At 47.4% G+C, this 288,358-nt stretch overlaps 2 protein-coding genes and 3 long non-coding RNA genes across 6 annotated transcripts; 4 read left to right on the forward strand and 1 right to left on the reverse strand.

Annotated features, from left to right (window-relative positions):
* Positions 1 to 63,573: 63,573 nt before the first annotated feature.
* On the forward strand, positions 63,574 to 72,986 carry LOC137309459 (uncharacterized). Its single transcript, XR_010959833.1, has 3 exons — positions 63,574 to 63,664; positions 64,468 to 64,489; positions 72,838 to 72,986. It is a non-coding gene; the product is annotated as an uncharacterized lncRNA (long non-coding RNA).
* Positions 72,987 to 73,141: 155 nt separating this feature from the next.
* LOC137309454 (zinc finger protein 91-like) lies at positions 73,142 to 125,967 on the forward strand. Its single transcript, XM_067977659.1, has 2 exons — positions 73,142 to 74,378; positions 121,854 to 125,967. The coding sequence occupies exons 1-2, from the start codon at positions 73,283 to 73,285 to the stop codon at positions 122,999 to 123,001; spliced, it is 2,244 nt and encodes a 747-aa protein (XP_067833760.1). The 5' UTR covers positions 73,142 to 73,282; the 3' UTR covers positions 123,002 to 125,967.
* Positions 125,968 to 140,034: 14,067 nt separating this feature from the next.
* LOC137309456 (uncharacterized) lies at positions 140,035 to 197,295 on the reverse strand. Of its 2 annotated transcripts, none has more exons than XR_010959831.1 (5): positions 197,123 to 197,295; positions 174,275 to 174,417; positions 170,996 to 171,097; positions 149,237 to 149,942; positions 140,035 to 140,319 (listed from the first exon to the last, which is right to left on the reverse strand). It is a non-coding gene; the product is annotated as an uncharacterized lncRNA (long non-coding RNA). The 2 variants fall into 2 exon arrangements; XR_010959830.1 differs by having other exon boundaries at positions 170,373 to 171,097.
* On the forward strand, positions 158,609 to 227,904 carry LOC137309455 (zinc finger protein 91-like). Its single transcript, XM_067977660.1, has 4 exons — positions 158,609 to 158,707; positions 162,860 to 163,980; positions 223,944 to 224,316; positions 224,401 to 227,904. The coding sequence occupies exons 2-4, from the start codon at positions 162,983 to 162,985 to the stop codon at positions 224,968 to 224,970; spliced, it is 1,941 nt and encodes a 646-aa protein (XP_067833761.1). The 5' UTR covers positions 158,609 to 158,707; positions 162,860 to 162,982; the 3' UTR covers positions 224,971 to 227,904.
* LOC137309458 (uncharacterized) lies at positions 208,343 to 223,291 on the forward strand. Its single transcript, XR_010959832.1, has 3 exons — positions 208,343 to 208,448; positions 222,139 to 222,364; positions 223,280 to 223,291. It is a non-coding gene; the product is annotated as an uncharacterized lncRNA (long non-coding RNA).
* Positions 227,905 to 288,358: the final 60,454 nt, after the last annotated feature.

Raw genomic sequence — 288,358 nt, forward strand, 5'->3', positions numbered from 1 at the left:
TGTTTCTGGTCCGAGGGGCGGTCAAGGGTCGAAGTTCATAGAATCATAGAATCATAGAAGTTACAACATGGAAACAGGCCCTTCGGCCCAACATGTCCATGTCGCCCAGTTTATACCACTAAGCTAGTCCCAATTGCCTGCACTTGGCCCATATCCCTCTATACCCATCTTACCCATGTAACTGTCCAAATGCTTTTTAAAAGACAAAATTGTTCCCGCCTCTACTACTGCCTCTGGCAGCTCGTTCCAGACACTCACCACCCTTTGAGTGAAAAAATTGCCCCTCTGGATCCTTTTGTATCTCTCCCCTCTCACCTTAAATCTGTGCCCCCTCGTTATAGACTCCCCTACCTTTGGGAAAAGATTTTGACTATCGACCTTATCTATGCCCCTCATGATTTTATAGACTTCGATAAGATCACCCCTAAACCTCCTACTCTCCAGGGAATAAAGTCCCAGTCTGTCTAACCTCTCCCTGTAAGTCAAACCATCAAGTCCCGGTAGCATCCTAGTAAATCTTTTCTGCACTCTTTCTAGTTTAATAATATCCTTTCTATAATAGGGTGACCAGAACTGTACACAGTACTCCAAGTGTGGCCTCACCAATGCCCTGTACAACTTCAACAAGACATCCCAACTCCTGCATTCAATGTTCTGACCAATGAAACCAAGCATGCTGAATGCCTTATTCACCACCCTATCCACCTGTGACTCCACTTTCAAGGAGCTATGAATCTGTACTCCAAGATCTCTTTGTTCGATAACTCTCCCCAACGCCCTACCATTAACGGAGTAGGTCCTGGCCCGATTCGATCTACCAAAATGCATCACCTCACATTTATCTAAATTAAACTCCATCTGCCATTCATCGGCCCACTGGCCCAATTTATCAAGATCCCGTTGCAATCCTAGATAACCTTCTTCACTGTCCACAATGCCACCAATCTTGGTGTCATCTGCAAACTTACTAACCATGCCTCCTAAATTCTCATCCAAATCATTAATATAAATAACAAATAACAGCGGACCCAGCACCGATCCCTGAGGCACACCGCTGGACACAGGCATCCAGTTTGAAAAACAACCCTCGACAACCACCCTCTGTCTTCTGTCGTCAAGCCAATTTTGTATCCAATTGGCTACCTCACCTTGGATCCCATGAGATTTAACCTTATGTAACAACCTACCATGCGGTACCTTGTCAAATGCTTTGCTGAAGTCCATGTAGACCACGTCTACTGCACAGCCCTCATCTATCTTCTTGGTTACCCCTTCAAAAAACTCAATCAAATTCGTGAGACATGATTTTCCTCTCACAAAACCATGCTGACTGTTCCTAATTAGTCCCTGCCTCTCCAAATGCCTGTAGATCCTGTCCCTCAGAATACCCTCTAACAACTTACCCACTACAGATGTCAGGCTCACTGGTCTGTAGTTCCCAGGCTTTTCCCTGCCGCCCTTCTTAAACAAAGGCACAACATTTGCTACCCTCCAATCTTCAGGCACCTCACCTGTAGCGGTGGATGATTCAAATATCTCTGCTAGGGGACCCGCAATTTCCTCCCTAACCTCCCATAACGTCCTGGGATACATTTCATCAGGTCCCGGAGATTTATCTACCTTGATGCGCGTTAAGACTTCCAGCACCTCCCTCTCTGTAATATGTACACTCCTCAAGACATCACTATTTATTTCCCCAAGTTCCCGAACATCCATGCCTTTCTCAACCGTAAATACCGATGTGAAATATTCATTCAGGATCTCACCCATCTCTTGTGGTTCCGCACATAGATGACCTTGTTGATCCTTAAGAGGCCCTACTCTCTCCCTAGTTACCCTTTTGCTGTTTATGTATTTGTAGAAGCTCTTTGGATTCACCTTTGCCTGATCTGCCAAAGCAATCTCATATCCCCTTTTTGCCCTCCTGATTTCTCTCTTAACTCTACTCCGGCAATCTCTATACTCTTCAAGGGATCCACTTGATCCCAGCTGCCTATGCATGTCATATGCCTCCTTCTTATTTTTGACTAGTGCCTCAATCTCCCGAGTCATCCAAGGTTCCCTACTTCTACCAGCCTTGCCCTTCACTTTATAAGGAATGTGCTTACCCTGAACCCTGGTTAACACACTTTTGAAAGCCTCCCACTTACCAGACGTCCCTTTGCCTGCCAACAGACTCTCCCAATCAACTTCTGAAAGTTCCTGTCTAATACCATCAAAATTGGCCTTTCCCCAATTTAGAATTTTAACTTTTGGGCCAGACCTATCATTCTCCATAGCTATCTTAAAACTAATGGAATTATGATCACTGGTCCCAAAGTGATCCCTCACTAACACTTCTGTCACCTGCCCTTCCTTATTTCCCAAGAGGAGGTCAAGTTTTGCCCCCTCTCTAGTCGGGCCATCCACATACTGAATGAGAAATTCCTCCTGAATACACTCAACAAATTTCTCTCCATCCAAGCCCCTAATGCTATGGCTGTCCCAGTCAATGTTGGGAAAGTTAAAGTCCCCTACTATTACCACCCTATTTTTCTTGCAGCTGTCTGTAATCTCCTTACATATTTGCTCCTCAATTTCCCGTTGACTATTTGGGGGTCTGTAGTACAATCCTATCAAAGTGATCTCTCCCTTCTTATTTTTCAGTTCTACCCATATGGACTCAGTGGGCGAACCCTCGGATATATCCCCTCTCACTACTGCCGTGATGTTCTCCCTAATCAAGAACGCAACTCCCCCTCCTCTCTTACCTCCTGCTCTATCTTTCCTATAGCATCTGTACCCTGGAACATTGAGCTGCCAGTCCTGCCCCTCCCTTAGCCATGTTTCAGTAATAGCTATAACACCCCAGTCCCATGTACCCATCCATGCCCTGAGTTCATCTGCCTTGCCCATCAGACTTCTTGCATTGAAATGAATGCAGTTTAATCTAGACTTCCCTTGGTCTTTGCCCTGCTTTCTCAGACCATCTGTCCGGTCATGTTCTGTACACTCTCCCTTACTGCCTTTTGTTTCTGTCACCACTTTATTTCCCACTGACTTCCTGCATCGGTTCCCATCCCCCTGCCACATTAGTTTAAACCCTCCCCAACAGCACTGGCAAACACTCCCCCTAGGACATTGGTTCCAGTCCTGCCCAGATGCAGACCGTCCAATTTGTACTGGTCCCACCTCCCCCAGAACCGGTTCCAATGGCCCAGGAATTTGAATCCCTCCAGCTTGCACCATCTCTCAAGCCACGTATTCATCTTAGCTATCCTGTCATTCCTACTCTGACTAACCCGTGGCACTGGTAGCAATCCTGAGATTACTACCTTTGAGGTCCTACTCTTTAGTTTAACTCCTAACTCCCTGAATTCAGCTTGTAGGACCTCATCCTGTTTTTTACCTATATCGTTGGTGCCTATATGCACCACGACAACTGGCTGTTCACCCTCCCCCTCCAGAATGTCCTGCAGCCGCTCCGAGACATCCTTGACCCTTGCACCAGGGAGGCAACATACCATCCTGGAGTCTCGGTTGCGTCCGCAGAAACGCCTGTCTATTCCCCTTACAATCGAGTCCCCTATCACTATAGCTCTGCCACTCTTTTTCCTGCCCTCCTGTGCAGCAGAGCCAGCCACGGTGCCATGAACCTGGCCACTGCCACCTTCCCCTGGTGAGCCATCTCCGCCAACAGTATCCAAAACGGTATACCTGTTTTGGAGGGAGATGACCGCAGGGGACCCCTGCACTGCCTTCCTACTCTTCCTCTGTCTGTTGGTCACCCATTCACTATCTCCCTCAGTAATTTTTATCTGCGGTGTGACCAACTCACTGAACGTGCTATCCACGACTTTCTCAGCATCGCGGATGCTCCAAAGTGAGTCCATCCGCAGCTCCAGAGCCGTCAAGCGGTCAAACAATAGCTGCAGCTGGACACACTTCCCGCAGGTGAAGGAATCAGGGATACAGGAAGGAGCCCTGAATTCCCACATCCCACAAGAGGAACATGACACGGCGCTGGGATCTCCTGCCATGACTTAACCCTTAAATTAGCTTAAGAACAACTACAATGTCAAGAGAAAAAAAAAGGAAAGAAAAACTACTTACCACTCCCTTTAAGGAGTTTACTCCTTTAAATTGTTCTCAATTTAGAGAATGTTAACTACACTAGGGACCTTGATTCACTAAAAAATAAACGCTACTTCCTATAAGACCTGCAGACCTTCCCTTTCCTTTTACTTCAGTTACTGTAGATAAGGAGAAATACTCACCTGAACCTACTCACCAATCAGGTGCCTCCCCTGTGTCGCGTCCCGATCTGATTCCTGACGTCACTTCGAACTCGGTCGCAGCTCCGCTCGGCTCGGCTCCTCTCAGCTGTTCTCAGCGCTCTGAAATCCCGCCTTTTATCGGACGCTCCCTCCGCTCGGCTCGGCTCCTCTCAGCGCTCTGAAATCCCGCCTTTTATCGGACGCTCCCTCCGCTCGGCTCGGCTCCTCTCAGCTGTTCTCAGCGCTCTGAAATCCCGCCTTTTATCGGACGCTCCCTCCGCTCGGCTCGGCTCCTCTCAGCGCTCTGAAATCCCGCCTTTTATCGGACGCTCCCTCCGCTCGGCTCGGCTCCTCTCAGCTGCACTCAGCGCTCTGAAATCCCGCCTTTTATCGGACGCTCCCTCCGCTCGGCTCGGCTCCTCTCAACGCTCTGAAATCCCGCCTTTTAACGGACGCTCCCTCCGCTCGGCTCGGCTCCTATCAGCTGTTCTCAGCGCTCTGAAATCCCGCCTTTTATGGGACGCTCCCTCCGCTCCGCTCGGCTCCTCTCAGCTGTTCTCAGCGCTCTGAAATCCCGCCTTTTATCGGACGCTCCCTCCGCTCGGCTCGGCTCCTCTCAGCGCTCTGAAATCCCGCCTTTTATCGGACGCTCCCTCCGCTCGGCTCGGCTCCTCTCAGCTGTTCTCAGCGCTCTGAAATCCCGCCTTTTATCGGACGCTCCCTCCGCTCGTGCCCGGGAGAATAACTGGAACATGCCGAGCCTGTAACAAGGGAATGCTCCATAATAAAGACCAGAGTTGTCACAGGTGTGAGATGCATTTAAAGAGGGTCCATAATTAAAACTCCTTACTGCTGTCATCCGTAGAAACAAATAAATCAGAAAACGACAGCAACCATTCGATATGAATGGTGGGAAAGGCCAATAAACCAGTGAGATTCCAAATTTTACAAAATACGGTTTAAATTACTGGCCTATTAATGTCGATGGTCACCACTTTTCTCAAATATTGTTTCTTTTTCATGTTTAATATTTTCATTAGCACAATGAATAGCACAGCATATTTTTATTACCACAACTATTTCTGGAGAACGACCCCACTCTCCATCAGCCAGAAGCCATGGATAATAATCTTGAACTGGTGCCAACTGAATCTGAACCACAGCTCAAAATAGAGCCTTTTCTGAGACCGTCACTGCTCGGACCAAGTCCACATGAAGAGGACAGACACTTGTCAAGTCCACAAACAGACACTTCAATTCCTGCAAACAATGTTTCTGATGCAAATACAGTAAAATGTACTCCCTTATGCCCTGCAGTGACTCCAACCACCCCTCAAGCTCAGAAACCCTCAGCTTGAGCTCGAGCAACTGGAGGTACTTGCTGCACATATGGCCCTCCAGGACACATCGAGCGTCCCGAGGTTCCCACAAGGTGCAGGAATTGAAGGCAATGGGTCTCAGCTGGCCGTCCATTATATTCAGAAACTTTTTTTTTCTAAACTCCCTTTAGATACTCGATTATTATTCATTTACTTTCTGTTTACTTACCCCGATTAACCGACCCTTTTATTCCAGGTCTCTCCTCCGCTCTGTTCTCTGTGACGTCACTGTGAGGTCACTCTCTCTGTTGTTAGTGAATTGAAGAATGGATCCTCCCCTGGTGCTCAGCGTCACTCCTCTCCTCCCCTGGTGCTCAGCGTCACTCCTCTCCTCCCCTGGTGCTCAGCGTCACTCCTCTCCTCCCCTGGTGCTCAGCGTCACTCCTCTCCACTCCTCTCCTCCCCTGGTGCTCAGCGTCACTCCTCTCCACTCCACTCCTCCCCTGGTGCTCAGCGTCACTCCTCTCCACTCCGCTCCTCCCCTGGTGCTCAACACCACTCCTCTCCACTCCGCTCCTCCCCTGGTGCTCAACACCACTCCTCTCCACTCCACTCCTCCCCACTCCTCTCCACTCCGCTCCTCCCCTGGTACTCAACAACACTCTTCTCCCCTGGTGCTCAACACCACTCCTCTCCACTCCGCTCCTCCCCACTCCTCTCCACTCCGCTCTTACCCTGGTGCTCAGCATCACTCCTCTCCACTCCGCTCCTCCCCACTCCTCTCCACTCCGCTCCTCCCCTGGTGCTCAGCATCACTCCTCTCCACTCCGCTCCTCCCCTGGTGCTCAGCATCACTCCTCTCCACTCCGCTCCTCCCCACTCCTCTCCACTCCGCTCCTCCCCTGGTGCTCAGCATCACTCCTCTCCACTCCGCTCCTCCCCTGGTGCTCAGCGTCACTCCTCTCCACTCCGCTCCTCCCCTGGTGCTCAGCGTCACTCCTCTCCACTCCACTCCTCCCCTGGTGCTCAACAACACTCCTCTCCACTCCGCTCCTCCCCTGGTGCTCAACACCACTCCTCTCCACTCCACTCCTCCCCACTCCTCTCCACTCCTCTCCTCCCCTGGTGCTCAGCATCACTCCTCTCCACTCCGCTCCTCCCCTGGTGCTCAGCATCACTCCTCTCCACTCCGCTCCTCGCCTGGTGCTCAGCATCACTCCTCTCCACTCCGCTCCTCGCCTGGTGCTCAGCATCACTCCTCTCCACTCCGCTCCTCGCCTGGTGCTCAGCATCGCTCCTCTCCACTCCGCTCTTACCCTGGTGCTCAGCATCACTCCTCTCCACTCCGCTCCTCCCCTGGTGCTCAGCATCTCTCCTCTCCACTCCTCTCCTCCCCTGGTGCTCAGCATCACTCCTCTCCACTCTGCTCCTCCCCTGGTGCTCAGCATCACTCCTCTCCACTCCGTTCCTCCCCTGGTGCTCAGCATCACTCCTCTCCACTCCTCTCCTCCCCTGGTGCTCAGCATCGCTTCTCTCCACTCCGCTCCTCCCCTGGTGCTCAGCATCACTCCTCTCCACTCCGCTCCTCCCCTGGTGCTCAGCGTCACTCCTCTCCACTCCGCTCCTCCCCTGGTGCTCAGCATCACTCCTCTCCACTCCGCTCTTACCCTGGTGCTCAGCATCGCTTCTCTTGACTCTGCTCCCCTCCCGCTTTTGTACTGATACCCGGGGCTCCTCCCCTGGTGCTCAGCACCACTTCTCTCTTGAGGGAGGTTTACTGTGGGAGTGTTTGATAATGATATTGGGTGCCTGAAATGAGTAGTGTTCCATTCCCCAGGTATAACATATCATTCCTTGCTGAGCACAATTTTTAAAGACAGAATTGTGCAGAATAATATCCTTTATTTCAATCCACTTGATGTCATAGAGTCATAGAGTCATAGAGCACGGATAGAGGCCCTTCGGCCCATCGTGTCCGCGCCGGCCATCAGCCCTGTCTACTCTGATCCCATATTCCAGCATTTGGTCCGTAGCCTTGTATGCTATGGCATTTCAAGTGCTCATCCAAATGCTTCTTGAATGTTGTGAGGGTTCCTGCCTCCACAACCCTTTCAGGCAGTGAGTTCCAGACTCCAACCACCCTCTGGGTGAAAAAGTTCTTTCTCAAATCCCCTCGAAACCTCCCGCCTTTTACCTTGAATCTATGTCCCCTTGTTATAGAACCCTCAACGAAGGGAAAAAGCTCCTTAGTATCCATCCTATCTGTGCCCCTCATAATTTTGTACACCTCAATCATGTCCCCCCTCAGCCTCCTCTGCTCCAAGGAAAACAAACCCAATCTTCCCAGTCTCTCTTCATAGCTGAAGCGCTCCAGCCCTGGTAACATCCTGGTGAATCTCCTCCGCACCCTCTCCAAAGCGATCACATCCTTCCTGTAGTGTGGCGACCAGAACTGCACACAGTACTCCAGCTGTGGCCTAACCAGTGTTTTATACAGCTCCATCATAACCTCCTTGCTCTTATATTCTATGCCTCGGCTAATAAAGGCAAGTATCCCATATGCCTTCTTTACCACCTTATCTACCTGTTCCGCCGCCTTCAGGGATCTGTGAACTTGCACACCAAGATCCCTCTGACCCTCTGTCTTGCCTAGGGTCCTCCCATTCATTGTGTATTCCCTTCCCTTGTTAGTCCCTCCAAAGTGCATCACCTCGCACTTTTCCGTGTTAAATTCCATTTGCCACTGTTCCGCCCATCTGACCAACCCATCTATATCGTCCGGCAGACTGAGGCTATTCTCCTCACCATTTACCACCCTACCAATCTTTGTATCATCAGCGAACTTACTGATCATACCTTTTACATTCATATCCAAGTCATTAATGTAGACCACAAACAGCAAGGGACCCAGCACCGATCCCTGTGGTACCCCACTGGCCACAGGCTTCCAGTCACAAAAACAACCTTCGACCATCACCCTCTGCCTTCTGCCACTAAGCCAGTTTTGTATCCAAAGTGCCAAGGCACCCTGGATTCCATGGGCTCGTACCTTCTTGACCAGTCTCCTGTGGGGGACTTTATCGAAGGCCTTACTGAAATCCATGTATACCACATCCACTGCGTTACCCTCATCCACACGCCTAGTCACCCCCTCAAAAAATTCAATCAAATTAGTCAGACATGATCTTCCCTTGACAAAGCCATGTTGACTATCCCTGATTAATCCTTGCTTCTCCAAGTGGAGACTAATTTTGTCCTTCAGAATTTTTTCCAATAATTTTCCTACCACTGATGTTAGGCTCACTGGCCTGTAGTTCCCCGGTTTTTCCCTACTCCCCTTCTTGAATAATGGTATTACATTAGCGGTTCTCCAGTCCTCTGGCACATCCCCTGTGGCCAGAGAGGTTCTGAATATATGTGTCAGAGCCCCCGCAATCTCCTCCTTTGCCTCACACAGTAGCCTGGGATACATTTCGTCCGGGCCTGGGGATTTATCCATTTTTAGGCCTGCTAAAACCGCCAATACCTCCTCCCGCTCGATGTTAATATGTTCGAGTATATCACAGTCCCCCTGCCGTATTTCTATGTCTACATCGTCCTTCTCCATAGTGAAAACAGATGCAAAAAATTCATTTAGAACCCCTCCTACATCTGCCGGCTCCACACACAGATTGCCATTTTTGTCCCTAATGGGCCCTATTTTTTCCCTAGTCATCCTCTTACCCTTAATATACTTATAAAACATCTTAGGATTTTCCTTTATTTTGCTCGCCAGTGTTATTTCATGGCCCCTCCTTGATCTCCTAATTTCTTTTTTAAGTATCCCCCTGCACTTTTTGTACTCCTCTAGGGCTTCCTCCGTCTTTAGCCTTTTGTATCTGCCAAAAGCCCTCCTTTTTTTCCTAATCCATTCTCGTATATCCCCTGACATCCAAGGTTCCCTGGAGTTCTTGGAACCACCCTTAACCTTTACGGGAACATGTTGCCATTGTATGGTCTCAATCTCCCTTCTGAAAGACTCCCATTGCTCCGATGCGGATTTTCCTACAAGCAGCTGATCCCAGTCCATTTTGGCCAGATCCTGCCTTATCCTATTAAAATCGGCCTTCCCCCAATTTAGAACCTTTATTTCCGGCCCCTCCCTGTCCTTTTCCATGACCACCTTAAATCTCACCGAATTATGGTCACTGTCACCAAAGTGCTCACCTACTAGCACTTCTTCCACTTGGCCGGCCACATTCCCTAGAATTAGGTCCAGTACCGCCCCCTCTCTTGTAGGACTTTCTACATGCTGGCTCAAAAAGCTCTCCTGGATGCACGTTAAGAATTTTGTACCCTCTAAGCCTTTTACACTCTGAGTATCCCAGTTAATATTGGGGAAGTTGAAATCCCCCACGATTATTACCCTATTATTTGCACAATTTTCTGAGATTTGCCTACATATCTGTTCCTCTATCTCCCCCTGACTGTTTGGGGGCCTATAGTACACTCCCATCAAAGTGCTTGCCCCCTTTTTGTTTTTAAGCTCCACCCATATGGCCTCATTAGAGGAACCTGCTAATATATCATCCCTCCTTATGGCAGTAATTGATTCTTTAATTAATATTGCAACCCCCCCTCCTCTTATACCTCCCCCTCTGTCTCGCCTGAAGATTCTGTACCCCGGAATATTGAGCTGCCAGTCTTGCCCCTCCCTCAACCATGTCTCTGTGACAGCAACAATATCATACTCCCATGTGTTTATCAACACCTTCAGTTCATCCATCTTATTCGCAAGACTCCTTGCATTAAAATAGATGCCATCCAGCCTTGCCCTTACATATTTGCCCTGTCTTCCAAGCTGACTTGTTTTTTTCTCTATATTTGGCTGCACATCACCCCCTATTGTAGCTCCACTCTGTATCCCATCCCCAATACTACTCAATAATAGTATTGAGCTTTCTGGACAATAAATTATAGTCTCTGACATTTTTTTCTTTGGTTGTATTCCAGACAATGTAGCAAATGAAATGGAACAAAATTATCAAAAACAGAAATTCGGTGAGGTGAGGTAAATTAAATGAACTTCTGTTGCTTGAGATTTGTAGAGTTTGTGATTCAACCATGCAATGGGCTGTAAGGTACCTGTGATATTACTCAGACACAAAGGGGGTAATTTTAATCTAACTTGCCGAGCAGGAAACCCACAGGATCGGGAGGAAGGCCATTTATACACCCCGCCCAATACTGCTTGACGTTTCTTTGGAGAGTAAAATTGGGCAGGGTGTAAAACCAGAGATGCACCCGATCCCGTCAATTTCCTGACGGGTGGGTAAGGTTAAAATTGTACCCAAAGTGAACAAGACTCAGCACAAAAAATAAAGCGACTGCTGCTTCACATTCATCCAGAGATTAAACAAGCCCCATAATACTCACCCCGATATTAAATCAGCCTCTTAATACTCACCCAGATAGTAAACCAGACCCTCAATAATAACCCAGATAGTAAACCAGACCCTCAATAATAACCCAGATAGTAAACCAGACCCTCAATAATAACCCAGATAGTAAACCAGACCCTCAATAATAACCCAGATAGTAAACCAGACCCTCAATAATAACCCAGATAGTAAACCAGACCCTCAATAATAACCAAGATAGTAAACCAGACCCTCAATAATAACCCAGATAGTAAACCAGACCCTCAATAATAACCCAGATAGTAAACCAGACCCTCAATAATAACCCAGATAGTAAACCAGACCCTCAATAATAACCCAGATAGTAAACCAGACCCTCAATAATAACCCAGATAGTAAACCAGACCCTCAATAATAACCCAGATAGTAAACCAGACCCTCAATAATAACCCAGATAGTAAACCAGACCCTCAATAATAACCCAGATAGTAAACCAGACCCTCAATAATAACCCAGATAGTAAACCAGACCCTCAATAATAACCCAGATAGTAAACCAGACCCTCAATAATAACCCAGATAGTAAACCAGACCCTCAATAATAACCCAGATAGTAAACCAGACCCTCAATAATAACCCAGGTATTAAACTAGCCTTGCAATAGTCACCCATACATTAAATCACTCTCTCAATACTCACCTAGATATTAAATCAGTTATTCAATACTCACCCAGATATTAAATAAGTCACTCAATAATCAAAAAGACATTGGGCGCTAATTTGGGCCGTATAGCGCCCGTTATTTCGGCGCTACACGGCCTCTCCGACATCCAAGATGGCGTCTTGGATGCGCACGCACGTTTCCTGTGTGACGTGCGCCAGACGCCATCTTGGTATAGGAGTTAGCGCATGCGCTAATCCCAGACGCTGGAAGCATGTAAAGTAGGGAGAAAATAGCTGCAATGGTGCAGGATGCCATGGACTGCACACATATTGCCCTGCATACCCTGCACATCAACTCGGCTCTCTCCGTCAACCGTAAGGGCTTCCACTCCCTCAAAGTGCAGCTGGGGTGCGACCACACACATCGAATCATGGGGGTCGATGCCCGCTACCCTGGGAGCAGTCACGACGCCTTTGTCATGCGGCAGTCCAACGTGCCAGCTATCTTTCACCCGACTCGGCAAGTCAAAGGCTGGCTACTGGGCGACTAGGGCTATCCCCTCACGCCGTGGCTCATGACACCGGTCAGGAATCCACACACACGTGCACAGCAGGCCTATAATGAGAGCCATGCTGCCACATGCAACATCGTGGAGCACACTATAGGCCTCCTCAAACAACTCTTCCGCTGCCTAGACTGGTCTGGAGGAGCCCTGCAGTACTCCTCTGAGTGGGTGGGCAGATTTGTGGTGGTCTGCTGCATGCTGCTCCCAGGTTTAATGAAGCCTCACTCCAGGTCCTACTGGATGGGGTGAGAAGGGAGAGGTCAGAGATCTTCTACCCGGCGGACGGAAGGAAGTGGCCTGCCTCTGCCACCACGAAGGCCTGGCTCGAGGTGGCAGAGGAGGTCATCAGCACCACCAACATATCACGCACCTGCATACAGTGCAGGAGGCGCTTCAATGACCTAAGTAGGTCAACCGAAGTGAGTACACTTACTCCTTCCCCTAGACTCCATCTTCCACATCACCACCCCCACCCCACATCTCCTTCTGCACTGCCAACACTACTCTGTCACATCACTCCTCACACCCACTCAAAGCTCATCCTCATCTTACCTGCACTTACTCACCTCGCCAGTACTCATCCCACCACTACCACTCAACCCAATCCTCATACAATCTCATGGCTCTATCCCATACTCACCCTCTCGTGCATCTCTTTCACAGTCAGCCTCACCCAACCTGCCACTACCCGTGCTGCAGCCACAGGGCATGCATCACATATGTGCAGTAGGAAGCGTAAGGCAAACGTGTCGTGAGCACGAAGGGGATGCACAAGGGTGTTTGAGGGTTTGTCATGGTTTTTACTTATATTTGATTTCTGATCAGCTCACATTACATATTATATTGTCACCACTACTGCCACGTCTTGGCTATTCTTGACTGGCTTGTGCAATGATGCCCTTTCATGAGGTTCTCCATGAACACCCTTGATGCCACCCATTGGGTCATCCTACAGTGGGTGTATGTGTAGTTGCACGACTACTTTGTGCAGGTGCCTGTTGTGCAGCACTGTGTTGTGTAGCTCCACGTGGCAGAGGTGGACGGCGTGCCTGGGGAGGCTGGTGATGTTGCTTCTCCTCCAATGGAGTGATGAATGCAGCAATTGGAACCCCCCTCCATCCTGACGGTGTGAGTGTGAGGGGGTCCACAAAGTAGGTAAATGTGTTTGGACAGCAGAGTTTAGGGTATGATTTAATAATTTGGAGTGTGGAGGCAACGGTGTGGCAGGTAAAACTTTGTCTGAGGTGACAGAGTGCCCTGCTGCAATGAATGAGTGTTTACCCCGCACCTGTTAAATGGACCTTTGCAGCTGCCACTGGCTGCTGGCTGCAACACATCTGTTTAAACAGGGAGTGTTCCCCCCAGCATGGGAAACACGCACTGGGTAGTCCAAAATCCAAATCCTCCTAAAATCTCCAACTAATGATGTCTGTAAACGACCTCAAGTACCCAGATAATGATCTTAAGTGGGATCCCGGTGGCTTTGATTGCTGGTGGGAGTCCCGCATGCGGGGGCTGCGCGCGCACCGATTCACGTCAGTGGGGAACCCGGAAGTGGGTGGGTTGGAGCCGGGCTCCAGACCCACTCCAGGAATCCCCAATTTTAGGAGCCCCCCCGCCACGAACGCACCCGCTCGGCCATCTGAAAATTGACCCCAGTAAACCAGCCCCTCAATAGTCACCCAGATATTAAACAGTCCCTGAATACTCACCCAGATATTAAACAGTCCCTGAATACTCACCCAGATATTAAACAGTCCCTGAATACTCATCCAGATATTAAACCAGTCCCTCAATACTCACCCAGATATTAAACCAGTCCCTCAATACTCACCCAGATATTAAACCAGTCCCTCAATACTCACCCAGATATTAAACCAGTCCCTCAATACTCACCCAGATATTAAACCAGTCCCTCAATACTCACCCAGATATTAAACCAGTCCCTCAATACTCACCCAGATATTAAACCAGTCCCTCAATACTCACCCAGATATTAAACGAGCCCCTCAATAAACCATCTATTTAGTTTACTGTGAGGATATACCTTGTGAGAAGGTTTGAAGCCCTCCTATGTTGTGCAATAAGTAAATATTGATGCATGCTTCAAGATATTAAACCTGCCCCTCAATCCTCGTCCAGATATTAAACCTGCCCCTCAATCCTCGTCCAGATATTAAACCTGCCCCTCAATCCTCGTCCAGATATTAAACCTGCCCCTCAATACTCACCCAGATATTAAACCAGACCCACAATATTCACCCAGGTATTAAACCAGCCCCTCAGTACTCAACCAGACATTGAACCAGCCCCTCTATACTTACCCAGATATTAAACCAGTCCCACAATACTCACCCAGATAATGGGGGTGATTTTAAACCCCAAGAACGGGTGGGTTGGGGGCGGGCGGGAGTTGGAAATACTTGCTTCTTGGTTCGCGACCACAACCCGGCTTTATTTCCAGGTTTAACGTCGGCGAGTAAAAATACAGGCTTCCCACTGGGAATGCAAAGTCCGAAAATTTTGCGATTGCAACCCGCACGTTGTGTGGTAAATAATGTTGGTGAACTGCAAGCACAAGTTGCCACATGGGACCACGTTATGATATAGCAGTAACAGAGACCTGGCTCAAACAAGGGGAGAATTGGGAACTGAATATTCCTGGCTACAATGTATTCAGGAAAGATAGGGAAGGAAATGTAGGAGGAGGGTGGCAGTCTCGATCAATGATACAGCACTGGAAAGGGATGATGTAGTTGAGGGTTCAAAGACAGAGGGGGGAATTTTAACGCCCCTCACGATGGGAGGGAGAGGATCGGGTGGATTTGAATCAAAGATCGGCAGGTAAAACAGTAAATGAGCAATGGGAGGTCTTCAAAGAGGAGATCGTTCGGGTACAGACTGGGCACATTCTCTTGAGGGGGAAAGGAAGGGCATCCAAAGCTAGAGCTCCCTAGCTCCCTAAATTGGTTAACCCCCGAAAACGGGCATGGGGATCGCTGTGCGCGATTAACCCGAGCCCAATCATTGAGATTCGGGCAGTACATAACATTCGTGCCTGATAATTTCGGTGATTGCTGCATGCAGCCAGCGCTCCGTGTTATTGAGTGGCTGCACGCACGACACAGGGCCCAGATATCGGGAGTGGCTGGCCAAAGGCAGCCTGCACCTCTTAAAGGGGAGGTGCATTGTGGTTGCTGGAAGTGATGGATATCAATTGGGAAATGAATCTGTCCTGCAATATAGTGCAGCATAGTGACGATAGGTACTCTGGAATTTTTAATGAGCAACAACTGGGCTGCTCAACGTTTGCGGGACTTTGATAATCTGACAAAATATAAGATACGGGTCCACATAGAGTATGAGTGGAGATCAGAAATCACCCACGTAAAACACAGATGCAGGCCCAGTCCTTATGTTTACACACTGTTGAGTTATGTTAAAACATTGAATAAAGGTTGCACACTACTAAATCCCACATCCTCCAATCTGCACCCCAGACCTCGCCAATCTGCCGATCTGAGTTTGTACTGGGCCTGCGAGAGAGCGTGCACCAAGGTTCTCTGATGATGCAATAGAGGCCTTGGTACAAAAGGTGGATAGAAGGAGGGGCATCCTATATCCGCAGAGAGATCAAGAGGCCCTCCAGACATATGATCCCAAGGCAGTGGGAGGCAGTAGGAGACGAAGTCATGCCAGGCGCACAGCACCACAAACATGGATGCAGTGCAGGAAGAAGTTCAATGCTTTGACACAAGTGAGGTCAAGGTGAGTGAGGTCAACTGTCAAGTGGCGTCTTCTACCAACTGCGCCACTAGCTGCATCCACTGCTCCACACACTACACCCCCCATCACCCACATACCAACAAACTCTTTCAATCAGTACTCAACTCTCCCAATCAGATCCTTCCTCTCACCCTCACGCATTACCATGGTTGCAAGCTGCCCATTCACAACTCACAGGTCATACACACTGGCAGCTATTTAACCATGACAACCTCATCACCAAAACATCTTGCAGGACACTCACCAACACACGTCCCGCTTTCTTGCAGGAGGTGGCGGCGCATAACAGGAGGCAGCAAGTGGCAGTGGCTCCATAGAACGTGAACCTGTACTCTCTCAGGATGACAGCATTCCTCTCCCACCCCTGCCACTCCGCCAGTGCCCTTGCTGTTGCCTGTCAGCTAGCCAGCCCACTCCCTGTAGAGTATTGAAACTTTATTATAGAAGCATAGGAAGATAGGATCAGGAGTAGGCCATTTAGCCCCTTGAGCCTATTCCGCCATTCAATGAGATCAAGGTTGATCTGTGACCGAACTCCATATACCCGCCTTAGCCCCATATCCCTTAGTAACTTTGATTATCAAAACTCTATCAATCCCAGATTTAAAATTAACAATTGAGCTAGCATCAATTGCCACTTGGGGAAGAGTGTTCCAAACTTCTACCATCCTTTGCATGTAGAAATGTTTCCCAACTTCACTTCTGCAAGTCCTGGCTCTAATTTTTAGGCTATGTCCCCTACTCCTAGTATTCAAATATAGGAGACCTCCAAAAACAGGTACAAATGCATCAGCAGCTAAAAGCAATAATCCAGCACCTAATCTGTAAACTCCTGCATGATCCCTTTAAATAGCACTGGGGGGGGGCGAGGGGGTCCTCCATGCCATTTAAGACCTGTTCAGCTGTGCGAGGTTCAAAAATTGCAGTTCCAAATTGAAGTTCCAAAATTGCATCTGTCCCTTTAAAATGAAACAGAAAAAGGAGGCTTATGATAAATGTCAGGTTCATAATTCAGTAGAGAACCAAGCTGAATAGAAAAAGTACAGGGGAGAACTGAGAAAGGAAATAAGATGGGCAAAGAGAGTGTATGAGAATAGATTAGCGGGTAACATAAAAAGGAACCCAAAAGTCTTTTATAAACATATCAATAGTAAAAGGGTAGTCAAAGGAAGGGTGGGACCGATTAGGGACAAAAAAGATCTTGTGGAGACAGAGGTCATGGCTGAGGCACTAAATGAATACTTTGCATCTGTCTTCACTAAAGAAGAGGATGCTGCCAATTTCACAGTAAAGGAGGAGGTAGTCGAGGAATTGGATAGGATAAAAATAGATAAAGAGGAGGAACTGAAAAGATTGGCAGCGATCAAGTAGAAAAGTCACCCGGTCTGGACGGGATGCATCCTGAGTTGCAGAGGGAAGTCAGGGTGGAAATTGCGGAGGCTCTGGCCACAATCTTTCAATTCTCCTTAGAAAGGGAGTGGTGCCATAGGACTGTTCAAAAAACGGGTGAGGGATAAATCTGGCAACTACAGGCCAGTCAGTGGTGTCCCCCAGGGGTCGGTGTTAGGAGCACTGCTCTTTTTGATATATATTAATGACCTGGACTTGGCTATACAGGGCATAATTTCAAAGTTTGCAAATGTCACGAAGCTCGGAAAGGTAGTAAACAATGAAGAGGATCATAACAGACTTCAGGAGGGCATAGACAGACTGATGAAATGGGCAGAAACAGGGCAGATGAAATTTAACGCAGAGAAGTGTGAAGTGATGCATTTTGGTAGGAAGAATGAGGAGAGGCAATATAAACTAAATGGTGCAATTCTATAGGGGGATCAGGAACAGAGAGATCTGGGAGTGAATGTACACAAATATTTGAAAGTGGCAGGACAAATTGAGAAGGCTGTTAAAAAAATATGGGATTATTGCTATATCATAACGTGGTCCCATGTGGCAACTTGTGCCTGCAGTTCACCAACCTTATTTACCACACAATGTGTATTTATGCACATGCACTCCAAACCCACCCTAGTCAGCTTCACATTCCCCCCCGTCCGATCTCTCCTATTTCTGAAATACTCTTTATTCTAATGCTGTTCGTAAGAACATAAGAAATAGGAGCAGGAGTAGGCCATATGGTCCTTCTGCTCCACCATTCAATAAGATCATGGCTGATCTTCAAACTCAACTCCACTTTCCCACCCAATCCCCATATCCCTTGATTCCACGAGAGTCCAAAAATCTGTCCATCTCAGCCTTGAATATACTCAACGACTCAGCATCCACAGCCCTCTGGGGTAGAGAATTCCAAAGATTCACAACCCTGCATGAAGAAATTCCTCCTCATCCCAGTCCTAAATGGCCGACCCCTTATCCTGCGACTATGACCCCTAGTTCTAGACTCTCCAGCTGGGGGAAACAACCTAGTTGCTGCAGTGCATCTTGTAGATGGTTCACGCTGCAGCCACGGTGCGCCGATGGTGGAGGGAGTGAATGTTTAGGGTGGTGGATGGGGTGCCAATCAAGCGGGCTGATTGTCCTGGATGGTGTCGAGCTTCTTGAGTGTTGTTGGAGCTGCACTCATCCAGGCAAGTGGAGAGTATTCCATCACACTCCTGACTTATGCCTTCCAGGTGGTGGAAAGGCTTTGGGGAGTCAGGAGGTGAGTCACTTGCTGCAGAATACCCAGCCTCTGACCTGCTCTTGTAGACCCCCAGGTTGTTGATGGTGGGGGATTCGGCGATGGTAATGCCGTTGAATGTCAAGGGGAGGTGGTTAGACTCTCTCTTGTTGGAGATGGTCATTGCCTGGCACTTGTCTAACGTGAATGTTACTTGCCACTTATCAACCGAAGCCTGGATGTTGTCCAGGTCTTGCTGCATGCGGGCACGGACTCCTTCCTTATCTGAGGGGTGGCGAATGGAACTTAACACTGTGCAATCATCAGCGAACATCCCCACTTCTGACCTTATGATGGAGGGAAGGTCATTGATGAAGCAGCTGAAGATGGTAGGGCCTAGGACTCTGCCCTAAGGAACTCCTGCAGTGATGTCCTGGGGCTGAAATGATTGGCCTCCAACAACCACTACCATCTTCCTTCATTATGATTCTATGAAATCGGAAATGTAGTGCTTCCAAATTTTGAACGATTGACATTAAGTGCTGGAGAAGGTATCTTGTAACAGGAATCAGGCAATGTGATCTGCTGGACTAGTTTCAATCACCGAGGCTGAGATAGACAGATTTTTGGACTCTCGTGGAATCAAGGGATATGGGGATTGGGCGGGAAAGTGGAGTTGAGTTTGAAGATCAGCCATGATCTTATTGAATGGTGGAGCAGAGGGACCATATGGCCTACTCCTGCTCCTATTTCTTATGTTCTTACGAACAGCATTAGAATAAAGAGTATTTCAGAAATAGGAGAGATCGGACGGGGGGGTCGTTAAACCGAGGGTCGGAGAGGAATTTTCCAGGTATTCTTTCCCTAATTGGGAATGTAGTAGGCATCATAACTGTATGAGACAGGCTGGATAGATCAGTGGTTCTCCTGTCCGTCATTTCGTATTTTCAAGATTCATGGGCAGTGCTCCTGTGATCTTGCTTTAAAACATGCCTTGTATTCAAAGTCTGTCTGCTGGTGTAGGTATTTTAGAAAGTTCTGCCCATAATTTTGAAATTTCATCACGTCAGGCATGTTCAATCATTGGTGCTGACTTTGATTTTGAAATAAAGTCAATAAATGATGATTATACCTGCAGCTGAAATTATAACACGTGTCTGTTCCATTGCATTGTTAGTCTAAATTCCTTGTCTTCCTGGACATTTTTTCCTGTTCCTTCTCCTGTTGGATCATGTGGTTGCAGCAATACATGGAAATTAGGCAGGGAAGAGCAAGAACCCTAAAGGCAGCCTGCCTTCTTTTTTGTCCCTTTAAATTAATGAAGGGAATGTTGTTTCCCGTTTGATTTTCCTGTATCAGAAAGCCCACAGTTACTGCAGCCCGAAACTATTGGTCGGCTTTTGCTTGTTTCCTAGGTTGGCAGGTATACTTATTGAATCTCTTCAATTTGATTTTCATTCCTTGTATCTGAATATATTGACTACACTTTGAAATCAGTAGCACAGATTCACATTTAGCTTCAACACCTAACACTACTTTCTGACTCCCTCTTGAAGTTTTCTAATACATTAACACTGATGCAACCTGAACACAATTAACTGATTTGCTAAGAAATATCTCTCAACACTTGAAGCGAACATGACAAATCTGAGTATGTAACAATTTTATTGAAATACAAGTGTTCAGGTTTTTGAATTTTTCCTTTATATCTCTTTATTCTCATCTTTGTGTTCAAATCCCTCCATGGCCTCGCCCCTCGCTATCTCGTAACCTCCTCCAGCCCTACAACCCTCCAAGATCTCTGCCTTCCTCCAATTCTGGCCTCTTGCTCATCCCCGATTTTCAATCACCCCATCACTGTAGCAGTGCCTTCAGCTGCCTAGGCCCTAAGTTTTAAATTCCCTCCCTAAACCTCTCTGCCTTTCTATCTCTCTCCTCCTTTAAGATGCTCCTTAAAACCTATCTTTGACCAAGTTTTTGGTCACCTGTCCTAATATCTCCTTATGTGTCTTGGTGTCAGATTTTGTCTGATAATTGCTCCTGTGAAGCGCCTTGGGACATTTTACTATGTTAAAGGCACTATCTAAATGCAAGTTGTAGTTGAGGAATGCACAAACCCACCTTAGTCCTGCCAGAATACATTATGGTTCCTTTTTATTTTCAGATTAAGAACCCATTCCATTCACCGAAATGGGAAGAAGGAACGAAACTTGGAGAGGAGGTTTACAGGAAACTGACAGACTGGATTCCAAAACGTGAGAAGGCAGCGAAGACGCTGTTGGTGATTGCAGACAAATTGGATGAAATCAGACATGCATCTTCTACAGCACGTGTTGTTGGCTCCTCAGTGGCAGTTGCAGGTGGGCTGTCTGTTGTTGGAGCAGTTTTGGGGACTATAGTAACGGGCGGTCTCGCCACACCACTTGTAGCCGTGGCTGCAGCTGGAACTACTGCAGCAGTTGCTGGCTCTGCCACAGCTGGTATAGCACAGTTCGTCGATAATTACCAATCGAGTAATCAGATGAAGGAAGCAAAGCAGATCATTGAAGCTGATACATGTGGTGCTGAAGAAATACACCAGCTAATGAAAAGGCTGAAAAAATATTTCCAAGACTATTGTATCCTTTTTCACATCCTTCAAAAAGTTATCAGAATATACCTTGGATGACATTATGTCCAGCTTTGTTCTGGAGGGTGTTGCTGTGAATATGGGAGTGAAATTCAAGCCTGGAGACTTCCTTCTCAGGCAGAACCAAAACAACCTGAAAAATATACCAAATTCACCAGAAATTAATGAAATACTGAAGCTGTTCCCTACAGTGATGGACAACTTGATGGTCATTGGGAGGGAAGCAGCTGGGCTGGTAAGTGGATTAACAAAAGTCAAGATCAATCTATATAATATATTAAAAGTCCTGCATGTGGTGCACATTTCCTGTTCAAATTAACCTTACTCACCACCATCTTCATGAAGAAAGCAGCTATGGGAGGCTGCAGTTTCTTCCAATCTGAGCTCATTCATGGTTCCCGAGTTCTGGGAATGTAAAGCCGTATGAAGGCTGTGATCTGGCTCAGTCTGAACCTCCGCCATATTGGACCTCACTGTTTTTAAGCGTTAAATCAATGTTGGATCAATTCAAATATGCAAAGAAAGGTCCTGCATCTGTTTCAGGAACCTTTTGCAAAATGTGTGAAAAACTAGGTGGAGCAAGTTTTTCCAGTTCTACTGCGGCCTAAGCAGCGGTCCTTAAAGGGAGGTCGCTGAAGAAACAGTAGCATCAGAGCACCTCTCCTTGCTCCACTGCACTACTGTGGGCATAGCCAGCTGCATATAGCCCTCCTGAATTTTCCACTACCCACCTCCCAGGACTGACTGGCATGCAACAGGCCCAAATTTGATCCCCAATGATGGGTGAGTTGCCTCTGGAGGCATGACAGGTGCTGCAGCTCACCTTTATTATTAAAATGAGACATAAGGTCTAATTTCAGATGCCCCTTGGGCCGTGGCTTCTGGCGCACGCTTGAATTTCCACCCCCACCGTTTCTGCAGGTTTTACAAAGAATTACATAGAATGTACAGAAACAGAACATTCGGCCCAATAGGTCAATGCCTGTGTTTATGCTCCACACCAGCCCCCTCTCATCTTATTTGATCTCACCCTATCAAAATATCCTGCTAGTCCTTTGGACTATAACCTGGTGTTGTAAGATTCCTTACATATGTATTTATATAGCTCTCCTTCAGCATACAGTTCTTCAAAAATTCTCCCTCAGAAAATGGTTTTGACACAGCTATTTCATGGGCAATCACATAACAGCAGCATTACTTACATGGGAAGCGTCAGCAAATATCGATTACTGCTTTTTAAACAATGGTGATAATTCAGAAAATTTATCTTTACCTAACTTTCCTGTGTTTTTCGGATTTATTTCCGGGTTTAACATCGGCATGTAAAAGTCCAGGCTTCCCACTGGGAATGCAAAGCCCGAAAATTTTGCGGTTGCAACCCAAAAAAACAACTATTATCAACTCCCACCCGCCCCCAATCCACCCGTTCTTGGGGTTTAAAATCACCCCCTTAGTGTCTGAGAATGTTGTATTCTTTCATCATAGCTCCCTGTTGCTTACAAATCAAGTACGTGGGCTTTCCATTCATATCCGTAAAGAAATACAAAATTAATTTCATGTGAACGTTCTGGTAATTTACCCAATTGGTGCCAAATGTTTTCTGGGTTATAAACTGTACAGTCTAAGAGTGGGACTACAAAAGTTACAGCGAAGACTATTGTCAGAGTTTAAAAAACAATTTTTTTTGCTTTTTAAAAAACTTGATTTTCTTTTGTAACAAAGGCACTGAAGCTGGTAGTAATTCTTTTTCTAAAGTGAATCAGGAGCATGGGTTCAGCTGAGGCAAACTGACTACTTTATTTTAAAACTAAATCATTGAATTGTTAGATTTATCATCACCATGGTGGAAAGAAAAGCATATCAATGGAGTTAGACATGAACACATCTGCTTCTCCAAGATTTATGGATTTGTATCATTAAAATCCCAGCCACAAGGACAGTCTACCCCTCCAACCCTATCTTTCAGCTGTTCCCCTTTGTCAGACCCAACACCAACAGTCATGAAGTCATAATGATTCTGTAGTTGTAACAAAATCAACAATAAATCAGCATTTTTCTTCAAACTACAGAATGCAACTCCAGCATTCTGTATGTTAATTATTTGTTGAGGGCTTTGCTTCCATCTCTCTCTCTCTCTCTGGATTCTGTTTTAAAAAGTGGGCTTATTAGGCTGCTAGGCCCAAGTTACTTTAGCTCAGCCTGTTCTGGATGGTCTTACTTTACAAACTCGACTTTTCCTTTTCTTATTTCTCCAAATCAAACAAAAAAGGGGAAGTGCCTGGGAGTGTAGTGTGCTGCTCCTCTGATATACTGTACGATACCTCACTGCTTTACTGTACTGTAGGATTCAGATTTTTATCATGTACTCCAAAAACAATTCACACCTGGACGCAACAAGTCAACAGCCCAGAACCTGGGCTAATTTGACTTTGTAAGGAGGCTATGCAGAATAGACGTACACAAGAGTTAAAAACCAAATCCATCCACCACATTACATTTTGAAAAAGATATTCAATCCATCTTGCCATCATTTCAAACATTTAAAAACAGAAGAATACATGGAGGAGTGAGATGCTCCTCAAAAATTGATGACAGATATGTTTTATACCAACGTGTCAGCCTTGGCTCAATAGCAGCACTCTCACCTCTGAGTCAGAAGGTTGTGGGTTCAAATCCCACTCTGGAGACTTGAGCACATAATCCAGGCTGACACCCCAGTGAAGTATTGAGGAAATATGCTGGGGTGGTCTGACCAATATTTATCCCTCAATCAACATCACTAACAAAACATCTGGTCATTCTCATTGCTGTTTGTGGGATCTTGCTGTTCACAAATTGGCTGCTACATTTCCTAAATTACAAAAGTGACTACACTTCAAGAGTACTTCATTGGCTATGAAGTGCTTTAGAATGTCCTGAGGTTGTACAAGGCGCTATATAAATGCAAGTTCATTCTTTTAAATAAATATAATTTTGGTTTGTGCAGGTTCTGATTGGAGCAGTTGGGGTAGCAATTAACGTATCTTACTTAGTCAACGCTGCCCGAGTTCTCGCAAAGGGAGCCAAGTCAGAAGCTGGAAAATCCCTGAGGGATGCAGTGCACAGAATCCAGGAAAATATAACGGACATCAACAAAAACATGGCTGAAATCAAGTAAGTTTTAAAGGGCTGATCCCATGTTGCCAGTGGGGATCTGCAATCAGAGCTTGTGATTTATCATCCATTAAACTTAGAATCATGGAAAGGGCCTTATATTTAACTCGAAACAGTGTTAAACTAAATAAAAGGATGAAAAAGAAGTTTACCTATCTTTTGTAAAACTAAATAGAAAGTAAGGCCAGTTTGTTTTACTGGCCGAGTAAGCAAATTTCATATTCGGTACTTTTTGTTTTTATTTGTTATTATTTTTATAGCATAAACACTTGGGTCCCAGGAACGACATGTCCCACTCTACAGCTGTAACCAAGATGGAACAGGACTTCCATCCATTGGCCCCAGGCCACTGGCCCATTAGAATTTCTGGGATCAGAGTATTTACACAATGTGGGCAGGTGCCTGAACCATTATCACTGCTGAGGGGGGAAAAGAAAATTAGCACTGTTTCCCGGACTGTGGGTCCGAGTGCTGACAGTGTTTCCCAGACTGTGGGTCCGAGTGCTGACAGTGTTTCCCAGACTGTGGGTCCGAGTGCTGACAGTGTTTCCCAGACTGTGGGTCCGAGTGCTGACAGTGTTTCCCAGACTGTGGGTCCGTGTGCTGACAGTGTTTCCCAGACTGTGGGTCCGAGTGCTGACAGTGTTTCCCAGACTGTGGGTCCGAGTGCTGACAGTGTTTCCCAGACTGTGGGTCCGAGTGCTGACAGTGTTTCCCAGACTGTGGGTCCGAGTGCTGACAGTGTTTCCCAGACTGTGGGTCCTAGTGCTGACAGTGTTTCCCAGACTGTGGGTCCGAGTGCTGACAGTGTTTCCCAGACTGTGGGTCCGAGTGCTGACAGTGTTTCCCAGACTGTGGGTCCGAGTGCTGACAGTGTTTCCCAGACTGTGGGTCCGAGTGCTGACAGTGTTTCCCAGACTGTGGGTCCGAGTGCTGACAGTGTTTCCCAGACTGTGGGTCCGAGTGCTGACAGTGTTTCCCAGACTGTGGGTCCGAGTGCTGACAGTGTTTCCCAGACTGTGGGTCCGAGTGCTGACAGTGTTTCCCAGACTGGGTCCGAGTGCTGACAGTGTTTCCCAGACTGTGGGTCCGAGTGCTGACAGTGTTTCCCAGACAGTGGGTCCGAGTGCTGACAGTGTTTCCCAGACTGTGGGTCCGAGTGCTGACAGTGTTTCCCAGACTGTGGGTCCGATTGCTGACAGTGTTTCCCAGACTGTGGGTCCGAGTGCTGACAGTGTTTCCCGGACTGTGGGTCCGAGTGCTGACAGTGTTTCCCAGACTGTGGGTCCGAGTGCTGACAGTGTTTCCCAGACTGTGGGTCCGACTGCCGACAGTATGGGGTCAATTTTAGGATGGCCGAGTGGGTGCGTTCATGGTGGGGGGGGGGGGTTCCAAAAATTGGGGAATCCAGGAGCGGGTCCGGAGCCCGGCTCCAACCTACCCACTTCCAGGTTCCCCAATGACACGAATCGGTGCGCGCGCAGCCCCCGCTTGCGGGAGTCACACCGGCAATTAAAGCCAGTGGGGTGACAATTTAGATCGTTAGGGAGGTACTTGAGGTCGTTGACAGACCTCATTGGGAAGAGATTTTGGGCCCGATGTTAGCAAGGCTGCGGGTTCTTGGCGGGGGGGCTATCGGGTGCGTGGGTAACGCGCCCGGTGAAATTAGTCAGCTTCCCCCACGATTGTAGCAGACAAACCACTAATTGGATCCACTTACCTGGTCTTCCGGGTTCCCCACTGCTGATCTGCGCTTCGCGCGGGCTGCGCATGCGCAGTAAGATCTGTCAGTTGGAGGCGCTCTATTTAAAGGGGCAGTCCTCCACTGACAGATGCTGCAACACATAGGAAAAAATACAGCATGGAGCAGCCCAGGGGGAAGGCTGCTCCCAGTTTAATGATGCCTCACTCCAAGTATCAATACATGGGGTGAGGAGAAGGGGGAGGACAGAGATCTTCCTCCCGGCGGGCGGGAGGAAGCGGCCTGCCTCTGCCACCAGGAACGCCTGGCTCGAGGTGGCAGAGGAGGTCACCTGCGCAACCAACATATCGCCCACCTGCATACATTGCAGGAGGCGCTCCAATGACCTCAGTAGGTCAGCCAAAGTGAGTACACGTAGTCTTTCCCCTGCACTCCGTCTGCCACATCACTGCCCCCACTCCACATCTCCTTCAGCACTGCCAACACTACTCTGTCACATCACCCCTCATACCCACTCAAACCTCATCCTCATCTTACCTGCACCTACTCACCTCGCCAGTACTCATCCCGCCACTACCACTCAACCCAATCCTCATACAGTCTCGTGGCTCTATCCCATACTCACCGACTCGTGCATCTCTTTCACAGTCAGCCTCACTCAACCTGCCACTACCTGTGCTGCAGCCACAGGGCATGCATCACATATGTGCAGTAGGAAGCGTAAGGCAAACGTGTCGTGAGCATGAAGGGGATGCACAAGGGTGTTTGAGGGTTTGTCATGGGTGTTACTTATATTGAATTTCTGAACAACTCACATTACATATTATATTGGCACCACCACTGCCATGTCTTCGCGAATCCTGTCTGGTTTGTGCAATAATGCCCGCTCCTGAGGATCACTATGAGGACCCACAACTGATGCCACCCATTGTGTCACTGCAGAGTGGGTGTAGGTGTATTTGCAGGGCTCTTCTGCGCAGACGACTGAGAGACATCGGCGATGTCCCCGGTTGCACCCTGGAAGGATGCGGAGGAGAAGTTGTTGAGGGCAGTGGTGACTTTGACAGCGACAGGTAAGAAGATGGTGCTCGGGCCAGCTGGGAGCAGCTCGGCATGAAAGAGGCTGCAGATGTCCGCGACTACATGTCGAGTGACTCTGAGCCTCCGTGTGCACTGCTGCTCAGAGAGGTCCAGGAGGCTGAGCCTCGGTCTGTGGACCCTGTGGCGAGGGTAGTGCCCTCTGCGACGCATCTCTCTCTGCGGTAGCCCTCCCTCCTGCTGTACAGGTGGATGTGTCACAGCACTCTGTTGTGGAGCTCCACGTGTCAGAGGTGGACGGCGTGGATGGCGTGGCCAGCGAGGTTGGTGATGCTGTTCGCCCTCCGAGGAGGTCATGACTGCAGCTACGGCGGCCCCCATCTGCAAGATGTACATCTGAGGGGGTCCGCAAGGTAGGTACATGTCTCCGGACCCCGGGGTAAGTGTGCAATTTGGTGACTTTGACTGTCAAGAGGAGGGTGGTGGAGGCCAAACTTTGTCCCAAGTGACAGAGTGGCCTCCTGCAATGGGTGAGGGTCTCCTCCCCCCACCTGTCAAATGGACCTTTGCAGCTGCCACAGGCTGATAGCTGCAGCACGTCCATTTGACCTGGGAGTGTTTCCCCCAGTGTGGGAAACAGTCCCAGTTTGATCTAAAATCCCACCCCTCCTCACATATTCATTTAATCAGGTCAGTTAATGACCTGAAAAACCGAGATAAATACTTTCAAGTGGCATCCCGCTGGCTTTAATTGCCTGCGGGATTCCGCGCGTCAGCGGGGAACCCGGAAGTGGGCGGTTCGGGGCGGGCTCCGGTCCAGCTCCGGGGTTTCCCGATTTTCGGAGCCCCCCGCCAGGAACGCACCTGATAGCGGGTGCTAAAATGCTGCCCTTTAGCAGGGATGTGATTTTGGACTCTCCTCAGCGTGTTTCCCATGCTGTGGGAGGGCACTCTGTCATCTCAGACAAAGTTTTGCCTGCCACACCATCATCTCCACACTCCAAATTATTAAATCATATCCTAAACTCTGCTGTCCAAACACACTTACCTACTTTGTGGACCCCCTCACACTCACACCATCAGGATCGGGGGTTCCATTGCTGCATTCATCACTCCATTGGAGGGAGAGCAACATCACCAGCCTCGCCAGGCACGCCGTCCACCTCCGCCACGTGGAGCTACACAACATAGTGCTGCGCCACAGGCACCTGCACAAAGTAGTTGTGCAACTACACATACACCCACTGTAGGGTGACCCAATGGGTGGCATCAAGGGTGTTCATGGAGTACCTCATGAAAGGGCATTATTGCACAAGCCAGTCAAGAATGGCCAAGACGTGGCAGTAGTGGTGACAATATAATATGTAATGTGAGTTGATCAGAAATCAAATATAAGTAAAAACCATGACAAACCCTCAAACACCCTTGTGCATCCCCTTCATGCTTACGACACATTTGCCTTACACTTCCTACTACACATGTGTGATGCATGCCCTGTGGCTGCAGCACAGGTAGTGGCAGGTTGGGTGAGGCTGACCGTGAAAGAGATGCATGAGAGGGTGAGTATGAGATAGAGCCATGAGATTGTATGAGGATTGGGTTAAGTGGTAGTGTGGGATGAGTACTGGGGAGGTGAGTAAGTGCAGGTAAGATGAGGATGAGCTTTGAGTGGGTGTGAGGAGTGATGTGACAGAGTAGTGTTGGCAGTGCAGAAGGAGATGTGGGGTGGGGGCGGTGATGTGGAAGATGGAGTCTAGGGGAAGGAGTAAGATTACTCACTTTGGCTGACCTACTTAGGTCATTGAAGTGCCTCCTGCACTGTATGCAGGTGCGTGATATGTTGGTGGTGCTGGTGACCTCCTCTGCCACCTCGAGCCAGGCCTTCGTGGTGGCAGAGGCAGGCCACTTCCTCCCGTCTGCCGAGTAGAAGATCTCCCTCCTGCTCCTCCTCCTCACCGCATCCAATAAGACCTGGAGTGAGGCATCATTAAACCTGGGAGCAGCCTTCCCCCTGGGCAGCTCCATGCTGTAATTTTGCCTATTTTCTGTAGCATCAGTCAGTGGAGGACTGCCCCTTTAAATAGGGCTCCTCCAGCTGACAGACTATGATGCGGGTGCGCAGTCTGCCCACTGCACAGCTTTCCAGCACGAAACCCGGAAGCCAAAGTAAGTGGCTTCAGTTTACTTACGATCATGTTAAACCCACCGATTTCACTGCGTTACCCGCGCGCCCAGTCGACCCCCCGCCGCCCTGGTAATATCGGGCCCTATATCTCAGAATGTGGGCCCAGACTGTGGGTCCAAGTGCTGACTCTACGGGGGTGATTTTAACCCCCAAAAACAGGTGGGGTGGGGGCGGACGGGAGTTGAAAATATTTGGTTTTTGGGTCGCGACTGCAAATCGGCTTTATTTCCGGGTTTACCTTGGACGCGTAAAAGTCCAGGCTTCCCACTGGGAATGCAAAGTCCGAAAATTTTGCGGTTGCAACCCAAAAAACAACTATTTTCAACTCCCACCCACCCCCAACCCACCCGTTCTTCGGGGTTAAAATCACCCCCTATATCTCAGACTGCAGGTCCAGACTGTGGGCCTGAGTGCTGACATTGTTTCCCAGACTGTGGGTCCAAGTGCTGACAGTATATCTCTGACTGTGGGCCCAGACTGTGGGTCCAAGTGCTGACAGTGTTTCCCAGACTGTGGGCCCAGACTGTGGGTCCGAGTGCTGACAGTGTTTCCCAGACTGTGGGCCCAGACTGTGGGTCCGAGTGCTGACAGTGTTTCCCAGACTAGGTCCGAGTGCTGACAGTGTTTCCCAGACTGTGGGTCCAAGTGCTGACAGTGTTTCCCAGACTGTGGGTCCGATTGCTGACAGTGTTTCCCAGACTGTGGGTCCAAGTGCTGACAGTGTTTCCCAGACTGTGGGTCCGATTGCTGACAGTGTTTCCCAGACTGTGGGTCCGATTGCTGACAGTGTTTCCCAGACTGTGGGTCCAAGTGCTGACAGTGTTTCCCAGACTGTGGGTCCGAGTGCTGACAGTGTTTCCCAGACTGTGGGTCCGAGTGCTGACAGTGTTTCCCAGACTGTGGGTCCGAGTGCTGACAGTGTTTCCCAGACTGTGGGTCCGAGTGCTGACAGTGTTTCCCAGACTGTGGGTCCGAGTGCTGACAGTGTTTCCCAGACTGTGGGTCCGAGTGCCGACAGTGTTTCCCAGACTGTGGGTCCGAGTGCTGACAGTGTTTCCCAGACTGAGTCCGAGTGCTGACAGTGTTTCCCAGACTGTGGGTCCGATTGCTGACAGTGTTTCCCAGACTGGGTCCGAGTGCTGACAGTGTTTCCCAGACTGTGGGTCCGAGTGCTGACAGTGTTTCCCAGACTGTGGGTCCGAGTGCTGACAGTGTTTCCCAGACTGTGGGTCCGAGTGCTGACAGTGTTTCCCAGACTGTGGGTCCGAGTGCTGACAGTGTTTCCCGGACTGTGGGTCCAAGTGCTGACAGTATATCTCTGACTGTGGGCCCAGACTGTGGGTCCAAGTGCTGACAGTGTTTCCCAGACTGTGGGCCCAGACTGTGGGTCCGAGTGCTGACAGTGTTTCCCAGACTGTGGGCCCAGACTGTGGGTCCGATTGCTGACAGTGTTTCCCAGACTGTGGGTCCAAGTGCTGACAGTGTTTCCCAGACTGTGGGTCCGAGTGCTGACAGTGTTTCCCAGACTGTGGGTCCGAGTGCTGACAGTGTTTCCCAGACTGTGGGTCCGAGTGCTGACAGTGTTTCCCAGACTGTGGGTCCGAGTGCTGACAGTGTTTCCCAGACTGTGGGTCCGAGTGCTGACAGTGTTTCCCAGACTGTGGGTCCGAGTGCTGACAGTGTTTCCCAGACTGTGGGTCCGAGTGCTGACAGTGTTTCCCAGACTGAGTCCGAGTGCTGACAGTGTTTCCCAGACTGTGGGTCCGATTGCTGACAGTGTTTCCCAGACTGGGTCCGAGTGCTGACAGTGTTTCCCAGACTGTGGGTCCGAGTGCTGACAGTGTTTCCCAGACTGTGGGTCCGAGTGCTGACAGTGTTTCCCAGACTGTGGGTCCGATTGCTGACAGTGTTTCCCAGACTGGGTCCGAGTGCTGACAGTGTTTCCCAGACTGTGGGTCCGAGTGCTGACAGTGTTTCCCAGACTGTGGGTCCGAGTGCTGACAGTGTTTCCCAGACTGTGGGTCCGAGTGCTGACAGTGTTTCCCGGACTGTGGGTCCAAGTGCTGACAGTATATCTCTGACTGTGGGCCCAGACTGTGGGTCCAAGTGCTGACAGTGTTTCCCAGACTGTGGGCCCAGACTGTGGGTCCGAGTGCTGACAGTGTTTCCCAGACTGTGGGCCCAGACTGTGGGTCCGAGTGCTGACAGTGTTTCCCAGACTGTGGGTCCGAGTGCTGACAGTGTTTCCCAGACTAGGTCCGAGTGCTGACAGTGTTTCCCAGACTGTGGGTCCGAGTGCTGACAGTGTTTCCCAGACTGTGGGTCCAAGTGCTGACAGTGTTTCCCAGACTGTGGGTCCGAGTGCTGACAGTGTTTCCCAGACTGTGGGTCCGAGTGCTGACAGTGTTTCCCAGACTAGGTCCGTGTGCTGACAGTGTTTCCCAGACTGTGGGTCCGAGTGCTGACAGTGTTTCCCAGACTGTGGGTCCGAGTGCTGACAGTGTTTCCCAGACTGTGGGTCCGAGTGCTGACAGTGTTTCCCAGACTGTGGGTCCGAGTGCTGACAGTGTTTCCCAGACTGTGGGTCCGAGTGCTGACAGTGTTTCCCAGACTGTGGGTCCGAGTGCTGACAGTGTTTCCCAGACTGTGGGTCCGAGTGCTGACAGTGTTTCCCAGACTGTGGGTCCGAGTGCTGACAGTGTTTCGCAGACTGTGGGTCCGAGTACTGACAGTGTTTCCCAGACTGTGGGTCCGAGTGCTGACAGTGTTTCCCAGACTGTGGGTCCGAGTGCTGACAGTGTTTCCCAGAGTGTGGGCCCGAGTGCTGACAGTGTTTCCCAGACTGTGGGTCCGAGTGCTGACAGTGTTTCCCAGACTGTGGGTCCGAGTGCTGACAGTGTTTCCCAGACTGTGGGTCCGAGTGCTGACAGTGTTTCCCAGACTGTGGGTCCGAGTGCTGACAGTGTTTCCCAGACTGTGGGTCCGAGTGCTGACAGTGTTTCCCAGACTGTGGGTCCGAGTGCTGACAGTGTTTCCCAGACTGTGGGTCTGAGTGCTGACAGTGTTTCCCAGACTGTGGGTCCGATTGCTGACAGTGTTTCCCAGACTGAGTCCGAGTGCTGACAGTGTTTCCCAGACTGGGTCCGAGTGCTGACAGTGTTTCCCAGACTGTGGGTCCGATTGCTGACAGTGTTTCCCAGACTGTGGGTCCGATTGCTGACAGTGTTTCCCAGACTGAGTCCGAGTGCTGACAGTGTTTCCCAGACTGTGGGTCCGAGTGCTGACAGTGTTTCCCAGACTGTGGGTCCGATTGCTGACAGTGTTTCCCAGACTGTGGGTCCGAGTGCTGACAGTGTTTCCCAGACTGAGTCCGAGTGCTGACAGTGTTTCGCAGACTGTGGGTCCGAGTGCTGACAGTGTTTCCCAGACTGGGTCCGAGTGCTGACAGTGTTTCCCAGACTGTGGGTCCGAGTGCTGACAGTGTTTCCCGGACTGTGGGTCCGAGTGCTGACAGTGTTTCCCAGACTGTGGGTCCGAGTGCTGACAGTGTTTCCCAGACAGTGGGTCCAAGTGCTGACCCTTTGGGGCCGATTTTCAGATGGCCAAGCAAGTTTTTTTGATTCGTTCATGGAATGTGGGCGTCGCTGGCGAGGCTGGCATTTATTGCCCATCCCTAATTGCCCTTGAGAAGGTGCGTTGGGGGCAGGGGGGCTCCGAAAATGGCGGAATCCCAGAGCGGTTTCGGAGCCCGGCTCCAACCCACTGACTTCCGGATTCCCCAATGACTCGTTCGGATGCGCACGCAGCTCCCGCATGCAGGACTCCCACCGGCAATTAAACCTGGCGGGATAGAAACATAGAAACATAGAAAATAGGAGCAAGAGTGGGCCATTCAGCCCTTCGGGCCTGCTCCGCCATTCAAAATGATCGTGGCTGATCATCTAACTCAGTACTATGTTCCCGCTTTTTCCCCATATCATAGAATCATAGAATCATAGAAGTTTACAACACGGAAACAGGCCCTTCGGCCCAACATGTCCATGTCGCCCAGTTTATACCACTAAGCTAGTCTCAATTGCCTGCACTTGGCCCATATCCCTCTATACCCATCTTACCCATGTAACTGTCCAAATGCTTTTTAAAAGACAAAATTGTACCCGCCTCTACTACTGCCTCTGGCAGCTCGTTCCAGACACTCACCACCCTTTGAGTGAAAAAATTCCTTTTGTATCTCTCCCCTCTCACCTTAAATCTATGCCCCCTCGTTATAGACTCCCCTACCTTTGGGAAAAGATTTTGACTATCGACCTTATCTATGCCCCTCATTATTTTATAGACTTCTATAAGATCACCCCTCAACCTCCTACTCTCCAGGGAAAAAAGTCTCAGTCTATCCAACCTCTCCCTATAAGTCAAACCATCAAGTCCCGGTAGCATCCTAATAAATCTTTTCTGCACTCTTTCTAGTTTAATAATATCCTTTCTATAATAGGGTGACCAGAACTGTACACAGTATTCCAAGTGTGGCCTTACTAATGTCTTGTACAACTTCAACAAGACATCCCAACTCCTGTATTCAATGTTCTGACCAATGAAACCAAGCATGCTGAATGCCTTCTTCACCACCCTATCCACCTGTGACTCCACTTTCAAGGAGCTATGAACCTGTACTCCTAGATCTCTTTGTTCTATAACTCTCCCCAACGCCCTACCATTAACGGAGTAGGTCCTGGCCCGATTCGATCTACCAAAATGCATCACCTCACATTTATCTAAATTAAACTCCATCTGCCATTCATCGGCCCATTGGCCCAATTTATCAAGATCCCGTTGCAATCCTAGATAACCTTCTTCACTGTCCACAATGCCACCAATCTTGGTGTCATCTGCAAACTTACTAACCATGCCTCCTAAATTCTCATCCAAATCATTAATATAAATAACAAATAACAGCGGACCCAGCACCGATCCCTGAGGCACACCGCTGGTCACAGGCCTCCAGTTTGAAAAACAACCCTCTACAACCACCCTCTGTCTTCTGTCGTCAATCCAATTTTGTATCCAATTGGCTACCTCACCTTGGATCCCGTGAGATTTAACCTTATGTAACAACCTACCATGCGGTACCTTGTCAAAGGCTTTGCTAAAGTCCATGTAGACCACGTCTACTGCACAGCCCTCATCTATCTTCTTGGTTACCCCTTCAAAAAACTCAATCAAATTTGTGAGACATGATTTTCCTCTCACAAAACCATGCTGACTGTTCCTAATCAGTCCCTGCCTCTCCAAATGCCTGTAGATCCTGTCTCTAAGAATACCCTCTAACAACTTACCCACTACAGATGTCAGGCTCACCGGTCTGTAGTTCCCAGGCTTTTCCCTGCCGCCCTTCTTAAACAAAGGCACAACATTTGCTACCTTCCAATCTTCAGGCACCTCACCTGTAGCTGTCGATGATTCAAATATATCCCTTGATCCCTTTAGCATTAAGAAATATATCTATATCCTTCTTGAATACATCTAATGAATTGGCCTCCACTGCGTTCTGTGGTAGAGAATTCCATAGATTCACCACCCTCTGAGTGAAGAAATTTCTCCTCATCTCCGTTCTAAATGGCATACCCCGTATCCTGAGACTGTGACCCCTGGTTCTGGACTCCCTAGCCATCGGGAACATCCTCCCTGCATCTAGTCTGTCTGGTCCTGTTAGAATTTTATATGTTTCGATGAGATCACCTCTCATTCTTCTAAACTCTAGTGAATATAGGCCGAGTCGACCCAATCTCTCCTCATACGTCAGTCCTGCCATCCCAGGAATCAGTCTGGTAAACCTTCGGTGCACTCCCTCCATGGCAAGGATATCCTTCCTCAGATAAGGAGAGCAAAACTGCACACAATACTCCAGATGTGGTCTCACCATGGCCCTGTATAACTGCATTAGGGTTCGGGTTCTGTGCTCAAATTAGGGTTCCCCGTTCCTGTGCTCAAATCCTCTTGCAATGAAGGCCAACATACCATTCACCTTCCTAACTGCTTGCTGCACCTGAATGCTCGCTTTCAGCGACTGGTGTACAAGGACACCCAGGTCTCGTTGTACCTCCCCTTTTCCCAATCGATCACCATTCAGATAATAATCTGCCTTTCTGTTTTTACATCCAAAGTGGATAACGTCACATTACACTGGATCAGCCATGTTCTTGCCCACTCGCCCAACTTGTCTAAATCACATTGGAGCCTCTTTGCATCCTCCTCACAGCTCACATTCCACGGCAGTTTTGTGTCATCTGCAAACTTGGAAATGTTACATTTAGTTCCCTCATCCAAATCATTGATATATATTGTGAATAGCTGGGGCCCAAGCACTAATCCCTGCGGTACCCCACTAGTCACTGCCTGCCACCCGGAAAAAGACCTGTTTATTCCTACTCTCTGTTTCCTGTCTGTCAATCAATTCTCAATCCATGCCAGTATATTCCCCCCAATCCCATGTGCTTTAATTTTGCACACTAATCTCTTGTGTGGGACCTTATCATAAGCCTTCTGAAAATCCAAGTACACCACATCCACTGGTTCTCCCCTATCTATTCTACTAGTTACCTCCTCAAAAAACTCCAGTAGATTTGTTAAACACAATTTCCCTTTCATAAACCCATGCTGACTTTGTCCAACCCCGTTAATGCCTTCCAAGTGTTCTGTTATCACATCTTTTATAATAGACTCTTGCATTTTCCCCACTACTGATGTTAGGCTAACTGGTCTGTAATTCCCTGTTTTTTCTCTCCCTCCTTTTTTAAATAGTGGGGTTACATTTGCCACCCTCCTATCTGTAGCAACTGTTCCAGAGTCTATAGAATTTTGGAAGATGATCACCAATGCATCCACTAATTCCAGGGCCACTTCCTTTAGTACTCTGGGATGTAGATTATCAGGCCCTGGCGATTTGTCAGCCCTGAGCCCCATGAATTTCCCAAGCACTATTTTTTTACTAATACTGGTTTCCTTCAGTTCCTCCCTCTCACTAGACCCTTGTTTCCCTAACATTTCTGGGAGGTTATTTGTGTCCTCCTTTGTGAAGACAGAACCAAAGTATGTTTAATTGTTCTGCCATTTCTTTGTTCCCCATTATAATTTCCCCCATTTCTGACTGTAAGGGACCTGCATTTGTCTTCACTAATCTTTTTCTCTTGGCATATTTATAGAAGCTTTTACAGTCAGTTTTTATGTTCCCTGCTAGTTTACTCTCATACTCTATTTTTCCCCTCTAAATCAATCTCTTTGTCCTCCTTTGCTGAATTCAGAACTGCTCCCAATCCTCAGGCTTGCTGCTTTTTCTGACAATTTTATATGTCTCCTCTTTGGATCTAATACTATCCCTAATTTCTTTTGTAAGCCATGGTTGAGCCACCTTTCCTGTTTTATTTTTGTGCCAGACAAGAATGAATAATTGCTGTAATTCCTGCACACGTTCTTTAAATATTAGCCATTGTCTATCCACCATCATCCCTTTTAGTAAAGTTCCCCAATCTATCATAGCCAACTCGCACCGCATACTTTCATAATTTTCTTTATTTAGATTCAGGACCCTAGTTTCGGATTCAACTACTTCACTCTCCATCTTAATGAGGAATTCTATCATGTTATGGTCGCTCTTCCCGAAGGGACCCTGCACAACAAGATTGTTAATTAATCCTTTCTCATTGCACAATACCCAGTCTAGGATCGCCTCTTCTTTAGTTGGTTCCTCAACGTATTGGTCCAGAAAACCATCTTGTACACACTCCAGGAATTCCTCCCCCACAGTATTATTGCTAATTGACCAATCTATATGTAGATTAAAGTCACCCATGATTATAATTGTACCCTTCTTGCATGCATCTCTAATTTCCAGTTTAATGCCCTCCCCTACATCTCCACTACTGTTTGGGGGCCTATAGACAACCCCCACCAACGTTTTCTGCCCCTTGGTGTTTCTTAGCTCCACCCATACAGATTCCACATCGTGATTTTCCGAGCCAATATCCTTCCTCACTATTGCATTGATTTCCTCCTTTACTAACAACGCTACCCCAACTCCTTTCCCTTTTTGCCTGTCCTTCAGAAATATTGATGATAAGTTAGATACTTATTTAGGTAGTTGAGGTACTTGACAGACCTCATTGTCTGGAGATTTTGGCAAGGGTGCAATTTTGAAGGATCCTCAGCGTGTTTCCCGTGCTGTGGGAAACACTCCCTGTTGGAGCAGAGTGGGAGATGCAAAGGATTATTTGACAGTAGGGGGGAGAACCTCATTTATTGCAGCAGGGCACTCTGTCACTTCAGACAATGTTTTGGCTGCAACACCTTTGTCTTTCCACTCAAAATTCTTAATTTATACCCTAAACACTGCTGTGCAAACACATTTACCTACTTTGCGGACCCCCTCAAACTCACACCATCAGGATGGGGGGGCGCCATGGCTGCATTCATCACTTCATCCGAGGACAAGCAACATCACCAGCCTCGCCAGGCACGACGTCCACCTCCACCACGTGGAGCTCCACAACACAGTGCTGCACCACAGGCACCTGCACAAAATAGTCGTACAACTACACATACACCCACTGTAGGGTGACCCAATGGGTGACATCAAGTGTGAACCTCATGAAAGGGCATTATTGCACAAGCCAGTCAAGAATGGCCAAGACGTGGCAGTTGTGGTGACAATATAATATTTAATGTGAGTTGAACAAAAATCAAATATAAATAAAAAACATGACAAACCGTCAAACACCCTTGTACATCCCCTTTGTGCTCACAAAACCTTTGCCTTACGCTTCCTACTACTCAAACATGATGCATCCCCTGTGGCTGCAGCAGAGGTAGTGGCAGGTTACTCTTGTTCATGCCCTGACTGATTGGATGCTTTTGGCCGACGTCCTCTGGGTTTCAGTGCCCATGACGGCCCCTCCAAAGACTGGTCCACCTGCACCTGTGCAGGGGCAGACTCGACCACCTGGAGCGGAGGCAGCATTTCGGATACTGGTTGAGAGGGAGGCAACGGGTGAAATGTGGAAACGCTTTGAGTGGTGTCCCCACTTTCATGTCCCCTTTCACCATCATCCATCTCCTGGGCCAGGTCCACATCACTCCTACCACCCTGCTGGACGACAGTTTGGAGGACATCTGTGAAGCCTTGTAAGGCCAGTGCCAGAGTATCTGCCTGCCTGTTTAAGGCGGCAGAAAGTTGCTCACTCTGAGTCCGAAGGGCCGTTGTCAGGGTTTCAATGGGATCATTGGTGAGCCGTGCTTGAAGCTCGATGGAGGCTAGCCTTCCCTCCATCGCAGACATTCCCGCACTTACCTGCGACAATATCTCAGAGATGCCCTCACGTCCTTGTGACAGTATCTCAGAGATCCTCACCTGTACCTGTGCCACCATTCCACTCATGCAGGAGTTGGACTACTCCATCCTCTGCGCGATTGTGGAGAGTGCACATGGCACCTGTTCCAGCACCTCACAAATGTGCTGCTGCCCCTCGATCATTCTCCTTTTAAAGGATGGCCCCCAGGGTTCAGTATCTGTGTCCAGTTGAGCAGAGCCTGGAGAGGAGTGCTCCCACCGAGGCAAACTCGCCACAGCTGCCCCTGCCACTAGTGTCTGCTCGTGGTCACATGTGTGTGGTGACTCACCATGTGCGACCCCAACTAACTGAGGACAGGGACCCACCGAGGTGTGTGTATCTGCGCTGGTGGATGGCTCACTCAGATATGTCAGGTGGCAGTCTCGGCATCCCCGACGGACAGGCACTCAAGGGTGCGGCTCAATTCAAGAGACTCCTGCTCCGCGTCCGTGAGGACGACCTGATGTTGCAGGCCCCCACCGGTCTTCGCCCTCTCCCGTGCATTCTGGGCTCTCTTCTCCTATAAGGGGAGAAAGTAGAGAGGCGTGCGTGAGTGATGGAAGGTGACGTGGCCAACTGCTGAATGCATTGGTTTGGATGATGCTGACCGTGAAAGAGATGCATCAGAGGGTGAGTATGAGATGGAGCCATGACATTGTATGAGGATTGGGTTGAGTGGTAGTGTGGGATGAGTACTGGGGAGGTGAGTAAGTGCAGGTAAGTTGAGGATGAACTTTGAGTGGGTGTGAGGAGTGATGTGATAGAGTAGTGTTGGCAGTGCAGAAGGAGTTGTGGGGTGGGGGCGGTGATGTGGAAGATGGAGTGTAGGAGAATGAGTAAGTGTGCTCACTTTGACTGACCTAGTTAGGTCATTGAAGCGCTTCCGGCACTGGATCCAGGTGCGGGAGATATTGCTGCTGCTGGTGACCTCCTCTGCCACCTCGAGCCAGGCCTTCTTGGTGGCAGAGGCAGGCCACTTCCTCCCGTCCGCTGGGTAGAAAATATCCCTCCTCCTCCTCACCCCATCCAGTAAGACCTGGAGTGAGGCTTCATTAAACCTGGGGGCAGCCTTTCCCCTCGGCTGCTCCGTGCTGTGTGGTTCTTTGCTGCAGGATCAGTCATTGGAGGACTGCCGCTTTGAATATGGTTCCTCCAGCTGACAGCCGGTGATGCGGGTGCGCAGTCCGCCTGCTGCGCAGGTTTACGATGGGAAACCAGGATGCCAAGTTAAGTGGCTTCAATTTATCCGCAATCGCGTGGGGAACGGACGGATTTTACTGGGCAGGTTACCCACGCGCCCAGTCGCCCCCGCTGCCAATCTGCCTCCCTGGAAATATCGGGGGCTATATTTCAGAGTGTGCGTCCAGACTGTGGGTCCGAGTGCTGACAGTATGGGGGTGATTTTAACCCCCAAGAACAGGTGGTTTGGGGACGGGTGGGAGTTGAAAATAATTGTTTTTTGGATCGCAACCGCAATCCGGCTTTATTTCCGGGTTTAACTTGGGCGCCTAAAAGTCCAGGCTTCCCACTGGGAATGCAAAGTCTGAAAATTTTGCAGTTGCGACCCAAAACAACAATTATTTTCAACTCCCACCCACCCCCAACCCACCCGTTCTTGGGGGTTAAATTCACCCCCTATATCTCAGACTGTGGGCCCAGACTGTGGGTCCGAGTGCTGACAGTGTTTCCCAGACTGTGGGTCCGAGTGCTGACAGTGTTTCCCAGAGTGTGAGTCCGAGTGCTGACAGTGTTTCCCAGACTGTGGGTCCGAGTGCTGACAGTGTTTCCCAGACTGTGGGTCCGAGTGCTGACAGTGTTTCCCAGAGTGTGAGTCCGAGTGCTGACAGTGTTTCCCAGACTGTGGGTCCGTGTGCTGACAGTGTTTCCCAGACTGTGGGTCCGAGCGCTGACAGTGTTTCCCAGACTGTGGGTCCGATTGCTGACAGTGTTTCCCAGACTGAGTCCGAGTGCTGACAGTGTTTCCCAGACTGAGTCCGAGTGCTGACAGTGTTTCCCAGACTGTGGGTCCGATTGCTGACAGTGTTTCCCAGACTGTGGGTCCGAGTGCTGACAGTGTTTCCCAGACTGTGGGTCTGAGTGCTGACAGTGTTTCCCAGACTGTGGGTCCGAGTGCTGACAGTGTTTCCCAGACTGTGGGTCCGAGTGCTGACAGTGTTTCCCAGACTGTGGGTCCGAGTGCTGACAGTGTTTCCCAGACTGTGGGTCCGAGTGCTGACAGTGTTTCCCGGACTGTGGGTCCGAGTGCTGACAGTGTTTCCCAGACTGTGGGTCCGAGTGCTGACAGTGTTTCCCAGACTGTGGGTCCGAGTGCTGACAGTATATCTCAGACTGTGGGCCCAGACTGTGGGTCCGAGTGCTGACAGTGTTTCCCAGAATGTGGGTCCAAGTGCTGACAGTGTATCTCAGTATATCTCTTGGGGTTTAAAATCACCCCCTATATCTCAGACTGTGGGCCCAGACTGTGGGTCCAAGTGCTGACAGTATATCTCAGACTGTGGGCCCAGACTGTGGGTCCGAGTGCCGACAGTGTATCTCAGTATATCTCTTGGGGTTTAAAATCACCCCCTATATCTCAGACTGTGGGTCCAAGTGCTGACAGTATATCGCAGTCTGTGGGCCCAGACTGTGGGTCCGAGTGCCGACAGTGTATCTCAGTGTATCTCTTGGGGTTTAAAATCACCCCCTATATCTCAGACTGTGGGCCCAGACTGTGGGTCCGAGTGCCGACAGTATATCGCAGTCTGTGGGCCCAGACTGTGGGTCCGAGTGCCGACAGTGTATCTCAGTATATCTCTTGGGGTTTAAAATCACCCCCTATATCTCAGACTGTGGGCCCAGACTGTGGGTCCGAGTGCCGACAGTATATCTCAGACTGTGGGTCCGAGTGCCGACAGTGTATCTCAGTATATCTCTTGGGGTTTAAAATCACCCCCTATATCTCAGACTGTGGGCCCAGACTGTGGGTCCAAGTGCTGACAGTATATCTCAGACTGTGGGTCCGAGTGCCGACAGTATATCGCAGTCTGTGAGCCCAGACTGTGGGTCCGAGTGCCGACAGTGTATCTCAGTATATCTCTTGGGGTTTAAAATCACCCCCTATATCTCAGACTGTGGGCCCAGACTGTGGGTCCGAGTGCTCACAGCGTTTCCCAGACTGTGGATCTAGGGTTAAGGCCACTAAGGGATGAGCAAGGTAAACTCACAGGAGGTAATATTGAAATGTCAGAGATCCCGAAAAAGTGCTTTGTGGGTTAATTTTACCCTAACTCGCCGGGCGGAAAACCCACAGGATCACTGATTTAAATGGAGAGTAAAATCGGGCGGGGTGTAAAACCAGTGTTGCACCCGATCCCGTCAGTTTCCCGACGGGCGGGTTAGGCCTCAGTTTTCCCTGAAGAAAGTAACACAGAGGAAATAACAACAGTAGAAGACGTCAAGAGAGATAAAACAACAGTTAAGATAGAAAGAAAGGAGATACCAGACAACTAGTCAAACTTAAGGACAAGATCCCAGGACCAGATGGATTACACTCATGGATTCTCAAAGAAACCAGGGAGGAGATGTGTAGAGGAGCTGAAAATGTTAACAGCTGAACCACCTGCTGTCCGAGAAAATGTGTACAAAATTATGAGGGGCACAGATAGGATGGATACTAAGGAGCTTTTTCCCTTCGTTGAGGGTTCTATAACAAGGGGACATAGATTCAAGGTAAAAGGCGGGAGGTTTAGAGGGGATTTGAGAAAGAACTTTTTCACCCAGAGGGTGGTTGGAGTCTGGAACTCACTGCCTGAAAGGGTTGTGGAGGCAGGAACCCTCACAACATTCAAGAAGCATTTGGATGAGCACTTGAAATGCCATAGCATACAAGGCTACGGACCAAATGCTGGAATATGGGATTAGAGTAGACAGGGCTGATGGCCGCGGACACGATGGGCCGAAGGGCCTCTATCCGTGCTGTATGACTCTATGACTCTATGACTCTATGAGATAGCAGAGGCACTGGTATCCATATAACAATTCAATAGAAAAAGGAATAGTGCCGGAAAACACCTTTGTGGCCATTTTCTTTTTTTGGCCCAGCAGAGCCTATGGGCCACTCCATGTGGATCTGAGCGAATGCCAATAAAGCACCCTTGCAGGGGTGATCTGCCTGCCTCAATTATGCAAATGAGCCCATCACCAGGACTTGGAATAAGGTTTATGCTTTGGTCTAGGGTGGAAGGGGTTCAGGGCCAAAATGTTTAGTGGGGCTTAAAAAGGAAAGGCCCAAAGGATCAGTGTAGATCTGATAACAGATATTTAAATGACAATCGCTTATAGGAAGAATTGAATGAGTAGGTACAATCGGAGGCGAGATATTGACCCACTGGTCCAATTCTTGGTGAAATACTGAGCCATACAGACCACCAAGATCCCAGGTTGGTCTGTGCCCGTTACAATAGCAGGAGGCATGGATTAGGTGGATTCAGTGTCCAATGAGCAGAAAGGGTAATCAACCATTGTTCATCTCACCAGGCAGCAGAACAGGACACCACAATTGGATATTAATTTACAGGGGAACATGTTCCCAGGACTCCCACTCTTGCCTGCTGTTCATTGCACATGTGTGGGTTGTGGGTGAGAATGGATTTGGGTCCATCGGTGATGAACTCTGTCACACTGTCCAGACTCATATTCAATAATGGCCAGTTAGAGAGCAGTGGAGGGAACACCAGTTCCTGTACAATGTACCCGGGTATGAATTGTCATCTTCATCAGTGGAAATATTGGGGGAGCAATTGGGAGGGAAAGATTCCACAAGGAAACAGACCAAGACCTAAACTGGTCTGTATTTTTTACAGGAAGCAACTGGAAAAATGCAAGATGAAGGCTTGAGGCTGGCAGAAAATATTTAGAGGCACCTTACTGGTAAGAACTAGATGAGTGGCAGATTGGACAAATATACCCCATGATCACGTTTGGAGTCATCCAGCCCAGCAACATCATTGGTCAGTGTCCATTTTCTCGGACAGCAGGTGGTTCAGCTGTTAACATTTTCAGCTCCTCTAGACCCATCTTTTGTTTCTTTACTTGTCTCATTACCACCCCATTCTGCCTCGCACCATCATCCCTTTTGTCATTTAATCACTCCTGCCGTCCATCCTATCAGTAGAACTTTCCTTTTGTTTTTTCCTCTGCCCTCCTCCCCTTCCCCAGGCTCTGTACTTGCTTATAAACTGTTAAATCTCTACCTTCTTCCAGTTCTGATGAAAGGTCATTGACCTGAAATGTTGGGGGTGATTTTAAACCCCAAGAACGGGTGGGTTGGGGGCGGGTGGGAGTTGAAAATAGTTGTTTTTTTGGGTTGCAACCACAAAATTTTCAGATTGTGTATTCCCAGTGGGAAGCCTGGACTTTTATGCGCCCAAGTTAAACCCGGAAATAAAGCCGGGTTGCGGTTGCGACCCAAAAAACAACTATTTTCAACTCCCACCCGCCCCCAACCCCACCCGTTCTTGGGGTTTAAAATCATCCCTGTTAACTCTGTTTCTCTCTCCACAGAGGCTGCCTGACTTGCTGAGTGTTTCCAGCATTTTCTGTTGTTATTTTATTATTACATGATATATCTCAGAAGTTCCCAATTTTTGTTTTGATGAGCCCCCCTTTGGAGATTCATGTCTCATTCATGACCCCCTCACATCTTTCTAAGAAACAGAACTTTGTAATCCCCATGAAGGTGGCAGAGTTTAATCCTATTGGTTTCAACAACTGGGGAAAAATTGAGAGAAGTTCAAACTGCTCACCCTGTCCTCAATCATGTAGGGATTGTGGGCTTCTAACAGCCAACTGCTCAAGGATCTCTATTTTCATGCAGCAATCAGGAGATGCCACAGAAATTCCTTTCCCTTTAACTGATGCAGCCTCTCATAACCAGAGGAGGTGCACCATGGGGCGATCTCAGTACAGGGATGTTTGAATTCCCACTGATTTCTAGAAGCGGATATTGGACCAATCAGAGCTGCTTGCGGTACAGAGTAACTGATCACTGTTGTGTCAGAAGCAGGTCTGATGCAATGCGTTGGCCTTTGCATTCACCCATTCCCCCACTTGAAATGGCATCACACCACTTTCAGGTCTTACCTGCCAGAAGTACACATCCTCCCAATCTAACCCATATAAACTGGGGGTCGCGGCTGCAAGCTGTGCTTTTCAATACGAATGTATTTAAAGGGAGAGGGTGAGGAGGGATCGTTCACCACTGTCACAGTCACATAGGGTGAGGAGGGATCGATCATCACTGTAACAGTCACATAGGGTGAGGAGGGATCGTTCACCACTGTCACAGTCACATCGGGTGAGGAGGGATCGTTCACCACTGTCACAGTCACATAGGGTGAGGAGGGATCATTCACCACTATCATAGTCACATGGGGTGAGGAGAGATCGTTCACCACTGTCACAGTCACATATGGTGAGGAGGGATCGTTCACCACTGTCACAGTCACATAGGGTGAGGAGGGATCGTTCACCACTGTCACAGTCACATAGGGTGAGGAGGGATCGTTCACCATGGTCACAGTCACATAGGGTGAGGAGGGATCGATCACCACTGTCACAGTCACATCGGGTGAGGAGGGATCGTTCACCACTGTCACAGTCACATAGGGTGAGGAGGGATTGTTCACCACTGTCACAGTCACATCGGGTGAGGAGGGATTGTTCACCACTGTCACAGTCACACAGGGTGAGGAGGGATCGATCACCACTGTCACAGTCACATCGGGTGAGGAGTGATTGTTCACCACTGTCACAGTCACATAGGGTGAGGAGGGATCGTTCACCACTGTCACAGTCACAGAGGGTGAGGAGTGATCGTTCACCACTGTCACAGTCACATAGGGTGAGGAGGGATCGTTCACCACTGTCACTGTCACATAGGGTGAGGAGGGATCGTTCATCATGGTCACAGTCACATAGGGTGAGGAGGGATCGTTCACCACTGTCACAGCCACATAGGGTGAGGAGGGATCGTTCACCATTGTCACAGTCACATAGGGTGAGGAGGGATCGTTCACCACTGTCACTGTCACATAGGGTGAGGAGGGATCGTTCATCATGGTCACAGTCACATAGGGTGAGGAGGGATCGTTCACCACTGTCACAGTCACATAGGGTGAGGAGGGATCGTTCACGACTGTCACAGTCACATAGGGTGAGGAGGGATTGTTCACCACTGTCACAGTCACATAGGGTGAGGAGGGATCGTTCACCACTGTCACAGTCACATAGGGTGAGGAGGGATCGATCACCACTGTCACAGTCACATCGGGTGAGGAGGGATCGTTCACCACTGTCACAGTCACATAGGGTGAGGAGGGATTGTTCACCACTGTCACAGTCACATCGGGTGAGGAGGGATTGTTCACCACTGTCACAGTCACACAGGGTGAGGAGGGATCGATCACCACTGTCACAGTCACATCGGGTGAGGAGTGATCGTTCACCACTTTCACAGTCACATCGGGTGAGGAGGGATCGTTCACCACTGTCACAGCCACATAGGGTGAGGAGGGATCGTTCACCACTGTCACAGTCACACAGGGTGAGGAGGGATCGTTCACCACTGTCACAGTCACATAGGGTGAGGAGGGATCGTTCACCACTGTCACAGTCACATTGGGTGAGGAGGGATCGTTCATCATGGTCACAGTCACATAGGGTGAGGAGGGATCGTTCACCACTGTCACAGCCACATAGGGTGAGGAGGGATCGTTCACCATTGTCACAGTCACATAGGGTGAGGAGGGATCGTTCACCACTGTCACAGTCACATAGGGTGAGGAGGGATCGTTCACTACTGTCACAGTCACATAGGGTGAGGAGGGATCGTTCACCATTGTCACAGTCACATAGGGTGAGGAGGGATCGTTCACCACTGTCACAGTCACATAGGGTGAGGAGGGATCGTTCACCACTGTCACAGTCAAATAGGGTGAGGAGGGATCGTTCACCACTGTCACAGTCACATAGGGTGAGGAGGGATCGTTCACCGTGGTCACAGTCACATAGGGTGAGGAGGGATCGTTCACCATGGTCATAGTCACATCGGGTGAGGAGGGATCGTTCACCACTGTCACAGTCACATAGGGTGAGGAGGGATCGATCACCACTGTCACAGTCACATCGGGTGAGGAGTGATTGTTCAGCACTGTCACAGTCACATAGGGTGAGGAGGGATCGTTCACCACTGTCATAGTCACATAGGGTGAGGAGGGATCGTTCACCACTGTCACAGTTACAACGGGTGAGGAGGGATCGTTCACCACTGTCATAGTCACAATCCGGCCAATTACCGCCCCATCAGTCTACTCTCAATCATCAGCAAAGTGATGGAAGGTGTCATCGACAGTGCTATCAAGCGGCACTTACTCACCAATAACCTGCTCACCGATGCTCAGTTTGGGTTCCGTCAGGACCACTCGGCTCCAGACCTCATTACAGCCTTGGTCCAAACATGGACAAAAGAGCTGAATTCCAGAGGTGAGGTGAGAGTGACTGCCCTTGACATCAAGGCAGCATTTGACCGAGTGTGGCACAAAGGAGCCCGAGTAAAATTGAAGTCAATGGGAATCAGGGGGAAAACTCTCCAGTGGCTAGAGTCATACTTAGCACAAAGGAAGATGGTAGTGGTTGTTGGAGGCCAATCATCTCAGCCCCAGGGCATTGCTGCAGGAGTTCCTCAGGGCAGTGTCCTAGGCCCAACCATCTTCAGCTGCTTCATCAATGACCTTCCCTCCATCATAAGGTCAGAAATGGGGATGTTCGCTGATGACTGCACAGTGTTCAGTTCCATTCGCAACCCCTCAGATAATGAAGCAGTCCGAGCCTGCATGCAGCAAGACCTGGACAACATCCAGGCATGGGCTGATAAGTGGCATGTAACATTCTGCGGCGAGTGACTCACCTCCTGACTCCCCAAAGCCTTTCCACTATCTACAAGGCACAAGTCAGGAGTGTGAGGGAATACTCTCCACTTGCCTGGATGAGTGCAGCTCCAACAACACTCAAGAAGCTCGACACCATCCAAGATAAAGCAGCCCGCTTGATTGGCACCCCATCCACCACCCTAAACATTCACTCCCTTCACCACCGGCGCACTGTGGCTGCAGTGTGCACCATCCACAGGATGCACTGCAGCAACTCGCCAAGGCTTCTTCGACAGCACCTCCCAAACCCGCGACCTCTACCACCTAGAAGGACAAGGGCAGCAGGCGCATGGGAACAACACCACCTGCACGTTCCCCTCCAAGTCACACACCATCCCGACTTGGAAATATATCGCCGTTCCTTCATTGTCGCTGGGTCAAAATCCTGGAACTCCCTTCCTAACAGCACTGTGGGAGAACCGTCACCACACGGACTGCAGCGGTTCAAGAAGGCGGCTCACCACCACCTTCTCGAGGGCAATTAGGGATGGGCAATAAATGCCGGCCTTGCCAGCGACGCCCACATCCCGTGAACGAATTTTAAAAAAGGTTATCGTCCAACGATTTTATTTGAAAATCACAAGCTTTCGGAGGCTTCCTCCTTCGTCAGGTGAATGTCAGGAAATCCTTAAACGTATCGCATTTATATTCAGAGAACAATACCTGGTGATTACAGATAATCTTTCCAACTGCCCGTTGTCAAGGCAATCAGAGTGTTCAGACAGAGAGGAGTTACCGACAGGACAACCGAATATACAAACGGCCAGAACACAAAACAGAGAGAGGGAGAAACATCCAAAAGGAAGAGAAAGACAGAAAATGACCCGTTGTATTAAAAACAGATAACTTTTATTCGCTGGTGGGGTTACGTGTAGCGTGACATGAACCCAAGATCCCGGTTGAGGCAGTCCTCATGGGTGCGGAACTTGGTTATCAATTTCTGCTCGACGATTTTGCGTTGTCGTGTGTCTCGAAGGCCGCCTTGGAGTACGCTTACCCGAAGATCGGTGGCTGAATGTCCTTGACTGCTGAAGTGTTCCCCGACTGGGAGGGAACCCTCCTGTCTGGCAATTGTTGCGCGGTGTCCATTCATCCGTTGTCGCAGTGTCTGCATGGTCTCGTCGTCATCAAACCAGCGGACAAAGGAGGAGCCATAGTCATACAGAACAGAACGGACTATTGCAAAGAAGCATACCGACAACTGGACAACCAGGAACACTACAGACGGTTACCCGCAGATCCGACCAAAGAACACACCCACCAGCTCAACAAACTAATCAAGACCTTCGACCCAGACCTTCAAAGCATCCTACGCGCTATCATCCCACGTACTCCCCGCGTTGGAGATTTCTACTGCCTCCCAAAGATACACAAAGCCAACACACCCGGACGTCCTATCGTATCAGGCAACGGAACCCTGTGTGAGAACCTCTCTGGATACGTCGAGGGCATCCTGAAACCCATCGTACAGGGAACCCCCAGCTTCTGTCGCAACACTGCAGACTTCCTACAAAAACTCAGTACCCACGGACCAGTTGAACCAGGAACACTTCCCACCACGGTGGACGTCTCGGCACTCTACACCAGTATCCCCCACGATGAAGGCATCGCTGCAACAGCATCAATACTCAACACCAACAACAGCGAATCTCCAGACGCCATCCTACAACTCATCCGCTTCATCCTGGATCACAATGTCTTCACCTTCGATAACCAGTTCTTTACCCAAACACACGGAACAGCCATGGGGACCAAATTCGCACCCCAATACGCCAACATTTTCATGCACAAGTTCGAGCAGGACTTCTTCACTGCACAGGACCTCCAACCAACGCTATACACCAGATACATCGACGACATTTTCTTTCTATGGACCCACGGCGAAGAATCACTAAAGAGACTACACGATAACATCAACAAGTTCCATCCCACCATCAAGCTCACCATGGACTACCCCTCAGAATCGGTTTCTTTCTTGGACACACGAATCTCCATCAAAGACGGGCACCTCAGCACCTCACTCTACCGCAAGCCCACGGACAACCTCACGATGCTCCACTTTTCCAGCTTCCACCCTAACCACGTCAAAGAGGCCATCCCCTTTGGACAGGCCTTGCGAATACACAGGATCTGCTCAGACGAGGAGGAACGCAATGGACACCTACAGATGCTGAAAGACGCCCTTGTAAGAACGGGATATGACGCTCGACTCGTCGATCGACAGTTCCGACGGGCCACAGCGAAAAATCGCATAGACCTCCTCAGAACACTAACACGGGACGCAACCAACAGAGTACCCTTCGTCGTCCAGTACTTCCCCGGAGCGGAGAAACTACGTCATGTTCTCCGCAGCCTTCAACATGTCATTGATGACGACGAGCTCCTCGCTAAGGCCATCCCCACACCTCCACTACTCGCCTTTGAACAGCCACCCAACCTCAAACAGACCATCGTTCGCAGCAAATTACCTAGCTTTCAGGAGAACAGCGTCCACAACACCACACAACCCTGCCACGGCAACCTCTGCAAGACATGCCAGATCATCGACACAGATACCACCATCACACGAGAGGACACCACCCACCAGGTACATGGTTCATACTCCTGTGACTCGGCCAACGTTGTCTATCTCATACGTTGCAGGAAAGGGTGCCCTGGAGCATGGTACATTGGCGAGACCATGCACACACTGCGACAACAGATGAACGGACACCGCGCAACAATCGCCAGACAGGAGGGTTCCCTCCCAGTCGGGGAACACTTCAGCAGTCAAGGACATTCAGCCACCGATCTTCGGGTAAGCGTACTCCAAGGCAGCCTTCGAGACACACGACAACGCAAAATCGTCGAGCAGAAATTGATAACCAAGTTCCGCACCCATGAGGACGGCCTCAACCGGGATCTTGGGTTCATGTCACGTACACGTAACCCCACCAGCGAATAAAAGTTATCTGTTTTTAATACAACGGGTCATTTTCTGTCTTTCTCTTCCTTTAGGATGTTTCTCCCTCTCTCTCTCTCTTTTGTGTTCTGGCCGTTTGTATATTCGGTGGTCCTGTAGGTAACACCTCTCTGTCTGAACACTCTGATTGCCTTGACAACGGGCAGTTGGAAAGATTATCTGTCATCACCAGGTGTTGTTCTCTGAATATAAATGCGATACGTTTAAGGATTTCCTGACATTCACCTGACGAAGGAGGAAGCCTCCGAAAGCTTGTGATTTTCAAATAAAATCGTTGGACTATAACCTGGTGTTGTAAGATTGTTTACATTTGTCAACCCCAGTCCATCACCGGCATCTCCACATCATGGCTACCATCGACACCACAAACTGCCGGCTCACAGTGGAAAGGATATCCAAGAAGTTCGCGCATATAGACACAGACATCAAGTTTTTACAGAGCTGCAAGAAAGCAGAAAAGATCCCGAAAGGACTACAGGTCACGAATCCACTCAAGTCCACATACAACTCGGATTACGGTGAGAGACTCTGCCGTCGTACCTCTCGCACACTCCGCAACCATCTCGTACACCAGCTCTACAGCAGACGCCGCAACCTCGAAACCAAGATAGAGTCCATGCTCTCAACCTGTACTCAGGAAGCAGCAGACCAGCTACGAGACACCGTCAAACAGACGAGGCAACGGAACTACGCTGCCTACATGAAAACCAAGAGCAGGAAGCTTGAGAAACTCGGCATCACCACCAGCACCAACCAAGCTTCCCCTGGTACCACGGTTGCAACCACAGGGAAGTCTATCGTCAATTTGTCCGACCACACCCTTCAACCAGACGAAATCGAAGTTCTCAGCCGAGGGCTCAATTTCTGCCCCACCACCAAAATGGACCCCATTGGTCTCGCGGCGGACACAGAGGAATTCATCAGGAGAATGAGGCTCCGGGAATTCTTCCACAAATCTCAAGATTTCAGCAGCGAACCCAATGAGACAATCAACGATCCGGAACAGCAGACAGAGGGATCCGCGGTACAGCAACCGAAGAAGAAAGAGGCAAACTGGACTCATCCGGAGCGTCGCTGCCCTAAGCTTGACATGTATGCTCAAGCTGTCAGGAAATGCATCAATGCCAGATTCATCAGCCGCACTCACAAGACAGTCCAGAATGTCACCCAAGCACAACGCAACGCCATCAACGCTCTCAAGACCAACCGCAACATCATCATCAAAGCAGCAGACAAAGGAGGAGCCATCGTCATACAGAACAGAACGGACTATTGCAAAGAAGCATACCGACAACTGGACAACCAGGAACACTACAGACGGTTACCCGCAGATCCGACCAAAGAACACACCCACCAGCTCAACAAACTAATCAAGACCTTCGATCCAGACCTTCAAAGCATCCTACGCGCTCTCATCCCACGCACTCCCCGTGTGGGAGACTTCTACTGCCTCCCAAAGATACACAAAGCCAACACACCCGGACATCCTATCGTATCAGGCAACGGAACCCTGTGTGAGAACCTCTCTTGGTACGTCGAGGGCATCCTGAAACACATCGTACAGGGAACCCCCAGCTTCTGTCGCGACACTACAGACTTACGACAAAAACTCAGCACCCACGGACCAGTTAAACCAGGAACACTTCTCACCATGATGGACGTCTCGGCACTCTACACCAGTATCCCCCACGATGACGGCATCGCTGCAACAGCATCAATACTCAGCATGGCTTTATGAAGGGGAAGTCATGTCTGACAAATTTGCTTGAGTTCTTCGAGGATATAACGTATAGGGTGGATAAAGGGGAACCAGTGGACATAGTGTATTTAGACTTCCAGAAGGCATTCGACAAGGTGCCACATAAAAGATTATTACTTGAGATAAAAAATCACGGGATTGGGGGTAATATTCTGGCATGGGTGGAGGATTGGTTATCGAACAGGAAGCAGAGAGTTGGGATAAATGGTTCATTTTCGGACTGGCAACCAGTAACCAGTGGTGTTCCACAGGGGTCGGTGCTGGGTCCCCAACTCTTTACAATCTATATTAACGATTTGGAGGAGGGGACCGAGTGCAACATATCAAAATTTGCAGATGATACAAAGATGGGAGGGAAAGTAGAGAGTGAGGAGGACATAAAAAACCTGCAAGGGGATATAGACAGGCTGGGTGAGTGGGCGGAGATTTGGCAGATGCAATATAATATTGGAAAATGTGAGGTTATGCACTTTGGCAGGAAAAATCAGAGAGCAAGTTATTTTCTTAATGGCGAGAGACTGGAAAGTACTGCAGTACAAAGGGATCTGGGGGTCCTAGTGCAAGAAAATCAAAAAGTTGGTATGCAGGTGCAGCAGGTGATCAAGAAAGCCAACGGAATGTTGGCTTTTATTGCTAGGGGGATAGAATATAAAAACAAGGAGGTATTGCTGCAGTTATATAAGGTATTGGTGAGACCGCACCTGGAATACTGCATACAGTTTTGGTCTCCATACTTAAGAAAAGACATACTTGCTCTCGAGGCAGTACAAAGAAGGTTCACTCGGTTAATCCCGGGGATGAGGGGGCGGACATATGAGGAGAGGTTGAGTAGATTGGGACTCTACTCATTGGAGTTCAGAAGAATGAGAGGTGATCTTATTGAAACATATAAGATTGTGAAGGGTCTTGATCGGGTGGATGCAGTAAGGATGTTCCCAAAGATGGGTGAAACTAGAACTAGGGGGCATAATCTTAGAATAAGGGGCTGCTCTTTCAAAACTGAGATGAGGAGAAACTTCTTCACTCAGAGGGTGGTAGGTCTGTGGAATTTGCTGCCCCAGGAAGCTGTGGAAGCTACATCATTAGATAAATTTAAAACAGAAATAGACAGTTTCCTAGAAGTAAAGGGAATTAGGGGTTATGGGGAGCGGGCAGGAAATTGGACATGAAGCTGAGTTCGGATCGGTCAATGCCCTGTGGGTGGCGGAGAGGGCCCAGGGGCTATGTGGCCGGGTCCTGCTCCGACTTCTTGTGTTCTTTAGATTTGTGGTTGGGATCAGATCAGCCATGATCTTATTGAATGGCGGAGCAGGCTCGAGGGGCCGATTGGCCTACTCCTGCTCCAATTTCTTATGTTCTTATGTTCTAACACCAACAACAGCCAATCTCCAGACACCATCCTACAACTCATCCGCTTCATCCTGGATCACAATGTCTTCACCTTCGATAACCAGTTCTTTACCCAAACACACGGAACAGCCATGGGGACCAAATTCGCACCCCAATACGCCAACATTTTCATGCACAAGTTCGAGCAGGACTTCTTCACTGCACAGGACCTCCAACCAACGCTATACACCAGATACATCGACGACATTTTCTTTCCATGGACCCACGGTGAAGAATCACTAAACAGACTACACGAGAACATCAACAAGTTCCATCCCACCATCAAGCTCACCATGGACTACTCCTCAGAATCGGTTTCTTTCTTGGACACACGAATCTCCATCAAAGACGGGCACCTCAGCACCTCACTCTACCGCAAGCCCACGGACAACCTCACGATGCTCCACTTTTCCAGCTTCCACCCGAACCACGTCAAAGAGGCCATCCCCTATGGACAGGCCCTGCGAACACACAGGATCTGCTCAGACAAGGAGGAACGCAATGGACATCTACAGACGCTGAAAGACGCCCTCGTAAGAACGGGATATGACGCTCGACTCGTCGATCGACAGTTCTGACGGGCGACTGCGAAAAATCGCATAGACCTCCTCAGAAGACTAGCACGGGATGCAACCAACAGAGTACCCTTCGTCGTCCAGTACTTCCCCGGAGTGGATAAACTACGTCATGTTCTCCGCAGCCTTCAACATGTCATCGATGATGACGAACTCCTCGCTAAGGCCATCTCCACACCTCCACTACTCGCCTTTGAACAGCCACCCAACCTCAAACAGACCATCGTTCGCAGCAAATTACCCAGCTTTCAGGAGAACAGCATCCACGACACCACACAACCCTGCCACGGCAACCTCTGCAAGACATGCCAGATCATCGACACAGATACCACCATCACACGAGAGGACACCACCCACCAGGTGCATGGTTCATACTCCTGTGACTCGGCCAACGTTGTCTACCTCATATGTTGCAGGAAAGGGTGCCCCGGAGCATGGTACATTGGCGAGACCATGCAGACACTGCGACAACGGATGAACGGACACCGCGCAACAATCGCCAGACAGGAGGGTTCCCTCCCAGTCGGGGAACACTTCAGCAGTTAAGGACATTCAGCCACTGATCTTCGGGTAAGCGTACTCCAAGGCGGCCTTTGAGACACACGACAAAGCAAAATCGTCGAGCAGAAATTGATAACCAAGTTCCGCACCCATGAGGACGGCCTCAACCGGGATCTTGGGTTCATGTCACGTACACGTAACCCCACCAGCGAATAAAAGTTATCTGTTTTTAATACAACGGGTCATTTTCTACCTTTCTCTTCCATTTGGATGTTTCTCCCTCTCTCTCTCTGTTTTGTGTTCTGGCTGTTTGTATATTCGGTGGTCCTGTAGGTAACACCTCTCTGTCTGACAACGGGCAGTTGGAAAGATTATCTGTAATCACCAGGTATTGTTCTCTGAATATAAATGCGATACGTTTAAGGATTTCCTGACATTCACCTGACGAAGGAGGAAGCCTCCTAAAGCTTGTGATTTTAAAATAAAATTGTTGGACTATAACCTTGTGTTGTAAGATTGTTTACATTTGTCAACCCCAGTCCATCACCGGCATCTCAACATCATAATCACATAGGGTGAGGAGGGATCGTTCACCACTGTCACAGTCACAACAGGTGAGGAGGGATCGTTCACCACTGTCACAGTCACATAGGGTGAGGAGGGATCGTTCACCACTGTCACAGTCACATAGGGTGAGGAAGGATCGTTCACCACTGTGATAGTCACATAGGTTGAGGAGGGTTCGTTCACCACTGTCACAGTCACATAGGGTGAGGAGGGTTCGTTCACCACTGTCATAGTCACATCGGGTGAGGAGGGATCGTTCACCACTGTCATAGTTACACAGGGTGAGGAGGGATCGTTCACCATGGTCACAGTCACATAGGGTGAGGAGGGATCGTTCACCACTGTCACAGTCACATCGGGTGAGGAGGGATCGTTCACCACTGTCATAGTCACATCGGGTGAGGAAGGATCGTTCACTACTGTCACAGTCACATCGGGTGAGGAGGGATCGTTCAGCACTGTCACAGTCACAACAGGTGAGGAGGGATCGTTCACCACTGTCATAGTTACACAGGGTGAGGAAGGATCGTTCACCACTGTCACAGTCACATAGGGTGAGGAGGGATCGTTCACCACTGTCATAGTCACATAGGGTGAGGAAGGATCGTTCACCACTGTCACAGTCACATAGGTTGAGGAGGGATCGTTCACCGTGGTCACAGTCACAACAGGTGAGGAGGGATCGTTCACCACTGTCACAGTCACAACAGGTGAGGAGGGATCGTTCACCACTGTCATAGTTACACAGGGTGAGGAAGGATCGTTCACCACTGTCACAGTCACATAGGGTGAGGAGGGATCGTTCACCACTGTCATAGTCACATAGGGTGAGGAGGGATCGTTCACCACTGTCACAGTCACATCGGGTGAGGAGGGATCGTTCACCACTGTCATAGTCACATAGGGTGAGGATGAATCGTTCACCACTGTCACAGTCACATAGGGTGAGGAGGGATCGTTCACCACTGTCACAGTCACATCGGGTGAGGAGGGATCGTTCACCACTGTCATAGTCACATAGGGTGAGGACAGATCGTTCACCACTGTCATAGTCACAACGGGTGAGGAGGGATCGTTCACCACTGTCATCGTCACATAGGGTGAGGACAGATCGTTCACCACTGTCACAGTCACATAGGGTGAGGAGGGATCGTTCACCACTGTCACAGTCACATAGGGTGAGGAGGGATCGTTCACCACTGTCACAGTCACATCGGGTGAGGAGGGATCGTTCACCACTGTCATAGTCACATAGGGTGACGAGGGATCGTTCACCACTGTCACAGTCACAACAGGTGAGGAGGGATCGTTCACCACTGTCACAGTTACACAAGGTGAGGAAGGATCGTTCACCACTGTCACAGTCACATAGGGTGAGGAGGGATCGTTCACCACTGTCATAGTCACATAGGGTGAGGAAGGATCGTTCACCACTGTCACAGTCACATAGGGTGAGGAGGGATCGTTCATCATTGTCATAGTCACATAGGTTGAGGAGGGATCGTTCACCGTGGTCACAGTCACAACAGGTGAGGAGGGATCGTTCACCACTGTCACAGTCACAACAGGTGAGGAGGGATCGTTCACCACTGTCATAGTTACACAGGGTGAGGAAGGATCGTTCACCACTGTCACAGTCACATAGGGTGAGGAGGGATCGTTCACCACTGTCATAGTCACATAGGGTGAGGAGGGATCGTTCACCACTGTCACAGTCACATAGGGTGAGGAGGGATCGTTCACCAGTCATAGTCACATGGGGTGAGGATGGATCGTTCACCACTGTCACAGTCACATAGGGTGAGGAGGGATCGTTCACCACTGTCACAGTCACATCGGGTGAGGAGGGATCGTTCACCACTGTCATAGTCACATAGGGTGAGGACAGATCGTTCACCACTGTCATAGTCACATAGGTTGAGGAGGGATCGTTCACCACTGTCATAGTCACATCGGGTGAGGACAGATCGTTCACCACTGTCATAGTCACAACGGGTGAGGAGGGATCGTTCACCACTGTCATAGTCACATCGGGTGAGGAAGGATCGTTCACTACTGTCACAGTCACATCGGGTGAGGAGGGATCGTTCAGCACTGTCACAGTCACAACAGGTGAGGAGGGATCGTTCACCACTGTCATAGTTACACAGGGTGAGGAAGGATCGTTCACCACTGTCACAGTCACATAGGGTGAGGAGGGATCGTTCACCACTGTCATAGTCACATAGGGTGAGGAAGGATCGTTCACCACTGTCACAGTCACATAGGTTGAGGAGGGATCGTTCACCGTGGTCACAGTCACAACAGGTGAGGAGGGATCGTTCACCACTGTCACAGTCACAACAGGTGAGGAGGGATCGTTCACCACTGTCATAGTTACACAGGGTGAGGAAGGATCGTTCACCACTGTCACAGTCACATAGGGTGAGGAGGGATCGTTCACCACTGTCATAGTCACATAGGGTGAGGAGGGATCGTTCACCACTGTCACAGTCACATCGGGTGAGGAGGGATCGTTCACCACTGTCATAGTCACATAGGGTGAGGATGAATCGTTCACCACTGTCACAGTCACATAGGGTGAGGAGGGATCGTTCACCACTGTCACAGTCACATCGGGTGAGGAGGGATCGTTCACCACTGTCATAGTCACATAGGGTGAGGACAGATCGTTCACCACTGTCATAGTCACAACGGGTGAGGAGGGATCGTTCACCACTGTCATCGTCACATAGGGTGAGGACAGATCGTTCACCACTGTCACAGTCACATAGGGTGAGGAGGGATCGTTCACCACTGTCACAGTCACATAGGGTGAGGAGGGATCGTTCACCACTGTCACAGTCACATCGGGTGAGGAGGGATCGTTCACCACTGTCATAGTCACATAGGGTGACGAGGGATCGTTCACCACTGTCACAGTCACAACAGGTGAGGAGGGATCGTTCACCACTGTCACAGTTACACAAGGTGAGGAAGGATCGTTCACCACTGTCACAGTCACATAGGGTGAGGAGGGATCGTTCACCACTGTCATAGTCACATAGGGTGAGGAAGGATCGTTCACCACTGTCACAGTCACATAGGGTGAGGAGGGATCGTTCACCACTGTCATAGTCACATAGGGTGAGGAGGGATCGTTCACCACTGTCACAGTCACATAGGGTGAGGAGGGATCGTTCATCATTGTCATAGTCACATAGGTTGAGGAGGGATCGTTCACCGTGGTCACAGTCACAACAGGTGAGGAGGGATCGTTCACCACTGTCACAGTCACAACAGGTGAGGAGGGATCGTTCACCACTGTCATAGTTACACAGGGTGAGGAAGGATCGTTCACCACTGTCACAGTCACATAGGGTGAGGAGGGATCGTTCACCACTGTCATAGTCACATAGGGTGAGGAGGGATCGTTCACCACTGTCACAGTCACATAGGGTGAGGAGGGATCGTTCACCAGTCATAGTCACATGGGGTGAGGATGGATCGTTCACCACTGTCACAGTCACATAGGGTGAGGAGGGATCGTTCACCACTGTCACAGTCACATCGGGTGAGGAGGGATCGTTCACCACTGTCATAGTCACATAGGGTGAGGACAGATCGTTCACCACTGTCATAGTCACATAGGTTGAGGAGGGATCGTTCACCACTGTCATAGTCACATCGGGTGAGGACAGATCGTTCACCACTGTCATAGTCACAACGGGTGAGGAGGGATCGTTCACCACTGTCATAGTCACATAGGGTGAGGACAGATCGTTCACCACTGTCACAGTCACATAGGGTGAGGAGGGATCGTTCACCACTGTCACAGTCACATAGGGTGAGGAGGGATCGTTCACCACTGTCACAGTCACATCGGGTGAGGAGGGATCGTTCACCACTGTCACAGTCACATAGGGTGAGGAGGGATCGTTCACCACTGTCACAGTCACATCGGGTGAGGAGGGATCGTTCACCACTGTCATAGTCACATAGGGTGACGAGGGATCATTCACCACTGTCATAGTCACATAGGGTGAGGAGGGATCGTTCACCACTGTCATAGTCACATCGGGTGCCATTTGTGACTTTGGTCAGGGCCATTTCAGTGCTGTGGCAGGGGCGGAAACCTGATTGGTGGGATTCAAACATGGAATTGCGGGCAAGATGGGCTTGGATTTGGGAGGCTACAACACGTTCAAGGACTAACAAGAGAAAATGCTGGAAATACTCAGCAGGTAAGGCAGCATCTGTGGAGAGAGAAAAGGAGTTAACGTTTCAGTTCGATGACCTTTTATCAGAACTGGAAGTTGTTAGAGCTGAATAGCTTTTAAACACAGTGCAGAGCCAGGGAAAAGGGGAAATGAAAAGACAAAAGGGAAGTTCTATGACAGGGTGGAGAACAGGAGTGATTAAATGACAAAAGGGATGATGGTGCAAGGGAAAAGGAGGTGATAATGAGACAAGTACAGAAACAGAAGATGGGTCCAGAGGAGATGTAAATGGTTACAGCAGAATAGAAGAGGTGGAGGGAAGCATGGAAAATCTGGCAAAGTGGAGAGGGTTGCCGTGGCCCCGGGAATGTGGTGGGAGAAAGGCAGGTGGACCCCAGGGGTGTGGACCAACCCACCGGCCATGTACTGATAGGGATCCCCACCCCAAGCACCAGTCCACACCACCTCCATTCCCAGTGGCTCTGGTACAGTCATCCTCCATTACAAACACCAGCTGTCCGAGAGAAGATAGAAGCAGTGGTTAAGGTGTAAAGTTGTTAAACTCAATATTGAGGCTGGAAGGTTGTAAAGTGTCTAATAGAAAGATGAGGTGCTGTTCCTCGAGCTTGCATTGAGCTTCATTGGAACAGTGTAAGAGGCCGAGGACAGAGAGGTCAGAGTGGGAGTGGGGTGGAGAATGCAAGTGGGAAGCGACTGGAAGCTCAGAGTCACACTTGTGGATTGAACGGATGTGTTCAGCGAAGCGATCACCCAATCTGCATTTGGTCTCCCTATTGTAGAAAGCAGCAGAGCAAAGGTCATTCGGCAGCAGTGGAGCAGAATCCATAGCAGGGTGGGAACCAGCAGATCAGAGCTAACTCAGCATAGAGTGAAAAAATTCCCGTTAGAGGAGCAGAAAACTGAAGACGCAGCAGCAGGCCAGATACTAGAATCGAGATGATCCAGCAGGGAATTGTCTCCATAGAAACAGCGGCAAAGTTGGAGGACACTATAAGGTCCAGAGCAGCGGAGAAATGGATTTGTGTCCAAGACCCACACACCAGCAAAATAAAGCTAGTAAACCAGCAGTGCACTGAAGGATAATCAAGCTCAGCAGGTAGCAGTAGCAGAGGTGGGGGATGGGCTGTAGGCTCGATAAAATTGCTGTAAAACTTGAAGCGGCTGAGTAGCAGAGCAGCGTAATCCTGATGGCAGAGGGATTCAGGAGTTGGGAAGTCTAATTTGAACAGAGTTCCAGCAGTTGAAAGAAGGACAGTGAAAACAGAGAGCAAGCAGGTTTGGGGATGGGCAGTGGGCTCTGTGCAGCTAACTTTACACTTTCAGCTTGTTGTTGATCACTATTACTGACTCACCCTGATAGCATGGTAGTGAGCTCCAGCTGGAAGTTCCACTGACAAGGAGTGCACGTCAGAGATGTGGCTATAACACTGTAGCCCCAACTGCTCAACTCATGCTCCCTAAGAGCGTGGATTCCCACTGAGTGTGTAGGATCAGGAAATCACTCCTATTGTTACTTGACCCATCATTTCGGGACAAAGCCTATTTAAACAGCACCACATCACCCTGGACAAATGTTCTGCAGCTTATCCTGAACCAATGTTGATGTGCAAGTCTGAAGAGTGAGTGAAGAAGAAAGCCACACACCACATCTCGTGCTTCATCCCAGTCCACTCACACACACTGCCAGTTAGATGTGACTAGCATCAAGCAGAATTGGGATGTGTAGCTGTTCATCCCACACTTCCCAATCAGAGAATTCTAACCATGTAATGACCCGTGACGGAGGTATCTACTCAAGCCATGCTTACCAAGACTCTTCCCCTAAACATCCATCATCAAATGCACACATATTATTATTGGACTTCATCTTGGGCCTTTTAAAAAAAACAAGAACCTAAATTGGTAACTGGCTTATTTATAGCTCTAGTCTTTCTGTCCAGTTACATAAACGATTTGGACTCGGGAATCGCAAGTGCAATTTCAAATATGTGGACGACACCAAACTGGGAGGTATAGTTAATACTGAGGAAGAATGTGACAAAATAAAAGAAGACAGTAATAAACTTGCAGAATGGCAGTATAAATGGAAAATGAATTTCAATATGGATAAGTGTGAGGTATTACATTTTGATAGGGAGACTAAGGAGGCTACATACCGCTTGGATAGTAAGTCTAAAAGGTATACAGGAGCAAAGGGACCTAGGGGTACAAATACAAAAATCAATAAAAGTAGCGACACAAGTTAATAAGGCCATAAAAAAAGGAAACCAAGCACTGGGGTTCATTTCTAGAGGGATAGAATTAAAAAGCAGTGGTACGGCGGGACGAATGACCTCCTTCTGTGCTGTAAGATTCTCAAATTCTAAGTTGTGTTAAACTTGTATCAAACCTTGGTTCGACCACACTTGGAGTACTGTTCACAGTTCTGGTCTCCATATTATATAAAGGATATAGAGGCACTGGAGAAGATGCAAAAAGGATTCACAAGGATGATACCAGAACTGAGAGATCACCCTTATCAGGAAAGGCTGAACAGATTGGGGCTCTTTTCTCTAGAAAAGTGAAGGCTGAGGGGTGACCAAATGGAGATCTTTAAGTTAATGATAGGGTAGACATAGAGAAGATGTTTCCACTTGTGGGGGAAACCAAAACTAGGGGCCATAAATATAAGATAGTCACCAATAAACCCAATAGGGAATTCAGGAGAAACTTCTTTACCCAGAGAGTGGTTAAAATGTGGAACTTGCTACCATGGAGTAGTTGAGGTGAGTAGCACAGATGCATTTAAGGGAAGCATGAGGGAGAAAGGAATAGAAGGATATGTTGATAGGGTAAGATGAACAGGGTTGGGAGGAAGCTCGTGTGGAGCAGAAACACTACCATGGACTAGTTGGGCCAAATGGCCTGTTTCTGTGCTGTAGACACTATGGGGTCAATTTTAAATTGGAGTCCACGATCGGGGTCGGGGGTCCGCGATCAGGGATGGGGGGGGTCCACGATCATTGGGGGGTCGCTGCAGTTAGGCCTGGGGGAAGCAATCCTGCTCCTCCCGGTCCACAAGCTGTGCCAGAAAGGCACCGACCTATTAATCTCGGGCCTTCTCGCCTCCTTTCACGAGGCGTAAAAGAGAAGGCCCGGGAATCCCGGCCCCTCGGAATTGAAATCGGAAAGTGTAGAAAAATGGAGGCCTGAAGCATCCTTGAAAGGTTTTAAGGCCCGACCCACCTCCTGGGAGTGGGTAGGTCGCCCGACCCTCGTTCCGCCCCGGTGAAAACCGGAAATGGGTGGGTTGGGACGGGTCCGAAATGGTGGCAATTTTCAATGCCCCCAACCCACCCGTTTTTCACTTTTAAAATTGAGCCCTATGTAATTCTATGTAGTTTCTCCCCTGTATCTCCTTTTATCCAGCAGTCTTCGGTATGGTCCCACAGAATCTAATTGAATGGTGGAACAGGCTCGAGGGGCTCAATGGCCAGCTCCTGTCCCTGTGTTCCTATGGCCCTCAAGGCCCAGAGTTGCTTGAGATCATTCACCACTGCCACCTGAAGTGCAGCAGCCTTACACCACTGTTTTGTTCAGAAAATCCATGGTCACTTTTATTGATACCAGCTATTTATTAAGACTGAATTCAAATTCTCAAACTGCCACAGAACATGTGTTCCTTGGATTACTAGTTTAGTGACATAGCCACGACACTACCGTACCCACTAGTTCGGGCATCCACCTGGGCCAGCTTTTAAATTGCTGCAGTTTGAAAGGTTTACCCGGTGATATCGTGACTACTTTTAATATTGTAATGATTTTACTGTGTGAAGTGGAAGTCCCGCTCTCAACTCAGATGGATTGGCTAGAGGTTGTGATTGACATTTCATGTGTGGGCGAGTTCTAGTTGGTCATGGGAGTTGTCAATTAGACAAGTATACTCAGTGTTCTCTGATTTTCTCCTCCCCTTTTTTTGCAGCAGGTTCAGTTCCTGCCTACGTCTGCAAACAAAGTGAGAGGAGAGGAGATGGTGAGGGCTGGAATGGGGTTTGTACAGATTTTACAGTAAAATACCCATTGGTGTTCAGGCAGTCTGAATATCCTGTGGGGAAACAGGAAGGGAACAGAAATGCCCCTTGAGCTGTGTGAGAGGATCCAGCTGAGAGGCCTGTTTACTCAGTGCTTTGTACTGAACTGTTTGGAGCTGAGTGTCCGATATTGAGTGTGTTTATTGGAAGCTGGGATTTGTGGACAGCATTTCCCTTCTGATTTACAGGCTGAGTTTTGTTCATGGGTCGTTGCTGATATTCAGACGGTGAGCTGTGATTATCTGGGAGGTGCAGAGTGTCTAAGGATTCTTATAGATTTCCTGCCAGTGATGAGAATCCATTTCTAGTGAGAGACATTGGGCTCAATTTTGAAATGGTGGCAGGTTCGCAGCGGGGAGGGTGAAGGTGCGCGTGGCAAACCCGAATAAAAACAAAGCCTAACGTTTCCGACACGATTGCAACATAATTGATGGTGATTAAAGTTCTTTCCGGGTTTCACGCCCGAGCTGCAACGCCGGGGTTGGGGGGGGGAGAGTGGAAGATCGGAGGGGTAGAGGGGAAGATCGGGGGGGAAGAGGGTGACATTGGGGGGGACATCGGGGGGGGGGGGGAAGAAGGAGAGATCGGGAGGACATCGAGGGGGAGATCGAAGAGGGAGACATCGGACATCAGAGAAGGGTGGAAATGTAGGTTGATTTTGTGTTTTAACTTTGTGCAATGGTTTGTTATTTAATTTATTTTGTTTCTTTTTGCCTGATCCGGCCCTTCACGCCTCGTGAATCAGAAGTCGTGGGAAAGCCGCCCAGGTAAGTTAAAAATCGTTCTAACTACCTACTGTCTCGAGTAAATTGCCTTAAGTACCTCAATGAGGTACATTTGGTTCTTTAACTATCATCCTGCCGGCTTTAATTGCAAGTGGACTTCCGGATTCGGGAAGCGCGCGCGCACACAGGTGCCTCTGTGGGGAAGTCGGCGGGTTGGAGCCGGGCTCCGAATCCGCTCTACATTTCTGCAATTTTCACAGCCCCCCACCCCCCCCCCCCCCCCCCCCGCAATTTAAGATTAAAATCGAGCCCATTCTCTCTGAGGAGTCCTGCTGTATAAAGAAGTCCGATGTTGTCCAGTTTCTTGTAAATAAATCTGTATAAAAACCAGGCCAAGCCTGGGCCCAGTCTACTGATGTGGTTGTGATAAAGTGGCGAATTCTTGTGTAAAATTTAGCTTGATATTGGTCCCTTTAATTCTGGCATGAAACATTGGGGTTAAAACCAGCTTCATTTTCTTCGGTATTGAAGTAGCTGGAAAAACAGCTGGGCAGTCAGCATCTGTAGAGAGAATAGTCAGTTGATGTTTCAGATTCCCAGCAGTACCATTAAAAGATCAGTTGCTGCAAATATGGGCCCTGAAATTTTGTGGGCCAGTTGTCTCCCATGGGTGTAACCCCCACAAAAACTGCGAGGTCTGTGCCATTTCCGAGAGTTTCCTCTGTGCATTGTAAGGGGTGGAACTTTTGTCTACAATCTCTGAGTGATTTGTTCACATGTTTGATTGGCAGCCCTTTTCAATTGAGCAGCCACTTATTTAAATTCTACTCCTGATCTCTAATAACAGCCTGTCTTTTTCAAATCAGTGACTGTGTTTGTAGCATTTGAAGAGAGTTTGAGTGACCTTAGAGAGTTTGTCAGGCTAGATAGCTTCCATAGATGGTGAGAAAAATAAAAGAACCACTCTGTAAGGAATGACTGATTTCTCGTTTTAGCGCAGGAGAGAGGTGCTAGTTATTATTTTTACCACACGAGGAACTGACTGAGGTAAACAACTCCTGTAAAATATATGTTGTTAATGATACTGTTCACTTGTTCCATTAGTCACATCGAGCCTACAGCACAGAAACAAGCCATTCGGCCCAACTGGTCTATGCCGGTGTTTATGCTCCACACAAGCCTCCTCCCACCCCTCTTCATCTAGCCCTCTCCTTCTATTCCTTTCTCCCTCATGTGCATATCTAGCTTCCCCTTAAATGCATCTATGCTATTTGCCTCAACTACACCTTGTGGTAGCCCGTTCCACATTCTTACCATTGTTTGGGTAAAGAAGTTTCTCCTGAATTCCCTATTGGATTTATTATCTTATATTTATGACCTCTAGTTTGGACTCCCCCATAAGTGGGAATATTTTCTCTACATCTACCCTATCAAACCCTTCATTATCTTAAAAACCTCTATCAGGTGACCCCTCAGCCTTCATTTTTCGATGATGTGGAGATGCCGGTGATGGACTGGGTTGCCTTGGCAACGGGCAGTTGAAAAGACTCTCTGTAATGACCAGGCATTGTTCTGTGATTTATAAATGCGATAGGTTCGAGGATTTCAGTTCCACATTCACCTGAGGAAGGAGGAAGCCTCCGAAAGCTTGTGGATTTTAAAATAAAATTGTTGGACTATAACTTGGTGTTGTAAAATTGTTTACAATTTTCATTTTTCGAGAGAGAAGAGCCCCACCCTGTTCAGCCTTTCCTGATTGGTATATCCTCTCAGTTCTGGTATCATTCCTTGTGAATCTTTTTTGCACCTATCTTCCAGTGCCTCCACATCCTTTTTATAATATGGAGACCAGAACTGTTCACAGTACTCCCAGTGTGGTCTAACCAAGGTTCTAAACAAGTTTAACATAACTTCTCTGCTTTTCAATTCTATCCCTTTAGAAATGAACCCCAGTGCTGGATTTGCCTTTTTTATGGCCTTAATAACCTGCAGCGTGACTTTTAGTGATTTGTATATCTGTACCTCTGGGTCCCTTTGCTCTTCTATCCCATTTAGATTCTTATTATCCAAACAGTGTGTGGCCTCCTTATTCTTCCTACCAAAATGCACCACCTCACACTTATCTATATTGAAATTCATTTGCCAATTACACACCCATTCTGCAAGTTTATTTATGTCTTCTTGCATTTTGTCACCGTCCTCCTCCGTATTAACTATACCCCCCAATTTGGTGTTGTCCTCAAATTTTGAAATTGTACTTCCGATTCCGGAGTCCAAATCATTAATGTAAATTATGAACAACAGTGGTCCCAGTACCAATCCTTGTGGAATGCCACGTCCCACCTTTTGCCAGTCTGAGTAGCTAACCTTAACCCCTACTCTCTCTTTTCTGTTTTGTAGCCAGTTTGCTATCCATTCTGCTACCTGTCCTCTGATTCCACATGCTTTGACCTTAGTCATGAGTCTGCAATGCAGTGCCTTATCCAAAAGGCCTTTTGAAAATCCAAATATATTACATTTACTACATTACCGTTGTCTACTCTTTCTGTTACTGCTTCAAAGAACTCAAAAAGGTTGGTCAAGCATGATTTCCCTTCTGAAATCCGTGCTGACTATTCTTTATTATATTTTTGTTTTCTAGATGTTTTTCTATTACATCTTTGAGTAACTATTCCATTATCTTTCCTACCACTGATGTTAAGCTAACTGGTCTATGGTTCCATGGACTTGTTCTTTCTTCCTTTTTAAATATAGGAATCACATTAGCTGCCCACCAGTCCTCTGGCACTATTCCCTTTTCTAATGAATTTTGTTCTATGTATTAGCGCCTCTGCTATCTCTTCCCTAACTTCTTTTAACATGCGCAGATGCAATCCTCTCTAAGTTATCCTCTCTAAGTTTGATTAGTTTATCAATTATCTCCCCCTTTTCGATCTTAAATATCTTTTTTGATCTCTTCTTCTAATGTCCTGCCCACCATGTTAGTCTCTCTGTTAAATACTGAGGCAAAGTAACTTCAATATTTCTGCCATTTCACTGTCATTACCTGTGTGTTTATCTTGTGGATCCCTTAGTGGCCCTATCCCTATCCTGATTTTCCTTTTGTTATTTATGTGTCTGTAGAATACTTAACTATTACTTTTTAAATTCATTGATAATTTAATTTCGTAGTTCCTCTTGTTTTCTAATTGTTTTTTTGACTTCTTTCCTACCTTTTCATATTCCCTTTTGTCATCCTTTCCTTTATTGACTATGTACTTCGTGTGTGCCTTTTTCTTTAGTTTCAATTTTACCCTTATCTCTTTATTCATCCATGGTGTTTCATTATTGGCTAGTTTGTTCTTGTTTTTTAGAGGAATATATTTCTCCTGAACTCTATTGATCACCGTTTTAAATATTTCCCACTACTGTTCTATCTCCTTGTCAAAAGTTTTTTCCAGTTAACCTTCCTTAGTTCCATTCCCATCCCCTCAAAATTAGCTTTTTTCCAATCGATTACTTTGGTCTTTGTCTTACTTATGTCTTTCTCAATCATTATTTTAAACTTTATTATGTTATGATTGCAATTGCCTAGATGTTCCCCTACACTTACTTCTCTTATCTGCTCTGGTTCATTTCCCATTACTAGATCCAGCAGTGTTTAACCAATGTGTTTGGAAGTTAAAGGATAAGACAAGGTGCAGTGTAGTATTACACTCCCATCGTTCGAAGACGAGGAGGGTTCTGTGATGATATGGGATAGGACCAGTCACTGAAATCATCTGAGAAGGGGTCTCTGTTCATTACCTGGGCATGGTATGAATTTTACCCAGATATCAGGGCAAGTGAAAATTCTCTCTGGGACAGAGGGAGTGAGAACGCACCTACAATCTGAAGCAAAGTCAGATATCTAGAGTAATGAAAGGTACAAGAAACCCAAAAATAAATCAAGAGGGAGTGTGGAATTTCCAGCCCTTAACGCAGGAGCCATTAGTTTGATCAAATCAAATCTGGACCCCAGTTTAAGGACTAGATGACATAGATGGTTTCTTTCAGGGATTCAAATTATTAGCGGGGCAAAACATTGCTTGGGACTGAGGAATATGGACAGGGAAGCTGAGACCCTCACTCAGTGAGATGGAGGGATATGGGCAGGGAAGCTGGGACCCAAACTCAGTGGGACTGAGGGATATGGGCAGGGAAGCTGGGACCCAAACTCAGTGGGACTGAGGGATATGGGCAGGGAAGCTGGGACCCAAACTCAGTGGGACTGAGGGATATGGGCAGGGAAGCTGGGACCCAAACTCAGTGGGACTGAGGGATATGGGCAGGGAAGCTGGGACCCAAACTCAGTGGGACTGAGGGATATGGGCAGGGAAGCTGGGACCCAAACTCAGTGGGACTGAGGGATATGGGCAGGGAAGCTGGGACCCAAACTCAGTGGGACTGAGGGATATGGGCAGGGAAGCTGGGACCCAAACTCAGTGAGACTGAGGGATATGGACAGGAAAGCTGGGATCTGAACTCAGTGGGCAAGCGTTAACCCTTTTTTCACATGCGGAACAACAATTCTCACACCCGGTTGTGGTGAAGGGTCATGTAATGATAGCTTACATGACACTGAGTGCAGTGTCTTGCGAATGCCCATAACTGTTACCCGATGGTTAGTAAAAGAAGGGGTGAACTGCTTCTATTAAGGTGTTCTAGGAGTAATCGACATACCCTTAGTGATAAGTGAACAATCGGAGGGCGTGGTGGATTCATTGATGGGTGATGTACTTACTGGGCAATGAATGAGATCTGAAGGGAGAGGTAACATGAATTGTTACTCAGATTCAGCTGAGGGCTGAAAGACTACACCCAACTGGGGACACATCAGCACAGCCGGCCCCGCTGGTGGCTGACTGCGGTGAAGCGGAACAAAGGGGCCCAATTCCAGAGCAGAGGATTGAGGAACTGCTACACAAGGAATCTTGTAACTTGGGGCTGTGCATTGGGACTGATCCACCCTGCTGGAAGCACTTGGTAATAGGTAACCAGGCCATAAGTGTGACGGTTAACTGCAATCCCCATGTTGTGGAGGGGGGGTTGGGATTTGTTCTGTCACAAGGATGATTAGGTACTGGAGTTCCAAATGTATATGGGATAAGAACGATCAGTGCTCCAACAGATAGTGTTACATACGGCAGGTGTACCAAAATGAATTATTAAAGGTATCCCACAGCATTCTTTTCACTGCACACCAGGAGGTGAGTTGTACAAAGGGCTGTCATCTGTAGCCTGTTTATTGGCGAAATGTTTTTATGGATGTGGATCTATACCCTAAATCAGGTGACCTGTCAAGAGAATGGGCAAAAGTTGCGACAGAGTACAGTTACAATCAGCACCCATAACCAGTGAGCCATTAGAAAGGGCTGGGCAGATAGTGTAGGTTCTGAACCAGAGATTAAATGACCAGACGGTAGTTGATGCATATCTATTGGTTGCCTGGAGAAGATCCTTGCGAAGCTGGGAGGTGCCAAGAACTTGCCAACTATCACCTTAATGAAAGATGATTGGCAGGTCCCGTTGAGCGAGGAAACCATGGTACATTCCACTTTCCCAATACCTACGGCTGTTGTCTGAGTTTGTAAGATGAAAACTGCATCAGTCACATTCCAGTAGCTGCTAGATACTTTCAGGTGGTAGAACACAGATGCAATTGCAGTATTTAGAATCCTGCTCCTTATTGAAGAGCCACTGACCCGGTTATGGAAGGCAGGGTTTACAATGAAGATGGGAAAAAAACCTTGTGGGGATGAGTGATGCCTTTAGTGAGCTGTGTACAGACCTGATCTCAGTCCAGATTACACTCCATGGTTTGTATTCACATTGGTGCATCTGGCAAACGGGCCAAGCAGAGTCACAGAAATTATCAAGGGGAGGAGTACCTGTTGTTTATCTGAGCCACAAGCTATTGCCATGTTGTTGTACTCAATGATTGGGAAGAAACTTATTGTCATGCGGGCATTGTAAAGATTGTAGCTGTAAATCTGCCCTTTTCACAGTATATGCAGATCACAATCCACTGACTTGGTTAAATTCAGCATGGGACAAAACTGCTGCTTTCCGACAGTGAGCACTGAATTACAAGTGTGTGACTCTCACATCGCCCATCGCAGAGATGAAGCGAATGGAAATATAGATAGATTATCTCGTCAGTAGAGAGTCATGGCTAGACAGCAATCCTCAAAAACCCCTTCAAAGGGGGAGCAGTAATGTGACAAAAGCCATGGTATTGTCATTATATAGAAGTAGTAGAGGCAGAACCATGCAGAAATATTTTTATCATGCTCTTTATCAATTTAAAATCAATGGGTGGGTCAGGTTTAAGGTAGCCGCTCAACTGCAATGTGTCTAACTTTCTGACGGTGGCCTTTGCCTTCAAACTACCAACAGGTTTATTGCGTTAGTTGAGCCATGAAAACATCTCTTGGAAGGTAAGGAGTATGACAAAAATGAAATATTTTGGTTGAAGTTTTAGCTTGATATTGGCTCCTTTAATTCTGGCACCGTACACAGGGAGTTGAAAAGCAGCTACAGGCACAAAAATCATTAGTCAGCTTAACTATACAATATTATCACATATTATTCAGTCTCCGTACACTTTAGTTGAGGGAGGAGCCAAGCCACATTATTCACACACCAACAGGCTGTGTGATTTGTTCTGATAAGTGTCTGATGGGCAGCTCCTTTTGAATTAAACAGGTAGTTATTTAAATTCCTGAAGCCTGGTTTTGGGAGTGTTTATTAGTCTGTACTTTTCAAATCTTGAAGTTTGATCTGGAGAACCTTTCTGCCTGGAACTCGGAAGAGAATTGCATAGGAGCAACAACTTCTGTAATTAGTGAGGAAAGGACTGAAGAACCATTGGATAAAAAGCAAATCTAGTGATAAGGTTTAGCTCTCGAGATATGAACTATGTTTTTTTACTGTAAGACTTGGCAAAGTTTGATAACTGTGTAAAATATGTTAAGATCCTGCTTTTTTACTTGTTCATTTATTTTGTTCAATAACTTCCTTCGCCCAAATAAAATAAGGTCTCATGTAGAGCTATTTTGTCACTTGTCAAAGACAAGAAGGATCCCTTGGAGGCACAGGATGGAACCAATACTTAAAACAAGGAAAAGGCAGGTTGTTAGGAGCCTGCTGTCAAACTTACCTCGCTATCAGGGTAGGTGAAGACACTCACAAGCAAATAGCAAGCTAGGGTTCATGTATGACAGTAATCTAAAATAGAGGAGCCAAAAATATCTATTTAAAACAATTTAAAAATCCAAAAACCAACAGCACCTTATTTTCATGACTTTCAACTTCACGTACACTCTCTGAGAGCTCAAATACAACCCATCTTCCCCATTCCCCACAGTGGCACCACCACCTAATGTAAACTCCTTTATGACACTAATTTTAGAGTTTGTAAATAACTGGACACTTTACATTAACAAATGCCATTTTGCCCTGTTATCTTCAGTAAACTGCACTCATTTGATAACTTAAAGCCTGGGAGCTGGAAAGGTACACGAAGAGGGAAAAATATTTACACCCAGAGGTAGTGTGAAGGACAAAGACTAAGAACCCTGCCTGATATGGTATTGAGCCATACAGGACAGTAAGACTCAGCTTCTCTCAGTCGTGTTAGCGTTGTGTCAGTGGTGACACTCCTGGGTCAGAAAGTTGTAGGTTCAGGCCCAACTCGAGGGACTTGAGCATGTAATCTAGGCTGACATTTCAGTGGAATACTCAGGGTGTGCTGCAATGTTGGAGGTGACATTTCAGATGAGACGCTAAACCAAGGTAGAAAGATCCTTTGTCACTATTTGAAAAAGAGCAAGAAAGTTCCCCTGATGTCCTGACCAACATTTATCCTTCATACAACATCACTTTTTAAAATAAATGATTATCTGGTCATTTATCTCATTGCTGTTTGTGGGATCTTGCTGAATGCAAACTGGGATGCCACCTTTCCCTACATTACATTTCAAAAGTACTTTATTGGCTGTGGAGTGCTTTAGGATGTTCTGACGTTATGACAGGCAGTATATAAATGCAAGTTCTTCTTTCTTTCTTAATCTGTGCAGTGTTAGCTGATCCAACCAGGTTGCCTAATATTGTGGACCTTGAGGGCCCTAGCCTGAGGAGAGGGAATAAAAACCAATAAGAGTTTCCACTCTTAATCACTATCCAATGACCCCCTGCTGGAAAAAGTGTGGGTGTGGAATGAGGGCAGCATGGGACTTGGCTCTGATAACCTGATATATTTGGATAACTTGCTGACACTCATTGTGGAACAACCTCCTGTGAGGAGTCAGCTCCTTCAGCAGAGAGCGGAGAATTAGAGGAAAATCATGATTTTTTAAATTGTTTTACAGAAGGATCACACCGAATTAAACCATATCTTGTACAGAGAATACCGGGAGTAGAAACCACATCCTGACCATCACCCAACGAATAGTCCCACAGTAAAATCCCTCGGTCAGGAGAACTTTGATACATTTAAGCAGTTCCTGTTTCCCCAAGCGGTGAATTTTGCACAGACGGTGAAGCTCCTAATCCACAGACACATCCACATAGGTGAGAAGCGATTCAAGGGTGAAGTGTGTGAAAAAGGTTTCAGTCATTCATCAAGCCTTGTGAAACACCGGCACATCCACAAAAGAGGCTGTTAAATAGTGAGGTGCATGAGACGGGCCTCCTAAGGCTATTGGATCTCCTGCTCACGAGTGCATCTACACAGATGAGAGAGAATTCTGGTACGAGGTTTGTGATAAAGCCTTAGTGTGATTGTTGTGCCTCCTGGAACATAAGGGCAGCTCCATGGGAAAGAAATCATTCAAATGTGATGTGTGTAATAAGTCCTTCACACAGTCCTCAACTCTGCTGCATCACCAACGCACCCATACAGGCAAGAAACCGTTCAAGTGTGAACTTTGTGACAAGGCTTTCTTGACATCTTCACATCTTGTGGAACATCAGCGCACGCACACGGGTGAGAAACCATTCAGATGCGAGGTTTGCAACAAAGCTTTTGTGACATCGTCAGGTCTCCTAGAACACCAACGCATCCACACAGGTGAGAGACCGTTCAAGTGCGAGATTTGTGACAAAGCTTTTGTGAAGTCTTCACGTCTCCTGGAACACCAGCGCATCCACACAGGGGAGAAACCATTCAAGTGTGAGATATGTGAGCAGGCTTTCACACATGCGTCATTACTCGTGAGCCACCTGCGCATTCATACAGGTGAGAGGCCTTTCAAGTGTCAGGTGTGTGAGAAGTCCTTCACCCAGTCGTCAACTCTCCTGCAACATCGGCGTATCCATACAGGGGAGAAACCGTTCAAGTGTGAGGTTTGCGACAAAGCCTTCTCACGGTCACTATGCCTCGTGGAACACCAGCGTATCCACACAGGGGAGAAACCGTTCAAGTGTGAGGTTTGTGACAAAGGTTTTGCAAAGTCGTCACGACTCCTGATACACCAGCGTATCCACACCGGTGAGAAGCCGTTCAGGTGTGATGTTTGTGACAAAGCCTTCACACAGTTGTTGTTTCTCCAGGTACACCAGCGCACTCATACAGATGAAAAACCATTCAAGTGTGAGGTTTGTGACAAAGCTTTTGCACAGTTGTCAAACCTGCGGGTACACCAGCGTACTCACACAGGGGAGAGACCGTTCAAGTGTGATATTTGTGAGAAAACTTTCACACAGTCATCAAACCTCCGAGTACACCAGCGTATTCACACAGGGGAGAAACCGTTCAAGTGTGATATTTGTGACAAAGCTTACACACAGCTGGCGAATCTCCTACAACACCAATGCATCCACACAGGAGAGAAACCCTTTAGGTGTGAGATTTGCGAGAAAGCTTTCTCACAGTCATCTTACCTCCTCGTACATCAGCGCACCCACACAAGCAAGAAATAGTTCAGGTGTGAGATTTTCAACTAAACCGAAGAGCCTACTGAAGCACCAGCACACTCACACGAATGAGAAAAGTAAGTTTTGCAACAAACGTTTCACACATGTATCAGACCTCATGGAACACCAGCGTAACCACACAGACGACAAACGCTTCCAATGCGATATCTGCCAGGAGTGCTTCACCTAGCGCTCTCGATACACCAGCCAATTGAAGTGCTCTAACTGTGCAGAGCTTCAGCGAGCTGTCTAAGTTTCATAACCCCCCTCCCCCCCAGTCAATTGTGAGCAGTGGTTCCAGTGCGCCATCTCAAATTTCAGAAGCGTCTCCAACCTCTCCCGCCATCAGTACATCCACAGGGTGAGCAACTGTGAAGGTGCACTATTTTCAACAAGGCTGTTTAGCAGCGTGAAGACATCACACCAGTACATCCACAGAGAGAAGCAGCTATTCCAGACTGAAGACCCTCCTGAGGCAGCAAAGTGTCCACACAGGCTGAGAACCCTTCCAGTGCAGCATCTGCACAAGTGATTCGCACACTCTGACTTTGGGCAAGAAACCGATCAAATCTCTATCAAGTGTTGGAAAGGCTCCAACTGCTGATCCACCAACACAAGTACGTGGGTGATGGTCTATTCCAGAGCGTGGTCTATTCCAGAGCGTGTGGCCGATGGTCTATTCCAGAGCGTGCGGGTATGGTCTATTCCAGAGCATGAGGGCGATGGTCTATTCCAGGGCATGTGGTGATTATCTATTCCAGAGCATGTGGGGGATGGTCCATTCCAGAGCATGTAGGTGATGGTCTATTCCAGAGGCAGTAGTAGGGTCACTTCAATTAGCCTTGGCACCTCTGGCTAGGGAGAGGAAAAATTAGTCAGGTTTCCAGTTTCTAATCACTGTTCAGTGACCCCTTCTGGAAACTGAGCTTGTGTAGAAGTCGGGGAAGGACAGGATCTTACTCAGCTAGACTCTACCCACCCTCCATTAGTCAAAAAAACAGCTGATACTCATTGACTGGATTCACATGTGAAGAATGGCCACTTGAGCAAAGTACTAGAAGGCAGCCTGTGGCCCTGGGCCTGTAACCCAGCAAGTGATCAATGCTTTCAGGAAAGGGGGGAATGAGAGAAGGGGGAAAAGAGGGCTCTGACCCTTTGGATAAAAGTAGTGGGATGGGAGTGGCCCTCATCCCAACCCAATGATGCTGTGAATTCATGTCCTTTAGCGGAAAATGTCCTGTGTACAGACGTCAAGGTAGAGTAGGGGACCTGATAAACTAACCTAGAAAAAATGAGATGTAGATTTAAAGAGACAAATATGGTTCAAAACCCTAAAGAAGGTGAAGTACATGGAATGGCTGGAAGGAGATGGTTCAATGTTCCCAGGGAACTTGGCTCATCTCATTCCACCATCCCACAATTTCATCCTGTCCCCTATTGAAGGGGAAGACTCCTGCCTGGGCAAGGTCTACAGGTGTCTTTCAATAGCTCACCCACATTGATGGTGAATCAGAACAGACACTGGAATAATAGTGGATATTACTGCTTGGAGTGGGCTAAGGGCTTTAAGATTATGTCCAATATGAAATGTCACCACCATGCCCACAGCAGATAAAGCTTTCAACCCAGTAGAGTGACTGCACTGAAAGAGATTTCTGTGGGCACTGGGCAGCTTTAAATATTCGAGATTTTATGCTAAAGGAGGCAGCAACAGTGTGTAAAAACATTCCCACAGCTCCTACCTTCGTGGATTGGGGATTTTTCTAATTTTATCCCAGAATTTTCCCTCTTCTCCCCTCCCCTCCCTGTGGTACACTCCCACTGCCCAAAGGGTGCTCCAGTACCTTGCCAACACAGCCACTAAAGTTAGATCTCAGGTGGGTGAGTGAAGGCGCTTCCTGATGTTGTGCTGTTTAAGTCAGCTCTAGGCATTGAGCAACTTTAATCCTGCAGTGATTTTATATGAAAAGAGACAGTATTGTTTTGGATAAGTATAGAAACATACAATAGACCATACCCACAATAGCTATACAAAACCCTGGTTAGACCGCACCTGGAGTTCTGTGAGCAGTTCTGGGCACCGCACCTTCGGAAGGGCATATTGGCCTTGGAGGGAGTGCAGCGTAGGTTTACTAGAATAATACCCAGACTTCAAGGGTTAAGTTACGAGGAGAGATTACACAAATTGGGGTTGTATTCTCTAGAGTTTCGAAGGTTAAGGGGTGATCTGATCGAAGTTTATAAGATATTAAGGGGAACAGATAGGGTGGATAGAGAGAAACTATTTCCGCTGGTTGGGGATTTTAGGAGTAGGGGGCACAGTCTAAAAATTAGAGCCAGACCTTTCAGGAGTGAGATTAGAAAACATTTCTACACACAAAGGGTGGTAGACGTTTGGAACTCTCTTCCGCAAACGGCAATTGATACTAGCTCAATTGCTAATTTTAAATCTGAGATAGATAGCTTTTTGGCAACCAAAGGTATTAAGGGATATGGGCCAAAGGCAGGTATATGGAGTTAGATCACAGATCAGCCATGATCTTATCAAATGGCAGAGCAGGCACGAGGGGCTGAATGGCCTACTCCTGTTCCTATGTTCCTAACATTAAAAAAGGAGGAGGCCATTCAGCCCCTCAAGTCTGCTCCGCCATTCAATTAGATCATGGCTGATCCGTATCTCGACTCCAACTACCCGCCTCGTTCCATATCAGTTGATACCCTTACCAAAAAAAATCTCTCAATCTCAGTCTTGAAAGCTCCAGTTGTCCCCCAGCTTCTACAGCCTTTCAGGGGAAGAGAGTTCCACATTTCTACTACCCTTTGCGAAATTCCTGATTTCGCTCCTGAATGGCCTAGCTCCAATTTTAAGATTATATCCTCTTGTTCTTGATTCCACCACCAGAGAAAATAGTTTCCCAGTATCTACACTACCAAATTCTTTTAACATTTTAAACATCTCGATCATGTCACCTGTGAATCTTCTATACTTAGGGGAATACAAACCAAGCCTATGCAACCTGTCCTCATAATTTCATCCTCAAAGCCCCGGTTTCATTCTGGTGAGACTCCACTGCACCTCTTCATCTTGGTTTATTTTTACTTTCCCTTCTATCACTGGTATTGTATCCTCTTCCTCTACTGTGAAAACAGATACAAAGTACTTGTTTAATAAATCTGCCATTACCTTGTTGTCTATTGTTGTCTACAGTATCACCTGCGACTGTCTTTAATGGGCCGCATCTCCCTTAGCCACTCTCTTACGCTTAATATATTTATAAAAACGTTTACCATTAGCCTTTATATTACTTGCACATTTTTTTTTGTATTCCCTTATTACAACTCTTAAGAATGATGGAATCATAGAATGATACAGCACAGAAGGAGGCCAGTCGGCCCATCGTGCCTGTGTCGGCTCTTTGAAAGAGCTATCCAATTAGTCTCATGCCCCTGCCCTTTCACCATAGCCTTGAAAAATTTTTCCCTTCAAGCATTTATCCAATTCCCTTTTGAAAGGAATAAAATAATCTTTGTGTTCCTTTGTTACTTTCTATATTTCTCCCAGTCTGCTGGATTACCACTTTTCTTGGCATTGTAGAAGCCACTTCCTTTCGCTTTATACTGCATCTTACCTTACCTGTTGCCCACGGTTGCTTAACTGTACAAATTGAAATTTTGCTCTTTAGGGCTATGTATTAGTCTTGTATTGTACTAAATAGTTCTTGGAACACCTCCCAGTTTTTCTGTGGGTTCACCTGTTAACAGCTCAGCCCAGTTTAATGTGTTCAGCTCACATCTCATTCCTTCAAAGTCAGCTCTACTTAAGTTTAAAACCTTGGTTTGTGTGGGATCTGTCTCCTTCTCAAACTACACTGTTTTCAAACTGTTCCCTTACTGTCAGATTATTAATTAATCCTGGCTCATCACTCATTAGTAATGGCCTGCTCTCTTGTTGGTTCTAAAACATATTGGGCATGGTTTTGACCCTGAGCCAGGAAGGGGGCAGGGGGGTCAAATTGCGGACGGGAAACCCGGAATTCCTTACGATTTTGACGTGAGGACATCTTTTTTTTTGTCGGTTTGCCGTCCAATAGACCAGCCTGACTCAGTCAGACGGGAGAGCACCAGGGAGAGGACGTGAAAAGTTAAGTCTTCAGGCAAGTCTTTGACTATGGATGGGGGGGACATGGGTGGGCATGGGGAACATGGTGGTGGTGGGGGGGGGTTAGTCATGGGGGTGAATCGGGGATCATCGCAGGAATCAGTGATCGTTGGGGGGGGGGGTCGGAGATCGGGGGAGGGGAGGTCCGCGATCGGTGGTTGGGGGGTGTCCGTGATCGTTGAGGGGTTGCTGCGGGTAGGCTTGCTGGGCCTGGGGAAAGCACACCTGCTCCTCCAGGCCCACAAGCTGTGCCAAAAAGGCACATACCTGCAGTTTCCGGCCTTCCCGGGAATCCCGTCCCCCAAGGGTTGAAATTGCAAAATCAGTAAAAATGGAGGCCTGCAGCCTCCTTGAAAGGTTTTATCACTAACCTGCCTCTGGGGAGGGGGTTGGTCGCCCGCCCCTCGTCCCACCCCGCTGCAAACCGGAAATGGGTGGGTTGGGGGCGGGTCTGAAACGGCTGCGATTTTGAATGCCCCAACCCACCCGTTTTTCAATGTTAAAATTCTGCCCATTGTTTCAGAAAACTGTCCAGGATACACTTTAGAAATTCGCTGCCTTTATGACTTGAGCTGTTTAACATCTCCAAGTCTATGTGAAAATTAAATCTCCTTGTATTGCTTTATTATGGTCTGTTTCTTTATAACAGCTAATCTCTTCTGTAAATATGTGTATTTATATTATATATAATAATTTATTTGGTTGTACTGTCATTATATAATAAATTTAGTTGGGAATTTAAGTATGAAAAGCAAGGCTCAGTTTGTGTCTTTCAGCCAGTTGTTAAGGATATGAGGTGAATCCTGTGGAGGTTTGGGATGGAATCAGTAGCTCCAAAAAATCTATTGAAGGGTTATCTGTGTGTTATCCTGGGCGCACTGTCAAACTATTGATGCAGTGTGAGGACAAAAGAGAAGGCCAGTGACCCAGAGAGGATAAAGGAGAAGGGTAGTGCCAAATTGCTAAGGGGTATTGAGTCCATCGTTGCCCTGCTGAAATCAGTTGAGTTTGCTGAATTGAGGTGTTTAGAAGTGGACTTCAGTGGATGGGCTAAGGAGGGCAAAATTCAGGCTGGGTTCCCTTTTTCTGATCACTATCAATGCCCTGGTTGGAAAGTGCATGTGTCTGGGCATCGGGTGAGGTGAGGATGGGTCATTGTAATGGATTCAACGGTCAACATGCTTTCCTACTTGAATCACACATGAAGAATGAGCACTTGGGTGAGTTAATGGTAGGCAGGCGGCACCCAGGGAGCCATAAGCAAGATGTTAAGAGAATATGGATAAAACAATGAGATCATTGCGTTCATCATGCGCATTCAAACTGATTGGGGTGGGTTGGGGGCGGGTGGGCAGTGAAAATACTAAGTTTTCGGAGTGGGACCACATCCCAGCTCCAACACGCCCACTTCTGGGTTTAACCCAGGCAGGTTTGTCTGTGTGGAGAGCAGACACCAGGGGCTCGATTTTACCAGGCCTGCGGGTTTCCGGCGGGTTGGGTTTCGGGAGTGTGGTCAACATGCTCGGTGAAATTAGTGGGTTGCCCGCGCGATCGTAGCAGGCAACACACTAATAGGAATCAATTACCTGCTCCTCCGGGGTCTGCGCTGCTGGTCTGCGCGTCGGGCGGGCTGCGCATGCGCAGTACGATCTGTCAGCTGGAGGCGCTCTATTTAAAGGGGCAGTCCTCCACTGACAAATGCTGCAACCAATGGAACAAATTACAGCATGGAGCAGCCCAGGGGGAAGGCTGCTCCCAGTTTAATGATGCCTCACCCCAGGTATCATTAGATGGGGTGAGGAGGAGGGCGAAGACAGAGATCTTGCACCCGGCGGGCTAGAGGAAGCGGCCAGCCTCTGCCACCAAGAAGGCCTGGCTCGAGGTGGCAGAGGGGGTCACCTGCGCAACCAACATATCGCCCACCTGCATACAGTGCAGGAGGCGCTGCAATGACCTCAGTAGGTCAGCCACAGTGAGAACACGAAGTCTTTCCCCTACACTCCGTCTGCCACAACACTGCCCCAACCCCACATCTCCTTCGGCACCGCCAACACTACTCTGTCACATCACCCCTCATACCCACTCAAACTCCATCCTCATCTTACCTCCACCTACTCACCTCGCCAGTACTCATCCTGCCACTAACACGCGACCCAATCCTCATACAATCTCATGGCTCTATCCCATACTCACCCTCTCGTGCATCTCCCTCACGGCCAGCCTCACTCAACCTGCCACCACCTGTGCTGCAGCCACAGGGCATGCATCACATATGTGCAGTAGGCAGCGTAAGGCAAATGTTTCGTGAGCATGAAGGGGGTGCACAAGGGTGTCGGAGGGTTTGCCATGGGTGTTACCTATATTGAATTTCAGAGCAACAAACAGCACACATTATATTGGCACCACCACTGCCATGTCTCCGCGAATCCTGTCTGTTGTGTCCAATAATGCCCGCTCCTGGGTATCACTATGAGGACCCACCACTGATGCCACCCATCGTGTTACTGCAGAGTAGGTGCAGGTGTATTTGCAGGGCTCTTCCGCGCAGACGACTGAGAGACATCCGAGGTGTAGCCGGCTGCACCCTGGAAGGATGCGGAGGAGAAGTTGTGGATGGGCAGTGGTGACTTTGACAGCGACAGGTAAGCAGTTGGTGCTGGGGCCAGCCAGGAGCCGCTCGGCATGAAAGAGCCTGCAGATCTCCACGACTACATGTTGAGCGAATCTGTGCCTTCGTGTGGACTGCTGCTCGGAGAGGTCCGGGGAGCTGCGCCTCGGTCTGTGGACCCTGTGGCGAGGGTAGTGCCCTCTGTGATGCGTCTCTCTCTGCGGTAGCCCTCCCTCCTGCTGTGCAGGTGGGCGTGCAACAACACCGTGTTGGGGGGGGGCTCCACGTCTCTGCGGCGGACGGCGTGGACTGCGAGGCTGCTGGGGCTGGTCATGCTGTTCGTCCTCCGAGGGTGTCCACGCACCACCCATCTGGCAGGTGTTGGTCTGAGGGGTTGTGCAGGGTAGGTGGGTGGTTCCTCGGACTGGGGCTGCAGTTTCGTGTCGGTCTGTCCTCTGGCTTGGCGGGGGGTGGTGGGGGGCAGGGGTTGCCCTATGTGACGCGGTGGCCTCCTGCGTGGGTGAGGGCTCTCCCCCGTGGGGTGCACCTTGGCACCTGCCACAGGCTGCTGGCTGCAACACGCCTGGTTGGAGAGAGACTGTTTCCCCCAGTGTGGGAAACACTCTGCCATGCAGGTGAAATCCCACACTTCCTCTTTTGACAGCTGATTCAGCTCATTAACTGACCTCAACAAGCAAGGTAAGTACTCTCAAGTGGAACCCCGCTGGCTTTAATTGCCTGCGGGATTCCCACCAGCGGGGGCCACGCACGCAGCCCCGCACGTCATCGGGGAACCCGGAAGTGGTCGGGATCGCGGCGCGATCCGGTCACGTGATCGCATATCGGGATTTTCGGGGCCCCCCCGCTGGAAACCCGCAGGAAACCCGCCCCTAAAATCGAGCCCCAGAAGTCCTGTCCCCACTTAAAGCCGGCGGGCCGATACTTAAAAGGGCAATGGACCTCATTGAGATACTTGAGGTACTTAATATTTTGTGTATTGTACAATTAAAACAAATTTAACCATACCTGTTTGGGTTTCCCATCCCTTCCCTTTCATGTCAGATAAAAGCAGGCGGGAAGGGCCGGAACCATGAGGTGAGGGCCTTTAACGCACTGCTTGTGGGCCCGGAGGAGCAGGAGTGCTTCATCCAGGCCCAACAAGCTCACCTGGCTGACAGGATCCCACGATCGGCTGAACCCCCTCTCTTCCCCCTTCCAATGCTGGACGCCACACCCTGCCTGAGCTCCGTTGCTGGCTGAATGCCCCCACACCCCGAGCTCTGTTGCTGGCTGGACACTCCTGATGAAATCACTGGCTGCCCCCCCCCCCTGCCACTGTTGCTTGTTGATCCCCCCCCCAATTCCCAATGCTTGCTGACCCCCCCGATTCCCGTTGCTTGTTGACCCACCCCATCCCCGATGCTTGCTGCTCTCCCGATCCCCGATGCTTGCTGCTCTCCCCGATCCCCGATGCTGGCTGCTCTCCCCGATCCCCGATGCTTGCTGCTCTCCCCGATCCCCGATGCTTGCTGACCTCCCCGATCCTTGCTGCCCTCCCCGATCCCCGATGCTTTCTGCCCTCCCCGATTCCCGTTGCTTGTTGACCCACCCCATCCCCGATGCTTGCTGCCCTCCCCGATCCCCGATGCTTGCTGCCCTCCCCGATCCCCGATGCTTGCTGCCCTCCCCGATCCCCCATGCTTGCGCCCTCCCCGATCCCCAATGCTTGCTGCCCTCCCCGATGCTTGCTGCTCTTCCCGATCCCCGATGCTTGCTGCCCTCCCCGACCCCCGATGCTTGCTGCCCTCCCCGATGCTTGCTGCTCTTCCCGATCCCTGATGCTTGCTGCCCTCCCCGACCCCCGATGCTTGCTGCTCTCCCCAATCTCCGATGCTTGCTGCCCTCCCCGATCCCCGATGCTTGCTGCCCTCCCCGATGCTTGCTGCCCTCCCCGATCCCCAATGCTTGCTGCCCTCCCCGATGCTTGCTGCCCTCCCCGATCCCCAATGCTTGCTGCCCTCCCCGATGCGGGCTGCTCTCCCCGATCCACGATGCTTGCTGCTCTCTCCGATCCCCGATGCTTGCTGACCTCCCCGATGCTTGCTGACCTCCCAGATCCCCGATGCTTGCTGACCTCCCCGATCCCCGATGCTTGCTGACCTCTCCGATCCCCGATCCCTGCTGCCCTCCCCGATCCCTGCTGCCCTCCCTGATCCCTGCTGACCTCTCCGATCCCCGATGCTTGCTGCCCTCCCCGATGCTTGCTGCTCTCCCCGATCCCCGATGCTTGCTGCCCTCCCCGATGCTTGCTGCTCTCCCCGATCCCCGATGCTTGCTGACCTCCCCGATCCCCAATGCTTGCTGCCCTCCCCGATGCTTGCTGCTCTCCCCGATCCCCGATGCTTGCTGCCCTCCCCGATGCTGGCTGCTCTCCCCGATCCCCGATGCTTGCTGCTCTCCCCGATCCCCAATGCTTGCTGCCCTCCCCGATGCTTGCTGCTCTCCCCGATCCCCGATGCTTGCTGCCCTCCCCGATGCTGGCTGCTCTCCCCGATCCCCAATGCTTGCTGCCCTCCCCGATGCTGGCTGCTCTCCCCGATCCCCGATGCTTGCTGCCCTCCCCGATGCTTGCTGCCCTCCCCGATGCTTGCTGCTCTCCCCAATCTCCAATGCTTGCTGCCCTCCCCGATGCTTGCTGCCCTCCCCGATCCCCAATGCTTGCTGCCCTCCCCGATGCTTGCTGCCCTCCCCGATCCCCGATGCTTGCTGCCCTCCCCGATGCTTGCTGCCCTCCCCGATCCCCAATGCTTGCTGCCCTCCCCGATGCTTGCTGCCCTCCCCGATGCTTGCTGCCCTCCCCGATCCCCAATGCTTGCGCCCTCCCCGATCCCCAATGCTTGCGCCCTCCCCGATCCCCAATGCTTGCTGCCCTCCCCGATCCCCGATGCTTGCTGCCCTCCCCGACCCCCGATGCTTGCTGCTCTCCCCAATCTCCAATGCTTGCTGCCCTCCCCGATCCCCAATGCTTGCTGCCCTCCCCGATGCTTGCTGCCCTCCCCGATCCCCGATGCTTGCTGCCCTCCCCGATCCCCAATGCTTGCTGCCCTCCCCGATCCCCAATGCTTGCTGCCCTCCCCGATCCCCAATGCTTGCTGCCCTCCCCGATGCTGGCTGCTCTCCCCGATCCACGATGCTTGCTGCTCTCTCCGATCCTCGATGCTTGCTGACCTCCCCGATGCTTGCTGACCTCCCAGATCCCCGATGCTTGCTGACCTCCCCGATCCCCGATGCTTGCTGACCTCTCCGATCCCCGATCCCTGCTGCCCTCCCCGATCCCTGCTGCCCTCCCTGATCCCTGCTGACCTCTCCGATCCCCGATGCTTGCTGCTCTCCCCGATCCCCGATGCTTGCTGCCCTCCCCGATGCTTGCTGCTCTCCCCGATCCCCGATGCTTGCTGCCCTCCCCGATGCTTGCTGCTCTCCCCGATCCCCGATGCTTGCTGCCCTCCCCGATGCTGGCTGCTCTCCCCGATCCCCGATGCTTGCTGCTCTCCCCGATCCCCAATGCTTGCTGCCCTCCCCGATGCTTGCTGCTCTCCCCGATCCCCGATGCTTGCTGCCCTCCCCGATGCTGGCTGCTCTCCCCGATCCCCGATGCTTGCTGCCCTCCCCGATGCTTGCTGCTCTCCCCGATCCCCGATGCTTGCTGCCCTCCCCGATCCCCGATGCTTGCTGCCCTCCCCGATGCTTGCTGCCCTCCCCGATGCTTGCTGCTCTCCCCAATCTCCAATGCTTGCTGCCCTCCCCGATCCCCAATGCTTGCTGCCCTCCCCGATGCTTGCTGCCCTCCCCGATCCCCAATGCTTGCTGCCCTCCCCGATGCTGGCTGCTCTCCCCGATCCCCGATGCTTGCTGCCCTCCCCGATGCTTGCTGCTCTCCCCGATCCCCGATGCTTGCTGCCCTCCCCGATGCTTGCTGCCCTCCCCGATCCCCAATGCTTGCTGCCCTCCCCGATGCTTGCTGCTCTCCCCGATCCCCAATGCTTGCTGCCCTCCCCGATGCTTGCTGCCCTCCCCGATGCTTGCTGCCCTCCCCGATCCCCAATGCTTGCTGCCCTCCCCGATGCTTGCTGCCCTCCCCGATGCTTGCTGCCCTCCCCGATCCCCAATGCTTGCTGCTCTCCCCGATCCACGATGCTTGCTGCTCTCTCCGATCCCCGATGCTTGCTGACCTCCCCGATGCTTGCTGACCTCCCAGATCCCCGATGCTTGCTGCTCTCTCCGATCCCCGATGCTTGCTGACCTCCCCGATGCTTGCTGACCTCCCAGATCCCCGATGCTTGCTGACCTCTCCGATCCCCGATCCCTGCTGCCCTCCCCGATCCCTGCTGCCCTCCCTGATCCCTGCTGACCTCTCCGATCCCCGATGCTTGCTGACCTCCCCGATCCCCAATGCTTGCTGCCCTCCCCGATCCCCGATGCTTGCTGCCCTCCCCGATGCTTGCTGCCCTCCCCGATCCCCGATGCTTGCTGCCCTCCCCGATCCCCGATGCTTGCTGCCCTCCCCGATCCTTGCTGCCCTCCCCGATCCCCGATGCTTGCTGCCCTCCCCGATGCTTGCTGCTCTCCCCGATCCCCAATGCTTGCTGCTCTCCCCGATCCCCGATCCTTGCTGCTCGCCCCGATCCCCGATCCTTGCTGCCCTCCCCGATCCCCGATCCTTGCTGCCCTCCCCGATCCCCGATCCTTGCTGCCCTCCCCGATCCCCGATGCTTGCTGCCCTCCCCGATCCCCGATCCTTGCTGCCCTCCCCGATCCCCGATCCTTGCTGCTCTCCCCGATCCCCGATGCTTGCTGCCCTCCCCGATGCTGGCTGCTCTCCCCGATCCCCGATGCTTGCTGCCCTCCCCGATGCTGGCTGCTCTCCCCGATCCACGATCCTTGCTGCCCTCCCCGATCCCCGATCCTTGCTGCCCTCCCCGATCCACGATCCTTGCTGCCCTCCCCGATCCCCGATCCTTGCTGCCCTCCCCGATCCCCGATCCTTGCTGCCCTCCCCGATCCCCGATGCTTGCTGCCCTCCCCGATCCCCGATGCTTGCTGCCCTCCCCGATGCTGGCTGCTCTCCCCGATCCCCGATGCTTGCTGCCCTCCCCGATCCCCGATCCTTGCTGCTCTCCCCGATCCCCGATGCTTGCTGCTCTCCCCGATCCCCGATGCTTGCTGCCCTCCCCGATCCCCGATGCTTGCTGCCCTCCCCGATCCCCGATCCTTGCTGCTCTCCCCAATCTCCAATGCTTGCTGCCCTCCCCGATCCTTGCTGCTCTCCCCGATCCCCGATCCTTGCTGCTCTCCCCAATCTCCAATGCTTGCTGCCCTCCCCGATCCTTGCTGCTCTCCCCGATCCCCGATGCTTGCTGCTCTCCCCGATCCCCGATGCTTGCTGCCCTCCCCGATCCCCGATGCTTGCTGCTCTCCCCGATCCCCGATGCTTGCTGCCCTCCCCGATCCTTGCTGCTCGCCCCGATCCCCGATGCTTGCTGCCCTCCCCGATCCCCGATGCTTGCTGCCCTCCCCGATCCCCGATGCTTGCTGCTCTCCCCGATCCCCGATGCTTGCTGACCTCCCCGATCCCCGATGCTTGCTGCTCTCCCCGATCCCCGATGCTTGCTGCCCTCCCCGATCCTTGCTGCTCTCCCCGATCCCCGATGCTTGCTGCTCTCCCCGATCCCCGATGCTTGCTGCCCTCCCCGATCCCCGATGCTTGCTGCTCTCCCCGATCCCCGATGCTTGCTGACCTCCCCGATCCTTGCTGCTCGCCCCGATCCCCGATGCTTGCTGCCCTCCCCGATCCCCGATGCTTGCTGCCCTCCCCGATCCCCGATGCTTGCTGACCTCCCCGATCTCCGATCCTTGCTGCCCTCCCCGATCCCCGATGCTTGCTGACCTCGCCGATCCTCTGTACTTGCTGACCACCTCCCCTCCCGATTCGTCCAGGTCCCCCCACCTCCAATTTTTTCCAAGCCCAATGATCTCTCTTCCCCTCCCGCCCCCATCTCTGATTTGCACAGCTCCTTTCACTGCTGACAGGCAGCCAGCTGACAATCAGGCTGGCTGCCGGGCGCAAGACCCGGAAGTGCAATTGATTGGCCTGATTAAGGTCTCGGGCACCCACTTACCTTCCAGGTTTCACATCCGGAAATCTTCCTCCCCGCTCCCTTCCCGGCTTTCAGTTAAAATTTACCCCATTGTCTTTTTCATGCTGTTGTGCATCAGCCAGTGGGCGTTGATGTCTGAAGAGAGCCTGTTATAATGGCTTATGTTTATATAGTGCCTTTAACATCGAAAAGCATTTCAAAGCATTTTGCAGAGGTGTAAGGAGAAATGGACACGGAGCCAAAAGCTTGATCTGGGTTTTCAGGAGGGGAGGGAGGTGGAGAAGCAGAGTTTTCAGGAGGAGAGGGAGGTGGAGAAGCAGAGTTTTCAGGAGGGGAGGGAGGTGGAGAAGCAGAGTTTTAAGGAGGAGAGGGAGGTGGAGAAGCAGAGTTTTAAGGAGGGGAGGGAGGTGGAGAAGCAGAGTTTTCAGGAGGGGAGGGAGGTGGAGAAGCAGAGTTTTCAGGAGGAGAGGGAGGTGGAGAAGCAGAGTTTTCAGGAGGGGAGGGAGGTGGAGAAGCAGAGTTTTAAGGAGGAGAGGGAGGTGGAGAAGCAGAGTTTTAAGGAGGGGAGGGAGGTGGAGAAGCAGAGTTTTCAGGAGGGGAGGGAGGTGGAGAAGCAGAGTTTTCAGGAGGGGAGGGAGGTGGAGAAGCAGAGTTTTCAGGAGGGGAGGGAGGTGGAGAAGCAGAGTTTTCAGGAGGGGAGGGAGGTGGAGAAGCAGAGTTTTCAGGAGGGGAGGGAGGTGGAGAAGCAGAGTTTTCAGGAGGGGAGGGAGGTGGAGAAGCAGAGTTTTCAGGAGGGGAGGGAGGTGGAGAAGCAGAGTTTTCAGGAGGGGAGGGAGGTGGAGAAGCAGAGTTTTAAGGAGGGGAGGGAGGTGGAGAAGCAGAGTTTTAAGGAGGGGAGGGAGGTGGAGAAGCAGAGTTTTAAGGAGGGGAGGGAGGTGGAGAAGCAGAGTTTTAAGGAGGGGAGGGAGGTGGAGAAGCAGAGTTTTAAGGAGGGGAGGGAGGTGGAGAAGCAGAGTTTTAAGGAGGGGAGGGAGGTGGAGAAGCAGAGTTTTAAGGAGGGGAGGGAGGTGGAGAAGCAGAGTTTTAAGGAGGAGAGGGAGGTGGAGAAGCAGAGTTTTAAGGAGGGGAGGGAGGTGGAGAAGCAGAGTTTTAAGGAGGAGAGGGAGGTGGAGAAGCAGAGTTTTAAGGAGGAGAGGGAGGTGGAGAAGCAGAGTTTTCAGGAGGGGAGGGAGCAAGAGAAGCAGAGTTTTAAGGAGGTGGAGAAGCAGAGGAATTTAGGAAGAGAGTTCCAGAATGTGGGCCTTAGGTAGCTGAAGCATAGCTACCAATGGGGCAAGAGGAGGGGTGGTGCACAAGAAGCCAGAGTCAGACGAATGGAGAATTCAAGAGGGGTTTGATTGTATGGATGATGGTGATTACAGAGATAAGGATGGGTGAGGTCTTGTTGGGTTTTAAACACAAAGATGAGAATTTTAAATTTGAGGCAGTGGGAAACCAGGAGCCAACATAGGTCAGTGAAAACAGGAGCGATAAGCAAGCAAGGCTTGGTATGAGATAGGGTATGGGCAGCAAACGTTTGGATGAGCTAAAGTTTGCTGAGGTTTCAAACAGTCTGGTTCAGCCTAAGTTAGCAGCCAAGGAGGTGATGAAGTTGGTGACCAAGGTATGGAGTTTTGGCGGCGGGCCAAAGACGATTGCTTTGGTCTTATTGTTTAGCTGGAGGAAATTAAGGCTTATCCAAGACTGGATGTTGGACAAGCAGTCTGATGAGAGGCAGTGGAGGGATCAAGAGAGATGGTGCAGAGGTAGATTTGGGAGATGACAATATGTTGAAGGATCTTGGAGAGGAAGGAAAGCTTGGAGATGGGGCAGTAGTTGCCGAGGACAGAGTAGTTATGCGTGAGTTTTTTGAGGAGTGGGTAATGACGGTGGTTTTGAAAGGGAGGGGGACAATGCCCGAATAGAGACAACCATTTACAATATCAGCTAGCTTGCCGGCCAGGAAGAGAGGTTGAGTGGGAATAGTGTCCAGAGTGCAGAAGGTAGGTCTTGTGGATGAGATGAGCTTGGAGAGGGTATCAGAGGAAATGGGGAAGAAACTAGAGAGAGACTAGAATTGGAGGGACATTGGGTGGAGGTGTGGCTTGGACAAGGGGGGAAGCAACGGAGGCAGCTGAATGGTTAGTCTTGGTGATGAAGAAATCCATAGGTGAAAGTAGAGGGGTTCAGAGAAAAGGGGTGGGGTTTAAAGAGGTTGTTGGTAGAGGAGAGGAATCTGGAACTTTCTTTGCCCTCTAGGATGATCTCAGAGTTGTGGGCGATGTTGGCAGAGAAGAGCGACGCCTGGTAGTGCATGATGTGTTGAAGCAACATCTGGTAATGGATAGCTAAGTCAGGTATGCTCAAGTTTACGTCCCTTAGACTTGAGGAAGCGAAGATGGGGATTGACCAAGATAGGTGAGAAACTGTTCAAATGTGGCATTTTTGACAAAACCTTCAACCTGTCTGACCAGAGTCAGGTACCAGTGCATCCACACAGCAGAGAAATCATTCAAATATGAGGTGTGCGCCAAAACCTTCATTCAGTCATAGAGTCTCCTGAATCATCATCACGTTCACCAGTCCTAAAATGTGTCTGGCAGAAGCACTTTGCCAACTCGCATTCTAAGTGAAAAACTTTGATTGATTTGGAGATGGGTATGGGAAAAATTGTTGATATCAAATGAGGGGATACGTAAATGGTGAGGAAGAGTGCAGGAGGACACAGACTAGGAAATTGGGCAGGTATGTGTCAAACGCATTTCAGCATAAATAAATGTGAAGTGGTTATATGGGTTCAGAGTCACTAATCATTCTGTAAGTGGACCTCACATTGCTTATAATCCAGAATACCTCTTTGCCTGCCCAATTATTCAGTAAATGCAAGACTTGAGGATCGAACAGAGAACCCTTGTCATTATACACTGGTCTTCTGGAATATACCACGTACCACGACACGATTTTCCTCGTCTTCGGCAGGCAGATAGTGCATATTCAATCAGTCTAAAGCTCAGGCTATAAAGAACAGGCAATTTATTTCACACAGAACAGGTATATTCAGAGAATCACTACAGTGTATTTATAGTAATGTACAATCTTTGCTATCCTTCACAAAGTATTAAAGTAACAAAGATGCTTCTCCTGAGCTATCTCTCAACATAAAATTGAACCTTAGAAATGGTTTCTCACTTCTAAACCTAACGAAATGCAACCAGTCAAACTAGTCCACCTTCTCTGCTGATTATAGACTCTCAGGTCATCTGTGCAGCCAGAGCCCAAAAAAGCCCAACAAGTAACTTCCCCCCCAGAGAGCTATGCATCAAAGGACTGCAGCCAAACAATAACCCTGGCACGTCTCACAGGTCTGAGACATAACTGTTAATAAAATCCACTTACCCCAGCTGATCTGTGCCAGATATCTTGACCTACCTATTGAAGAACCTGTGCACATGGATCAGAACAAAAAAGTATTAACAAAACAGCTCATTTCATGACATGATTAAATGTTCAAACACACATAGCTTGTGTAACAAGGCTGGAGCTCTGGTCAATCAGTAGTTTCTAAATGAATGGCCTGAGCCACTTAAATAATTAACATATTAAACACTTTTGTTTAACAGGAATCAAATCTCAAAAGGCACATTAATTGACTTTGATATGCCAGGTCAGAATATGTATTCTTGGGCGCTAAATTGGGCCATGCAGCGCCCATTGTTTCAGCGCTACACGGCCTCTCCGACATCCAAGATGGCGTCTTGAATGCGCACGCACGTTTCCAGCGTGACGTGCCCCAGACGCCATCTTGGAATAGGAGTTTGCGCAGGCCCAGATAATGAACGCTGGAATCATGTAAAGTCGGGAGAAAATGGCTTCAGTCAGTGTGCAACGCTGATTTAAAGTGATAGACGCCATTTTGGGACTTAACGCTCAACCCAACCCACAGTCTTAACCCCGACCATCTGAACGTGTCTTAGAGTGTCTGGAGGACCCCCCACCGGCGCTATTTAAAGGAACTATGCAGGATTTACAGGTTAGTGGCTGGATTATTGCCTCTGGCTGCCGAGACATTTGTAACCGTTTTTGGAGGTCTCCTAGACTTCAATACTAGGACGCGGGGACATAGCCTAACATTTAGAGCCAGGACGTGCAGGAGTGAAGTTAGGAAATGCTTCCACACGCAAAGGGTGGGAGACGTTTGGAACGCTCTTCTGCAGATGGCAGTTGATGCTAGCTCACTTGTGAATGTTAAATCTGAGATTGATCGATTTCTGTGAACCAAGGGTATTAAGGGATATGGGGCTAAGGCGGGTATATGGAGTTAGGTCACAGGTCCACAATGGTGGAACAGGCTCGAGGGGCTGAATGCCACGGCCACTTGCTGCCTCTTGATATGCGCCACCATCTCCTGCAAGAAAGCGGGATGTGTGCCTGGGTGATGTGCCTGTCATGGTTGAATAGCTGCCAGTGTGTGTGGCCTGTGAGTTGTGGGTGGGCAGCTTGAAACAGTGGTAATGTGTAAGGGTGAGAGGAAGCATCTGATGGGAAGAGTTGAGTACTGATGGAAAGAGTTTGTTGGTATGTGGGTGACGGGGGTGTAGTGTGTGGGGCAGTTGGTTGGAGACACCACTTGACAGTTGACCTCACTTACCTTGACCACTCATGTCAAAGCACTGAACTTCTTCCTGCACTGCATCCATGTTCATGATTCTGTGGGCCTGGCATTGACTTCGTCCCCCGCGGCCTCCCACTGCCTTTTGAGTATATGTCTGGAGGACCTCTTGCCCACCCCCCTGCGGATATGGGATGTCCCTCCTTCTGTCCACTTCTTGCACCCAAGGTCTCTAGTGCATCAGCAGAGAACCTTGGTGCACGCACTCTCACAGGCCTGGTACCAACTCAGATCGGCAGATTGGTGAGGTCTGGTGTGCAGATTGGAGGATGTGGGATTTAGTAGTGCGCAACCTTTATTTAATATTTTAACATAACTCATCAGTGTGTAAACATAGGGATGGGATCTGCATCTGTGTTTTACGTGTGCGATGTCTGATCTCTGTTCAGACTCCATGCAAACAGTAGACTGTTATTTTCAGCAAATAACAGGTACAAGCTACCTTTAAGAGATTTCTAAGAAACATCCTCCCTTTAAGAGATGGAGCTCCCTCTGGTGGTGGAAAGTGCAAATTGCATTGATTCCAGGTGCAAGACCTGGAAAGGAACGCTGATTGCAGGTAAGACCTCCCTTGGATCCAAACTTGCGTCTTGCCAACTCAGGGTCCGTGGGGCGCGGCGCTAACGTTGCCCAGAATGGACCCTTATCCAATTTTTCCTTGTGCCTTGCAGAAACAGCCAATAGAAACCAATATGAATCATGTGTGTACTGTGGCCCACAGTAAAGAAATCAAATGATAATTTAACACCAACAAAAATGCTTAATTTCTGCCACAGTGCTACATTAGGAAAGGAAACAGAGAAAGTATATCCTAAATAATAAAATTCTCAATGGAGGGTATGACATTGATCGAAGGATGAAGCAACACAGATCTTTAAAAGCTGGATTACAAGTGGATAAAAGTGTTAAAATGGGCAAAGGAGATCTGGATTTCATATACAGAAACCGTAATACAAAAGTAAGGAGGAGGTAATGAATCTGTAAAGACATTGATCAGGCCACAGTGGGAATACTGTGTGCAGTTTTGGGTGCCCTATTCTAGAAAAGATATTAGTGCAATGGAGAGGCACAAGGCTGATACCAAGGAGAGGAACATAGGAACAGAAGTTGGCCATTCAGCCCCTCGAGCCTGCTCCGCCATCTGTGATCTAACTCCAAATACCTGCTTTGGCCCATATCCCTTAATACCTTTGATTGTCAAAAAGCTATCGATCTCAGATTTAAATTTAGCAATTGAGCTAGTATCAATTGCCGTTTGCGGAAGAGAGTTCCAAACTTCTACCACCCTTTGTGTGTAGAAATGTTTTCTAATCTCACTCCTGAAAGGTCTGGCTCTAATTTTTAGACTGTGCCCCCTATTCCTAGAATCCCCAACCAGCGGAAATAGTTTCTCTCTATCCACCCTATCTGTTCCCCTTAATATCTTATAAACTTCGATCAGATCACCCCTTAACCTTCGAAACTCGAGAGAATACAACCCCAATTTGTGTAATCTCTCCTCGTAACTTAACCCTTGAAGTCCGGGTATCATTCCAGTAAACCTACGCTGCACTCCCTCCAAGGCCAATATGTCCTTCCGAGGGTGCGGTGCCCAGAACTGCTCACCAGGGTTTTGTATAGCTGCAGCATAACTTCTGCCCCCTTGTACTCTAGTCCTCTAGATATAAAGGCCAGCATTCCATTAGCCTTATTGATTATTTTCTGCACCTGTTCATGACACTTCAATGATCTATGTACCTGAACCCCTAAGTCCCTTTGGACATCCACTGATTTTAAACTTTTTACCATTTAGAAAGTACCCTGTTCTATCCTTTTTTAATCCAAAGTGGATGACCTCACATTTGTCTACATTGAATTCCATTTGCGACAGTTTTGCCCATTCACCTAATCTATCAATATCGCTTTGTAATTTTATGTTTTCATCTACACTGCTTACAATGCCACCAGTCTTTGTGTCATCAGCAAACTTAGATATGAGACTTTCTATGCCTTCATCTAAGTCGTTAATAAATATTGTGAATAATTGAGGCCCCAAGACAGATCCCTACGGGACTCCACTAGTCACATCCTGCCAATTTGAGTACCTACCCATTATCCCTACTCTCTGTCGCCTTTCGCTCAGCCAACTTCCTAACCAAGTCCGTACTTTTACCTCGATTCCATGGGCTTCTATCTTAGCTAACAGTCTCTTATGTGGGACCTTATCAAATGCCTTCTGGAAGTCCATATAAATAACATCCATTGACATTCCCCTGTCCACTACTTTAGTCACCTCTTCAAAAAATTCAGGTTTGTCAGGCACGACCTACCTTTCACAAATCCATGCTGGCTCTCTCTGATTAACTGAAAATTCTCAAGGTGTTCAGTCACCCTATCTTTAATTATAGACTCCAGCATTTTCCCCACAAAAGATGTCAGGCTAACTGGTCTATAATTCCTTGGTTTCCCTCTCTCTCCTTTCTTAAAAAGCGGAGTGACATGTGCAATTTTCCAATCCAGAGGGACAGTTCCTGAATCTAGAGAACTTTGAAAGATTATAGTTAGGGCATCTGCAATGTGTTCACCTACTTCCTTTAAAACCCTGGGATGGAAACCATTTGGTCCTGGGGATTTGTCACTCTTTAGTGCTATTATTTTCTTCATTACTGTTGTTTTACTTATGTTAATTTTATTGAGTCCCTGTCCCCGATTCAATATTAGTTTTCTTGGGATTTCCGGCATGCTATCCTCTTTTTCTACTATAAATACTGATGCAAGGTAATTATTCAACATGTCTGCCATTTTCCCATTGTCAATGACAATATCCCCACTTTCAGTTTTTAAGGGGCCAACACTGCTCCTGACCACTCTCTTTTTCCTAATATAACTATAAAAATTCTTCATATTGGTTTTGATATCCCTTACAAGTTTCTTTTCATACTTTCTTTTTGTAGCTCTTACTATCTGTTTTGTGACCCTTTGTTGATCTTTGTATCTTTCCCATTTGCCAGGATCTGTGCCATTTTTTGCCTTTTTGTATGCCCTTTCCTTATGTCTTATACTGTCCCTTACCTCTTTAGTTGTCCATGGCTGTTTTTTTTGGCAAGTAGAGTTCTTGCCCCTCAGGGGTATAAACCGATTCTGTATCACGTTAAATGTTTCTTTAAACATTTCCCACTGATTATCAGTCATTTTACCCATTAACAGATTTGCCCAGTTTACTATGGACAGTCTCTGTCTCATCCCATTGAAGTCGGCCTTACCCAAGTCTTGAATCTTAGCAGCTGATTCACTGATGACAGGCTACAAAAACTAGGACAGTATTCACTAGAGCGGAGAAGGTTAAGAGGGAATCTAATAGTGTTGCTCAGAATTTTGAAAGATTTTGAGAGGATAAATAGTGAAAGTTAGTTTCCACTGACCAGTTAATCGGATGCGAGCGCATAGACATGCACTGAGAATTTCCTTGGAGTTCTCCCACTCTGCGGCTGTAACTTCAGTAGAAACCCTGTAAATGGGGTTCCCGCTGAACTTCTGCCGAGATTATGGCGGTAAAGCTGGACAAGCTCTAAGAAAATTCCCAGCGATACTCACCGTTAGTACTCAAAGTATAAACGTGGCGATTGGAAGGAATGTTTCCCACAAAGAATTAATAGAATGGAACACATGACTGCATTCTAGGCACCACACTTTAGGAAGGATGTCAAGGCCTTAGAGAGGTTGCAGAAGAGACTTACGAGAATGATTCTGGGGATGAGGGACTTCAGTTATGTGGAGGGACTGGAGAAGCTGGGGTTGTTCTCCTTCGAGCTGAGAAAGCTAAGGGGAAATTTGATAGAGGTAATCAAAATCATGAACGGTTTTGATAGAGTTTCCAGTGGTAGAAGGGTCGGTAACCAGAGGACACAGATTTAAGGTAATTGGCAAAAGAGGAGGAGGAGGCTCTGTAAACATTCCCATCCTCAACGATGGTGGAGTCCAGCACGTGAGTGCAAAAGACAAGGCTGAAGCGTTTGCAACCATCTTCAGCCAGAAGTGCCGAGTGGATGATCCATCTCTGCCGCCTCCCGATATCCCCACCATCACAGAAGCCAGTCTTCAGCCAATTCGATTCACTCCACGTGATATGAAGAAACGGCTGAGTGCAATGGATACAGCAAAAGCTATGGGCCCCGACAACATCCCGGCTGTAGTGCTGAAGACTTGTGCTCCAGAACTAGCCGCGCCTCTAGCCAAGCTGTTCCAGTACAGCTAAAACACTGGCATCTACCCGACAATGTGGAAAATTGCCCAGGTATGTCCTGTCCACAAAAAGCAGGACAAATCCAATCCGGCCAATTACCGCCCCATCAGTCTACTCTCAATCATCAGCAAAGTGATGGAAGGTGTCGTCGACAGTGCAATCAAGCAGCACTTACTCACCAATAACCTACTCACCGATGCTCAGTTTGGGTTCCACCAGGACCACTCGGCTCCAGACCTCATTACAGGCTTGGTCCAGACATGGACAAAAGAGCTGAATTCCAGAGGTGAGATGAGAGTGACTGCCCTTGATATCAAGGCAGCATTTGGCCAAGTGGCACCAAGGAGCCCAAGTAAAATTGAAATCAATGGGAATCAGGGGGGAAACTCTCCAGTGGCTGGAGTCATACCTAGCACAAAGGAAGATGGTAGTGGTTGTTGGAGGCCAATCATCTCAGCCCCAGGACATTGCTGCAGGAGTTCCTCAAGGCAGTGTCCGAGGCCCAACCATCTTCAGCTGCTTCATCAATGACCTTCCCTCCATCATAAGATCAGAAATGGGGATGTTCGCTGATGATTGCACAGTGTTCAGTTCCATTCGCAACCCCTCAGATAATGAAGCAGTCCGAGCCCGCATGCAGCAAGACCTGGACAACATCCAGGCTTGGGCTTATAAGTGGCAAGTAACATTCGCGCCAGACAAGTGCCAGGCAATGACCATCAACAAGAGAGAGTCTAACCACCTCCCCTTGACATTCAACGGCATTACCATCGCCAAATCCCCCACCATCAACATCCTGGGAGTCACCATTGACCAGAAACTTAACTGGACCAGCCATATAAATACAGTGGCTACAAGAGCAGGTCAGGGGCTGGGTATTCTGCGGCGAGTGACTCACCTCCTGACTCCCCAAAGCCTTTCCACCATCTACAAGGCACAAGTCAGGAGTGTGATGGAATACTCTCCACTTGCCTGGATGAGTGCAGCTCCAACAACACTCAAGAAGCTCGACACCATCCAGGACAAAGCAGCCCACTTGATTGGCGCCCCATCCACCACCCTAAACATTCACGCCCTTCACCACCGGCGCACAGTGGCTGCAGTGTGTACTGGATGCACTGCAGCAACTCGCCAAGGCTTCGAAGACAGCACTTTCCAAACCCGTGACCTCTACCACCTAGCAGGACAAGAGCAGCAGGTACATGGGAACAACACCACCTGCACGTTCCCCTCCAAGTCACACACCATCCCGACTTGGAAATATATCGCCGTTCCTTCATCGTCACTGGGTCAAAATCCTGGAACTCCCTTCCTCACAGCACTGTGGGAGAACCTTCACCACACGGACTGCAGCGGTTCAAGAAGGCGGCTCACCACCACCTTCTCAAGGGCAATTAGGGATGGGCAATAAATGCCGGCCTTGCCAGCGACGCCCACATCCCATGAATGAATATAAAAAAAGAACCAGAGGCGACATAAGGAAGCATTTTTTTTCCACAGCGAGTTGTAATGATCTGAAATGCACTGACTGAAAGGGCGGTGGAAGCAGATTCAATAATAACTTTCAAAAGGGAATTGGATAAATACTTGAAGGGAAAAAATTTACAGGGCTATGGGGAAAGAGCAGGGGAGTGGGACTAATTCGATAGCTCAAGCAAACAGCCCGCCCAGGCACAATGGGCTAAATGGCTTCTTTCCGTGCTGTATCCTACTATGATACTGTGACAAGTGAAGCTCAATCAACCGGAGCACTTAAGAGGGAATTAGAGGAAGAAGTTGAGGCAAACAGTCCTAATAAGGAGCTGGCTTTAGTTAACAATCGATCAGCACTGGTGAGCATCCCCTACCTTTGGCACTGGTAATAATGGTACAATTGGCCTCAGCTACGTTGGGCTAGGCAGGAGAATAATCAGCCATGGTAGATATTGCCATTCAATATTCACTCGCTCCTACTAGACAGTGCACTTGTACTGATGTCAGGTGAGGTGAGGATCTGGTTTGGCTGTGACCATGCCCACCTGGATCGAATACCCTGCCAACACTCACTGTCTGGGTTCCTAGATGAAGAATGGCCACTTGGCCTGCAAGGAGTCAACACCAACAGGACAGGAGCTAGAGAAAAATAGAGCCTCAACCTCAGTTAAAACCAGGCACTATGAATGGCTTCCCTTTCCAACAGAACAATTCCAGCGTTCCTGAAATCCACAGGAATTCCTGTCTCTTACAGTATATTATGGAGTTGCCCTGGGGTCAAACGGAAACCCTAGTTCCTTTAATTAACTCAGTGTGTTGACACAAGCCTTTTAATGTTCTCCCAGTGTTCAGTCGTGGAAGAACACTCACTATCACATTGTGTCACTTGAGCTAAATAGTACAAATCCGGTTTGTTATAAGTAAAAAGTAGGCTGTAGCAGTGAGCCAATACAGCAGAATTTACTTGATCACAAAACTTTTAATTTATTGTTCCTCCTCTTCACTAATATTACTGAACCTAGATCAGTGTCTTCAATACAAACATGTATGTGAGGATTAATCTGTCCCCATAGGATCACAAGATGTACACCTTTTTCTCAATGGGTTTAGAAGAACTGGAGAACTGGGGGCATGCTGATTGAGGTATACCCCTTGTACCATTTGAAGTTGAATTTGGGAGATAGCAAATAAAAAGGTCTCTTCCATAGTTGGACAAGGCTATCAAAGTGAAGGTTTCCTGAACCCTATCTAGATGCTAGACACAAATCCATTTGCATGTGTTACCAAGCTGCCTGTCTTAAATTGATTGTTAGCTGGACAAAGCAAGCAGCCTATGTTTAATGGTTTTTACTTGCTTTGTTATCAGAAATTATGAACATATTAAGGCCAGCATTCCCACTGCAGCAATCTGTAGCCATATCACCTTGATGTGAATCAGTTTTCCCCACAATGCAATTTGCAGGCACATAAAAAGAATATCGAGGCTGAAATTCCACTATGTGCACAATAGCGCAAGTGAATTTGCCCCAGTGCATTTATTTTTTTAACGCAGAGGGAACGTCCCCCAGGCTTTTCGAGGTCCCCTCATTTACATTCTGATGGTGCGCTTCCAGTGTAATTTGTGCCATGTGCTGAAAGTGTAGAGGTCAGGGTGGAACTTCCTGGGCAGGAGAATGAATGTGTTGCTGCAGCTCTTTAAAATTGTACCTTAAGAAAGGTGAGAAAGAAACCAAGAAATTATAGACCTGTTAATCTATCATCTATTGTGGGGAAGTTAATGGAATCTATAATTAAGGAAAGAGCAACTGTGCACTTAGAGAAATTTGAGTAGATTAGAGAGAGCCTCTCTGACTTTTTCAAACTCAAACCAGCTGCCGACACAAAGAGAGAGAGAAAGAGAAAAGCTTAACCTCGGCCTCTCCCCCAGTTATCTGTGTTGAGGATTGACTTGCCAATTAAAACTGTCATCTCGGTTGAGGAATCTCCCCTGTTTAGCTAGGATTCCTGCTGTTCTCAACAAATAGAACAATATTTACAGTAGTAAGACTTGCATAAAATTCCTTGAGTAGAGAAATAATAAGTAAATTGCAACTCTAAGAACTAAAATAAGCCTTTTTAGATAGCTTTCAAATACACACAATGTTTCCTATCTTTCAAGAATATCAACCTGTCTCTTCCAACATTTTAAAACAGCATCTTGACTTCTTTTAGATTTTAAACTGTCCCGTCTCATAAATTTTTACAACTGTAAACCACAATCGCTCTTTTTATATCCTGGAAAAGACTTACTGGGATTTCATGAATTTCAAAAACTAGCCACTCAAGTGTGAAAAAATCTGTCATACGAACATACTGAAATGACGGACAGAAAAAGACCCACTGGTCCATCTAGCCTGTCCCACATAATTGTGATGCCACAGACACTCCCCACTCGCCTGGAGCCATGTATTTCCTAGGAGAAATAAAAAACCCAGGCCAAAAAGGGGGAAAAATCTGGAAAATTCTTTTCTGACCTCTTTAGGCAATCAAAACTAGTCCAGGAGATCATAGACCCTAGTTTATATTACAGGATACCCTACTTCTTCGACAAAATAATTTCCATCCCAGCCAGAAACAGGACCAATTCATGCTTGAAGGAATTCAGCGAATCAGCGTTCACAGCATGAGCCAGCACCCTGTTCCACAGGTCCATTATTCTCTGGAAAAAGAAGAACCGCCTCACATCCAATCTAGTTCTGCCCTTACATAACTTGTAAACATAACCTCTGGTTCAGTTGAAATAATTGGTCCACATAAACACAACCTAATCCCTTCATTATTTATAAACCTTGACCCAGCTCTTTGAGCCCATCTGGGCAACTAAGGTTTTTTAAACGGGGAATTAATCTTACGGCACACCCGCCTCTGCACCCTTTCTAGAGCCTCAATATCCCCCACCATATGAGGAGACCAAAACTCAGGCCTAACCAAGGTCTTGTACAAGGGCAAAGTAGGATGTTTTGTTTTATAGTGGATTGTCCTGTGAATATGACCCAGGACCATTTAAGAACATAAGAACATAAGAAATGGGAGCAGGAGTAGGCCATACGGCCCCTTGAACCTGCTCCACCAAGCATTCAGATCATGGCTGATCTTCAAACTCAACTCCACTTTCTCGCTCGATCCCCACATCCCATGAAACCCTAGAGTCCAAAAATCTATCTATCTCAGCTTTGAATATACTCAATGACTGAGCATCCACAGTCCTCTGGGGTAGAGAATTCCAAAGATTCACAAACCTCTGAGTGAAGAAATGCCTCCTCATATCAGTCTTAAATGGCCAACCCCTTATCCTGAGATTATGGCCTTTAGTTCCAGACTCTCCAGCCAGGGGAAACAACCTCTCAGCCTCTACCCTGTCAAGCCCCCCCAGAATCTTATATGTTTCAATGAGATCACCTCTCATTCTTCTAAACTCCAGAGAGTATAGGACCATTCTACTCAACCTTTCCTCATAGGACAACCCTCTCATTCCAGGAATTAATCCAGTGAACCTTTGTTGCATCACCTCTAAGGCAAGTACATCCTTCCTTAGTTAAGGAGACCAAAACTGTACGCAGTACTCTAGGTGAGATCTCACCAAAGCCCTGTACAATTGTAGTAAAACTTCTTTACTCTTGTACTCCAACGCCCTTGCAATAAAGGCCAACATGCCCTTTGCCTTCCTTTGCTTTAGTCAAATACAAACTGAACCAATCCCTAAGTCTATATATATTCGAAATCTGTGTGTTAGATTCCCTCTCAAACCTGTTACCAGCAGCTATAACAACAAACTCTGCAACGTTATATCAGCATTAGCTTGGTGTAAGGCTTTAGCTTTAGCCTGCTGTTAAAATCTTTAAGCACCATGACTGAGAGGGGAGAAATACAAAAGGGTCCAGGGGGGCAATTATTTCACTCAAAGGGTGGTGAGTGTCTGGAACGAGCTGCCAGAGGCAGTAGTAGAGGCGGGTACAATTTTGTCTTTTAAAAAGCATTTGGACAATTACATGGGTAAGATGGGTATAGAGGGATATGGGCTAAGTGCAGGCAATTGGGACTAGCTTAGTGGTATAAACTGGGCGACATGGACATGTTGGGCCGAAGGGCCTGTTTCCATGTTGTAAACTTCTATGATTCTATGGAGACAGCCACCAAACCAAAACCTGGTGAAAAATCCATCATTTTTTCAGGAATGGCTCTCCAGCCAGATGTGTTTTACATAAGAACGTAAGAACATAAGAAATAGGAGCAGGAGTAGGCCAATCGGCCCCTCGAGCCTGCTCCGCCATTCAATAAGATCATGGCTGATCTGATCCTAACCTCAAATCTAAATTCATGTCCAATTTCCTGCCCGCTCCCCGTAACCCCTAATTCCCTTCACTTCTAAGAAACTGTCTATTTCTGTTTTAAATTTATTTAATGATGTAGCTTCCACAGCTTCCTGCGGCAGCAAATTCCACAGACCGACTACCCTCTGAGTGAAGAAGTTTCTCCTCATCTCAGTTTTGAAAGAGCAGCCCCTTATTCTAAGATTATGCCCCCTAGTTCTAGTTTCACCCATCCTTGGGAACATCCTTACCGCATCCACAAGATCAAGCCCCTTCACAATCTTATATGTTTCAATAAGATCGCCTCTCATTCTTCTGAACTCCAATGAGTAGAGTCCCAATCTACTCAACCTCTCCTCATATGTCCACCCCCTCATCCCCGGGATTAACCGAGTGAACCTTCGTTGTACTGCCTCGAGAGCAAGTATGTCTTTTCTTAAGTATGGAGACCAAAACTGTATGCAGTATTCCAGGTGCGGTCTCACCAATACCTTATATAACTGCAGCAATACCTCCCTGTTTTTATATTCTATCCCCCGAGCAATAAAAGCCAACATTCCGTTGGCCTTCTTGATCACCTGCTGCACATGCAAACTAACTTTTTGATTTTCTTGCACTCGGACCCCCAGATCCCTTTGTACTGCAGTACTTTCCAGTTGCTCGCCATTAAGATAATAACTTGCTCTCCGATTTTTCCTGCCAAAGTGCATAACCTCACATTTTCCAATATTGTATTGCATCTGCCAAATCTCCGCCCACTCACCCAGCCTGTCTATATCCCCTTGTAGGTTTTTTATGTCCTCCTCACTCTCTACTTTCCCTCCCATCTTTGTATCATCTGCAAACTTTGATACGTTACACTCGGTCCCCTCCTCCAAATCGTTCATATAGATTGTAAAGAGTTGGGGACCCAGCACCGACCCCTGCGGAACACCACTGGCTACTGGTTGCCAGTCCGAGAATGTACCATTTATCCCAACTCTCTGCTTCCTGTTAGACAACCAATCCTCCACCCATGCCAGAATATTACCCCCAATCCAGTGATTCTTTATCTTGAGCAATAATCTTCTATGTGGCACCTTGTCGAATGCCTTCTGGAAGTCCAAATACACTACGTCCACTGGTTCCCCTTTATCCACCCTGTACGTTATATCCTCAAAGAACTCAAGCAAATTTGTCAGACATGACTTCCCCTTAGTAAAGCCATGCTGACTTTGTCCTATTAAATTATGTTTATCCAAATGTTCTGCTACTGTCTCCTTAATAATAGACTCCAAAATCTTACCCACCACAGATGTTAAGCTAACTGGTCTATAATTTCCAGCCTTCTGCCTACTACCCTTTTTAAATAAGGGTGTTACATTGGCAGTTTTCCAATCTGCTACCATCTGTAGTTGCTCATTCTCACCTGTGTTATTTCCTCAATGCTCCGGCTCTAGTTGTAACTATACATCGGATTCCTGGGTGACACTCGCTGCTAATGGAATGAAGGTGTTTGTTGTTAAAGGGATTGCCCGCACTCTCAGACCCTGAAGCAATCTACTCCTCAGCTGTACCTTTGGAAACGTAATGGGAAGAAGCATTTGCAACACCCACATTTCACTGGCCAAACTGTGTCATGGTGTTTTCGGACCAGCTAAATTACCAATTGACAGAATTGAGTGAGAATTTAATTGTGGAAAAGAAAGCTGCCAGAATGGATACTAGCCAATGTTTGTGGGTTAGCAGCTGCAGGTCCCTCTCCAATAAATTCAATGGAATGTCAGCCCATAATGTTGATTGCAAGCTCCTCCAGATGGATTTGGGCTGCTCCCTCCAGTTGTCGACCTCTCCCTGTTACAGGTTTCATTTTTGTGCAATCATAAAGCAATTGGTGAGGTACTGACTGTTTCCCAATCGCTGCTATTGTCATTGGCCAGTGTGCCTCCCAAATAAAGAGTGCAAGAACAGGCAAGTGGGTGTTGATCGAGATATTGTTATTTTTTTTTAATTCGTTCACGGGATGTGGGCGTCGCTGGCAAGGCCGGCATTTATTGCCCATCCCTAATTGCCCTCGAGAAGGTGGTGGTGAGCCGCCTTCTTGAACCGCTGCAGTCCGTGTGGTGACGGTTCTCCCACAGTGCTGTTAGGAAGGGAGTTCCAGGATTTTGACCCAGCGACAATGAAGGAACGGCGATATATTTCCAAGTCGGGATGGTGTATGACTTGGAGGGGAACGTGCAGGTGGTGTTGTTCCCATGCGCCTGCTGCCCTTGTCCTTCTAGGTGGTAGAGGTCGCGGGTTTGGGAGGTGCTGTCGAAGAAGCCTTGGCGAGTTGCTGCAGTGCATCCTGTGGATGGTGCACACTGCAGCCACAGTGCGCCGGTGGTGAAGGGAGTGAATGTTTAGGGTGGTAGATGGGGTGCCAATCAAGCGGGCTGCTTTATCTTGGATGGTGTCGAGCTTCTTGAGTGTTGTTGGAGCTGCACTCATCCAGGCAAGTGGAGAGTATTCCATCACACTCCTGACTTGTGCCTTGTAGATGGTGGAAAGGCTTTGGGGAGTCAGGAGGTGAGTCACTCGCCGCAGAATACCCAGCCTCTGACCTGCTCTTGTAGCCACAGTATTTATATGGCTGGTCCAGTTAAGTTTCTGGTCAATGGTGACCCCCAGGTCATGGGGGTCACCATTATGGGCCCTATCCACCTTCATTGTGAATCATGAATATGGGTTGTCTTGTGACAGTGTCACATATGCCAATGGTTCCCTAAAGATGAACAAGCCCCCCATGTGAGTATGGAACTGGTTGAGGTGAGAGTTTGTCCTTCAGCCATGCCATATTACAGCAGTAGAAAGAGAGACCTTCAACATGCACTTACCTCAACAAACTTCTTCCAGGTGTTAAAACTTCTTCAGCGTCTGAAATGCAGTTCTCCTCAGCTGTGACACAGCCTCTGACTGCTCTGTCATCACTTCCCATGTAGCCCATTTGTCTGCCTTCTGAAGAGCGTGCCCCTTCAATCTGAACATGGAAACATTCCTTTGCTTCACTTCTTTCCGTATGATCATGCGGGATCTGTCGGTAAAGGGAGCAAAAAGAAAGCCTTGAAAGACTTGTAATTATATGGCGCTTTTCACAACCTCAGGATGTCCCGAAGCACTTTACAGACAATGAAGTACCTTTGAAGTGTAGTCATTGTTGTAATGCAGCACCAATTTGCGCACAGCAAGGTCTCACAAACAGCAATGTGATAATGATCAGGTAATCTGTTTTTTTTTAGTGATGTTGGTTGAGGGATAAATATTGGCCAGGCACCTGGGAGAACTACCCAGCTCTTCTTCAAATAGTGCCATGGGATCTTTTACATCCACCTGAGAGGACAGATGGGGCCTCGGTTTAACGTCTCATCCAATAGACAGCATCTCCTACAGCGTAGCACTCCTTCAGTACTGCACTGGAGTGTCACCCCAGATTTTATGCTCAAGTCTCTGGAGTGGGATTTGAACACACAACCTTCTACCGACTGAGCCAAGGCTTACACCTGTTGACAGAGCAGTTCCCTGTCCTACCTGGAACCTTTGAGATTCCACTGACATTCAGAAAGATGCAGTCAGCAGTATTTCTCACACACAGAACATGGGATCACAACACAAAATGCAATTGTCCTTTTACAGTCCTGCAACTGCCCTAGTAACCTTCTGCCCCAGGTGTGACCCAGACTCCAATGTCCCCAGCATAGGGCCCAATCCATACTGGAGGTACTGAATGATTATTTATAGAATCATAGAATGGTTACAGCACAGCAGGAGGCTATTCGGCCCGTCGAGCCTATGCCGGCTCTCTGCAAGAGCAATCCAGCTAGTCCTACTCCCCCATCCTTTCCCCGTAACCCTGCAAATTTTTTCCCTTCACGTATTTATCCAATTCCCTTTTGAAAGCCACGAGAATCTGCCTCCACCACCCCCTCAGGCAGTGCATTCCAGATCATAACCACTTACTGCGTTAAAGTTTTTCCTCTGATTCCTTTTTCCTTTGATTCTTTTGCCAGACACCTAAATCTGTGTCCTCTGGTTCTTGACCCTTCCATCAATGGGAAGTTTCTCTCTATCTACTCTGTCTAGACCCTTCATGATTTTGAATACCTCTATCAAATCTCCTCTCAACCTTCTGTGCTGTAAGGAGAACAACCCCAGCTTCTCCAGTCTATCCACGTAGCTGAAGTTATTTAAATTAGAGGACCTTGGAAATTACTGGCAGGTTACTTTCTGTGCCTGTGATGTGGAGTGTGCCAACACACTTCTTGTGCCACTGGTGTGCCCGTATCAACAATCTTCCCTTTGGTTTCTGTTGTCCTTGCGAGGAGAGAATACACACTTCTGTCAGGGATCTGAATTTAAATTAAGCTAAATCTAAATCTAAATCTAAGCTTAGTCAATTGGATATTGATTTTGTTCTTGGTTTGTGATTGGAACTGCTTCACAGTGGAATAGTTTTAATTAATTGGGGAAAAATACCAATTTAATCTTCTTTTATGCCAGTTTGGACTTCAAAGAGAAACATAACCAAGTGAATCCCCCGTGTTCTTCAGTTCTATATTTTGCTTTGCCAGTATATGATTTGGGACTATAAGGTATTCATAATGTTCTTGTAAAGCAGCAGTGGAGAGAAAGCAGCCCAGAGAAAGTCGAGGAGTGACGTCACAAGACAGCGGGTGGGTGATTGGTTGGTGAGTATTACCTTTTTTTTGCTCTCTAAGCTAGGACACTGGTTTAAACAAGAGCTAGGAAACTATAACTATTACTTTATTAAATTAATAACTAGATAAACTAATTGGTTAATAAAACTAAAAACATTGAGTGAATAAAAACTCTCATTAAGTAAATAAATAAAACAAGGTTAGATAGAGGTGGCAGGGCAGGTTGTTGTAACTGCAGCATGTGGGAGTTGGTGGAGACCAGCGTGATCCCAAGCAACCACATCAGCAGTAAGTGTCTGAAACTTGAGGAACTTCAGCTCAGAGTTGTTGAGCTGGAGTCCGAGCTGCAGACATTGCGATGCATCAGGGAGGGGAAGAGTTATCTTGACACTTTGATCCGGGATGCAGTCACACCCCTAAGATTAGGTGGTGATTTAGATTTGGTTAATGGTCAGGGACAGGAGGATGTGACTGAGAGATAGGCAGGTACAGGGACCCAGGATGCAGTGATGGAGGAGCCTCAGCCTTTGATCTTGTCCAACAAGTACAAGGTACTTGCTACCTGTTTGGACGAGATCAATGACTGTAGGGAGGATGAGCAAACTGACCACGGCACCATGGTAAAGGAGGCCATTCAAGTGAGGTCAGTAAAAAGGAATGTGGTAGTGGTAGGGGATAATATAGTCAGGGGGATAGGTTCTGTTCTTTGCAGCCACGACCGAGAGTCCCGAAAGCTGTGTTGCCTGCCCGGTGCCTGGGTTAAGGATATCTCCTCGCGGCTGGAAAAGAACTTGGAACTGAGGGGGAGGATCCAGTTGTCGTGGTCCACATAGGAACCAACGATATAGGTAGAAATAGGAATGAGGTTCTAGTGAGGGAATTTGAGGAGCTAGGGTCTAAATTAATAAACAGAACCTGACATCGGTTGTCAGGAAAATGCTGGAATCCATTATTGAGGAAGTGGTAACAGGGCACTTAGAAAATCATAATGTGATTAGGCAGAGTCAACATGGTTTTATGAAAGGGAAATCATGTTTGACAAATCTATTAAAAGTTTTTTTAAGGACGTAACTAGCAGGATAAAGGGGAACCAGTGGATGTAGTATATTTGGATTTTCAAAAGGCATTCGATAAGATGCCACATAAAAGGCTGTTACACAAAATAAGGGCTCAGGGGTTGGGGGTAATATATTAGCATGGACAGAGGATTGGTTATATTTATATAAATGACTTAGATGAAGGAAACGAGTGTAATGTATCCAGATTTGCTGATGATACAAAGCTAAGTGGGAAAGTAAGCTGTGAGGAGGACACAAAGGGGTGATTTTAGGAGGCAATTGCAGGTGCGTTGGGGGTGGGGGGCTCCAAAAATCGCGGAAATCCCATTCAGGTTTGGAAGCCGGCTCCAACCCACCAACTTCCGAGTTTCCCAGGGACCACCTGATTGCGCGCAGGCAACCCAAAAAAGGAAGTCTCGCCGGCAATTAAAGCCGGCGGGATGACAGTTAAAGAGCCAAATGTATCTCATTGAGGTACTTAAGGCACTTTACCTGTGACAGATTAAGTACTTAGAAAGATTTTTAACTTACCTGGGCAGTTTGCACACCGCTTCTGAAAGGGCCGGATCAGGAAACAAGAAACGAAATAAATTAAATAAAAAATCATAGACTGGAGTGAAAACACTAAATGAACCTACCTTTGCACCCTGCTCCGATGTCTCATGTCTCCCGCTCCAATGTCCCTCTCTTCACCCCCCAATCTTCCCTCCCGATCTTCCCCGATGTCCTCCCGATCTTCCCCCGATGTCCTCTCGATCTTCCCCAATGTTCTCCTGATCTTCCCCCGATGTCCTCTCGATCTTCCCCAATGTCCTCCCGATCTTCCCCCGATCTTCCTCTCTCCCCCCTCCCACCAGTCTTACAGTCCTGCGCCGGATATTCCATTCTCCCCCCCCCACCCCCCTCCCCCCGCCGGTCTTCCAGTCCAGCACCGGATGACGTCTCGCTCTCTCTCTTTCTCACCCCCCCCTCGCGTTGCAGTTCCTGACGGCAGTCAGCCTGTCAATCAGGCTGGCTGCCGGGCACGAAACCCGGAGAGGACGTTAATCATCAGCAATCACCATGCGATCGTGTTGGAAACGGTAAGTTTTGTTCATGCGGGTTTGCCAACTGCACCTTCACCACCACCCCCCCCCACCCCTGCTGCCAACCCCCACCATTGCAAAATCGAGCCCTTTAAGACTCTGCAAAGGGATATAGAAAGGTCAAGTGAGCGGGCAAGAAGGTGGCAGATGGAGTATAATGTGGAGAAATGTGAGGTTATTCACTTTGGTGGGAAAAACAGAAAAACAGAATATTTTTTAAATGGTGAGAAACTATTAAATGTTGGTGTTCAGCGAGATTTGAGTGTCCTCGTACACATGGAAAGTTAGTATTGTACATCAAGCAATTAGGAAGGCAAATGGTATGTTGGCCTTTATTGCAAGGGGGCTGGAGTATAAGAGTAAGGAAGTCTTGCTACAATTATACAGGGCTTTGGTGAAACCACACGTGGAGTACTGTGTAGTTTTGGTCTCCTTACCTAAGAAAGGATATACTTGCCTTAGAGGCAGTGCAGCGAAGGTCACTAGATTGATTCCTGGGATGAGAGGGTTATCCTTTGAGGAGAGATTATGTAGAATGGGCCTATGCTCTCTGGAGTTTAGAAGAATGAGAGGTTGAAACATGTAAGATTCTGAGAGGGTTTGACAGGGTTGATGCTGAGAGGCTGCTTCTTCTGGCTGGAGAGTCCAGAACAAGGGGACAGAGTCTCAGGATAAGGGGTCGGCCATTTCAGACTGAGATGAGGAGGAATTTCTTCACTCAGAGGGTTGTGAATCTTTGGAATTCTCTACCCCTGGGGGCTGTGGATGCTCAGTCATTGAGTATATTCAAGGTTGAGATTGATAGATTTTTGGACTCTAAGGGAATCAAAGGATATGGGGATCGGACGGGAAAGTGGAGTTGAGGTCGAAGATCAGCCATGATCTGATTGAATGGTGAAGCAGGCTTGAGAGTCTGTATGGCCTACTCCTTTTCCTATTTCTTATGTTCTCACCCATGACTTTTCATCACAATCTATTTATTGAAGAGAATTCCGAAGTTACATACAGTGCTTCTTATGTTTATCTGCTGGGTTGTTCATACTCCTGTATAATTTTACATCTTAATCAATAGAGATTAGTAGTTTTTAGCCTGAGTTATATGGTTCATCAGCAAAGTGGTTTCTGCTAGTTTGGAGAGATCTGAAATACATGGTGAGTAGGCCAAATTGTTTCCGATGCATATCTAATGGTAGCTGAGTTCATTGTTTACCCTGTGGGAATGCTATCCCAAATATTTCACACATAATGTCAAGTTTTGGTTGAGAGGAAACGTGGGCCAGCTTGCCTATGGAAGCTGACTTTTACAGAGAGAACAAATTGAAGAACACTGGGAAGTACCCCAAATTGTAACATTTACCCTGGTGCTCTGCACATTCCTGAAACTTTCTTACATTTAAAAAAAAATTCATTTTCAGGTTGTGGGCGTTGCTAGCTAGGCCAGTATTTATTGCCCATCCCTAATTTCCCTTGAGAAGATGGTGGCGGGCCTTCTTCCTGAACCGCTGCAGTCCATGTGGTGAAGGTGCTCCCACAGTGCTATTAGGTAGGGAGTTCCATGATTTTGACCTAGCGACAATGAAAGAACGCCGATATATGTCCAAGTCAGGATGGTGTGTGACTTGGAGGGGGGTGTGCAGGTTGTAGTGTTCCCATGCACCTGCTATCTTTGTCCTTCCAGGTGGTGGGGGTCACGGGTTTGGGAGGTGCTGTCGAAGAAGCCTTGGTGAGTTGCTGCAGTGAATCTTGCAGATAGTATACACTGCAGCCTCAGTGCGCCGATGGTGGAGGGAATGCATTAGGGTTAGCGGACTGTTTTGTCCTGGATGGTGCTGAGCTTCTTGAGTGTTGATGCAGCTGCACCTATCCAGGCAGGTGGAGAGTATTATGCCATACTTCTAACATGTGCCTTCTAGGTGGTGGAGAGGCTTTGGGGAGTCAGAAGGTGAGCCATTCGCCGCAGAATACCCAGCCTCTGACCTGCTCTAGTAGCCACGGCCTTTATGTGGCTGATCCAGTTGAGTTTCTGCTGGATGTTGATGGTGGGGCATTTGGTGATGGTAATGCCGTCGAATGTCATGGGGAGGTGGTTAGACTCTCTCCTGTTGGAGATGGTCATTGCCTGGCACTTGTGTGACATAAATGTTACTTCCACTTATCAGCCCAAGCCTGGATGTTGTCCAAGTCTTGCTGCATGTGGGCACGGACTGCTTAATTATCTGAGGGGTTGCGAATGGAACTGAACACTGTGCAATCATCAGCGAACATCCCCACTTCTGACCTTATGGTGGAGGGAAGGTCATTGATAAAGCAGCTGAAGATAGTTGGGCCTAGGATGCCGCCCTGAGGAACTCCTGCAGCAATGTCCTGGGGCTGAGATGATTGGCCTCCAACAACCACTACCATCTTCCTTTGTGCCAGGTATGATTCCAGCCACAGGAGTGTTTTCTCCCGATCCCTCCATCAGTGTCAGACCATCGCTGTTGTGAGTGCTCTGACGTTCCATGCAGGGTGCTCTGATGAGCTTTTGCTGAATACTGAATGCAGCTCAGTGTACAGCCCCTGTAGAGTAAGAATCCGGGGGCCTTGCAACAGCTGGTTCTGTGGCCCCTAGCCCTCCCTTTCTCCTGTTATTGCTTACTTGCTGTCACCTCCATTTGCTCTTCACTGGTGTTTCACTCAGTGATTCCTCCTGGTCGCTCCTGATTGATTCTCCTACGTGGATGTATCTGGACCTTTATTTCTGGTGTTTGGAGAGCCTGATGCATGCTTATGGCATTGGGCTGACTCCTGTTCTTCCCCGGTAACACCATCCTATTGAGAGAACCCTATACAAAAAGAAAGAATTACATGTTAGCACAGGGTATGCAGCCAATGGCTGCTCGCAGTAGCAACAACATTACAGTGCCTAGCAGTAGAGAGACAGATGTGGCTGCCTGTTTGAGTGTTAGGTGGGAGAACTATTAAATATTAGGGGGTTGCAAGAAGGCAAAGTTGAAGCAAACCGTTACCTTGTAGAACTGGCATGAAGCCAGTTAAAGCTCCTCAGGGCAGCGTCATAGGCTAAACTATCTTCCACTAAGCTCTTCCTTGCTGATCACTAGGTTGTCAGCCGTGGCTCAGTTGGTAGCACTCTTGCCTCTGAGTCTAGAAGATTGTGGGTTCAAGTCCTACTCTAGAGACTTGGGGCTCGATTTTCGCACCTGCGATTGGGTGCATTCGTGGCGGGGGGGCTGCAAAAATCGGGGATTCCCGGGGCGGGTCTGGAGCCCGGCTCCAACCTGCCCACTTCCGGGTTCCCCGCTGACATGCGCGCGCAGCCCCTGCATGTGGGACTCCTGCCGGCAATTAAAGCCGGCGGGGTGCCACTTAAACAGGTACTTCAGGTTGTTTATTGATCTATTATTTTAGCAGGGATCGGATTTTGCAACTGACTGCGACTGTTTCCCGTACTGGGGGAAACACTCCCAGTTCAAATGGACGTGTTGTAGCCATCAGCCTGTGGCAACTGCAAAGGTCCATTTGACAGGTGGCGGGGGGAAGACCCTCACTCATTGCAGGAGGCCACTCTGTCACTTTGGACAAAGCTTGGCCTCCACCACCCTGCTCCTAACAACAAAATTCACCAACTTGCACACTTACCCCGGGGTCCAGAGACATGTACCTACCTTGCGGACCCCCTCAGATGTACATCTTCCGGATGGGGGCTGCCGTAGCTGCAGTCATGACCTCCTTGGAGGGCGAACAGCATCACCAGCCTCGCCGTCCACCTCTGACACGTGCAGCTCCACAACACAGTGCTGTGACACATCCTCCTGCACAGCAGGAGGGAGGGCAACCGCAGAGAGAGATGCAGAGGGCACTACCCTCGCCACAGGGTCCACAGACCGAGGCTCAGCTTCCTGGACCTCTCTGAGCAGCAGTGCACACAGAGGCTCAGAGTCACTCGACATGTAGTCGTGGGCATCTGCAGCCTCCTTCATGCCGAGCTGCTCCCGGCTGGCCTGAGCACCATCTTCCTACCTGTCGCTGTCAAAGTCACCACTGCCCTCAACAACTTCTCCTCCGCATCCTTTCAGGGTGCCACCGGGGACATCGCCGACGTCTCTCAGTCGTCTGCACAAAAGATTCCTGCAAATACACCTACACCCACTCTGCAGTGACACAATGGATGGCATCAGTTGTGGGTCTTCATTGTGATTCTCAGGAAAGGGCAATATTGCACGAACCAGACAAGATTCGCAAAGACGTGGCATAAGTGGTGCCAATATATGTAATGTGAGTTGGTCAGAAATTAAATATAAGTAAAAACCATGACAAACCATCAAACACCCTTGTGCATCCCCTTCATGCTCACGACACGTTTGCCTTACGCTTCCTACTGCACATATGTGATGCATGCCCTGTGGCTGCAGCACAGGTAGCGGCAGGTTGAGTGAGGCTGACCGTGAAAGAGATGCATGAGAGGGTGAGTATGAGATAGAGCCACGAGATTGTATGAGGATTGGGTTGAGTGGTAGTGGTGGGTTGAGTACTGGCGAGGTGAGTAAGTGCAGGTAAGATGAGGATGAGGTTTGAGTGGGTGTGAGGAGTGATGTGACAGAGTAGTGTTGGCTGTGCGGAAGGAGACGTGGGGTGAGGGCGGTGATGTGGCAGACAGAGTGTAGGGGAATGAGTAAGTGTACTCACTTTGGCCGACCTACTTAGGTCATTGCAGCGCCTCCTGCACTGTATGCAGGTGCGCGATATGTTGGTGGTGCTGGTGACCTCCTCTGCCACCTCGAGCCAGGCCTTCTTGGTGGCAGAGGCAGGTCGCTTCCTCCCGCCCGCCGGGGGGAAGACCTCTGTCCTCCCCCTCCTCCTCACCCCATCCAATAAGAGCTGGAGTGAGGCATCATTAAACCTTGCAGCAGCCTTCCCCCTGGGCTGCTCCATGCTGTAATTTTTCCTATTTCCTGCAGCATCAGTCAGTGGAAGACTGCCCTTTAAATAGGGCTCCTCCAGCTGACAGACCTTACTGCGCATGCGCAGTCTGCCCGCCGCGCAGCTTAGCAGCGGGGAACCTGGAAGAACGGTAAGTGGATCCAATTAGCCTGCGATTGCGTGCGGAGCAGACTGATTTCACCGGGCGCGTTACCCACGCGCCCAATCGACCCCCCGCCGCAAAGGTAATCCCTTGAGCTCAAAATCCAGACTGATACTCCAAGTTCAGTACTGAGGGAGTGCTGCATCATTGGATGTGCTCTCTTTTGGATGAGACGTTAAACTGAAGCCCTGTCTGTCCTCTCAGGTGGATGTAAAAGATCCCATGGCACTATTTCGAAGAAGAACAGGGGAGTTATCCCCGGTGTCCTGGCCAATATTTATACCTCAACCAACATCATTAAAAACAGATTATCTGGTCATTATTACATTGCTGTTTGAGGGAATTTGCTGTGCGCAAATTGGCTGCCACGTTTCCTACATTACAACAGTGACTACAGTTCAAAAATACTTCATGGTCTGTAAAGCGCTTTGGGACATCCTGAGGTCATGAAAAGCGTTATATAAATGCAAGTCTTTCTTTCTTTCATTCCGTCGATGATCTCCGCACCAAATTATGTAGAGGGCTTGTTCCTCGTAGTGGCTGAGGCATCAGAAATTGACTGGTCTGCCACCAATGCAGGCTCTCTGCTGATAGTTATGTGGAGCTTTATCCTTTGAAAAGAGAACAAAGACCATTTAGGCATTTGGAGGTAACAAGAGGGGCACATAAGCTCTCCCCTTACCGCTATCCCTCACTGCTTCCTTTTTCCTCTCCCCTTCTTCTTCTACTTCTCATCTGTCCTTCCCTCACTGTTGCTTCTCATCTGTATCACTACTTTCCCATTTTTGTCCCTTTCCTTCATTATTAGCCGTACTTCCCTCAGCATTCCCCTGTCTTCTCCCCTTTTCCTTTCCCCTTCTCCTCACTGTTACCTCTTGCCTCCGTTCACCATAAGAACGTAAGAAATATGAGCAGGAGTAACCCATATGGCCCCTCAAGTCTGCTCCACCATTCAATAAGATCATGGCTGATCTTCTACCTCAACTCCACTTTCCTGCCCAATTCCCCTCTTTCCCACTCCTTCCCTTTTCTACCCCATTCCCCTCAATCTTTCATTTTTTTTAGCCTTTTGCCTTAATATCCCTGGGCTCTTTGCAGGCAGGAAACTGGCTATTTACTTTTTAAAGCACTCAAAGAGCTTATAACATATCTGCGTAAAAGGTACTTGACAAATATGTGTCATGAGTGCTTAAAGAGTGAACAGTTTGTTTCCCTTCGACAAGGAGGAGCCAGTGATCCTGGGAGCGCTGGAGGACAGAAGCAGTCTGAAGCAGGCAAAGCTGGGATGGATGAGGTCAAGGCACTCAGCATGGGGCAGTTCACTACTTCTATCCCATAGCTTCCTCCCAGTGATGTTGTTGCACCTGTAGAACAGTTCCTCCCCCACATTATTGCCTGCCTACAGATCTCAGACTTAACTGATTTTACTTTTTGAATTCTGTGGGGCTTCAGGCTGTTCCTTGAGCTGCTCTTGGTGGACTTTTAGACAAAATCCACCAACAACCTCCTAGAGATCAGCAGGCAGTAGCGGGGGGCAGAAGAAATCATAGAACTATAGAATCAGAGAAAGGTTACGGCTCCTCGAGTCCGCGCCGGCTCTATGCAAGAGCAATCCAGCTAGTCCCACTCCCCCGCCCTTTCCTTGTAGCCCTGCAACTTTTTTCCTTTCAAGTATCTATCCAGTTCCCTTTTGAAGGCCATGATTGAATCTGCCTCCACCACCCCCTTGGGCAGTGCATTCCAGATCCTAACCACTCGCTGTGTAAAGAAGTTTTTCCTCATGTCACCTTTGGTTCTTTTACCAATCACCTTAAATCTATGACCTCTGGTCCTTGACCCTTCTGCCAATGGGAACAGTTTGTCTCTATCTACTCTGTCCAGACCCTTCATGATTTTGACTATCTCTATCAAATCTCCTTGCAACCGTCTCTGTTCCAAGGAGAACAACCGCTGCTTCTCCATTCTATCCACGTAACTAAAGTCCCTCATCCCTGAAATCATTCTAGAAAATCTCTTCTGCACCCTCTCTAAGGCCTTCATGTCTTTCCTAAAGTGTGGTGCCCAGAACTGGACACAATACTCCAGTTGTGGCCGAACCAATGTTTTATAAAGGTTCATCGTGACTTCCGTACTTTTGTACTCTATGCATCTATTTATAAAGCCCAGGATTCCGTATGCTTTTTTAACCGCTTTCTCAACCTACCCTGCCACCTTCAACTATTTGTGCACGTATACCCACCGATCTCTCTGTTCCTGTACCCCTTTTAGAATTGTGTCCTCTAGTTTATATTGCCTCTGCTCGTTCTTCCTACCGAAATGTATCACTTCACATTTTTTTGCGTTAAATTTCATCTGCCACGTGTCCACCATGTCATCTGCCTGTCTATATGTTCCTGAAGCCTATCACTTTCCTCCTCACTGTTTACTATCCTTGCAAGTTTTTTGTCATCTGCAAATTTTGAAATTGTGCCCTGTACACTCAAGTCCAAGTCATTAATATATATCAAAAAAAGCAGTGGCCCCAGCGCTGACCCCTGGGGGACAACACTGTACACATTCCTCCAGTCCGAAAAACAACCGTTCACCACTACTCTCTGCTTCCTGTCCCTTAGCTAATTCTGTATCCATGTTGCTACTGCCCCCTTTATTCCATGGGCCGCAATCTTGATGATAAACCTACCATGCGGCACTTTATCAAACGCCTTTTGAAAGTCCATATACACATCAACAGCATTGCCATCACTATCCTCTCTGTTACCTCATCAAAAAACTCTATCAGGTTAGTTAAACACAATTTGCCTTTAACAAATCCGTGCTGACTTTCCCTAATCAATCCACACTCATCCAATTGACTGTTAATTCTGTCCCGGATTATCGTTTCTAAAAGTTTCCCCACCACTGAGGTTAAACTGACTGGCCTATAGTTGCTGGGTTTATCCTTACACCCCTTTTTGAACAAGCGCGTAACATTTGCGATTCTCCAGTCCTCTGGCACCTACCCCCATATTTACGGATGTTTGGAAGATTTTGGCCAGTACCTCCGCAATTTCCACCCTTGCTTCCTTCAGCAACTTAGGATGCAACCCACCCGGACCGGGTGACTTATCTACTATAACTTGGTGTTGTAAAATTGTTTACTTTAAGTACAGCTAGCCTTTCTAGTACCTCTCAATTTTGAACAGAAATTTCTATTTTTTATTTCAAATTTGCTGACAAAAGCACATTTTTGACAGGCTAACCACCCCTAGTGTGAGGTTCATAGAAAGTATGTGGTTTGTGTTGGGCTCAGTCAGTGACACAGTCCCACCTGGCTTGGATTTCAAGCAATGAAGGTGCCGGGTTCATACATGGTATGTGGCTGGGATTAGACTCAGTCCCTGTAATTCTGATCAGGGTCACAGATAATACGTTACTGGGGTTAGACTCAGTCCCTGTAACACTGATTAGGATCCATACCTGGAGCAGTTTTTAAACTGCTGGAGGTTGATAGGTTTACCAGCTATTTTTAATATTGTAATAGTTTTACGGTGAAACGGAAGTCCCTCTCCCAACTCAGGCTGATTGACTGAGAAGTACGATTGACATGCAGCCTATGGTAGTTTCTGGCCAGAATTAGACCCTGACTGGTTCGCATCTGTGATTGTTGAGTTATAAATTGCTAGCACCGCTGGGATTCTAGCCTCTGATTGGTTGTCTCACATGTCAATCAGCAGAGTGCACACAACCTCCCGCTGATTTTCTCCGCCCCTTTTTTTGCAGCAGGTTCAGTTCCTGCCTGCGTCTGCAAGTAAAGTGAGGAGTGGAGATGGTGAGTGAAGGAATGGGGTTTGTACAGTAAAATACCCATTAATGTTCAGGCAGTCTGAATATCCTGTGGGGAAACAGGAAGGGAACAGAAATGCCCCTTGAGCTGTGAGAGGATCCAGCTGAGAGGCCTGTTTACTCAGTGCTTTGTACTGAACTGTTTGGCTGGGGCTGAGTGTTGGATATTGGATGTGTTTATCGGAAGCTGGGATTTGTACACAGCATTTCCCTTCCGATTTACAGGCTGAGTTTTGTTCATGGGTCATTGCTGATAATGAGACGGTGAGGTGTGATTATCTGGGAGGTGCAGAGTGTCTGAGGATTCTTATAGATTTCCTGTCTGTGATGAGAATCCATTGCTAGTGAGAGCCATTCTCTCTGAGGGCTCCTGCTGTAATGAAGTCTGATGTTGTCTAGTTTCTTGTAAATAAGTCTGTTTAATAACCAGGCAAGCCTAGTCCCAGTCTACTGACATGGTTGTGACAAAGTCATGAATTCTTTTGTAACATTTAGCTTGATATTTGTCCCTTTAATTCTGGCATGATACATTAGAGTTAAAACCAACTTCATTCTCTGAAGAATGTTCAGCTTAAACTAGTATATTGAACCAAAAATAGAAGTAGGTGAGCTGGCACAAACTCTGGTACAGCCATAACACTAAGACCTGAGAAAATTGGATCAGCCAGAGTTCTGGTGTTGCTTCTGGTGAGGTGAAACAAGCTCCAGGCTCACTGGGAAGGTTCAAATACTGTGATAGAGAAACACAGTGACATAAATTACATGGGGCGATATTGTCCCAGCAGCGTAAACATGGAATGCACTGTGTGATTATGGTGGAATACTTACCTCCATTTGAGGAGGTGGCTCAATGTTTCCTGTCCATAGGAACAGGAGTAAGCCGTTCAGTCCCTGTTCCGCCATTCAATTATATCATGGCTGATCTGTACCTCAACTCCCTTTACCCACCTTTGATCCGTACCCCTTGATATCCTTAGCTAATAAAAATCTATCAACCTCAGTCTTGAAAATTTCAATTGACCCAGTTTCTATAGCCTTTAGGAGTAGAACATTTCAGATTTCCACTACCCTGTCCACACCTGTAAGGAAGATGGCATATTGAGATTGGTAGCTGAGAATTATGGTCAATCCTTGGTGGATAAGATCAATATAGTTTCCAGTTATCATTTCAACTGGGAAGTTGTTTTGAGTTTTCCTGACTTCAGCTTTGTAGATGGGGGAGAGGCTTTGAGAGATCAGGAGGTGAGCCTGGCTGGTCCAGTTGAGCTTCTGGTCAGTGGTGACCACCCCTCCCCAGGATGTTGATGGTGGGAACTTGGTGATGGTGGTACCCTTGAAGATCAAGGGGAGATGGCTGGATTTTCTTTTGTTTGAGTTGGTCATTAGCTGGCAATAATGTGGCGCAAATGTTATCCACTGTTTGCCATGCTTCTGGCATCCCCTTGTACACTCTGCTTTATACCAATATTGGTCTCCTGGATTGATGGTGACCAAGGAGGGTTGTAGCAGGCTACAGGTTGTGATGGTATGCAATTCTGCTGATTATGTCCTGCAGCACCTCAAAGGTGCCCAGTTTTGGGCCGCTAGATGTGTCCTCGGTCTATCTCACTGAGCATGGTGAGACAGACTTAAACGGAGGATGTCCTCACAGTGGAGACGAGTCTTTGTCTTCACAAGATTGTACAGCGATCATTTCTACCAATGCTTTTGTGGACAGATATGTCTGTGATAGATTGCTGAGGACAATGTCAAGTAGCTGACTTCTGCACGTTTGTTCTCCAGCCACTTGATGCAGGTCCAGTCTAGCAGCTATGTCAGACAGCTTGGTGGTACTATTGAGCCGTCCACATTAAGGACGTTCAAATCGCCCGCAGAGTATATTCTGTGCCCTTGCTTCCTTCAGGAACAGGGCTTTGGTGAGACCACACCTGGAGTACTGTGTACAGTTTTGTTCTCCTTACCTTAGAGGCGGTGCATACAGTTTTGTTCTCCTTACCTTAGAGGCGGTGCAATAAAGATCCACCAAATCGATTCCTGGGATGTGAGGATTGTCCTATAATGAGAGATTGAGTAGAATGGGCCTATACTCTCTGGAGTTTAGAAGAATGAGAGGTAATTTTATTGAAACATATAAGATTCTGAGAGGGCTTGACAGGGTAGATGTTGAGAAGCTGTTTCCCCTGGCTGGAGAGTCTAGAACTTGGGACATAGTCTCAGGATAAGGGGTCGGCTATTTAGGACTGGGATGAGGAGGAATTTCTTCATGCAGGGTTGTGAATATTTGGAATTCTCTACCCCAGAGGGCTGTGAATGCTCAGTTGTTGAGCATATTCAAGACTGAGATCGATGGATATTTGGACACTAAGGGAATCAAGGGATATGGGGATAAGGCAGGAAAGTGGAGTTGAGGTTGAAGATCAGCCTTGATCTTATTGAATGACGGAGCAGACTCGAGGGGCGGTATGGCCTACTCCTGCTCCTATTTCTTATGTTTTTATGTTCGTGATGTTCAATATGGAGGAGTGCTGATTTGTCAATTTGGAATCCAGTTTGAGGATGAGAAGAATTCCTTGACCTTGTTTGACTGGAAGCTATGATACTTCATGGAGTTCAGCACCAACGTTGTGGACTCCCAGAGAATTCCCACCTGACTGTATATCACTTTGCCCTCAGCTTAGTTGGAGATATCCTACCGATGGAACATAGGAACAGGGGTAGGCCATTTAGCCCCTTGAGCCTGTTCCGCCTTTCAATTAGATCATGGCTGATCTGTGTCTTAACTCCATTTACCCGCTTTGGTTCCATATCCCTTAATATCCTTACCTAAAAATCTATCAATCTCAGTTTTGAAATGATGATGGGAAGATCAGCAAGTTATGTTGTTTCAGGAAATTCTGAGCTAATTGAATTTCACAAATTACCATGGTAGAATTTGAACTCATGATGCTTGGGTTGATAGTCTAGTACCATAACCACTAGGCTACGTACTCTTAAGTTCAGAGTTTGTAAATAACTGGGCATTTTTACACTAACTGAGGCTACCTTGCCCTGATATCTTCAGTCAAATGCTCTCATTTGATAACTCAAAGCCTGGGAATTAGAGATACATGAAAAGGAAGAGATGGAGAGGGAAAGATAGCATCCAGCTGCAGTGTGAAGGTGAAAAAGGACAAAGACTAAGTGAGTACTGCCTGATGTGTTCCTGAGCTGTACAGGACAGCAAGATTCAGCTTCACTCTCCAGACTATGCAGAGTGAGTTGATCCATCCAGGTGAGGCACTGCAGTGGATCTCAGGGCTCCTGGGTTAGGGAGGGAGCAAAAGAAAGCAGTCAGTATCGACTCCTGATCACTGTCTAGTGATCTGTGCTGGAAAGAGTGTGTGTGTGTGTGTGTCGAGTGAAAGCAGCATGGGACTTGGTTGAATAACTTACTGACACTTGCTATGACACATGGGGCTATCTCGAGGAAGAGTCAGCCCTTTCAGCAGAGGAGAGAACTGGAGTAAAAACATGAATTTCTTTTTATTGTTTTACAGAAGTATCGCACTGTATTAACCTATACCTTGTACAGAGAAAACTGGGAGGATAGACAACATAGATAGATCCTGGTCATCAGAAGGAACAGCTCCACAGTAATACCACTCGGTCAGGAGAACATTGATATGCCAGAACTGATAATGATCAACAATATCAAGCATCCCCTCAAAGCCCATGTTTCAGAGGCACAGCCCAGGGAGATTGCTCGCTCCAGGAGGTGGAGAAACCTTTAACAGGGTCAGGTTCTAAAAGTAGCGACTTTTACAGACAGCACATCCACATAGGTGAGAAGCCAATGGTGAAGTGTGTGAGAAAGGCTTCAAGTGTTCATCAAGTCTTGTGAAACACAGGCTCATCTACACAGTTGAGAGGCTGTAAAACATTGAGGTGTGTGAGAAGGACCTCAAACAGTTGTTGGAGCTCCTGATTCATGGGTGCATCTACACAGGCAACAAGGAATTCAGCTGTGACGTTTTGGACAAAGCCGTAGCACAATTGTTGTGCCTCCTGCAACACAAGGGTAGCTACATGGGGGAGAAATCATTCAAGTGTGAGGTATGTGGCTGGGCCTTTTCACAGGCATCAGGCCTTGTGAACCACCTGCGCATCCACACAGGCGAGAAGCCGTTCAAGTGTGAAGTGTGTGAGAAGTCCTTTACACAGTCATCAACCCTCCTGCAGCACCAGCGCATCCACACGGGTGAGAAACCGTTCAGGTGCGAGGTTTGTGAGAAAGCTTTCACACGATCATCATGCCTTGTGGAACACCAGCGCACACACACAGGGGAGAAACCATTCAAGTGTGAGGTGTGTGAGAAAGCTTTCGCAAAGTCTTCGACTCTCCTGGTACATCAACGCACCCATACAGGGGAGAAACCGTTCAGGTGTGAGGTTTGTGACAAAGCTTTTGCAGAGTCTTTGTTACTCCTGAAACACCAGCGCATTCACCAGCGCAATCACCAGCACACCCAAGTGCGCACCCAGTCAGGGGAGAAACCGTTCAGGTGTGAAGTTTGTGACAAAGCCTTTGTGAGTCCATCAAGTCTCCGGGTTCACCAGCGCACCCACACAGGAGAGAAACCGTTCAGATGTGAAGTGTGTGACAAAACTTTTGCACAGTCGTCGAGCCTCCGGGTACACCAGCGTATTCACACAGGGGAGAAACCGTTCAAGTGTCATATTTGTGACAAAGCTTACACACAGTTGGTGCACCTCCAGCAACACCAACTCACCCACACAGGAGAGAAACCATTCAGGTGTGAGGTTTGCGATAGAGCATTTTTGAACTCATCGTACCTCCTGGTACACCAACGCACCCACACAGGGGAGAAACCATTCAGATGTGAGGTGTGTGAGAAAGCTTTCTTGAATTCTTCGAGCCTTCGGGTACACCAACGCACGCACACGGGGGAAAAGCCGTTCGGTTGTGAGGTTTGTGACAAAGCCTTCATGAATTCTTCGAGCCTCCGAGTACACCAACGCACGCACACAGGGGAAAAACCATTCAGATGTGAGATTTGTGATAAAGCCTTCACACAGTCATCGAACCTCCGGGCACACCACCGTATTCACACAGGGGAGAAACTGTTTGGGTATGAAGTTTGTGACAAAGCTTATACTCAGTCAGTGCCTTCTGCAACACCAGCTCAACCACACAGAATAGAAACTGTTCAGGTGTGAGGTTTGCAACAGTCTTGTGCTCTAAGTGCCTCCTGAAACACCAGTACACCCACACGATTTACAAACCCTTCTATGTGACTCTGCCAGAACTGCTTCACCTCCTGCTTCTATCACAATACACTGGCGAATCTACAAGACAGAAACCATTCCAGTATAGCGACTGCCACAACTGATTAACTGACTTCTCCTCTCACTATACACCAGCACATCCCCGAGTCAGGCATCAGTTGAAGTGTTCCAACTGCGCAGAGCTTCAGAGAGTGGTCTATATTTCTTATCCCCCCTGCGCACAGGTGAACAGTGGCTCCAGAGTGCAGTTTGAGAAATTTCAGAACTGTCTCCAACCTCTCCTGCCATCAATACGTCCACAAGGGTGAGGAACTGTGGAGGTGCAACAATTTCAACAAAATCATGTGAACATGATACATCCACAGAGTGAAGCAGCCATTCCAGACTGAAGACCCTCCTGACGCAGCAAAGTGTCCACACAGGCTGAGAATCCTTCCAGTGCAGCATCTGCACAAGTGATTCGCACACTCTGACTTTGGGCAAGAAACCGATCAAATCTCTATCAAGTGTTGGAAAGGCTCCAACTGCTGATCCACCAACACAAGCACGTGGGCGGTGATCTATTCCAGAGCGCGCGGGGGATGGACTATTCCAGAGACAGTAGGAGGGTCACTTCAATTAGTCAGGTTTCCAGTTCCTAATCCCTGTTCAGTGACCCCTTCTGGAAACTGAGCTTGTGTAGAAGTCGGGGAAGGACAGGATCTTACTCAGCTAGACTCTACCCACCCTCCATTAGTCAAAAAAACAGCTGATACTCATTGACTGGATTCACATGTGAAGAATGGCCACTTGAGCAAAGTACTAGAAGGCAGCCTGTGGCCCTGGGCCTGTAACCCAGCAAGTGATCAATGCTTTCAGGAAAGGGGGGAATGAGAGAAGGGGGAAAAGAGGGCTCTGACTCTTTGGATAAAAGTAGTGGGATGGGAGTGGCCCTCATCCCAACCCAATGATGCTGTGAATTCATGTCCTTTATCGGAAAATGTCCTGTGTATAGACATGTCAAGGCAGAGTAGGGGACCTGATAAACTAACCTAGAAAGAATGAGATGTAGATTGAAAGAGGGTTCAAAACTCTAAAGAAAATGAAGCATATGGATGAGCCAAGTTCCCAGGGAACTTGGCTCATCTCATCCTACTGTCCTCCAATTTTATCCTGTCCCCTACTGATGGGGAAGATTCCTGCTTGGGCAGAGGGTTTGCCCATGATGACTGTGACTAGTACAACATTGGGCACAGCTTGGAGTGGAGTAAGGGCTTTAAGATTATGTCCAATATGAAACGTCATTACCATGCCCACAGCAGATAGAGCTTTCAATGCAGTAGAGTGACTACACTGAAATGAGATTAGCTTTAAATAAGAGATTTTATATTAAAGACGACTGTGTGTAAAAACATTCCTGCAGCTCCTGCTGCCCTGGGTTTGGGATTTCATTTTCCATTTTTCTCCCAGAATTTCTCTTTTCCCCCCCCCCCCCCCCGCTCTGGTTTGATCCCATGGTCCTGGCAACACTCAAGCACCTTGCCCACTTAAGTTAGTTCTCAGGTGAGTAATTGAAGGCCCTTTCTGATGTGGTACTGTTTAAATCAGCTGTAGGCATCAAGCGGCATTAATCCAGCAGCGATTTTATATGAAAGATGATGGTGACATTTTGGATAAAGATGCATTGCATTATTATAGTCTGGTTTGTTTCTTTATAATATCTGTCCTTTCTCGTCCAAGGACCCTGTGGACTTTTTTATGTAGTGGCAGGGTGTGGAGGAGCTGTTTTAACACAAGGCATGATTTTCTCCCCAGTATTTATTGTGTTTTGTTCTTGAAAGAAGCCAGTGATTGAGAGCAGGCTGTATGTTGGAATCTTATTGCCCCATATTTCCACTGCACCTACTCCACACTTGTGTGATTGTGAAGGGTTTATATGGAGGAGACTCTCTGTAATTGGAGTACGTTTAAAACCTCAAACTATCAGCACCTGATAGCTCCAACACATTGTGCCAAGGATTGTTGTAATGCAGGTTCAGGGCTACAATCCCCATCTCCTCTGCATGGACATTGGCAGTTTTCTGATCTCAGCCCAGCTGCTGAGAGGAGGGCCTGAGCAGTGACCATAGACAAGATACAGGGAGGGGAGATCAAAGGACTCTACTGCCATAGAGTGGAGACTTATGAGCAGGACACCCAGAGGTGTATGCAGAGGGATGAGGAAATCATTTAGGAAAAAAAATTGTAAACCGACTGAGCTCCCTAGGTAGTTTCCTCAATTTCCATCCGTCACCTTTAGTTGTGCACAGTGTGCCTGAATTGCTGCTGGAAGGTGAGATCCCATTGCACAGACTAGTAAAATTGCACATTTAACTGTACTGAAACAAGGGTTTGTGGTGGAGAATTCCACAGTCTAACCACGTGTGTAACAAAATGTTTTTGAATTACCCTTATACAAGGTTTGTGGTCCAGCCTATATATAGACATTATGTGATGAACACTTCAGACAACGTTTGGAAGTTTGCAGACAGAATCATTGACTGTACTGGCTGAGCCACCATAGATTATCCTTTGACAAAGAGTGTACTTCAATGAAGGTGAAGGATGCTCCTCAAAGGAAATGAAGCCTATTTCCAGTTCCCAAGCCCCAGTTTCTTGAGTTGTTTTGTGCAACCATATTTAAATATTAACAGTGAACAGATGGATCTCTGTGGAGCTGTAGAGCTCATTGTTACAGTTTTTCAAGTTGTAGTATAAGGACACTGGAAAGGATTCCCAAGAATTTTGAAATGCTTTGTTATTTTCGTTTCAGAAAATAGTTTTAAAAATAGGTGTAAGTTAAATACGGTCTTGCTGATTATCTGCTGATTTGCTTCTGTATGAAGACATCTTGAAATAAATTTATTTTTACCTTTTAACCTAAACATAATGTTTTTCCATCTGTTGACATGATCAGCATACACTGGGTCCATACATCATCTATTACAAATGTCAGCCAAATTTCTGCTGAATAATGTCAGGCTTGGCTCAGTGGTTCATTCATTCTGACCTCTGAGTCAGAAGGTTGTGGGGTTCGAACCCCACTCCAGAGACGTCAGCACAATCCAGGCTGACACTCAGTGCAGTACTGAGGGAGTACTGCACTGCCAGGAGCCGTCTTTCAGATGAGCTGTTAAATCGAGGCACTGTCTGCCCTCTTCAGGCACTATTCAAAGAAGAGCCGGGGAGTTCTTCCTGGTGTCCTGGCCAATATTTATCCCTCAACCAACATCACTAAAAACAGATTATCTGGTCATTATAACATTGATATCTGTGGGACCTGGCTGCTTGCAAATTGGCTGCTGTGTTTCCTACATTACAACAGTGACTACACTTCAAAAGTACTTAATTGGCTGTAAAGCGCTTTAGGTTGTCTTGGGGTCAAGAAAGGTGCAATATAAATGCAAGACTTTGTTCTTTTTATGTGATTTAGTATCCAATATACACAACAATGAGTCTTGTTACAATGCTCTAGGTCGTGCTATTGTTTAACTGAATATTGGGCAGTAAAGGCGTTCCCCACATCATAAGGGACATGAGGTCTTCTTATGGGAGTGTCTGATAGCACTGAACTTGAATATCTATAATAGACCTGTGAAATTTGTAACAGCCCAATTAGCCACGTGAGATCCACTGAAGACACCATGCACTTTCGGGAGTCAGCCTCTCTGGAAAAAGTGCAGCGCCTTCTTGTGTTGTTGATCATTGTCCTTAGCAACAGTTCTAAACTCCTTGGCCTTGACAAACAATGTATTATTGACCTGACAGATACAGCGGTGCACTTTAGACTGGCTGATCTAACAGATATCACACAGATTACATAGAATGTACAGCACAGAAACAGGCCATTCGGCCCAACACAGGTCTGCCAGTGTTTATACTCCACGTGAGCCTCCTCCCACCCTTCATCTAACCCCATCAACCTATCCTTCTATTCCTTCCTCCCTCTTGTGTTTATCTATCCAAATATATTACCTCTACTACATTACCCTCGTCTACCCTCTCTGTTACTACTTCAAAGAATTCAATAAGGTTGATCAAGCATGTCCTTACCTTTTGAAATCCCTGCTGGCTATTCTTTATTATATTTTCTAGATGTATTTCTATTATATCTTTGAGTAAGGATTCCATTATCTTTCCTACCACTGAAGTTAAGCTAATTGGTCTATAGTTCCCTGGACTTGTTCTATCTCCCTTTTCAAAATAGGAATCACATTAGCTGCCTGTCAGTCCTCTAGCACTATTCCCTTTTCTAATGAATTTTTATATATACGTAATAATGCCTCTGCTATCTTCTCCCTAACGTCTTAATATGTACGGATGCAATCCATCCGGACCAGGGGTTTTATCCTCTCTAAATTTGATTAGTTTATCAATTATCTCCGCCCTTTCTATCTTAAATGTCTTTGTATCTTTTTTGATCTCTTCTAATGTCCTGCCCACCATATTAGTCTTTCTGGTAAATACTCAGGCAAAGTAATTATTTAATATTTCTGCCGTTTCGCTGTTATTACCTGTGAGTTTATCGTGTGTATCCCTTAGTGGCCGTATTCCTATCCTGATTTTTCTTTTGTTATAGGTGTCTGTAGAATACTTCACTATTTCTTTTTATATTTCTTGATAATTTAATTTTGTAGTTTCTCTTTGCCTTCCTAATTTTTTAAAATTTCTTTCCTAACCTTTTCGTATTCCCCTTTGTCATCCTCTCCTTCGTTATTTATGTACTTTGTGTATGTCTTTTTCTTTATTCATCCATGGGTGGTCATTACTAGCTAGTTTGTTCTTGCTTTTTAGTGGAATATATTTCTCTAGGACTCTTAATGATCACCGTTTTAAATGTTTCCCCCTGCTGTTCTATTCATTTGTTAGTCAGTAAATTTTTCCAGTTTATTGTCCCTCGTTCCATTATCATCCCCTTAAAATCAGCCTTTTTTCAATTCATTACTTTAGTCTTTGTCTTGCTTATGTCCTTCTCAATCTTTATCTTAAACCTTATTATTTTGTGATTCACTGTTGCTTAGATGTTCCCCTATGCTTACTTCTCTTATCTGTTCTTGTTTATTTCCCATTACTAGATCAAGCAGTGCTTCCTCTCTTGTTGGACTTTTTACATACTGGGTAAGAAAGGAGTCCTGAGTTGTCTCAGATATCACCTGAGACAACCTGAAAGGAGCCAGTGACATCGATGTACAAGGCAGTTCTAACTTTTTCACTGCCATAGGCAGAGCTGTACTAATCATGGAGGAGGTTTGGAACTCTGGCTGCAAGATATGGCAAAGTTCTGTGACTGCCTCTCTGGTGAAGCATAAGCTCTTCTGACATGTCCAAGTTACTGCACCATAGCCTACACGCACAGCTCCTTGGATACCGGAAGTGCACTGAGCCCTGAAAATATTGGGCAGCACATTCACCGCTCATGTTGGGCACATGGCCTCTGCTGACCATTTTGCACCCCTCCCTCAATCACCCAGTGTGACACAGGAACAGAAAATATAAGATCTGTACAAAGTCACACTTAATCTTCAAAACTGATACAGCATCAGAATAGACCCTCATTTAATGTGTGAAATATGGAATGAATTTATTAAACAATCAATAAAAATTAAACTATACATCTAACAATGATAGTTATATATTTACTGTACAAAGTCTTGTACCTAACTGCTTGAGTAGAAAAATAATAAGAAAATCGCAACTCTAAGAACTAAGCCAAGCCTTTGTAGATAACTTAAATATACATAGCATTTCTTACCTTTCAAGAATATCAATCTGTCTCTTCTGAGGCTTTCAAACAACTTCTTGGTTTCTTTGAGATTTCAAACTGTCTCTTCTCATGAGATTTTCCAACCCCCCCCCCCCCCCGACATTGACCACAATCACCCTTTTGTCTATCTGGAATAATGTAATTGAGACTTCATGAATTTTGGAAACTAGCCACTCAAAAAAAAAACTATCAAATACAAACCGAACCTATCCCTAAGTCTGTATATATCTGAAATCTGTGTTAGATTCCCTCTCAAGCCTGTTACCAGCAAGATTACAACAAACTTTACAATATATCAGCATTGACTTGGTGTAAGCCTTTGGATTTAGCTGGCTGTTAAACTTGCTGAGCTTTATAAAGGCAGCCACCAAACCAAAACCTGGACAAAAATCCATTACTTTTTTCCAGTGTCCTCTGCTGCCATCTGCAGTTGCTCCTTCTCACCTGTACTCTATTTCTCTTAGTGCTTCTTGCTCTAACTCTAACTTTACCTCTGATTTCTAGCCTGACACTTGTTGTTGCTTTATGCTCTTCAGCAATCTGCTCCTCAGTTGTACTGATGGAAATTCAATGGGAAGAAGCATTTATTGCTTACCCTCCTTGGAACAGATTTCACTAGCCAAAACATGTTATCATATTGTGGGATATGCTAACTTTCCAATTAACAAAATGACAGAGTAAGTGAGAAATTAATACTTGGCACCTGCAGGCCCCTCTTCAAATGGACTCAATGGAGTGTCAGCCCATAATGTTGATTGCAAGCGCCTCTAGGTGGGTTCATGGTGCTCCCTCCAGTTGTCAACCTCTCTGTTACGGGTTTCATTTTTGTGCAATCATAAAGAGATTGGTGAAGTACTGACTGTTTACATAACCCTACTATTGCCATTAGCCAGTGTGCCTCCCAAATAAAGAGTGCAAGAACAGGCAAATGGGTGTTGATAAAGACGTTTAGGGCCCTACCCACCATCATTATGAATCATAGGAACAGGAGTAGTCCATTCAGCCCCTTGAGCCTGTTCTGCCCTTCAATTAGATCATGGCTGATCTGTATCTTAACTCTATCTACCCTTCTTGGTTCCATAACCTTTCATATCCTTTCCCCAACAAAAATCGATCAATCTCAGTTTTGAAATTTTGAATTGACCCCCAGCCTCAACAGCTTTTTGGGGGAAAGAGTTCCAGATTTCCACTCCCCTTTGTGTGAAGAAGTGCTTTCTGACACCACCCCTGAACGGCCTGGCACTAATTTTAAGGTTCTGAACTCTCCACCAGAAGAATTGTTTCTCTCTATCTACTCTATCAACTCCTTTGATCATCTTAAACATCTCAATTAGATCACCCCTTAATCGTCTATACTCAAAGGAATACAAGCCTAGTCTATGCAACCTGTCCTCATAATTTAACCCTTTTAGTCCCGGTATCATTCAGGTGAATCTGTGCTGCACCCCCTCCAAGGTCAGTATATCCTTCCTGAGGTATGGTGTCCAGAACTGAATGCAGTTGAGGCGAATAGCATAGATTCATTTAAGGGGAAGCTAGATAAGTACATGAGGGAGAAAGGAATAGAAGAATATGTTAATAGTATGAGATGAAGTAAGGTGGGAGGAGGATCTTGTGGAGCATAAACATCGGCATAGACCTGTTAGGCCGAATGGCCTGTTTCAGTGCTGTAAATTCAATGTAATCCTATTTAAGAGTTGCCCAAACTGTAGCAGAGGAGCGCTGCAGCGAGTTATATGCCTCTACCAGAGTGGCCGTTGAGAGGACCATCTAAGTCTTGAAGAGTTGCTTTTGCTGCCTTGATAGGTTGGTAGAGACTCTGCAATATGCCCAGCTCATTTGTTCCACATCACTGTAGCCTGCTGTGCCCTGCATAATTTCACCATACAAAATGGCCTGGAATTGGACATTCTTGGGGAGGCAGAACTATGTGGAGTGGAGCATTAGAATGGCCATCACTCAAGGACTCCTCAGTAACTGCTGCAAAGGAATCAGAGCACATCCGATCACTGAAGTCTTCTCTTCTGTTCAATACCATCTTGATTTGACACCACTGCCATAACTCCTTCTCCCCCACCTTCAAATAAAGGAACAATCCTTCAATTCAGTACCCATACTAGAACATGACAACACATCAGATCTCTCTGGCCCAATGTGACCATGTCACCTGATTGAATAAGTCGGACGAAATAATTGCACCCTTTCCTGTATGACTAATCTCAATCACTAACAAAGTGCACACAAGTGCAATTCTGTTTGAATACAACAAATTCCAATGTGAACACAAGCCAACCTACTCTTTCCTAACATTATGCTTTCCCTGGGTGGCTAAACGAGCCTTTCTTTCTCCTGCTCTAGTGCTTCTCCTAGATGCAAATTGAATCCCAGTATTGCGAGAAGTGGTTGGCTCCTCTTTTGCTACAAAAGGGATAGGGGATTCAGGTGGCCTTTCTCTCATGGCAGCTTGCTCCTGGGAGAAAGCCGCTGATGGCTGTTTCTCTGGAACTCGTGCCTGGGCAGATTGGTGTTGCCTACTATGTACCACTGGCATGGTGCTCTGTGGAGGAAAATCAGAGGCCTGGCTTGTGCTACTATCCTGAGAGACAGCAGTGTCAGAAGGTTGACTGCAGCCATTGGCAATCCACTGGGCCCTGGATCTGCATCCCCACTGATTAGCAGGATGACAGCAGCAACATGTACAACGACCACCAAGGTACTGTCTATTCTGTCCCCATTTACCACGAGAGCAGGATTCGATGCCTCTGTGAAGGTGCAGGCATTGACTGGTCACTGGCTACTACTGAGGGGGTCTTCTGCCGATTCCAGTGAAGCTGCAAACGCTCCACTGGGTTCTGCAAAGAAGAAAAATCTTCCCTGATGGTGCAACAAATAAAGACTGCAGACTTTACAGTGACACATGTCAGTTGCTGCACATCCGTGGAGACCGATCTCCGAGCTTGCATGTACCTGTGATGTTCCTCGAACATACTTCTTAGCAGGTGAGTACCCAGATATTCTGAGTTCCACACATCCAAAACAATGGTTGGTCTTCTCCTCAGCTTCCACTAGGAAGGTGGTCTTCTTGCCTGCAGATCTTTGCCATGCTCTTGTTCCTATTTTAGCTGCCAGTGCGAGATCCTGCAGTGGTAACCATTCTTGACAGTGAAATAAGTGATTCAAACACTTTGTTACCTGCCAGCTGCAATAATCTTCTGCCAGAATTGCTTTTCAAAGGTTGCACTCTGATTTTGAAGCACATTGATCCTGGTTTACATAGGATTTGCGCCAATGGTTCCTCCAATGCATATGCAAATGAGCTGACCCATAAAATTCTGGATGATTCAGCTCTGCAGTACGTTGGCAGGAATAACTCAGAACTCATAGGTGCAAATCTCCACATGGAATGTTGGCAGTTTCCATTTAAGACTTCCACAGCTCTTTAAGAGCTCCTGCACTCCTGATTTCACAGCCCCACCCTTCCCCAAACCACCCATTGACTCTGTGCATGGGAAAACCATGGTAGATTACTTAAAAATATTCAAACTGGCTGACCCCATGCAATCTGGCAGGATTGGGCTTCTATTAAAACAGCTCCCTGGGATTGTGGGCCAGTTTGGCACAATCGTGGAATTGGCCCTCAATTCAATGCTGCGCATAAACTTACTCATTATGAGCTGCTTAATCTAGATCCTCATAGGAAAGGGTTTGGCAAAGAGCTGTCGCCCCATAAGGCTGACTTCCCCTCCATGATACTCAGGGATAGGTCAGTGTATGCTGCAGCCATCTTTCCTTGCTTTCCCCTGTTGGTAGTGAATGACAGAGAGAGAGGAGGAGCTTTGATAGCCTAGAAATAGTAGAGAGTAGTGGTAGTGGTGGGGCAGAGCAAGAGAGGAGCAGCAGAATGGAGACAGTAGAAGAAGAGGGTAGTCAAGGGACAGAGACAGAGAGGAGGAGCAACAAGGAGTCACAAGGAGCGCAAGGTAGTGGCAAGACAAAAACAGATCAGGAACTGGGCCATCATGATATTAGTAGGAAAGTGGACTTCGTAGAAAAGTGGGTCAAAGAGAAAGAACGAAAGACAAAGAGAAGAAGAAAGATAAGTTTTTGCAGCATCTAAGAGTAACAAAAGAGCAAGGCAACCGCGGCAGATGCCCCTCCAGTGGAGCAGCTGACACTAGTAGATCCAACAAGGTTATCATATATCACTCATTCACTACCTTTCAAATCATTGGGAACAGCTTCTCCTACAAACAGCACCTCAGGCAACAAGGACCCAGTGACAGGGTCTCCTAGGGTATCAATGATCCAGTGACAGGGTCACCTACGGTATCAATGACCCAGTGATAGGGTCACCTACGGTATCAATGACCCAGTGACAGACTCTCCTAGGGTATCAATGACCCAGTGACAGGGTCACCTACGGTATCAATGACCCAGTGACAGGGTCACCTACGGTATCAATGACCCAGTGACAGACTCTCCTGGGGTATCAATGGCCAGTGACAGGGTCACCTACGGTATCAATGACCCAGTGATAGGGTCACCTACGGTATCAATGACCCAGTGACAGACTCTCCTGGGGTATCAATGACCCAGTGACAGACTCTCCTGGGGTATCAATGACCCAGTGACAGGGTCACCTACGGTATCAATGACCCAGTGACAGACTCTCCTGGGGTATCAATGGCCCAGTGACAGGGTCACCTATGGTATCAATGACCCAGTGACAGGGTCACCTACGGTATCAATGACCCAGTGACAGGGTCACCTACGGTATCAATGACCCAGTGACAGACTCTCCTGGGGTATCAATGACCCAGTGACTGGCTCTCCTGGGGTATCAATGACCCAGTGACAACCTCTCCTGGGGTATCAATGACCCAGTGACTGGCTCTCCTGGGGTATCAATGGCCAGTGACACGGTCACCTACGGTATCAATGACCCAGTGATAGGGTCACCTACGGTATCAATGACCCAGTGACAGACTCTCCTGGGGTATCAATGACCCAGTGACAGACTCTCCTGGGGTATCAATGACCCAGTGACAACCTCTCCTGGGGTATCAATGACCCAGTGACTGGCTCTCCTGGGGTATCAATGGCCAGTGACACGGTCACCTACGGTATCAATGACCCAGTGATAGGGTCACCTACGGTATCAATGACCCAGTGACAGACTCTCCTGGGGTATCAATGACCCAGTGACAGACTCTCCTGGGGTATCAATGACCCAGTGACAGAGTCTCCTGAGGTATCAATGACCCAGTGACAGGGTCACCTACGGTATCAATGACCCAGTGACAGGGTCACCTACGGTATCAATGACCCAGTGACAGACTCTCCTGGGGTATCAATGACCCAGTGACAGGGTCACCTACGGTATCAATGACCCAGTGACAGACTCTCCTGGGGTATCAATGGCCAGTGACAGGGTCACCTACGGTATCAATGACCCAGTGACAGGGTCACCTACGGTATCAATGACCCAGTGACAGACTTTCCTGGGGTATCAATGACCCAGTGACTGGCTCTCCTGGAGTATCAATGACCCAGTGACTGGCTCTCCTGGGGTATCAATGGCCCAGTGACTGGCTCTCCTGGGATATCAATGACTCAGTGGCTGGCTCTCCTGGGGTATCAATGGCCCAGTGACTGGCTCTCCTGGGGTATCAATGACCCAGTGACCGGCTCTCCTTTGGTATCATAGACTCAGTGGCTGGCTCTCCTGGAATATCAATGACCCAGTGACAGGGTCTCCTGGGGTATCAATGACCCAGTGACTGGCTCTCCTGGGGTATCAATGGCCCAGTGACTGGCACTCCTGGGGTATCAATGACCCAGTGACAACCTCTCCTGGGGTATCAATGACCCAGTGACGGGCTCTCCTGGGGTATCAATGGCCCAGTGACTGGCTCTCCTGGGGTATCAATGGCCCAGTGACTGGCTCTCCTGGGGTATCAATGGCCCAGTGACTGGCTCTCCTGGGGTATCAATGGCCCATTGACTGGCTCTCCTGGGGTATCAATGGCCCAGTGACTGGCTCTCCTGGGGTATCAATGACCCAGTGACAACCTCTCCTGAGGTATCATAGACTCAGTGGCTGGCTCTCCTGAGGTATCAATGACCCAGTGACAACCTCTCCTGAGGTATCAATGACTCAGTGACTGGCTCTCCTGGGGTATCAATGACTCAGTGGCTGGCTCTCCTGGGGTATCAATGACCCAGTGACAACCTCTCCTGGGGTATCAATGACTCAGTGGCTGGCTCTCCTGGGGTATCAATGACCCAGTGACTGGGTCTCCTAGGGTATCAATGACTCAGTGGCTGGCTCTCCTGAGGTATCAATGACCCAGTGATAGGGTCTCCTGGGGTATCAATGGCCCAGTGACAGGGTCTCCTGGGGTATCAATGACCCAGTGACAGGGTCTCCTGGGGTATCAATGGCCCAGTGACAGGGTCTCCTGGGGTATCAATGACCCAGTGACAGGGTCTCCTGGGGTATCAATGACCCAGTGACAGGGTCTCCTGCGGTATCATAGACTCAGTGGCTGGCTCTCCTGGGGTATCAATGACCCAGTGACTGGTTCTCCTGGGGTATCATAGACTCAGTGGCTGGCTCTCCTGGGGTATCAATGACCCAGTGACAGGGTCTCCTGGGGTATCAATGGCCCAGTGACAGGGTCTCCTGGGGTATCAATGACCCAGTGACAGGGTCTCCTGGGGTATCAATGGCCCAGTGACAGGGTCTCCTGGGGTATCAATGACCCAGTGACTGGCTCTCCTGGGGTATCGATGACCCAGTGACTGGCTCTCCTGGGGTATCATAGACTCAGTGGCTGGCTCTGCTGGGGTATCAATGACCCAGTGACAGCCTCTCCTGGGGTATCAATGGCCCAGTGACTGGCTCTCCTGGGGTATCAATGGCCCAGTGACTGGCTCTCCTGGGGTATCATAGACTCAGTGGCTGGCTCTCCTGGGGTATCAATGACCCAGTGACAGCCTCTCCTGGGGTATCAATGACCCAGTGACAGCCTCTCCTGGGGTATCAATGGCCCAGTGACTGGCTCTCCTGGGGTATCAATTGCCCAGTGACTGGCTCTCCTGGGGTATCAATGACCCAGTGACAGGGTCTCCTGGGGTATCAATGGCCCAGTGACTGGCTCTCCTGGGATATCAATGACTCAGTGGCTGGCTCTCCTGGGGTATCAATGACCCAGTGACAGCCTCTCCTGGGGTATCAATGGCCCAGTGACTGGCTCTCCTGGGGTATCAATTGCCCAGTGACTGGCTCTCCTGGGGTATCAATGACCCAGTGACTGGCTCTCCTGGGGTATCAATGACCCAGTGACTGGCTCTCCTGGGGTATCAATGACCCAGTGACAGCCTCTCCTGGGGTATCAATGGCCCAGTGACGGGCTCTCCTGGGGTATCAATGGCCCAGTGACTGGCTCTCCTGGGGTATCATAGACTCAGTGGCTGGCTCTCCTGGAGTATCAATGACCCAATGTCAGGGTCTCCTGGGGTATCAATGGCCCAGTGACTGGCTCTCCTGGGGTATCAATGACCCAGTGACTGGCTCTCCTGGGGTATCAATTGCCCAGTGACTGGCTCTCCTGGGGTATCAATGACCCAGTGACTGGCTCTCCTGGGGTATCAATGACCCAGTGACTGGCTCTCCTGGGGTATCAATGACCCAGTGACAGCCTCTCCTGGGGTATCAATGGCCCAGTGACTGGCTCTCCTGGGGTATCAATGGCCCAGTGACTGGCTCTCCTGGGGTATCATAGACTCAGTGGCTGGCTCTCCTGGGGTATCAATTGCCCAGTGACTGGCTCTCCTGGGGTATCAATGGCCCAGCGACTGGCTCTCCTGGGGTATCAATGACCCAGTGGATGGCTCTCCTGGGGTATCAATGACCCAGTGACAGCCTCTCCTGGGGTATCAATGGCCCAGTGACTGGCTCTCCTGGGGTATCAATGGCCCAGTGACTGGCTCTCCTGGGGTATCATAGACTCAGTGGCTGGCTCTCCTGGAGTATCAATGACCCAATGTCAGGGTCTCCTGGGGTATCAATGGCCCAGTGACTGGCTCTCCTGGGGTATCAATGACCCAGTGACTGGCTCTACTGGAGTATCAATGACCCAGTGACAGCCTCTCCTGGGGTATCAATGGCCCAGTGACAGTGTGGATTAATAAAGGAAAGCCAGCACAGATTTGTTAAAGGCAAATTGTGTTTAACTAACTTGATTGAGTTTTTTGATGAGGTAACAGTGAGATGAGGGCAATGCGGTTGATGTTGTGTATCCGGACTTTCAAAAGGCATTTGATAAAGTACCACATAATAGGCTTGTCAGCAAAATTGAAGCCCATGGAATAAAAGGGGCAGTGGCAGCATGGATACGAAATTGTCTAAGTGACAGGAAACAGAGAGTTGTGGTGAACGGTTGTTTTTCGGTCTGGAGGAAGATGTACAGTGGTGTTCCCCAGGGGTCGGTACGAGGACCATTGTTTTTTTTGATCCATATTAATGACTTGGGTGTACAGGGCACAATTTCAAAATCTGCAGATGACACAAAACTTGGAAGTGTAGTAAACAATGAGGAGGATAGTAATAGACTTTAAGAGGACATGGACAGGCTGGTGGAATGGGTGGACACATGGCAGATGAAATTTAATGCAGAGAAAAGTGATACATTTTGGCAGGAAGAACAAGGAGAGGCAATATAACCTAAATGGTACAATTCTAAAGGGGTGCAGGAACAGAGAGATCTGGGGGTATATGTGCACAAATCTTTGAAGCTGGCAGGACAGGTTGAGAAAGTGGTTAAAAAAGCATACGGGATCCTAGGCTTTATAAATAGAGGCATAGAGTACAAAAGCAAGGAAGTTATGTTGAACCTTTATAAAACACTGGGCACCGCATTTTAGGAAGAATGTCAATGCCTTAGAAAGGGTGCAGAAAAGATTTACTGGAATGGTTCCAGGGATGAGGGACTTCAGTTACGTGTAAAGACTGGAGAAGCTGGGATTGTTCTCCTTAGAGCAGAGAGGGTTGAAAGGAGATTTGATAGATGTGTTCAAAATCATGAAGGGTTTAGATAAAGTAAATTAAGAGAAACTGTTCCCATTGGCGGAAGGGTCGTGAACCAGAGGACACAGATTTAAGGTGATTGGCAAAAGAACCAAAGGCAACGTGAGGAAAAGCTTTTTTACGCAGCGAGTAGTGATGTTCCAGAATGCGCTGCCTGAAAGGGTGGTGGATGCAGATTTAATCATGACTTTTAAGAAGAAATTCAAAAAATATTTGAAAGGAAAAAATCTGCAAGGCTATGGGGAAAGAGCGGGGGAATGGGACTAACTGGATTGCTCTTACAAAGGGCCGGCACGGGCTCGATGGGCCGAATAGCCTCCTTCTGTGCTGTAACCATTCTTTGATTCTATGATATACATTACTGAGTGAAGAAAAAGTTCTGCTCCCAGGCTGATCAGTTGAGAAATGTGATTGACATTTCACATGTTGCCCGGCTCTGGATATATTGCAGACCCTAATTGGCTATTGGAGATGTCAATTAGAACACTACACCCAGTCATCCCTTGATTTTCTCCTCCCTTTGCTGTGGCCTGTTCAATTCCTGCCAATGTCTGCAAACAAAGCGAGAGGAGTGGAGACGGTGAGTGAAGGAATCAGGTTAGTACAGATTTTATACAGTAAAATACCCATTAGTGTTCAGGCAGTCTGAATATCCTGTGGGGAAACAGGAAGGGAACAGAAATGCCCCTTGAGCTGTGTGAGAGGATCCAGCTGAGAGGCCTGTTTACTCAGTGCTTTGTACTGAACTGTTTGGCTGGAGCTGAGTGTTGGATATTGAGTGTGTTTATTGGACCCTGGGATTTATAGACAGCTTTCCCTTCTGATTTACAGGCTGAGTTTTGTTCATGGGTTATTGCTGATAATGAGACGGTGAGGTGTGATTATCTGGGAGGTGCAGAGTGTCTGAGGATTCTTATAGATTTCCTGTCTGTGATGAGAATGCGTTTCTAGTGAGAGACTTGGAGCTCGATTTTCCCAAGAAATTGCGGTGCATTGGGGGCGAAAATCGGGGAAATCCCGTTCGGGTTCAGAGCCCGGGTCCAACCCACCAACTTCCGAGTTCCCCACGGATGCACCTGTGCGGGCGTCCCGAATCCGGAAGTCCAGCCGGCTTTAGTTAAAGAGCCAAATGTACCTCATTGAGGTACTTAAGGCGCTTTACTCGAGACAGTAGGTAGTTAGAACTATTTTTAACTTATCTGGGCGGCTTTCCCACGGCTTCTGATTCACGCCTGAAGGGCCAGATCAGGCAAAAAGAAACAAAATAAGTAACATAAAAAACCACTGCACGTAGTTAAAACACAAAATCAACCTACCTTTCCATCCTGCTCCGATATCCGATATCTCCCTCTCCGATCTCCCCCTCTTCACCCCCCTGATGTCCCCAAGATCTCCCCTTCTTCACCCCCCTGATGTCCCCCCCCAATCTTCCCCTCTCGTCCCCCCCGATTTTCCCCCCTCCTCCCCAATCTTCCCCTCTCCCCCGATCTTCCAACCTCCCCCCCCCCAATCTTACGTTCCAGCGCCGAATGACGTCTCGCTCTCTCTTTCTCTCCCCCCCCCACCTCGCATTGCAGCTCCTGACGGCAGCGATCGTGTCAGAAACGTTACGTTTTGTTTGTGCAGGTTTGCCACATGCATCTTCACCCCCCCCCCCCGGCTGTCAACCAGCCTCCATTTCAAAATTGAGCCCATTGTCTCTGAGAGTTCCTGTCTAATTTCTTGTAAATAAATCTGTTGAAGAACCAAGGCCAGCTTTTTTCAAAATTAATTCTCGGGATGTGGGCATCAATGCCAAGGCCTGCGTTTACTGCCTATCGCTAACAAACAACTGAGTGGCTTGCTGGGCCACTTCAGAGGTCAGTTAAGAGTCAACCACATTGGTGTGGGACTGGAGTCACCTACAGGCCAGACCGGGTAAGGATGGCAGGTTTCCTTCGCTAAGAATAACAACTTGCATTTATATAGTGCCTTTAATGTAGGAAAATGTCCTAAGGCGCTTCACAGATTGTCCTGGAGTCTCCAGGAATTAAAGATTAATGTCCTAGACAATGCTGAAAGCAATCTGGGAAAAAATGTATTAGTGCATTTTTAAAAATTGTTTTTTTCATTTTATTTGAGCATTTTGGTTTATTGGTTATAAAAATATTGGAGATGGGGGATAATAGCTGCTTGACTGATAGTCAAGCATCATCCATTCGGGTAACAGAGTCTTTTCGGTTTCCTGGAGTGGAAAGGCAAGGCGATGCGAGGTTAGACTTGTCAGGTGACCAATGGCGGGTGGAAGCATGAGGACGCAACAGTTGGAGGTCAGAAGTCAGAGGTCAGGTGATGAAATCTCCAGGAATATGTCCAACCAGAGTTGGCGACCCTAGTCTTAAAGGATGAGAGAGAGACAGATAGGTTTAGGAAGGGAATTCCAGAGCTTAGAGCCTAGACGGCATTTTTATTGTAAGACAAGTTGGCAAAGTTTGGTAACTATGTAAAATATGTTGAGATCCTGCTAGTTATTCTCTTGTTCATTTGATATTTATAGTTCAAGCAAAATGAGGTCTGATGTAGAGTTATTAGCCCCGATTTTAACTGCGTCCACTTGGCGGAAACTGGGTTGCCGGGGGGTGGGGGAGGAACAGTTAAAATAACGGCTGTCGGTTGCCCCCTTCCTTCCTGGCCTGAACCATCTTAACCTGTTCTTTTGAGCAGGCGAGCAGGACACCTGCAGGAAGGTAGCAGGGTACTGTTTTAAATATGCAGATTGGGTCCGAAGGTGTCAACAGGACCCGATCAGTGCTACCAGCTTGAGCGGGGAGGAGGGCAGGAGAGCAGTGTCAACTCCCCCGTCAGATGCAACCTGCCAGGAGCCGGATCCTGGGCCAGATCCGGGGCCCAGCAGGTAAGTTTAAAATAGACTTTTTAGGTTTTCTTCTGGGTCAGGAAGGGCAGGAATGCTCCTTTGAGACTCACAAGAGAGCCTTGGGCCTCCCTTGAACCGGGCAACCCTCCTCCACCCGATCGTTGACAGACGCCCCCCACCCCAGGGCTATGATTGCGGCAAGATCCCCCCGGCCTCAATTGCTGACAGAACCCCCAGTACTAAAAGAGGAAGCCATGGAAATAGTGGATGCATTGATTGTCATCTTCCAAAATTCTAAAGATTATGGAACAGTTCCTGCAGATTAGAGGGTGGCAAATGTAACCCCACTATTTAAAAAGGGAGGGAGAGAGAAAAGTGGGAACTACAGACCAGTTAGCTTAACATCAGTAGTAGGGAAAATGCTAGAGTCTATTATAAAGGATGTGATAACAGGACACTTAGAAAATATAAACAGGATTAGACAAAGTCAACATGGATTTATGAAAGGGAAATCGTGTTTGACAAACCTACTGGAATTTTTTGAGGATGTAACTGGTAGAATAGATAAAGGAGAATCAATGGATGTGGTGGATTTGGATTTTCAGAAGGTCTTTGATAAAGTCCCACATAAGAGGTTAGTGTGCAAAATTAAAGCACATGGGATTGGCGGTAATAGACTGGCATGGATTGAAAATTGGTTAACAGACAGGAAACAGAGGGTAGGAATAAATGGGTCTTTTTCAGGATGGCAGGCAGTGACTAGTGGGGTATCACAGGGATCAGTGCTTGGGCCCTAGCTATTCACAATATATATCAATGATTTGGATGAGGGAACCAAATGTGTTTCTTTTTAATTCGTTCATGGGACATGGGCGTCGCTGGCAAGGCCGACATTTATTGCCCATTCCTATTTGCATTGAGAAGGTGGTGGTGAGCCGCCTTCTTGAACCGCTGCAGTCCGTGTGGTGATGGTTCTCCCACAGTGCTGTTAGGAAGGGAGTTCCAGGATTTTGACCCAGTGACAATGAAGGAACAACGATATATTTCCAAGTCGGGATGGTGTGTGACTTGTAGGGGAACATGCGGGTGGTGTTGTTCCCATGTGCCTGCTGCTCTTGTCCTTCCAGGCGGTAGAGGTTGCTGCAGTGCATCCTGTGGATGGTACACACTGCAGCCACTGTGCACCGGTGGTGAAGGGAGCGAATGTTTAGGATGGTGGATGGGGTGCCAATCAAGCGGGATGCTTCGTCCTGGATGGTGTCGAGCTTCTTGAATATTGTTCGAGCTGCACTCATCCAAGCAAGTGGAGAGTATTCCATCACACTCCTGACTTGTGCCTTGTAATGGTGGAAAGGCTTTGGGGAGTCAGGAGGTGAGTCACTCGCCGCAGAATACCCAGCCTCTAACCTGCTCTTGTAGCCACGGTATTTATATGGCTGGTCCAGTTAAGTTTCTGGTCAATGGTGACCCCCAGGATGTTGATGGTGGGGGATTCAGCGATGGTAATGCCGTTGAATGTCAAGAGGAGGTGGTTGGACTCTCTCTTGTTGGAGATGGTCATTGCCTGGCACTTGTCTGGCGAGAATGTTACTTGCCACTTATGAGCCCAAGCCTGGTCTTGCTGCATGCGGGCTCGGACTGCTTCATTATTTGAGGGGTTGCGAATGGAACTGGACACTGTGCAATCATCAGCGAATATCCCCATTTCTGACCTTATGATGGAGGGAAGGTCATTGATGAAGCAGCTGAAGATGGTTGGGCCGAGGACATTGCCCTGAGGAATTCCTGCAGCAATGCCCTGGGGCTGAGATGATTGGCCTCCAACAACCACTACCATCTTCCTTTGTGCTAGGTATGACTCCAGCCACTGGAGAGTTTTTCCCCAGATTCCCATTGACTTCAATTTTACTAGGGCTCCTTGGTGCCACACTCGGTCAAATGTTGCCTTGATGCCAAGGGCAGTCACTCTCACCTCACCTCTGGAATTCAGCTCTTTTGTCCATCTTTGGACCAAGGCTGTAATGAGGTCTGGAGCTGAGTGGTCCTGATGGAACCCAAACTGAGCATCGGTGAGTAGGTTATTGGTGAGTAAGTGCCGCTTGATAGCACTGTCGACGACACCTTCCATCACTTTGCTGATGATTGAGAGTAGACTGATGGGGCGGTAATTGGCCGGATTGGATTTGTCCTGCTTTTTGTGGACAGGACATACCTGGGCAATTTTCCACATTGTTAGGTAGATGCCAGTGTTGTAGCTGTACTGGAACAGCTTGGCTAGAGGCGCAGCTAGTTCTGGAGCACAAGTCTTCAGCACGACAGCTGGGATGTTGTCGGGGCCCATAGCCTTTGCTGTATCCAATGCACTCAGCCGTTTCTTGATATCATGTGGAGTGAATCGAATTGGCTGAAGACTGGCTTCTGTGATGGTGGGGATATCGGGAGGAGGCCGAGATGGATCACCCACTCAGCACTTCTGGCTGAAGATGGTTGCAAACGCTTCAGCCTTGTCTTTTGCACTCACGTGCTGGGCTCCGCCATCATTGAGGATTGTAAGGAATCTTACAACACCAGGTTATAGTCCAATGATTTTTATTTGAAATCGACAAGCTTTCGGAGGCTTCCTCCTTCCTCAGGTAAATGTCAGGAGCTCCTTGAAGCCTACGCATTTCTACATCACAGAACAATACATGGTGTTTACAGACTGCCCCTGCAACTGCCCGTTGCCAAGACAATCACCGTGTTCAGACAGAGAGGTGTCACCTACAGAACCCCTCAATACACATTCAACAAAAAAACAAACAGGAAAAAAATAGAGAGAGAGAGAGAGGCAGGAACATCCGGAAGGCAGAGAAAGCCAGCAAATGACCCATTATATTAAAAACAGATAGCTTTTGTTCGCTGGTGGGGTAACGTGTAGCGTGACATGAACCCAAGATCCCGGTTGAGGCCGTCCTCATGGGTGCGGAACTTGGCTATCAATTTCTGCTCGACGATTTTGCGTTGTCGTTTGTCTCGAAGGCCGCCTTGGAGAACGCTTACCCGAAGATCGGTGGCTGAATGTCCCATCCTGCTGAAATGTTCCCCGACTGGGAGGGAACCCTCCTGTCTGGCGATTGTTGCGCGGTGTCTGCATGGTCTCGCCATGGTGTTGTAAGATTCCTTACATTTGTCAACCCCAGTCCATCACCGGCATCTCCACATCATCATTGAGGATGGGGATGTTTGCAGAGCCTCCTCCTCCCATTAGTTGTTTAATTGTCCACCACCATTCACGACTGGATGTGGCAGGACTGCAGAGCTTTGATCTGATCCGTTGGTTGTGGAATCGCTTAGCTCTGTCTATAGCATGTTGATTCCGCTGTTTAGCATGCATGTAGTCCGGAGTTGTAGCTACACCAGGTTGGCACCTCAGTTTTAGGTACGCCTGGTGCTGCTCCTGGCATGCTCTTCTACACTCCTCATTCAACCAACGTTGATCCCCTGGCTTATTGGTAATGGTAGAGTGAGGAATATGCCGGGCCATGAGGTTACTGATTGTGCTGGAATACAATTCTGCTGCTGCTGATGGCCCACAGCGCCTCATGGATGCCCAGTTTTGAGCTGCTAGATCTGTTCTGAATCTATCCCATTTAGCATGGTGGTAGTGCCACACAACACGTTGGATGGTGCCCTCAGGGCGAAGACGGGACTTCGTCTCCACGAGGACTGTGCGGTGGTCACTCCTACCAATACTGTCATGGACAGATGCATTTGCGACAGGTAGATTGGTGAGGACGAGGTCAAGTAAGTTTTTCCCTTGTGTTGGTTCGCTCACCACCTGCCGCAGGCCCAGTCTGGCAGCTATGTCCTTCAGGACTCGGCCAGCTCGGTCAGTAGTGGTGCTACCGAGCCACTCTTGGTGATGGACATTGAAGTCCCCCACCCAGAGTACATTTTCTGCCCTTGCTACCCTCAGTGCTTCCTCCAAGTGGTGCTCAACATGGAGGAGGACTGATTCATCAGCTGAGGGAGGACGGTAGGTGGTAATCAGCAGGAGGTTTCCTTGCCCATGTTTGACCTGATGCTATGAGATTTCATGGGGTCCGGAGTCAATGTTGAGGACTCCAAGGGCCACTCCCTCCTGACTGTATATCACTGTACCGCCACCTATGGTGGGTCTGTCTTGCCTGTGGGACAAGGTATGATTGTCCCACAGGGACTGAAAGGTATGATTCTGTGAGTATGGCTCTGTCAGGCTGTTGCTAGTGGGACAGCTCTCCCAATTTTGGCACAAGTCCCCAGATGTTAGTGAGGAGGACTTTGCAGGGTCGACTGGGCTTGGTTTGCCGTTGTCGTGTCCAGTGTCTAGTGGTCCGAGTATTTCCAAGTTTGTTGATGACACAAAACTAGGTGGGATTGTGAGTTGTGAGGAGGATGCAAAGCGGCCTCAAGGCAATTTAGACAAGTTGAGTGAGTGGGCAAATACATGGCAGATGCAGTATAATGTGGATAAATGTGAAGTTATCCACATCGGAAGGAAATACAGAAAGGCAGAGTATTGCTTAAATGGTGATAGATTGGGAAATGCTGATGTACAAAGAGACCTGGGTGTCTTTGTACACTAATCACTGAAAGCAAACATGCAGGTGCAGCATGCAGTTCGGAAGGCAAATGGTATGTTGGCCTTCATTGCAAGAGGATTTGAGTACAGGAGCAGGGATGTATTACCGCAGTTGTGCATAGCCTTGGTGGGACCGCACCTGGAGTACTGTGTGAAGTTTTGGTCTCCATACCTAAGAAAGGATATACTTGCCATAGAGGGAGTGCAGCGAAGGTTCACCAGATTGATTCCTGGGATGGCAGGACTGTCATATGAGGAGAGATTGGACGACTAGGCCTGTATTCACTCGAGTTTAGAAGAATGAGAGAGGATCTCATTGAAACGTATAAAATTCTGACCGAGCTAGACAGACTGTATGCAGGGAGGATGTTTCCCCTGGCTGGGGGGTCTAAAACGAGGGGTCACAGTGTCAGGATACGGGGTAGAACATTTAGGACTGAGATGAGGAGAAATTTCTTCACTCAGGCAGTGGTGAACCTGTGGAATTCTCTACCACAGAAGGCTGTGGAGGCCAAGTCACTGAATATATTTAAGGAGATAGATAGATTTCTGGACACAGAAGGCATTAAGGGGTCTGGGGAGAGAGCGCGAATATGGTATTGAGATAGAGGATCATTCATGATCACATTGAATGGCGACGCAGGCTCCAAGGGCCTATTTTAAGAACATAAGAGCATAAGAAATAGGAGCAGGAGTAGGCCAATCGGCCCTTCGAGCCTGCTCCGCCATTTAATAAGATCATGGCTGATCTGATCCTAACCTCAAATCTAAATTCATGTCCACTTTCCTGCCCGCTCCCCGTAACCCCTAATTCCCTTTACTTCTAGGAAACTGTCTATTTCTGCTTTGAATTTATTCAATGATGGAGCTTCCACAGCTTCCTGGGGTAGCAAATTCCACAGACTCTGAGGAAAGAAGTTTCCCCTCATCTCAGTTTTGAAGGAGCAGCCCCTTATTCTAAGATTATGCCCCCTAGTTCTAGTTTCACCCAACCTTGGGAACATCCTTACCGCATCCACAAGATCAAGCCCCTTCACAATCTTATATGTTTCAATAAGATCGCCTCTCATTCTTCTGAACTCCAATGAGTAGAGTCCCAATCTACTCAACCTCTCCTCATATGTCCGCCCCCTCATCCCCGGGATTAACCAAGTGAACCTTCTTTGTACTGCCTCGAGAGCAAGTATGTATTTTCTTAAGTATGGAGACCAAAACTGTATGCAGTATTTCAGGTGCGGTCTCACCAATACCTTATATAACTGCAGCAATACCTCCCTGTTTTTATATTCTATCCCCCTAGCGATAAACGCCAACATTCCGTTGGCCTTCTTGATCACCTGCTGCATCTGCATACTAAATTTTTGATTTTCTTGCACTAGGACCCCCAGATCCTTTTGTACTGCAGTACTTTCCAGTCTCTTGCCATCAAGAAAATAACTTGCTCTCTGGTTTTTCCTGCCAAAGTGCATAACCTCACATTTTCCAATATTGTATTTCATCTGCCAAATCTCCGCCCACTCACCCAGCCTGTCTATATCCCCTTGCAGATTTTTTATGTCCTCCTCACTCTCTACTTTCCCTCCCATCTTTGTATCATCTGCAAAGTTCGATATGTTGCACTCGGTCCCCTCCTCCAAATCGTTAATATAGATCGTAAAGAGTTGGGGACCCAGCACCGACCCCTGCGGAACACCACTGGCCACTGGTTGCCAGTCCGAGAATGAACCATTTATCCCAACTCTCTGCTTCCTGTTAGATAACCAATCCTCCACCCATGCCAGAATATTACCCCCAATCCAGTGATTCTTTATCTTGAGCAATAATCTTTTATGTGGCACCTTGTCGAATGCCTTCTGGAAGTCTAAATACACTACGTCCACTGGTTCCCCTTTATCCTCCCTGTACATTATGTCCTCAAAGAACTCAAGCAAATTTGTCAGACATGACTTCCCCTTCGTAAAGCCATGCTGACTTTGTCCTATTAAATTATGTTTGTCCAAATGTTCTACTACTGTCTCCTTAATAATAGACTCCAAAATTTTACGCACCACAGATGTTAGGCTAACTGGTCTATAATTTCCAGCCTTCTGTCTACTACCCTTTTTAAATAAGGGTGTTACATTAGCAGTTTTCCAATCTGCCGGGACCTTTGCCGAGTCCAGAGAATTTTGGAAAATTATTACCAAAGCATCCACAATCCCCACTGCCACTTCCCTCAAGACCCTAGGATGTAAGCCATCAGGTCCAGGGGATTTATCCGCCTTGAGTCCCATTAATTTACTAAGTACCAATTCCTTAATGATTTTAATCATATTTAGCTCCTCCCCCACTGGAGCCCCCTGTTTGTCCAGTGTTGGGATATTCTTAGTGTCCTCGACCGTAAAGACTGAAACAAAATATTTGTTCAGCATATTTGCCATCTCCATGTTTCCCACCATTAATTTCCCGGTCTCATCCTCCAAGGGACCTACGTTTGCCTTAGCCACCCTTTTTATTTTTATATAACGATAGAAACTCTTGCTATCTGTTTTTATATTTTTTGCTAATTTATTTTCATAATCTATCTTCCCTTTCTTAATCAATCCTTTAGTTACTTTTTGCTGTCTTTTGAAGACTTCCCAATCTTCTATCCTCCCACTAAGTTTGGCTACCATATATGTCCTTGTTTTTAGTCGGATACTATCCTTAATTTCTTTACTTAGCCACGGATGGCTGTCATTTCTTTTACACACTTTTTTCCTCAGTGGAATATATTTGTTTTGAAAGTTGTAAAATAACTCCTTGAATGAACACCACTGCTCATGAACCGTCTTACCCCTTAATCTATTTTCCCAATCCACTTTAATCAATTCCGCCCTCATACCATCATAGTCTCCTTTATTCAAGCTCAGTACGCTTGTTTGAGAACCAACCTTCTCACCCTCTAATTGGATATGGAATGTAACCATGTTATGGTCACTCATTCCAAGGGGATCCTTAACTAGGACATTATTAATTAATCCTGGTTCATTACACAGGACCAGGTACAAGGTTGCTTGCCCCCTTGTCGGATCAGTTACATACTGCTCAAGAAATCCATCCCTAATACACTCAATAAACTCTTCCTCAAGGCTGCCCTGCCCAATTTGATTTGTCCAGTTAATATGATAGTTAAAATCCCCCATAATTATAGCTGTTCCCTCATTACATGCCCCGACTATTTCCTGATTAATACTTCTTCCAGCAGAGTTGCAACTATTAGGAGGCCTATATACTATGCCCACTAGTGTTTTTTTTTCCCTTATTATTCCTTATCTCTACCCAAACTGTTTCATTATCCTGATCCTTTGTCCCAATATCATTTCTCTGTATTACAGTGATTCCTTCCTTTATTAACATAGCCACCCCACCTCCCCTTCCCTCCTGCCTGTCCTTCCTGATTGTTAAATACCCTGGCATATTTAATTCCCAGTCGTTGTTACCCTGCAGCCATGTTTCTGTAATGGCCACAAGATCATACCCATACGTAGTTATTTGTGCCGTTAACTCGTCCATTTTGTTACGAATGCTACGTGCATTCAGATAAAGAACTTTCAAATATGTTTTGTGACACTTATTCTATGTTTCTATGTTGCAGTTACCACAAACCACCTGCACTGCCATCTCTATCTAATCTTGTTTTATTTATTTACTTAATTAGAGTTTTTATTCACTTGCTATTTTTATTAACTAATTAGTTTATCTACTTTAAGTTATTAATTTGATAAAGTAATAGTTCTAGTTACCCAGCACTTTAGTTTAACCCACTGCCCCAGCTTAGAGAGCAAAAAAAAGGAAATACTCATCAGCCAATCACCTACCTGCTGTCCTGTGACTTCACTCTTCCAAATTTCTGCCTGTGTCAGTTGGTGTCAACTGTAAGTGAAGGAGGGTCTCCTCTCGGGCCTCTCCTCTCCTCTCGGGCCTCTCCTCACCTCTCGGGCCTCTCCTCTGTTCTCGGGCCTCTCCCGTTCTCGGTCTTTTTTTATCCTCCGATCCCGCTTTCTTCTGCTCCTCTGCTGCTAACTTTTTTTATTAACTCTCGAGATGTGGGCGTCGCTGGCAAGGCCAGTATTTATTGCCCATCTGCAGTTGCCATTGAGAAGGTGATGGTGGGCTTGCTAGGCCACTCAGAAGGCAGTTAAGAGTCAACCATGTTGGTGTGGGACTAGAGACACATATAGGCCAGACCGGGTAGGGATGGCAGGTTTCCTTCCCTTAAGGACATTAGTGAGCTAGGTGGATTTTTACCACAATCCAAAACCTTCATGATCATTTTTACTGATACCAGCTTTTTAGTTCTAGATTTTTAAGCTGAATTGGAATTCTCAAACTACCATGGTGGGATTTGAACTCACGTTGTCTGAATTATTAGTCCAGGCCTCTGGATTACTAGTCCAGTAATCTGGAATTGCTCCTTCTCACCTGCTATAACTTCAACTGTACATCTGATTCCTGGGCTGACGCTTGCTGCTGGACACTTGTTGTGAAGTGGATCCCTTGCACCAATCTGCTCCTCATCCGTACCTACGGAAATACAACGGGAAGAAGCAATTACTACTATCTGCAACATCCCCCTTGAAACACATTTCACTGGCCAAATCAGGCTGTGATATTGTGAAGCGCGCTAACTTTCCAAGTGACAGAATACATGAGTGAGTGAAAATTAATTGTAGAAGAGAAAGCTGTCAGAATGGGTACTAGCCATTAGATGCAGGTTTACCGATGGACTCAATGGACTGGCAACACCTGATCTTGAATGCAATCGTCCTTCAGGTACTGACCTCTCCCTTCTGTTATGGACTTCTTTTTCATGCAATCATTAAGATATTGGTAAAGTGCTGATTGCATTCGGAACCCTGCCATTACCATGCAATTGGCCAGTATGCATCACCAAACAAGAATGGAAGTACAGACAAAGGTCCTGATGGAGACTTTTAGTGCCCTACCCACTATCGTTGCAAGGTTTCCTTGGAATGTGAAAGATGTCTGAAGCATAAATATGGATTACCTTGCGAGAGAGGCTCTGAAAATCGGCGATCCCAGTCAGCTGCTGTAATCACATGGGGAAGACCAGGACTACCAGCTGAGCCTGTCAGAATTCCCCGGGTCAAGATATTTGAACAAAGTGAGTGGGTACCTGCGTTAGTACTGGCATGACTGGGGCACATGTTAATTGGAAGGCGGGGGGGCTTGGCCAGCCGCTGGGCCCCCGAGTGCCGGCAGGTTTGGCAGAATTAGATTTGTACTTAAAAGAAATGGCTCTTTACCAAAAAGGCCTTTTTCCTACAACGGCCAATCACTTCATGATGAGTTGCTATAATAAGAAAACTTTTCCAATCTGGGTGGGCCACACTTTTGTGCATACTTGGAGCACCAGAGGTGGAACTGGCGAGAATTCCACTGGAAGGCATTATCCTGCCAAATTTGCCTCTTTTCCTGACATCACCATCATAGACATTCAGAAAGATGCAGTCAGCAGTGTTTCCCACACAAAGAATTTGCGTCCACAACAGAAAGTGCAACCGCCCTTTTCAGACACTGCAACTGCCCTTGTGATTTTCTGCCCCAGATTCCCTCCCATAAGCCCAATCAATGCTGGTAGTGTGAAATGATTATTTAAATTATGGGAACATGGAAAACAGGGGCATTACACACAGTGACCAGTTTAAATCTTCCTGCTGCTGTTTACACTGTCATTACACACAGTGACCAAAGGATATCTTCCCGCTGATGTTTACAGTGTCACTGCACACAGTGACCAGAGGATATCTTCCAGCTGATGTTTACAGTGTCACGGCACACAGCGACCAAAGGATATCTTCCTGCTGATGTTTACACTGTCACCACGCACAGTGACCAGAGAACATAAGACCAGAAGAAACAGGAGCAGGAATAGGCCATCCAGCCCCTTGAGCCTGCTCCGCCATTCAACAACATCATGGCTGATTGTCTCAACACCATTTTCCTGCACCATCCCCATATTCCTTGATGCCTTTAATATCTAGAAATCTATCAATCTCTGTTTTGAATATACTCAATGACTGAGCCTCCACAGCCCTCTGGGGTAGAGAATTCCAAAGATTCACCACCCTCTGAGTGAAGAAATTTCTCCTCATCTCAGTCCTAAATGGCCTGCCCCTTATTCTGAGACTGTGACCCCTGGTTCTAGATTCCCCAGCCAGGGGAAACATTCTCCTTGCATCTACCCTGTTGAGCCCTGTAAGAATTTTCTATGTTTCAATGAGATCACCTCTCATTCTTCTAAACTATAGAGAATACAGGCCTAGTCTACTCAACCTCTCCTCATACGACAATCCTGCCATCCCAGGAATCAGTCTGGTGAACCTTTGTTGCACTCCCTCTATTGCAAGTTTACCTTTCTTAGGTGAGGAGACCAAAATTGTACACAATACTCCAGGTGCGGTCTCACAAAGGCCCTATTTAATTGCAGTAAGACATCTTTACTCCTGTACTCAAATGCTCTTGTAATAAAGGCCAACATACCATTTGCCTTCCTAATTGCTTGCTGCATCCGCATGTTAGCTTCCAGTGACTCATGTACAAGGACACCCAGGTCCATTTGAACAACTACATTTCCCAATCTCTCACCATTTAAAAAATAACTTCACATATTTCCACATTATATTCCATCTGCCATGTTCTTGCCCACTCACTTAGCTTGTCTATATCCCATTGAAGCCTCTTTGCATCCTCCTCACAACTCACATTCCCACCTAGTTTTGTGTCATCAGCAAACTTGGAAATATTATATTTGGTCCCCTCATCCAAATCATGGATATAGATTGTGAATAGCTGGGGCCCAAGCACCGATCCCTGTGATACCCCACTAGCCACAGTCTGCCAACCTGAAAAAGACCCGTTTATTCCTACTCTCTGTTTTCTGTCTGTTAACCAATTCTCAATCCATGCATGTATATTGCCTCCAATTCCATGTGCTCTAACTTCGTTCACCAACCTCCTGCGTGGGACCTTATCGAAAGCCTTCTGAAAATCCAAATACACCACATCCACTGGTTCCCTCTTATCTATTCTACTAGTTACATCCTCAAAGAACTCCAACAGGTTTGTCAAACATGATTTCCCTTTCATAAATCCATGTTGACTCTGCCAAATCCTATTATTATTTTCTAAGTGTCCTATTATCACATCCTTTATAATAGATTCTAGCATTTTCCCTGCTACTGATGTCAGGCTAACAGGTCTGTAGTTCCCTGTTTTCTCTCTCCCTCCTTTTTTAAATAGTGGGGTAACATTTGCTACCCTGCAATCTGCAGGAACCGTTCCAGAATCTATAGAATTTTGGAAGGTGACAGCCAATGCATCCACTATCTCTATAGCCACCTCTTTCAAAACCCTGGAATGTAGATCATCAGGTCCTTGGGATTTATCGACCTTCAGTCCCACTAATTTCGCTAGTACTATTTTTTTTACCAATACTAATTTCTTTCAGTTCCTCATTCTCACCAGACCCTTGGTTCTCTAGTATTTCTGGGAGTTTTTTTGTGTTTTCTTCCGTGAAGACAGACACAAAGTATTTGTTTAATTTCTCTGCCATTTCCTTATTCCCCATTATAAATTCTCCCGTCTCTGTCTGTAAGGAACCTACATTTGCCTTCGCCAGTCTTTCCTTTTGACCCCTGGATGGCACCACTGTATACTTCCCTCCAGAAAAACAACCGTTCACCGCTACTCTCTGCTTTCTGTCTCTTAGCCAATTTTATAACCACGCTGGCACCGTCCCTTTTATTCCATGGGCCTCAATTTTGCTAACAAGTCTATTAAGTGGTACTTTATCAAATAGCTTTTGATTTTTTTTCCTGATCTTGTGTACATGGACTTTCAAAAGGTGATTGAATGAATGTTTCCCTTGTTTCTTGGAGACCAGAACTGGACACAATATTCAAGGTGTGATCTAACCACAGTATTATAAAGTTTGATCAATGTTTCTATCAATATATGTCTAACTTATGGGGCTCAATTTTACCATGGTGACGGGTTGGCAGCAGGGGGGTAAAGGTCCGCATGGCAAACCCGCATGAAGCAAACTTACCGTTTCCGACGCGATCGCGTGCTGATTGATAGTGGTTAACGTCCTCTCCGGGTTTCGCCCCCGGCAGCTAGCCTGATTGACAGGCTGGCCGCCGTCAGGAGCTGCAATGCGGGCGGGTGGGAGGGCGAGGGCAAGAAAGAGAGAGAGCGAAACGTCATCCAACACTGGAACAGAAGACCAGGGTGGGGGGAGAATGGAAGATCCAGCGCTGGACTGGAAGACTGGGAAGGTGGGAGGAGGGTAAGAGGGGAAGATTGGTGGGGGAGAGGGGAAGATCGGGGGGGTGAAGAGGGAGACATCGGGAGGGTGAAGAGGGGGACATCAGGCGTAAATCAGAAGTGGTGGGCAAGCCGCCCAGGTAAGTTAAAAATCTTTCCAATCCCTTCATCTGTCACAGGTAAAGTGCCTTAAGTACCTCATTTGGCTCTTTAACTGTCATCCCGCCAGCTTTAAGTGCCAGCGGGACTTCCGTTTTCAGATCACCCAGGCGCACACAGGTGGGTCCCTGGGAAACTCGGGAGTCGGCAGGTTGGAGCTGGCTTCCAAACCCGAACGGGATTTTCGCGATTTTTGGAGCCCCCCCCTGCCCCCAACTGCCTCATAAAATCACCCCCATATTCTTTTTTTTTATTCATTCATGGGATATGGGCGTTGCTGGTGAGGCTGGCATTTATTGCCCATCCCTAATTGCCCTTGAGAAGGTGGTGGTGAGCCGTCTTCTTGAACCACTGCAGTCCGTGTGGTGAAGGTTCTCCCACAGTGCTGTTAGGAAGGGAGTTCCAGGATTTTGACCCAGCGACGAGGAAGGAACAGCGGTATATTTCCAAGTCAGGATGGTGTGTGACTTGGAGGGGAACGTGCAGGTGGTGTTGTTCCCATGTGCCTGCTGCCCTTGTCCATCTAGGTGGTAGAGGTCGCGGGTTTGGGAGATGCTGTCGAAGAAGCCTTGGCGAGTTGTTGCAGTGCATCCTGTGGATGGTACTCACTGCAGCCACTGTGCGCCGGTGGTGAAGGCAGTGAATGTTTAGGGTGGTGGATGGGGTGCCAATCAAGCGGGCTGCTTTGTCCTGGATGGTGTCGAGCTTCTTGAGTGTTGTTGGAGCTGCACTCATCCAAGCAAGTGGAGAGTATTCCATCACACTCCTGACTTGTGCCTTGTAGATGGTGGAAAGGCTTTGGTGAGTCAGGAGGTGAGTCACTCGCCGCAGAATACCCAGCCCCTGACCTGCTGTTGTAGCCACAGTATTTATATGGCTGGTCCAGTTAAGTTTCTGGTCAATGATGACCCCCAGGATGTTAATGGTGGGGGATTCGGCGATGGTAATGCCATTGAATGTCAAGGGGAGGTGGTTAGACTCTCTCTTGTTGGAGATGATCATTGCCTGGCACTTGTCTGGCGCAAATGTTACTTGCCACTTATAAGCCCAAGCCTGGATGTTGTCCAGGTCTTGCTGCATGCAGGCTCGGACTGTTTCATTATTTGAGGGGTCGCGAATGGAACTGAACAATGTGCAATCATCAGCGAACATCCCCATTTCTGACCTTATGATGGAGGGAAGGTCATTGATGAAGCAGCTGAAGATGGTTGGGCCTAGGAACTCCTGCAGCAATACCCTGGGGCTGAGATGATTGGCCTCCAACAACCACTACCATCTTCCTTTGTGCTAGGTATGACTCCAGCCACTGGAGAGTTTTTTGTGGCTATTTAGTTCAACATTCAATTTGCTTTATTGATTGCTGCTCTACATTGGTTGGGCATAATTAGCGTTGAGTCTACTAAGACTCCCCGGTAGATTTTGGTGTGGGTCCATTTTCTAGCCTAGACTTGGCGCTGCGTGACAAGTATGTGCCCGAACCAAGAGGCCCGAGGATTGATGGGAATTGGTCGTTGGGCGTTATCGGCATATTCGACATGAGCTTCTGGCACTGGTCGTGCCTCCACGGGCAGCTCACCTGAATGAGGTGATAAATGTTGGGCCACCTGCCTTGCCAACACAGGCCTTCAGCTAAGTCCCGGGAGGGGGGGACTGGAGTGGGCTACTAGGGGAGAGAGATGATCATGACTTCTGTAGAGTTGGAGGAGCACTCCTGTCCAGGACGCCTTGTGAAGGGCCTCACGAGTTTAGCAGTAGGACCAATGCCAACGCAGATTGTGCGCAGGCAGTCCCACTGCTAAATCTGTAAACTTTGCGCCTGTTTTACACCCAAAAAATTCTACCCCCAGGTCTCTTTCAACTTCACTCTTAGCTATTCATGGAGTATATTATTATTTTTCTTTCCTATATGCAATACTTTAGACTTGTCTGCATTGAATTTTATTTGCAACTGTTCTTACCACTTGGCCAACTCATGGCACCCCACTCAGTACTTCCTCCCGCTCCCACATAATTCTTCTGACAAGTACTCGTTGCTTCTTACCCTTTCGCCAGTATCTTATCCATTCCCAGGGTTAACCGTGAATCACCACAGCTTTGATTTTAACTAATAGTCTTTTGTGCAGAACTTTATCAAAAATATTTTGGAAGTCAAAGTACAACATGCCAAAGGGCTTTTTTCAAAGAAGTTGAGGGCAATAACTTCACCTTCTGAATCCATGTTGACTGCTGTATACTTGGTTATTGTTCTACAGCTAATCTTCTAGTTTGTTCCTGTCATTCAATTCCATTATTTTACACAGAATGGAAGAGTAATGGGTCTGCGGTTCCCTGTGTCTATTACAGTCCACACCACTTAAAAAGTCCACGTTTAAAACCGGCAGTCGTTTATAGCAGCCTAAAAGCGTTATTATCCATTTGCATTAACGTCAATTTCAAAGTTGCCAGTTATAGAGTCTTAAGGGTTGCATTTATTTCAGGCAGAAACAACTGTGCTTACTCACTAGTTTGCACCTCCTCAAAGTGTACTGGAATGCAAGAACAAACATAAATAAATAACAACTCGTTAAATGCACTGAATGTAATAAAACAGCCTTATTGAGGCAGACTTCATTTAACTACTTTATATTTTCAGATGAGAATCCTTCACCAAAACCTGCAAGTCTGTGCAGGAGATTTCTCCCGTTAAGGACTGACCAAAGCAGAGAGATCCCTTTTACCTTTTCAGTAAATTTGTGCCTACAGTCCATCAGCTATAATAAATGGCCCAGATTTGAAAGCTATCCAGTAAATAGAATCATAGAATCATAGAAGTTACAACATGGAAACAGGCCCTTCGGCCCAACATGTCCATGTCGCCCAGTTTATACCACTAAGCTAGTCCCAAATGCCTGCACTTGGCCCATATCCCTTTATACCCATCTTACCCATGTAACTGTCCAAATGCTTTTTAAAAGACAAAATTGTACCCGCCTCTACTACTGCCTCTGGCAGCTCGTTCCAGACACTCACCACCCTTTGAGTGAAAAAATTGCCCCTCTGGACCCTTTTGTATCTCTCCCCTCTCACCTTAAATCTATGTCCCCTCGTTATAGACTCCCCTACCTTTGGGAAAAGATTTTGACTACCTTATCTATGCCCCTCATTATTTTATAGACTTCTATAAGATCACCCCGAAACCTCCTACTCTCCAGGGAAAAAAGTCCCAGTCTATCTAACCTCTCCCTATAAGTCAAACCATCAAGTCCCGGTAGCATCCTAGTAAATCTTTTCTGCACTCTTTCTAGTTTAATAATATCCTTTCTATAATAGGGTGACCAGAACTGTACACAGTATTCCAAGTGTGGCCTTACTAATGTCTTGTACAACTTCAACAAGACATCCCAACTCCTGCATTCAATGTTCTGACCAATGAAACCAAGCATGCCGAATGCCTTCATCACCACCCTATCCACCTGTGACTCCACTTTCAAGGAACTATGAACCTGTACTCCTAGATCTCTTTGTTCTATAACTCTCCCCAACACCCTACCATTAACGGAGTAGGTCCTGGCCCGATTCGATCTACCAAAATGCATCACCTCACATTTATCTAAATTAAACTCCATCTGCCATTCATCGGCCCACTGGCCCAATTTATCAAGATCCCGTTGCAATCCTAGATAACCTTCTTCACTGTAAACCTTTGGTGACAAGTGATCAAAATAAATTACAATTGAAATTAAGCTGTTTCTAAATTGAGAATATATGATTTAACTGCATGAAAACACTTTAATCCTTTAAATGAAACAGATTAAGTCACTTGTTGAATCATTGGTGTTTGTAATAAAGTTAGCAATGTCCCAATGTATAGTCATCCGAAACATGAGCCCATATGTTCTCTTTCAGGTACTGGCAGACCTGCAGTGTTTTTTCAGCATTTTTGTTTTTATTGATGTTTCGGCTATCTTTAGCACATGCAGCAGCGTGAATTATAACTGTCTCTGGCAGTCTTTAAAACTGTCATTTAAATGATTTTTAATTTTATTAATGCTACCATGTTATACCGGCCATCACGTAGAGCGGCCAAATCCCATTCACACAAACGCGCTTAAGCAATGGGGACTGTACTCTCTTTGAATATGGGCACATTGGCCTGTTTCCAATCTACCGGTACCGTACCAGTGTCCACTGACTCATAATGATTGTCAATGCCTCACAAATTTTTTCCCTAGTCTCTCTGCACTCTGGGGTAAATCCATTCACCAGGGGGATTTATTTGTTTTGAGCCTTTTAGTCTTTCCAGGACTTTCATCTCATTTATATCAAAATCAGTGATTTTACTAGGCATATCTTTGGGGAGGGCATGTGAATACTTACAGGAAGTAAGCATTAACAATGTTCACTATTTTGGGTCATCCTTAGTTTCGAGACTATTTACATTTTTTTAAGGGATCATCATGTTGTAATAATGAGAAAATTTATAACTATTAATGTTTGACCTTTGCTGCTATGCTTTAGGGTCCCTACCTAAATTGCTGAGTGCCCAGGTTCACAGATGGACTCAATACATTTGAAAATGACCACAAGTTGAAAGGTTTACCCAGCGATACAATGGCTGGTTAGAACATCATAACACCTTTACCGTGTAGATGTGGAAGTCCCGCTCCCAGTTCAGGCTGATTGGCTGAGAAGTGTGATTGACATGTCATATGCTAGGGGTTAGAAGTGCCAATCAAAACACTGCACTCGGTCTTTGCATTATTTTCTCCTCCCCTTTTTTTTGCAGCAGCTTCAGATCCTGCCAACAGCTGCGAAGAAAGTGAGAGGAGAGGAGACGGTGAGGGTTGTGCAGATTTTATATGGTAAAATAACGATTAATGTTCAGGCAGTCTGAATATCCTGTGGGGAAACAGGAAGGGAACAGAAATGCCCCTTGAGCTGTGTGAGAGGATCCAGCTGAGAGGCCTGTTTACTCAGTGCTTTGTACTGAACTGTTTGGCTGGGGCTGAGTGTTGGATATTGGATGTGTTTATTGGACCCTGGGATTAGTACACCTTTTGATTTACAGGCGGTGAGGTGTGATTATCTTGGAGGTGCAGAGTGTCTGAGGATTCTTATAGATTTCCTGTCTGTGATGAGAATCCATTTCTAGTGAGAGACGTTCTCTCTGAGGGGGCCTGCTGTACAAGGAAGTCTGATGCGATCTACTTTTTTATAATCTAAATCTGTTTAAGAACCAGGACAAGCTTGGGCCTAGTCTGCTGACATGGTTGTAAGATTACAATTGGTATTGGTTCCTTTTAATTTTGACATGACACAGAGTTAAAATGAACTTTGCTCTCAGGAAAATGTTCAGCTTAACCTACTATATTGAACCAAAAACAGAAATAGCTGGGAACTCAGCAGGTCAGTCAGCATCCATCGAGAGAACAATCCTCTTTTTGTGTGTGATTTCCAACATTTGTAGAATTTTATTTTTTATTAACTTGTTACATGCTTTGTTCAGGAGAGGGGCAAGTTGTTCAATTCTAAACGATTTGTTCAAATGTGTTCAATTCGCAGCCCTTTTTGAATGAGCAGTTATTTAAGCCCGAATTTTAACTCCCGGCAGGCATTGTGCTGGCGGGGGCCGAGGTGGATGGAAGTGAAACCTGGGGATTTTAACTCTTGGGCCCACATTAGTCTCCCACCCAAAACAGGCAGAAAGCGCTAGTTGGCTGGTGGGTGGCAGGAGGCTGCCTCTGGGGACACAATGGAACGTTTCCAGGCAGTCAGGCAAGTGGTTAGGAGGGGGGTCAGGAGGGCATAACGGGAAGGGGAGGAAAGCCTGGGGCAGCGGAGATCCAAGGTCTCTGTGTGGGGTCTGGAGGTGCATTCTTGCTCCTCCCAATCCACGAGGAAACTAAACAGAATTGAATTTATTCACCTTTCTCGGCCTCTTCTGGCCCCGCTCCTGTTTTCCGGGGAAGCCACAATGGATTCCCTTCAGAGGCTTCGGGTTAAAATTGAAGTTCCCCCCAAAAATAACGTCATTGAAGTCTGATTTGCATATTTAAAGCAGGACTCAGCTGCCTTCTGGCGGGTGCCCCACTTGCCTGCTCAAAAGGAGGTGGTTAAAATTCCAACCTGCAGGAAGGCAGCAGGATCACAGTGGGTAAGTCACTGCAGCCATTTTAACCGTCTGCCTGCCTGGTTTTCGTTAGCTCTCATCAAATGGCTGAGCAGGCTGTAAGGGTCAAATGGCCTACTCCTGCCCCTATCTCTGATAGTCTATGGTCTTGTGGTTAGGGTTAAAATCGGCCCTTTAATTTCTGTTTGTTCCTGCTCTCTGTTAGTAGTTTATCTTTTTCAAATCAGTAGCTGTAGCCTATGAAGAGAGTTTGTAAGTGACTTGAGAGTTTGTCAAGCTAGGTAACTTCCATAGATGGTGAGAAAAATAATAGAACCGCTCCGCGAGGAATTGTCTGATTTCTCACTTTAGCACAGGATAGGGAAATCTTTATTATTTTTACTATACAAAGAGTTAACTGTTATCAACTCCTGTAAAATATATGCTGTGTTTTTGGCACTGTTCACTTGTTCTATTGATGTTTAATCAATATGTTTGTCAGTTAGCCTAAGACAAGACCCAATGTAGTGTTATTCTGCCACCTTCTGAAGAAAAGGAGGGTTCTGTGATGACAAAAGGAACAGGGAGCAGACACTGAAATAATCTGAAAGGGTTCTTCGTTCATTACCTGGGGATACTATGAATTTTACCAAAATATAATGCAAGGGAAAACCTCTTGGATGGATGGATGGAGGGAGTGAGGGTTCATCTAGGAGATTATGTGAAACACTGAGATCAGGATATCTAGAATAAGAAAGGTACAAGAAATCTAAAAAGAGACGTGTGACGGAGTGTTAACGGAGGTGCCATTAGACTGATTGAATCTAATCTGATCCCCAAATATAACAACGTGGCATAGATGGTTACTTGGAAGCATTCACATTAATGATTTGGACTCAGGAATTGGAAGTACAATTTCAAATTTGCACATGTCACCAAATTTGGGGGGTATAGTTAGTACTGAGGAAGCATACAACAAAATACAAGATGTTAATAAACTTTCAGAATGGACATGTAAATAGCAAATGAATATTAATATAGATAAGTGTGAGGTGGTGCATTTTAGTGGGGAATAAGGAGGCCACATACTGCTTGTAAAATAAGACTCTAAATGGCAAAGGGATCGAGGGGTACACATTCACAAATCATTAAAAGTAGCAACTTTAACAAGGCCATAAAAATACAAATCAAGCAAATCATTTCTAGAGAAATAGAATTCAAAAGCAGATAAGTTATATTAAACTTGTACAGAACCTTGGTTAGACCACACTTGGAGTACTGTGAACAGTTCTGGTGTCCATATTATAAAATGGATATAGAGGCATTGAAGAAGGTGCAAAAAAGATTTACAAGGATGATACCAGAACTGAGAGGTTATAAATATCAGGAAAGACTGAACAGGCTGGGGCTCTTTTCTCTAGAAAAGAGAAGGCTGAGGGGTGACCTAATAAAGATCTTTAAAATTATGAAAGGGTTTGATAGGGTAGATGTAAAGAAGATGTTTCCATTTTTCAGGGAGTTCAAAACTAGGGTGTCATAAATATGAGTTAGTCACTAATAAATCCAATAAGGAACTCAAGAAATTTTTCACCCTGAGAGTGGTTAGAATGTGGAACTTGCTACCACATGAAGTAGTTAAGGTGAATAGCGTCGGTACATTTAAGGGGAAGCTGGATAAGTACATGAGGGAGAAAGGAACAGAAGGATATGCTGATAATGTTGGATGTAAAGGGAGAAAGTAGGCTTGTGTGGAGCATAAACACCGGCATAGACCATTTGGGCCAAATGACCTGTTTCTGTGTTGTAATTTCTATATAATTCAAATTATTATTGGGGCAAAACGTCACTTGGACCGAGCATTCCTTGGCATGAGCCGCTCGCTCAGTGGGGCCAAGTGAAATGACCAGGGAAGATGAAATGTGCGTTCAGTGGAGCTCAGCAAAATTGAAAGGGAACCTGGGACCCACACCCATTAGTGGCAAGCAATATGGGTAGAGAAGTTGGGCAGGGAAGCTGAGACCCTCACTCAGTGGGGCTGAGGGATATGGGCAGAGAATCTGAGATCCTCACTTAGTGGAACTAGATGATATGGGCAGGGAATCCTCACTCAGTGTGAATGCTCCGATAGTTTTTTTTCCATGTGGAACCTGATCCGTGTGATGACTATGTTGTTCTAAAGTGTGCAATTCTAGCTTATTTTAACCTTTCAGAATCTTACCGTCATAAAATTGAAAGTTTTGGGAAAGAACACCATGGTTCATAAAGGAATGGGTATTAGAAATGAAGGACAGCTAGAAAACTGGTTGGAAGGAGACAATGTACATTCTTTGAGGAAGTAATTTAACGCTGAAAGATCGGTTCCTAGAAATTTAGAAATATGAGGGTGTATTTTTGAACTTGCCTCCCTTGCGTAAAACTGCCTTTGTGGGTGAGTCACCCATTATAGAAACCGCCCAATTTTCCTTCCCATTGAAAACTAGATGGTCTGTCGAGTGCCTTCAATCTTGCTACTTCTTGGACACAATATTCTAGATGTGGCCAGACAAAGGTCTTGTACAAGGAAAGGATTGTACTTTTAGTTTTATATATTAATATCCCATTCACTTTTATAACCACCTCACAATATTGGTCATGAACCTTCAATGACCTTCTGGTCATTCATTGACTCAGAGCTCCGAGTCTAGGGAACGAGGAAAAAGAAACCAGCCAAAGTGTCCACTTCTGATCACTATCCAGTGACATTTGTTGGAAAGGGAAAATGTGTGGGTGTTGCATCAGGGCAGCATGGGGCTTGGCTCTTGGCTCTGATGCATCAGTCTCCAGTGAGGAATCAATACCTTCAGCAGAGACCGGAAAGAATTGTAGGAGATACATAATTTTTGTTTTTGTTTTATTAAACCAACAGGGATTACAGGGAGGAGAGACACTGCAGATAGATCCTGGTCATCATCCAAGGAATGCTTCACAGTAAACCCACCTTCTGCATATCTACTTACTGGTGTGAGGTTTTTGATAAAGCCTTAGCTACATGGGAAAGAAACCATACAAGTGTGACATGTGTGGCTGGGGCTTTGCACAGTCATCGGAGCTTGTGAACCACCTGCGCATGCACACAGGTGAGAGGCCATTCAAGTGCGAAGTATGTGAGAAGGGCTTCAGTCATTCATCAAGTCTCGTGAAACACCGGCACGTTCACACAGGTGAGAGGCCGTTCAAATGTAAGGTATGTGAAAAGGCCTTTGCACAAGCATCGACTCTCCTGCAACATTGGCGCATCCACACGGGCGAGAAACCATTCAAGTGCAAGGTTTGCGACAAAGCTTTCTTGAAGCAGTCGCACCTAGTGGAACACCGGCGTACCCACACGGAGGAGAAAGCGTTCAAGTGTGAAGCTTGCAGCAAAGCTTGCATAACATCAACAGGCCTCCTGGAACATAAGTGCATTCGTAAAAGTGAGAAACTATTCCGGTGTGAGATTTGCAACAAAGATTTCTGCAGCTCTGCATACCTTGTAGTACACGAGCGCATCCATACGGGTGAGAGACCGTTCAGGTGTGAGGTTTGCAACAAAGATTTCTGCAACTTATCATACCTCCGAGTACACCAGCGTATCCACACAGGTGAGAGACCGTTCAGGTGTGAGGTTTGCAACAAAGATTTCTGCAACTTGTCATACCTCCGAATACACCAGCGCGGCCATACAGATGAGAGACCGTTCAGGTGTGAGGTTTGCGACAAAGATTTCTGCAGCTCATCATACCTTGTGGTACACCAGCGTATCCACACAGGGGAGAGACCATTCAGGTGTGAGGTTTGCGACAAAGATTTCTTGAGCTCCTCGTACTTCCTGAAACACCAGTGTGTCCCCACGGGTGATAAACCATTCAAGTGTGAGTTTTGCAACAAAGGTTTCACACAGTTGTCGGACCTTCTAAAACACCAGCGCACCCACACAGGCGACAGACGCTTTCAATGTGACTTTTGCCAGAACTGCTTCACCTACTCCTCCTCTCTGGAGATACACAGACGCATTCACACAGGATAGAAACCCTTCCATCCATCCTTCCTTCCAGTACATTGAGTGAGTGGAAGCATACCAGTCTCCAGATCCTGTTATGATCTGGATTGCACTGCCTGAAAGGGTGGTGGAAGCAGATTCAATCGTAACTTTCAAAAAGTGAATTAAATATATCCTTGAAAAGGAAAGATTTGCAGAACTATGGGGAAGGAGCAGGGAAGTGGGACTAATTGGATAGCTCGTTCAAAAGGCCGGCACAGGCGCCCATCGGCTGAATGGCCTCCTTCTGTGCTGTAAAATTCTATCATTCCAGCGTGACATCTGCCAGAATTGCTTTGCCAATTCCTCTCTTCCAATACACTGGCATATCCACACTCTTAAGTGGGATGAGGAAATCATTTAGGAAAAAATTATAAACAAACTGAGCTGCCCAAAGTTATCTCCTCCTCTGTCCATCTGTCATTTTTAGAGACTCTTGCCAGGGAATTGTGGGCTGTTTGTGCCTGAATCTCGAATTTAAGAGGGTGAGAATCCTCTCAACATTGACTTATGAAATTCCCCATTTACTCTGCTTAAACAAAAGATTTGTGGCAGAGAATTCCACAGTCTAACTACCCAATATGTAAAGAATTTTTTTTTCTAATTTAACATTTACAAGGTTGCTTTAAACTTCATTGGGCCATAGGAACCATGTGACTACCATATCTTTCTGGCCACTGGTCATTTTGAATGATGCGGTTATGATGAATGGGAACTCCATCCTATCTCATGCTGTAAAGTATTTCCATATTATTCCTGTTTATCTGAATTTGTAGCTGGACCACTGCACTGGGATTTTTAAGTAGAGCTTTCTGTTTACATAAGAATTTATTTTGTCTTGATGTGAGCAATCTGCACCAACTATTTTGGAGTAGACAGTCAGGTTCAGAAAGGATACCTAATTTATTTGTGATATGGCAAATAGACAGATCCTTATCATGTCATCATTGTTTGACTAGTACTTCGGAGAATGTTTGCAAGTTTACCGTTGAGAAGCAACAGAGCTATATCTCTACTGGCTTACTCATTGGTGAACATCCTGAGAAAGTAGTTGATTCAATATTAACATCTATGACACAACAGGTATATTTTGATCTAAGAGGAGGGAATCCCTCAAGGAATCTGGCCTTCACTTCAAACAAAATGAAGGATACATATATATATCTGGGGCCTGCCTCAGTTTCATGAGTTCGCTTAGCGCAACTGAACTTCAACATAACCATGGGTGTTATAACTTCAATTCCCAAGAATTTTGAAATATTTTGGTTTTAGAAAATGGTTTAAATATTGTCAGTAAAATATCTTGTTGTTTATCTGCTTACTTCTGTATAAATTTACACCTTGCAATAAATTTGATTTTTAGCTTTAGCCTAATTTGTATAGTCGTAAGCATGCTGTTTTCCACATATTAAAATGATCAGGAACATACACTAAGCATCATATAGATATCTTCTATTGCAAAATATTTCAATAAATTGTAATTGCTTCTGCTGCACCTTGCTAGCCCATGCACTCTACCTACAAGGTATATCATTTTCAGTTGGTAATGGTTGTGAATCTGCACAAGGAAAGTGCCTTGTTGCCATTAGCACGAATAACGAATATTCAAAAGCTCGATTCATAACAGTGGTTATCGGGGTACCTGCCGCTAACCATTAGTAGCTGGAAACAGGTGACCAATTTTTTTGAATTATGTGGTTATTGGGTAACCATTTGTAAATAACTACTGTTTGTGCACTTTAAAACCAATTGTATTTGTCAAATTATGACACTTCCCATTTTTATATTCAGGGTAATTTTCACAATATTCAAATATCCTAGTTCCATCATTAATTCTCTGTGCTATGTAAAGTTTTCCTTAATTTTTTCTATTTACATCTCCATGCTTCAGGCATTATGTCATGGGATTGAGAATAGCAGTTTCACAGTTCATATTGTCCATCAGATTGACACGAGAAAAAGCCATGAATACTTTACCACTCAAAGATGATAAATGCCATTCATTCCAGACAGCTTTGTTCCACTTATTATGGTTTGCTTGAATAAAAGCATCAGTATTGTCTGCTTTAGAATTTTAAATTAAATTTGGTTTCATAAAATTAATTCCAGAAGAGTGATTTGACCCTCACCTACAAGAATCACTTTTGATACAAGATCCTCTGCCAGTTCAAAAACTGTCTCTGCTTCTTGTCGGATTCATGTTGGCATTAATTATCCTTATTGGCCTCAAATTTGCATCATTCTCTCCTGCTTTTCCGATGCTCTTTCTTGTCTTTAGGTCAGTATTTCTGTTCTTTGCATCTCAACAACTCCTGTTCTTTTCACTGAAATTCCCATTATTTTGCTCTTGCTTCAGCAGTTTTAAGAGCTCGCTCTAATTCTTTCAGCAACATGTAAAACTCCACTGGGTACTTCCCTAATTTTTATGGCTACCAGCAGAGTGACAGAAGCATTTTGAGGTGCCTGGTGATTTCATGGCAGCCTCTTCATCATGAGTGCCAGCAGCTCCAGCTAATCCCTTGACAGGAAAAAGATCAGGCAAAGTGCAGAGCTCAATTGTGCAGATGCTGACCAGAGCTGCAAGTGAGCCAGATGAGAGTACGCAGGAAACATTTTCCGGTAGTCATGGAGGAAGCCAGTGAAAGGAGTAACAAGAGCCACATGGAAGGAAGTGGCAGTGACTGAATTTTTTTAGTCAGGATGGTGTGTGACTTGGAGGGGAACATGCAGGTGGTGTTGTTCCCATGTGCCTGCTGCCCTTGTCCTTCTAGGTGGTAGAGGTCGCGGGCTTGGGAGGTGCTGTCGAAGAAGCCTTGGCGAGTTGCTGCAGTGCATCCTGTGGATGGTACACACCGCAGCCACTGTGCGCCGGTGGTGAAGGGAGTGAATGTTTAGGGTGGTGGAAGGGGTGCCAATCAAGCGGGCTGCTTTGTCCTGGATGGTGTCGAGCTTCTTGAGTGTTGTTGGAGCTGCACTCATACAAGCAAACATCCCCATTTCTGACCTTATGATGGAGGGAAGGTCATTGATGAAGCAGCTGAAGATGGTTGGGCTGAGGACACTGCCCTGAGGAACTCCTGCAGCAATGCCCTGGGGCTGAGATGATTGGCCTCCAACAACCACTACCATCTTCCTTTGTGCTAGGTATGACTCCAGCCACTGGAGAGTTTTTCCCCTGATTCCCATTGACTTCAATTTAACCCTAACCCTAACCCTAATGCAGCCTTGGTGCCACACTCGGTCAAATGCTGCCTTGATGTCAAGGGCAGTCACTCTCACCTCACCTCTGGAATTCAGCTCTTTTGTCCATCTTTGGACCAAGGCTGTAATGAGGTCTGGAGCTGAGTGGTCCTGATGGAACCCAAACTGAGCATCGGTGAGCAGGTTATTGGTGAGTAAGTGCCGCTTGATAGCACTGTCGACGACACCTTCCATCACTTTGCTGATGATTGAGAGTAGACTGATGGGGCGGTAATTGGCCGGATTGGATTTGTCCTGCTTTTTGTGGACAGGACATACCTGGGCAATTTTCCACATTGTCGGGGAGATGCCAGTGTTGTAGCTGTACTGAAACAGCTTGGCTAGAGGCGCAGCTAGTTCTGGAGCACAAGTCTCCAGCACTACAGCTGGGATGTTGTCGGGGCCCATAGCCTTTGCTGTATCCAGTGCACTCAGCCGTTTCTTGATATCACGTGGAGTGAATCGAATTGGCTGAAGACTGGCTTCTGTGATGGTGGGGATATCGGGAGGAGGCCGAGATGGATCACCCACTCGGCACTTCTGGCTGAAGATGGTTGCAAACACTTCAGCCTTGTCTTTTGCACTCACGTGCTGGGCTCCGCCATCATTGAGGATTGTAAGGAATCTTACAACACCAGGTTATAGTCCAACTGTTTGATTTGAAAATCACAAGCTTTCGGAGGCTTTCTCCTTCAGGAGAGGAGAAAGCCTCCGAAAGCTTGTGATTTTCAAATAAAACAGTTGGACTATAACCTGGTGTTGAAAGATTCCTTACATTTGTCAACCCCAGTCCATCACCGGCATCTCCACATCATCATTGAGGATGGGGATGTTTGCAGAGCCTCCTCCTCCCGTTAGTTGTTTAATTGTCCACCACCATTCACGACTGGATGTGGCAGGACTGCAGAGCTTTGATCTGATCCGTTGGTTGTGGAATCGCTTAGCTCTGGCTACAGCATGTTGTTTCCGCCGTTTAGCATGCATGTAGTCCGGAGTTGTAGCTACACCAGGTTGGCACCTCAGTTTTAGCTACGCCTGGTGCTGCTTCTGGCATGCTCTTCTACACTCCTCATTGAACCAGGGTTGATCCCCTGGCTTATTGGTAATGGTAGAGTGAGGAATATGCCGGGCCATGAGGTTACAGATTGTGCTGGAATATAATTCTGCTGCTGCTGATGGCCCACAGTGCCTCATGGATGCCCAGTTTTGAGCTGCTAGATCTGTTCTGAATCTATCCCATTTAGCACGGTGGTAGTGCCACACAACACGTTGGATGGTGCCCTCAGTGCGAAGACGGGACTTCATCTCCACGAGGACTGTGCGGTGGTCACTCCTACCAATACTGTCATGGACAGATGCATTTGCGACAGGAAGATTGGTGAGGACGAGGTCAAGTATGTTTTTCCCTCGTGTTGGTTCGCTCACCACCTGCCGCAGGCCCAGTCTGGCAGCTATGTCCTTCAGGACTCGGCCAGCTCGGTCAGTAGTGGTGCTACCGAGCCACTCTTGGTGATGGACATTGAAGTCCCCCACCCAGAGTACATTTTCTGCCCTTGCTACCCTCCGTGCTTCCTCCAAGTGGTGCTCAACATGGAGGAGGACTGATTCATCAGCTGAGGGAGGACGGTAGGTGGTAATCAGCAGGAGGTTTCCTTGCCCATGTTTGACCTGATGCCATGAGATTTCATGGGGTCCGGAGTCAATGTTGAGGACTCCAAGGGCCACTCCCTCCTGACTGTATATCACTGTACCGCCACCTATGGTGGGTCTGTCTTGCCGGTAGGACAGGACATACCCAGGGATGGTGATAGAAGAGTCTGGGACGTTGGTTGAAAGGTATGATTCTGTGAGTATGGCGATGTCAGGCTGTTGCTAGTGGGACAGCTCTCCCAATTTTGGCACAAGTCCCCAGATGTTAGTGAGGAGGACTTTGCAGGGTCGACTGGGCTTGGTTTGCCGTTGTCGTGTCCAGTGTCTAGTGGTCCGAGTATTTCCAAGTTTGTTGATGACACAAAACTAGGTGGGATTGTGAGTTGTGAGGAGGATGCAAAGAGGCCTCAAGGCAATTTAGACAAGTTGAGTGAGTGGGCAAATACATGGCAGATGCAGTATAATGTGGATAAATGTGAAGTTATCCACATCGGAAGGAAATACAGAAAGGCAGAGTATTATTTAAATGATGATAGATTGGGAAATGCTGATGTACAAAGGGACCTGGGTGTCTTTGTACGCCGATCACTGAAAGCAAACATGCAGCTGCAGCATGCAGTTAGGAAGGCAAATGGTACGTTGGCCTTCATTGCAAGAGGATTTGAGTACAGGAGCAGGGATGTATTACCGCAGTTATACACTGCCTTGGTGAGACCGCACCTGGAGTACTGTGTGAAGTTTTGGTCTCCATACCTAAGAAAGGATATACTTGCCATAGAGGGAGTGCAGCGAAGGTTCACCAGATTGATTCCTGGGATGGCAGGACTGTCATATGAGGAGAGATTGGGCGACTAGGCCTGTATTCACAAGAATGTAGAAGAATGAGAGAGGATCTCATTGAAACGTATAAAATTCTGACCGAGCTAGACAGACTGTATGCAGGGAGGATGTTTCCCCTGGCTGGGGGGTTTAAAACGAGGGGTCACAGTGTCAGGATACGGGGTAGAACATTTAGGTCTGAGATGAGGAGAAATTTCTTCACTTAGACAGTGGTGAACCTGTGGAATTCTCTACCACAGAAGGCTATGGAGGCCAAGTTACTGAATATATTTAAGGAGATAGATAGATTTCTGGACACAGAAGGCATTAAGGGGTCTGGGAAAGAGCGTGAATATGGTATTGAGATAGAGGATCATTCATGATCACGTTGAATGGCGGCGCAGGCTCCAAGGGCCTATTTTCTATGTTGCAGTTACCACAAACCACCTGCACTGCCATCTCTATCTAATCTTGTTTTATTTATTTACTTTGAGTTTTTATTCACTTGCTATTTTTATTAACTAATTAGTTTATCTACTTACTTTATTAAATTAATAACTTAAATAGTTATAGTTACCCAGCACTTTAGTTAAACCCACTGCCCCAGCTTAGAGAGCAAAAAAAAGGAAATACTCATCAGCCAATCACCTACCTGCTGTCCTGTGACTTCACTCTTCCAAATTTCTGCCTGTATCAGTTGGTGTCAACTGTAAGTGAAGGAGGGTCTCCTCTCGGGCCTCTCCTCTCCTCTCGGGCCTCTCCTCTCCTCTCGGGCCTCTCCTCTCCTCACCTCTCGGGCCTCTCCTCTCGGGCCTCTCCCGTTCTCGGTCTTTTTTTATCCTCCGATCCCGCTTTCTTCTGCTCCTCTGCAGCTAACTTTTTTTATTAACTCTCGAGATGTGGGCGTCGCTGGCAAGGCCGGTATTTATTGCCCATCTGCAGTTGCCATTGAGAAGGTGATGGTGGGCTTGCTAGGCCACTCAGAAGGCAGTTAAGAGTCAACCATGTTGGTGTGGGACTAGAGACACATATAGGCCAGACCGGGTAGGGATGGCAGGTTTCCTTCCCTTAAGGACATTAGTGAGCTAGGTGGATTTTTACCACAATCCAAAATCTTCATGATCATTTTTACTGATACCAGCTTTTTAGTTCCAGATTTTTAAGCTGCATTGGAATTCTCAAACTACCATGGTGGGATTTGAACTCACGTTGTCTGAATTATTAGTCCAGGCCTCTGGATTACTAGTCCAGTAATCTGGAATTGCTCCTTCTCACCTGCTATAGCTTCAACTGTACATCTGATTCCTGGGCTGACGCTTGCTGCTGGACACTTGTTGTGAAGTGCATCCCTTGCACCAATCTGCTCCTCATCCGTACCTACGGAAATACAACGGGAAGAAGCAATTACTACTATCTGCAAGCTTGGGAGGTGCTGTCGAAGCCTTGGCGAGTTGCTGCAATGCATCCTGTGGATGGTACACACTGCAGCCACTGTGCGCCGGTGGTGAAGGGAGTGAATGTTTAGGGTGGTGGAAGGGGTGCCAATCAAGCGGGCTGCTTTGTCCTGGATGGTGTCGAGCTTCTTGAGTGTTGTTGGAGCTGCACTCATACAAGCAAACAAGCCCATTTCTGACCTTATGATGGAGGGAAGGTCATTGATGAAGCAGCTGAAGATGGTTAGGCTGAGGACACTGCCCTGAGGAACTCCTGCAGCAATGCCCTGGGGCTGAGATGATTGGCCTCCAACAACCACTACCATCTTCCTTTGTGCTAGGTATGACTCCAGCCACTGGAGAGTTTTTCCCCTGATTCCCATTTACTTCAATTTTACGAGGGCTCCTTGGTGCCACACTCGGTCAAATGTTGCCTTGATGTCAAGGGCAGTCACTCTCACCTCACCTCTGGAATTCAGCTCTTTTGTCCATCTTTGGACCAAGGCTGTAATGAGGTCTGGAGCTGAGTGGTCCTGATGGAACCCAAACTGAGCATCGGTGAGCAGGTTATTGGTGAGTAAGTGCCGCTTGATAGCACTGTCGACGACATCTTCCATCACTTTGCTGATGATTGAGAGTAGACTGATGGGGCGGTAATTGGCCGGATTGGATTTGTCCTGCTTTTTGTGGACAGGACACACCTGGGCAATTTTCCACATTGTCGGGTAGATGCCAGTGTTGTAGCTGTACTGGAACAGCTTGGCTAGAGGCGCAGCTAGTTCTGGAGCACATGTCTTCAGCACTACAGCTGGGATGTTGTCGGGGCCCATAGCCTTTGCTGTATCCAGTGCACTCAGCCGTTTCTTGATATCACGTGGAGTGAATCGAATTGGCTGAAGACTGGCTTCTGTGATGGTGGGGATATCGGGAGGAGGCCGAGATGGATCATCCACTCGGCACTTCTGGCTGAAGATGGTTGCAAACACTTCAGCCTTGTCTTTTGCACTCACGTGCTGGGCTCCGCCATCATTGAGGATTGTAAGGAATCTTACAACACCAGGTTATAGTCCAACTGTTTTATTTGAAAATCACAAGCTTTCGGAGGCTTTCTCCTTCAGGAGAGGAGAAAGCCTCCGAAAGCTTGTGATTTTCAAATATAACAGTTGGACTATAACTTGGTGTTGTCAGATTCCTGACATTTGTCAACCCCAGTCCATCACCGGCATCTCCACATCATCATTGAGGATGGGGATGTTTGCAGAGCCTCCCCCTCCCGTTAGTTGTTTAATTGTCCACCACCATTCACGACTGGATGTGGCAGGACTGCAGAGCTTTGATCTGATCCGTTGGTTGTGGAATTGCTTAGCTCTGTCGACAGCATGTTGCTTCCGCTGCTTAGCATGCATGTAGTCCTGAGTTGTAGCTTCACCAGGTAGGCACCTCATTTTTAGGTACACCTGGTGCTGCTCCTGGCATGCTCTTCTACACTCCTCATTGAACCAGGGTTGATCCCCTGGCTTGTTGGTAATGGTAGAGTGAGGAATATGCCGGGCCATGAGGTTACAGATTGTGCTGGAATATAATTCTGCTGCTGGTGATGGCCCACAGCGCCTCATGGATACCTAGTTTTGAGCTGCTAGATCTGTTCTGAATCTATCCCACTTAGCACGGTGGTAGTGCCACACAACACGTTGGATGGTGTCCTCAGTGCGAAGACGGGACTTCATCTCCACGAGGACTGTGCGGTGGTCACTCCTACCAATACTGTCATGGACAGATGCATTTGCGACAGGAAGATTGGTGAGGACAAGGTCAAGTAAGTTTCTCCCTCGTGTTGGTTCGCTCACCACCTGCCGCAGGCTCAGTCTGGCAGCTATGTCCTTCAGGACTCGGCCAGCTCTGTCAGTAGTGGTGCTACCGAGCCATTCCTGGTGATGGACATTGAAGTCCCCCACCCAGAGTACCTTCTGTGCCCTTGCTACCCTCAGTGCTTCCTCCAAGTGGTGTTCAACATGGAGGAGGACTGAGTCATCAGCTGAGGGAGGTCGGTAGGTGGTAATCAGCAGATTTCCTTGCCCATGTTTGACCTGATGCCATGAGATTTCATGGGGTCTAGAGTCAATGTTGAGGACTCCCAGGGCCACTCCCTCCTGACTGTATACCACTGTACTGCCGGTGGGACAGGACATACCCAGGGATGGTGATGGAAGAGTCTGGGATGTTGGCTGAAAGGTATGATTCTGTGAGTATGGCTTTGTCAGGCTGTTGCTTGACTAGTCTGTGGGACAGCTCTCCCAATTTTGGCACAAGTCCCCAGATGTTAGCGAGGAGCACTTTGCAGGGTCGACTGGGCTTGGTTTGCCTTTGTCGTGTCCGGTGCCTAGTGGTCTGATGCCGGGTGGTCCGTCCAGTTTTATTCTTCTTGTGACTTTTTTTTAGCGAGGTTTTACAACTGAGTCGCTTGCTAGGCCATTTCAGACGGCAATTAAGAGTCAACCACATTGTTGAATGCCATCTCCCTCACACCAGAACTGCAGGTTGTGCTGGAAGAAGTTTAAAAGAGCTCTGACTATATGGGCAGAAACTCAGAACAGGCCCCTTCCAATCTCATCCTGCAAATGGCTCCATACCATGATTATGACCCGATCTCGCTAAAGTTAGCCAGGGCCTGTATTTCTCCATCCCTTTTGAGGAATATCAAACAATCTGTTGAGTTCATTAAGGTTTTCAAACTTCCCCCCTATAGAGCACAACTGACCTTTTATATATTCTAGAAAAAGCTTAATGGAATTTCATGGATTTTGAGAACTAGCACACAAACTCAAAAAGAAACTGTCAAATACAAAGTCTTAGTATATTCAAAAACTGTATTTTAGATTCCCTCTTTTGGCTTGTCACCAGCAAGACTATAACAACAAACTCTGCAAAGTTATATCAGCATTAGCTTGGTGTAAGGCTTTAGCTTTAGCTGGCTGTTAAACTCTTTAAGCATCGTGACTGAGTTTTATGGAGGCTGCCACCAAACCAAAACATGGGAGAAAAATCTATAATTTTTTTCAGGATTGGCTCTCCACCAGTTGTCTGTTTTCCTCTGCTACCATCTGTAGTTGCTCAGTCTCACCTGTGCTGTTTCCTCAATGCTCCCAGCTCTAGCTGTACATCAGATTCCTGGGTGATGCTCAGTGCTAATGGAATGAATGATGGTGTTTGTTCTGAAAGGGATTGCACGCAGTCTCAGGCACTGAACCAATCTCCTCAGCACACCTATGGAAACATAATGGGAAGAAGCATTTATTGCTATTTGCAACACCCTTCTTGGGACACAATTCACTGGCCAAACTGTATTATGATGCTTTAGGACCAGCTAAATTTCCAATAGACTGAATGGCAGAGTGAGTGAGAATTTAATTGTGGAAGAAAAAGCTGCTAGAATGAGTACTAGCCACTTTTTGTGGATTCACTGCTGGCGGGCACCTCTCCAATGTACTATGGATTGGCAGCACACAGTGTTAAAGTGAATGCTCCTCTAGGTGGACTAAGTTCAGAGTGCTCCCTCTAGCTACTGACCTCTCCTTTCATTATGGGCTTTTTTTATTCCGTTGTAAAGAGAGTGGTGAAGCGCTGACTGCTTCCTGAACCTTTCCATTGCCATGCAGTCAACTAGTGTGCATCACATAACAGGAGTGCAAGAACAGGCAAGTAGGTATTGGTGGAGACAATTAAGTACCCAGTCATTGCAAGGCTTCCTTGGAATGTGAAAAGTGCAAAAAGCATGAAAATAGTTTGCCTTGGGACAGTGGCCCCACAAATTCATGATCCCGTTCCTCTTGCCAAAACCATGATGGGATGAGACTTCCACCTGCTGCTCGTCAGAATTACCTGGGTCAGGATATATGACTAAAGTGGGCAGGTGCCTGAGTCGGTGTAAATACTGGCTAGTTGGGAGAGTGGTGGTGGGAGGAGGAAATAGCAGTGTTGGCCATCCCTGCTGAACCTGACTGCTGGCAGGTTTGGCCAAAGAAGCTTTGCATTTAAACCAGTTGCTCTTTTGCAAAAACGCCACTTTCATTTTGGCAGCTGAGCACGTTGCGACTTGTTACTTTAAGGTAACCAGCCTTTACACATTTGGTGGGACACTTCCATCATCTAGCAAAAATAAATGGTGCCCAAACTTCCAACCATCCTACTCCTGCCTGCCCTGATAAACAGCTTCAGTAAGACCAAAACCCCAAGGAAATTTAGAACCAGTGTTATAGAGATCAAAAGGTTTCTGAAAGATTAGCAAGCCTCCCAAGTAAGCGTGCAGCTGGTTGAGGTGAGAGTTTGTGCTGCAGCCATGCCATCCCAGAGCAGTGAACAAAGAGAACTTCAGCCCAAAGATATTAAGCTGCTTCTGCATCTGGGATGTGGACTCCCTGATCTGTGACACAACCTTCACCTGCTCTGTCACCTCTTCCTATGCAGTCCAGACTTCTGCTTTCTGAAGAGCATTCCCGTCTAACCTGAAGATGGCAACACTCATTTGCCTCACTTCTTTCAACATGATCGCGAGAGGCTGCCTCCACTTGGTCACTCATAGAATCATGGAATGATACAGCACAGGAGGCGGCCATTCGACCTAACGTGCCTGTGCCGACTCCTTGAAAGAGCTATACAATTAGTCCCACTCCCCTGCTCTTTTCCCATAGCCCTGCAAATTTTCCTCCTTCAAGTATTTATCCAATTCCCTTTTGAAAGTTGCTCTTGAACCTGCTTCCACCACCCTATCAGGCAGTGCTTTCCAGATCATAACAACTTGCTGTGTAAAAAATGTTTTCCTCATGTTGCCTATGATTCTTTTGCCAATTACCTTAAATCTGTGTGCTCTGGTTACTGTTACTTCTGCCATTGGAAACAGTTTCTCCTTATTTACTGTATCAAAACCTTTCATGATTTTGAATACCTGTGTCAAATCTCCATTTAACCTTCTCTGCTCTAAGTAGAAAACCCCAGCTTCTCCAATCTCTCCACATTAACTGAAGTCTTTCATCCCTGGTACCATTCTAGTAAATCTCTTTGCATTCTCTCTAAAGCATCCTCCCTAAAGTGTGGTGCCCAGAATTGGTCACAACACTCCAGCTGGGGCCTAACCAGTTATTATAAAGGTTTAATCATAACTTCCTTGCTTTTGTATTCAGTGCCTCTGTTTATAAAGCCAAGCATCGCATATGCCTTTTTAAACAGATTTCTCAACTTGTCCTGTCACCTTCGAAGACTTGTGTATATACATACTCAGGTCTCTGTTCCTGGACCCCCTTTAAAATTGTACCATTTAGTTTATATTGTGTCTCCTCATTCTTCCTACCAAAATGAATCACTTCACACTTCGCTACATTAAATTTCATCATAATTACAGATTGTTGACTTTTTGGCCGAGCAGGGATTTTTGGTTTTAGCTACAATATGTTTCTCGTATGAACTCAGGTTTAAGATTTTTAAGGATTTTATTCATAAAGGTACGATATTCTCTTATTTTAACAGAGGAACAGTCTAGAGTTGTTTGAACAATAGTAACCAGGTGTCTCAATAGGTTTCCTTGAATAAAATGAGCAGCCATTGAAACTGTTATGCTTAAGTGATCTGGGACAATAAATGGGTTATTACCACATTTCAGACATTTCTGGTAGTCACTCGCCTGAGATGTTGGGGGTGGGGGTCTGTACTCGTACAAAGACATGACGTCATCTGGCTGGGACCCACATCCAGAGGACTTTAGCAGGTTTAAATGGCAGCTATTTGACCAATCCTTGGACAAAGAAGGATTCAGGGTCAAACTGCCAAAAGACCTATACAGCAACAGGACAAAGAGGACTGTCAATTGAGAAGTCTGTTCCAAGACATGCACTAGGGCCAAGGCCGGATTAAGATAAAACCAGTCAGATTTCACAGAGCTTAGATAGTATTTAGTCCACTAGCACAATGCAGATTTATTGTTTTTTGATATGAAAAGAATTATAGAAGAAGTTAAAGGTCTGGATTGTTACTTTTCAGTACTCTGTCAAATAAATCAGGTTGATAATTTTATATTGACCTCTTCTTACCAGAACGTTCCACTTCTTATAAGAGTAGAGGAATGCATGTTTGAGGATCATTATATCCAGTTCTTTATCATATTCCTCGGTCATGCTATCATAGGACTAGACATTGGGTAGTACAGGCAAACTCACCATAAGGGAAATGGGAGGAACAAGTGATGCTGAACCCGACAGACTAACTAAGGCAGGTACGAGATTTGTGACAGACACCAATAATCCATTGACAGGATGCATCTCTGGGATACCCATGATGCAGAGACAGGCTGCCTCTACTGGAGTACTGATGATAAATTGACAGCATCTGCTGGAGGAACAATGACAACAGTTTCTCTAGGGGGATGAATGACTCATTGACAGATTGCCTCCTCAGGGAAGCAGAAAAGCCAGTGACAGGCTGCTATTCTCCAGTCCAAAAGATCAGGTGACAGGCTGCACATTCATATATCATTCCACGCGATGCTGCACAACAGCAATGCTCAATAACAGGGTTTGACTCCAGTTACTTTTCTTTTTCTTCCGAATAATGGGCACGGAATGTGAGGGGAAGGAGGAAATGGGGACAAAACAGCCTAAAAAAAAATGCAAAAATGAATCACCCTGCAGATGTTTACACAGTCACCACACAGAAAGATCAGGGGAAATCACCCCGGTGATGTTTACACGGCATAGGATGATGGGAGGAAAGTCTCCTCCTGATGTCTAACATCTGTACACAAAGTCATCAGAGGAAATCTTCCTGCTGATGTTTACATTGTAACTGCACACAGTGACCAGAGGAAATCTTCCTGATGTTAACCTCAGCGTCCTATGTGACCCGGAGATGAGCTTCCAACCACATATCTGCTCCATCACCAAGACTGCCCACTTCCACCTCTAACATCACGCAGCTCCACCTCTGCCTCAGCTCATCTGCGGCTGAAACCCTCATCCATGCTTATTACCTCTAGACTTGACTATTCCAACCATCTTCAGCTGCTTCATCAATGACCTTCCCTCCATCATAAGGTCAGAAATGGGGATGTTCGCTGATGACTGCACAGTGTTCAGTTCCATTCGCAACCCCTCAGATAATGAAGCAGTCCGAGCCCGCATGCAGCAAGACCTGGACAACATCCAGGCTTGGGCTGATAAGTGGCAAGTAACATTCGCGCCAGATAAGTGCCAGGCAATGACCATCTCCAACAAGAGAGAGTTTAACCACCTCCCCTTGACATTCAACGGCATTACCATCGCCGAATCCCCCACCATCAACATCCTGGGGGTCACCATTGACCAGAAACTTAACTGGACCAGCCATATAAATACCGTGGCTACGAGAGCAGGTCAGAGGCTGGGTATTCTGCGGCGAGTGACTCACCTCCTGACTCCCCAAAGCCTTTCCACCATCTACAAGGCACAAGTCAGGAGTGTGATGGAATACTCTCCACTTGCCTGGATGAGTGCAGCTCCAACAACACTCAAGAAGCTCGACACCATCCAAGATAAAGCAGCCCGCTTGATTGGCACCCCATCCACCACCCTAAACATTCACTCCCTTCACCACCGGCGCACTGTGGCTGCAGTGTGCACCATCCACAGGATGCACTGCAGCAACTCGCCAAGGCTTCTTCGACAGCATCTCCCAAACCCGCGACCTCTACCACCTAGAAGGACAAGAGCAGCAGGTACATGGGAACAACACCACCTGCACGTTCCCCTCCAAGTCACACACCATCCCGACTTGGAAATATATTGCCGTTCCTTCATTGTCGCTGGGTCAAAATCCTGGAACTCCCTTCCTAACAGCACTGTGGGAGAACCGTCACCACACGGACTGCAGCGGTTCAAGGCGGCGGCTCACCACCACCTTCTCAAGGGCAATTAGGGATAGGCAATAAATGCCGGCCTTGCCAGCGACGCCCACATCCCGTGAACGAATAAAAAAAAATTCCTGGCCGGCCTCCCATCTTCCACCCTCCATAAAGTTTAGCTCATCCAAAACTCTGCTGCCTATATCCTAATTCGCATAAAGTCCCATTCACCCATCACCCCTTTGCTCGCTAACCTACATTGGCTCCCAGTCCAGGAACATCTCAATTTTAAAATTGTCATCCTTGTTTTCAAATCTCTTCATGGCCCTCGCCCTTCTTTATTTCTGTAACCTCCTCCAGCCCTACAATCCTCCGAGATCTCTGCGCTCCTCCAATTCTGGCCTTTTGCGCATCCCCGATTTTAATCAATCCACCATTGGTGGCCGTGCCTTCAGCTGCCTAGGCCCTAAGCTTTGGAATTCCCTCCCTAAACCTCCCCACCCCTCTCCTTTAAGACACTCCTTAAAACCTACCTCTTTGACCAAGCTTTTGGTCACCTGTCCTAATATATCCTTATGTGGCTCAGTGTCAAATTTGGTTTGATAAAACGCTCCTGTGAAGCACCTTGGGACGTTTTTCTACGTTAAAGACACTATATAAATGGAAGTTGTTGTTGACCCAAGCAAATCTTCCTGCTGATGTTTACATTGTGTCACAGAGTCCTATCATCTTGTAACTTTCTTCATACAATAAACAATAATCCTTGACCAGTTCGTACTTCAAAACTCTTGGCTTTTAATTTACACTTTACTTCTCTTGACCTCTCCCTTTTATTCTCACCTGACTGGGGAAGGTCTCCACCCATTCCAACTTTAATTACTTCCTAAAAGGTGAGGTCTCAAACAGGGCCAGACACTTCCTCTTAAAAGGGGAGGTTTCTTAAAAGGGCTACACCCTTACGCGGGGATCAGGACCCTCAATTACTCTGCTACATATCCCCCCAGCATCAAGCCATTCGCTCTTGCAGACTGCGGTGCGAGGCAGTATGTAAAGGCAAACCGTATTCCTCTGAGCCGACCTGGCTCCATGCCCAATAATTGCCTTTGCAATCATTTCACCAAGTTACGAATTAAGAGCAGGAGTAGGCCATTTGGCCCCTCGAGCCTGCTCTGCCATTTGATAAGATCATGGCTGATCTGATTGTGACCTCAACTCTACTTTCCCGTCTACCTACTATAACCTTTGACTCCCTTGTTAATCAGGAATCTATCTAACTCAGCCTTAAAAATATTCAATGACCCTGCCTCCACTGCTCTCTGGGGAAGGGAGTTCCACAGACTCACGACCCTCTGAGAGAAAAAATTTCTCCTCATCTCCGTCTTAAATGGGAGACCCCTTATTTTCAAACTGTGGCCCCTAGTTCTAGTCTCTCCCACAAGGGGAAACATCCCCTTAGCATTTACCCCTTCTAGTCCCCTCAGGATCTTATATGTTTCAATAAGATCACCTCTCATTCTTCTAAACTCCAGTGTATACAGGCCCAACTTGTCCAACTTTTCCTCATAAGATAACCCCCTCATCCCAGGAATCAGTCGAGTGAACCTTCTCTGAACCGCCTCCAAAGCAATTATGTCCTTTCTTAAATAAGGAGACCAAAACTGCACTCAGCATTCTAGATGTGGTCTCACCAATGCCCTGTACAACTGTAGCAAAACATCTCATATTCCATGCCCTCCATGTTCACCTGCCCCACGGACAGTCCCTTCGGCTGTTTCAAATGCCATTGACGCGGCGTCAGTTTCCCGCCTTTTCTTTTCATGCGGACTCCAGCATCCCCTTTCACAGGAGTCCTCATTCCAGATTTTCCCTGTGGAAATTTCCCACTCATGTCCATCGCCTTGCACTCCTGGGTCAATTACTTCAACACTAATTTCCAAAGACTCTAATTTCTGTTCATCAACTTCTTTGATTTTGCATTCAGCCGACCCACCCTCAAGCTTGGCAGCTTTTGCACAGCAAGGGTAGAGCCGTTTTCACGGACCCCACTACGAGTGTCTGACAAGCAGCCAGCCATTGCTCCTATTGCAGCCTCTAATGGCAGCTGTAGTTTCTATCACCGGTCCTCATACAACCCCTGCATTAAGGTCACTGGGTTGTAGCACCTGATCCACAGCACTTAACTCCAGAATCTCTGTGTGCACAGAGGCAACAGTCTCAGCAATAACTTGCTCTTCCATGGCCACTGTAGTCACAAAGAACCCCGGTTCCTGGGACTCTGAACTTTCAACTTCAGAAAGATCCACCAACAGGATCACTGTCCCCTTTTGTACAGCTTGAAATTCATCAATGGAAGCTGAGTGATTTTACTTCATGGTCACTTTCCAAAGTTAGACCCTTTGATTCAGGAGCTATTTCACTATGTACAACCTCAATCACTCCCACTGCTGGAATGATTTCGATGGTCTTGGCATCGAGCAACTTGCTCCTTCAACTCATCACTGGTCCTTTCCCTCTGAACTTCTGTGTTGAGCAACCTTCTTAAGAAGCCTCTTCCGATCGCTTCCTCTCCTTTTCCAACTTTCCAATAATTCCCTGCCGGGAATCGATTTGCTCCTGGAGGATCTTGTTATTCTGTGATTCTCCGAGTCCGGCCAACTTGTTCCTGGACTCTTCCAAATTGCCTCTCATCTGCTTGACCATAGTCAGTGTGTCGAAAAGATCACGCTGCAGTTTTACAGATCCTTCTACCTGTTCATCGTGGGATTTCCTCCTTTGACCTTTATTTTACTCGTTCATGGGATGTGGCCGTTGCTGGCGAGGCCAGCATTTATTGCCCATTCCTAATTGCCCTTGAGAAGGTGGTGGTGAGCCGCCTTCTTGAACCGCTGCAGTACCTTCAGTCACCTCTTGATTCTTTTGAAGACCTACAACCTCTTCAACATGGGTCTGCTTGTGGGTTTCACAGGCGGACTGGAGGCTCTGGTTTTGAGAAGTCAGCTCCAGTGTCCAACTCTTTCTCCTTCTGAACCAGCTCGTTCCTCACCCTCTTTAGGTCTTCGAGGCCCATCTGATTACTTTCCAAAGTCTGAATCTGTTGAGTGAGCATCTCTAGTTCAGCTTCCTTCAATGTCTCATACTGCAGGGCAACAGAAGCTTTCTCATTGCACACCCTTTCCGCCTCTTCCTTTAGCACGGACAGTTGTTGCAACTTACTTTCTCTTACGGCTTCTATCTCCCTCTCAAAGCTGAGCGTTGCGTCCTCTTCGGTCCTCAGGGCTTCCTCAAGCGTCTCCCGCTTCCAGCGGAGATCGAGAACAACTTGCTGAACCGCCCGCACTTTACTTTGCGAGTCTTCTGCCAGCTAGTGCCTCAGTTTCTTCTTCCTCCTGCTCCACGTCCTTTTGCATCAAGGAGATCTGGAGCTTCACGATCTCCACGTACAACACATTGAGCTGTCTGGTCAGCCTTTCCTCCTGAACCCACGCAGCTTGCTCGAGCAGATCCTTCTGCTCAACCATCTCATTGACTGATTGCTGGAGGCTGGCGACGATCGTGGTTAGCTGGCTTTTCTCTTCCTTGTGAAGTGCCTTCATGGCCTCCAAGTTGACCTCCAGGTGGAGCTTGGCGTCCTCGATCTGCTGCAGCTCGTCAGCCCGCTCCCCAACTGGCTCCTCATCTCTTCTACCTGCTGCTCCACCACACGCTTCACCTTCTCCAGCTGGTGCATGCTCTTGCCCACATCGTCCTTGGAGCTCATCAGGTCCTCCCTCTCAGCTTGTTGAGGCGCTCAAGTTCCTCGTGTAGCACAAGCACCTGTCTAACCAGTGCTTGTCTCTGTGCTATTTTCCAACTGAGCCTGCAGGGAGACCACCTGCCACCCCAGCTTCAGCCTCTTCTCCTCCTGGAGCAGCTTCTGGGTGTCCTTTAGGTGAGACTCCAAACTTGACACCTCCTTGGCCAGTTTGATGTCTTTGGACTTGGTCCTCCCCCGAGCTCCGGCGGAGTCTTTCAGCTCAGCCTGCAATTTGAGGACCCAATCCTTACCATTTTCCTCCTGACTTACCACATAAGCGCACGTCACTGATCTCTCATATCCTTGGGAAAGCCTTCTACAGGACTGTTTTGGTTACAAAAGGTCTTCCCAGGCTTTCCTCTGTGACTTCCGCATCTCCTCAGAATGGGCAGAGGTTACCTGAAAAATTTCTGTACGCTCCTTCCTCAGCTCACTCCTAGAGGCCTCCGCTACCTTCTGTGAACGTGTAATTGTACTTTTCCTCAAACTCCTTAATGTCAGGCACCACCATTTCTTTACAGAGTTTTCAGAACTCGTCCCCATCACAATCATAGTTTAGAACATCAGCTTCTCTCTCTCCACTCGTACCAGGCCCTGGCTCAATCACTGGGATTGGAGAAGCAGAGGGAATACGGTCTTGGTCCCCTATTAAAACTCTAGGCACTTCCTCCCTACTGCCTCTTGGTTTATCTTCCCTCCGCTCCCTTTTCTGTAGGCCGTCTGGAACCCCTTCCTTCCTTTGGATCAGGGTATTAAACCCTGGGAAATCCTTCCCCAGTGTTACGGGCCGAGGAAGCTTAGGTACCATACCCACTTTTATTTCCCCAGGCACCCTCTCTTTACTTCTATTTTGACCCAGGTGGTGGGGTAATAGGATACGGCCCCATGTATGCATTTTATTCCCATTTTGTTGACGTGGTCTAATTCAGACGACCATAGTAGAGATGAGGACACCAGGGTTATGGCAGTCCCCGAATCAGTAAGGGCCATCACCTCCTTTCCATTAATATTTATGGTTTCTAGAAAAGGGTGAACAGTTTTCACGTGGCTCACAAGCTGCACTACCCAACATGGATGATTGCAATCAGCCTCCTTAGGTTCCCCGAGGCTGCATTGCATGGGCTCCTCCTGGTTTGGGCAGCGTGCTGCTACATGGCCCCACTCATCACACTGGCACCCTTCCCCTAGTTTCCTGTTTAGCCCAGGATTTATAATTCCAGGGGCCAGCCCCGTAGGTCCCTTCATGAACCTTCACCGCTCTTCAGTACTCTTTTGCCTCGCCAGCTTTTTATCCACCCAAAATTCAGTTCCATTCTTCGGACACAGGGTTCATGCAAGGCTACACAGCCTGGGGAACGTCGGAGATCTGACCAAATCTTCGGCAGACAGTTGTCGTTCCACCAGGGCGATCATCTCTTGGGCATTGGCCGGGTCTCCTTAACCTACCCACTTCCTGAACTGAGGCGGAAGGGCTCGTAAATAGTGGTCCATTACCAGCAGTTCCACAATCCTGGCAGGGGAGTTGCTGTCCACCGTCTGGCCATATGGAACAAGTCAATCATTTGAGAGCTGGGTGCCTGGCCCTCCTGGTAGGTCCAGGCATTAGATCTCTGAGCCCTCACAATTGAAGTGACACCAGCCCTGGCAAGGATCTCTACTTTTAACAGATGGCAGTTGGCCACCACCTGCAGCTTCAGGTCAAAATAGGCCTTGTGGATCGCCACCAAGAACAGGGCCACAATGCCAGCCCATTGTTTTGGTGGCCATTTCTCCCACTCATCACAACTCTCAAAGGCCAAGTAATTTACAGTCATTTTCTGCAGCATTAGACAGGCTCTTATAGGTGAATGGGGGGGATCTCTGTCCCTCCATCTGGCCCCACAATTGCCTCAATTCTGAGATCTCTACTTGGCTCTGGGTGACCTGGTGCATAAGGAGTTGGGTGATCTCTCAATGGGCTTCAAGGACCCGAGTGGTCCTCTCTTTTACAGCCTGCTGGGCCCCTACCAGTTCTCTAAAAATTTCCTCCATTGGGGTGGTTCCCTTTCTTTCTACAATTTAGAGACACAGATACAACTTCTGACACCATGGGGGTGATTTTAAACCCCAAGAACAGGTGGGTTGAAAATAGTTGTTTTTTTGGGTCACAACTGCAAAATTTTCAGACTTTGCATTCCCAGTGGGAAGCCTGTATTTTTACATGCCCAAGTTAAACCCGGAGATAAAGATGGGCTGCAGTCGCAATCCAAAAAACAACTATTTTCAACTCCCACCCGCCTGTTCTTGGGATTTAAAAATCACCCAATATATGTCACAGAGTCCTATCGACTTGTAATCTTCTTCATACAACAAACATAGTCCTTGACCAGTTCATACTTCAAAACTCTTGTCGCTCCCAGCTCTGGGGGTTCCACTTTACTTCTCGTGACCTCTCCCTTTTATTCTCACCTGACTGGGGAAGGTCTCCACCCAATCCAACCTTAATTACTTCCGAAAGGTGAGGTCTCATAAAAGGGCCATACATGCCTCTTAAAGGGGAGGTTTCTTAAAAGGGCTACACCTTTACTCGGGGATCAGGGCCCACAGTCACTGCACAAAGTGACTAGAACAAATCTTCCTGCTGATGTTTACAGAGTCACTATATACAGTGATTGGAGGAAATCTACCTGCTGATGTTTACAATATCACTACATACAGTGACCAAAGGAAATCTTCCTCCTAATGTTTACACTGTCACTGCACACAGTGACCGGAGGATATGTTCCTGCTGATGTTTACAGTGTCATTAGACACAGTGATTAGAGGAAATCTTCTTGCTGACGTTTACAGTGTCACTGCACAAAGTGGCCAGAGGAAACCTTCCTGCTGATGTTTACAGTGTCACTGCACAAAGTGGCCAGAGGAAACCTTCCTGCTGATGTTTACAGTGTCGTTACTCACAGTGACCAGAGGAAATTTTCCTGCTGATGTTTACAGTGCCACAAAAAACAGTGACCAGAGGAAATCATCTTGCTTATGTTTACAGTGTCACTAGACACAGCGATTGGAGGAAATCTTCCTGCTGATGTTTACACTGTCACTGCACAAAGTGACCAGAGGAAAACTTCTCGCTAATGTTTACAGTGTCAGTACACACAGTGACCAGAGGAAATCTCCCTGCTGATGTTTACACTGTCACTAGTGACCAGAGAAATATTATAGCTGATGTTTACAGTGTCACTACACAGTGACCAGGGGAAATCTTCCTGCTGATGTTTGCACTGTCAATGCACAAAGTGACCAGAGGAAATATTCCTCCTGATTTTTACACTGTTGCTACTCATAGTGATCAGAGGAAATCTTCCTGCTGATGTTTACAGTGTCACTAAAAACAGTGACCAGAGGAAACCTTCCTGTTGATGTTTACAGTTGTAAACAATTTTACAACACCAAGTTATAGTCCAGCAATTTTATTTTAAATTCACAAGCTTTCGGAGGCTTCCTCCTTCGTCAGGTAAATGTTCAGGAGCTCCTTGAAGCCTACGCATTTATACATCACAGAACAATACATGGTGTTTACAGACTGCCCCTGCAACTGCCCGTTGCCAAGGCAATCATCGTGTTCAGACAGAGAGGTGTCACCTGCAGAACCCCCGAATACACATTCAACAAAAAAACAAACAGGAAAAAAAAACAGAGAGAGGCAGAAACATCCGGAAGGCAGAGAAAGCCAGCAAATGACCCATTATATTAAAAACAGATAACATTTGTTCGCTGGTGGGGTAACGTGTAGCGTGACATGAACCCAAGATCCCGGTTGAGGCCGTCCTCATGGGTGCGGAACTTGGCTATCAATTTCTGCTCGACGATTTTGCGTTGTCGTGTGTCTCGAAGGCCGCCTTGGAGTACGCTTACCCGAAGGTCGGTGGATGAATGTCCATGACCTCTGCAAGACATGCCAGATCATCGACACAGATACCACCATCACACGAGAGGACACCACCCACCAGGTGCATGGTTCATACTCCTGTGACTCGGCCAACGTTGTCTACCTCATACGTTGCAGGAAAGGATGCCCCAGAGCATGGTACATTGGCGAGACCATGCAGACGCTGCGACAACGGATGAACGGACACCGCGCAACAATCGCCAAACAGGAGGGTTCCCTCCCAGTCGGGGAACACTTCAGCAGTCATGGACATTCATCCACCGACCTTCGGGTAAGCGTACTCCAAGGCGGCCTTCGAGACACACGACAACGCAAAATCGTCGAGCAGAAATTGATAGCCAAGTTCCGCACCCATGAGGACGGCCTCAACCGGGATCTTGGGTTCATGTCACGCTACACGTTACCCCACCAGCGAACAAATGTTATCTGTTTTTAATATAATGGGTCATTTGCTGGCTTTCTCTGCCTTCCGGATGTTTCTGCCTCTCTCTGTTTTTTTTTCCTGTTTGTTTTTTTGTTGAATGTGTATTCGGGGGTTCTGCAGGTGACACCTCTCTGTCTGAACACGGTGATTGCCTTGGCAACGGGCAGTTGCAGGGGCAGTCTGTAAACACCATGTATTGTTCTGTGATGTATAAATGCGTAGGCTTCAAGGAGCTCCTGAACATTTACCTGACGAAGGAGGAAGCCTCCGAAAGCTTGTGAATTTAAAATAAAATTGCTGGACGATAACTTGGTGTTGTAAAATTGTTTACAATTGTCAACCCCAGTCCATCACCGGCATCTCCACATGATGTTTACAGTGTCACTACACACAGTAACCAGAGGAAACCTTCCTGCTGATGTTTACAGTGTCACTACACACAGTATTTGGAGGAAATCTTCCTGCAGTTGTTTATATTGTCACTACTCACTGAGGACAGGAAATCTTCCTTTTGATATTTACATTGTCACTACACAATGATCAGAGGAAATCTTCCTGCAGATGTTTAACTCTCACTACACACAGTGACCAGAGGAAATCTTCCTGCTGATGTTTACACTGTTACTGCACAAATGCACCAGAGGAAATCTTCCTGCTGATGTTTACACTGTTACTGCACAAATGCACCAGAGGAAATCTTCCTGCTGATGTTTACAGTGTCACTGCACAAAGTGACCAGCGGAAATCTTCCTGCTGACGTTTACACTGACACTGCACAAATGCACCAGAGGAAATCTTCTTGCTGCTGTTTACACTACTACTGCATAAAGTGACGAGACAAAATCTTCCTGCTAATGTTTAGTGTCACGACACAAAGTGACAAGAGGAAAGCTTCTGACAAATGTTTACATTGTTGCTACACACAGTGAACAGAGGAAATCATCCTGCTGATGTTTACAGTGTCACTACACACAGCGACCAGAGGAAACATTACTGCTGATGTTTATAGTTTACAGTGTCACTACACACAGCGACCAGGGGAAACATTACTGCTGATGTTTATAGTTTACAGTGTCACTACACACAGCGACCAGGGGAAATCATCCTGCTGATGTTTATAGTTTACAGTGTCACTACACACAGCGACCAGGGGAAACATTACTGCTGATGTTTATAGTTTACAGTGTCACTACACACAGCGATTGGAGGAAATTTTCACACAGTAACCAGAGGAAATATTCCTGCTAATGTTTGCATTGTCACTAGTGACCAGAGAAATATTACAGCTGATGTTTACACTGTCATGACACAAAGTCTCGGCACTCTACACCAGTATCCCCCACGATAACGGCATCGCTGCAACAGCCTCAGTACTCAACACCAACAGCCAATCTCCAGACGCCATCCTACAACTCATCCGCTTCATCCTGGATCACAATGTCTTCACCTTCGATAACCAGTTCTTTACCCAAACACACGGAACAGCCATGGGGACCAAATTCGCACCCCAATACGCCAACATTTTCATGCACAAGTTCGAGCAGGACTTCTTCACTGCACAGGACCTCCAACCAACGCTACACACCAGATACATCGACGACATTTTCTTTCTATGGACCCATGGCGAAGAATCACTAAAGAGACTACACGATAACATCAACAAGTTCCATCCCACCATCAAGCTCACCATGGACTACTCCTCAGAATCGGTTTCTTTCTTGGACACACGAATCTCCATCAAAGACGGGCACCTCAGCACCTCACTCTACCGCAAGCCCACGGACAACCTCATGATGCTCCACTTTTCCAGCTTCCACCCTAACCACGTCAAAGAGGCCATCCCCTATGAACAGGCCCTGTGGATACATAGGGTCTGCTCAGACGAGGAGGAACGCGATGGACACCTACAGACGCTGAAAGACGCCCGAGTAAGAACGGGATATGATGCTCGACTCATCGATCGACAGTTCCAACGGGCCACAGCGAAAAATCGCATAGACCTCCTCAGAAGACTAACACGGGACGCAACCAACAGAGTACCCTTCGTCGTCCAGTACTTCCCCGGAGCGGAGAAACTACGCCATGTTCTCCGCAGCCTTCAACATGTCATCAATGACGACGAACACCTCGCTATGGCCATCCCCACACCTCCACTACTCGCCTTCAAACAGCCACCCAACCTCAAACAGACCATCGTTCGCAGCAAATTACCTAGCTTTCAGGAGAACAGCGTCCACGACACCACACAACCCTGCCACGGTAACCTCTGCAAGACATGCCAGATCATCGACACAGATACCACCATCATACGAGAGGACACCACCCACCAGGTACATGGTTCATACTCCTGTGACTCGGCCAACGTTGTCTACCTGATACGTTGCAGGAAAGGATGACCCGGAGCATGGTACATTGGCGAGACCATGCAGACACTGCGACAACGGATGAACAGACACCGCACAACAATCGCCAGACAGGAGGGTTCCCTCCCAGTCGGGGAACACTTCAGCAGTCAAGGACATTCAGCCACCGATCTTCGGGTAAGCGTACTCCAAGGCGGCCTTCGAGACACACGATAACGCAAAATCGTCGAGCAGAAATTGATAGCCAAGTTCCGCACCCATGAGGACGGCCTCAACCGGGATCTTGGGTTCATGTCACGTTAAACGTAACCCCACCAGCGAACAAAAGTTATCTGTTTTTAATAAAACGGGTCATTTGCTGTCTTTCTCTTCCTTCCGGATGTTTCTATGTTTCTGCCTCTCTCTCTCTGCTTTTTTTTTGGTTGTTTGTATATTCGGTGGTCCTGTAGTTAACACCTCTCTGTCTGAACACTCCGATTGCTTTGGCAACGGGCAGTTGGAAAGATTATCTGTAATCACCAGGTATTGTTCTGTGATTTATAAATGCGAAAGGTTCGAGGATTTCTTGACATTCACCTGAGGAAGGAGGAAGCCTCCGAAAGCTTGTGAATTTCAAATAAAATTGTTGGACTATAACTTGGTGTTGTAAAATTGTTTACAATTGTCAACCCCAGTCCATCCCGGCATCTCCACATCATGACACAAAGTGACCAGAGGAAATCTTCCTGCTAATGTTTACACTGTCATGACACAAAGTGTCCAGAGGAAATCTTCCTGCTGATAGTTACAGTGTAACTACACGCAGCGACCAGGGGTAACATTACTACTGATGTATAGTGTCACTAGGCACAGCGATTGGAGGAAATCTTCCTGTTGATGTTTATAATGTCACTAGACACAGCAATTGGAGGAAATCTTCCTGATGTTTACAGTGTCACTGGTGACCAGAGCATGGTACATTGGCGAGACCATGCAGACACTGTCCCTTGCAGTGTCACTACACACAGTGACCGCAGGAAATTTTGATGCTGATGTTTACAATGGCACTATACACAGCCACCAGAGGAAATCTTCCTGCTGATATTTACAGTGTCACTACACAGTGACCAGAGGAAATCTTCCTGATGTTTACACTGTCACTACACACAATGATCACAGGAAATCTTCCTCCTGTTGTTTACACTGTTACTACACACAGTGATTGGAGGAAATCTTCCAGCTGATATTTGCATTGTCACTGGACAAAGTGAATAGAAGAAAAATTCGTGCTGATGTTTACCGTGTCACTGCACAGTGTTTGGAGGAAATTTTCCTGCTGATGTTTACAGTGTCACTAAACACAGTTACAGAGGAAATCTTTCTGCTGTTCTTTGCAGTGTCACTGCACACAGTGACCAGAGGAAATCTTCCTGCTGATGTTTACAGTCACTGCATAAAGTGACCAGAGGAAATCTTCCTGCTGATGTTTACATTGTCACTACACCGTGACCAGAGGAAATCTTCCTGCAGATGTTTATACTGTCACTATACACAATGACCGCAGGAAATCTTCCTGCTGATGTTTACACTGTCACTGAACAAAGTGACTAGAGGAATCATAGAATCATGGAAAATTTACGGCACAGAAGGAGGCCATTCAGCCCATCATGTCCGCACCTGCTCAAAATGAGCCACCCAGCCTAATCCCACTTTCCAACACTTGGTCCCTAGCCTTGTAGGTTATGGCACTTCAGGTGCACATCCAGGTACTTTTTGAATGAGTTGAGGTTTTCTGCCTCTTCCACCATTTCAGGCATTGAGTTCCAGACCCCAACCACCTTCTGGGTGAAAAAATCTTTCCTCAGCTCTCCTCTAATTCTTCCACCAATTACTTTAAATCTATGCCCCCTGATTATTGACCTTTCTGCTAAGGGAAATAGGTCCTTCCTATCCACTCAATTTAGGCCCCTCATAATTTTTTACACCTCAATTAAATCGCCCCTCAGCCTCCTCTGTTCCAAAGAAAACAACCCCAGCCTATCCAATCTTGCCTCATAGCTAAAATTCTCCAGCCCTGGCAACATCCTCGTAAATCTCCTCTGTACCCTCTCTAGTGCAATTACATCTTTCCTGTAATGTGATGACCAGAACTGTACGCAGTACTCAAGCTGTGGCCTAACTAGTGTTTTATACAGTTCTAGCATAACCTCCCTGCTCTTACATTCTATGCCTCGGCTAATAAAGGAAAGTATTCCATATGCCTTCTTAACCACCTTATCTACCTGCCTTGCTACCTTCAGGGATCTGTGGACATGTACTCCAAGGTCCCTCACTTCCTCTACACCTCTCAGTATCCTCTCATTTATTGTACATTCCCTTCCCTTGTTTGCCATCCCCAAATGCGTTACATCACACTTCTCCGGATTGAATTCCATTTGCCACTTTTCTGCCCACCTGACCAGTCCATTGATATCTTCCTGCAGTCTGCAGCTTTCCTCCTCACTATCAACTTTTTTTTTTTTATTCGTTCACGGGATGTGGGCGTCGCTGGCGAGGCCAGCATTTATTGCCCATCCCTAATTGCCCTCGAGAAGGTGGTGGTGAGCCGCCTTCTTGAACCGCTGCAGTCCGTGTGGTGACGGTTCTCCCACAGTGCTGTTAGGAAGGGAGTTCCAGGATTTTGACCCAGCGACAATGAAGGAACGGCGATATATTTCCAAGTCGGGATGGTGTGTGACTTGGAGGGGAACGTGCAGGTGGTGTTGTTCCCATGCGCCTGCTGCTCTTGTCCTTCTAGGTGGTAGAGGTCGCGGGTTTGGGAGGTGCTGTCGAAGAAGCCTTGGCGAGTTGCTGCAGTGCATCCTGTGGATGGTGCACACTGCAGCCACAGTGCGCCGGTGGTGAAGGGAGTGAATGTTTAGGGTGGTGGATGGGGTGCCAATCAAGCGGGCTACTTTGTCCTGGATGGTGTCGAGCTTCTTGAGTGTTGTTGGAGCTGCACTCATCCAGGCCAATTTTTATATCATCTTCAAACTTCTTACTCATGCCCCCCACATTTAAGTCCAAATCATTAATATATACCACAAGAAGCAAGGGGCCTAGTACTGCGCTCTGCGGAACCCCATTGGAAACAGCCTTCCAGTCACAAAAACACCGGTCCACCATTACCCTTTGCTTCCTGCCATTGAGACAATTTTGAATCCAACTTGCCACTTTCCCTTGGATCCCATGGGCTTGTACCTTTTTGACCAGTCTGCCATGTGGGACCTTGTCAAAAGTCTTGCTAAAATCCATGTACACTACATCAAACATGCTATCCTCATTGACCCTCCTTGTTACCTCCTTAAAAAATTCAATCAAGTTAGTCAGACACGACCTTCCTTTAACAAATCATACTAACTGTCCTTGATTACTCCGTGCTTTTCTAAGTGACGGTGTATCTGGGTGTCCTTGTACATGAAACACAAAAAGTCAACATACAGGTGCAGCACGTAATCCGGAAGGCAAATGGAATATTGGCCTTTATTTCTAGGGGGATGGAGTATAAAAGCAGGGAAGTATGCTACAACTGTACAGGGTACTGGTGAGACCACACCTGGAGTATTGCGTACAGTTCTGGTGCCCTTATTTAAGGAAGGACATACTTGCATTGGAGGCAGTTCAGAGAAGATTCACTAGGTTGATTCCAGGTATGGAAGGGTTGTCTTATGAGGAAAGATTGAACAGGTTGGGTCTGTACTCATTGGAGTTTAGAAGAATGAGAGGAGATCTTATTGAAACATACAAGATTCTGAGGGGACTCGATAGGGTAGATGCTGAGAGGATGTTACCCCTCATGGGGGTATCTAAAACTAGGGGGCATAGTCTCAGAACAAGGGGTCGCCTGTTTAAGACGGAAATGAGGAGGAATTTCTTCTCCCAGAGGGTCGTGAATCTTTGGAATTCTTTACCCGAAAAAGCTGTGGAGGCTGAGTCATTGAATACATTCGAGGATGAGTTAGACAAATTTTTGATCAGCAAGGGAGTCAAAGGATATGGGGAAAAGGTGGGAAAGTGGAGTTGAAGTAAAAATCAGATCAGCCATGATCTCATTGAATGGCGGAGTAGGCCCGAGTAATTATAGACCAGTCAGTCTAACCTCGGTGGTGGGCTATATATTGGAATCAATTCTGAGGGACAGGATACCATAAGACCATAAGAGATAGGAGCAGGAGTAGGCCATCCAGCCCCTCGAGCCTGCTCCACCATTCAACAAGATCATGGCTGATCTTCTACCTCGACGCCATTTTCCTGCTCTATCCCCATATCCTTTGATGCCTTTAATATCTAGAAATCTATCGATCTCTGTTTTGAATGCACTCAATGACTGAGCCTCCACAGCCCTCTGGGGTAGAGAGTTGCAAAGATTCACCACCCTCTGAATGAAGAAATTTCTCCTCATCTCAGTCCTAACCCCTTATTCTGAGACTGTGACCCCTGGTTCTAGATTCCCCAGCCAGGAGAAACATCCTCCCTGCATCTAACCTGTAAAGCCCTGTAAGAATTTTGTATGTTTCAATGAGATGACCTCTCATTCTTCTAAATTCTACAGAATACAGGCCTAGTCTACTCAATCTCTCCTCACAACAATCCCGCCAACACAGGAATCAGTCTGGTGAACCTTCGTTGCACTCCCTCTATGGCAAGTATAACCTTTCTTAGGCAAGACGACCAAAGTTGTACACAATACTCCAGGTGCGGTCTCACCAAGGCCCTACATAATTGCAGTAAGACATCTTTACTCCTGTACTCAAATCCTCTTGTAATAAAGGCCAACATACTATTTGCCTTCCTAATTGCTTGTTGTGCCTGCATGTTAGCTTTCAGTGACTCATGTACAAGGACACCCGGGTCCTTATACATGAGTCACTGAAAGCTAACATTTCCCAATCTCTCACCATTTAAAAAATACTCTGCATTTCTGTTTTTCCTACCACAGTGGATAACTTCATATTTTTCCACATTATATAGCATCTGCCACGTTCTTGCCCACTCACTTAGCCTGCCTACATCCCCTTGAAGCCTCTTTGCATCGTCCTCACAACTCATATTCCCACCTAGTTTTGTGTCATCAGCAAACTTGGAAATATTACATTTGGTCCCCTCATCCAAATCATTGATATAGATTGTGAATAGCTGGGGCCCAAGCACCGATCCCTGTGATACCCCACTAGCCACAGTCTGCCAACCTGAAAAAGACCCGTTTATTCCTACTCTCTGTTTTCTGTCTGTTAATCAATTCTCAATCCATGCATGTATATTGCCCCCAATTCCATGTGCTCTAACTTTGTTCACCAACCTCCTGTGTGGGACCTTATCGAAAGCCTTCTGAAAATCCAAATACACCACATCCACTGGTTCCCCCTTATCTATTCTACTGGTTACATCCTCAAAGAACTCCAATAGGTTTGTCAAACATGATTTCCCTTTCATAAATCCATGTTGACTCTGCCAAATCCTATTATTATTTTCTAAGTGTCCTGTTATCACATCCTTTATAATAGATTCTAGCATTTTCCCTGCTACTGATGTCAGGCTAACAGGTCTGTAGTTCCCTGTTTTCTCTCTCCCTCCTTTCTTAAATAGTGGGGTTACATTTGCTACCCTGCAATCTGCAGGAACTGTTCCAGAATCTATAGAATTTTGGAAGATGACAGCCAATGCATCCACTATCTCCATAGCCACCTCTTTCAAAACCCTGGAATGTAGATCATCAGGTCCTTGGGATTTATCGACCTTCAATCCCATTAATTTCTCTAGTACTATTTTTTTTACTAAAACTAATTTCTTTCAGTTCCTCATTCTCGCCAGACCCTTGGTTCTCCAGTATTTCTGGGAGGTTTTTTGTGTCTTCTTCCGTGAAGACAGACACAAAGGGGGCGATTTTAAACCCCAAGAACTGGTGGGTTGTGGGCAGGTGGGAGTTGAAAATAGTTGTTCTTTGGGTCGCGACTGTAACCCGGCTTTATTTCCGGGTTTAACGTCGGCGCGTAAAAGTCCAGACTTCCCACTGGGAATGCAAAGTCCGATTGCGACTCAAAAAAACAACTATTTTCAACTCCCAAACCATCCGTTCTTGGGGTTTAAAATCACCCCCAAAGTATTTGTTTAATTTCTCTGCCATTTCCTTATTCCCTATTATAAATTCTCCCGTCTCTGTCTGCAAGGGACCCATGTTTGTCTTCGCCAGTCTTTTCCTTTTTACATACCTGTAGAAGCTTTTCCAGTCCGTTTTTATGTTTCTCGCTGGTTTACTCTCTTATTCTATTTTCCCTCTTTATCAATTTCTTGGTCCTCCTTTGCTGAATTCTAAAATGCTCGCAATCCTCAGACTTACTGCTTTTTCTGGCAACTTTATATGCCTCTTCCTTTGATTTAATACTATCTTTAATTTCTCTTGTTAGCCATGGTTGGACCACTTTTCCTGTTGGGTTTTTGTGCCTTAAAGGAATATATATTTGTTGCAAATTACGTATTAATTCTTTGAATGCTAGCCATTGCCTGTCTACCGTCATACCTTTTAATTTAGTTCTCCAATCAATCACAGCCAACTTCCAAGCCTCCCTGCAAGGATATTGGTCCGGCCCTGTTGAGGTGCAACCCATCCGGCTTAAACAGGTCCCAACTCCCCCAGAACTGGTCCCAATGCCCCAGGAATCTAAAGCCCTCCCTCCTGCACCATCTCTCCAGCCATGCATTCATCTGCTCTACCTTCCTATTCCTGTACTCACTAGCGTGTGGCACCGGGAGTAATCCTGAGATTTCTACCTTTGAGGTCCTGCTTATTAATTCTTTTCCCAGCTCCTTAAAATCTGCCTGCAGGATCTCATCCCTCTTCCTACCATGTCATTGGTACTAATATGGACCACGACCTCTGGCTGTTCACCCTCCCCCCTCAGAATGTTCTGCAGCACGTCAGTGACATCCTTGACCCTGGCACCAGGGAGGCAACATGCCATCCTGGAATCACGTCTGTGGCCGCAGAAACGCCTGTCTGTTCTCCTAAAGATAGAATCCCCTATCACTATTGCTCTCCTGAACTTTCTCCTCTCCCCCTGTACAGCTGAGCCACCGACGGTGCTATGGACTTGGCTCTGGCTGCACTCCCCAGAGGAACCCTCTCCCTCACTAGTATTCAGAACTGAGGGAGTGAGTTGCACTTAGGGGACTCCAGCACTACCAGCCTGGTTCTCCTTGTCTGTCAGATGGTCTCCCAGTCCCTCTCTGCCTGCACTCTTTTAAGCAGTGGAGTGACTACCTCCTGAAACGTGCTATCCACGTTGCTCACAGCCTCGCGGATGCACTGCAGCGACGCCAGCTGCTGCGCAAGCTCTAAAATCCTGAGCTCGAGCAACGCCAGCTGATGACACTTCCTGCACCTGTCCAGGACACGGGAAGCGTCCTGGAGTTCCCACATGACACAGGATGTGCATTCCAGGGGTCTGAGCTGCCCTGCCATGCCTTTATTTATTTACTAACTAAACTTAACAGAAATAAACTAAAGACTTAACAAAAACTCACAAGCCAGCCACCAATCACAAATGAAAAAACAGTAACATTCACCAACCAATCACTTTACCTGCTCTCCTGTGATGTCACTCTTTGAAATCTCTGCCTGTGGTGAGTGATCTCGGGCCTCTCTCCTCCCGCTCGAACTCTCGATCTCGGGCCTCTCTCCTCCCGCTCCAACTCTCGGTGTCGGGCCTCTCTCCTCCCGCTCGAACTCTCGGTCTCGGGCCTCTCTCCTCCCGCTCCAACTCTCGGTCTCGGGCCTCTCTCCTCCCGCTCGAACTCTCGGTCTCGGGCCTCTCTCCTCCCGCTCGAACTCTCGGTCTCGGGCCTCTCTCCTCCCGCTCGAACTCTCGGTCTCGGGCCTCTCTCCTCCCGCTCGAACTCTCGGTCTCGGGCCTCTCTCCTCCCGCTCCAACTCTCGGTCTCGGGCCTCTCTCCTCCCGCTCGAACTCTCGGTCTCGGGCCTCTCTCCTCCCGCTCGAACTCTCGGTCTCGGGCCTCTCTCCTCCCGCTCGAACTCTCGGTCTCGGGCCTCTCTCCTCCCGCTCGAACTCTCGATCTCGGGCCTCTCTCCTCCCGCTCGAACTCTCGATCTCGGGCCTCTCTCCTCCCGCTCCAACTCTCGGTCTCGGGCCTCTCTCCTCCCGCTCGAACTCTCGGTCTCGGGCCTCCCTCCTCCCGCTCGAACTCTCGGTCTCGGGCCTCTCTCCTCCCGCTCGAACTCTCGGTCTCAGGCCTCTCTCCTGCCGCTCGAACTCTCCGTCTCGGGCCTCTCTCCTCCCGTACGAACTCTCGGTCTCGGGCCTCTCTCCTCCCGCTCGAACTCTCCGTCTCGGGCCTCTCTCCTCCCGCTCCAACTCTCGGTCTCGGGCCTCTCTCCTCCCGCTCGAACTCTCGGTCTCGGGCCTCCCTCCTCCCGCTCGAACTCTCGGTCTCGGGCCTCTCTCCTCCCGCTCAAACTCTCGGTCTCAGGCCTCTCTCCTCCCGCTCGAACTCTCGGTCTCAGGCCTCTCTCCTCCTGCTCGAACTCTCGGTCTCGGGCCTCCCTCCTCCCGCTCCAACTCTCGGTCTCGGGCCTCTCTCCTCCCGCTCAAACTCTCGGTCTCGGGCCTCTCTCCTCCCGCTCGAACTCTCGATCTCGGGCCTCTCTCCTCCCGCTCGAACTCTCGGTCTCGGGCCTCTCTCCTCCCGCTCGAACTCTCGGTCTCGGGCCTCTCTCCTCCCGCTCGAACTCTCGGTCTCGGGCCTCTCTCCTCCCGCTCGAACTCTCGATCTCGGGCCTCTCTCCTCCCGCTCGAACTCTCGATCTCGGGCCTCTCTCCTCCCGCTCGAACTCTCGATCTCGGGCCTCTCTCCTCCCGCTCCAACTCTCGGTCTCGGGCCTCTCTCCTCCCGCTCCAACTCTCGGTCTCGGGCCTCCCTCCTCCCGCTCGAACTCTCGGTCTCAGGCCTCTCTCCTCCCGCTCGAACTCTCGGTCTCGGGCCTCTCTCCTCCCGCTCGAACTCTCGGTCTCGGGCCTCTCTCCTCCCGCTCGAACTCTCGGTCTCGGGCCTCTCTCCTCCCGCTCGAACTCTCGGTCTCGGGCCTCTCTCCTCCCGCTCGAACTCTCGGTCTCGGGCCTCTCTCCTCCCGCTCGAACTCTCGATCTCGGGTCTCTCTCCTCCCGCTCAAACTCTCGATCTTGGGCCTCTCTCCTCCCACTCGAAATTTTCCTGCTGATGTTTATAATGTCACTGCACAAAGTAACCAGCGAAAATCTTCCTGCTGACGTTTACACTGTCACTGCACAAAGGGACCAGAGGAAATCTTCCTGCTGCTGTTTAAATTGTTACTGCATAAAGTGACTAGAGGATCTCTTCCTGTTGATGTTTACACTGTCACTGCACAAAGTGATCAGTGGTAATCTTCCTGCTGATGTTTACAGTGTCACTACACACAGTGACCAGAGAAAATCTTCCTGCTGATGTTTACACTGCCACTGCACAAAGTGATCAGTGGTAATCTTCCTGCTGATGTTTACAGTGTCACTACACACAGTGACCAGAGAAAATCTTCCTGCTGATGTTTACACTGCCACTGCACAACGTGACCAGAGGAAATCCTGCTGATGTTTACATTGTCACTACACATTGACTGGAGGAAATCTTCCTGCTGATGTATACATTGTTGTTACACACAGTGACCAGAGGAAATCTTCCTGTTGATGTTTACAGTGTCACTACACACAGTATTTGGAGGAAATCTTCCTGCCGACATTTACACCGTCACTGCACAAAGTAACCAGAGGAAATCTTCCTGTTGATGTTTACAGTGTCACTACACACAGTGATTGGAGGAAATCTTCCTGCTGCTGTTTACACAGTTCTGGCATAAAGTGACCAGAGGAAATCTTCCAGTTGACATTACACTGTCACTAAACACAGCGACCAGAGGAAGTCTGCCTGCGGATATTTAAACTGTTACCACATCAAGTGACCAGTGGAAATCTACCTGCTGAAACTTACAGTGTCACTACACACAGTAACCAGAGGAAATGTTCCCGCTGATGTTTACAGTCTCACTACACAGTGACCCAAAGAAATCTTTCCGCTGATATTTATACTGTCTCTTCAGTGACCAGAGGAAATATTCTTGCTGATGATTACACTGTCACTACATAAGGTGTTCAGAGGAAACCTTCCGGCTGATGTTTACATTGTCACTACACAGTGATCGGAGGGAATTTTCCAACTGATGTTTACACTGTCACTGCACAAAGGGACCAGAGGAAATCTTCCTGTTGATGTTTACAGTGTCACTACGCACAGTAATTGGAGGAAATCTTCCTGTTGATGTTTACACAGTCATAGCATAAAGTGACTAGAGGAAATCTTCCTGTTGACATTACACTGTCACTAAACACAGTGACCAGGGGAAGTCTTCCTGCAGATGTTTACACTGTTACTACATAAAGTGACCAGCAGAAATCTTCCTGCTGAAGCTTACAGTGTCACTCCACACAGTGACCAGAGCAAATCATCCTGCTGATGTTTACACTGTCATTGCACAAAGTGACCAGCGGAGACATTCCTGCTGATGTTTAGATTGTCACTGCAGATTGACCAGAGGAAATCTTCCTGCTGTTGTTTACACTGTCACTACACACAGCGACCAGGGAAAACATTCCTGCTGATGACTAAACTGTCACTACACACAGTGTAAACATCAGCAGGAAGATTTTCCCCAATCACTATCACTGCACAAAGAGACCAGAACAATTCTTCCTGCTGATGTTTACACTGTCACTACACACAGTGACCAGAGGAAATCTTCCTGATGTTTACAGTGTCATTTCACAGTGACCAGAGGAAATCTTCCTGCTGATGTTTACAGTGTCGTTTCACAGTGACCAGAGGAAATCTTCCTGCTGATGTTTACAGTGTCATTACACACAGTGACAAAAGGAAAGCTTCTGACTAATGTTTACACTGTCGCTACACACAGTAACCAGAACAAATCATCCTGCTGATGTTTACGCTGTCACTGCACAAAGTGACCAGAGGAAATCTTCCTGCTGATGTTTAGATTGTCACTACACATTGAATAGAAGAAATCCTCCTGTTGACATTACACTGTCACTAAACACAGCGACCAGGGGAACTCTTCCTGCGGATGTTTACACTGTTACTACATAAAGTGACCAGTGCAAATCTTCCTGCTGAAGCTTACAGTATCACTACACACAATGACCAGTGCAAATCTTCCTGCTGAAGCTTACAGTGTCACTACACACAATGACCAGTGCAAATCTTCCTGCTGAAGCTTACAGTGTCACTACACATTGACCAGAGTAAATATTCCTGCTGCGATTTACACTGTCACTGCACAAAGTGACCAGAGGAAATCCATCTGTTGATGTTTACACTGTCACTATAATCAGTGACCAAAGGAAATCTTCCTGCCGATATTTATACAGTCACTGCACAAAGTGACCAGAGAAAATCTTCCTGTTGATGTTTACACTGTCCTGCACAAAGTGACCAGGTGAAGACTTCCTGCTGATGCATACAGTGTCACTACACATGGTGACCAGAGGAAACCTTCCTGCTGACGTTTACACTGTCACTGCGCAAAGTGACCAGAGGAAAAAGTACTGCCCATATTTACACTGTCACTGCACAAAGCGGCCAGGGAAAATCTTCCTACTGTTGTTTACAGTGTCACTGCACACAATGACTGGAGGAAAACATCTTGCTGATGTTTACAGTGTCACTAAACTCAGCCACTAGGGTAAATCATCGTGTGGATGTTTACAGTGTCACTACACACAGTGAACAGAGCCAAACATCCTGCTGATGTTTACACTGTCACCATACACAGTGACCAGAACAAATGTTCCTTCTGATGTTTACAGTGTCACTACACAGTGCCCAGAGGAAATCTTCCTGCGGATGTTTACACTGTCACTTCACAGTGACAGAGGAAAGGTTCCTGCCGATGATTTCAGTTTCACTGCACAGTGACCAGAGGAAATCTACCTGCTGATGTTTACACTGTCACTACACAGTAACCAGAGAATCTGTTCCTGCTGACGTTTACAGTGTCACTACACACATTGACCAGACAAAATGTTACTGCTGATGGTTACAGTGTCATTACACACAGTGACAAGAGGAAATCTTCCTGCTGACATTTACTGTGTCACTGTACAAATTGACCAGTGGAAATCTTCCTGCTTACGTTTACACTGTCACTGCACCAAGGGTCCAGAGGAAATCTTCCTGCCCATATTTACACTGTCACTGCACAAAACGGCCAGAGAAAATCTTCCTGCTGATGGTTAAAGTAGGAAAGCTTCGGACTAATGTTTACACTGCCACTAAACACAGCTGATGTTTACAGGGTCACTATAAACAGGGACCAGAGAAAAACATCCTGCTGATATTTACACTGTCGCTAAACACAGTGACCAGAGAAAAACATCCTGCTGATATTTACACTGTCGCTAAACACAGTGACCAGAGGAAAACTTCCTGCTGATGTTTACACTGTCACTACACAAAGAGAGCACAAGAAATCTTCCTGCTGATAGTTACAGTGTCACTACACAAAGTGATTCTAGGAATTCCTCCTGCTGATGTTTACACTGTTACTACACAAAGTGACCAGAGAAAATCTTTCTGCTGATGTTTACACTGCCACTACACACAGTAACCAGAGGAAATCACCCTGCTGACGTTTATACTGTCATTGCACAAAGTGACTAGCGGATATCTTCCTGCTGTCGTTTACACTGCCTCTGCACAAAGGGACCAGAGGAATTCTTCCTGCTGCTATTTACACTGTCACTGTATAAAGTGACCAGGAAAAATCTTCCTGGTGATGTTTACAGTGTGACTACACAGTGACCAGGGGAAATCTTCCTGCTGATGTTTACACTGTCGCTACACAGTGACCAGAGGAAACCACCCTGCTGATGTCTACACTGTCACTACACAGTGATTAGAGGAAATCTTCCTGCTGATGTTTAGTGTCACTACACAGTGATTAGAGGAAATCTTCCTGCTGATGTTTACACTGTCACTACACAGTGATTAGAGGAAATCTTCCTGCTGATGTTTACACTGTCACTACACAGTGACCAAGGGGAAATCTTCCTGCTGATGTTTACACTGTCGCTACACAGTAACCAGGGGAAATCTTCCTGCTGATGTTTACACTGTCACTACACAGTGACCAGGGGAAATCTTCCTGCTGATGTTTACACTGACACTACACAGTGATTAGAGGAAATCTTCCTGCTGATGTTTACACTGTCATTGCACAAAGAGGCCAGAACAAATCTTCATACTGATGTTTACTCTCTCACTACACAGTGACCAGAGTAAATCTTCCTGCTGATGTTTACACTGTCATTGCACGCAGGGATCAGAGGAAATCTTCCTGTTGATGTTCACTCTGTCACCGCATAAAGTGACTGGAGGAAGACCTCCTGTAGATGTTCACACTGTCACTGCATAAATTGACCAGAGGAAATCTTGCTGCAGATGCTCACAGTGTCACTACACACACTAACCAGAGAAAATCTTCATGCTGATGTTTAGTGCCAGTACACACAGTGAGCAGAGGACATCTTCCTGCTGATATTTAATGTCACTACATACAGTGACTAGAGGAAATCTTCCTGCTGATGTTTACATTGTCACTACACACAGAGACCAAAGGAAATTTTTATGCCGTTGTTTACAGTGTCACTGCAGTGTGACCAGAGGAAATCGATTCGGTGATGTTTACAATGTCATCACACACAGTGACTGGAGGAAATATTCCTGCTGCTGTTCACTGTCACTACACACAGTAACCACAGGAAATCCTACTGCTGAAATTTACGCTGTCACTACACAGTGACCAGAGGAAATCATTCTGCTGATGTTTACACTATCACTACAGAAATCTTCCAATGATGTTTACAGTGTCACTACACAGTGAGCAACAGAAATCTTTGCTGATGTTTGCACCATCATTACAGACAGTGCCCAAATAAAATCTTCCTGTTGATGCTTACACTGTCACTGCACACAGTGACCAGAGGAAATCGTCTTGCTGATTTACAGCGTCGCTGCACAGTGATCAAAGGAAATCTTCCTGTTGATGTTTACACTGTCACTACACACAGTGACCAGAGGAAATCGTCTTGCTGATTTACAGCGTCGCTGCACAGTGATCAAAGGAAATCTTCCTGTTGATGTTTACACTGTCATTACACAAAGTAACCAGAACAAATCTTCTTGCTGATGATTACATTGTCACCACACACTGACCAGAGGAAATGTTCCTACTGATGATTGCACTGTCACATCAGTGACCAGGGGAAATTTTCCTGCTGATGTTTAGTGTCACTACATTTAGAGACTAGAGGAATTGTTCCTAATGATGTTTACAGTGTCACTACACGGTGACCACAGGAAATCTTCCCGCTGATAATTAGTGTCACTACACAGTGACCAGACAAAATCTTCTTGCTGATGATTACAGTGCTACTGCACACATTGACCAGAGGAAATGTTCCTACTGATGATTACACTTTCAATAAACACAGCAACCAGGGAAAAGCTGCTTGCTGAATACTGTAGATGCTGGCAATTTGAAATAAAAACAGAAAATGCTGAATATACTCAGCAAGTCAGGCAGCATCTGTGGAGAAAGAAATAGAGTTAACGTTTCAGGTCGATGACCTTTCGTCAGAACTGGATGATGTTGAAGATTAAACAGTTTTTAAGCAAGTAGAGAGCCAGAGAAAGGCGGGGATGAAGGGGAGGGGAGGAAAGAACAAAAGGGAAGGGCTCTGATAGGTTATAGAATCATAGAAGTTTACAACATGGAAACAGGCCCTTCGGCCCAACATGTCCATGTCGCCCAGTTTATACCACTAAGCTAGTCCAAATTGCCTGCACTTGGCCCATATCCCTCTATACCCATCTTACCCATGTAACTGTCCAAATGCTTTTTAAAAGACAAAATTGTACCCGCCTCTTCTACTGCCTCTGGCAGCTCGTTCCAGACACTCACCACCCTTTGAGTGAAAAAATTGCCCCTCTGGACCCTTTTGTATCTCTCCCCTCTCACCTTAAATCTATGCCCCCTCGTTATAGACTCCCCTACCTTTGGGAAAAGATTTTGACTATCGACCTTATCTATGCCCCTCATTATTTTATAGACTTCTATAAGATCACCCCTAAACCTCCTACTCTCCAGGGAAAAAAATCTCAGCCTATCCAACCTCTCCCTATAAGTCAAACCATCAAGTCCCGGTAGCATCCTAATAAATCTTTTCTGCACTCTTTCTAGTTTAATAATATCCTTTCTATAATAGGGTGACCAGAACTGTACACAGTATTCCAAGTGTGGCCTAACTAATGTCTTGTACAACTTCAACAAGACATCCCAACTCCTGTATTCAATGTTCTGACCAATGAAACCAAGCATGCTGAATGCCTTCTTCACCACCCTATCCACCTGTGACTCCACTTTCAAGGAGCTATGAATATGTACTCCTAGATCTCTCTGTTCTATAACTCTCCCCAACGCCCTACCATTAACGGAGTAGGTCCTGGCCCGATTCGATCTACCAAAATGCATCACCTCACATTTATCTAAATTAAACTCCATCTGCCATTCATCGGCCCACTGGCCCAATTTATCAAGATCCCGTTGCAATCCTAGATAACCTTCTTCACTGTCCACAATGCCACCAATCTTGGTGTCATCTGCAAACTTACTAACCATGCCTCCTAAATTCTCATCCAAATCATTAATATAAATAACAAATAACAGCGGACCCAGCACCGATCCCTGAGGCACACCGCTGGTCACAGGCCTCCAGTTTGAAAAACAACCCTCTACAACCACCCTCTGTCTTCTGTCATCAATCCAATTTTGTATCCAATTGGCTACCTCACCTTGGATCCCGTGAGATCTAACCTTATGTAACAACCCACCATGCGGTTGGAGGACAGGAGTGATTAAATGACAAAAGGGATGATGGTGCAAGGCAAGGAGGGTGTAATGTGACAAGTAAAAAAAAAGATGGGTCTAGAGGAGCTGTAAATGGCAACTACAGTGGAGGGAAGGGCCCTGTCAACTACAGTGGAGGGGAATCCTCGGTTGAGAATAAAGAAAGTTATATTGGAAGCACTTTTGTGGAAGGTGGCATCGTCAGAACAGATGCGACGGAGATAGAGGAATTGGGAGGAGGGAATGGAGTCCTTATAGGAAGCAGGGTGGGAGGAAGTGTAATGAAGATATCTGTGGGTGTCGGTGGGCTTATAATAGATATCGGTCCACAGCCTCGCCCCAGAAATGTTGAGGAAGGGAAAGGAAGAGTCGGAATTGAACCATGTGAATACGAGGGAAGGGTGGAAATTGGAAGCAAATTGATGAAATTTTCCAGTTCGGAGCGAGAGCATCGATGCAGTCATCAATGTACCAGATAAAGAGGTGAGGAAGGGGCCCTGAGTAGGACTGGAACAAAGAATGTTCCTTGCATCCCACAAAAAGGCAGGCATAGCTAGGTCCCATACGAGTTCCCAAGATGATACCTTTTATTTGGAGATAGTGAATGGAGTCAAAGGAGAAGTTGTTCAATGTAAGAACAAGTTCAGCCAGGCGGAGAAGGGTGGTGGTGAATGGGGACTGGTGGGGCCTCTGTTCAAGGAAGAAGCGAAGGGCCTGCAGGCCGTCCTGGTGGGGGATGGAGGTATAAAGGGACTGGACTCCACAACTGTTACAGTAATGGACGGTGCGGAAGAGTCGCCGATGCAGGTCAGAAGAGACTGGACAAGTGGAGAAAAAAAGAGTTGAGATAGGAAGAAATAACTTCCATGGGGCAAGAACAGGCTGAAACAATCGGTCTACCAGGGCAGTCCTGTTTGTGGATCTTGGGAAGGAGGTAGAAGCGGGATGTGTGGGTTGGGGGACTATGATGTTGGAGGCTGTGGGGGGAAGACCTCCAGAGGAGATGAGGTCAGTGATAGTCTGGGAAACTATGGCTTGATGTTCGGCGGTGAGGTCATGGTCCAGGGGTAGATAGGAGGTGTCAGAGAGTTGGCGTTCAGCCTCCACAAGGTAGAGGTCTGTTCACTAAACAACAACAGCGCCGCCCTTGTCAGCAGGTTTAATGACAATGTCAGGGTTGGACCTGAGAGAATGGAGTGCTGCAAGTTCAGAGGGAGGTAGGTTAGAGCGAGTGAGGGGAGTAGCGAAATTGAGACAGCCGATGTCACACCGGCAGTTCGCAATGAAAACATCAAGAGAGGGTAAGAAGCCAAATGGAGGGGTCGAGGTGGAATGAGAATTGTGAAGGCAGGGGAAAGGATCTGCTGTGCAGGGGGAAGACTCCTGGCCAAAGAAGTGGGTGTGGAGGTGAAGGCGTCAGAAGAAGAGCTCAGCATTGTGTCAAGCTCGAAATTCATTGAGGTGGGGGCGTAAGGGGGTGTAGCTGAGGCCTTTGCTGAGGACGGATCGTTCGGGGTCAGAGAGGGGAAAGTCAGAGGGGATAGTGAAAACACAACCGAGGGTGAGATTGGAGGGAGGAATGGGGTCAGAGGAAAGTCAAGGGGAAGAAGGATGGGGGGTGGGGGGGGCGGCGTTGGTATCTGAGAGTTGTCGAAGCTTGCGGTCCTTGACACCTGAGTGTTTTTTGTTAAAACGCCAGATGAGGCGAAGGATGAAATGGAACTGAGGACCAGGACAACTCTGAAGTAGAGTGAGTCAGTGCTGCTGAAGAGAGAGGTTGAGAGCGTGCACGTGGCGGCGCATGGCTTTGAGCGTGGATATCAGGAAGGGGCAAGAGCAGTAGTTCGAGGAACGCTGAATATCATGGAAACATTGTAATCACGCATGGATCCGAAACATGAAGGGTGGAATTTAAGTTGGAATCCACGTGGAATAAGTCGGAGCTGGAGACAGTCTTCCTGCTGATGTTTACAGTGTCACTACACACAGTGACCAGAGGAAATATTGTTGAAGGTATTTACAATGTCACTAGAGAAAGTGATTGAAGGTAATCTTCCCCCAGATTCACAGACAATATGTAGCATGGCTGGGTTTTTATATTAGTGAAGGTGTTAGGTTCACAGAAAGTAAGTAGCTGGTGTTGGGACTCAGTAGAAAAAGACATGCATTTATATAGCCACTTTCATGACCTCAGGATGTCCCAAAGCACTTTATAGCCAATTAAGTACTTTTGAAGTGTAGTCGCTGTTGTACGTGGCAGCCAATTTGAGCCCAGCAAGGTCCCACATATAGTAATGAGATAATGACCAGAACATGATTTGGGTGTGGGTTGTGGGATAAATACTTGCCAGGGCACCGGGGAGAACTCCCCTGCTCTTCTTCAAATAGTGCCATGGGATCTTGCACATCCATCTGAGAGGGCAGACGGAGCCTTGGTTTAACGTCTCAGCAGAAAGATGGCACCTCCGACAGTGCAGCACTCCCTCAGTACTGCACTGAAGTGTCTCTGGAGTGGGACTTGTCCCCACAACTACCAACTGAACCACAGCTGCCACCGACACAGATGAGATCGCCCCACCAGGCCTGATTTTTAAATTGCCACTGATTGAAAGGTTTACCCAGTGTTACACTGCTTATTTTTAATTCTGTAATAGTTTTAGTGTGAAGCAGAACTCCCGCTCCCTGTCCACTCTGATTGGCTAAGAAGTGTGATTGACCCTCTAAGTGTAGGTAGGTTGGAAATATAGTGCAGCAGCTGATTGGTTGCTAGTGATGTCAATCACAAAGAGCATACCCAGCGTTCCTACAATTTTCTTCTCCTCCTCCTCCTCCCTTCTGCGGCCTGTTCAGTATCTGCCAACAAAGTGAGAAGAGTATAGACTGTAAGGGAAAGAATGGGGTTTGTACTGACTTTATACAGTAAAATACTCATTAATGTTCAGAGCAGTCTGTTTATGCAGTGAGGAAAAGAAGAAGGGAGCAAAAATGTCCCTTGTGCTGTGTGAGAGGATCCAGCTGAGAGGCCTGTTTACTCAGTGCTTTGCACTGAACTGTTTGGTAGAGCTGAATGTTGGATATTGAATGTGTTTATTGAAAGCTGGGATTTGTACATAGCATTTCCCTTCTGATCGGCCATTGCTAATATTCAGACGGTGAGTTGTGATTATCTGGGAGGTGCAGAGTGTCTGAGGATTCTTATAGATTTCCTGCCTGTGATGAGAATCCATTTCTAGTGAGAGACATTCTCTGTGAGGAGTCCTGCTGTACAAGGAAGTCTGATGTTGTTTAGTTTCTTATAATCTAAATCTGTTTGAAAACCAAGGCAAGCCTGGGCCTGGTCTTCTGTCATTGATTTAGCATGGGATTGGTCTCTTTAATGATTAAAACCAGCTTCACTCCGAGGAGATTGTGACACCTTGGTCAAAACAAAAACAGAAAAACTAGAGCAGCTGTGGAGTGAAGCAATATTTGATGCTTCAGTTTTTCATTCAGATTTGCAGAATTTTATTTTTTATTAACTTGTTGGGGTAGAAATTTGTTTGAGCAGTAGTGCAAACCGGCCTGATATTCAATTCCATTCACTGCATATAACGGTCCGGTCCGAGCCCGCCTGCTTTGCCCTACCACCCAAGACTAATTCCTACCCTGTTATGCCATTGATTTTTCCAAGGCCTGGGCTGTACATTCTCTGTGAATTGTTCAAATATGTGTTTGATTGGCAGCCTTTTAAAATTGAGCAAGCAGTTATTTAAATTCTGCTCCTGTTCTCTGTTAACAGCTTGTTTTTTTCAAATCAGTGACTGTGTCTGTAGCCTCTGAAGAGAGTTTGTCTGCAACCTTTGAGAGTTTGTCAGGCTAGATAGTTTCCATAGATGGTAAGAAAAATAGAAGAACCACTCTGTAAGGAAATGACTGATTTCTCATTTTAGCACAGGAGAGAGGTGCTATTTATTATTTTTTTTTACTCTGTGCTATTGATATTGTTCACTTGTTCTATTACTATTTAATAGATTCACTTGGCAGTTAAAGCCTAAAGCAAGGTCCAGTATAGTGTTGTTCTGCCAGCATCCGAAGAATAGGAGGGTCCTGTGAAGGCACAGGACAGGACTAGACGCTGAAATCTGACAAGAGTTCTCTGTTCATTGCACTGGGCATGGTATGAATTGTACTGATAACAGAGAGTAAAATTCCTGTCACGGATGGAGGGAGTATCTGAAGCAGAGGGCCAAAGATATCTAGAATAAGAAAGGAACAAGAAACCTAAAAACATTATTAACTTTTTAACATAGCAGGGCTATGGGTAAGAGCAGGGAAGTTGGACTAATTGGATAGCTCTTTCAAAGAGTCGGCACATGCATGATGGGCTGAATGGTCTCCTGTGCTGTATGATTCTATGCCTCTAACTGGCCATAATACTGCTTGGGACTGAACAATATGTGCAGGAAGCTGGTGCCCACACCCAGTAGGGCCAAGTAATATGGTCAGAGGAGCTGGAACCATAATTGAATGGGACCGAGTAACATGGGCAGTAAAGTTAGGACCCTTATTCAGTGGGACATGAGAAAAATGGATATATATGAAAGTGCAGATGGCTTTTTCCCATGTGGAACATGATGTGTGTGATAATTACAATATTTTAAAGTGTGCAATTCTAAATTATTGTACTCACTTCAGAATGTTACCATTATAAATTTGAAATGTTACGGAAAGAATGCAATGGTACATTGAAGGAATAGGTGTTATTCTTTCACTTCTTTCAAGCATGTCCAGCTGGGAGTAAGGGAACACTTACAGGAGAAAGTAGGGGTTATGAATGGTATTGTGGTACCTCCTACATAGAGGTACAGATGATGTTCAATGGAATGAGGGCAAGGTGACTGCAACTGAGAAACATGCTTATTGAAGTGCATCATTGCAAAATATTGCCTGCCTCCTGTTACTTTGGCTGACCTGGAGAGGCCAGTCAACTTCTTCCAGCATTAAGTAGCTTTGCAGGGTTGCTGAAGATGATACTCGCTTCCTTTGGCCTGCATCATGCCCTTTGTGGGCATCCTTCCTTAAATGAAAAGATTTTAAATTTGTGGGCTAGGTGCCCTGAAGCTTTAGACATTGTCATGAGCTACATTGTTACAGGCACAAAACTTGGCCGTGGCCCTTTCAGATACACAGAATTTTCTTCCCCACCCCCAACACAGGTGGACTCCCTCTGGAAGGTGCCAATTGCACCAGGAGTCCACAATAAACATGTAATGAAGGTACACCATGGAAATATGGACTGGTTCTCGGTGGAGTTACACTGATGGATGAAAGTACAATTCCAATGCTATTTTGGTGGTAAATCTATCTCTGAGCTAAATCTAACCCAAGGTGTTTGAAAATCTACAATAAGATCTACCATACCTGAATGCTCGAAGCATTAGAAATAACAAGGTGGAACTGGAGGTTGTTGTGGCAGTAGGGAACTACAATATTGCAGGAATATCAGAAACATGGCTAAACCTAGAGGATGGAAATGTGTATAACATTCAGAGAGGCTTCAACCAACCAAATAGAAAACTCGGAAAACCCAAGCGGTCTAGAGTCAGAGTCCGTAAATGTAAAGCATGGGCAGCTTCATAACCTAGCCTGTCAAGGAAGCCACAAGAGGCAGAGCTCATCTTGACTTGGTTCTCGTAAATAACCAGATACCACACAGGAAATGGAAGTCGTAGTACCTTAGGAGGGCAGCGATCACAGAACAATCAAGTTTAACATGATTTGAGATTCATTTATACCAAAGACTGGAAGCCAAGCATATAGGAAGAACAGTACGCCATTTAGCCCCTCGAGCCTGTTCCGCCTTCCAACAAGATTATGGCCGATCTGTGACCGAACGCCATATACCTCCCTTAGCCCCAAATCCCCTTAGTACCTTTGGTTAACAAAAATCTCTCAATCTCAGATTTAAAATTAATAATTGAGCTAGCATCAACTGCCATTTGCGAAAAAAAGTTCTAAACTTCTACCACCCTTTGCGTGTAGAAGTGTTTCCTAACTTCACTCCTGAAAGCCCTGGCTCTAATTTTTAGGCTAGGTCCCCTAGTCCTAGACTCCCTAACCAGCGGAAATAGTTTCTCTCTATCTACCCTATCAGTTTCCCTTAATATCTTGAAAACTTCTATCAAATCACCCCTTAATCTTCTAAATTCCAGAGAACACAACCCTAGTTTGCAACCCTAATCTCTCCTTGTAATTTAACCCTTGGAGTCCATGTATCATTCTAGTAAACCTACACTGTGCTCCCTCCAAGGCCAGTATATCCTTCCTACGTCCGGTACCCAGAACTGAACACGATACTCCAGGTATGGTCCAACCAGGACTTTGTATAGCCACTGTTTTGAGCTTTTCACGATTGAGAAAGTACTCTGATCTATCCTTTTTAGGTCCAAAGTGGATCATCTCACACTTGCCTACATTGGGCAAAACTGTGGCAAATGGATTTCATTCACTTAATCTATTAATATCTCTGTAATTTTATGCTTCCATCTACACTTCCTACAATGCTGCCTATTTTTGTGTTATTGGCAAACTTGGGTATGTGGCTCTCTATCCCATCATCTATGGCATTAATAAATACAGTGAATAGTTGAGACCCCAACACAGATCTCTCTAGTCACATCCTGCCTATTTGAGTACCTGCCCATTATCCCTACTCTCTGTCTCCTGCCGCTCAGCCAATTTCCTAACCAGGTCAATAATTTGCCCTCAATTCCATGAGCTTCAACTTTAGCTAACAGTCTCTTATGAGGGACTTTATCGAATGCCTTCTGGATGTCCATATAAACAACATCCATAGACATTCCCCCATCCACTACTTTAGTCACCTCTTCAGAAAATTCAATCAAGTTCGTCAGGCATGACCTACCCTTATACAAATCCATGCTGGCTCTCTCTGATCAGCTGAAAATTTTCAAGGTGTTCAGTCACTCTATCCTTAATTAAAGACTTTAGTAATTTCCTGACAACAGATGTTAGGCTAACTGGTCTATAATTCCCCGGTTTCCCTCTCTCACTTTTCTTAAAGAGCGGAGTGACATATGCGATTTTCCAATCTAAAGGATTGGTTCCTGAATCGAGAGAACTTTGGAAGATTATAGTTAGGGCTTCTGCAGTGTTCTCATCTACTTCCTTTAAAACCCTGGGATGGAAACCATCTGGTCCTGGGGATTTGTCACTCTTTAGTGCCATTCTGTTCTTCATTACTGTTAATTTGCTTACATTAATTATGATGAGTCCCTATCCCTGATTCAAAATTAGCTTCCTTGGGGTATCCGGCATGCTACCCTCTTCCACTATAAATACTGACGCAAAGAAATTATTTTTAACATGTCCGCCATTTCCTTATTTTTGTTTACAATATCACTATTATCAGTTTTTAAGGGACCCACATTGCTCTTCACCACCCTCTTTTCCTAATATAATTGTAACATTTTTTTGTATTGATTTTGATATCCCTTGCAAGTTTCCTTTCATATTCCCTTTTTGTAGCTCTTACTATCTGTTTTGTCACTCTTTGCTGTTCTTTGTATCTCTCCCAGTCACGGATCTGTGCTATTTTTTGAAATTTTGTATGCTTTTTCTTTTAGTTTTATGTTGTCCCTTAACTCTTGTCATCCATGGCTGTTTTTTTTGGCAAGTAGAGCTGTTGCTCCTTAGGGGTATAAACTGGTTCTGCATCACGTTAATTTATTTTTTGAACACCTCCCACTGACCTACTGGTCTTGTTGTTTTACCCATTAACAGATTTGCTCAGTTTACTGTGGACAGTCTCTGTCTCATTCCGTTGAAGTCGGCCTTACCTAAATTTAGAATCATAGTCGCTGATACGGGTTTCTCCCTTTCAAACACGATGTTGAACTCGATCATATTATGATCGCTATTAGATAAATGTTCACGTACCGTTAGGATGTTAACTAAATCTGGCCCATTACTCATTAAATCTAATATGGCCTGCCCCCTTGTTGGTTCTAGAACATATTATTGCAGAAAGCTGTCCTGAAAATTCAAGAAATTCGCTACCTTTCTGACATGAGCTCGACTGCTTATCCCAATAATATGAAAGTTAAAATCCCCTATTAAAACCACACTGCCCTTGCTACATGCTTGTCTAATCTCTGCATTTATACATTCTGCCACTTCACAGCTGCTACCAGAGGGCCTATACACAACTCCTACTACAGTTTTAAATCCTTTTTCTATTTCTTGATTCTACCCATAAAGTCTCCACTGCCTGCTTACCTCTTGTTATATCCTCTATTATCATCGAAGTAATTTCATCCTTAATCACTAAGACTATAACTTTAAACGGGTTAAATTATTGGAAATGAGGGAACAACTAAAGCAAATGGAGTGGAAGAGAATGTTCAACAACACTTCAATTGAGAACCAGTATAACATTTGTAATGGAATAAAGGAGGGCATACAGGATAAATACTTAGTTTAGACCAAACAAACGGGATCCTAAATGAATTAATAAACAAATGAGAAGCGAAGTAAAGAGAAAAATTAATCTATACAAATCCAACAGGGAGAGGGGGAGGAAGGTGGGGTGGGGGGGGTGGGGTTCACTGGGATGAATATAGAAATATGAGAAACAAACTAAAAGGATGATCAGAGAAAGAAACTAAAAGGATGATCAGAGAAACAAACTAAAAGGATGATCAGAGAAACAAACTAAAAGGATGATCAGAGAAACAGAGACCTCAAAAAAGGCACAGCTGCTGAGGAAAAATGTACCAGTAAAATATCCTTTCAACATGAAAACAGTAAGAGAGCAGTCAAAAAGAGATGAGAACTATAAAAGATGTAAACAGGCTCGAAACAGAGGCTGAATAGAAAATGGTAAATAAATACTGTGAATACTTCCTCCAAGCATTCATTAGAAAAGATACGAGCAACATGCCCTCCCCAATCAGATTACCAAAGCAAAATTAATGACTTTCACATAAGCAAGATGGAAGGCTTAAAAGATATTAGTGTCAGTCGTGGCTCAGTGGTAGCACTCTTACTCCAGAGACATTTCAGTGCAGTACTGAGGGAGTGCTGCACTATCGGAGGTGCCATCTTTCAGATGAGACACTAAACTTACCCTTTCAGGTGGAAATAAAAGATCCCATGATACTATTCGAAGAAGAGCAGGAGTGTTCTCCCCGGTGGTCTGGCCAATATTTATCCCTCAACCAACACATAAAAACATATAATCTGGCCATTATCACATTGCTGTTTGTGGGTCCTTGCTGTGTGCAAATGGCTGCCGCGTTTCTACATTACAACAGTGACTACATTTTACTTCATTGGCTGTGAAGTGCTTTGGGATGTCCTGAGGTCATGAAAGGTGCTATATAAATGCAAGTTCTTTCTTTAAAACTTATAAATCCACAGGGATAGATGGTATTTATCTCAGTGCTGAGAGAGACAAATGAGGAGATTTGTGAGGCATTGACAGTGATTATGAAGGAGTCACTGGAAACTGAAGATACACCAGTAGATTGGAAACAGGCTATGGGTGATGCCCATATTCAAAAAGGATGATAAATCAGTCACAATCAACTATAGACCTATTAGTCTTACTTCAGATTACAACAGGATTTGAGTATAGGAGTAAAGATGTCTTACTGCAATTATATAGGGCCTTGGTGAAACTACACCTGGAGTATTGTGTACAATTTTGGTCTCCTTACCTACGAAAGGATATACTTGCCATAGAGGGAGTGCATTGAAGGTTCACCAGACTGATTCCTGGGATGGCAGGATTGTTGTATGAGAAGAAATTGAGTAGAGTAGGCTTGTATTCTGTAGAGTTTAGAAGAATGAGAGGTGATCTCATTGAAACATACAAAATTCTTACAGGGCTCGACAGGGTAGATGCAGGGAGGATGTTTCCCCTGGCTGTGGAGTCTAGGACCAGGGGTCACAGTCTCAGAATAAGGGGTAGGCCATTTAGGACTGAGATGAGGAGAAATTTCTTCACTCAGAGGGTGGTAAGTCTTTGGAATTCTCTATCCCAGAGGGCTGTGGAGGCTCAGTCATTGAGTACATTCAAAACAGAGAATGATAGATTTCTAGATATTAAAGGCATCAAGGGATATGGGGATAGTGCAGGAGCTGTATAAAACACTGGTTAGGCCACAGCTGGAGTACTGTGTGCAGTTCTGGTCGCCACACTACAGGAAGGATGTGATCGCTTTGGAGAGGGTGCAGAGGAGATTCACCAGGATGTTACCAGGGCTGGAGCGCTTCAGCTATGAAGAGAGACTGGGAAGATTGGGTTTGTTTTCCTTGGAGCAGAGGAGGCTGAGGGGGGACATGATTGAGGTGTACAAAATTATGAGGGGCACAGATAGGATGGATACTAAGGAGCTTTTTCCCTTCGTTGAGGGTTCTATAACAAGGGGACATAGATTCAAGGTAAAAGGCGGGAGGTTTAGAGGGGATTTGAGAAAGAACTTTTTCACCCAGAGGGTGGTTGGAGTCTGGAACTCACTGTCTGAAAGGGTTGTGGAGGCAGGAACCCTCACAACATTCAAGAAGCATTTGGATGAGCACTTGAAATGCCATAGCATACAAGGCTACGGACCAAATGCTGGAATATGGGATTAGAGTAGACAGGGCTGATGGCCGGCGCGGACACGATGGGCCGAAGGGCCTCTATCCGTGCTGTATAACTCTATGACTCTATAAAACGGCATTGAGGTAGAAGATCAGCCATGATCTTGTTGAATGGCGGAGCAGGCTCGAGGGGCCGGTTGGCCTACTCCTGCTCCTATTTCTTATGTTCTAATTCCATGTAAAAGAATGGAATCAATTTATCAGATGTAAACTTGATTTTTTATATATATATATATATATATATAAAACATAAAACCAGAGTCTGGTCAACAGCAGCCAACATGGCTTCAGAAGTGGAAAGTTCCTGCCTGAATAACCTCCTGGACTGCTTTGATGAAGTGACAACCCAAATGTACTGTGGAAAATCCAAAGGCACTTAGATTTCCAAAAGGCAGTTACATACAAAAAGCTATGGAGATCCAGAGTTAATCTTAGAATTGGATAAGAAATTGGCTGAAGGCTACAACAAATAGGTACTTGGAGTGAGAGAAAGTACAGAGTGGGGAGCTCCAAGGATGAGTATTGGGACTTCTACTCTTTCCAAGTTACATGAATGCTTAGTCAAGGTGGAAAAATGCTACGTTGACATGGCCACGGTGCTGTATCATGGGCACCTTGTGGGTGATGGTACTCACTGATAATGGTAAAGAGGACAATATCATTCAATGATCTCATCCTAAACCAAAGAAACAGGTCCGAGTGTTCCTGGGAACAGCAAGCTATTACTGGAGCTTCATTCTAAATTGTAGCCATATAGCTGCACCCTAAACACATCTAGCCTGAAAACATGTCCAAACCAGGTGGTTTGGTTAGTAAGCTGTGAGGATGTCTTTAGTGGGCTCTGTGCAGACCTTGCCCCAGCCAGTGCTGATTGCACGCTAGTGATCATCACCCACACTGAAATATTTGACGGGCATAGGAGGCTATGCTGAGTAAAGTAAATGATCAAGAGTAGGAGCATCCTATTATTCAGCTGAGGCACAAGCTGTTAGTGTGAATTGTCATACTTAGTGATTGGGAAGGAATGTATAGGTGTGGTGTGAGCATTACAAAGATTGCAGCTGTATTTTTGCATCCATTTCCCAGTACAGTATATTCAGATCACAAACCTCCGATTGGGTTAAATTCAACCCTGTTAAATTCGGCATGGGAGAAATCCGCTAGTTTGCTATGATGCAGCACTGCATTGCAGGTGGATGACTTGCATGTTGATCATCACAAAAGTGCAGCAAATGGGAATACAATCGTGAGACATAATTTCACAAAAGCACTCCAAAGAAACTCTTCAAAAGGGGAGAAATAATGTGACAAAATCCATGATATTGTCATTCTATAAGGGAAGGTAGGGACAGAACTCTGTTTATGTATGAAAATGTATAAATATCAATTTAAAGGCAATGGGTGGGTCAGGTCTAAGGTGGCCACCCAGCTGTAGTGTCTAGCTTCCAGGAGATTGCCTTCATCTTCAAACTATAAATAATTTTATTATGTTAACCGAGCCAGGAAGACATCCCTTGGAAGGTGTGAAGTGTGACAAAAAATAAGTTTTTGACTCAAGTTTTAGGTTGCTATTGGCTTTCATTCAGTCACAGTACATCAGGAGTTAAAAACCAAAATCATGCACCACCTTAACTCAGTACAGTATTGCAATGTATTATTCAGTTGGTCTCCGAGTAGCTGGCTTGAAGGAGGAACCAAGTTGATCAATTCAGGCACAAACAGGTTGTGTTATTTATGTGTCTGAGTAGTAGCTCCTTTTTGAATTGAACAAACATTTAATATAATTCATAAAGGCTGGTTTAGGGGGAGTTTATTTGTCTGTAGTTTTCAAATCTTTAAGTTTGATCTGCAGAACCTATCTGGCTGGAACATCTGAAGAGAATTAAATAAGTGAGACAACTTCCGTAATTGGCGAGAAAAGAATTACAGAAACATTGGGTAAAAAAGGAATCTAGCCATAAAATGTAGAAGTAGAGATGTGAACTATTTTTTTCTACAGTAAGAGGAATTGGCAAAGTTAGACAACTATGTAAAATACAGTATCAAAAGCAAAATGCTACAGATGCTGGAAATCTGAAATGAAGTTAGAAAATGCGGGAGAAGCTCAGCAAGTCAGGTAGCATCTATGGAGAAAGAAACGGAGTTAACGTTTCAGGTTGAAGACCTTTCGTCAGAACTGGAAGATGTTAGAGTTTTTAAGCAAGTACAGAGCCAGGGAAAAAGGGGGGTGGTGGAAAAGGGGAGGGAAGAACATAAGGGAAGGTCTGTGATAGGGTAGAGAACAAGTGTGATTAAATGACAAAAGCGATGATGGTGCAAGGCAAGGAGGGTAGTAATGGGACAAGTTAAGAAACAAAAGATGGAGGAGCTGTAAATGGCAATAGCAGAACCATAATTAGCAGCTGCTGTCCCACAAAAAAAAATGGGAGCGGTGGTTATGATCTGAAGTTATTGAAATCAGTGTTGAGTCCGGAAGGTTGTAAAGATGAGGTGCTGTTCCTCGAGCTTCCGTTGAGCTTCATTGGTACAGTACAAGAGGCTGAGGACAGAGAGGTCAGAGTGGGAGTGGGAAGGGGAATTAAAATGTCAAGCGACCGGTAGGTCAGGGTCATGCTTGCGGACTCAGCGGAGGTGTTCAGCAGATAAAAGGTGTCGCTATAGGAACCTGTATGGGTCCTAGCTATGCCTGCCTTTTTGTGGGATATGTGGAAGATTCCTTGTTCCAGTCCTACTCAGGTCACCTCCCTCGCCCCTTTTTCTAGTACATTGATGACTGTATCGGTGCCGCTTCCTGCTCTTGCCCCGAACTGGAAAATTTCATCAACTTTGCTTCCAATTTCCACCCTTCCCTCGCCTTCACATGGTCCATCTCCGACTCTTCCCTTCCCTTCCCCTCCTCGACTTCTCTATCTCCATTTCTGAGGATAGGCTGTCAACTAATATCTATTATATGCCCACCGACTCCCACAGCTACCTTAATTACACTTCCTCCCACCCTGCTTCCTGTAAGGACTCTGTTCCCTTCTCTCAGTTTCTCCTTCTCCGTCGCATCTGTTCTGACGATGCCACCATCCACACCAATGCTTCCGATACATCTTCCTTTTTCCTCAACCAAGGATTCTCCTCCACTGTAGTTGACAGAGCCCTCGACCGTGTCTGTCCTATTTCCTGCACTTCTGCCCTCACCCCTTCCCCTTCATGGTAAGGGTCCCCTTTTTCCTCACCTTCTACCCACCAGCCTCCACATTCAACATATCACCTTCCGCCATTTCCGCCACCTCCAGCGCGATCTCACCACCAAATACATCTTCCCTTCCCCTCCCCTTTCAGCATTTCGAAGGGACCGCTCCCACCGCGATATCCTGGTCCACTCTTCCATCAACCTCAACATTCGCTCTCCTCCCCACGGCACCTTCCTGTGTGAGCGCAGGAGATACAACACCTGCCCTTTCACCTGCTCCCTTCCCACCGTCCAGAACCCAAACAGTCCTTCCAGGTGAAACAGGTGTATTTCTCTCAATTTAGTGTACTGTATTCGCTGCTCACAGTGCGATCTCCTCTACATTGGGGAGTCCAAATGCAGATTGGGTGATCGCTTTGCTGATCACCTCCGCTCAGTCCGCAAGCGTGACCCTGACCTGCCAGTTGCTTGTCATTTTAATTCCCCGTCCCACTCCCACTCCCTCCACGTAAGCTCGAAGAACAGCACATCATCTTTCGTTTAAGCACTTTACAACCTTCCGGACTCATCATTGATTTCAATAACTTCAGACTATAACCTTGCTCCCATTTTTTTTGTGGGACTGCAGCTGCTGATTATGATTCTGCTGTTGCCATTTACAGCTCCTCTAGACCCATCTTTTGTTTCTTAACTTGTCCCATTACCATCCTCCTTGACTTGCACCATCATCCCTTTTGTCATTTAATCACTTTTGCCCTCTGCCCTATCACAGACCTTCCCTTATGATCTTTCCTCCCCTCCCCAGCTCTGTACTTGCTTAAAAACTGTTAACTCCTTAACATCTTCCAGTTCTAACGAAAGATCTTCGACCTGAAACGTTGGGGTCAATTTTAGGATGGCCGAGCGGGTGCGTTCATGGCGGGGGGGGGGGGGGGTTCCTAAAACTGGGGAATCCCAGAGCGGGTCCTGAGCCCGGCTCCAACCCGCCCACTTCCAGGTTCCCCAATGACGAATCGGTGCGCGCGCAGCCCCCGCATGTGGGCCTCCCGCCGGCAATTAAAGCCGGCGGGATGTCAGTTTAGATAGTTAGGGAGGTTCTTGAGGTCGTTGACAGACCTTATTGGGAAGAGATTTTAGCAGGGATGTGATTTTGGACTCTCCTCAGTGTGTTTCCTGTGCTGTGGGAAACGCTCCCTGTTGTTGCAGATGTGTTTCAGTCAGCAGCCATTGGGAGATGCAGAGGATTCCTTGACAGTTGGGGGGAATACCTCATTCATTGCAGCAGGGCACTCTGTCACCTCAGACAAAGTTTTGCCTGCCACACTGTTCCCTCCACACTCAAAATTATTATATCATACCCTAAACTCTGCTGTCCAAACACATTTACCTACTTTGCGAACCCCCTCACACTCACACAATCAGGATCGGTGGGGGTGGGGGGGGTTCCATAGCTGCATTCATCACTCCGTTGGAGGACTAGCAACATCACCAGCCTCACCAGGCACGCCGTCCACCTCCGCCATGTGGAGCTACACAACACAGTGCTGCGCAACAGGCACCTGCACAAAGTAGTCGTGCAACTACACATACACCCACTGTAGGGTGACCCAATGGGTGGCATCAAGGGTGTTCATGGAGAACCTCATGAAAGGGCCTTATTGCACAAGCCAGTCAAGAACGGCCAGCCATGGCAGTAGTGGTGATAATATAATATGTAATGCTTGTTGATCAGAAATCAAATAAAAGTAAAAATCATGACAAACCCTCAAACACCCTTGTGCATCCCCTTTATTTGCCTTACGCTTCCTACTACACATACGTGATGCATGCCCTGTGGCTGTAGCACAGGTAGTGGCAGGTGGGGTGAGGCTGACAGTGAAAGAGATGCATCAGAGGGTGAGTATGAGACAGAGCCACGAGACCGTATGAGGATTGGGTTGAGTGGTAGTGGTGGGATGAGTACTGGGGAGGTGAGGAAGTGCAGGTAAGATGAGGATGAGTGTTCAGTGGGTGTGAGGAGTGATGTGATAGAGTAGTGTTGGCAGTGCAGAAGGACAAGTGGGGTGAGGGCGGTGATGTGGCAGACGGAGTGTAGGGGAATGAGTGAGAGTACTCACTTCGGCTGACCTGGTTAGGTCATTGAAGCGCCTCCTGCACAATATGCAGGTGCGTGATAATTTGGTGGTGCTGGTGACCTCCTCTGCCACCTCGAGCCAGGCCTTCGTGGTGGCTGAGGCAGGCCACTTCCTCCCGTCCGCCGGGTGGAAGATCTCCCTCCTCCCCCTCCTCCTCCTCCTCCTCACCCCATCCAGTAAGACCTGGAGTGAGGCATCATTAAACCTTGGAGCAGCCTTCCCCCTGGGCTGCTCCATGCTGTAATTTTGCCTATTTTCTGCAGCTTCAGGCAGTGGAGGACTGCCCCTGTAAATAGGGCTCCTCCAGCTGACAACCTACGATGCAGGTGCGCAGTCCACCCGCTGCGCAGCTTTCCAGCGTGAAACCCGGAAGCCAAGGTAAGTGGCTTCAATTTACTTATGATCGCGTGCCAAACCCACCGATTTCACTGGGCGTGTTACCCACGCGCCCAGTCGACCCCCCTGCTGCCAACCTGCCTCCCTAGTAATATTGGGCCTGTTAACTGTTTCTTTCTCCACAGATGCTGCCTGACTTGCTGAGCTTTTCCAGCATTTTCTGTCTTAATTTATGTAAAATATTGTTATGGTTCTGCTATTTATTCACTTGTTCATTTTTTTTTTTACAGAAAATGAAATAAGGTCTCATGCAGAGTTATTCTATCGCATTAAAGACCAGGAGGATGTTGTGGAAGCATGGGACGTAACCTTATCTAAAGCAATATAAATAAGGATTATTATGTTCATGTAACTAGATATCACAACAGGTGAAGATGCATTCAAGGCTGTAGCGATCTAGGACTCACCTATGAAAGTAATCTAAAACAGAGGAGTCAAAAACATCTATTTAATAAGGTAAAAGAAACCCAGAAACTAACACAGCAGCTTATTTTCCTGATTTCCAAAATGGCTCACTGTCCACTTGCATTCTTAGAGAGCTCAAAGCAACCTACCTCCCTTCCCACAGTGGCACCACTACCTAATTTAAACTCCATTCTAACACTAATTTTAGAGTTTGTAAATAATTGACAACTTTTTATACTAATTGAGGTTGTCTTGCCCTGTTATCTTCAGTAAACTGCAGTTTTTGCTGACTGAAAGTCTGGGAGTTAGAGGGAGAGGGAAAGATAGTGGCATCCAGATGCAGTGTGAATCAGAAGGGCAAGGACTAAGGAAGCACTGCCTGGTACTGAGCTGTATTGAACATTAAGATTCGGGGGTAATTTTAAACCCCAAGAACAGGTGGGTTGGGGGCCAGTGGGAGTTGAAAATAGTTGGTTTTTTTGGGTCGCAACCGCAAAATTTTCAGACTTTGCATTCCCAGTGGGAAGCCTGTACTTTTACCACCGATGTTAAACTTGGAAATAAAGCCGGGTTGCAGTCGCGACCTAAAAAACAACTATTTTCAACTCCCACCCGTTCTTGGGGTTTAAAATCACCCCCTCAGTTTCTCTCCATAGCCTTTGCTGAGATAGTTGATCCAGCTAGGTTGGGCACTACCACAGACTTCAAGGCTCCTGGCCTGGGAGGGAAGGGGAAAAAAAAAACCAGCCAGAACATCCACTTCTGATCACTATCCAGTGATCCCCACTGGAAAAAGTGGGTGTTGAGTTAGGGTAATATGGACTTGACACTGGTGGCCACACACACTTGAACAAGCTGTTCATAATCTGCTGACATTCAGTGTCGAGCTGAGTGAGGAGTCAGCATCTTCAGCAGAGAAGGGAGAGAATTGGTGGAAAAACATGATTTTTTAAAATTGTCTTACAGAAGGATCACACTGTATTTTTTATTGTCTTACAGAAGGATCACACTATATCCTATATATGTATTAAACTATATCCTGTACAGAAAACATAGGGAGGATAGACACAGCAGGTACATCCAGATCACCCCCCAAGGAATGGCTTTACAGTAAAACCATCTTCTGTAAATCCACTCAATCAAGAACTAAAACTGATCAACAGTGTCGAGCATCCCTTTAAAACCAATGTTTCAAAAGCCTCGGCGGTTTGAGATTGTTTGCTCCAGGTGGTGAAAAATGTGGGGCTGGTAACAAGTTGCCCAAGCGGTGACTTTCACACAATCGGTAAAGCTCCTGAAGCATTAGCACATCCACAGAGGTGAGAAGCCATTCAAGTGTGAGGTGTGGGAGAAAGGTTTCAATCATTCGTAAAACACTGGCACATTAAAACAGATGAAAAGCTGTTAAGCAGTGAGGGGGGTGAGAAGAGATTTACACGTTGTCAGACCTCCTGATACACAGGTGCATGTACACAGGCAAGAAGGAATTCAGATGTGAGGATTTTAACAAAGTCTCAGTGCGATTGTCACGTCTCTTGCAACATAAGGGCAGCTACATGGGAGAGAAACCATACAAGTGCGATGTGTGTGGCTGGGCCTTTGCACAGGCATCGGGCCTCGTGGAACATCTGCGCATTCACACAGGTGAGAAGCCATTCAAGTGTGAAGTGTGTGAGAAGTCCTTTGCACAAGCATCGACCCTTCTGCAACACTGGCGTATACACACGGGTGAGAAACCGTTCAAGTGCAAGGTTTGTGACAAAGCTTTCTTGAAGCAATCACACCTAGTGGAACATCAGCGCACTCACACAGGGGAGAAACCGTTCAGGTGTGAGGTTTGTGACAAAGCTTTTGTGACATCATCACGCCTACTGGAACACCAGCGAACCCACACGGGAGAGAAACCATTCAGGTGTGAGGCTTGTGACAAAGCTTTCACACTTTCGTCATTACTTCTGAAACATCAGCGCACTCACACAGCTGAGAAACCGTTCAAGTGCGAGGTTTGTGGCAAAGCTTTCATGAAGTCATCGGGCCTCCTGGTACATAAGTGCATTCGGAAAGGCGAAAAACCGTTCTGGTGTGAGATTTGCAAAAAAGCTTTCTGCAACTCATCGTACCTCCGTGTTCACCAACGCATTCATACAGGTGAAAGACCATTCAAATGTGAATTTTGTAACAAAAGTTTCACACAGTCATCAAGTCTGCTACAACACCAGCGTATCCACACAGATGAGAGACCGTTCAGGTGTGAGGTTTGCAACAAAGATTTCTGCAACTCGTCATACCTCCGGGTTCACCAGCGCGGTCATACAGATGAAAGACCGTTCAGGTGTGAGGTATGTGACAAAGATTTCTGCAGCTCATCGTATCTTGTGGTACACCAGCGTATCCACACAGGAGACAAACCATTCAGGTGTGAGGTTTGCGACAAAGCTTTCTTGAGCTCCTCGTACTTCCTGAAACACCAGTGCGTTCCCACAGGTGATAAACCATTCAAGTGTGAGTTTTGCAATAAAGGTTTCACACAGTTGTCAGACCTCACTGAACACCAGCGCACCCACACAGGCGACAGACGCTTCCAGTGTGATAGCTGCCAGAACTGCTTCACATACTCTTCCTCTCTAGAGATACATCAGTGCGTCAACATGGGATAGAAACCCTTCCAGTGCGATATCTACCAGAACTGATTCACCGATTCCTTCTCTTTCACAAAGCACTGGCACATCCACACAGGCTGGAAGCCAATTCAAGTACTCAACCTGCGCAGAGCTTCAAAGAGTGTCCAAGTTTCTTATCCCCACCCCCCTAACAAAGATGATCAGCAGTTCCAGTGCAACCTGTTTCACAAATTTCAGGAACATCGCCAACCTCTCTTGCCGTCAGTGCATCTACATGGGTGAGAAACTATGGAGGTTTACCATCTTCAAGACAACCGTTAAATAATATGACTAGCCACTCCACAGAGGCAAGAATGGCAAAGTCTCCAGAGGCAGCGTGTCTGTACAGTGTCAAATGCTAATGGTGCCCTTCCCAACATTATTTTAGCACTCTCACAATCTGAGATTATGCAGTGCCTCTCCTTTACAGGAAAATGTCATGTAAAACATGAAAGGAAGATAAGCAGCAGCTCTTAAGTTAAGGGAAAAACAAAGAGAAAAACCCCACAGAAAGTGAAAGAGAACGGCTGGATGGAGATGGCTCACTGGTCCCTGTGACCTTTGCTCATCTCATCCTAAACTCCCCAATTTTCTCCTCTCCCTATTGAAGGTGCACACTCCTGCCGAGTAGGGTCTACGAGCTACAGCTGCCTTCAGTAACTCGCTCGTCATGGTGGTAAAGCAGTACGTATAATGGGATAAGACAATAGTACTGCTTGGAGTAGGAGAAGAGCTTTAAGAGTATGTCCAGTGTGTCACGTCGCCCACCCTGCCCACAGCAGATAAAGTTTTCAACCCTGTAGAGTGACTGCATTAAACAAGAGAGATGAAGGCACTAAGTGTCATTAAGTAGGAGAGATAATGTTAAAAAGATGGTAACTGTAAAAACATTTCTGCAGTTCCTACCACCATGGGTTTGGGATTTCTTTTTGGAATTTTCCTTCCTATGCCACCGCACCCCCTACTCTGGTTTGGACCCACAGCCCTGGCAGTGCACCAGCCCCCTTAAGTTAAATCGTTGCTGGGTAAAGGCCCTGCCAGATGTGATAATGTTTAAATTAGCTCTAGGCATCAAACGGCTTTAATCCTTCAGTAATTTTATATGAAAGGATGCAGTACATTATTATGGTCTGGTTTTGTTTCTTAATAGCACCTGTCCTCTCTGTTTACTTGGAGCTCCTTCCTCTATGGACCCAGTCAACTGCTTTTTGTTATGGCAGGATGTGGAGGAGTTATTCTGATGTGGCACAAGGCATGGCAAAGAGAAATCCCAAACCCATGGTGGTAGGATGTGCAGGAATGTTTTTACCCACAGGGTATTTCTCTGTTTTGCTTGTGAAGGAGGTCAGTATTTGGGAGCAGGCTCTGTGCAGGAATCTTATTGCCCTGTGTTTCCATTGCACCCACTCCACACTGCTGACATTTTCACATCGTTCACCTGACGAAGGAGGAAGCCTCCGAAAGCTTGTGAATTTAAAATAAAATTGCTGGACTATAACTTGGTGTTGTAAAATTGTTTACAACTGCTGACATTGTGAAGGGTCTGTATAGAGGAAATGTTTAAAATTTCAAACAATCAGCAGGGCAGGCTAAAGATGGCAACACCTGATAGCTCCAACACATTGTTCCAAGGAGTGTTATAATACAGGTTCGGGGCTGCAATCCCCTCCCCTCTGCATGGACATCGGCAGTTTCCTGATCTTAGCCCAGCTGCTTACAGGAGGGCCTGAGCAGAGACAAGCTACAGGGATCAAAGGACTCTGCTGCTGTACAGACCCATGAATAGAACATCCACATAAGGAAAGTGCATGAATGGGGTGGGGTGAGGGGTGGAAATTAATTAGGAAAAACTTATAAACAGACTGAGATCCCCAGAGTTACTTCCTCCATCTGTCATCTTTAGCCATGTAGAGATTCTGGTCAGGTAACTGGGCAGCACGTGCCCACATCTCCAATATGTACTGTAGGATGAAGATCCCACAGCACGGCCTTGTAAAATTCCCCATTTACTGTTTCAATAAAAGTTTTGCGGCAGAGAATTCCACAGTTTAACCACCTTACATGTAACAATTTTTTCAAACTTCCCATTTATAAGTCTCTCGCTCTGAAGCTGAATGGTCCATGAGAACCATCTGATCACCAGATTTCTCCGACCAATGATCATTGTGAATAATGTGGTTATGATGGATGTGAGCTCCAACCCGCTCATGCAGTGAAGTACTTCCATATTATACTCATTCGTACGAATTTGTAGCAGGACCACTGCACTGGAATTTTTAAATAGAGCTGTGTCTGCTGTTTCCAGAAGATTTTCTTTTGTCTTGATATGAGGGTCTGAGTGTAAGCAATCAGCAGTAAATATCTGGAATGGACATTCAGATTCAGACAGGACACCTGCTTTTCTTTGTCATATATCATCGTGGTACGTCATCATTGTTTGACTAGTACTTCAAACAAAGGAAGTTTACCACTGTATGAGAAGACAGAGCCACTGTCTGTACTGGCTGACCCTATAGGGAATAGCCATCTGTAAAAAAAGTAGTTGTCTCACTCTTAATACCTATGACATATCAGGTGTACTTTGATCAAGGAGAAGGATGTTCTTTAAAAAACCCAAACTTTCCTTCAAAAGAAAATGAACAAGGAACTATCTAGGAACAATCACAGTTTCCTGAGTTCATTTAGCCCCAACAGTACTTCAGTGTAATGGCAGGGAGATGAAACTCCTTGAAGCTGTAGTACCCATGTTACAATTATCCATGATTGAGTTGGTGTTCTGGAAAAGTACACTAAGAACTTTGAAATGTTTGTTACTTTGGTTTGAGAAAATGGTTTAAAATGTTAGTGTAATACTGTATTGCTACTTATCTGCTGATTAATTTACTTCTTTATAAATTTACATCTTGCAATAAAACTTGATTTTATTCAGTACCTCATCCATGCCTTTGTTATCTCAGACTGGACTATTCCAATGGTCTCCTGGCTGGCCTCCCACCTTCCACCCTTCATAAACTTGAGCTCATGGCTCCTGGTCCAGGAACGCCTTGATTTTAAAATTCTCATTCTTGTTTTCAAATCCATCCATGCCCTCCATGGCCTCACCTCTCCTTATCTCTAACCTCCTCCAGACCTACAACCCTCAGAGATCTCTGCGTTCCTCCAATTCTCGCCTCTTGCACATCCCTGATTTTAATCACTCCACCGTTGGTGGCCGTGCCTTCAGCTGCCTAGGCCGTAAGCCCTGGAATTCCCTCCCTAAACTTCCCCACCTCTCTTCACTCTAAGATGTTCCTTAAAACCTACCTCTTTGACCAAGCTTTTGGTCATCTGTCCTAATATCTCCTTATGTGGCTCGGTGTGAAGTTCTGTTTGATAATGCTCCTGTGAGGAGCCTTGGGATGTTTTACTACATTAAGGTGCTATATAAATGCACGTTGTTGTTGATTTTTAGTGTTAGCCTAAACTACATGGACTGTCATTGATGTTTTTCAACCTATTGAAACAATCAAGAACATATGTTGGCCATCCCGCTGGTCTTCCATTGCAAAAAATTCAATAAACTGCAATTGTTCCTACTGCACCCATTCTCTCCACCTTTGAAGTTTATCAGTTTCAGTTGGTAGAAGGTGTGGATTTGCCCTTGGAAAATGTCTTCTTAGCGTAGAGTGTTGTGTGGGGTTGGGGGGTGGGGGGGGGAGGTAAATTATAACAGTTGTTAGGGTACCAACCGCTAACTACATTTCATTGATTATTGGGCACTAAGGACCCGAAGTCCCGCCCACCATGACATTGTAACACCGACCTAAGCAAGTTGCATAGCAAGAGAAATGTTTTATTGCAGCCTGCCTCAAAAATACCGTGGGCAGAAAAGAGGAACAGGAGTTGGCCCCAGTTGGGTCCTGCCAGATGGGGGAGGGGTGGAAAATAGCTGGAGGAAAGGCAGAAACCTGGTGTAGCAGCAGGCAATAAAACCTACTGCGACATAAGAGGGTTATGGCAGTATTGTAGCAAGCAAGCTGCCTGGATGAGAAGGATTGCAGCAAGGGCCAAAAGAAGAGCAGTCAATTCAGAACGTTGACCTGTTGCTCTCCTAATAGAGACAGAGAGCAAGAGGGATGAGTTGTTTCGAGTCGGTGGGCCAAAGACCCACCAAGTATGTGGCATGCACTGTGTGGAAGGAGGTTGGGTGTGACAGTACCACTTCCTTGAACCCCAGGACCCCTTTGCAATGCAGGAAAAAGTTTAAGAACCTCACTAGAGCAGCCAAGAAAGATTACCTGCTTCCCCTAACCCCTCCTTGCAGTCTCTTATGTGTGGTGCTCCTTCATTCATTACCTTCACGGTGCCAGAAAAGTCAGAGGCGGAAGTGGGATATTGTGTTCCTCCCTTCCCTGCAGCTGCTACAGAGGACCGTAGGTGATCTGGAGTGGGGGAAATTGGAGGGCTTGTTTACTCCTTTGTTTTTTATCACCTGACTTCACACAGACAGACGTACACTGAAGCACTGCAGTTTAACAAACTGGAATTTCTTGCCAAGTAAACTGTTTAAGGCGCCCTTACTGCCATTCTAAATTCCGTTCTTCCGCCCTTACTGCCATTCTAAATTCCGTTCTTCCGCCCTTACTGCCATTCTAAATTCCGTTCTTCCGCCCTTACTGCCATTCTAAATTCCGTTCTTCCGCCCTTACTGCTGTCACAGAGTCCTTCATACAATAAACAATAGTCCACAACCAGCTCGTACTTCAAAACTCTTGTCTTTTAATTCGCTCCACACAAAGTCACACCTTTGGCAACACCAAGTACCCTTTCCCAGTCCACGGTACCTTTCAGTGGTCCGCAGCTGCCCCTGCAACTACCTTTCAGCTCTTCCACTTTTTCTCAGGTCTCAAAGCCCAGGCCAGCCCCAGCTCTCTTCCAGGGCTCTGGTCTGGGGGTTCCCTTGTGCTTCACCCTTTTAACTCTCATCTGACTGGGGAAGGGCTCCACCCACTCCAGCCTTAGTTACTTCTTAAAAGGTGAGGTCTCTTAAAAGGGCCACACCCTTACTCTACCATTCTAAAATCTGTTCTTCCGCTCTTTCTAGAACCATAAAATCATAGAATGGTTACAGCACAGAAGGAGGCCATTCGGCCCATTGAGCCTGTGCCGGCTCTTTGTAAGAACAATCCAATTAGTCCAATTCCCCCGCTCTTTCCCCATAGACCTGCAATTTTTTTCCTTGCAAGTATTTATCCAATTCCTTTTTGAAAGCCAAGATTGAATCTGCTTCCACCACCCTATCAGGCAGCACATTCCAGATCATAACTAGTTGTTGCATTAAAAAGTTTTTCCTCATGTCACCTTTGGTTCTTTTGCCAATCATCTTAAATTTGCCCTCTGGTTCTCGACCCTTCTGCCAATGGGAACAGTTTCTCTATTTACTTTATCTAAACCCTTCATGATTTTGAACACATCTATCAAATCTCTGAACCTTCTCTGCTCGAAGGAGAACAATCCCAGCTTCTCCAGTCTATCCACTGAAGTCCCTCATTCCTGGAACCATTCCAGTAAATCTTTTCTGCACCCTCTCTAAGGCCTTCACATCCTTCCTAAAGTGGACCTTTATGAAGGTTCAACATGTACTCTATGCCTCTATTTATTAAGTCCAGGATCCCGTATGCTTTTTTAACCACTTTCTCAACCTGTCTTGCCACCTTCAAAGATTTGTGCACATATAACTCTGTTCCTGCATCCCCTTTAGAATTGTACCATTTAGTTTATATTGCCTCTACTCATTCTTCCTGCCAAAATGTATCACATCGCACTTCTCTGCATTAAATTTTATCTGCCACGTGTCCGCCCATTCCACCAGCATGTCGATGTCCTCTTGAAGTCTATCACTATTCTCCTCACTGTTTACTACACTTCCAAGTTTTATGTCATCTGTAAATTTTGAAATTGTGCCCTGTGTACCCAAATCCAAGTCATTAATATATATCAAAAAAAGAAGCGGTCATAGTACCGACCCCTGGCAAACACCACTATACCTTCCTCCAGTCTGAAAAACCGTTCACCACTACCCTCTGTTTCCTGTCACTTAGCCAATTTTGTATCCATGCTGTCACTGCCCCTTTTATTCCATGGGCTTCAATTTTGCTGACAAGCCTATTATGTGGCACTTTATCAAACACCTTTTGAAAGTCCATATACACATCAACCACATTGCCCTCATCAACCCTCTCTGTCACCTCATCAAAAAACTCAATCAAGTTAGTTAAGCACGATTTGCCTTTAACAAATCTGTGCTGGCTTTCTTTTATTAATCAATCCACATTTGTCCAGGTGACTATTAATTTTGTCCCAGGTTATTGTTACTACCATTCTAAATTCTGTGCTTCTGCTCCTGTGGGTTCCCAAAATGAGCAGGTAGTAGCAAAGCACAATCTGTAGCCTTAACCGAAAATCTCCAAAGTTGTCGCAGCCCTCTGACCTCCTCCATTCCATGCCCAGGCTCAATGGCAAGCACCAGAACAGATACATCCACTCAGGTGATGTGGGTACATTCACTTGGTGAAGCACAGAATACGAGTTAAGAGAAGTAAATGCAGGTGCACTTGGATGAGCTGTAATCTGCTGGGTAGTGGCCAGCTCAAGCCTCCTTCAGCTGCTCGGCACAGGGGTTTCCACCTCACAAGGCCTGCCTACAAATGCAATTTGGTAGCTCAGCAGCAGCAGGTAATATGGTCATTTGAGTATGTGTATATTTTGGGAGCATCAATGTAGTAAGGCTGCAAACTGCATCTGTGCAGTGCTACATGAAAACCTAATCAAGTTAGAGACCACGGTGAAGAGTGTGGCCACTCCAAGGGGTGCTCTACTGTGGAACCCTTCCGCATCCAAGGCCTTACGTGCAGGCATAGGTTCCATCATAAATGCTCTGACTGAGGCTCTCAATATCTTGGGCTCCAGTCTACATCAGTCTGTCTTGTCTGGATTCTCTCAGTATCCTCGCCAACATTCGACCCTCAACCAACACCACCAAAAAAAAAATCATCTGTTCATTCATTCATTTGTTGTTTGTGGGATTGCTGATGTCAACTGGCTGCTGTGTTTGACTACATAATAAGAGATACTCCAAAAGTAATCCATCACTTGCATCGCAGTTTGGGATGTCCTAAGGATATGATACGGTATTATATAATTGCTGGTTCTCTTTCTAAGTGAATGCCTCATTCAGTGAGAGGTAGTCTTAGGATTGATTGCCTCATGATCTTGGACCTCTTCTGCCACTGGTTGCCTTTCTTCAGCTTGCCTTATTGCAATGTCGCTTTGCAGGGCTAAGTTGCACTGCTGCCTATTTTCCATGCAGTAAAAGTTAATCTGAGTGGCCAGGGTAAGCTATTCATCGTTTATTTGTCCTCTAGATCCATGTAATTTACAAATTAGTGTTACAGTGTAGAATGGTTAAATGAACAATGATTTTGTCAAGTAATTTTATTCACTTAACCCTTCTATTCTTTTATCCGTTTTAACTGTTGTAGCAAGTTTTGCAAGAAGCTAACAATAGAATGCACTAGATTGCAATTACAGCACTGTAAAGATGGTCAGACAGTTGTAATGGATAAATGAAAGTGTATTTACGTCATTTACTTCATTTCAATATACACATTACAGTGCAGTGCAACAAATCTTAAAAAAAATGACAAAATCTTTTTAAAAGGACTGCAAAAAGGACTTGTAAAATCTTTTTTTTTTAAAGAACCTTTAAAAACAGATTAATCACATCTAGCAATACTTAACGTTACTGCCAGTTTTGTAGCTTCTGGCTGCAAAAGCATCACAAATGTAAGGAGTTGCACAACACCAGGTTATAGTCTTTAACAGCTTTATTTGAAATCACAAGCTTTCGGAGCTTTGCTGCTTCGTCAGGTGAGTGAAGGGTTCCATAAAGGCATAGCATATATCGTCAGAGAACAATGCCTAGTGAAGAGAGAGAGAGAGACCAGTAAGGCAGAGAGAGAGAGAATGACCAGTTGTATTAAAAACAGATAACTTTTTCTCGCTGGTGGGGTTACATGTAGCATGACATGAACCCAAGATCCCGGTTGAGGTCGTCCTCGTGGGTGCGGAACTTGGCTATCAATTTCTGCTCGACGATTTTGCGTTGTCGTGTGTCTCAAAGGCCGCCTTGGAGAACGCTTACCCGAAGATCGGAGGCTGAATGTCCTTGACTGCTGAAGTGTTCCCCGACTGGGAGGGAACCCTCCTGTCTGGTGATTGTTGTGCGGTGTCCGTTCATCCGTTGTCGCAGTGTCTGCATGGTCTCGCGGATGTACCATGCTCCGGGGCATCCTTTCCTGCAACGTATGAGGTAGACAACATTGGCCAAGTCACACGAGTATGAACCATGTACCTGATGGGTGGTGTCCTCTCGTGTGATGATGGTATCTGTGTCGATGATCTGGCATGTCTTCCTATGGACCCACGGCGAAGAATCACTGAAGAGACTACACGATAACATCAACAAACTCACCATGGACTACTCCTCAGAATCGGACACACGAATTTCCATCAATGACGGGCACCTCAGCACCTAACTCTACCGCAAGCCCATGGACAACCTCACGATGTTCCACTTTTCCAGCTTCCACCCGAATCACGTCAAAGAGGCCATCCCCGATGGACAGGCCCTGCGAATACACAGGATCTGCTCAGACGAGGAGGAACGCGATGGACACCTACAGACGCTGAAAGACGCCCTCGTAAGAACGGGATATGACGCTCGACTCGTCGATCGACAGTTCCGACGGGCCACAGCGAAAAATCGCATAGACCTCCTCAGAAGACAAACACGGACACAACCAACAGAGTACCCTTCATCGTCCAGTACTTCCCCGGAGCGGAGAAACTACGCCATGTTCTTCGCAGCCTTCAACATGTCATGACGATGAACACCCCGCTAAGGCCATCCCCACGCCTCCACTACTCGCCTTCAAACAACCACCCAACCTCAAACAGACCATCATTCGCAGCAAATTACCCAGCTTTCAGGAGAACGGCGTCCACGACACCACACAACCCTGCCACGGCAACCTCTGCAAGACATGCCAGATCATCGACACAGATACCATCATCACACGAGAGGACACCACCCACCAGGTACATGGTTCATACTCGTGTGACTCGGCCAACGTTGTCTACCTCATACGTTGCAGGAAAGGATGCCTCGGAGCATGGTGCATCGGCGAGACCATGCAGACACTGCGACAACCGATGAACGGGCACTGTGCAACAATCGCCAGACAGGAGGGTTCCCTCCCAGTCGGGTAACACTTCAGCAGTCAAGGACATTAAGCCTCCGATCTTCGGGTAAGCGTTCTCCAAAGCGGCCTTCGAGACACACGACAACGCAAAATCGGCGAGCAGAAATTGATAGCCAAGTTCCGCACCCATGAGGACGGCCTCAACCGGGATCTTGGGTTCATGTCACGTTACATGTAACCCCACCAGCGAAAAAAAGTTATCTGTTTTTAATACAACTGGTCATTCTCTCTCTCTCTCTCTCTCTCTCTCTGGTTTCTCTCTCTCTCTCTCTCTCTCTGTCTTTGTGATCTGACCCCTTGTGTATTCAGTATTCTTGGATGTAATGTTTCCCTGACTAACCTGTCTGAACACCATCCACTCCTTTGATTGCTGTGATTATCTCTCTGCCGAGGTGTGATAAATGGCAGTTAGAAAGATTATCTGTGATCACTAGGCATTGTTCTCTGACGATATATGCTGTGCCTTTATGGAACCCTTCACTCATCTGACGAAGTAGCAAAGCTCCGAAAGCTTGTGATTTCAAATAAAGCTATTGGACTATAACCTGGTGTTGTGCAACTCCTTACATTTGTCCACCCCAGTCCATCACCGGCATCTCCACATCAAGCATTACAAAGGTTAAGGTGGTTTTCACACCTGAACAAAAGCACTTGTCACATTGATTGCCAAAAGTGCTTGAGCCCTAACAGCTGATGAGTTGAAAAATACTCAAACATCGCTGAAACAAAAGCAAAATACTGCGGATGCTGGAAATCTGAAATAAAAAACCTGCCCTCCTTTTCACCATGGAAGGTCAGTTCTTCTACAGCTCCACCCCCACCAGGATGGCCTGAGAGTCCTCCGCTTCTTCCTGGAACGACGGCCCAACCAGTCCCCATCCACCACCACCCTCATCTGCCTGGCCGAACTTGTTCTCACGTTGTACAACTTTTCCTTTAACTCTACTCACTTCCTCCAAATAAAAGATGTCACTATGGGAACCCATATGGGTCCTAGCTATGCCTGTCTTTTCGTGGAATACTTGGAACATTCTTTGACCTTCCTGTTCTTCCGGAATATTGATGACTGTGTCGATGCCGCTTCCTGCTCTCACCCTGAACTAGAAAATTTCATCAACTTTGCTCTAACTTCCACCCCTCACTTATCTTCACATGGTCCATCTCCGACTCTGCCATTCCTTTTTTCGACTTCTCCATCTCCGTTTCTGGGGATAGGCTGTGCACCAATGTCTACCACAAGCCCACCGACTTCCACATGTAATTTGATTATACTTCCTCCCATCCCACTTCCGAGAAGGACTCTATTCCAAACTCCCAGTTTCTCCGTCGCATCTGTCAAATGATGCCACCTTCCACACCAGAGCTTCCAAAATGTCAGCTGAGGACTCCCTTCACCATGGTTGACAGGGCCCTCGACCGTGTCCGTCCCATTTCCCGCACCTCCGCCCTCTCCCATTCTCCTCCATCCTAGAACCATGATAGGGTCCCCCTTGTCCTCACCTTCCACCCCAACAGCCTCCACAATCAACAGATCATCCTCCGCCATTTCCACCACCGGCAGCGCGATGCCACCACCAAACACATCTCCCCCTTCCCTCCCCTTTCAGCAATCTGAAAGGACCGTTCCTTCCGTGACACCCTGCTCCGCTCTTCCATCACCCCCAATATCTGCTCTCCTCCCCACGGCACCTTCCCATGCAAGCATAGGAGATGCAACACCTGCCCTTTCCTACCGAGTGAAACAGCGATTTATTTGTACTTCTTCCAATTTAGTATACTGTATCCGCTACTCACGATGCAGTCGCCTCTACATTGGGAAGACCAAACACAGATTGGGTGATCGTTCTGCTGAACACCTCCGCTCAGTCCGCGTGTGACCGAGCTTCCGGTTGCTTTCCACTTTCATTTTTCACCTCACTTCCACTCTGACCTCTCTGTCCTTGACTTCCCACACTGTTCTAATGAAGCACAACCAACCTCGAGGAAAAACACCTCATCTTTCTATTATGCATTTTACAACCTTCCAGCCTCAATATTGAGTTTAACAACTTTACATCTTAACCACCGCTTCTATCTTCCCTCGGACAACAGGTGCTGGTAATGGAGGATGACTGTACCAGAGCCATGGGGGGTGGAGGTGGTGTGGGCTGGTGCTTGGGGTGGGGATCCCCTATCAGTACATGGCCAGTTGGGTGATCTGCATCCCTGGGGTCCACCTGTCTTTCTTTCACCACATTCCCAGGCCACGGCAACCCTCTCCACTTTGCCAGATTTTCCATGCTTCCCTCCACCTCTTCTATTCTGCTGTAACCATTTACATGTCTTCTGGAGCTATCTTCTGTTTCTATACTAATCTCATTATCACCTCCTTGCCTTGCACCGTCATCCCTTTTGTCATTTAATCACTCCTACCCTCCACCCTGTCACAGACCTTCCCTTTTGTTCCTTTACTGTCCCCCTCTTCCCTGGCTCTGTACATGTTTAAAAACTGTTTCTCTCTAACATCTTCCAGGTCTGATGAAAGGTCATCAACCTGAAACATTAACTCTGTTTCTCTCTCCACAGATGCTGCCTGACCTCCTAGGTGTTTCCAGCATTTTCTGTTTTTATTTCAAACATCACTGAATTGGTTACTAGGCAATTTTCAAACCTAGACAAAAATGATTGTAAAAAGAGCTTAACAAATTGATTGGCAAAAACGGCTTAACACATTGGCTTTAACAACATTTAACTGAATAAATCTGGACTTTTGCAATTCATTTAACAGTTATTCATTTAACAGGAACAGCAATCATTAGAAAAGATAGAAAAGAGATTTGTGCATAGAGAATTATTCTTTTAAATGTTTTATTCTTTTATCAACTGTACCAACAAACTCTACAAGATAATATGACAAAAATTGCTCTCCTCCGAATCATGGATGAGTAGTGTGAATAGCAGGGACCCAGAGCAGATCCTGTGCGTTTTCACTTGTTGCCACCCCACAGAGAAAGCTTTTTGTTTAATTTATCACTAGTCTCCACTTCCCATAAAACTAGTTTTCATTCCAGTTAGATAATTTCCCAGAAATTCTTTAAGCCTAATCTTTCTTTAAATGGTACTAAAAAAACAAACTTACCTGCAGGCCTTCATCATGCTACCAGCTGGGCTCGACTCAGAGGTTGTACATATTGTCTGCATGAATGAAAAGGAGTCTGAGATAACTACTTTAATATGGATAACCAACAAGTACAATTATTCCAATCTAGCAATGGACAGAAAATGCTGGGAGTGCACCTCAATTTCCCAATATTACATAGAAATTACAATACGGAAACAGACAGTTCAGCCCAACCAGTGCATACTGGTTTTTATCCTTCATGCACAGTAGGCTTAATCCCATGTGCCCACCCTGTTTCTATATCCCTTTATTCCCCTTTCCTTCCACCACCTATTTAACCTGCTCTTAAATGTTGATATAGCCAACTGCATCACTTAATCCGGTAGTGAATTCCACATTCACACAACCCCCTGTGTAAAAAAGTTTCTCTTGCTCTCTGTCCTAAATCTCATACTTTTAATCTTACATCCCTTGTTCTAGATCCCATAATCACTGGAAACTGTCTGTTTCTATCTACTCTGTCTTAAACCCCACCCACCAAATCGCCTCGTATTCTCCACAACATCCCCAATTTTTCCAAGTCTTTCTTTGCATTTGTACTTCCTCATGCCAGGCAGTGTCCTAGCGAATCTGCATTCTATTGCCTCAACACCCTTCCTATAATGTGCAGCCCAAAACTGCACACAGTAATCCAACTGTGGTGTAACTAAGGTTTTATATAGATTCCCCATTAAATCTTGACTTTTATATTCTATATCCCTTGTCATAAAACAGAGTATTTCATTAGTTTTTTTTATGGCCTTATCCACTTGAGGTGCTGCTTTGAATGTCTCGTGAACCTGACCTCCCCAAATCCCTCTAATCTTCACATCACCCAAAGTATAATCATTACTTTTTTTTAACATGACAGTGAATGCCATCTGCCACTTATTTGCTCATTCCGCCATCTTATCAATATCTCTTTGCAGCTTCCTTTGGTCCTCAGAATTATTTACTATACTTCCCATTTTAGTATCATCTGCAAATTTGGACATCATTCCCTCTAGCCGTATATCCAAATCGTCGATGTACACTGTGAACCAGAAGCGGTCCCAGAACAGAACCATGTGGGACAACACTACCCACTTCCAACCACTCTGAGAAACTGCTCATAACTCCTACTTTCTGTTTCTTCCCTTCTAACCAATTTTTAATCCAATTTGCTACCCTCCTCTAGTTCTATATAATCTTCTCCAATAGTTTTCTGTATGGTACCTTGTGAAAGACTTTCTGAAAGTCCATGCAAAAATGCTATCTGCTTCAACCACTCCACGTGGCAGCAAGTTTCACATTCTCACTACAACAACAACCACAACAACTTGCATTTATATAGCATCTTTAACATAGTAAATTGTCCCAAGGCACTTCACAACAGTGTTATCAAACAAAAATCACTCTACTGGTTCACTCCCAAATAGACCACTACTCTCTGCATAAGGAATTTCCTCCTAAATTCTTTGTTTTATCTGTTAGTAACTCTTATATTTATGCTCTCTTGTTCTGGAGTCATCCACAAATGGAAACAGTTTCTCCACATCCACCCTAACAAAACCCTTCATAATTTTAAAGACCTCTATCAGGTCTCCTCTTACTTTACACTTTTCCAGAAAAAAGAGCCACAGTCCGCTCAATCTTTCCTGATAGTTGCATCCTTTCAATTTTGTTAACTTCCTTGTAAATCTTTCGTGCACTTTCTTCAGTGCTTCAATATCTTTTTTATAGCTGAACGGGTGGTCTCCATCTTGGTGAAAAAGCTCCCCACACTTGTTGGAAGTGAGGGTGGAGGGGCAGGGGAGATGAGTTTAAGGAGCATTTGGTAATGGAGTAAAGAAACCTGGATTGTTTTTGCTATCCAGGATGATCATAGAGCAGTGAGACAGAGGAGGGGAGAGTGAGGCCATGTAGAGCTGATGTGGTCCAGCCAGATCTAGCCATGGATAGCTAAGCCAGTTGTGCATCAGATACGTTCAAATCTTCGCCCTTGGAATTGAGAGATTGAAGATGAGGCTGTACCAGCGAGAATGACTGGGTTTTGCTAGGGACAAGGGCATTAAAAGATGGTGGTGTTATGGGCAGTCTTCGCAGAAAGCTGCCTCTTGTGCTGCCATCAGAGGGGGCTGAAAGAAGGGATCACTGAGTCATTATCCTGAGGAACAGCCACATTTTTATTTACTAGCTCTGGCAGACCACTGGTGCTGGACACTGGCCCTTTGGAAACTGTAAGGTGCTATTAAGAGTGTCTTGCAGAGAATCAATGTCATGGTAGACATTCTGGAAGCCACAGGTGTCCTTAGATCCTCCTTCTAGAGCCTTGTAGCATGAGATTTCTCCTGAACAGCTACTTGCTTCCAAGATGATCCACGTTGCCTCACAAACATTATTTTTTTAAATTATTATTTGTTTTTGAGATGCAGGAAGCATTTATTGCTCATCCCTAGTTGCCCTGAAAAAATGGTGGTGGGTCTTCTCCTTGAACCGCTATAGTGCCTGTGATGGTGATAACATGATCGTGAAGATAAGGAATTCTGGGATTTTGATCCAGCTATGAAGAAGCAGTTTGGGCCAAAATTCCAATATTTTTGGGAGCTGAAATGGTGTTGTTCTGGGATAGGAGACTGAAATTTTGGGCATAAATCAGATATGCTATGTTTACAATTATTTTAAAATGAATTCTGATGGTGACTGCTGGCAGATGCACCCGCCCCAAAGAGGTGCACGTATGCAAATAAAAGGATAAAGCTGCTGCTACAGAAATGTTGTCATTTACACCAGAATTGCACCTTACATAAGTTTGTAGAAGAGGGGTGAGTTACCTGCATGACTATCAAACCAGAAAGTTGTTGAATTCACAGACATTGAATGCCTACAAACTTTGTCAAACATCAGTTTTGACTTAAGCAATTACAAAAACCTCAGCTGTACTGTTAACAAAGGATTCTGCAAGCTGCCTTTCAACAGTTTCAGGCACAGAATTCTTTTTCTTTCCACCTATCAGTAGCCTTATCCTGCTTGTGACATTTCCTCTTCCTTTTGTTCCTGTTCTTCCTCTATTCTAAAGGACATATATGGGGTAGATTTTTATCTTCACCACCTATGGCAGAGTTGACTGTCCATTCAATATATACTGTATTGAAATCAATTGAATCTCTGCCAGTAGAATGTCCTTGGAGGCAATGGAGAATCTGGGGTGTTTTGCCATCACTGAAACTCCCCTCTCCCCCAGGGTGCTCCTTCTTCCAACACTCTTCAGAGTTCGTTCTGATGCCTGCGATACTGATTTTTTTTTTTAAGCCGCTACCTCTTCAAGAAGCTTTGGTATTTTATAGATTGCAGCTGAATAGCACTTCTTTCCTCTCTCCAACAGCAGTAAACCAGTCAGGAATGAGTTCCTGGGCTCCGTGGTGCGCATGCCCTTCCTGTGCTGGTGTTTGAGGTGTTTACATAGGAACATAAGAAATAGGAGCAGGAGTAGGCCATATGGCCCCTCAAGCCTGCTCCGCCATTCAATAGATCACGGCTGATCTTTGACCTCAACTCCACTTTCCCGCCCGATCCTCATATCCCTTGATTCCCTTAGAGTCCAAAAGTCTATCAATCTCAGTCTTGAATATACTCAATGACTGAGCATCCACAGCCCTCTAGGGTAGAGAATTCCAAAGATTCACAAACCTCTGAATGAAGAAATGCCTCCTCATCTCAGTCTTAAATGGCCGACCCCTTATCCTGAGACTATGTCCCCTAGTTCTAGACTCTCCAGCCAGGGGAAACATCCTCTCAGCATCTATCCTGTCAAGCCCCCTCAGAATCTTATATGTTTCAATGAGATCACCTCTCATTCTTCTAAACTCGAGAGTATCGGCCCATTCTACTCAACCTGTCCTCATAGAACAACCCTCTCATCCCAGCAATCAATCTAGTGAACCTTTGTTGCACCACCTCTAAGGCAAGTATAGCCCTCCTTAGGTAAGGATACCAAAACTGCACACACTACTCCAGGTGTGGTCTCACCAAATGCAGCAAGGCATCCATAATCTTGTATTCCAATCCTCTTGCAATAAAGGCCAACATACCATTTGCCTTCCTAATTGCCTGCTGTACCTGCATGCTGAATTTCTGTGTTTCGTGTACAAGGACACCCAAATCCCTCCGAACACCAACATTTAATAGTTTCTCACCATTTAAAAAAAATTTCATTTTTCTATTCTTCCTACCAAAGTGAATAACCTCACATTTCCCCACATTATACTCCATTTGCCACCTTCTTGCCCACTCACTTAACACGTCGCTATCCCTTTGCAGACTCTTTGCGTCCTTCTCACGGCTTGCTTTCCCACCCACTTTGTATTGTCAGCAAACTTGGATACATTACACTCGGTCCTTTCATCTAAGTCATTAATATAGATTGTAAATAGCGAGGCCCAAGCAACGATCCCTGCGGCACCCCTTGCCAACCCGAAAGTGACCCGTTTATTCCTACTGTTTTCTGTCCGTTAACCAATCCTCTATCCATGCTAATATATTACCCCCAATCCCATGAGCCCTAATCTTGTGTAACAACCTCTTATGTGGCACCGTTTGAAAATCCAAATATACTACATCCACTGGTTCCCCCTTATCTACGCAGCTAGTTACACCCTCAAAAAACTCTAATAGATTTGTCAAACACAGTTTCACTTTCTTAAAACCGTGTTGACTCTGCCTAATCATATTATGATTTTCTAAGTGCCCTGGGTTACTATGTTCTTAATAATAGATTCTAGCATTTTCCCTACTACTGATGTCAGGCTAACTGGCCTGTTCCCTGTTTTCTTTCTCCCTCCTTTCTTGAACTGGCCTGTTCCCTGTTTTCTTTCTCCCTCCTTTCTTGAACAGCAGGGTTACATTTACTACCTTCCAATCCACAGTGACCGTTCTAGAATCTAGAGAATTCTGGAAGATTCGCTGGGAATTATGAAATATTTCTTTAAAATGTTCGCCATTGCTTATCTACCATCATATCTTTTAATCTAAGTTCCCAATCTACCTTAGCCAACTCGCCCCTCATACCTAGATAACTGGCCTTGTTTAAATGTAAGACCCTAGTTTCGGACTTCACTACATCACTCTCAAACTCAATATGAAATTCTATCATATTATGATCACTGTTCTCCAGAGGATTCTTTATTATAAGATTACTAATTAATCCTGTCTCATTACACAATACTAGATCTAAAATAGCCTGTTCCCTAGTTGGTTCCTCGACATATTGTTCCAGAAAACTTTCCCAGATGCATTTCATGAACTCGTCCTCCAAACTACTTTTGCCAATTTGGTTTGCCCAATCTATATGAAGATTAAAGTCCCCCATGATTATTGCATTACCTTGTTACATGCTCCTCTTTCCAATACTATAACTATTGTTAGGGGGCCTGTAAACTACTTGCACCAGTGTTTTCTGCCCCTTGTTGTTTCTTAGCTCCACCCTTACTGATTCTACATCCTGATTTTCTGAGCTAAGATACTTTCTCAGTACTGCCTTTATTTCATCCTTTATTATCAGGATTAATCCCACCCCCCTTTTCCATTTTGCCTATCTTTTCTTAAAGTCGAGTACCCTGGAATATTTAGTTCCTAACCTTGGTCACCCTGCAACCATGTCTCAGTAATGGCCACTAGATCAAACCCATTTATCTCTGTGCCATTAATTCATCTATCTTGTTGCGAATCTGTTGTGTATTCAGATACAATGGGCTCTATTTTCGCACCTGCGATCGGTTGTGTTCGTAGTGGGGGGGCTGCGAAAATCCGGGATTCCCGGGGCGGGTCCAGAACCCGGCTCCAACCCGCCCACTTCCGGGTTCCCCAGTGACGCGCTCACATGCGCACGCAGCCCCCGCATGTGGGACTCCCGCTGGGTGCCACTTAAAGTACTTGAACAGGTACTTCAGGGCGTTTACAGACCTGATTGACCTGATATTTTAGCAGGGGTCGGATTTTGCAATAAACTGAGACTGTTTCCCGTACTGGGGGAACACTCCCAGTTGAAATGGACATGTTGCAGCCACCAGCCTGTGGCAGCTGCAAAGGTCCATTTGGCAGGGCAGGGGGGGAGGGGGGGGGGAGACCCTCACTCATTGCAGGAGGCCACTCTGTCACTTTGGACAAAGTTTGACCTCCACCACCCTACTCCTAACAATCAAATGCATAAACTTGCACACTTACCCCGGGGTCCAGAGACATTTACCTACCTTGCGGACCCCCTCAAACTTCCGGATGGGGGCCGCCGTAGCTGCAGTCATGACCTCCTCGGAGGGCGAACAGCATCACCAGCCTCGCTGGCCACCTCTGACACATGGAGCTCCACAACACAGTGCTATGACACATCCACCTGCACAGCAGGAGGGAGGGCAACTGCAGAGAGATGCCTCGCAGAGGGCACTACGCTCGCCACAGGGTCCACAGACCGAGGCTCAGCTTCCTGGACCTCTCTGAGCAGCAGTGCACATGGAGGCTCAGAGTCACTCGACATGTAGTCGTGGACATCTGCAGCCTCCTTCATGCCGAGCTGCTCCCGGCTGGCCCGAGCACCATCTTCTTACCTGTCGCTGTCAAAGTCACCACTACCCTCAACAACTTCTCCTCCGCATCCTTCCAGGGTGCCACCGGGGACATCGCCGGCGTCTCTCAGTCATCTGCACAAAAAAGCCCTGCAAATACACCTACACCCACTTTGCAATGACACAATAGGTGGCATCAAGTGTGCGTGTTCATGGTGAACCCCATGAAAGGGACCTATTCCACAAGCCAGTCAAGAATGGGCAAGACGTGGCAGTAGTGGTGATAATAATATTTATTGTACATGACAAATCGTCAGAAACCCTTGTGCATTACCTTTGTGCTCACAAAACCTTCGCCTTGCGTTTCTGGGAACCCCTAAGTGGTGCTACCCCTGTGGCTTCAGCAGAGGTAGTGCTGGACGCAGTTTGGAGGACTTGTGTGAGGCCTTAGAAAGCCACCTGTAAAGTATCTGTCAGCCTGTTCAAGGCGGCAGAATGTTGCTCACCCTGAATCTGAACGGCCGTTGTCAGGGCCTGAATGGACTTTGTTGAGCCGTGCTTGACGCTCAAGGGAGGCTAGCCTTTCCTCCACCACAGACATTCCCGCACCTACCCACGACACTTTCTCAGAGATGCCTTCACGTCCCTGCGACACTATCTGGGAGATACCCTCCTGTATCTGTGCCGCCATTCCCCTCATGCAAGAGTTGGACTCCTCCATCCTCTGCGCAATTGTGGAGAGTGCGCGTGGCACCGGTTCCAGTACCTCGGCAATGTGCTGCTGCCCCTCGATGACTCTCCTTTTCATGGCTGGCCCCCAGGGTTCAGCATCTGGGTTCAGCTGAGCAGAGCCTGGAGAAGAGTGCTCCCACCGACGCGGACTCTCCACGGCTGCCCCTGCCACCAGGGTCTACTTGTGCTCACATGTGCGTGGTGACTCACCATGTGCAAGCCCAACTAAGTGAGGACGGGGACCCACCGAGGTGTATGTATCTGTGCTGGTGGATGCATGGCTCAGATGTGGCAATGGACCCTCAGAGACCGGCAGGTCCTCTGAGGAATCACCCTCCACGGTCACGGCGCTCGCAGATGGCCCTGCAAGAGAACAGAAAGCAATATTAGGCATGTGGACAGATGTTGAGGTGCTGCAGATGCCAAGTGATGCTAAGATCATTCGCTATCATGAGTGCTGAGTGTTAGCTTTCTGTCACCAGCCGCTTGTGCAATCCCAGCCTCGGCATCCGCCACGGACAGGCACTCCAGCGTGCGGCTGATGTCCAATGCTTGCTGCTCCGCGTCCGTTAGGACCACCTGGTGTGGCGGGCCCCCTCCGGTCCGTGCCTGCTCCCGGGTGTTCTGGCATCTCTTCTCCTATCAAGGAAAAGCACAGAGGCGCGATTGAGTGATGGTTGCATGGTGAGCCACTGCATGCATTGGTGTTGGTGGGGTTGAGCATGAGGGAGATGCATGGGAGGGTGTGTGTGCAACATAGCCATGATATTGTATGAGGATTGGGTTGCGTGGTAGTGTTGGAATGGGGACAGGGGCGGTGAGTACGTGCTGGCAAGGTGAGGATGATAGTTGAGTGGATGTGAGGAGTGGATGTGAGGAATGATGCGAGAGCGTTGGGGTGGCAGTGCAAAAGGAGTTGTGTGGTGGTGGAGGTGATGTGGAAGACGGAGTGTGGGAGAATGAGTAAGTATACTCACTTTGCCTAACCTGGTTAGGTCATTAAATCTCTTCCTGCACTGGACCCAGGTTCATGGCACATTGCCGCAGCTGGTGACCCCCTCGGCCACCTCCAGCCAGGCCTTCTTCGTGGTGGAGGGAGGGCACTTACTCCCATCAGACGGGAAAAATATTTCCCTCCTCTTCTTCACCCCATCCAGCAGTAGCTGGAGTGAGGAGTCTGGAAGTCTTGGGGCAGCCTTCCCTCTAGACTAATAAAATTACCCTTATCTGAACCCTCCCCCCTCTTATTAATTTAAAGCCCTATCTACTACCCTAGTTATTCGATTCATCAGGACACAATTCTAGATTTAGTCCTGGGAAATGAAGATGGGCAAGTGGGTGACTATATTGGGGATAGTGACCACGATTCAGTTAGTTTTAACATTATTATGGAAAACGACAGAGTTAAATTAGGAGTAAACGTTTTAAATTGGGGGACAGCAAATTTTACAGAACTAAGAGGTGATTTGGCAGAAGTGGACTGGACACAACTACTTGAGGAGAAATCAGCGGCAAGCCAGTGGGAGGCACTAAAAAGTGAAATTCTACGGGTACAATGCAGACACGTCCCCTCAAAAAAAGGGTGGCACTGCCAAATTTAGAGCCCCCTGGTTGTCTAGAAGTATACGGGGCAAGATAAAGCAGAAAAAGAAAGCTTATGACTGTCACAGAAAACTAAATACTGCAGAAAGCCTAGAGGAGTATAGAAAGTACAGGGATGATGTAAAAAAGGAAATAAGGAGAGCAAAGAGAGGGCATGAAAAAATATTAGCTAGTAAGATTAAAGAAAACCCAAAGATGTTTTATCAGTACATTAAGAACAAGAGGATAGCTAAGGAAAAGGTGGGACCTATCAGGGATGATAAGGGTAACTTGTGTGTAGAAGCAGAAGATGTGGGTAGAGTTTTAAATGACTATTTTGTCTCCGTATTCACAAAGGAAAGGGATGATCTGGACGTAGCAGTTAAAGAGGAGAGGTGTGAAATATTGGATAAGGTAAACATAATGAGAGAGGAAGTACTCGAGGGACTGGAATCCTTGAAAGTTGATAAGTCACCAGGGCCGGATGGATTGTTTCCTAAGCTATTGAAGGAAGCCAGGGAGGAAATAACGGATGTGCTGAGGATCATTTTCCAATCCTCACTAGATACATGGGAGTTACCAGAGGACTGGAAGACTGCACAGTAGCATTGTTTAAAAAGGTACAAGGGAAAGGCTGAACAATTATAGACCGGTCAGTCTTACCTCGGTGGTGGGCAAACTATTAGAATCAATACTGAGAGATAAGATAAAACTGTCACTTGGAAAGGCATGGTTTAATTAGGGATAGAACATGGATTTGTTCAGGGAAGGTCATGCCTTACAAATCTGATTAAATTCTTTGAGGAAGTGACAAGGAGGATTGATGAGGGTAGTGCAGTGGATGTTGTCTACGTGGATTTTAGTAAGGTATTTGACAACGTCCCACGTGGCAGACTGGTTAGAAAGGTAAAAGCCCATGGGATACAGGGAAATGTGGCGAATTGGATCCAAAATTGGCTCAGTAACAGGAAACAAAGGGTAAAAGTCGATGGATGTCTTTGCGAATGGAAATCCGTTTCCAGTGGTGTGACACAGGGCTCAGTGTTGGGTCCCTTGCTGTTTGTGGTATATATTAATGATTTGGACTTGAATGTAGGGGGCATGATTGGCAAATTTACAGATGACACAAAAATTGGCTGTGTAGTTGATAGTGAAGAGGATAGCTGTAGACTCCAAGAAGATATCAATGGGTTGGTGGAGTGCGCAGAAAAGTGGCAAATGGAGTTCAACCCGGTGAAGTGTGAGGTAATGCACTTAGGGAGGGCAAACAGTAAAAGAGAATACGCAGTAAACGGGAATATATTGAGAGGGGTAGAGGAAGTGAGAGACCTTGGAGTGCATGTGCACAGGTCCCTGAAGGTGGCAGTACAGCTAGATAAGGTTGTGAAGAAGGCATACGGAATGCTCTCCGTTATTAGCCGAGGCATAGAATACAAAAGCAGGGATGTAATGATGGAACTGTATAAAACGCTGGTAAGGCCACAGCTGGAGTATTGTGTGCAGTTCTGGTCACCACATTACTGGAAGGATATAATTGCTCTGGAGAGAGTGCAGAGAAGATTTACAAGAGTGTTGCCAGGGCTTGAAAATTGCAGCTAGGAGGAGAGGTTGGATAGGCTGGGGTTGTTTTCCTTGGAGCAGAGGAGGCTGAGGGGGGACTTGATTGAAGTGCACAAAATTATGAGGGGCCCAGATAGAGTAGACAGGAAGTACCTGTTTTCCCTAGCGGAGAGTTCAAGAGCTAGAGGACATAGATTTAAGCTGATTGGCGGAAGGATTAGAGGGGACATGAGGAAAATCTTTTTTACCCAGAGGATGGTGGGTGTATGGAATTGGTGGTAGAGACAGGGACTCTCAACTCTTTTAAAAAGTACCTGGACCTGCACCTAAAGTGCGGTAAGCTGCAGGGCAACAGACTGAGTGCTGGAAGGTGGGATTAGAATGGGCACCTGGTTGTTCTTCGAACCGGCGTGGACACAATGGGCCGAATGGCCCCCTTCTGTGATGTATCTTTTCTATGGTTCTATGGACACTGGTCCCAGCCTAATTTAAGTGGAGCCCACAATGGAACAGCTCCCTCTTTCGCCAGTACTGGTGCCAGTGCCCCATGAAATGAAACTACTGCTTCCCACACCACTCTGTCAGCCATGGATTTAACCATCCATTTGTCCTTACGCCAAATTGCACATTTTTCCCGAGTGGAGTGTTCAAGAACTGGAGGACATAGATTTAAGCTGATTGGCGGAAGGATTAGAGGGGACATGAGGAAAAACTTTTTTACCCAGAAGGTGGTGGGTGTATGGAATTTGCCATTCTCAGGTAGTAATCAGGAGACTATTACCTTTGAGGGTCTGCTTTTCAATTTGATCCCTAACTCCTCAAACTCCCTCAGCAGAACCTCATTCCTAGTTGTACCTAGGTCGTTGGTTCCTACATTGACCACGACAACTGGATCCACCCCCTCAAGCTCCAAGTTCTTTTCCAGCCGCCAAGAGATGTTCTTAACCCTGGCACCAGGCAGGCAACACAGCCTTCGGGACTCCAGATTGAGGCTGCAGGGAACAGTATCTATCCCCCTGACTATACTATCCACGACCACTACCACATTCCTTGTTACTCCCCCCGACTTGAATGACCCGTACCATGGTGCCGTGGTCAGTTTGCCCCTTCCTCCCTGCAGTCTTTGATCTCATCCATATAGGTAGCAAGTACCTCGTACCTGTTGGACATGCTCAAAGGCTGAGGCTCCTCCATCACTGCATCCTGGGTCCCCATACCTTCCTGTATTGTTGTTTTGTGGCTGTTAGTGGTCTCCATGGTGTGAATACCCTTCCTGTGCTGGTCTTGTTGAGGCAGTTACTGATCTCCATGGTGTGAATACCCTTCCTGTGCTGGTGTTTTCAGCCGGTTACTGGTCTCCATGGTGGGAATACCATTCCTGTGTTGGTGCATTGAGGCGATTACTGGTCTATATGGTGTAAATACCCTACCTGTGCTGGTGTTTTCAGGCGGTTACTGGTCTCCATGGTGTGAATACCCTTCCTGTGCTGGTCTTGTTGAGGCAGTTACTGGTCTCCATCGTGCAAATACCCTTCCTGTGCTGGTTTTGTTGAGGCAGTTGCTGGTCTCCATGGTGTAAATACCCTTCCTGTATTGTTGTTTTGTGGCGGTTACTGGTCTCCATGGTGTGAATACAGTTCCTGTGTTGGTCTTGTTGAGGCGGTTACTGGTCTCCATGGTGTAAATACCCTTCCTGTGCTGGTGTTTTGAGGCGGTTACTGGTCTCCATGGTGTAAATACCCTTCCTGTGCTGGTGTTTTGAGGCAGTTACTGGTCTCCATGGTGTGAATACCCTTCCTGTGCTGGTCTTGTTGAGGCGGTTACTGGTCTCCATGGTGTGAATACCCTTCCTGTGCTGGTCTTGTTGAGGCGGTTACTGGTCTCCATGGTGTGAATACCCTTCCTGTGTTGGTGTATTGAGGCAGTTACTGGTCTCCATGGTGTAAATACCCTTCCTGTGCTGGTGTTTTGTGGCAGTTACTGGTCTCCATGGTGTGAATACCCTTCCTGTGTTCGTGTTTTCAGGCGGTTACTGGTCTCCATGGTGTGAACACCCTTCTTGTGCTGGTCTTGTTGAGGCAGCTACTGGTCTCCATCGTGTAAATACCCTTCCTGTGCTGGTCTTGTTCAGGCGGTTACTGGTCTCCATGGTGTGAATACCCTTCCTGTGTTCATGTTTTGAGGCGATTACTAGTCTCCATGGTGGTATTACCCTTCCTGTGTTGGTCATGTTGAGGCAGTTACTGGTCTCCTTGGTGTGAATACCCTTCCTCTGTTGGGGTTTTGAGGTGGTTACTGGTCTCCATGGTGTGAATACCCGAACCTGTGCAGGTCTTGTTGAGGCAGTTCCTGGTCTCCATGGTGTGAATACCCTTCCTGTGCTGGTCTTGTTGAGGCAGTTACTGGTCTCCATCGTGCAAATACCCTTCCTGTGCTGGTTTTGTTGAGGCAGTTGCTAGTCTCCATGGTGTAAATACCCTTCCTGTATTGTTGTTTTGTGGCGGTTACTGGTCTCCATGGTGTGAATACAGTTCCTGTGTTGGTCTTGTTGAGGCGGTTACTGGTCTCCATGGTGTAAATACCCTTCCTGTGCTGGTGTTTTGAGGCGGTTACTGGTCTCCATGGTGTAAATACCCTTCCTGTGCTGGTGTTTTGAGGCAGTTACTGGTCTCCATGGTGTGAATACCCTTCCTGTGCTGGTCTTGTTGAGGCGGTTACTGGTCTCCATGGTGTGAATACCCTTCCTGTGCTGGTCTTGTTGAGGCGGTTACTGGTCTCCATGGTGTGAATACCCTTCCTGTGTTGGTGTATTGAGGCAGTTACTGGTCTCCATGGTGTAAATACCCTTCCTGTGCTGGTGTTTTGTGGCAGTTACTGGTCTCCATGGTGTGAATACCCTTCCTGTGTTCGTGTTTTCAGGCGGTTACTGGTCTCCATGGTGTGAACACCCTTCTTGTGCTGGTCTTGTTGAGGCACCTACTGGTCTCCATCGTGTAAATACCCTTCCTGTGCTGGTCTTGTTCAGGCGGTTACTGGTCTCCATGGTGTGAATACCCTTCCTGTGTTCATGTTTTGAGGCGATTACTAGTCTCCATGGTGGTATTACCCTTCCTGTGTTGGTCATGTTGAGGCAGTTACTGCTCTCCTTGGTGTGAATACCCTTCCTCTGTTGGGGTTTTGAGGTGGTTACTGGTCTCCATGGTGTGAATACCCGAACCTGTGCAGGTCTTGTTGAGGCAGTTCCTGGTCTCCATGGTGTGAATACCCTTCCTATCTTGGTCGTGTTCAGGCAGTTACTGGTCTCCATGGTGTGAATACCCTTCCTGTGCTGGTCTTGTTGAGGCAATTACTGGTCTCCATGGTGTAAATACCCTTCCTGTGTTCGTGTTTTGAGGCGGTTACTGGTCTCCACGTTGTGAATACCTTTCCTGTGTTCGTGTTTTGAGGCGGTTACTGGTCTCCATGGTGAGAATACCCTTCCTGTGTTGGTGTATTGAGGCAGTTACTGGTCTCCATGGTGTGAATACCCTTCCTGTGCAGGTGTTTTCAGGCGGTTACTGGTCTCCATGGTGTAAATACCCTTCCTGTATTGTTGTTTTGTGGCTGTTACTGGTCTCCATGGTGTGAATACCGTTCCAGTGTTGGTCATGTTGAGGCAGTAACTGGTCTCCATGGTGTAGATACCCTTCCTGTGCTGGTGTTTTGAGGCAGTTACTGGTCTCCATGGTGTGAATACCCGACGTGTGCTGGTCTTGTTGAGGCAGTTACTGGTCTCCATGGTGTGAATTCCTATTCTGTGCTGGTATTTTGAAGCAGTTGCTGGTCTCCATGGTGTAAATACCCTTCTCCTGTGCGGGTGTTTTGAGGCAATTACTGGTCTCCAAGGTGTGAATACCCTTCCTGTGCTCGTCTTGTTGAGGCAGTTACTGGTCTCCATGGTGTGAATACCCTTCCTGTGTTGGTGTTTTCAGGAGGTTACTGGTCTCCTTGGTGGGAATACCCATCCTGTGCTTGTCATGTTGAGGCAGTTACTGGTCTCTATGGTATGAATACCCTTCCTGTGCTGGTGTTTTGAGGCGGTTACTGGTCTCCATGGTGTGAATACCCTTCCTGCGTTGGTCTTGTTGAGGCGGTTACTGGGCTCCATGGTGTGAATACCCTTCCTGCGTTGGTCTTGTTGAGGCGGTTGCTGGGCTCCATGGTGAGAATACCCTTCCTGTGCTGTGCTGGTCTTCTTGAGGCGGTTACTGGTCTCCATGGTGTGAATACCCTTCCTGTGCTGGTGTTTTGAGGCGGTGACGTTACTGGTCTCCATGATATGAATACCCTTCCTGTATTATTGTTTTGTGGCGGTTATTGGACTCCATGGTGTGAATATCCTTCCTGTGTTGGTATTTTGAGGCAGTTACTGGGCTCCATGGTGTGAATAAACTTCCGGTGTTGGTCTTCTTGAGGCGGTTACTGATCTCCATGGTGTGAATACCCTTCCTGTGCTGGGGTTATTCAGGAGTTACTGGTCTCCATGGTGTGAATACCCTTCCTGCTGATCTTGTTGAGGCAGTTCCTGATCTCCACAGTGTGAATACCCTGTCTGTGCTGGTCTTGTTGAGGCGCTTACTGATCTCCCTGGTGTGAATACCCTTCCTGTGCTGGTGTTTTGTCGGGGTTACTGGTCTCCATTATGTGATTACCCTTCCTCTGCTGGTCATGTTGAGGCAGTTACTGGTCTCCATTGTGTGAATACCCTTCCTGTGTTGGTCGTGTTGAGGCAGTTACTGGTCTCCCTGGTGTGAATACCCTTCCCGTGCTGGTCTTCTTGAGGCAGTTCCTGGTCTCCATGGTGTGAATACCCTTCCTGTGTTCGTCTTCTTGATGCAGTTACTGGTCTCCATGGTGTGAATTCCCTTCCTGTGCTGGTGTTTTGAGGCAATTACTGGTGTCCATGGTGTGAATACCATTCCTGTGTTGGTCTTGTTGAGGCAGTTACTGGTCTCCATGGTGTGAATACCCTTCCTGTATTGTTGTTTTGTGGCTGTTACTAGTCTCCATGGTGTGAATACCGTTCCAGTGTTGGTCTTGTTGAGGCAGTTACTGGTCTCCATGGTGTAGATACCCTTCCTGTGCTGGTGTTTTGAGGCAGTTACTGGTCTCCATGGTGTGAATACCCGACGTGTGCTGGTCTTGTTGAGGCAGTTACTGGTCTCCATGGTGTGAATTCCTATTCTGTGCTGGTATTTTGAGGCAGTTGCTGGTCTCCATGGTGTAAATACCCTTCCTGAGCGGGTGTTTTGAGGCGGTTACTGGTCTCCATGTCTTGAACACCCTTCCTGCGTTGGTCTTGTTGAGGCGGTTACTGGTCTCCATGGTGAGAATACCCTTCCTGTATTGTTTTGTGGCGGTTCCTGGTCTCCATGGTGTGAATACCCTTCCTGTGCTGTGCTGGACTTCTTGAGGCGGTTACTGGTCTCCATGGTGTGAATACCCTTCCTGTGCTGGTGTTTTGAGGCGGTGACATTACTGGTCTCCATGATATGAATACCCTTCCTGTATTATTGTTTTGTGGCGGTTATTGGACTCCATGGTGTGAATATCCTTCCTGTGTTGGTATTTTGAGGCAGTTACTGGGCTCCATGGTGTGAATACCCTTCCTGTGCTGGGGTTATTCAGGCAGTTACTGGTCTCCATGGTGTGAATACCCTTCCTGCTGATCTTGTTGAGGCAGTTACTGGTCTCCATGGTGTGAATACCCTGTCTGTGCTGGTCTTGCTGAGGCGCGTACTGATCTCCCTGGTGTGAATACCCTTCCTGTGCTGGTGTTTTGAGGCAATTACTGGTCTCCATTATGTGATTACCCTTCCTCTGCTGGTCATGTTGAGGCAGTTACTGGTCTCCATTGTGTGAATACCCTTCCTGTGTTGGTCGTGTTGAGGCAGTTCCTGGTCTCCATGGTGTGAATACCCTTCCTGTGTTCGTTTTCTTGATGCAGTTACTGGTCTCCATGGTGTGAATACCCTTCCTGTGCTGGTGTTTGGAGGCAGTTACTGGTCTCCATGGTGTGAATACCCTTCCTGTGTTCGTCTTCTTGATGCAGTTACTGGTCTCCATGGTGTGAATACCCTTCCTGTGCTGGTGTTTTGAGGCGGTTACTGGTCTCCTTGGTGTGAATACCCTTCCTGTGCTGGTGTTTTGAGGCAGTTACTGGTCTCCATGGTGTGAATACCCTCCCTGTGTTGGTGTTTTGAGGCGGTTACTGGTCTCCTTGGTGTGAATACCCTTCCTATGCTGGTCTTGTTGAGGTGGTTACTGGTCTCCTTGGTGTGAATACCCTTCCTGTGCTGGTGTTTTGAGGCAGTTACTGGTCTCCATGGTGTGAATACCCTTCCTATGCTGGTCTTGTTGAGGCGGTTACTGGTCTCCTTGGTGTGAATACCCTTCCTGTGCTGGTGTTTTGAGGCAGTTACTGGTCTCCATGGTGTGAATACCATTCCTGTATTGGTGTTTTGAGGCAGTTACTGGTCTCCTTGGTGTGAATACCCGTCCTGTGCTGGTGTTTTGAGGCAGTTACTGGTCTCCTTGGTGTGAATACCCTCCCTGTGTTGGTGTTTTGAGGCAGTTACTGGTCTCCTTGGTGTGAATACCCTTCCTGTGCTGGTGTTTTGAGGCAGTTACTGGTCTCCATGGTGTGAATACCCTCCCTGTGTTGGTGTTTTGAGGCGATTACTGGTCTCCTTGGTGTGAATACCCTTCCTATGCTGGTCTTGTTGAGGCGGTTACTGTTCTCCTTGGTGTGAATACCCTTCCTGTGCTGGTGTTTTGAGGCAGTTACTGGTCTCCATGGTGTGAATACCCTTCCTATGCTGGTCTTGTTGAGGCGGTTACTGGTCTCCTTGGTGTGAATACCCTTCCTGTGCTGGTGTTTTGAGGCAGTTACTGGTCTCCATGGTGTGAATACCATTCCTGTATTGGTGTTTTGAGGCAGTTACTGGTCTCCTTGGTGTGAATACCCTTCCTGTGCTGGTGTTTTGAGGCAGTTACTGGTCTCCTTGGTGTGAATACCCTCCCTGTGTTGGTGTTTTGAGGCGGTTACTGGTCTCCTTGGTGTGAATACCCTTCCTGTGCTGGTGTTTTGAGGCAGTTACTGGTCTCCATCGTGTAAATACCCTTCCTGTGCTGGCCTTGTTGAGGCAGTTACTGGTCTCCATGGTGTGAATAACCTTCCTGTGTTGGTGTTTTGAGGAGGTTACTGGTCTCCTTGGTGTGAATACCCATCCTGTGCTTGTCATGTTGAGGCAGGTACTGGTCTCCATGGTATGAATACCCTTCCTATGCTGGTGTTCTGAGGCATTTAATGGTCTCCATGGTGTGAATACCCTTCCTGTGCTGGTGTTTTGAGGCGGTTACTGGTCTCCATGGTGTGAATACCGTTCCTGTGCTGATCTTGTTGAGGCAGATAGTGGTCTCCATGGTGTGAATGCCCTTCCTGTATTTTTGTTTTGTGGTGGTTGCTGGTCTCCATGGTGTGAATACCCTTCCTGTGCTGGTCTTGTTGACAAATGTAAGGAATCTTACAATACCAGGTTATAGTCCAACAAATTTATTTTAAAATCACAAGCTTTCGGAGATTATCTCCTTCGTCAGATGATTGAATGAAAAGGTTCTCAAATCGCATATCTTATACGATGTTGGGACAGCATCACACCAATCAAAAGGTGTCGTTGTTATTCAAACAGGCCAGTCACGCAGAACAGCACGTCCCAGTACACTCGATATACATTGTGTCTTTTACACAGGCAGGCAGAAAGAAACTTAAAATGGCAGAGAGAGAGAGAGAGAGAATTTTAAAAAACATATAAATTTTTTCCCCCTTTTTGCTGGTGGGGTTACGTGTAGCGTGACATGAACCCAAGATCCCGGTTGAGGCCGTCCTCATGGGTGCGGAACTTGGCTATCAACTTCTGCTCGACGATTTTGCGTTGTCGTGTGTCTCGAAGGCCGCCTTGGAGAACGCTTACCCGAAGATCGGTGGCTGAATGTCCTTGACTGCTAAAGTGTTCTTGGGTTCATGTCACGCTACACGTAACCCCACCAGCAAAAAGGGGGAAAAAATTTATATGTTTTTTAAAATTCTCTCTCTCTCTCTCTCTGCCATTTTAAGTTTCTTTCTGCCTGCCTGTGTAAAAGACACAATGTATATCGAGTGTACTGGGACGTGCTGTTCTCCGTGACTGGCCTGTTTGAATAACAACGACACCTTTTGATTGGTGTGATGCTGTCCCAACATCGTATAAGATATGCGATTTGAGAACCTTTTCATTCAATCATCTGACGAAGGAGATAATCTCCGAAAGCTTGTGATTTTAAAATAAATTTGTTGGACTATAACCTGGTGTTGTAAGATTCCTTACATTTGTCCATCCCAGTCCATCACCGGCATCTCCACATCATGGTCTTGTTGAAGCAGTTACTGGTCTCCATGGTGTGAATACCCTTCCTCTTTTGGTGTTTTGAGGCAGTTACTGGTCTCCATGGTGTAAATAAGCTTCATGTGCAGGTGTTTTGAGGCTGTCACTGGTCTCCATGGTGTGAATACCGTTCCTGTGTTTGTCTTCTTGAGGCAGTTACTGGTCTCCATGGTGTGAATACCCTTTCTGTGCTGGTCTTGTTGAGGCTGTTACTGGTCTCCACAGTGTGAATACCCTTCCTCTTTTGGTATTTTGAGGCAGTTACTGGTCTCCATGGTGTGAATACCCATCCTGTGCTTGTCATGTTGAGGCAGGTACTGGTCTCCATCGTATGAATACCCTTCCTGTGCTGGTGTTTTGAGGCAGTTACTGATCTGCATGGTGTGAATACCCATCCTGTGCTTGTCATGTTGAGGCAGGTACTGGTCTCCATCGTATGAATACCCCATCCTGTGCTGGTGTTTTGAGGAGGTTACTGGTCTCCTTGGTGTTGATACCCTTCCTGCGTTGGTCTTCGTGAGGCAGTCACTGGTCTCCATGGTGTGAATACCCTTCCTGTGTTTGTCTTCTTGAGGCAGTTACTGGTCTCCAAGGTGTGAATATCCTTCCTGTGTTGGTCTTCGTGAGGCAGTTACTGGTCTCCATGGTGTTAATACCCTTCCTCTGCTGGTCTTGTTGAGGCAGTTACTGGTCTCCATGGTGTGAATACCCTTCCTGTGCTGGTCTTGTTGAGGCAGTTACTGGTCTCCATGGTGTGAATAACCTTCCTGTGCTGGTCTTGTTGAGGCAGTTACTGGTCTCCATGGGGTGAATACCCTTCCTGTGCTGGTGTTCTTAGGTATGTAATGGTCTCCGTGGCGTGAATACCCTTCCTCTTTCGGTGTTATGAGGCAGTTACTGGTCTCCATGGTGTGAATACCCTTCCTGTGCTGGTGTTTTGAGGCAGTTACTGGTCTCCATGGTGTGAACACCCTTCCTGTGCTGGTCTTTTGAGGCAGTTACTGGTCTCCATGGTGTGAATACGCTTCCTGTGCTCGTCTTGTTGAGGCAGTTACTGGTCTCCATGGTGTGAATACCCTTCCTGTGTTGGTGTTTTGAGGCGGTTACTGGTCTCCATGGTGTGAATACCCTTCCTTGCTGGTCTTGTTGAGGCAGTTACTGGTCTCCATGGTGTGAATACCCTTCCTGTGTTGGTCTTCTTGAGGCAATTACTGGTCTCGATGGTGTGAATACCCTTCCTGTGCTGGTCTTGTTGTGGCGGTTGCTGGTCTCCATGGTGTGAATACCCTTCCTGTGCTGGTGTTTTGAGGCAGTTACTGGTCTCCATGGTGTGAATTCTGTTCCTGTATTGGTGTTTTGAGGCAGTTACTGGTCTCCATGGTGTGAATACCCTTCCTGTGTTGATGTTTTGAGGTGGTCACTGGTCTCCTTGGTGTGAATACCCTTCCTGTGTTGGTCTTCTTGAGGCAATTACTGGTCTCCCTGCTGTGAATACCCTTCCTGTGCTGGTGTTTTGAAGCAGTTACTGGTCTCCATGTTTTGTAACACCCTTCCTGTGTTGATGTTTTGAGGTGGTCACTGGTCTCCTTGGTGTGAATATCCTTCCTGTGCTGGTCTTGTTGAGGCAGTTACTGGTCTCCATGGTGTGAATACCCTTCCTCTTTCAGTGTTATGAGGCAGTTACTGGTCTCCATGGTGTGAATACCCTTCCTGTGCTGGTCTTGTTGAGGCAGTTACTGGTCTCCATGGTGTGAATACCCTTCCTCTTTCAGTGTTATGAGGCAGTTACTGGTCTCCATGGTGTGAATACCCTTCCTGTGTTGGTCTTCTCGAGGCAATTACTGGTCTCCCTGGTGTGAATACCCTTCCTGTGCTGGTGTTTTGAAGCAGTTACTAGTCTCCATGTTGCGAATACCCTTCCTGTGTTGATGTTTTGAGGTGGTTGCTGGTCTCCATGGTGTGAATACCCTTCCTCTTTCGGTGTTTTCAGGCAGTTACTGGTCTCCATGGTGTGAATACCCATCCTGTGTTGGTCTTCGTGAGGCAGTTACTGGTCTCCATGGTGTGAATACCCTTCCTGTGCTCGTCTTGTTGAGGCAGTTACTGGTCTCCATGGTGTGAATACCCTTCCTGTGTTGGTGTTTTCAGGAGGTTACTGGTCTCCTTGGTGGGAATACCCATCCTGTGCTTGTCATGTTGAAGCAGTTACTGGTCTCTATGGCATGAATACCCTTCCTGTGCTGGTGTTCTGAGGCATTTAATGGTCTCCGTGGTGTGAATACCCTTCCTCTGCTGGTGTTTTGAGGCGGTTACTGGTCTCCATGGTGTGAATACCCTTCCTGTGCTGGTCTTGTTGAGGCAGTTACTGGTCTCCATGGTGTGAATACCCTTCCTGTGCTGGTGTTTTGAGGCAGTTACTGGTCTCCATTGTGTGAACACCCCTACTGTGTTGGTCTTCTTGAGGCAATTACTGGTCTCCCTGGTGTGAATACCCTTCCTGTGTTGGTCTTCTTGAGGCAATTACTGGTCTCCCTGCTGTGAATACCCTTCGTGTGCTGGTGTTTTGAAGCAGTTACTGGTCTCCATATTTTGTAATACCCTTCCTGTGTTGATGTTTTGAGGTGGTTGCTGGTCTCCATGATGTGAATACCCTTCCTGTGCTGGTCTTGTTGAGGCAGTTACTGGTCTCCATGGTGTGAATACCCTTCCTCTTTCGGTGTTATGAGGCAGTTACTGGTCTCCATGGTGTGAATACCCTTCCTGTGTTGGTCTTCTTGAGGCATTTAATGGTCTCTATGGTGTGAATACACTTCCTGTATTGGTGTTTTGAGGCAGTTACTGGTCTCCATGGTGTGAATACCCTTCCTGTGTTGGTATTTTGAGGCAGTTACTGGTCTCCATGGTGTGAATAAGCTTCCTGTGCTAGTCTTGTTGAGGCAGTTACAGGTCTCCATGCTGTGAATACCCTTCCTGTGCTGGTCATGTTGAGGCAGTTACTGGTCTCCATGGTGTGAATACCCTTCCTGTGTTTGTCTTCTTGAGGCAGTTACTGGTCTCCAAGGTGTGAATATCCTTCCTGTGTTGGTCTTCGTGAGGCAGTTACTGGTCTCCATGGTGTTAATACCCTTCCTCTGCTGGTCTTGTTGAGGCAGTTACTGGTCTCCATGGTGTGAATACCCTTCTTGTGCTGGTCTTGTTGAGGCAGTTACTGGTCTCCATGGTGTGAATAACCTTCCTGTGCTGGTCTTGTTGAGGCAGTTACTGGTCTCCATGGGGTGAATACCCTTCCTGTGCTGGTGTTCTTAGGTATGTAATGGTCTCCGTGGCGTGAATACCCTTCCTGTGCTGGTGTTTTGAGGCGGTTACTGGTCTCCATGGTGTGAATACACTTCCTGTGCTGGTCTTGTTGAGGCAGTTACTGGTCTCCATGGTGTGAATACCCTTCCTGTGTTGGTCTTCTTGAGGCAGTTACTGGTCTCCATGGTGTGAATACCCTTCCTCTTTCGGTGTTATGAGGCAGTTACTGGTCTCCATGGTGTGAATACCCTTCCTGTGCTGGTGTTTTGAGGCAGTTACTGGTCTCCATGGTGTGAACACCCTTCCTGTGCTGGTCTTTTGAGGCAGTTACTGGTCTCCATGGTGTGAATACGCTTCCTGTGCTCGTCTTGTTGAGGCAGTTACTGGTCTCCATGGTGTGAATACCCTTCCTGTGTTGGTGTTTTGAGGCGGTTACTGGTCTCCATGGTGTGAATACCCTTCCTTGCTGGTCTTGTTGAGGCAGTTACTGGTCTCCATGGTGTGAATACCCTTCCTGTGTTGGTCTTCTTGAGGCAATTACTGGTCTCGATGGTGTGAATACCCTTCCTGTGCTGGTCTTGTTGTGGCGGTTGCTGGTCTCCATGGTGTGAATACCCTTCCTGTGTTGGTCTTCTTGAGGCAATTACTGGTCTCGATGGTGTGAATACCCTTCCTGTGCTGGTCTTGTTGTGGCGGTTGCTGGTCTCCATGGTGTGAATACCCTTCCTGTGCTGGTGTTTTGAGGCAGTTACTGGTCTCCATGGTGTGAATTCTGTTCCTGTATTGGTGTTTTGAGGCAGTTACTGGTCTCCATGGTGTGAATACCCTTCCTGTGTTGATGTTTTGAGGTGGTCACTGGTCTCCTTGGTGTGAATACCCTTCCTGTGTTGGTCTTCTTGAGGCAATTACTGGTCTCCCTGCTGTGAATACCCTTCCTGTGCTGGTGTTTTGAAGCAGTTACTGGTCTCCATGTTTTGTAACACCCTTCCTGTGTTGATGTTTTGAGGTGGTCACTGGTCTCCTTGGTGTGAATATCCTTCCTGTGCTGGTCTTGTTGAGGCAGTTACTGGTCTCCATGGTGTGAATACCCTTCCTCTTTCAGTGTTATGAGGCAGTTACTGGTCTCCATGGTGTGAATACCCTTCCTGTGCTGGTCTTGTTGAGGCAGTTACTGGTCTCCATGGTGTGAATACCCTTCCTCTTTCAGTGTTATGAGGCAGTTACTGGTCTCCATGGTGTGAATACCCTTCCTGTGTTGGTCTTCTCGAGGCAATTACTGGTCTCCCTGGTGTGAATACCCTTCCTGTGCTGGTGTTTTGAAGCAGTTACTAGTCTCCATGTTGCGAATACCCTTCCTGTGTTGATGTTTTGAGGTGGTTGCTGGTCTCCATGGTGTGAATACCCTTCCTCTTTCGGTGTTTTCAGGCAGTTACTGGTCTCCATGGTGTGAATACCCATCCTGTGTTGGTCTTCGTGAGGCAGTTACTGGTCTCCATGGTGTGAATACCCTTCCTGTGCTCGTCTTGTTGAGGCAGTTACTGGTCTCCATGGTGTGAATACCCTTCCTGTGTTGGTGTTTTCAGGAGGTTACTGGTCTCCTTGGTGGGAATACCCATCCTGTGCTTGTCATGTTGAAGCAGTTACTGGTCTCTATGGCATGAATACCCTTCCTGTGCTGGTGTTCTGAGGCATTTAATGGTCTCCGTGGTGTGAATACCCTTCCTCTGCTGGTGTTTTGAGGCGGTTACTGGTCTCCATGGTGTGAATACCCTTCCTGTGCTGGTCTTGTTGAGGCAGTTACTGGTCTCCATGGTGTGAATACCCTTCCTGTGCTGGTGTTTTGAGGCAGTTACTGGTCTCCATTGTGTGAACACCCCTACTGTGTTGGTCTTCTTGAGGCAATTACTGGTCTCCCTGGTGTGAATACCCTTCCTGTGTTGGTCTTCTTGAGGCAATTACTGGTCTCCCTGCTGTGAATACCCTTCGTGTGCTGGTGTTTTGAAGCAGTTACTGGTCTCCATATTTTGTAATACCCTTCCTGTGTTGATGTTTTGAGGTGGTTGCTGGTCTCCATGATGTGAATACCCTTCCTGTGCTGGTCTTGTTGAGGCAGTTACTGGTCTCCATGGTGTGAATACCCTTCCTCTTTCGGTGTTATGAGGCAGTTACTGGTCTCCATGGTGTGAATACCCTTCCTGTGTTGGTCTTCTTGAGGCATTTAATGGTCTCTATGGTGTGAATACACTTCCTGTATTGGTGTTTTGAGGCAGTTACTGGTCTCCATGGTGTGAATACCCTTCCTGTGTTCGTGTTTTGAGGTGGTTACTGGTCTCCATGGTGTGAACACCCTTCCTGTGTTGGTATTTTGAGGCAGTTACTGGTCTCCATGGTGTGAATAAGCTTCCTGTGCTAGTCTTGTTGAGGCAGTTACAGGTCTCCATGCTGTGAATACCCTTCCTGTGCTGGTCATGTTGAGGCAGTTACTGGTCTCCATGGTGTGAATACCCTTCCTGTGCTGGTGTTTTGAGGCAGTTACTGGTCTCCATGGGGTGAATACCCTTCCTGTGCTGGTCTGCTTGAGGCAGTTACTGGTCTCCATTGTGTGAATACCCTTCCTGTGTTGGTCTTCTCGAGGCAATTACTGGTCTCCCTGGTGTGAATACCCTTCCTGTGCTGGTGTTTTGAAGCAGTTACTAGTCTCCATGTTGCGAATACCCTTCCTGTGTTGATGTTTTCAGGCAGTTACTGGTCTCCAAGGTGTGAATACCCTTCCTGTGCTCGTCTTGTTGAGGCAGTTACTGGTCTCCATGGTGTGAATACCCTTCCTGTGTTGGTGTTTTCAGGAGGTTACTGGTCTCCTTGGTGGGAATACCCATCCTGTGCTGGTGTTTTGAGGCGGTTACTTGTGTCCATGTTGTGAATACCCTTCCTGTGTTGGTCTTGTTGAGGCAGTTCCTGGTCTCCATGGTGTGAATGCCCCTCCTGTATTTTTGTTTTGTGGCGGTAACTGGTCTCCATGGTGTGAATACCCTTCCTGTGCTGGTCTTGTTGAGGCAGTTACTGGTCTCCATGGTGTGAATACCCTTCCTGTGCTGGTCTTGTTGAGGCAGTTACTGGTCTCCATGGTGTGAATACCCTTCCTGTGTTGGTGTTTTGAGGCAGTTACTGGTCGCCATGTTCTGAATACTCTTCCTTTGTTGGTCTTGTTGAGGCAGTTACTGGTCTCCATGGTGTGAATGCCCTTCCTGTGCTGGTGTTTTGAGGCGGTTGCTCTCTCCTTGTCCCTGTTCACACCCAGGTCAGTCTGAGGGCGGCGGCTCCCTCAGGATCGTCATTTAGCTTCGAAATTATTGGAAATGACTGAGAATGCAGCCCTGACAGATGAAAGCAGTGCAGCTCTCAGGCTTTCACTCACTTTCCAATGTCTCAGGTACCGTTCACCCGAGTTAACGGACGCCCCCACCTTCGCGCCCGTCAGTGCTGCGCAAGCGCCGTGTGATCCTGCGAGAAATTGGGAGGCAGACTCTGTCCCGAGCGGAACTTCATTACCCGTAGTACATCGCGCCACGCACCTGCGCGCTGTTTTCTGTCCCGGCGCGGTGACCCACCCCGCGGTGCCTCCTGGGAGTTGCAGTTCTCCTGATCTGCCGCTCTCTCCGCCGCGCGCGCGGCCACCGACAGTTGGCGCCGAACGTTCAGAGAAGGCGCCAAAAACAGTTTGAATCCGAGAAAGTGCGCGCGGTGGGGGCGGGTCTGTGGGAGGCCGGGGTTCACCCCCCGGGGCGGGTCTGAGAGAGGCCGGGGTTCACCCTCCCCCCCCGGGGGCGGGTCTGTGAGAGGCCGGGGTTCACCCCCGGGGGCGGGTCTGTGAGAGGCCGGGGTTCACCCCCGGGGGCGGGTCTGAGAGAGGCCGGGGTTCACCCCCCCCCCCCCCGGGGGCGGGTCTGTGAGAGGCCGGGGTCCACCCCATACCCCCGGGGGCGGGTCTGTGAGAGGCCGGGGTTCACCCCCCCCCGGGGGCGGGTCTGTGGGAGGCCGGGGTCCACCCCCCGGGGCGGGTCTGTGAGAGGCCGGGGTTCCCCCCCGGGGCGGGTCTGTGAGAGGCCGGGGTCTGTGAGAGGCCGGGGTTCCCCCCCGGGGCGGGTCTGAGAGAGGCCGGGGTTCACCCCCCCCCCCCGGGGGACGGGTCTGAGAGAGGCCGGGGTCCCCCCCCGGGGCGGGTCTGAGAGAGGCCGGGGTTCACCCCCCGGGGGACGGGTCTGAGAGAGGCCGGGGTTCACCCCCCGGGGGACGGGTCTGAGAGAGGCCGGGGTTCACCCCCCGGGGGACGGGTCTGAGAGAGGCCGGGGTTCACCCCCCCCCCCCCGGGGGACGGGTCTGAGAGAGGCCGGGGTTCACCCCCCCCCCCGGGGGCGGGTCTGAGAGAGGCCGGGGTTCACCCCCCCCCCCCCCCGGGGGCGGGTCTGAGAGAGGCCGGGGTTCACCCCCCCCCGGGGGACGGGTCTGAGAGAGGCCGGGGTTCACCCCCCGGGGGACGGGTCTGAGAGAGGCCGGGGTTCACCCCCCGGGGGACGGGTCTGAGAGAGGCCGGGGTTCACCCCCCCCCCCCCGGGGGACGGGTCTGAGAGAGGCCGGGGTTCACCCCCCCCCCCGGGGGCGGGTCTGAGAGAGGCCGGGGTTCACCCCCCCCCCCCCCGGGGGACGGGTCTGAGAGAGGCCGGGGTTCACCCCCCCCCCCCGGGGGACGGGTCTGAGAGAGGCCGGGGTTCACCCCCCCCCCCCGGGGGACGGGTCTGAGAGAGGCCGGGGTTCACCCCCCCCCCCGGGGGACGGGTCTGAGAGAGGCCGGGGTTCACCCCCCCCCCCCGGGGGCGGGTCTGAGAGAGGCCGGGGTTCACCCCCCCCCCCCCCCGGGGGACGGGTCTGAGAGAGGCCGGGGTTCACCCCCCCCGGGGGACGGGTCTGAGAGAGGCCGGGGTTCACCCCCCCCCCCGGGGGCGGGTCTGAGAGAGGCCGGGGTTCACCCCCCCCCCGGGGGCGGGTCTGAGAGAGGCCGGGGTTCATCCCCCCCCCCCCCGGGGGCGGGTCTGAGAGAGGCCGGGGTTCACCCCCCCCCCCCGAGGGACGGGTCTGAGAGAGGCCGGGGATCACCCCCCCCCCCCCCCCCCGGGGGCGGGTCTGAGAGAGGCCGGGGATCACCCCCCCCCCCCCCCCGGGGGCGGGTCTGAGAGAGGCCGGGGTTCATCCCCCCCCCCCCGGGGGCGGGTCTGAGAGAGGCCGGGGTTCACCCCCCCCCCCCCCCGGGGGACGGGTCTGAGAGAGGCCGGGGGACGGGTCTGAGAGAGGCCGGGGTTGCCCCCCCCCCCCCCCGGGGGCGGGTCTGAGAGAGGCCGGGGATCACCCCCCCCCCCCCCCCGGGGGCGGGTCTGAGAGAGGCCGGGGTTCATCCCCCCCCCCCCCGGGGGCGGGTCTGAGAGAGGCCGGGGTTCACCCCCCCCCCCCCCCCCGGGGGACGGGTCTGAGAGAGGCCGGGGTTCACCCCCCCCCCCGGGGGACGGGTCTGTGAGAGGCCGGGGTTCACCCCCCCCCCGGGGGACGGGTCTGAGAGAGGCCGGGGTTCACCCCCCCCCCCCCCGGGGGCGGGTCTGAGAGAGGCCGGGGTTCACCCCCCCCCCCCGGGGGCGGGTCTGAGAGAGGCCGGGGTTCACCCCCCCCCCCCGGGGGACGGGTCTGTGAGAGGCCGGGGTTCACCCCCCCCCCCGGGGGCGGGTCTGAGAGAGGCCGGGGTTCACCCCCCGTCGGTTTTTATTCAGACATTAGCCGCTGTTCGAGCAACATGGTTTCTCTGATCATTCTCCTCACTGATTTTAGGTCGGAGTGTTTGAAAAGCACCGGGTCAAATCCCAGATTCGGGTTCATCGAGACTGCCCGTACCTGGTCCGGGCCACAACCCGGGAGAGGGAGGAGCGGAAGGATCACAGAATTAGCATCAATTTATTTGTAATAGGTTAACACCTCCAGCTACAAAGTGAAGTAATGAATGACACACAGCCACAGACCGCACCAACATTTCAGGACATCTGAATTTAAATATAAAAGGCATGAAATTACAAGAACAACAACGTGCATTTATATATATAGCATCTATCTCATAGAAAAACATCCCAAAAATGCTTCACAGAGATATGTGGAAAGATGGACACCAAGTTGATAAAAAGAGATGTCCAAAAGCTTCATCAAAGAGGTGGGTTGTCAGGAGGGTCTTAAAGGAGAAGTGTGTTGGAGAAGTGGAGGGGTTTAGGGTAGGAATTCCAGAGCATGTGGCCAAGGCAGCTGAAGTCACAGCCATGATGTTGGGGCAAAGGGTGAGGAGGATGCCCAACAGGAATCGGGAGCTCTGGGGCGGTTTGCAGGGCTGGAGAAGGTTACAGAGACTGGGAGAGATGAGGTATTTAAGCACAAGGATAGAAATTTGCAGCATTAGGACATAGATGATGGGCGAGTGGGACTTGGTATACAGTAGGATACTGGCATAAGCTGAAGAATGGAAGACCAGCCAGAAGATACTTGGAGTAATGAGTCTGAAAGTGACAACGGCATGAACAAGGGTTTCAGTGGCAGATGGGCTGTGTTGGGGCAGAAGCAGGTGACATTACAGAGGTGGAAGTAGACTGTCTTTGTGATAGAGAGGACATGGAGTCAGAAGCTCAGCTCAGGATCAAAAGAAAGAATGAAAGAAAGACTTGCAATTATATAGTAATGATGATATAGTAACTGATATAGTATCAGTAATGATGGCCATGAAACTACCGGATTGTCGTAAAAACCCATCTGGTTCACTAATGTCATTTAGGGAAGGAAGCCTGCCGCCCTTACCCGGTCTGGCCTATATGTGACTCCAGACCCACAGCAATGTGGTTGATTCTTAATTGCCCTCTGAAATGGCCTAGCAAGCCACTCAGTTGTAAAATCTTGCTACGAAAAGTCATAATAAGAATAAAACCAGACGGACCACCCGGCATCGGACCACTAGGCACCAGACACGACAACGGCAAAACACCAAGCCCAGTCGACCCTGCAAGGTCCTCCTTACTAACATCTGGGGACTTGTGCCAAAATTGGGAGAGCTGTCCCACAGACCAGTCAAGCAACAGCCTGACATAGCCATACTCACAGAATCATATCTTTCAGCCAACGTCCCAGACTCTTCCATCACCATCCCTGGGTATGTCCTGTCCCACCGGCAGGACAGACCAACCAGAGGTGGCGGTACAGTGATATACAGTCAGGAGGGAGTGGCCCTGGGAGTCCTCAACATTGACTCTGGACCCCATGAAATCTCATGGCATCAGGTCAAACATGGGCAAGGAAACCTCCTGCTGATTACCACCTACCGTCCTCCCTCAGCTGATGAATCAGTCCTCCTCCATGTTGAACACCACTTGGAGGAAGCACTGAGGGTAGCAAGGGCACAAAATGTACTCTGGGTGGGGGACTTCAATATCCATCACCAAGAGTGGCTCGGTAGCACCACTACAGACCGAGCTGGCCGAGTCCTGAAGGACATAGCTGCCAGACTGGGCCTGCGGCAGGTGGTGAGCGAACCAACACGAGGGAAAAACTTACTTGACCTCGTCCTCACCAATCTACCTGTCGCAAATGCATCTGTCCATGACAGTATTGGTAGGAGTGACCACCGCACAGTCCTCGTGGAGATGAAATCCCGTCTTCGCACTGAGGACACCATCCAACGTGTTGTATGGCACTACCCCCGTGCTAAATGGGATAGATTCAGAACAGATCTAGCAGCTCAAAACTGGGCATCCATGAGGCGCTGTGGGCCATCAGCAGCAGCAGAATTGTATTCCAGCACAATCTGTAACCTCATGGCCCGGCATATTCCTCACTCTACCATTACCAACAAGCCAGGGGATCAACCCTGGTTCAATGAGGAGTGTAGAAGAGCATGCCAGGAGCAGCACCAGGCGTACCTAAAAACGAGGTGCCAACCTGGTGAAGCTACAACTCAGGACTACATGCATGCTAAACAGCGGAAGCAACATGCTATAGACAGAGCTAAGCGATTCCACAACCAACGGATCAGATCAAAGCTCTGCAGTCCTGCCACATCCAGTCGTGAATGGTGGTGGACAATTAAACAACTAATGGGAGGAGGAGGCTCTGCAAACATCCCCATTCTCAATGATGGCGGAGTCCAGCACGTGAGTGCAAAAGACAAGGCTGAAGCGTTTGCAACCATCTTCAGCCAGAAGTGCCGAGTGGATAATCCATCTCAGCCTCCTCCCGATATCCCCACCATCACGGAAGCCATTCTTCGGCCAATTCGATTCACTCCACGTGATATCAAGAAACGGCTGAGTGCACTGGATACAGCAAAGGCTATGGGCCCCGACAACATCCCAGCTGTAGTGCTGAAGACTTGTGCTCCAGAACTAGCTGCGCCTCTAGCCAAGCTGTTCCAGTACAGCTACAACACTGGCATCTACCCGACAATGTGGAAAATTGCCCAGGTATGTCCTGTCCACAAAAAGCAGGACAAATCCAATCCGGCCAATTACCGCCCCATCAGTCTACTCTCAATCATCAGCAAAGTGATGGAAGGTGTCGTCGACAGTGCTATCAAGCGGCACTTACTCACCAATAACCTGCTCACCGATGCTCAGTTTGGGTTCCGCCAGGACCACTCGGCTCCAGACCTCATTACAGCCTTGGTCCAAACATGGACAAAAGAGCTGAATTCCAGAGGTGAGGTGAGAGTGACTGCCCTTGACATCAAGGCAGCATTTGACCGAGTGTGGCACCAAGGAGCCCTTGTAAAATTGAAGTCAATGGGAATCAGGGGGAAAACTCTCCAGTGGCTGGAGTCATACCTAGCACAAAGGAAGATGGTAGTGGTTGTTGGAGGCCAAGCATCTCAGCCCCAGGGCATTGCTGCAGGAGTTCCTCAGGGCAGTGTCCTAGGCCCAACCATCTTCAGCTGCTTCATCAATGACCTTCCCTCCATCATAAGGTCAGAAATGGGGATGTTCGCTGATGACTGCACAGTGTTCAGTTCCATTCGCAACCCCTCAGATAATGAAGCAGTCCGAGCCCGCATGCAGCAAGACCTGGACAACATCCAGGCTTGGGCTGATAAGTGGCAAGTAACTATATTGAAGGTAAAAGGCGGGAGGTTTAGAGGGGATTTGAGAAAGAACTTTTTCACCCAGAGGGTGGTTGGAGTCTGGAACTCACTGCCTGAAAGGGTTGTGGAGGCAGGAACCCTCACAACATTCAAGAAGCATTTGGATGAGCACTTGAAATGCCATAGCATAGAAGGCTACGGACCAAATGCTGGAATATGGGATTAGAGTAGACAGGGCTGATGGCCGGCGCGGACACGATGGGCCGAAGGGCCTCTATCCGTGCTGTATAACTCTATGACTCTCTATGACTCTATGACTCTAACATTCGCGCCAGATAAGTGCCAGGCAATGACCATCTCCAACAAGAGAGAGTCTAACCACCTCCCCTTGACATTCAACGGCATTACCATCGCCAAATCCCCCACCATCAACATCCTGGGGGTCACCATTGACCAGAAACTTAACTGGACCAGCCATATAAATACTGTGGCTACGAGAGCAGGTCAGAGGCTGGGTATTCTGCGGCGAGTGACTCACCTCTTGACTCCCCAAAGCCTTTCCACCATCTACAAGGCACAAGTCAGGAGTGTGATGGAATACTCTCCACTTGCCTGGATGAGTGCAGCTCCAACAACACTCAAGAAGTTCGACACCATCCAAGATAAAGCAGCTCGCTTGATTGGCACCCCATCCACCATCCTAAACATTCACTCCCTTCACCACCGGCGCACTGTGGCTGCAGTGTGCACCATCCACAGGATGCACTGCAGCAACTCGCCAAGGCTTCTTCGACAGCACCTCCCAAACCCGCGACCTCTACCACCTAGAAGGACAAGGGCAGCAGGCGCATGGGAACAACACCACCTGCACGTTCCCCTCCAAGTCACACACCATCCCGACTTGGAAATATATCGCCGTTCCTTCATTGTCGCTGGGTCAAAATCCTGGAACTCCCTTCCTAACAGCACTGTGGGAGAACCGTCACCACACGGACTGCAGCGGTTCAAGAAGGCGGCTCACCACCACCTTCTCAAGGGCAATTAGGGATGGGCAATAAATGCCGGCCTTGCCAGCGACGCCCACATCCCGTGAACAAATTAAAAAAAAAAAAATTATATAGCACCTTTCACAACCTCAACATGTCCCAAAGCTATTTACAGCCAATGAAGTACTTTTGAAGTGTAGTCCCTGTTGTAATATAGGATAAAACAGGACACTGAGGTTGCAAACAGTCAACTTAAGACAGTAGCCAGGGAGGGAGATGGAGTCGATGTCAAGGATGTGAAGTTTTGTGCCAGGTGCCAAAGACAAAAGCTTTGGTGTTCTCAGTGTTTATCTTGGGGAGATGATGGCTCATTCAAGACTGGATGTTGGAAAGGCAGTCTGACAGCACAGAGGCAGTGGAGGAGTTAAGAAAGGTGGAGCTCGGTAGCATCACTGTACATGTGGAAGTTGACTTACATGCATGATGTTGCTCATAGGCCCCTGAGGTGTTGGTGTGGCTGGCAATCGCAACCATTGCTAGACATGCCTTGGGTACAATCAGATAGGTCAGAGTGCAACCAAGTGAGGACAGTCGCACTAAGCTGGCCAACCGTGGATATTAACAATTAAATACTTACAGCATGTATGTGAAATTCCTCTATCTGCTCTTTTGGCAGAGGCATTAACCTGGTTATTTTACACGCCTGCACACCAGCTAAAATAATGAATGCACATAAAGCAAAATTTCCTGAGATCGTTCAAAACAGTCAGGGCCTCACCAAATCATGGGAACGCTGACCACGACTTCCTGTGACTTTCCGTCCATGCATGGAAGATCACACGCGGTAAAAGCCGACAAATCCCCTGGACCTGATGGCCTACATCCAAGTGTTCTGAAAGAGGTGGCTGCAGAGATAGTGGATGCATTGGTTGTGATCTTCTAAAATTCCCTAGATTCTAGAATGGTCCCAGTGGATTGGAAGGTAGCAAATGAAAGCCGGTATTCAAGAAGGGGAGGAGAGAGAAAACAGTGAACTAGAGGCCAGTTAGTCTGACATCAGTCGTCGGGAAAATGCTGGAATCCACTATTAAGGAAGTGGTAACAAGGCACTTAGAAAATCATAATAAGATTAGGCAGAGTCAACATGATTTTATGAAATGGAAATCGTGTTTGACAAATTTATTAGAGTTTTTTGAGGATGTAACTAGCAGGGTAGACAAAGGGGAACCAGTGGATGTCATATATTTGGATTTTCAAAAGGCGTTCGATAAGGTGCCACATAAAGGGTCGCTATTCAAGATATGGGCTCATGGGGTTGGGGGTAATATATTAGCATGGCTCGAGGATTGATTAACGGACAGAAAACAGAGAGTAGGGATAAACGGGTCATTTTCAGGTTGGCAGGCTGTAACTAGTGGGGTGCTGCAAAGATCAGTGCTTGGACCTTAGCTATTTACAATCTATATTAATCACTTAGATGAAGGGACCAAGTGCAATGTATCCAAGTTTGATGACGATACAAAGCTAGGTGAGAAAGTAAGCTGTGAGGAGGCACAAGGAGCCTGCAAAGGGATAAAGACAGGTGAAGTGAGTGGGCAAGAAGGTGGCAGATGGAGTATAATGTGGGGAAATGTGAAGTTGTTCACTTTGGTAGGAAGAATAGAGAAGCAGAATTTTTTTTAAATGGTGAGAAACTATTAAATGTTGGTGTTCAGAGCGATCTAGGTGTCCTCGTACAAGTAACACATAAAGTTAGCATCCAGGTACAGCAAGCAATTAGGAAGGCAAATGGCATGTTGGCCTTTATTGCAAGGGGATTGGAGTACAAGAGTAAGGAAGTCTTGCTACTATTGTACAGGGCTTTGGTGAGACCACACCTGGAGTACTCCGTACAGTTTGGGTCTCCATATCTAAGGAAGGATATACTTTCCTTAGAGGCGGTGCAGCAAAGGTTCACTAGATTGATTCCTGGGATGAGAGGGTTGTCCTATGAGGAGAGAGTGAGTAGAATGGGCCTATACTCTCTGGAGTTTAGAAAAATGAGAGGTGATCTCATTGAAACATAAAAGATTCTGAGGGGGCTTGACAGGGTAGATGCTGAAAGGTTGTTTCCCCTGGCTGGAATGAGTCAAAACCAGGAAGTGAAAGCTACAACAGTGAAATCATTGTAAAAAGAGTTAGAGGCAGCGAAATAAAAAGAGGGTAACAAATATTAAATTAAAAGACAGAGATAAAAGAGACAGAAAGAAAAAGTTAAAAAAAATGTTTTAATTATTTTTTTTAAAATGTCCAACAACTATTAAAATCGCAATGAATGAGACTCCACATTTTCTAAATTTAAAATGTTCAGTGCCAGAGAAGTTGTTTGTCTGTCATTAAGACTTACCATGCTGTTAAAACTTAGATTAGACCTGATATATTTGAGTGTACCTTTTTTTGTGGCGATATTAGTTAGTTTCCAGCTGGACAGGAGAGCAAGTTGGCGCTGGTCCGTTGATTCTATTGATTGCAGCGGGCAATGTCCCTTTAAGACGAACCAGGAAGAGCAAGTTTTGGATTTCCGGATTTGACTGTGCATGTGCGGTCGGCGGAACTTGCCCTTCGATTTCGTCACTAATAAAGGTGAATGCTGTTCGGCTCACCGTTGTTTTGAAAGCAATTTCCAATCCGTTATCTGGCCATTATTACATTGCTGTTTGTAGGACCTTACTGTGCGCAATTGGTTGCCATGGTTCTCACATTACAACAGTGACTACACTTCAAAAGTACTTCATTGGCTGTAAAGTGCTTTGGGCAGACCTGAGGTCTTGAAAGGGGCTATATAAATGCAAGTCTTTCTTTACTCTTTCAGATTTTGAAATAGCGTATAGAAGATCTTCACCCAATCACGTGCTAATACGAAAACATTCACTTTGTAAAATTTTTTTTAAATGGTGAGAAACTATTAAATGTTGGTGTTCAGAGCGATCTAGGTGTCCTTGTACAAGTAACACATAAAGTTAGCATCCAGGTACAGCAAATTGCTTGCTGTACCTGGATGCTAACCTGGATGCTAACTTTATGTGTTACTTGTACGAGGACACCTAGATCGCTCTGAACACCAACATTTAATGGTTTCTCACCATTTAAAAAAAATTCTGCTTTTCTATTCTTCCTACCAAAGTGAATAACGTCACATTTCCCCACATTATACTCCATCTGCCACCTTCTTGCCCACTCACTTAACCTGTCTTTATCCCTTTGTAAAATTCCTTTTGAAAGTCACATAAGGTTCTCTTACAACTCAGGTTGTAATCTACATGACAGGCCCTGGAGATATTAGGTTTCAGTCTATAACTCACCAGCTCCACCACTATGTGGCCACATGTGAAAGACTAAAACCCCAGTGTGTGTCTGCAGTCCCCAAACATACGTTACACTGGCCCCAAAAATTCCATGTGATAATTTGCAGCGGATTTGAGCCAGGGAGATTGGAGTTACACCCACCAATGATGCTCTGCAGAACTGAATATGCCAGGAATGGGCAGGTTACCATCATTTGCACAGCCATGGGAGGATCTGCAGTGCAAATCCGGTGTAAAACAAGAGTAATGTGCTTGGAAATTTGAGTGCAGCCTTTAAAAAGTCGAAACTGGCAGAAGATTGCAGCAGTGGTGACAGATGGGCTTTGTTGATGTGATAAGCTGTACTCTGTGTAGCAGTGACTGAGGAATCCTCCAACTGCAGTTCATCCAGACGCTATAGAATCATAGAATCATACAACACAGAAGGAGACCATTCCGCCACTGTGCCTGTGCCAACTCTTTGAAAGAGCTATACAATTAGCTCCGTTCCCCTTTTTCCCCACAGCCCTGCAATTTTTTCCCTTCAACTATTTATCCATTTCACTTTTGAAAGTTATTATTGAATCTGCTTCCACCACCCTTCAGGCAGTGCTTTCCAGATCAGAACAACGCGCTACCAAAAAAAAATTCTCCTTATTTCCCCTCTGGTTCTTTTGCCAATCATCTTAAATCTGTGTCCTCTGGTTACCGACCTTTCTGCCACTGGAAACAGTTTCTCCCTATCTACTGTATCAAAACCCTTCTTAATTTTGAAAACCTCCTCTTAACCTTCTCTGCTCTAAGGAAAACAATCACAACTTTTCTAGTCTCTCCACATATTTATATAGTGCCTATAATTTAGTAAAACATCCCAATGCGCTTCTCAGGAGAAAAAAACTTATCAGACAAAAATTTGACAGAGAGCCACATATAATTAATGTTAGCCAAATATAAACTAAATGGTACAATTTTAAAGGAGATATTAGACCAGGAGTAAAAGTTCTCAAATGGGGAAAAGGCAATTTTACTAAGCTGAGATGTGATTTAGCAAAAGCGGACTGGAAATAACTACTTGAAGGTAAATCAGTAACAGACCAGTGGGAGGCATTCAAGGAGGAAATAGTGAGGGTTCAGAGCAAATATGTTCCCACAAAGAAAATGGGTGGGACTCCCAAATCAAGAGCCCCCTGGATGTCAAGGAGCATACAATGTAAGATAAGGCAAAAAAGGGAAGCTTATGTCAGATACCGAGAGGACGGATGTAATGTATCCCAGGCTGTTAAGAGAAGCAAGAAAGGAAATAGCGGAGTCTCTGACCATCAGTTTCCAATTCTCTCTGGATACAGGTGTGGTGCCCGAGGATTGGAGGACTGCTAATGTTGTAGCGTTGTTTAAAATGGGAGAAAGGAATAGACCGAGTAATTACAGGCCAGTCAGCCTACCCTCAATGGTGGGCAAATTCTTGGAAAAAATTCTGAGGGACAGTATTAATCGTCAATTAGAAAGGCCTGGGTTAATCAAGGACAGCCAGCATGGATTTGTTAAGGGAAGGTCGTGTCTGATTGAATTTTTTGAGGAGGCAACAAGGAGGGTCAATGAGGGTAACACGTTTGATGTAGTCTACATGGATTTTAGCAAGGCTTTTGACAAGGTCCCACATGGCAGTCTGGATCCAAGGGAAAGTGGCAAGTTGGATCCAAAATTGGCTCAGTGGCAGGAAGCAAAGGGTAATGGTCGACGGGTGTTTTTGTGACTGGAAGGCTGTTTTGAGCGGGGTTCCGCAGGACTCAGTACTAGGTCCTTTGCTTTTTGTGATATATATCAATGATTTAGACTGAAATGTAGGGGACATGTTTAAGGAGTTTGCAGATGATACAAAAATTGGCCGTGCGGTTGATAGTGAGGAAGAAAGCTGTAGACTGCAGGAAGATATCAATGGACTGGTCAGGTGGGCAGAAAAGTGGCAAATGGAATTCAATTCTGAGAAGTGTGAGATAATGCATTTGGGGAGGGCAAACAAGGCAAGGGAATACACAATAAATGAGAGGATACTGAGAGGAGTAGAGGAAGTGAGGGACCTTGGAGTGCATGTCCACAGATCGCTGAAGATAGCAGGACAGGTAGATAAGGTGGTTAAGAAGGCATACGGGATACTTTCCTTTATTAGCCGAGGCATAGAATGTAAGATCAGGGAGGTTATGCTAGAACTGTATAAAATACTAGTTAGGCCACAGCTTGAGTACTGCGTACAGTTCTGGTCACCACATTACAGGAAAGATATAATTGCACTAGAGAGGGTACAGAGGAGATTTACGAGGATGTTGCCAGGACTGGAGAATTTTAGCTATGAGGCAAGATTGGATAGACTGGGGTTGTTTTCTTTGGAACAGAGGAGGCTGAGAGGAGATTTAATTGAGGTGTATAAAATTATGAGGGGCCTAGATAGAGTGGATAGGAAGGACCTATTTCCCTTAGCAGAGGGGTCAGTGACCAGGGCCATAGATTTAAAGTAATTGATAGAAGGATTAGAGGGGAGTTGAGGAGAATTTTTTTCACCCAGAGGGTGGTGGGGGCCTGGAACTCACTGCCTGAAAGGGTGGTAGAGGCAGAAATCCACATTGCATTTAAAAAGTACTTGGATGTGCACTTGAAGTGCCGTAACCTTTAAGGCTACGGACCAAGAGCTGGAAAGTGGGAATAGGCTGGGTGACTCTTTTTCTGGCTGGCACAGACGCGATGGGCCAAATGGCCTCCTTTTATGCCGTAAATTTCTATGATTCTATAATTCGGACAGATGACCAAAAGTTGGTCAAAGAGGTAGGTTTTAAAGAGCATCTTAAATGAGGAGAGAAAGGTGGAAAGGTTTAGGGGGGAATTCCAGAGCTTGGGTCCTAAACAGCTGAAGGCATGGCCGCCAACGACAGCGCAAAGGAAATAGGGGATGCGCAAGATACCAGAATTGGAAGAGCGTAGAAATCTCGGAGTGTTTTAGGGCAGGAGGAGTAAGGACATGGAGGGATTCAAACGGGATTCAAACTGGATTCAGCTCAGTGACTTTACAGTTACACTCACTGTACAAATTGGATTCAGCTCAGGGTCTGTACAATTACACACACTGTACAAACTGCATTCAGCTCAGCGTCTGTATGATTATACTCACAAGACAAACTGCATTTAGCTTAGTGTCTGTATGATTACACTCACTGTACAAACCGGATTCAGCTGAGGGTCAGTATGATTACACTCACTGTACGAACTGGATTCAGCACAGGGTCTGTATGATTACACACACTGTACAAACTGGATTCAGCTCAGAGTCTGTATGATTACACACACTGTACAAACTGGATTCAGCTCAGGGTCTGTACAATTACACACACTGCACAAACTGGATTCAGCTCAGGGTCTGTATGATTACACACACTGTACAAACTGGATTCAGCTCAGGGTCTGTACGATTACACACACTGTACAAACTGGATTCAGCTCAGGGTCTGTACAATTACACACACTGTACAAACTGGATTCAGCTCAGGGTCTGTACAATTACACACACTGTACAAACTGGATTCAGCTCAGGGTCTGTATGATTACACACAATGTACAAACTGCATTCAGCTCAGAGTCTGTATGATTACACTCACTGTACAAACTGCATTCAGCTCAGAGTCTGTATGATTACACTCACTGTACAAACTGCATTCAGCTCAGAGTCTGTATGATTACACTCACTGTACAAACTGGATTCAGCTGAGGGTCTTCATGATAAAACTCACTGTACAAACTGGATTCAGCTCAGTTTCTGAATGATTACACACACTGTACAAACTGGATTCAGCTCAGGGTCTTCATGATAAAACTCACTGTACAAACTGGATTCAGCTCAGTTTCTGAATGATTACACACACTGTACAAACTGGATTCAGCTCAGAATCTGTATGATTACACTCACTGCACAAACTGGATTCAGCTCAGGGTCTGTATGATTACACACACTGTACAAACTGGATTCAGCTGAGGGTCTGTATGATTACACACACTGTCAAACTGGATTCAGCTCAGGGTCTGTACGATTACACACACTGTACAAACTGGATTCAGCTCAGAATCTGTATGATTACACACACTGTACAAACTGGATTCAGCTCAGAATCCGTATGATTACACTCACTGTACAAACTGGATTCAGCTCAGGGTCTGTACAATTACACACACTGTACAAACTGCATTCAGCTCAGCGTCTGTATGATTATACTCACTGGACAAACTGCATTTAGCTTAGCGTCTGTATGATGACACTCACTGTACAAACCGGATTCAGCTGAGGGTCAGTATGATTACACTCACTGTACGAACTGGATTCAGCTCAGGGTCTGTCCGATTACACACATTGTACAAACTGGATTCAGCTCAGGGTCTGTACAATTACACACACTGTACAAACTGGATTCAGCTCAGAGTCTGTATGATTACACTCACTAGACAAACTGGATTCAGCTCAGGGTCTGTATGATTACACACAATGTACAAACTGCATTCAGCTCAGAGTCTGTATGATTACACTCACTGTACAAACTGCATTCAGCTCAGAGTCTGTATGATTACACTCACTGTACAAACTGGATTCAGCTCAGGGTCTGTATGATTACACTCACTGTACAAACTGGATTCAGCTGAGGGTCAGTATGATTACACACACTATACGAACTGGATTCAGCTCAGGGTCTTTATGATTAAACTCACTGTACAAAGTGGATTCAGCTCAGGTTCTGAATGATTACACACGCTGTACAAACTGGATTCAGCTCAGAATCTGTATGATTACACTCACTGTACAAACTGGATTCAGCTCAGGGTCTGTATGATTACACACACTGTACAAACTAGATTCAGCTCAGGGTCTGTATGATTACACACACTGTCAAACTGGATTCAGCTCAGGGTCTGGACGATTACACACACTGTACAAACTGGATTCAGCTCAGAATCTGTATGATTACACACACTGTACAAACTGGATTCAGCTCAGAATCCGTATGATTACACTCACTGTACAAACTGGATTCAGCTCAGGGTCTGTACTATTACACACATGTACAAACTGGATTCAGCTCAGGGTCTGTATGATTACACACACTGTACAAACTGGATTCAGCTCAGAATCCGTATGATTACACTCACTGTACAAACTGGATTCAGCTCAGGGTCTGTATGATTACACACAATGTACAAATTGGATTCAGCTCAGGGTCTCTATGATTACACACACTGTACAAACTGGATTCAGCTCAGGGTCTGTATGATTACACACACTGTACAAACTGGATTCAGCTCAGTGTCTGTATGATTACACACACTGTACAAACTGGATTCAGCTCAGGGTCTGTACGATTACACACACTGTACAAACTGGATTCAGCTCAGAGTCTGTACGATTGCACACACTGTACAAACTGGATTCAGCTCAGGGTCTGTATGATTACACTCACTGTACAAACTGGATTCAGCTGAGGGTCTGTATGATTACACACAATGTACAAACTGGATTCAGCTCAGGGTCTGTATGATTACACTCACTGTAAAAACTGGATTCAGCTCAGCGTCTGTATGATTACACTCACTGTAAAAACTGGATTCAGCTCAGAGACTGTACGATTACACACACTGTACGAACTGGATTCAGCTCAGCGTCTGTATGATTACACTCACTGTAAAAACTGGATTCAGCTCAGAGACTGTATGATTACACACACTGTACGAACTGGATTCAGCTCAGAGTCTGTACGATTACACTCACTGTACTAACTAGATTCAGCTGAGGGTCTGTATGAATACACACACTGTACAAACTTGATTCAGCTCAGAGTCTGTACGATTACACACACTCTACAAACTGGATTCAGCTCAGAGTCTGTACGATTACACTCACTGTACACACTGGATTCAGCTCAGAGACTGTATGATTACAAATGTAAGGAGTCGTACAACACCAGGTTATAGTCCAACAGCTTTATTTGAAACTACAAGCTTTCGGAGCTTTGCTTCTTCGTCAGGTGAGTGAAGGGTTCCATGAAGGCACAGCATATATCGTCAGAGAACAATGCCTGGTGATTACAGATAATCTTTCTAACTTCCATTTATCACACCTCGGCAGAGAGATAATCACAGCAATCAAAGGAGTGGATGGTGTTCAGACAGGTAAGTCAGGGAAACATTACATCCAAGAATACTGAATACACAAGGGGTCAGGTCACAAAGACAGAGAGAGAGAGAGAGAGAGACCCGAAAGGCAGAGAGAGAGAGAGAGAGAGAATGACCAGTTGTATTAAAAACAGATAACTTTTTTTTGCTGGTGGGGTTACATGTTACGTGACATGAACCCAAGATCCCGGTTGAGGCCGTCCTCATGGGTGCGGAACTTGGCTATCAATTTCTGCTCGACGATTTTGCGTTGTCGTGTGTCTCGAAGGCCGCCATGGAGAACGCTTACCCGAAGATCGGAGGCTGAATGTCCTTGACTACTGAAGTGTTCCCCGACTGGGAGGAAACCCTCCTGTCTGGCGATTGTTGTGCGGTGTCTGTTCATCCGTTGTCGCAGTGTCTGCATGGTCTCGCCGATGTACCATGCTCCGGGGCATCCTTTCCTGCAACGTATGAGGTAGACAACGTTGGCCGAGTCACAGGGGTGACATCATGTATGTATGATTAGACACACTGTACAAACTGGATTCAGCTCAGAGACTGTACGATTACACAAATTGTACAAACTGGATTCAGCTGAGGGTCTGTATGATTACACACACTGTACAAACTGCATTCAGCTCAGGGTCTGTATGATTACACTCACTGTACAAACTGGATTCAGCTCAGGGTCTGTATGATTACACACACTGTACAAACTGCATTCAGCTCAGGGTCTGTATGATTACACTCACTGTACAAACTGGATTCAGCTCAGGGTCTGTACGATTACATACACTGTACAAACTGGATTCAGCTCAGAGTCTGTATGATTACACTCACTGTACAAACTGGATTCAGCTCAGGGTCTGTACGATTACACACACAGTACAAACTGGATTCAGCTCAGAGTCTGTATGATTACACTCGCTGTACAAACTGGATTCAGCTCAGGGTCTGTACGATTACACACACTGTACAAACTGGATTCAGCTCAGGGTCAGTATGATTACACACACTGTACAAACTGGAATCAGCTCAGTGTCTGTACGATTACACACACTGCACAAACTGGATTCAGCTAATGGTCTGTCTGATGACACTCACTGTACAAACTGGATTCAGCTCAGGGTCTGTATGATTACACTCACTGTGCAAACTGGATTCAGCTCAGTGTCTGTACGATTACACTCACTGTACAAACTGGATTCAGCTCAGAGTCTGTATGATTACACTCTGTACAAACTGGATTCAGCTCAGGGTCTGCATGATTACACACACTGTTCAAACTGGATTCAGCTCAGGGTCTGTATGATTACACACACTGTACAAACTGGATTCAGCTCAGGGTCTGTACGATTACACACACTGTACAAACTGGATTCAGCTCAGGGTCTGTACGATTACACACACTGTACAAACTGGATTCAGCTCAGAGTCTGTACGATTGCACACACTATACAAACTGGATTCAGCTCAGGGTCTGTATGATTACACTCACTGTACAAACTGGATTCAGCTGAGGGTCAGTATGATTGCACTCACTGTACAAACTGGATTCAGCTCAGAGTCTGTATGATTACACACACTGTACAAACTGGATTCAGCTAATGGTCTGTCTGATGACACTCACTGTACAAACTGGATTCAGCTCAGGGTCTGTATGATTACACTCACTGTGCAAACTGGATTCAGCTCAGTGTCTGTACGATTACACTCACTGTACAAACTGGATTCAGCTCAGAGTCTGTATGATTACACTCACTGTACAAACTGGATTCAGCTCAGGGTCTGCATGATGACACACACTGTTCAAACTGGATTCAGCTCAGGGTCTGTATGATTACACACACTGTACAAACTGGATTCAGCTCAGGGTCTGTACGATTACACACACTGTACAAACTGGATTCAGCTCAGGGTCTGTACGATTACACACACTGTACAAACTGGATTCAGCTCAGAGTCTGTACGATTGCACACACTGTACAAACTGGATTCAGCTCAGGGTCTGTATGATTACACTCACTGTACAAACTGGATTCAGCTGAGGGTCTGTATGATTACACACAATGTACAAACTGGATTCAGCTCAGGGTCTGTATGATTACACTCACTGTAAAAACTGGGTTCAGCTCAGCGTCTGTATGATTACACTCACTGTAAAAACTGGATTCAGCTCAGAGACTGTACGATTACACACACTGTACAAACTGGATGCAGCTCAGTGTCTGTATGATTACACTCACTGTAAAAACTGGATTTAGCTCAGGGTCTGTATAATTACACACACTGTACGAACTGGATTCAGCTCATAGTCTGTACGATTACACTCACTGTACAAACTGGATTCAGCTCAGGGTCTGTATGATTATACACACTGTACAAACTGGATTCAGCTCAGAGTCTGTACGATTATACTCACTGTACAAACTGGATTCAGCTGAGGGTCTGTATGAATACACACACTGTACAAACTGGATTCAGCTCAGAGTCTGTACGATTACACTCACTGTACAAACTGGATTCAGCTCAGGGTCTGTATCATTACACACACTCTACAAACTGGATTCAGCTCAGAGTCTGTATGATTACACACACTGTACACACTGGATTCAGCTCAGAGACTGTATGATTACAAATGTAAGGAGTCGTACAACACCAGGTTATAGTCCAACAGCTTTATTTGAAATTACAAGCTTTCGGAGCTTTGCTTCTTCGTCAGGTGAGTGAAGGGTTCCATGAAGGCACAGCATATATCGTCAGAGAACAATGCCCAGTGATTACAGATAATCTTTCTAACTTCCATTTATCACACCTCGGCAGAGAGATAATCACAGCAATCAAAGGAGTGGATGGTGTTCAGACAGGTTAGTCAGGGAAACATTACATCCAAGAATACTGAATACACAAGGGGTCAGGTCACAAAGACAGAGAGAGAGAGAGAGAGAGACCCGAAAGGCAGAGAGAGAGAGAGAGAGAATGACCAGTTGTATTAAAAACAGATAACTTTTTTTTGCTGGTGGGGTTACATGTTACGTGACATGAACCCAAGATCCCGGTTGAGGCCGTCCTCATGGGTGCGGAACTTGGCTATCAATTTCTGCTCGACGATTTTGCGTTGTCGTGTGTCTCGAAGGCCGCCATGGAGAACACTTACCCGAAGATCGGAGGCTGAATGTCCTTGACTGCTGAAGTGTTCCCCGACTGGGAGGAAACCCTCCTGTCTGGCGATTGTTGTGCGGTGTCTGTTCATCCGTTGTCGCAGTGTCTGCATGGTCTCGCCGATGTACCATGCTCCGGGGCATCCTTTCCTGCAACGTATGAGGTAGACAACGTTGGCCGAGTCACAGGAGTGACATCATGTATGATTAGACACACTGTACAAACTGGATTCAGCTCAGAATCCGTATGATTACACTCACTGTACAAACTGGATTCAGCTCAGAGTCAGTATGATTACACACACTGTACAAGCTGGATTCAGCTCAGGGTCTGTATGATTACACTCACTGTACAAACTGGATTCAGCTCAGAGTCTGTACGATTACACACACTGCACAAACTGGATTCAGCTCAGAGTCTGTATGATTACACTCATTGTACAAACTGGATGCAGCTCAGAGTCTGTATGATTACACTCATTGTACAAACTGGATTCAGCTCAGGGTCTGTACGATTACACTCATTGTACAAACTGGATTCAGCTCAGAGTCTGTACGATTACACTCATTGTACAAACTGGATTCAGCTCAGAGTCTGTACGATTACACTCACTGTACAAACTGGATTCAGCTCAGAGACTGTACGATTACACTCACTGTACAAACTGGATTCAGCTCAGAGTCTGTACGATTACACACACTGCACAAACTGGATTCAGCTCAGAGTCTGTATGATTACACTCATTGTACAAACTGGATGCAGCTCAGAGTCTGTATGATTACACTCATTGTACAAACTGGATTCAGCTCAGGGTCTGTACGATTACACTCATTGTACAAACTGGATTCAGCTCAGAGTCTGTACGATTACACTCATTGTACAAACTGGATTCAGCTCAGAGTCTGTACGATTACACTCACTGTACAAACTGGATTCAGCTCAGAGTCTGTATGATTACACTCACTGTACAAACTGGATTCAGCTCAGGGTCTGTTCAATGAAGAGAAGCCTGTCTGGCTTCTGCCAGCAGATGGCACTCCAGCTTCTTGTGTCAGTCCCAAACTGAACTCCTTGGGTAAATTTTAACATGGAGCTGGGAAGACAGCAGGAGGTCGGGGATCGAGGTCGGGGGTCGGTGATCGAGGTCGGGGGTCGGGGATCGAGGTGGGGGGTCGGTGATCGAGGTGGGGCATCGGCGATCGAGGTGGGGGGTCGGCGATCGAGGTGGGGGGTCGGCGATCGAGGTCGGGGGTCGGTGATCGAGGTGGGGGGTCGGTGATCGAGGTGGAGGGTCGGCGATCGAGGTCAGGGGTCGGCGATCGACGTGGAGGGCCGGCTATCGAGGTGGAGGGTCGGCGATCGAGGTGGAGGGTCGGTGATCGAGGTCGGGGTTCGGTGGTCGAGGTGGAGGGTCGGCGATCGAGGTCAGGGGTCGGCGATCGAGGTGGAGGGCCGGCTATCGAGGTGGAGGGTCGGCGATCGAGGTGGAGGGACGATGTTCGAGGTGGAGGGTCGACGATCGAGGTGGAGGGTCGGCGATCGAGGTGCAGGTCGGTGATCGAGATGGAGGGTCGGCGATGGAGGTGGACGGTCGGTGATCGAGGTGGAGGGTCGGTGATCGAGGTGGAGGGTCGGCGATTGAGGTGGAGGGTCGGTGATCGAGGTGGAGGGTCGGCGATCGAGGTGCAGGTCGGTGATCGAGGTGGAGGGTCGACGATCGAGGTGGAGGGTCGACGATCGAGGTGGAGGGTCGGCGATCGAGGTGCAGGTCGGTGTTCAGGGTGGAGGGTCGGTGATGGAGGTGGAGGGTCGGTGATCGAGATGGAGGGTCGGCGATTGAGGAGGAGGGTCGGTGATCGAGATGGAGGGTCTGTGATCGAGGTGGAGGGTCGGTGATCGAGGTGGAGGGTCGGTGATCGAGGTGGAGTGTTGGTGATCGAGGCGGAGGGTCGGTGATCGAGGTGGATGGTCGGCGATCGAGGTGGAGGGTCGGTGATCGAGGTGGATGGTCGGCGATCGAGGTGGAGGGTCGGCGATCGAGGTGGAGGGTCGTTGATCGAGGTGGAGGGTCGGTGATCGAGGTGGAGTGTCGGTGATCGAGGCAGAGGGTCGGTGATCGAGGTCGATGGTCGGCGATCGAGGTGGAGGGTCGGCGATCGAGGTGGAGTGTCGGCTATCGTGGTGGAGGGTCGGTGATCGAGGTGGAGGGTCGGTAATCGAGGTGGAGTGTCGGTGATCGAGGCGGAGGGTCGGTGATCGAGGTGGAGGGTCGGTGATCGAGGTGGAGGGTCGGTGATCGAGGTGGAGGGTCGGTGATCGAGATGGAGGGTCGGTGATCGAGGTGGAGGGTCGGTGATCGAGGCGGAGGGTCGGCGATCGAGGTGGAGGGGTTTGTTCATCGGGGGGCGATGATAGTGGAGGTGGCAGTCGGAGGTCTTGTGGGGAGAGGGTCGGAGAACGTTGGGGGGTGGTGGGCAGGTGAGCTTGTTGGGCCTGGAGGATACACTCCTGCTCTTCTTCGCCCACAAGCAGTGCGATCAAGGCAGTCACCTGTTGGTCCGGCCCTTCTCACCTCCTCTTACGTGACGAGAATCAGAAGGCCCGGGAATCCCGGTCCCCAAGAGTTAAAAATAAAAATGGTGTATGATTACACTCACTGTACAAACTGGATTCAGCTCAGAGTCTGTATGATTACACTCACTGTAAAAACTGGATTCAGCTCAGAGTCTGTATGATTACACTCACTGTACAAACTGGATTCAGCTCAGGGTCTGTATGATTACACTCACTGTACAAACTGGATTCAGCTCAGAGTCAGTATGATTACACTCACTGTACAAACTGGATTCAGCTCAGGGTCTGTACGATTACACACACTGTACAAACTGGATTCAGCTCAGGGTCTGTATGATTACACTCACTGTACAAACTGGATTCAGCTCAGAGTCTGTATGATTACACTCACTGTACAAACTGGATTCAGCTCAGGGTCTGTATGATTACACTCACTGTACAAACTGGATTCAGCTCAGGGTCTGTATGATTACACTCACTGTACAAACTGGATTCAGCTCAGGGTCTGTATGATTACACACACTGTACAAACTGGATTCAGCTCAGGGTCTGTATGATTACACTCACTGTACAAACTGGATTCAGCTCAGGGTCTGTATGATTACACACACTGTACAAACTGGATTCAGCTCAGGGTCTGTATGATTACACACACTGTACAAACTGGATTCAGCTCAGAGTCTGTATGATTACACTCACTGTACAAACTGGATTCAGCTCAGAGTCTGTATGATTACACACACTGCACAAACTGGATTCAGCTCAGAGTCTGTATGATTGCACTCACTGTACAAACTGGATTCAGCTCAGAGTCTGTATGATTACACACACTGTACAAACTGGATTCAGCTCAGAGTCTGTATGATTGCACTCACTGTACAAACTGGATTCAGCTCAGAGTCTGTATGATTGCACTCACTGTACAAACTGGATTCAGCTCAGAGTCTGTACGATTACACTCACTGTACAAACTGGATTCAGCTCAGAGTCTGTACGATTACACTCACTGTACAAACTGGATTCAGCTCAGAGTCTGTATGATTGCACTCACTGTACAAACTGGATTCAGCTCAGAGTCTGTACGATTACACTCACTGTACAAACTGGATTCAGCTCAGAGTCTGTACGATTACACTCACTGTACAAACTGGATTCAGCTCAGAGTCTGTACGATTACACTCACTGTACAAACTGGATTCAGCTCAGAGTGTACGATTACACTCACTGTACAAACTGGATTCAGCTCAGAGTCTGTATGATTGCACTCACTGTACAAACTGGATTCAGCTCAGAGTCTGTATGATTACACACACTGTACAAACTGGATTCAGCTCAGAGTCTGTATGATTGCACTCACTGTACAAACTGGATTCAGCTCAGAGTCTGTATGATTGCACTCACTGTACAAACTGGATTCAGCTCAGAGTCTGTTCAATGAAGAGAAGCCTGTCTGGCTTCTGCCAGCAGATGGCACTCCAGCTTCTTGTGTCAGTCCCAAACTGAACTCCTTGGGTAAATTTTAACATGGAGCTGGGAAGACAGCAGGAGGTCGGGGATCGAGGTCGGGGGTCGGTGATCGAGGTCGGGGGTCGGGGATCGAGGTGGGGGTTCGTTGGTCGAGGTGGAGGGTCGGTGATTGAGGTCGGGGTTCGGTGGTCGAGGTGGAGGGTCGGCGATCGAGGTCAGGGGTCGGCGATCGAGGTGGAGGGCCGGCTATCGAGGTGGAGGGTCGGCGATCGAGGTGGAGGGACGATGTTCGAGGTGGAGGGTCGACGATCGAGGTGGAGGGTCGGCGATCGAGGTGCAGGTCGGTGATCGAGATGGAGGGTCGGCGATGGAGGTGGACGGTCGGTGATCGAGGTGGAGGGTCGGTGATCGAGATGGAGGGTCGGCGATCGAGGTGGAGGGTCGGCGATCGAGGTGGAGGGTCGATGATGGAGGTGGAGGGTCGGTGATCGAGGTGGAGGGTCGGCGATCGAGGTGGAGGGTCGGCGATCGAGGTGGAGGGTCGGCGATCGAGGTGGAGGGTCGGCGATCGAGGTGGAGTGTTGGCGATCGTGGTGGAGGGTCGGTGATCGAGGTGGAGGGTCGGTGATCGAGGTGGAGTGTCGGTGATCGAGGCGGAGGGTCGGTGATCGAGGTGGATGGTCGGCGATCGAGGTGGAGGGTCGGTGATCGAGGTGGATGGTCGGCGATCGAGGTGGAGGGTCGGCGATCGAGGTGGAGTGTCGGCTATCGTGGTGGAGGGTCGTTGATCGAGGTGGAGGGTCGGTGATCGAGGTGGAGTGTCGGTGATCGAGGCGGAGGGTCGGTGATCGAGGTGGATGGTCGGCGATCGAGGTGGAGTGTCGGCTATCGTGGTGGAGGGTCGGTAATCGAGGTGGAGGGTCGGTGATGGAGGTGGAGGGTCGGTGATCGAGGTGGAGTGTCGGTGATCGAGGCGGAGGGTCGGTGATCGAGGTGGAGGGTCGGTGATCGAGGTGGAGGGTCGGTGATCGAGGTGGAGGGTCGGCGATCGAGGTGGAGTGTCGGCTATCGTGGTGGAGGGTCGGTAATCGAGGTGGAGGGTCGGTGATGGAGGTGGAGGGTCGGTGATCGAGGTGGAGGTTCGGTAATCGAGGTGGAGTGTCGGTGATCGAGGCGGAGGGTCGGTGATCGAGGTGGAGGGTCGGTGATCGAGGTGGAGGGTCGGTGATCGAGGTGGAGGGTCGGTGATCGAGTTGGAGGGTCGGTGATCGAGGCGGAGGGTCGGCGATCGAGGTGGAGGGGTTTGTTCATCGGGGGGCGATGATAGTGGAGGTGGCAGTCGGAGGTCTTGTGGGGAGAGGGTCGGAGAACGTTGGGGGGTGGTGGGCAGGTGAGCTTGTTGGGCCTGGAGGATGCACTCCTGCTCTTCTTCGCCCACAAGCAGTGCGATCAAGGCAGTCACCTGTTGGTCCGGCCCTTCTCACCTCCTCTTACGTGACGAGAATCAGAAGGCCCGGGAATCCCGGTCCCCAAGAGTTAAAAATAAAAATGGTGTATGATTACACTCACTGTACAAACTGGATTCAGCTCAGAGTCTGTATGATTACACACACTGTACAAACTGGATTCAGCTCAGAGTCTGTACGATTACACTCACTGTACAAACTGGATTCAGCTCAGAGTCTGTATGATTACACACACTGTACAAACTGGATTCAGCTCAGAGTCTGTATGATTACACTCACTGTACAAACTGGATTCAGCTCAGAGTCTGTATGATTACACACACTGTACAAACTGGATTCAGCTCAGAGTCAGTATGATTACACTCACTGTACAAACTGGATTCAGCTCAGAATCCGTATGATTACACACACTGTACAAACTGGATTCAGCTCAGAATCCGTATGATTACACACACTGTACAAACTGGATT

This window comes from Heptranchias perlo, unplaced genomic scaffold (assembly GCF_035084215.1).
Source record: "Heptranchias perlo isolate sHepPer1 unplaced genomic scaffold, sHepPer1.hap1 HAP1_SCAFFOLD_164, whole genome shotgun sequence".
NCBI classification, from domain to species: Eukaryota; Metazoa; Chordata; class Chondrichthyes; order Hexanchiformes; family Hexanchidae; genus Heptranchias; species Heptranchias perlo.

Bases quoted from the DNA above. Each gene is read 5' to 3' on its own strand.
- LOC137309454 (XM_067977659.1), top strand. From the start codon at position 73,283: ATGGGAAAGAAATCATTCAAATGTGATGTGTGTAATAAGTCCTTCACA. The intron at 74,379-121,853 runs GCAAGAAATAGT...GTAGCTACATGG, and splicing joins ACATCAGCGCACCCACACAA to GGGAGAAATCATTCAAGTGT.
- LOC137309455 (XM_067977660.1), top strand. From the start codon at position 162,983: ATGGGAAAGAAACCATACAAGTGTGACATGTGTGGCTGGGGCTTTGCA. The intron at 163,981-223,943 runs ACGCATTCACAC...CGTGGAACATCT, and splicing joins TCCTCTCTGGAGATACACAG to GCGCATTCACACAGGTGAGA. The intron at 224,317-224,400 runs GTTTGTGGCAAA...TTCTGGTGTGAG, and splicing joins AGAAACCGTTCAAGTGCGAG to ATTTGCAAAAAAGCTTTCTG.